Raw genomic sequence first — 276,770 nt, 5'->3', positions numbered from 1 at the left:
CGAGATGAGCAGAGAGATTCCTTACGGGGAAATTAAAACTGGAACTATTCTGTGAGCCGGCAAGTCTCCTCTGCGGACTTACCCAAAAGACTTGAAATCAGTGCTGCAGGCGATGCCCAGCCTGTGGCCACGGCCACGGCTCGCAGTCGGGGACAGCCATGTGTCCAGGCAGACCAGCGGGCCACGGGGGTGTGGCTCGGCCGAGCCATGGACTGTTCTTCAGCTGCCACCAGGAGGGAGCCCTGCCAGGCAGCGGGCACGGGGCAGGGCGTCCTGCTTGGCTGCTGGTGACCCCACGAGCCGTCACCTCCAAGGAGGGCCCAGCGGGCTCCCTGTCGCCTCAGCCTGCCCTCCCTGACAGGCCCCGAGAGTCAGCAGTCGGAGGGGCAGCCCCCCGAGGCCCAGGTGTGCCCTCCTGTCACTGGGTGCTGCTCTCCGCTCGCCTGGGGGCTGGCTCACGCGGACAGGTGTGCTCTGAGATGCTGGGAAGCTCGTTCCTTACCAAGGCAGCTCTTTAGGGTGACTGGGGAGCCTCCCGAGGAAGGGGGGGTGCACTGGGACCCCATTTGTGTGCACCAGCGGCTGCTGTCCAAGGCTGCCCCGAGGCCACACGGCCACGGGGTCCCCGATCACCAGCCGAGCCCACGGCCTCCGTGGTGCTCCATCCAGGAGGTTCAGAGCCAGGGCTGTGGCCTCCAGAGGCATCTCAGCACAGAGGGGGTGGTGTTTGCTGAGGTCGAGGGGGTCAGCCCTTCCTGTGCTGGGGAATGGGCTTTCCCTGCCGCTTGGTGGCCAGCTTTGCCGCCCGGCCTCCTGCCGCCCAGGGCACAGGGTGTCGGGGGGCAGCCCCGGGGTCCGGAAGCCTCTGCCGCCTCAGCCCAGCGCTCAGGGAAGGCGACGTCAACGTCACCTGCTCTGCTTAAAATCTCCGCCCTCGGCCTCGCGTCCTCTGAACTCGGGAAAAACTCCGTGGTCCAAGCGCCGGGAAACCTCCGGGCGCTGCTGGGAAGGAGCGGGGAGGCCTGGACTCCGGGCTTGTCCTCCCCGAGCTGCCATGTGCGTGGAGCGTTGGGCCTCCCTGCCCCTTTCAGCACCTGCACGCCGGTGGTGACCGGCCCCGGGCGTCAGGAACTCGGAGCCGGGGAGGCCGGCGTGGGCTCACATCCCCCCGAGGGGGCGCGGGCGGCGCTGGGCTCGTCTTAGAAATGAGACGTGCTTCGGCCGCGAGTCTTTGCTGTAGGTTGTAAAGAAACTTTACCTTAAAGGCCTTGGGGTTAAACTCACGAGGACTCTTGCCATCAAGGCATCGTCCTGACGGCGTGTTCCGAGGAGATCGGAGGGTGTGTCTGCAGACGCCGAGCTCCGGGCTGCGGCAGGCAGGCGCCCGAAGGGCTCACCCCTCCTCGGGCCCGGAGCCGCCGGCGTCCTGCTGAGGGGCGGGCCGGGCCACGTAGGCTGCCCACGGCCGGATTTAGAAAACATCGACCCCTTGAGAATTCAAAGCGTGCGCCTGTCTTAAGCCTGTTTGGAATGAGGATGGGAATCCTGCGTCTTCCATACAAGGAAAACACACAACCAGGCCCCTGTCCTGACCAGACTGTCCCGGGCTGGGCTGCAGCTTTGCTCTCGGAGCCCCGCAAACAGCGCCCTGAGAAGACAGACGGTGGCCGTCTGCCCCGCCTGCACACCCAACGGCCCCCTCTCGCCGCGCGGGCCCCCTAACCCCTGCGTCCCCCCTGGCCGGATTAGGTCCGGGGGAGACTCGTCGAGACTGGAAGCGGGAGCCGGGGGCTTCGGGCAGTGAGCCCCCCGCACCTGGCGTTAGAGCCCACGGCCTCCCTGGGGACGCCGGGCCTCCCTCCGCCCGAGGCCCAGCCCCGAGACGCCGAGCAGCGCGGCCCGTGAGCCAGTCCACTTCTGCGCAGCGTAAGGAAAGTGTCGCCGCCAGGCTGGCTCAGAGTGACGCATCAGCGCGACCTGGAGACGCCCGCGGGCGGCGGCAGGGCTGGCACGGTGTGGGCGGGGGCCGGCGCGGGTGGGCCTTCAGTGCGTCGTCCCCGAAGTGCTCCGCGAAAGTCGTGTTCACGGAGGAAATTAGCGCCTCAGGGAAAACTTAAATATGCCTCAAAGCCTCCGAAACATGCCGTCGAATCCTCAGCGCTGTGCCTGAGCCTTAGTGTGACGCACGGGGGCCATCCAGGGGCCCCACAGCCACCCCCTCGGCAGACCCCAAGTTCCCCAAGGCCCTTGCCTCCCGGGCTGGACAGCAGACACATCTTCCTGTGCACACATGTGTGCATCCCAGTGTGCGTGTGCGCGTGTGCATGTGTGTGCATACAGGTGTGCACAGTGTGCACGTGCGATGTGGCACCTGCGGGTGAGCTCCGTGGCGCTGGGCACCCAGGCCGTGGGCCGCCGCCTTGTGTGTCTGTCCGAGTCCGTGGCTGAGGAGCAGCAACTGGACGGCAGGAACCCGCCGGCTTGTTTCCACCCCGGGCCGCGGAGCTTTGTGTGCCCGACGGACCCTGGGAACCGCCTTGGTTTTCGCTGCTGTGGTCTGTCCGGTGCAGACGTAGTGGCCGGTGTACAGCAGGTGCCCTGGCGTGGAGGTGACTGCGCAGCTCCTCGCGGTGGCGGGCAGCCACGGTGCGGCTGACGTGCTGGGGCCACAGAGCCGCCATTTGCGGTGAGGTGAGGATGGAGCAGCACAGGGGATCCGCTGTGGGAGCGCCGAGCCCGGCTCCGGCGGGGAGTCCTCCTGGCCCGGGTGGCCAGGGGCTGGGCAGGGGCCCGGCCGGTGGTGCCGCCTGCTGCTGGGGGCTGCGGGAGGGGCTTCGGGGGAGGCCATGAGGCCGGCGTTGTGCGGTGTCCGGTGGCCACCCCCAGAATTTGCAGGCCCGGGAGCTTGAGGGGTGACACGCCCAGTGGTGTGTTAAGTACGGGGCGCGCGGGCAGCGCCAGGAGGGACGTGGGCACCGGCGGCGGCGGGGGCTCGGCAGGGCCAGCCCTCGGCCGGGCGCGGAGGGACGGCGGGGCAGGAGGAGCCGGACGCCGCGCCGAGAGCCCCCGGCAGGGCCGGCCCCGCCAGGGCGCCTCGGGACGGGCTGCGGGCACGCGGGGCGCTGGCCTGCTGGGCACAGGCGCTGCCCGCGACGCCCGAGGTGGGCGCGGCTCCGGCTCTGGGCTCGCACCGCAGACGGCTGGGGGTGCCTGGGCAGGCCCTGGCACCGCGTGCTGCAGGGGCGCCTCTGGGGGGTGGGGGGTGGGGGACCTTCAGGGGGCTCTCGCGGGGGGCTCCGGGGGGCTCTCCAGGGGGCTCTCCGGGGGGCTGGGGGGGCTCTCGCGGGGGCTCCCGGGGGCGGCTCTCTAGAGGCGACTCTTGGGGGGCTCTGGGGGGGGGGCTTTCGGGGGGGCCCTCGCGGGGCGGCTCCCGGGGGCGGCTCTCTAGAGGCGGCTCTTGGGGGGCTCTCGGGGGGGGCTTTCGGGGGGGCCCTCGCGGGGCGGCTCCCGGGGGCGGCTCTCTAGAGGCGGCTCTTGGGGGGGGCTCTCCGGGGGGCTCTCGGGGGGGGCTCTCGCGGGGGCTCCCGGGGGGCGGCTCTCTAGAGGCGGCTCTTGGGGGGCTCTCGGGGGGGCTCTCGCGGGGGCTTTCGGGGACGGCTCCCGGGGGAGCTCTCGGGGTCTCCCGGGGGCGGCTCTAGGGGCGGCTCTCGGGGTCTCTGGGGGGGCTCTCGGGGGCGGCTCCCTGGGGGGCTCTCGGGGGCGGCTGTTGGGGGGCTCTCGGGAGGGCTCTCGCAGGGGCTCTCGGGGGCGGCTCCCGGGGGAGCTCTCGGGGCCTCCCGGGGCGGCTCTAGGGGCGGCTCCTGGGGGGCTCTGGGGCCTCCGCGCGCAGCTGCAGCCGGTCCCCGGCGCGTCCCCGCGCGGCCGGCAGAGGGCGCCGCACTCCGGCCGAGGCCGCTCCTCGCGCGCCGGGGGCGCCTGAGCGGGGCGGGGTCCCGGAAGGGCCGGCGCCCCGTGACCCACGCGGCCACGGCCCGCCCGGGGGGCACCGCGAGGGGCGTCCACGGCCCGGGGCGCGGGCGCGAGGCGGGAAGCTGCCCCTGACCTGGGGCGCGGCCGCCTCACAGATGCGCGTTTTGTGGGGACCCCGGGAAACGGGGCTCGGCCTCCCTCCAGGGCCGGGCAGTGATGCCAGCGCCTCGGGGGCTGCCGGGGCGGCCGGGCAGAGCCTGAGCGCTGCTGCGCACCCCCATACGGGAGCGGGGGGGGGGGCGCGGGCTCAGCTTGGGGGCCCTGTCTCAGCTTGGGGGCCCGTCTCAGCTTGGGGGGCCCGTCTCAGCTTGGGGGCCCCATCTCAGCTTGGGGGCTCCAGCTGGGGCGTGCTGGCCACGTGGAGCAGGTGCGGGCCAGGGCTGGCAGGGGTCCCGCGCTCCACTTCATTGTCTCCCAGGATCCTGGCAAGAAAGCTGGGGGTGGGCCCCATCGCCCCATGGAAACTGAGAAAAGTGGGGATCACAGACAAGAAGTGGGTGGTCCATGGGCCTCCACCTTGACCACCCCCTGCCCCCCCCCCCAGCCTAGTCCCAGTCCTGCAGCAGGATTAGCCTCAGCATACGGGCCAGGCTGGGCCCAAACGTCTGTCAGCCAGAGGAGAGGCCAACGCTGGAGACACCCCTCGGGTGGCCCCTACACCCCGAGACCCCTCTGGGTGACCCCTCCCACTTCCCTGAGCTCCACACGCCCTGCCCCACGTCTTCAGGCCTTGTTCAAGGCCACGGTCTCTGCACAGCCCCGAGTGACCCACTAGTGGGGCGGCCCTCCCCCGTGGACAGGCCAGCGGTGCCCCTCCCCAGTGGGCGCCCCTCCCCACCAGCACACCCCCGCCTCGCCCTGGTGGGGGGCTCTGGGATGAGAGAAGGGGTGCAGCAGCGTCCCTGAGGCTACCCTCCTCCGCCTCCCAACCTTGACCCTGAGGGAAAAACAAACAAAACCGGGAAGTTTAATGGGCCTCGTGCAAACCCAGCAGGGCCCCCGGTCCCGCAGCAGGAGACACCGCCCAGCCGCCCTCCCCTGCCGAGAAACACCCCGTGGTTGCACCCAGTAACCCACACCGGAGCACCCCGCGACATGAGATCAGAACTGAGATCCAGGCAAGTGTGCTCCGGGCCGCAGCTGCGCTAACTCACATCCCAGGGATTCCGGTTCCTGCTGCCTGGGTTCTCCCCTCCTGGATAAATGCAACCCCCCGCTTTGTTTTCATGACCTGCTGTCAACCCCCAAACCAACCCGCCCAACGCCCCCTCTGCGGCGGGCGAGCCCTTGCTTCGAAGCAGGACGCTGGGCGGGGGCCGCGCTGAGTGGAGGCATCCGCTGACCGGCGCGCGTGTTCCCAGACTTTTCTCGAGGACTCGGGGCTCCTCGGCGGCTCACGCCTGTGTCTCCCCGCCGCTGCGCTGCTTCGCCGCCTTGTTCGCGGCCTCCACAGGCTCTTCTCTCCCAGGCAGCGCGGCCTCCTCCCTTTTGTGCTGGTGAGTGAGTTTGTTCTGTGCATCGTGAACATGCCAGGAAAGGCTTTTCATGATTATCGAAACGCAGCTAATAGATCTGAAGTCGCAGCCCCTGGTTCTCGCTGAGTGGAGGCCCCGCCTTAGTGGCTCTCGGGGTCTCTGCGGAGGCCCCGAAGGGCAGGAAGGGGATTGAGCAAAGCTGGCTGCGATGGCGGGGTACAAGCAGGTCGGGGCGAGGCGTGACTAGGGGGTGCCGTCGGACCGGGGGGGCGGCCTGGCCGGGCCCGGCCGCCTGGGAAAATGCACCAGAGTGGCCGTCCTGCCAGGCCGCGCCCAGGCCGCTGGGGCCTCGCTGGCAGGCGGACAGCGCTGACCCGGCTCGGGCGCTCCGCGGGAGAGGGGCGGAGGGGGGCCGCTCTCCTCCGGGGGTCGTGGCGTTTGTTTCTCACCCATTTCTGCTTTTATTTGGTTTCCACATTGTTCATCTCCGTCCCTCATTTCCTCCTCCACAAACTGCTTAAAGGAGAAGCAGCTCCTTCAGGGGTCCTCGGGGAATCTCCCGCCCTCATGTTTGGACTAAAATGAGGTTCAGCCAAGCTCTGGACTGATGCCCGCTGATGGCGGGGGCAGGGACGAGGCGGGGTGCTAAGGAGAAAGGACCAGGCCCGGTTGACTCTCCCCACCCTGCGCCCCGACCCTCACCAGCCCGGCCCTGGCGGCCCGTCACGCCTGGTGCTTCGCCACTCGGGAGGGTTTCCCCTCGAGGACGGTTTCCCAGGGGACACCGCTTTGCTTGCCCGTTATTACGACACCCCTGATGGGGGGCGGGGGTGGTCTCAGGCTTCTCTTGACTGTCTAGAGCCGTCGCGGGGTGCGGCCCCCACTGGGCCCAGCTTCCCCGGGTGACCAGGCGAAGGGGAGGCTCCACACCCGGCGGCAGCACTGGGGCCCGGCCTGGCCGACGCCCTCCCCGAGAGACGGAGATCGACGAGGGGCCACCTGGAAATTGCCCTAAATTAGGACCCACCCTCCCTGACCTCACCCAGATTCTATTTCTTCACCCAATGCCCCAACCCGTGTGCCCTGCACGGACACTGTGGCGCGGAGACGCCGCCCCTCAGGCAGCCGCTGGGCGCCGGGCCTCGTCAGTCAGCGGGCAGCCCCGCCGTCCTGAGGCCGCGCCAGGGGCGTCCGTCCGTCTCGGTCACCCCGAGCAGAGGCTGGCAGGTGTGTGGGCCACGGGAAGTTGCTTGTCAAGGGCCCGATGTAACGCTTGCGCGCGTGTTCAGTGCCCCGGACGCCGCCGGCGCTTTCCTCACGAGGCCCGGCAGCCCATCCGCAGGCCGCGCAGGCAGCCTCGGAGTTTGAAGGAAAAACACGTCCTGGCGGAGTGGCCGTGGCTGCTGGGCGGTGCTGGGCGCTGGGCGGTGCTGGGCGCTGGGCACTGGGCGTCTCCACCGCGGGCCGCTGTGCTGGGAGCGGAGCCAGCCAGACGTGAGGCTCCAGGCGCGCGTCGGCTTTCAACCTGGCTCCGACCCACCCCGCATGCTTTTGCGCTTATTGGTGCTTGTAAGGGTCAGGACTGACCACTGGGCAGGTTTCCTGATCCCACGCAGACCGGGTAAAGGAGGAATCGGAGTCCTCAGGGGCTTTTTGCAGGTCTTTTATTGGGATTTACCCGGTACACGGCAGGCAGGGGTGCTGGCTGGGGGGCCGGGAGGCTGGCCGGCCTCCCAGCCCCCAGCAAATCCTCACTCTCTCTGGGCTCTCCGGCCTTCTCTCTGCTTCTCTGCTCTTCTGTTTGTTCTGTTGCTTCTTGGCTTCTCTTTGGCTTCTCGGCTTCTGCTGGTGTCCTCGTGATGCCGCCCTTAAAAGCCCCGTCTCAGCCCAGGGGAATCCCATCTACCTCGGCCCACACCCCACTCCAGGTGCCGCCATCAGGCGTCATTCAGGACCGCAGGGATCCGTCATCTGTCCTGATGGCGGGAGGGCAGGAAAGCCTGACATGTTTCCTTACCCTACAGTGCTGATCACGACTGCCCCGCTCCTTGCTCATTCTTCGTGGCCGTGGCTTTATCTCTTCTCAGGGCCTTCTCCTGCTGCCCCAACTTGGTGGTCTGTTAAGCTCCATCCTGTAACACGCCCCCACTAGACTCCTCGAGCCCCTCAGCCTTGCCCTTGGCCATGGCGTGTGGATGGCAGAGCGATGCCTCAAAGGCTCTTTCTTCTCTTTCTTTTGGCTCAGTTGATTCTGTGGTGATGTTTACTCGCAAAGGCTGGTTGCTCACTCTACCCGGAGGTGTTTCAACCCAGGCTCAGCATGAGGAGGTCTGTCTAGGACAGACACCGACCCTCCAGGTGAACACCAGAAGCCTTCTGATCGGCAGCGCCACGTCCAGACTGGCACCGTCTGCTCACGGCTCATGCGGGTCCTGAGCAAGCTGTCCTGAGGTCAGTAAACATCACAGCGGGTGCTTCCAGAAACATCGGCCAGCAAGGGCCTCCTCGGGCAGCACCGGAACCACTTTTTTTTTTTTTTTTTAAAGATTATTTATTTATTTACACAAGCACCGGGTACAGTCAGAAGCGCGGGAGGGTGAGAGAATCCACCAGAGCCAGAGCGGGGAGCAGAGCAGGCAGAAGGACCGAAGGACACTGCTGAGGGGAGCAGCGGGCGGCAGGAGAGGTCTGCGCGCCATGCGGGACCCTCCTCCGGGGGCCGGGGAGCAGCCGGGGAGCAGCCGGGGATCGAACCGGCGCTGCAGAGGCTGCAGGCAGCTTCGCAACCCAGCGCTCAACCGCTGCGCCCCCGGGGAGGCCCCGGAACCACGTTTTTTAAGGCGTTGCGCTGGCCACCCCCAGGCCCACCCAGACGAGCGGCCGGGCCGCCCGGGGCGGGGGTGTCCCCGCACTGACACGTCTTCAATGTAATTCTTCCCACCTGCTTGAATTATGATTAAAGAGTGAAAACAAGGCTTGGGGTAATCGTGACAGAATGAAATTAGGTCAAGATACTAAGGTTTTGGAGCTATTTCTGTCTCGCCTCATGGTTTTAAAACATACTGAACTTCGAAGTTAACTTTTACATAAAGAACTTCTCACTCTCGCCTCACGGAACCTCGCCGACGTTCCAAGCTCAGGTTCGGCAAGAGGGCGGAAGGTCTCGTGTGCTCCTGCGTGGCTGGGGGGGCCTCCCTTGCTCCCGTTCAGCCTCGGCACCAGGCATTTGCATGTTGCACAATGCGCTTCCCCCGAAACCTTCAGGATGAGGCTCAGAGACCCCCGAGTGGACCCAGCAGCCAGCTTTCCTCCAGCCTCCTCCTGTCTTGCACCGTCCATGGCTTGAGGCACTTTGACCTTAACCTTGGCCTTGGGAGGCAGGCCTTCCACCGGGCCCTGCGAGGGAGAGGGGAGGGAGAAGCTCAGAAGCAGGGCCAAGGCGCCCCTTTGGGGTCACACTGTAGACTGGGGGGGGTCCTGTCCACTGCTCAGAACCAGTGACCATGTGACCCGGGAACAGAAGGCTCTGGAAGTCGTAGAGGTCTTCTGAGGTCAGCCAGCTCGGGAGAGCAGACGTAGAATTTGCTTTCCTGTGTCCCTGCTCCCCTCAGCACCTCGTGCTCTCTTGGTCTCAACCACCTGCGAGAGGAGCGTGGCCGCTGCCGCCAGCCTGAGGAGCCGCGTGATGAGCTGCCGCGTGGTGAGGGCTGGGGGCTCCCCGAGTGCCGCTGCTGCCAGGCGCCAGTCACAGCACCAAGTGCTTCTGTGTGTTGTCTCGTTCCTCCAGCAACGCCTTGTGGGGTGGCCGCTAAGTGACCCCCTCGGGCGCGTCAGTGAGTCCCCGTTGGCCTAGGTACGCGGAGGGTGGCTTCTGGGCTTCATGGGACAGTTCCTGTCACCAAGAGGGTCAAATCCATGAGGACAACGTTCCAGCCTGGAGTTCAGGCCGCCTGTCTACTCCCCGGCCTGCTGGGCCCTCGCTTGCCAACAATAGACATCGCCCTAGCGCAGGGGAGGGTGGTTCTGCCATGTGGTCGCCCCAGGCACAGAGGGTGTCCAGGCCACGGCCCGGGAGGCCACTAGGACCGGGTCACTGCTGACACTGGGCACCTGCCCCTTTGCACTGGCCATGCGAGTCCCCAAGGAGCCGTCAGTGGCTCAAGCTTACACACGAGGTCCTGGAATCAGGGAAGCAAACCTCTGAGACGTGTGGCCAGACCTTTCCTGGCCCCGTGTGCAGGGCGCTGAGGGCGCCCACATGACCGGGTGGGTCCCACGAGAGCGTGTCCCAGGCCTGCACGCAGTGTCTCCAGAGCCTCAGAGCAGTGACAGGCATGGACCTCCCACTGGAGAAGGAGCACATGGCCGGGGGGTGGGGGGGTCAGAGACAGAGACAGAGGCTGGGTTGGGTGGGCCCAGGAAGACTTCTCGGAGGCGGTGAGATTTGACCTAAGACCTGAAAGACCCGTGAACGCTGACCCTTCAGAGAGGCAGGAAGGGAGGACACAATTCCTCAGGCCGAGAAACGGCACCGTCAGCATGGACGAAGCAGGATCAGTGGGATTTGCTGTGAGACGGGACCGTGGTCCGGAGAGCGGTGCAGGGGGCTGGAAGTGGGCCGGGTGGGGCCGAGCCCGCGGACGCCCCCTGGCGGTTAGGGCCGCGAGGAGTTTGGACAGAAACTCCTCGCTTCTGTCCTCGAGGACCACGGGGACTGAGGGTGCTGTCGACCGCTGCTTCCTCCGGGTCCTCCCTCCCGGCCCCCAGTGTCCCCCAGTGTCCCCCCAGTGTCCCCAGTCCCCGACACCGCTCCTACGGACAGCTCCCGCAGGAGCCTGGTGGCTCTTGAGTCTAGCGCGTGTCCGGCGACGTGGACGCTGACCCCGGCCAAGCTGTCCGTCTCCTCTCTGCCCAGAAAATGCAGTCTCTCAGCACGCGCTCAACGCACGCTCGTCACCGGAAGGACGGACTCTTCCCACAACACCAAGTCGGGTGAAGAGAGGAGAAGCAGCATGTAAGGACATGGTCAGCTCTTTCAACTCAATAAATGACTATTTTTAAGTAGCCACATGGACGCCCAGACTCCTGGCCGGGATGTAAGCGACGCGTCGCCGGGGTCTCCGGGGCTCTGTGCACGAGGCGGTGGAGCTGCAACTGCTGGGGCTCGGCCCGGCCGGGCCCTCCTGGCATCCTGCAGGGCTGTGCCCAGGTCAGCACAGATGCTGGGGCCCCACGCCCCGTGTCCCCGGCTCCCTCCACCCCCCTCCCAGGAGACTTGTGGTCAGTCGGCCGCCTCTGGGGCTGCAGAGGCCCAGCCCTCGGTGGCACAGAGGAGTATGGGGGAGAGGAGCATGTCCCACCTTCAGACCCAGAGCCTAAGCCCTCCCCTCCCCCCCGCCAAGCTGCTTGAGCGCAGGCCGGGCTGGGAGCCAGGGGCAGCCCTGGGTGACCTCCCTGTGGGGCCGTGGAGGCCTGCTCCCCAAAGCGTGCTGATGCCCACCGGGCCCCCGGCCTTGGCACATGCTCCTGCCTCTCCTCCCAAGGACCGCGAGCACCGGGCCCCACGGTCCCCAAAATGGCTGTGGGCAGGAACTCAGCCCAAGCAGCCGGCATAATCCTGGAGAACTTACTGGATTAAAACAGTGTCCAGAAGCCGTGCTGCCCAGGGCGGGGGAGGCGAGGGCCCTGCAGGGCCGGGGACACTGGGGTCAGGCAGGGGCTGGCGATGGGGGACAATGGCGGCCGCTCGGATTCTGCACTTTAAGGGGTGGCCCTCACTCTGCGCACGTGAATCCCCGTCAGGACACAGGAAAGCGGGCCCCAGAGGTCCCAGATCATCTGACGGAAAGCACAGCAAAGGTCACGAACCACCACAGGCCCCAGATGATGCTCATCGTTTCCTGGCTTGACTTCATTTCGGCCAAAAGGCGTTCCAGCCCCGTGGGCTTCGCTAAGGTGAGAGGTCGTGAGCTGCGGGGCGCGAAGGGGCGTTTTCCCCATGAGCTCCGCAACGAGGCCGCGGGGTTGACTGTTTTCACGCCTCACAGACCCACGACCTCGCGCTTACCCCCGATGCACCCCCTAAACCGCTGGCTGCCTCCTCTCAGCCCAGAGCCGCTTTCCAGGCTGCAGACATCCAGCGTCCAGCGTCGCACGCGAGGAGGCCTGTGTGGTGGGCGCTGGCCCCGCGGGAGCCGGCCGTGTGAGGACCCCGGCCCCCTCGCCCCCCGCTCCCCCCCGACACTGAAGGCTGAGCCAGTGGAGGCCGCAGGTCCCAGCGGGACTCCAGCTGTGCCTTCCCGAGCTGGCCAGAGCCGGCACACGTCCAGGGGAGGACAGCGCAGGCCGGGAGGGCCCGAGGACCCCGCGCACAGACATTCAGTTGAGGTTCATGATTTTGGTCTTTCTGGACTTCCGGGCCGAGGCCCAGACAATACCATCTTCCAGGCTTGCTGGTGCTGAGGGCTTCGGGTTCCGGACGCGGGGCATTCCCAGCAGGGGCTGACCGTGCTGGTCACAGGCCGCCTGGAGGGTGCCCAGGTGAGGGCCCGCCCGCACCGGCACTCAGCCTGTCAGAGGGGGCCGCTCCTGGTGGCAGTGCCAGTGGCTCCTGCCGAGGACAAACCACTGCTCCAGCGAGAATCGCTGCTCCCGGGGTCCGTGCAGTCAGGCCCGTCGGGCCTCTTCTCCTCCACCAAGGGCAGCGAGGCGGGTGGGCGCCTGGCTCCTGGGCTCCGGGCTGCTCCCGCCGCTCGCCTGGGGCGGTTCTCCGTGCAGGGGCGAGCGTGGAATCAGTGTCTCCAGGTGACCTTTGCAGCGCCTCGGAGAGGGACGCCAGCGTCTCAGGAAGTGGGGTGCCCAATGGCCCCTGACTGGCCGCAGCACTGCTCCCTGTCCCCCAGCGCCTGCCTTTCTCTGTGGCTGTTGGGTCAGCGGCCCTCGAACAAGGCCTGGGACGGGGAGGGCCTGTCCCTTGGTGAGAGGCGTGCGCGAGGGCGGGTGGGCCTGCCCTCACGGCCATGCTGTTCTCCGGGTGACATCCAGGGTGGGACACAGCGCTGGGGCACCATCCCCAGGCGGCCCAGACCCAGTGGTCAGATCAGGACGCCCCGTCCTGGAGAGGGTGCCAGGAGGGGTGCAGTGAGCTCCGAGGCTCCCAGCAGGTCTGCTCTGCCCCAGGGCCCCACACTCGCCTGCCCCCAAGGCCTCAGCGGCTGCCCCTCCCAGTCCCCCTCCGCCCCCACCCCTCTGACCACCCCCCACTACCTCCCTCACCTCCCTGCTCTTGTCCCCCCTGTCTCCCCCTCCCTGTCCCCTCTCCCTGCAAGCCCCTTCATCTCTCCTGTGCACCCTACTTGGCCCCTCTCCCCCATCCCTTCCCACCTCCCCTCGCCCAGCCTCCCCTGCACGCCCTCACCGGCCATCTCTGCTCCCACAGCTGTGCACAGGGCCAGCGCAGACTCCCGTGCACACAGCTCTGAGCCCCTCCTCTGCGGGGAGCATCAGATGTGACTCGCCCCCCACCGGCGAGGCCTCAGGGGCTGCAGGAAGCCCTGGGTCGTGGGGCTCACAGCAGACGGGAGGGTGGGGGCAGGGGCTGGGCCCCGACTGGCCGCCTGCAGTCTGCTCCTACCTGGGAGGCCAAGCAGGAGCTTTGTCTTGAGGGGAATGGAGAGGACATTTCTCAGCTCTGAGAGTGAGGAAGACGGAGGAGCAGGAAGCTCAAAGGCTCGAGGGAGTGGGGCTGTGTGTGTGTGTGTGTGTGTGTGTGTGCGTGCACACGTGCACGGGCGTGCAGGGGCCGGGCCTCTCCGGAGGCTGGGGCAGGCGCAGGGCCGCGGTGTGTCCTTGCTGCTTTGTGACTGTGTTGTTGATCACAGTTACGATGACAATATTTTGGGATTTGGGAGGAAAAAAGGGTTTCTTGACGGTGATGTCTGCGGCCTGAAGGCAGGGGGAGGGCAGGACGCGAGGGGAGGGCCGGGCCGCAGGCCTGTGGGTGACCCGCCCCCGCCTGCGCCTTTGGGGTTGGGAGGGCACCCGCCGTCCCCCCACACCCTCCGTGGCCAGTGCAGGAAGGGAGGCCCGAGACCGACCCCCAGACCTGCCCCGGGGCCGCGCGCCCTCCCGAGGCTGGTTTCTAGACGCGCCTGACGCGGGCGGCAGCGGGCCCGGCTTTCAGATAAGCGCCTCTGCCTCTTGACGCCGCAGCGTTCAAAACTGCCGCTGGCTGAGGGTGAAATGAGAAGCGCTGTATTTTGCAGGAAACAGACAGCAGCTTGTCCCGAGAGAAACAAGGCCGAAACTGCCCAAAACCCTCCTTCCGGGAAGCCCCCGATGCCGCCGCCGCTGTGACCCCGACGCGGTCGCGGGCCCGGCCCAGTGTCCCGCGGACCCCGAGCCGGCTGGGCCTGCGGGCGGCGCGGGGCTCACGCCCCGCCAGGGGGCGGGTTGTGAGGAGAAAAACGTAGGTTTCCAGGAAAGTGGGTTTTAGTGCTGGCGCGTGAGATGCAGCGCGAGGGCACCAGCTGCGTCCCGGGCACCAGCTCCGCGAGCCACCGTGTCAACCCGAAGCTCATTCAAGATGCGTCTGGGCAGCTGGTCCCCTGAGGCTGCTGCAATGTCTGTGCTGCCAGCAAATGGTTTTGTTGTTCCATCTTTACCCAATGGAAGGGTGCGTCTCTGAGAGGGGGGCCGGAGGGCACCCGGACTTTCTGAGAAGTGGACGACTCTCCCACACCAGTTTCACTGACGGGCGGGGAGAAGACCCCACCTGTGCCGGCCGCTGCGGGGGCTGTGTGGGCCTCCCCCAGGGGCCTCCAGTCAGGACATTAAGGATCACAGCGCCGGGAGGTAGCAGAACCACAGACGCCACCGGTCAGACCCCCGGGAATGCACCCGGCAGGCCCGAGGCCGGCTCCTGGCAGGATGGTGCGCGGCGGGAGGGCCCCGGGTGCGGGCCTGCGGGCTCCCGTGTAGGTGCTGACGTTGGGGACCGTGAGGCCAGTTCCGAAGCTTAGCACAGAGCACGGTCCGGCTTGCTCAGGCTGAGCTGGCCGTCCAAAGTCACCGGGCGGCCCCTGCGCCCCCTTCAGTGCAAGGCCATTTGCAGTCTCTAGGCAAAGAAACAGCCCAGCACGCCCTCCCCTCCGCTCCCGATCCCGAATCTCTACCTGTGTCAGAGAGAAATGATAGACAAGTTCAAGCACATTAGCATAATTTAAACGTGTCTCCTGCATTTAAATAATGGCGTCTTCTCCGCGCTTCTGTCGTGTCATCGTCATCGGTAGTTAAACCATGAAATGCTTCATCTGGAAATGGTTTCAGTTTGTTCTCGGTGCCGTCAGGACCGTGGTTTTCTGTTTGGGTTCCGAGCAGGGCAGCGGGCAGGCGGGAGATGGACGCGGGCAGCTGGGGCCGCGGGGGGACCGCGCTGGGCTTGGCTGGGGCGCCCCGCTCCGCTCCCCGCCCTGTGTGCCCTGGAGCAGAGGCCTCGGGCTGAGCTGATCAGCGCCAGCTCTGTCCCCCACACAGCCCCCCACCCCACATTTTCATCCCTCCCAGTCTCGCTGGTCGGTTGAGGAAGAGGGGGCCGGGCGAGGAAGCGGCTCATCGGGGAGACAGACCGTGGGCCAGGCTGCTCGCCTGCAGGCCCGCCCGGCACCTGCCCCGCCCGGCACCTGCCTCTCGGGGTCTGCTCCAGGGCTGCCCGCTGGGTTACGGCAGTTTGGACGCTGAATACTCCACTGAGAATGTGTGAGCCCGAACCCCTGCTTTATTGTTTTGAGAGCAAATGCATAAACAAGGTGATGGTTTTCACGTTTTTGAGGTTTTGTTTGATTGAGGATTCTGCCCAAAAAAGGCAAAGGAAGGGCTTGCCTTCAGCTTCCTCCGGCTCCCGCCCGCTGCTCGGGGAAAGTCGGGGCTGGAGGGAGGGGAGACAGACGGACTCGGGAGAAAGAAGTAGTGATGGGGAAGCTGATGGGGAAACCCGGAGGGTCCCAGCAGCTGGTGAGACGTCCCTCTTCAAAACCACTTTCCAGCACTACTATCCGTTTATTTAACCACTGTCTTGAGCATCTGTGCCTTGCATCTTGCAAATTGCTTCTGATATGACACTGAATAAGATGCAGAACCTTCCCGAGAGGCTGCCAGTTTGGGGGTGAGGGCGGGACAAATAGCACAGCAGCATTCATCAAAGCAAGGGCCATCGCAGGGAGCCCCCGCGTCGTCTGGGTCACTGAGGAAAAGTCAGTGGAGTCTTTAAAACACCAGGTCCCTTTTCAGTTGATCTCACTGCGGTTTTGCCACCTGTGGCCAGAGACCCGCGGTCACATGTCTGTATCTATAATCATTTTGGGGCAACTGGCTTGATGGTGGAAACTGGTAATTTAATAGGCTCCTGCAAGTTGGGGGAAAATTTTAGGAGTTACTGTAGGACTGAGACTTGTTTTCTGGGTGTTGATTTCTAATATTCATAGATATAAACTAATTATTTTTCCCTCCAACACTAAAGTGAATTTTTCTACTTTAAAAACCTGGTTCTAAAATTCTATTCTGTACAAAATGTTTTCAACTCCAGGTTTTGAGTATACTGCTACCTGCAGTCTTAGCTACTTTAAATTGTCAAAAGCTTGAACAGATTTACAATGTCACATGAAATGAATGCTTGGTTTGAATCTGGTTGAGTCAATTAGCTCTTAATAAGCAGCTTTTACCCATCTTTGAGCAGCCACTGAGCTTAAAATGTCGATCATGCAATTAATTTGATAGAAGTCTACTGGAATGAGATCATAACGGATATTGATTCCACATAAGGCTAGAGTCTGTTTTCAATTTATTTTCCCCACTCACCAGATCTTAGTAGGTACCCAAATATTAAGGCCATTGAATGTTATTGCGATGAATATGAATATCACAAACATGAAAGGGTTTGGACAAAATGAAGTACGGTTCTGAGAAAATGTCTTCAGGGAGAGAGTTCATCTGAAAACATAAGCTTGTTCGTGAAAGCAGTTATAGAACTATAGGCCAGAACTAAAGCATTGAGCAACGTTTATGTTACATAATCCTTTATGTTTTTGCATTCACCACTCATTTCTTGTGCAAACGAAGCATCCCAGGGTGTTCAGCCCACAGACGGGCAAGAGCTGCGTGCTCAGAGTCCTGCAGGCCCTGAGCAGAGTCTTTGCTCCCTGATGTCTGAAGCCAAGGGAGGGGCATTGCACACTCACACACTCACATTTACACAAAGCAGGGAGATGCAAGCTTCAAACCGAAGCACAGAGTTGGTAACGCGCCTCTGTAGGAAGCATGAAGAAAAATCTAGAACTCAGAATGTGTGGCAAGAAAGGAGAGGAAAAAAGTGATGCTAGATGAGGAACTTGTGAAGCAATCCTGCCACACTTACAAGAGTCTCATTGTTCTTTCCTACGAAAATTGATGCATAATCATAGGGGAGATTTTGTGAAATATACATAAAGAAAAGTGAATTTAAAAAAAAATCCTTTGTCTTACATAACTGATAATAATCCTGTTAGAACATTTTGCTATAGATCTTTGTGGCTCATTTGTACATATATTTTTAAACCCAATAAATCCAAAACACGTTATTCTTATAATCTTTCTTTAGTTAACAAATCAAGAAGTTTTCTATAGTATTTTAATGGTTACACTTGCAGTGACAGACACATATTCTTGTCAAATATAATTTATTGTATTCAAAATATTTTATAATAAAAATTGCCTCCTAAATTTTATATTATTGTTTTCAGGATTTAGAAAACTAAAATTGCCCCTTTGTCATTGGATAAAGTATTATCCTGGGAGGAAAGTGCAGGTTATAAAGCCACTGAAACCGTCTATTAGGGGTTGTCAAGGGTTTGGGCCCAAGACCACAGAAACAGATTATGGAGCACCTGGCTCTGCCTGATGGGGTCAGAACAGCGGACAGTGGATGACCGCCTTGCCCTTGGAGGTCACGGGGGACGGTCCCTTCCCTGCCATTAGATGGGGCTGTGCACAGGACAGAGGAGTGTCGGAGAGAGACAGCGCTGGTGTGCGAGCACGCTTGCGGGTGCCGTCTTACCCACCTCAACCAGGCTGCTGCGCTCACCACTCAGACCGTCGGACTCCGGACCACGAGAATGTCTGCACACAGGAAGCTTTTTCTTAGAGAGTGGATTCAGGATGGCAGAGTCGCTGCTTAAAAGGCTGCCTCCTCTAGTGGCAATTGAAAGAACATTGTATAGAACAGAGAGGAATGTGGGGACCTAAGGGACATGGGGGGAATGTCTTCATTCTCAGGTCTGGGAAGCCATCGGGTGGTTGAGGGTAGTCAACCCTGGGATGAAAGATGGTATTTCTGGAATAGTTGCTCTCTCTGTTATTGATTTTAGATGACAGGCACTCATGTCATCAGCCTCTGAGGAAGGAACAGAGATAATTCATGAAGCGTTCAGCACCCACTACCTGGGCCCTGAGGGGTCAGTTCATTGACCTTGGCTCAGACCCAACTGTAGACACAGGAAGCAGCAGTGGGGGTAGCCAACAGGTGCTGCTAATGCAGATCTGAATTTCACAGTGGATATGAAATTTTTACAAGAAATACTTATGGGTAGAAGTACAGAAACTGGCAGCCAGTAAAATGTGGGCTGTGAGAGGAGAGTCAGAAGTCGGTTGTGCTGCCTGGGCAGAGCACACCCCGGAGCAGCAGCGTTGGAGGAGAAGCACTTGGTTTTGGGGATGCCGAGCGTCAGATCCCCGCCGTGAGACCACCAGCCAGTGGGGAGGCCGATCTCAGGTTTAGATGGAGTCCTGTAAAAGCACAAAACCTAATGTATGTATTTTCCTGCCCCCATTAAGCTTTTCCTTCCACTGACATTTTAAGCCTATAAGTAAAGAAATTGTGAAACTGACCCTTTCTCCAGACTGGATTGACTTGAAACACAACCTCTGCTAAGCATGAATTAATCCCGTCCAGCAGGCCTGAAGTAAACAGGATTTAGTCTCTCAGTTTCAAAGACGCTTCCATCATTTGCTCTTTGTTCTGGCATTTGGATTTGCTCCAGAGATATTAGCAGGAACGTTTAGCACTGCTTTTTAGAAGCCCTTCAGATTTTCTTTCGCATTATTTTAAAAGAATGGACTCTGAATTGCACTCCCTTGTGAGTCTGAAATAATCATTCATCATTTAAGATGGTTCTTACTTTTATTTTAATATAAGTATTTGAATTTCATTCTCGAGTTTCCCACAGCGAGCTGACTGGGCAGGACCACCTTCTCACCCAAGGCAAACCACAGCTAATAGGTCTGCACATATTTTTTCTACATCCATTAGCTTCTTGCATTTTGCTTTTAGTGTGTGTGTTTGCTTAGCTTTCCCTTGGGATTGAAAAGTGGATGAATTTAAAGACTTTAAGTTTGACTTTCTCGTAATTCCCCAGAGAGGCATTTCATTTCATTGTTGTTTCCACGCCACTAGCCCAAAGGCAGCAAACCCACACGGCGAGGTTTGCCCAGGCGGGGCGCGCGTGTTTCGGTTGGTTCCCGGTCCTCTTGTCTCCTTCCCCTCCCTTGCCTTCCGTTTTGCTTCCGTGCGGTGTGGCAGCAGGCAGAGGCTGCTGGTGGTGATGGGCAGAGGGGACCCTCAGCGCGTGGGCCGGGGATGGCGTCCTTGCAGCCGGGTTTTCTCTCTATGAAACGGGGCTCGGGAAGCCGCTTCCCAGCAGAGCGCGCGCCTGTGATGTGTTTACATCAGAACCTGGCCAGTGGCCACCTGAGGAATGTTCCTCCTCAGACTGGACCAACAGCGTCCGACAGGCTTGCCCTCTTCATCTTGCAGAGATTAAAATTCTGTAGCAGTTTTTCATTCGCGTGTCTGATCTCATTTGCCGCAAACCCCTCTGTGGGAAGCAGCGGCTCACATCTCACAGGCCAGACGCCGAGGCGCGCTTCAGCTGTCTCTAAACTCTCTGGCCGAGTCCACACTCGAATCTCCTTCCAAATCCAGTGTTCTCGACTCTGCCTCCGCTGGAGAGGACCAGACCTGGCATGGTCGGTTGCCAAGACTTGTGGCTTTCACATCCATGTTTGGTTTGTTCTGCAGCTTCCTCGCCCCGAGGAGAGGCACCGCCCATGCGCTGATGGCAGGAGTGACCCCGCGCGAGGCGGCCGGGGATGGCCTCCCCACAGCTGAGCTTTCTCTCTGTGAAGAGGGGCTCAGGAAGCCGCTGCCAGCAGAGCACGCGCCCTCATGCCTCGCGCAGGCGTCTGCTCCCGACCACGACCGTCCTCAAGGAGGCCGACGGCATCTGGCCTTCGCCCTACTTTATCACACCTGTGGGCGGGGCGCGGGGTCACGGAACCATTGGTCCCTCCAGCTGTCACTTCTTTGAGAACTGTCCCCCCTTTACGCCCCGTGCTTCCCGCAAGCCCTCGGGCGCCTTCTGCGCACAGCGCCTTGGTTGGGGCCGGCTCGCCGTCGGATGGGGCCAAGGAGCGTCTGCCCGGCACTGTGGGACCAGTATGGCCCTCTGAGCGGCTGAAGCGATGGGATCTTATTTGTGGAGCTACCAGCCTCCCTGCTGCATCCGATGGCAGGCGTCTGGACCACGGCGGGAGAGGGTGCGCCATGGAGCAGGAGGCGGGGGGTTGAGCGGGGGCATCTGGAGAGCTTCTGTGGTCCTGGTGAAAATTATTCCACCTTCCTGTATTGGTCATTGAGTTTCCCCAGGTCTCCTGTTTTTCTGTTATCTTCCCTGATGCTGACTCACGATGGGTTCTACCATCGTGAGTTCCGCAACCAGAACCTCCTTAACCATGGCAGCATCTCCTCTCCAGCACCCCCGGCCCTGGGTCCAGCGCATCTGTCCTCCCTCGCGGAGGCTTCCTTCCGGCCAGCGCGCGGGGGCCTGCCCCAGGCCAGGTGCATTCCGCCGACAAGAAGGCCGGTCCTCTCCCCTCGCCCTGCGACTCCTGGCCCAGGGCCCCCTTCTGCCCCCCCCCCATAGTGCTGTGCTGACTCATACTCGACCTGACCACTAGATCTCCAGCTGCTTTGATCGCTGTTGGATGCTTTGCGTGTGTGCTTATAAAAAACAGAATGCTGAATGTTTACAAGAACGCGGTAACTCTGCGCACTGAGCCCTCCTCATGCGCCTCTCAGGATCCCCATCGGACAGAGGAGGCTGGAGCTGAGTCCAGTCCTCGTGGCCAGTAAGTGAGGGGGTGTTTCCACCCATGCAGGTGGGTGGCTTCGTTAGCCCCTGGCCTGGGTCAGTCCCTTCACCAGAATCCCCACGGGCCCTGCAGCCTGAGGACCTGGTAAATGGTCAATCAATGCTCAGCCCAAAGGCCACCTGGGGGCTGCTATCCTCCAGGCAGCCTGAGAAGGGCGACCCTGGAGGGAGGTGGCAGCAGTGGTGTCGGACATCAGGATATCAGCCAAGGCATGGGTGGGGGTAGAGGCCTGGCTTATCCCTCACACCCTCTGGGCTACAGCTGCCCACACAAACAGTATGTGGGGGCAAAGAGTGGGCAGAGTGGGCTAGTAGAAACACCTATACTTTTTTTGTTGTCTTTTTTTTTTAAAGATTTATTTTATTTATTTATGCATACAAGAACTGGGGTGCCGGCCAGAGCCGCAGGGGGTGAGAGGATTCCCCAGAGACAGAGTGGGGAACAGAACAGGCAGACTGACTGAAATCCACTGCTGAAGGCAGCAGCGGGGAGACAGGAGAGGTCTGCTGCACTGTGTGGGTAGCTCCCTGGCCGGAGATGGAACTCGTGCTGCAGAGGCTGCGGACAGCTTCATAGTGCTGAGACTTCACCCCTGTGCCTCCAGGGAGGCCCCAACCTATATGGATTTTAAAGTTCACTGCTTCTATCAGCCTGTGAGCACTGGACATAGAACTTGAAGTTGAAAGTCAAATACAATATCCAAAGAACACTGGTGTCTCCATGACGTCACAGCTTCTGCGTCTTGTTTGTCCCGCCCCCACCCCATGCAGTCCTGGCTGATGTCCCTATGGGCTCTTAGCTCCTCACCCTCCCCTCCTGCCCCATCAAAGCCCCCACAAACAGGACTTGTCCTGGATTCTCCTGGGCGATCCCCACCCACAGCCGTGTCAGCGGGGGGTTGGTTCGTTGCTAACTGTTCTCCTTGACCTCTGTGAAATCTGAGGCCTAGATGTCAGTAATGACCCCCAGATCCAGTGAGGACACCTGCCCTTTCGGAACAAAACTCCCTGAATTCCATGACTGGGGCAGAAGAGCAAGACAGGGCCATGGCCGTTGTCAGCCTGGTCACACCCTCCCCGAGCTCATGGGTGGGCACCAGGCACTGAAGGTAACCCCCTGCCCTGCCCACGGCTGTTCTTTGAATGAGCAGCCAGAGAGGAGAGCGGCACTTTCTCAGCCCTTACTCTGGCCCAGAGACCAGGGTGGAGCCCCTTTCACGAGAACGTCCTTCCCCAGCGCCCCCTGCAGGAACAGCGTCAGGACTCCTGTGTGATGGCCAGTCATCACGGATGACCAGTCCCCTGGGCACAGCTGGGAACAGAGCAGGTCCCCAGCGGCCCCGGTGCGACCGGGCGGCCTCTCCGGAGTGGGAGCTGGACCTGACCTCCTGTCTCCATGGACGGTCCCGCTCGCCTCCCAGCCACTGCCCTGTCCTGCCGAGGGATGTGGCTGTAGGAACAGGAAATTTTAGGTTTTGATTTCTACTCCATTGCACTCCTGCCTAGAGAATTCCTGCCCAGGAATTAAAAATCTTGTTTGGTGAATCTGTGTTTAAGGACATGGGAATTATGGGGACATGGGAGTGAAATAATTCATGGAAAACAAATGATTCCTTATTTTTCTTCATTGGTCCAATATTTTAACTTCAAGATAAAGTCTTTTCAGAAATGTGTAAATCACTCTGTAGGCTTTTAGCTATTATTTCATTTGCTATTCCTCACAAGCCTGGCTGGGAGCTGAGCTGGGTTCCTGTCAACCTGCCTGACATGGATGAGAGGCTCCGTCTAGCCGTGGGCTCCATGGTCTGATGAGAGGAGGCGCCTCCCCAGCCGCCATGTCTTCCCAAGGACACCGACCACTTTCCACCTCCACCCTCCCTGCCCACACCCCAGCCTTGGGGCTCAGTGTCTTCCAAATCCAGAACACGCTGGATTTTTTTTTTTTTTTTATAGAGGCATGTTTTATTTATTTATTTGTTTGTTTGCTTGCTTGTTTATATAAGCACTGGGCACAGTCAGAAGCGCGGGAGGGTGAGAGGATTCACCAGAGCCAGAGCGGGGAGCAGAGCAGGCAGAAGGACCGAAGGACACTGCTGAGGGGAGCAGTGGGTGGAGAGGTGGCAGGAGGGGTCTGCGCGCCATGGGGGACTCTCCTCCGGTGGCCGGGGAGCAGCCGGGGATGGAACCGGCGCCGCTGAGGCTGCAGGCAGCTTCGCAACCCAGCGCTCAACCGCTGCGCCACCGGGGAGGCCCACACGCTGGATTTTTAAAAGTCAGTAAATACATCAGATTAACGTGCCAGGTTCGCCCAGAGCACCGACCTCCACCCAGCCCGTGCTCAGTTCCCCGCCCTGCTCCAGGACTCTCCAGCTGGTTCTTTCAGTGCCCAATACCGTGTCGCCTGCCTCGACGGCTGTTTGCTCCTCTACACAGCTGAGCACCTGGTCACGCCAGGCCTGGCAACGGCAAGTGAAGCTGCTGTAAACTCTCGCGGCAGGGCTTCCCGGGTGGATGCACCGTCTCAGCTCACTTGGGGGAATACTCAGGGACATGTGCTTGCCGGATTGTGCAGTGAGCCCTTGTTTTGTTTTATAAGAAACAGTGCTGTTTCCTTCCCCGCAGTCCCGGAGGGACGCTCAGGCTCAGCACACTTGCGCTCTACCTGGAGTTTCTGGTCTGGACATTCCAACAGGTGTGCATGCCTTCTCGTTGCTTTACCTGTGCCTCCCCCATGATGTGTGATGTGAAGCTTCTTTTCCTGTGCTTATTCGCCATCTATATTCCCTCCTCTCTTGTTTAGTTAAAGTCAGTTAGGTTCTTGTATTTATTTTAGAGTTATAGGTGCAAATCTCTGAAGAGGTGTGATTTCACACCCCAACAGCCCTCCACCAGGCCCCAACTGGCCCTCTCCTCTCCCCCACTCCCACCGTGATACCCTGCCCCTCTGGCACCCCAATTTTGCAGTCATATCTCAAGAGTGTGTGTGTTTTTGTCTGACTCTTTGTTTGGTTTCTCTGTAATTCATATATAAGTGATACTACCCGGTATTTGTCTTTCTTCTTCTGACTTATTTTACTCAGCTTTATCTATTGAATATGTCATCATAAATGGCAAGAGTTCATCCTTTTTAGAGCTGAGTAGTATTCCTGTGTGTGTGTGTGCGTGTTAGCATTGTTTGGGTAGACAAGTAGGTGTGGAATTACTGACTCATTAGGCAGATCTATCTGTAATGTTTTCCACAGGGGCTGGAGCCGTCTACACCCCTATCAACCGTTTATGAGGGCTCCTTTCTCTCCACATCCTCACCAACATTTGTTGTTTCTGGTCTTTTTGATCTGGGCCATACTCACCTGTGGTATTTAATTATTGTTTTGATTTGCATGTCCCTGATGGTAAGTCATGATGAGCTATTTTCCATGTGTCTATTGGCATCTGCGTGTCTTCTTTGGAGAATGTGTATTTAGCTTTTTTGTCCATTTTTTGATTGGGTTAATATATATCTTCTTTAGGAACTCCCTGGTGGTGCAAGGGATTAAGTGTCAGCACTGTGAACCTATCTACAGTCGCTGCAGCATGGATTTGATCCCTGGCCAGGGAGCTGAACCACAGGGCACAGCAGACCTCTCCTGTCTCCCTGCTGCTCCCCTCAGCAGTGGATTTCAGTTCGTCTGTCTGTTCTCTTCCCCACTCTGTCTCTGGTGAATCCTCTGATGCCCCCTACCCCCCGTTCTTCATTTATTTATTTATTTATTTTATTTATACAGTAGCTGAGGTACAGGCTAGAGGCACGGGATGGTAAGAGGACTCACCAGAGTCAGAGCAGGGAACAGAACAGGCAGATGGGCCAAAAGCACTGCTGAGAGGAGCAGCGGGCACGACAGGAGAGGTCTGCCGCACCATGTGGGAATCTCCCTGGCCGGCTGGGAATCAAACCGGTGTTGCAGAGGCTGCGGACAGCTTCGTAGCACTGTGCTCAACCCGCTGTGCCACCAGGGAGGCCCTCTCCCCTGTACTTCTAACCTGTACTTGTATGCATAAATAAATCTTTAAGAAAAAAAAAAATCTTCTTTAGAAAGGGGCATTATGAAATATTTGACTTATTTTTTAAATGAGATTGTTTCTTTTTTTTTCTTTAGTTCCCATACTTTTAATATGTGACACAATCCAAGTTGAATATGTTGCCATAATTAAAATTTTTTTTCTTAGAATACATTTTCACCTGCTTCACTAGTTGTCCTCCAAATGCAGACTAGAAATATGCTAATATATATTAATATGCAACTTTAGTATCAAACCAAAATTATAACTGCTTATCCTGGTATCTAATAGGGTACCCCACATAGCCTCCTACTACAATAAGTCTTCATCGACTCTCACATTCAATTATCTACATGTTGCAGTTCCTCTGTTTATTTGTTGTTAAGCTTTAAGAGTTCTCTGCATATTTTGGATAAGAGTCTTTATCAAATATGTGTTTTGAAAATATTGTCGGGCCTCCCCTGGTGGCGTAGTGGTTGAGTGCTGGCTGTGAAGCTGCCTGCAGTCTCTGCAGTGCCGGTTCTATCCCCGGCCACCAGGCGAGGGTCCCACATGGCGCACAGACCTCTCCTGCCGTGCCCAGTGCTCCCCTCAGTAGTGTATTTCTTCGTCAGCCTGCCTGTTCTGTTCCCCGCTCTGGCTCTGGTGAATCCTCTCACCCTCCCATGCTTCTGACTGTACCTAGTGCTTGTATAAATAAATAAATAAATCTTTTAAAAAAGAAGAAAATATTGTCTTCTCATTTTCTTGCCATTGTCTTTTACAGAGCAAAGATTTTTAATGAAATCCAAGTCATCAGTTATTGCTTTCATGGATTGTGCCTCTGGTGGTGTATCTTAAAAGTTATCACCATATCCATGGTTGTGTAGCTATTTTCCTATGTTATCTTCTGGGAGTTTTATAGTTTCACATTTTACTTTTATTTATTTATTTATTTTAATTTTTATTTATTTATTTTTTTGGGGACCCTTGCCAGCGGCCGGGGAACAAACTGGCACTGCAGAGGCTGTGGGCAGCCTCGCAGCCCAGCACTCAACCGCTGCACCACCAGGGGAGGCCCAACACATTTTACTTTTAGATCAAAGATTTTTATGAAGGGTGTAAGGTTTGCATTTAAGATCTTTTTTTTTTTTTTTTTGGTCCATTTGTCTCAGTACCACTTGTTGACAAGAGCTCCTTTGTATGGTTGTGTGGTCTTTCCCCCTTTGTCAAAGATCAGTTGACTCTGTGTAGGTGGCTCTTTTCTGGGCTGTCTTCTCTGTTCCATTGATCTATTTGTCTATTCTTTGGCCAATGCCACATGTCATTATAGTTCTACAATAAGTCTTTCAGTCAGATAGTGTCAATTCTCCAACTTTGCTCTTCTTAATATTGTATTGGCTAGTCTGGATCTTTTGTCTCTATATAAACTGTAAATGCAGTTGTTTATATCCACAGAATAGTTTGCTGAGACTTTGGTGTTGCACTGACTCTATAGGTGAAGTCAAGAAGACCTTGACAACATTGAATCTTCCTGTCCATGAACATGGGATACCTCTCTATTTAGCTAATTCTCTGATTTCACTATCAGAGTTTTGTACAAGTTCTCCTTATATAGCTCTTATGCATTTTTTTTAGGTTCACACTTAAGTATTTCAAGTATGCATCACTTTAAAATTTATATAGACTATCATAGGGTGCTGATCCTTGTTGGTTATGTGAGGACGAATCTTGTTTAAAAGTTAGTTAAACTCTCACAGACTCAATTTCTTCTTTGCAAGTTAGAGATAGTTGCCCTTGTTTGCAGGTTATAAAAAGCAGAAGTGAATATAAAGAATCACTGCATGGACAATAAATTGTTCTATAATAAGGTAGTAATATTTGAAGACAGAATATAATTTCAAACTTTTTTTTTCAATTTTAAATGCCAAATATTGTCTAACTGATATCATTAATTGTGATACTTTTACCTTAAGCTTTTCTAAAGCAAGCTGAAACCTTTGAAACAATCAGCAGTTCTCTTTAAAATAGCCCACTGGCCTCCCTGGTGGCACAGTGGGTTGAGTTCAGCGCTGTGAAGCTGTCAGCAGCCTCTGTAGCACCGGTTCGATTCCCGGACGGCCAGGGAGATTCCCACATGGTGCGGTAGACCTCTCCTGTCGTGCCCGCTGCTCCTCTCAGCAGTGCTTTTGGCCCATCTGCCTGTTCTGTTCCCTGCTCTGACTCTGGTGAGTCCTCTCACCCTCCCGTGCCTCTGACCTGTACCCCAGCTTTTGTATAAAAAAATAAATCTTAAAAAAAAATAGCCCCACTGATCTTGTCTACAACCAGCCTTCTCCATGTACAGTACCAGTTGGGGCGAAACACCCATTTTCCTATTTTATCTGGAGTTGTGTACTATTCACTTAGTGAGATGACGTTTTCTTTCTTTCAGGATCCCCAGTGTTCCTGACTTGGCCATTAATCAATTTGCTGAAGTTATTAAGAATTTTTTTTATATACTGGATTTGAATATTAGGAATAATGTATTTTGTTGGTACAATATGTCATCCTCTGAAAAATATTTGTTTGGAACTTACTGTAAACATCATACAGTATGGGAGTGGATAGAAAATGAGTAGCTGACTCAAGCGTGATATGATTATATCCTTCCTACTTCCCAAAAGAACTTGAATTGCTTTACAATAAAACATTGACTAATTAAGACTAAAACCATTAGCATAAGATGCAATTAAAAATGCCCAAGTAAATGGAAGTGGTGAGGGAGCAGTAAGTCCAGACTACTTCGGAGCAGACACTGCAGCCCAGTTCACGCCCAGCTTAGGGGGCACTGAGCTCCTGGGCTAGCGGGTGGCTCCTGCCTCGGCCAGCAGCTCCAGAGGAGGGTCAGCTTGCACCCTCAGGGGGTCAGACCCACACAGCTTGCTGTGCCCAGACAGGAGGCTGAGATGGCCAGGGAGAGGGATGCCATGGCAGCGGTGGCTCCGGGAGTGCAAGGAAGGACAGGAGTATGAAGCCAGGGCTTCTGGAATGAGAGACTCCCCACTGTGGGGGGAGCACAACGGTGAGACCTCGGGGCCAGGGTGTCTGTGTGGGGGCAGCTGGGCCCAAATGAAGGTCTGTGATGAAGGTGAGTGAGCGGAGCCTGGAGAGCTGGGTGTCAGTGACCTTGGATGCTTGTTTTTTTTTTTCCTTTTAACCAGAAAAGTGCTAAATGAAGAAAAATTCTCAAAAGATTAATCCAGTCACAGTGGCAGGTGTTGAGAAAAGCGATGTGAGAGGAGAAGCTGCTTCCCTCCCCGCAGTGACAGCGGGATGGAGACAGGAGGGTCATCAGGGGCCATTCAGCAGAGAGCACCTGGCTGGTGGGGAGCAGGCACTTCCACCCAAGGAAAAGGAGGGAGTTGGTGCTTTGAGGATGGAGCAGAGTAAGTCCACGTTGTCAGAAGAAATGGTGGTCAGCCAGCCAGTGGGCCCTGGAGACAGACAGACTGGAAGGCAGGCTCAGCCAGGCAGTGGGCATGAAGAATCAGCTGCACAGAGGGGTAGATGGTCAGTGAGAGTTGAGTGACCTGAGGAAGCGAGTGCAGAAGAGCAAAGTTAGGCAAACCCCAGGCTGGGAGCAGGATGGCTGTCAAGACCAGAGAAGAGTCCACTCCTCAGGGGGCGCCTCCCCCTCCCAAGGCCAGGGACATTCATCCCCAAGACTCAGATGGAAGAGAGGCCTTGTCCATAAATTATTTACAGTTACCCTGAATCAAACTACTTCAATAGATCAGGATAGGCTGTGGTTTTGTTTATACAAAGATGAACGAAGAAATGTCCATGAACAAAGCCCAGGCACAGCCCTCGATTCCAGAGCCAGCCCAAGCTCTCTCTGCAAGTCTGTCAGAGTTTAATGTTTTCAAAACAGCTAGGTCAAGTGGGAGTAACAGGAGTTCACCTCTCCTGAACCACCTGCCTTGCCAAGTCTGGGGCCAGAAAGTGTCGATGTAGCAATCCTCACCCGGGCGTGGCAGGGACACCCTGGTCTGGGGAGGCGTCTTCTGAGGCCTCATAGGAAGGCCTTTCGGCCAAGTCACTCACATGTCCCGCCAACAAGGCCCATCCCTGTACAGAGCAAATGTATTCATATCTTGGGAAAAGAACCAGCTTGGGTTCTTGGAGGCACTGCTGTGCTTCCAGCTGCCTTGGGGATTCATCTCCTAGGCTGCACCCTGAGTTCTCTGCGGAGCCTACCCCAGTGTGCATGCTCTTGTGCATTTCATCCACTGCTACACACTGGTACAGGCAGTGTGCCCTGTACCCCAAAATGCACCTGCAGCATCAAAAAATGCACCATAAAATGCACCTGCAGCATCATTTTTCATGTGGTACCTGTGCCCCTTACACATCTGCCAGGCCTCCTGGGAGGAAGAGGTGGTGAGGGCCCACCTGCCAGGTGCCTGCCAGGTGTCTGCCAGGCAGTGGAAAAGACGGGATTGAACCACCCTTGCCGTGTGGATGTGAGAGACACTGGGAAGGAGGCAGACCCTAGGTTGAGGGTTTGGGCACGTACTGGGGTGGGGAGTATCCAGGGGGAGGATTCAGCCCTGGTGGCCGAGCATCCTGGAGCAGACATAGCAACAGCAGTGTAGGACTCCGTGGTGGGGCATGTGTGGGGAGTGAGGGAGGAGCTGAGAGGACACGAAGACCGGTGAAGGACTTGCTCTCTGCATGGGAGCCAAGCTTGGTCCTGAAAGCTGCTGGACATGAGAATGGTTGCTCAACAAGAGAGCGGGGCTGGAGGACTGACGGGAGGGGTGGGCGCCAGGCGGAGCCAACCCAGGATGGCGACCACAGCCGCCCAGGACTGCACAGCAGAGGCCGGGGGCACCCACTCCCCAGCTGCCCCCCGAGACAGGAACAGGCTGCAGGTCTCAGCAGCACAGTGGAGCAGCCCACTCAGCAGCCCTGAGGCATGAGCTGTGACACTTAGACTAAAGTCTTGCGGCAAATGATGCTTAAGGTGGGACAATTCGTTTCAGAAGTCCATAGCATGTTCTGACTCGGGGTGACGTCCTGACAGGACGCCCTTGGTGGCGCCCCATGTTGGCAAAATGACGTGCACGCTGCCAAAGAGAGGCCGAGGAATATTTGCCAGCAGTGATGTCTTTGACTTCACGTGGAAAACTGCAGCTGCCATTTTTACACACCTCGTCAGTTACGCGGAGACGATCAGGGCGACGTGGGCAGGTGGTGCACACCTCCAGCCACGGGCCTCGTGACGCCTCAGGCAAGTGGACAGGAGGCCTGCCCTGCCCGGACGCCTGCATGCCTGCACTTCTGGAAAACACTAGCTGCGAGCAATGACTCCGCTCAGTCCTTGTCCCCGCTGGAGCGGAGCCCAGCGCGACAGAGGCGCGGGCTGGAACCGGCCGTCCAGTGACCTGGCCCGAGCAGGCAGGGGCCGGGCAGCCCTGAGGTGCCTCTGCGGGTGTCTGGGGGTAGAGTCAAGCGCGTCCCCCCTGCGCCCGCAGACTGTCGGGGGCAGGAGTGCCAGAACCACGGACGAAGCAGGCGTGCAGGGCACACCCCTCGAGCCCGACTCCCCGAAGGCAGCCGTCCACCTGCCATGGGGCCGGGCAGCGCCTTCCCGCGGAACCTCCCGCCACGAAGCCTCCGTCGTGGCTTCAGCTGGAATCTGAATGTCCGAGGGGACTTTGGGGGTTGAGCACGGGACTCTCCGATGTCCCCGGGTGCTGCCTGAACCTGACGCTGGCGCTGAACCTGCCCTTTTCGCCTGTCTAGCTCACGGCGGCGGCTCCAAGCCCAGAGCTTGAGCTCTCTGCCCTGGCCCGCGCCCCTCGCCACCCTCCCTGCCTCTGTGGGGTCTGTGCCCTCACTGCCTCCCGCCGGGAAACAGCCCGGGACCCGAGCTGGCCGAGGGGAGCGGCCCCGGGGTGAGGCGGGCGGGAGAGGCTCGGGCAGAGGGGGCCGCGAGGGCCACGCGCCCTGCACCTGCTCGGGGAAGATCCCGGGCGTCAGCAGCCTTGCCCTGGGCGCCGGCAGCAGGCTCTGGCCTCGCGGCGTAGGAGACCCGGCTCGCGCCTTCTGGAGAGAGAGTGGAACAACCAGCAGCGACCTGAGGGGTGTGCGGAAGCCCAGCTCTGGGCAGGGCCTCCTCCAAGCGGCCTGGCTCGTGGCGTTTCAGGGCAGGGGCAGCTCGTGGACGCCCCACCGGGGACGCAGGAGGGTCCTCGGAGCCAGCCGAGCAGGCGGAGTCGGACAGGACCCTGGGGTGGGGGGAGGCGAGTCCACAGAGAGCCAAGGCCCCGCGGCCCAGAAGGCCCAGCACAGCCCGGGCAGCAGAGCGCACAGGCTGGATGGCAGCAGGGGCCTGGGCAGGGCGCTCTGTAGCAAACCCCGCGTCTACGGGGTGGCACAGTCATACCCCCGAGCAGAAGTTGGCCTCCCACACTGGGCACAGCTGGCACTGCCCGCGGCCAAGGGCCCGGCTTCCTCTGAGGACGTGGAGGCACAGCCAGAGCAGGAGCTCGGCCTCGGGGCTTCCTGAAAAGGCCACGAGAACACAGTCCCCCTGCCAGGCCTCAGCTCTGCCGGGCAGACGGACGTGAGCAAGCTGGACGTGCAGGCTCGGGCTGGGCCCGGTGGAGGTGGGGGACGGACCCTGGCTCTGCCTCCATCAGGGCGGCTTCCGGGACTGCTCTCGCCCCTGGAGAAGCTGCTTTATTTTGGAAACAGGTGCCTCTGGAAATGTGACCTGCTTTTTCACAGAAATACACTTGATGCTAATTTATGACTTTTCTTGGACATGGTATTTTTTATGAGCCTCTGTGCCAAGTGGCCTGGGTTGTGCAGGTTGTGGGACCCTAGTGGGGCTAACTCTGCCAGTGACAAGCTCCGTCATCTGACTGCAGGAGTTTCACGGAATTACGTGCCAAGCACGTCAGGAAGACAAAAGTGGGAAGTTGACGCCTGTAGACAATTCGACAAAACCAAATATGCACAAATGATAATGTGTTATATTATTATATAGTAATAAATGAAGTGAGGGCTCTGGGGTTAACAGGGAGGGATGAACAGTCTGGGGGATGAGGGAGGGTGGAAGGAGAATTGTTAGGTGTACACAAAATAAAATCAAATCTGTAATCCGGGAAAAATCAACTAATTAATTCGGCCCCCACTGCAATTTTCTTTTTTTTTTTTTTAAGGATTTATTTTATTTATTTATGCACACAAGAGCTGGGGTACAGGCCAGAGGGGCGGGGGAGGGGTGAGAGGCCTCCCCATAGATAGATCGGGGAGCAGAGCAGGCGGATCCATTGAAATCCACTGCTGAGGGGAGCAGCGGGAGTCAGGAGGGGTCTGCTGCGCCCTGTGGGGAGCTCCCTGGCCGGGGATGGAGCTCGTGCTGCTGAGGCTGCCGACAGCTCCATAGCCCTGAGACTCCAACCAGCGCGCCGCTAGGGAGGCGCTTGCAGCTTCTGTTCTAAAGCTGAGCTAAAGCTCTTCCCAGCTGCCCACTGAAGAGATGTGAAGACCTAAAAATCCTCAAAATTCTTTTTTGGATCAAAAAGATCAAAACGAGCATAAACGTGCTAGCAAGACTCTGGGGCTGATGACCTGGCGCGGCCTCCGTGGGCAGCAGCTGAGGAGCGTAGCCCCCCGAGGGCGGATGCCGCAGCCCTGCCCGTGCAAGGGGCCGGCGAAGGGCGTCCAGGCCAGGGGCTCAGGACCCCGGTCTCTGGGCCCAAGAGGGCGCTCCCCCCTTTCTGTCCCCTGTGACCTTGAAAGGAAGGGGCCGCCGCAGGAGGCCCTGGAGGGGCAGGGGAGCAGGGCCCGCCTCCTGGTGCCAGTCGTGGCTGGACGCCGGGGCTTGATAGCCGGGTCAGCCTCCAGCACTGACAGGGAAAGGCTCAGCTGGTGGCCAGCGTGCTTTGAGGGCGGTGGTGAGTCCTGAACCTCCTTTTCCTGCCAGCCTCAGCCGCTGCAAGTCGAGTGACCCCTCTGAGAATGGACATGATTTCATTTATTTTTGACGGTGAATTTAAGGGACCAGTCCCCGCACCTGTTCCAGAAGAGCGCGTGGGCTCCGTGGGCTTCCCCGCAGTGGAAGCGCGTGGGGGCCGGCGTGGGGCGCGCCGTCAGTCTGTCCACCGGACCCCACAGAAACCGCAGAGCTGGTGGGGGCAGCGCATCCATGCTAAGGTGCGTTCAGCTGCCGGGGGACGTGCTTTCTCACGTTGCTCTCCAAGGCGCTCCAAATGGAGGAGAATTTCCTTTTCCTCGGGCGAGGGACAGGCCGCGGCACTCAGCGGGCACGCGGGACAGGCCGGCTCTGGCGCGCCCTCTGCTCCCCGGCCAGCCCCGCGGGCCCTAGACCCCTCCCCACTTAGCGCGTGGCTTTGCAGACGCTTCTTGGAAGAGAACACAGACGCCTGTCCGGGAGCCAAGGAGCTGCGCTCAGCCCTGGCCCCGGCCCCTGCAGCCCTGGGCGGTCACCACAGGGGGCTGAGGACCAGGGTCCGCTGGAGGTGGGGTTCCTGACCCGGGTCCCCTTCAGGGCATGCAGGACCCTTTATCCTGCCACCCTGGAAATTACTGGAATATACTCGTGAGTAGAGTTAGCCGGAGGGGCGCAGGGGAGGCGGTGGCCGTGTCCTCAGCGCTGGCCGGGCAGGGGCCGGGCCTGGAGAGGGAGGGGGGGCGCTCCGCTATCCCGGTCCCTGCGCCCAGCCCAGGGAGCCGGCGCCCCTCAGGAGCACCCCCAGGGTGAGCCCAGAGGGCGTCTGGCTCAGCTGACTGAGGGGGCCAGCTGGTTCCCGCATCTCCTGCTGCCTCTGGAACTTTCTCCTCCCTGCAGGCTGGAGCACCCGCGGAGCTGCCCCCCCCAGGAGCAGCCCCTCCCACCTGAGCCTCAGGCTGGGGCTCTCTGCACCCCGCTCCCCTGCCCCCGCCACTCCAGCGCCCCGGGCTTGCCCCCGGGCTGTCAGTCACCGCCTGCGCCCTGTCCGCCCCCAGTCCTGCCCAGACCCTGTGCTCAACTCTCACCCCAAATCCCTCCTGCGCCCTGCGTGCTCTGCCTGCTCCCCTACACCGTGACCCCCCTGCCTCCCCCACCGCACGCCCACCCCACGCTGTGCCCCCACATCCCCAGACTCTAAGCCCTGCCTTGGTAGCTTCTAGGCCTTCAGAGGGGTTGACCTTTGACCACTCCCCCAAAGAGGCGTCTCCCTGCAGGCTTCCAGGGGCCTCTCCTTCCAAAGGGGGGCTCGCTGCCTGGGACCAGCCCTTCCATCAAACAGGGTGGATGAGCTTTGGGGTTTCCTCAGCAAAACAAAGCAGAAGTGAGTGAGTGGAAGCCGGGAATTCTCGCGTCAGGGTGGAATTTGAGGCGCATTCCTGCAACAGCTGTCAGCATTTTAGTGAATTTGGAAGGAAATATTACAATTTGAGGACCTTTGAATCTGGGATGAATCATTGTTTTGATAAAATATTTCCATTAACTTTTCCTATCAATCTGCCCCGCTAGCCCAGCCTCCCAGCGCACCTGTCTCCGCGGCTTCCGGGCGTCTGCCGGCTTGAGGCGGCGCGTCCCCGCAGGTGGCACCAGGACCCTCTCTTGGTTACGGCTGGTGTCCCCCGCAGTCCTGCTCTCTCTTCCTGAGCGCGCGTCCCCGCGGGCCTCTCATTTAGAAAAGGGGGACAGTCGGGAGGTTTGGTCCAGGGGAGCAAAGGAGGGGAGAAGACCCGACTCAGCCCCAGTCCCCTGCGTCACAGCAGCGCCCCCGCAGGGCCCCTCGGCCAGGCAGAGGGCCCAGGCCCTGGCCCCCCACCCCGCCGGGCCCTGCAGGAGCTGTGCCCCCCAGGCCTTGGCCGCCCCCCCACCCCAAAGGGCCCTGCAGGAGGTCGCCCCCTCCAGGCCCTGGCCCCCACCCCTGCCAGGCCCTGCTGGGCCCCCCCCAGGCCCTCGCCCTCCCCGCCCCGCCCCCACCGGGCCCTGCAGAATGATTCAGAAAGCGGGAGCCCTGAGCCCAGCAGCCAGAGGGGCTGGGAGCTGCTGCCTTTCTCCTCGGCCTGGGGGCCGCACTGTGGGTGGGCCTGAGAGGAGGCCCGAACCCCCTCTGCCTCACCCCACCCCCGCACACCCCCCAGAGTTGCAGCTCTGGGCGCGGTGACCACGGCCAGCCGGTCCGCAGCAGAGGCGCCGAGCCCTCGGCGAGCCTCAGATGCTGGACGTCCGAGACTTGCTTTTTTTATTATTATTATTTTTTAATGAATTATTTTATTTTATATAATTCTTGCATCATTTTTCATTTTTGCACAATGTGATGTGTGCCTTTTCATTTGGGTTATAGTCCCCATACGATGCCCACCCCCTTTTTCTGGCCCTAATCCCTCTTCTCCTCCCGGCGCCCCCGCGGCAGCGTGTCTCTGGTCTACAGCTGCTTGTTGATTTTGTTTTTTACTTTATTGCAATTAGTCTTTTTCCTGGTCCCTTATTTAGGTTTTCTAAATTCCTGCACCCAACACTAATGATAAAGGACGGGTCACAAAAATCTACAAAGAGCTGATGAGACTCAACAACAGCAAAGAAAATAATCCCGTCAAAAAATGGGCAGAAGAGCTAAAAAGGAACTTCTCCAAAGAGGAAATGCAAATGGCCAACAGGCCTATGAAAAATGTCCAGCATCCCTTGTGATCAGGGAAATGCACATCAAAACGACAGTGAGATTTGCTTTTTTAGGACGGAGGGTGTGAAGACCAGGCCGGGTCCCCCGAGGCGGGACAGAGCTGCCCCGAACCCTCTATTTGAACCTTATCCCCCGCCCCTCCGCCTCCGGGCAGCATCCAGTCCTGCCCAAACAGTCCTTCCTCTCGTCAGATTGTAAACCCGAAACAGACAGACAAAAAAGATGTGGCAGAGGCAGAGATGGGGTGCAGGCCTCTCCCACGCTGGCCCCCTGCTGGGTGACCTTCCCTCCCAGCTCTGACTCCCCCAGAGGCAGAGCCGGATGGGGCCTGGTGGGCTGCCTATGCTTGCTGGCGGGGGGCACCTCTCTCTGCAGCTGGTGTCCCCCATGTTCTGTGGCCTTTGATTTTTTTTAAGATTTATCTATGCATACAAGAACTGGGGTGCAGGCCAGAGGTGTGGGGGATCAGAGGACTCCCCAGAAAGAGTGGGGAGCAGAACAGGCAGATCCACTGAAATCCACTGCCGAGGGGAGCAGCGAGGAGACAGGAGAGGTCTGCTGCGCCCTGTGGGTAGCTCCCTGGCCAGGGATCGAATGGTGCTGCAGAGGCTGCAGATAGCCTCATAGAGCTGCACCCCCAGAGCGGCCCTGCCTTTGATTTTGATGGTAAATAATCACGTCCTCATTCAAATTAATTAGATGCCTCTTGACGCGCTGCTAGTTTAGGATTAACTTCGATGGTCAACGTCATCAAGACTTTGTTTCCGTGAGGAGATTTCAAGCTCTCCTCTGAGCGCGGCCGCCTCCCGCGGGGCGTTCCAGGCCTCTCTCCCGGACGCGCTGGTCCTGGCCCTCCTCAGAGGCTGCTGCTCTGAAACCCACGCCGCGCTCGTGGCCGGAGAGCCCTGCACTGGGTCCCGTCGCGGGGTGAGGTCTGGGAGGGTCCAGAGGGGCCACAGGCCACCAACAGGACAGAGTGACTGACCTCCAGGGTCAGCAGGTCTGGGGGAGCAGCCAGCACCCCGAGAGTCTACTCAGCTTGTGTCTTTCCCCCGTGCAGTCTCTTCCAGTTTTCATCTTGATTCTTCTCCCTCAAGGACCCGGTTCACCCCTGCCCGACCTCCTTCTGTTGGCGCAAACAGGGGAGACAGACCTGGACTCCCCGGGCGTGTGACATTGGCCTTGACGGCCAGGGCGCTTTTCAGAAATGTAACTTAGCAAACCTTAGACGGGAAGAGCCCCCTGTTTTCCAGCCCAGACGGGATGTCCCTTCTCATAGCAGGGGTTCAGGACCTGCCGTGTCCCCGCCTCAGGCAGCCAAGGCTGTTTCTCCAGTTCCTGGAAGCCAAGGACACGGCCCGAACGCCCAGTGCCAGCCCGTGGCTGAATGAACAAAGCGTCACCCCTGCTGGTCTGCTAGATCCTCAGAATAATTCAATCACCCGGCATCAGGCAGGGCAGAGAAAACAGCCAGAGCAAGCGTCTGAGCGAGCTGTGGGCAGCAGCGAGTGCCCTGTGGCGTTAGGCTTGGCGTCCATTATGCCAACGTAAAAGGTTAAGAATATTTAAGCACGGGGCCTCCCTGGTGGCGCAAGGGGTTAAGCACCACACTATGAAGCAACCCGCAGCCTCTGCAGTACGAGTTCGATCCCCGGCCGGCCAGGGAGAAACCCACATGGCGAGGCAGACCTCTCCTGTCTCCCCGCTGCTCCCCTCAGCAGTGTGTTTTGTCAGTCTGCCTGTTCTGGTCCCCACTCCGTCTCTCGCCCCCCACATCTCTGGCCTGTACCCCGGCTCTTGTATGCATAAATAAATCTTAAAAAAAAAATACTTCAGTACGCCTATTTCCATTTTAAAACTGGTGACCGTGCTTTAATCATCTGCCAACGTTAGGCCGATGTGCCTGACTGTGATCATACCTTTGCCCGCCACGAGTGGTCGTGAATTATTGAAGTGTGACCCATCCCAAGGCCGCCAAGCCACTAGAGAGGGAGGGTGCCGTCCCCGGTGCCCCGCTGAACGACGTCGGTCAGAGAATCCCGCTGCCTCAGGGAGGCCGTGGCCTCCCCTGGCTGATGAGGACAGTTCTTCATGCTGGAAAGCGCGAGCTCTGGGACAGGCAGCCTAAGTGAGGGTTTAGTGAACAACCATCTGCGGCTCCCGAGGGAAGGAGTACCGGCCCGACAAGTCATCAATTGCAAATGGCTCCGGAGCACCTGTGGCCTCCCCAGCAGGCAGCCTTAGCAGGGCCGCGGGGCACGCCCCGACCTGAGAGCTCGCTGCACCCCACTGGGCCTGGCCACAGGCCTGTGTGCTTCACACACCTGCATCCTGCTCCCCACCAGGTGTCCAGGGCGACTGTGACTGAGGCCCACCCTCGGGGCGTCACGCCTGGGCGTCCATCCCGCGGCTGCCCTATCTGTCTCCTGTCCAGGACACTGGCCAGGCGGGGCGGCCTGCGAGGAAACTGTCACTCCAGAAAGCGGAACATTCTACAGAAGGTTTGGTCTGGTTTCCTCCCGCTTCGGTGTCGTGGAGAGGAGGGGAGGGTGGAGCAGGGCCCGAGACCGTCGATGAAGCAGCTCAAGGCACCCAGCGGCCAACATAGACCCCGGGAAACTGTGCGCCCGGGCCGGACACCGCGGCAGAGGCTTCAGGAGTGTTAGGGCGCTGTTGAGGGCGTGACTCTAGGCCGCAGCCTCTTTGCTGCTATTTTGTGAAATCCTCGGGAGAAGAGCGCTGTGCCGAGCCCCCAGCTGTACCCCTCTCGGCCGTGAGGGCTGAGGGGTGGTCCCAGGACATCCCGCGGGGACCCTGGGCCTGTCATGGCTCTGCAGTTTTGGGGGAAACTGCCACAGACCCAGATGGGCAGCAAATGTGCACCAAAATGGGAGGAAACCTCTTCCATGTCGGCCACCAGGAGGAGCTGGGACGCCTCGGGGGAGTCTCTGGTCAGGGTCCCGCCCGCCTGGGCTGGGCCTGGGGGCTTTCATGAGCAAAGGCCTTGGGTGAAGTTGAGAGCAAAAGCAGGCCTAAGACCCCAGGTTCGCATGGAGGCCGCGGCTGACCCCAGGCTGAGGGGTGCGGCTGAGCGGACCCACTCGGGACCCCAGTAGGGAGCTGGTTGCTGGCAGGGACGCGTCTTCAGGGCAGGACAGGGATGATGCCGCAGATGCAGCCCTGAACTCAGCCTCTGTCTTCCAGGAGCACCCTGACCTCTTCCTCCCGGGAGCACTTCCTCACAGGGAGCACCCCAACCTCTGCCTCCCGGGAGGACCTGACCTCTTCCTCCCCGGAGGCCCTGTGGGACGGGCAGGAGGACCCTGTGTTTCCCGTCCTGGACGCCGTGGCCGGGCAGCCAGCAGGGCCAGGAGGAGCGTCCCCGCCGGGTCCAGGCCCGCACGGCAGACAGCCACGTGGCGCTGGCGAAGGGCCGGGTGTGTCCGGGCTGTGCAGGGGGAACAGGGACAAGCTGGGGAAGAGCCCCAGGAAGACAAAGCACCGGCAGGTTCCCCTACGGGGAGGAGCCTTGTTTGACTCCCTTCAGAACCACCCCCAGAGAAGGAGATTCAGGTGCCTGAGATGACAGGAACAATAGCTGCAAGAGTGCAGTGCGGCTTGGAGATGCGGGGAATTAACTCCCTTTTGACATGGAAATGACAGCTCTGTTTTGACAGAGCTCTAAAATAAGCCCAGTCACGTAAGGTTTTCTTTTCTAATAGAGTATCTATATAATTTTAATTTTTTTCTATTATAGGATTGTGTGCAGCACAAAACAATAGGCACACTCATGTTTATTCATTAATCATTCTGTAGCTCTTTTCCATCAGTACTGTAAGTTCTTTATTCCAGAAAGTTCCACTGACTCCCAATTTAAAAAATTCAGTGATAAAACCATCACTTCACTCTAGACCTGCCGTTCAAGTCTGGGAGAGCTCAGTCCTGTGCGAGTCGGGCGGCCTCAGTATTGTTAGCGTTTTGTACCCATGTGCGTGTGCACGAGTGTGAGGGTTTGCTGTGCATAGGACAGTGGGCTGCGGGTGTGCATAAGCGTGAGTGCAAACGTGAGAGTGTATAATGGACGTAGGAGTGAGATGTAAATGTAGCGGACTGTGCGCGTGTGTGTGAGCAGATCGGGGGTGCCCCGCTTGGGCTGCGCTCTTGGCCCTCGCTGGCTTTGAGCCTCTGAACGAGGTGCCCGCGAGCCTGCCCGGGGGGCGCCGCACGCAGCCTCACCTCCCTCCGAGTGTGTGGGCCTGTACCGTGAAGTGACGCAGTGGAAGTTCCCGCCCAGCCACTGGTCCATCCCAAGCGCTGACCAGAGGCAAGGACTCTCATTTTGCACATTTCTCTTTCTAGAGAAGGATTTTGAAGTTGGCATCTTCCCTGCACAGTCCTCACGCGCCTGCACCCCGGAGAAGCGCGCGCACATGCTTGGAAGGCGAGGTGGGGTGCTGGGCTGTCCCCACAACCTGCCTGGGCTCTCGGGGGGCTGGCGAGGGGTGGGGGGCAAAGTAGCAGCTCCCCTAGTGCAGCGGGAGGTTCAGCTGCCCGTGGGCATGGGCGGGTCTGGCCCGGGCCCCTCCTGGGCACTGACGCGTTCCTGGGGGAGGCTGAGGGCCTGGCGGGACCCTGGAGCCACCCGCGCAGGCTGGCCTGGCCTTCGGGGCTAGGGCCAGATCTGGGCAGCGCTCTGCGGCCCAGCAACCTCTAAAGGGGCCTCGCTTCACGTCTCTGTTTCTGACCGATTTCGTCTTCTGCTTAGTGAGTTGCGGCTTTCCCTCCAGGGCTGCGATTTCTTAAAAGTAAGAAACAGGAAAACGAGACGGGCAGGCGGCCCTCGCCCTCTCCGTCTCTCCGCCGTGGCCTGGGGGTGTGCAGGGTCTCCCCAAGCGGACCCGTTTCAGCGTTGGTCCGAGATGGTGGGTTGGTCCGTTGCAGGGGATAGTTTGAGCTTTGTGGGTGTCTTTCTACGGTGCGCTGTGGCTTCCGGGTGTCTCCGTTTGCACCCTGACTTGGAGACGGATTCTGAAGGGGGCGGCCGGCCCGGTGGCTGCCTTCATCCTGCGGCGTTTCTGATCATCAGAGTTTCGCGGCTTTTTCCCTCAAGAGCAATTGGAAAGTAAAAGAACATCTAATGCCTTAAAATATGCGTTTGTCAGTAAAATATGGTGGTTGAAGGGATGCTTGGCACCCTAAGAATCACTTGGGAGGAGGCACCCGGGGTGCTTGCCTGCCCGTGCACCCTCTGTACATGCAGCCAGGCCCCCCTCGCCTGCCTCCCTGAGTTGGCCCCAGTTCCCGTGGCTGGGTGATGAAGGAAGCGGCGTCCATTGTCACACTGTCAGCTGTGGGCGCCCAGCCCTGAAATGCGTATTCCTGACCACGTCTGTGTTTTTTTTTTGGTAAATTTTATATTTAGAGCAGTTTTAGGTTAACAAGGAGCACTGAGCAGAGAGGACAGCGTGTTCGGGTGTGTCCTCTGCCCCAGCCCCCTGCCCCGCCTCATTAGGTCCATCTTTTTATTTACTTAATTTAAAGGAATCGTGGGTTCCGGCTTCTCACCTCTGCAGAGCTGTGTCCCCACCCCACACCCACCGCAGGTGCTCAGCCGGGCCTCTCGGCTGGACGCCCCAGTTCTGCAGCCCCAGGTCCAGGCCGTTCGTCTGCCAAGGCTCGTGGCGCTCACGTCCACGCGCACGAACCCGCCCCGCAGCTCTCCCCTCGCCGGCCCGCGTCCCTCAGCGTCATCCCAGCCAGTTCCACCCCCGTTGCCGCCGCCGGCGAGGGTCGCCTCTTCGTCCAGCTGAGCCGGAGTCCGCGGCGCGGCGCCTCGTGGCCCAGCAGCCCCCTCTTGGCCCGGCCCCTCTGCCTCGGGGCCCGGGGCGGCGCGCGTGGCCCGGCTGTCGTGTGGGAGCCGCGGTGACAGCGGCGGGCGCGCAGCCTTTGCACGAGTGACGTTGCATTCTTTGGAGCAATACCGAGGAGCGCAGTTTCCGGGTCATCGGGTAAATCTGCGTTTACTATTTCGAGGCACCGCACGTTGTTTCCACAGGGGCCGGGCCGGGCTACGCCCCGCAACACGGTGTGGGGCTCCTCTCCCTCCACCTCCTTGCCAGCTCCATTGTTTCTGGGCCTGGGCCACTCTCCCGCGAGCGAGGGGCGTCTCCCGTGGCTCCGTTGGCATCTCCCCGGGGCCACGCGCACGTCTTCGGGGAATGCCTGCCCAGCCCTTCTGCCCACTGGATCCGCGGCTTGGGTTTCTTGTTGGGCTTGATGCTTGCGTTTGTAGCTCTCGGGTCCCAGCCCCGCCTTGGCTCTGGGGGGCGAGGCCCCCCCGCCTGCTGGGGTCTCTTCATGCGAATGTGCCCCTGTCGCGGGCGGCTTTTCAGTTTGCCGTGTTTGGCTTTATTTTCCTCGCAGCCGGGGGCACGCCCCAGAGACAGCCTGTGGCCACTGTCGTGGGCTGCTTATCTCTTTTCTTTGAAGCGTCTCGTCGTTTCCGGCCTTCTGTCCGAGACTTTCACCCACGTGCGGTAGCGCTCGCGCGGCCAGGAGAGTGGCCGGCATGCGTTTTCCAGCAGGCGACTGTCCGGTTCTCCCGGCACCATCCGTGAAGGGACTTTGTCTCTCCACTGTGACGCGCCCGCCACCAGCCCGCGCCGGGGCCTGCTGCCGGCAGGAAGCCACGCTGCTGCGTTTTCACCGAGCGCAGAGTCTGCACTAGGGCCCGCGCTGGTCTGGGGCATAATGTCATGAGCCCGCAGAGTTGTACTGCCCGAGACCCTCGTGCCCTCAGCCGCTCACGCCTGCGCCAGCCCCGCGCCCCTCCTGCGCCCTCCGTGGTCGGGCCTTCCCGGAAAGCCACACACCAGCACCCGTCCGCCCCTCGGCCCCGCTCTCGCTCATTGATAGGCATTTAAGGCTTCCCAGGCCTTTCCTGGCTTGACACCTCATTTCCTTTTAGTGCTAAATAGTGTTCCTCTGCCTGGACTTATTTTAAAATAGTTTATTTTTCGTATTCTTCTTGGAGGACATCTTGGTTGTCTGCGTTCTCGGCACTTGCGATAAAGCCGTTATGAACATCTGGGGCACGCTGTCCCATGGACGTACATTTCGGCTCCTGTGGTCCGTGGAGGCTGCAGCTGCTGGGCCGGGGCTGCCGGGAGCTCTCGGGGTGTCGACGCGCAGCCGCCGGCCAGAGGGCGACCTCACTTCAGCTTGCCTCGCTGCCTTTTCTTCTAATGAGTAAACTGCTTTTGAAACATGTTTGGAATTCTTTGATTTAGAAGTAATACCCTTTCATAAGATACGGAAGTTTGATAAAGGCTGTCCTTTTCTCATGGTACAGCGGATTTAGAGGCTGTCGGGTTTTGAGAGTGCCCAGCAGCTGGGAATTTGGTTCAATCCCTAAAGGTACAGCCACTAACAATAATGACTCTTCTCGCTAAGACTTCACAGCTACGTCCAGTCGTGTCTATGGGGGTGTCTATAATACTCACCAAAGACTCTCTCGACTAAATTTTATTGTATCAACTAGGTGTAAAGAGCAAGTTGATTTAAGACCCGATGCTTTGTCAGATTTTTTTTTTTTTTTCATTTTAAAAAACAGGTTTAGGAGCTCCCTGGTGGTGCAAGGGTTAAAGTCTCAGCACTATCAAGCTATCGGCAGCCATCGTAGCACGAGTTCGATCCCCGGCCAGGGGGCTACCCACACAGTGCTGCAGACCTCTCCTGTCTCCCCGCTGCTCCCCTCAGCAGTGGATCTCAGTGGCTCCACCTGTTCTGCTCCCTGCTCTGTCTCTGGGGAGTCCTCTCACCCCCTGCAGCTCTGGCCCCCACCTCAGTTCTGGCACGCATAAATAAATAAAACAAATCTTTAAAAATGACAGGCTTAAGAGAACAGGGGAAAAAGGTGCCTACATTTGGCACACAGACACCTTTGCCTCAATTTCCCCCCAATTTAGAAAAGGAATAAATGGTGAGTTAAGGGGGGGAGGAGAACAACGATTAGTATTTACTGAGTAACACGTTGATCGGGAGCATTGTGCTCAGCACTTCACCCACCTGGACGCTCCCGGCAGCCCTGGGAGGGAGGTGGACGCCGCCCCACGGAGCAGGAGCCGGGGCTTCCCCTTGCTGAGTGGTCACCCCCAGAGCCAGGCCTGTGCGCAGGACCGAGCAGGAATTGTCAGGGCCCCGGGAACTCTCCCCGGTACTGACAAGCCCCGTCCCTCGGCTTCCTTCTCTATCCCGTCTTAAAGGCGCCTGAGTGACGAAGGTGATTGTCCCCAATTGTGACTTGACTCGTCTTCACCCAATCTGGCCGTGCAGTTTCCTACCTACACCGGTTTGCAGCGGCCACACTCACGCTCACACTCGCCTGCCTGGTCTCTCCGCCTCTGAGCACCCCAGGGACCTTCCTCGCACTGCCCGGACCCCGGCTAGGCCTGCAAGGGTGAGAACTAGCAGAGGCACAGTTGTGGAGACGCGGGAGCCCCTACAGGGCTGCTGTTGGGAAGGTGATTTTTCAAGTGTTTGCAATTAAGTACGAAATCCGGTGCCGCCTGCTACGTGTACATTGAACTCCCGTTAAAAACAGAAACGATATGAGTTGTTTTCTATATTCCACATTCTGTAATAGTCGAACTTTGGTATTTGAATTATTTAAACTTATTTCATTGTCCTAAATTCCTTCCCTGTGTGGAAATGGCTAAACGTTGAAAGAGAAGAAAAGATTTAGTTGTCAAATAGCAAGATGAGTGTCGTACGCAAACGCGCAGGGAGTTAATGTAGCTACGTGGGACCACGGAAGACGAGCAGGCCCCACGGAAGACGAGCAGGCCCCACGGAAGACGAGCAGGCCCCACGGAAGACGAGCAGGCCCCACGGAAGACGAGCAGGCCCCCCGCAGGCCGGCGCGAGGGGCCGGCACAGGCAGCGGGAAGCCCTGGGGCCCGTATTCTACTGAACTAGATGTGACCCCCCAAGTCACAGGAGTGAAAGACCCACTTTCCACGTCATAGCCTCGTCTTACTTCCCCCTTCGGACACCAGCCGCAGCCGCACATTATCAAACCTGTTCTGACGCTCACAGTCATTAGTCGTTTGAACTTGACAAGTCAAGTTCTCATTTCATGTTTCTTTGCAGCCCTTAAACTAGCACATCTACAGCAAATCAAGGGTTGGCGAAGCCCCCGGTCTGTGATATTTCGGTTCCAAGTATGACATCATTCTGAGCCAATCACTTCACGACACCCTCCTGGACGTCTAGAAAAGAAGTTTTCCTTCTCGAAGGATCTTCCTCTTCTCACTGGCCAACACCCTCACTGCTCCAGAACCAGGCATTGAAGAGATCCTCAAACTACGGAGCGTCCCGAGAAGTATCTCTTCGTTAGACTGCTTGTTGCTGTTCTTAATTTCATCCATTTCTTCTGTAGACGTGGCAAGGGTGAGAAAACTGTGGCACGCTGCACACTCTGACGGGGGGCAGGAGTCGAAAGGATCTATACCTGAACTTAAAAAAATGTATCTTTTTTTTTTTTTTATAGAGGCATGCTTTATTTATTTATTTGTTTGTTTGTTTGTTTTGTTTATACATGCACTGGGTACAGTCAGAAGCGCGGGAGGGTGAGAGAATTCACCAGAGCCAGAGCGGGGAGCAGAGCAGGCAGAAGGAGCGAAGTACACTGCTGAGGGGAGCAGCGGGCGGCAGGAGAGGTCTGCGCGCCATGTGGGACCCTCCTCCAGTGGCCGGGGAGCAGCAGGGGATCGAACCGGCGCCACAGAGGCTGCGGGCAGCTTCGCAACCCAGTGCTCAACCGCTGCGCCACCGGGGAGGCCCAAAAAAATGTATCTTAGTGGAACCGATGAGACATATTTACAAGATCATGGCTGAGATTATGACTGTGATGCTGACTGGCATAATATTCCATCCTGGTTATGGACTCCCCGACCCAGGCCGTCCCGTGGACCGGCACGTCCGGTGAAGGGCTCAGGACTCGCATTTGCTCAACGCGCAGTTGCTGAGGGAGTGAAATACTTTCAGCATTATTTCAGACTGCCGCGTAGCCACAAAATGCCTTTGAGGACGGCGTGATCTTCGAGGCGTCAAGTCATGCGCTCATTGCCTTACAAGGCAGGGAGCCCGCGGGAAGCTGGAGAGCCGCGGTGTGTGGAAACAGCATTCTCCTTGGAGCGCGGCAGCTGTAAAAATTGTACATAGTGAAGACACAGGAATTGAACTTGGGCTTTGAAACTGGACCATCTGATTTCCTGCTCCACGGAATGTGCATCGCGAAGCCAGCAGCGCGGCGGGGCCTCTGCAGACAGGGAGCGGGTCACCGGGCTCCGAACGGGCGTCTCCCTGAGTTTCCGACGCGCCTTACGCATGTGCCCAGGGGACCGTGATGGATTGAGTTAGCACAGTTCCAAGCTCCACAGGAAATGTCAGGGAGGGTTGGATAATTGAGTGCAGCGTTCACCTCAGAAGGTCAAGTGAAAAACAGCAAGACCACGTCGCTCTGCAGCTCAGTGAACTGCCGCCGGGCCAAGCCCCCTCCAGACAGGCTGGGCCCTTCTTGATCCCGTCCCCTGCCTGGCCCTGGCTCAGAGCTTTGGCTTGAACATAGAGCCGTTTTCAGCCGGGGTGGTCAAGCACATTGCTGTGAATTTGGAGTGAAGTGCGATGCTTTGGCGATGCCTGTGAGGCTGCCTTCAATTAGTGATATGATTTCTCTGAAGCAATAAATCAAATCCACGAGGCGGATGACAGTAAAATCCCAGAGGACAATTAACTTGTCAGCAATTCACATGACGTAGTCCTTTTACCGAGCTATATGCTAACTTTGTGATTAGATTTGAATTATTAAGAAACTTTTGATTTAAGGAATTCAAGGTGAACATACTTTAATTAGAACTTTTAGATTTCACTTAGCTTTGGCAAAAAATCCCTACCTCCTTTTCTACACTCTTGAGCATTTCTCTCCTCTCTGGGCCTTTTCTCCCTTCATATTTCGAGCACCGGATCACTGCTCAAGGACTGGTACACAAATAACCAAAAATGTAGTGTCTGAAGACAACAGAAATCTTCAGTGACATGAATTACGCGTCCAGGGAGGGGCCCGGGTAGAGCAAGGTGCTAGCGGCCGGCACTTCCTGGCGGTCCTAAGGGTTTGTCCATTTTGCAAAGACCAGCTTTAGGCCTTGACTCATGTGTGGCCTCTTTGTCCATCCTCAGAGCCAGCTTGTCTGGTCAGATCTTCCCACCCAGCATCACACTGACTTCCTCTGCCAGAGTCGAGTCTCCCCCGCCTTCCGCTCCCGTTCCCAGCTTCCACCCTTACGCCCCTGTGATGTCAGCGAGCCCAGCAGATGACCCTGGAGCACCGGCCCGTAGAGCCACATCACAGTCTCTTTCACAACTAGAGGAATATCCACGGGTTCCAGAAGCTTGGGCAGGGGCGTCTTTGGCAGAGGGGGCATTACTTTGCAAACCACAGGGTCTCGCCACAACGTGATGGCTCCTGTGTGTGAGTGTGTGAGTGTGTGTGAGTGTGTGTGTGTATGCACTTTATTTCTCTGCCGTGTAAATCCCTGAATGCCCAGGGTTATCTCTTGTCTTGAGGTCTCTGCTTTCCCTGGGTTTACTTGCTGGGTCCCCGTCTTGGGGCTGGATACGCCAAATAAGAAGCGGCCAAGTGTGAGCAGATATGAACCAGCCAGTGGGCAGATACCAAATGGATACAGAGGATCAGACCAACCACGAATCAGCGCTGGGGGGGGGCCACAGTCAAGGTCAGACGCTGTGCTAAAGACAACCGGAGAGACAGTCAGGAAAGTCGTCAAAGTCGAGGCCAACCCCCGGGCAGGAGCTTGGAGCCGGTGCCTGCTCTGCGCCGACAGGGGCGCGACCGCTACTTGTTCAGGGGATTTGGTGACAGAGCAAGGTCCGAATCGGTTCCCGTGGAATTTCTTTTCTTCCAGCCTGGACTTGGCTAAGCGCCCTGGGTCCCGCCCTCCGGGAGGGTGCGGCTGGTCTCAGCGCCCCGAGAGGCGGGTCTGATGGTGTGTGGCCCCCCGCCCCCCCCACCCCTGCTCCGCGTGTCCACTTGCACTTTCACAGGCTTTCTCCTCCCCCGGCACCAGGCTCGGGGCGGCGCCTGGAGGACACGGCACTTCCAGTGAGCGGCTCAGGGACTCTGTCAACCGTCCTCGTATGTGCCCGTTGTGGTCTGATGTGGAAATAGTTGGTATAAGCTCGTTTCTGTCACTTGAGTAGATTCGGCATCTCTCTTAGTCGTATATTAGTTATATCCTGAGATTTAGTAAGTCTGAAAAATTTCAATCACATTTTGAAGAGAAATAAGTAGCCTTTTTGGGCAGTAAAGCCCATTTTATTTTACTTCATTTTCACTCTAAAGACTTAGGCAAAACATTACCGAGCATTATTGTGTGTTGTGCGTTAAATTCCATTTTCCTTAGAAGAACTCAAGGCATTAACAATTAAATTCAAACTTGGGCCACTTGGAGACACAAACGTGGATGGTCTGAGAGAGGAACGCGGACGCGAGGAAGCTGGAGAAGGAAGAGAACATTGAGACATAGGGCGAGACAGACATGGGTCCCCAGAGGGGACTCGCCCCGACCAGCCCGTCTCTCCTTCGGCAGGAAAATAGAGTTGTGGGAAAGCATTCACTGGGCCAGAGGTGGTGAGAAACAGCCACCAGCGACTTTGGGGACCCAGGGAGATCCCCTTTACTGCTGAAAAGTCATGTGAGTCACACCCACACACTCACACACTCACTCATCACTATTTTCCGTGATAACCCAGTTCCTAATTTCCCTGTCCATGTGAACAGGCCCTTTGTACATCACTTGGGCAACGGCAGGTCGTTCAAGAAATGGTTTGGGGGGACTTCACTGTGCGTGGGGGGAGTGAGTGTATATTCCTACCTCACACCCTCGCACCATCTGCTCCTGTGCTTCAGGGACTTGGTGTGAAACGCAGGACTTTAAAACTTGAAAAAGATTAAAAAACCTCTTTATGAGCCTGGGAAGGGAGGGGCCCCTGACATGCCCCAGAGCAGGCCCTGCTGGGACCAGGCCGGGCTTGGACAAGGTCAGAGTCTCCAGGACCAAGACGGTGCTCCTCCGAGACCAGCAGGGAAGGCCCGGCAAGGAGCAGACGTTCGGGGTCTGCCCAGGGCTCCCGAGATCCTTTTTAAAAATTGGTGATTCAATTGAAAAAACAATCAAACAGCAAAAGATACTACCAAGGCTCCAGGGCGGGGAACAAGCACGAGGCCGTGGTCATCCAGCCGCAGGCAGGACAAGGACGTGGGCCAGAAAGGGCGACGCTGCCCTTGGCACCCGCGCTGGGGCGCAGGTGGAAGCGCTGCGGGGGAAATGGAAATCCTGACCCACCTTTAGCACCATCCTGGCGATCTTGCGGTGCCACTCAGGGCCTTGGAACATTCCAGATGTGGGCAGTGGACCTGCGCGTCCGTGAGAGCCGCAGACGCCGCCCAGCTGCCCGGCGGGGCCAGGCCGGGCGCGCGCAGCTCGAGGCCGAGTCCACCCGGCGGCTCCGCGGCCTCACACCGGGCCGCGGGGGGACGCGCGCGGCGGGGCGGGCGCGGGGAGCCCCGGGCGGGGTGGCGTTGGCGCAGAGGGCCCGGCCCCCAAGGCAGCCGGCGCGTCCTGCCCTGGCGAGCGCGGACGAGCCACGCGGTCCGGAGGTCGCCGCGGGGGCTGCAGGCGCCCCCGGCCCCACTGCAGACGCGTCCCCGGCGCGCCCCGGGAGGTGGAGCCCCGGGGTGCTGCCCTCGGGCCTGTGCGTCCACGTCCACGGGCTTCGGAGCCGGTCCCGGGGCGCCTGGCCCGGCCTGGGGCTCGGCGGCAGCAGGGGTCCCCCGCGCGCGCGGAGGGAGCGAGGCCAGCTCGGGGCCGGGGGGACAGCGGAGCGGGGGGGGGGGCGCCCTCCCGGCCCCGCGCGGCCCGGCCCTCCCCGCGCGTGACGCGGAGGACGCGGCGAGCTCCACCCGCGGGGCCCTCGGCACGGAGGGAACCCCCGGGGCGCCCCGGCCCCCCCGCAGCTGCCCGGGGTTCGGGCCGGCAGGCGCCAGCCCGCGGGGGGCGAGGGCAGAGCCGCGGGGAGAGCCGGGGGCGCGGGCCGGGGCGCGGGGCCAGCGCGGCAGGTTGGGCTGGAAGCGACGCCTGGGGGGTCACGGGGGGCCGCCAAGCCCCGCACGGAGCCCCGCGAGCACCTGCTCCCCGAGTCCCGCGGCGGGAGCCTCGAGCCTTCCCACCGGTGTAGCGCGCGAAACTTGGAGGAAAAACCACTTTATTTATGGAATTAACAAGGAACCATCTGAACACAAGTGTGTCCGCGCGCGGCTCTGCAGCCGGGGCTTCGATGAGAAACAGTTTCGGTTCTTTTTCCCCATCCAGGGGATCCAAAAACAAGATTATTTGAGGCTTCCGCAGGTGGAAACGGGTTAAACCTGTTACTCAGGTGAGTCTTCGAGGGCGGGAGCGGGTTGTCTGGAGTGACGTCATCGCGGGTGTTTCTTCTGCGGAGAACGGGGGTCGCAGGGGCCCCGCCCGCCGCGCGCCCCGCGGGTTTTCTGCTTCGCTGAAGGACGCGCTCCGCGGGCGCGGGTGGCGCCTGGCCCGGGAGGACGAACCGAAGCAACGTTTAACATCCTTAAAAAAAGACGGATTTTCCGTCTCGCCCTTCCTGGTGCGCCGCAGGGTCGCGTGTCCCGCGCAGCGTCGCTTCCACGTGAAAACGGGGCTCCCGGGGGGACTCGGCGCCGCCTCGGTGGGCGAAAACGTGAATAAACAGAGCCTGGGAAAACAGCAACAACAGATACGGGTCAGTCCACGCGGGGACGAGCCCGGTGTCCCCGGGTGAAATGTCCTTTCCCGGCCTCCCCGGGGCGCGGCGGCTGAGCGCTGGGTGGCGGAGCTGCCCGCGGCCTCTGCGGCGCCGGTTCGATCCCCGGCGGCTCCCCGGCCACCCCCGGAGGAGGGTCCCGCGTGGCGCGCAGACCTCTCCTGCCGCCCGCTGCTCCCCTCAGCAGTGTCCTTCAGTCCTTCTGCCTGCTCTGCTCCCCGCTCTGGCTCTGGGGGATCCTCTCACCCTCCCGCGCTTCTGACTGTGCCGGGGGCTTGTGTGAATAAATAAATAAATCAAAAAAAAATCACTGAAATTTCCTTTTCCCCTCAGGAGCGCAGCGAGGACGTTCCTCTCTTGAAACAGGGTTCTGGCCAGCGGGGAGGGCGAGGCCGCGGCCCAGCCCAGGGCCCGACAGTCGGCGCGGCCGCGCCGGGAGGCCGGGGGTGTCCGCGGGTGCCGGGGCGCCGGGCCGGCCGAGGGCGCACAGGCCGGGAGCGCACAGGCCGGGGGCGGGAGAGGTGGTCCCGGCCGCTGCTGCCCGAGGGTTCTCCCCCGTGTGCCGGGCAGCCCGGCCCGTCCACTGTCCCCCGGGGCGCCCGCGGCAGCTCCTGAGGTCACCGCCGGCCGAGTCACCCCAGAACGCGGCGCCTTCGCGCTGGGCGCGGCGCGTGGTGAAGGTCGGCGGGGACGGAAGCCGCCTCCAGGGACGCGGAGAGGCGGGTGGGCGCCCGGCTGCGCTCGGCCCCGGCGCCCGGGCCCGTCAGGTCCAGCATCTCCACCTGCACGTCGGGGCCTCCCGGCCGCGGCAGCGGGGTGCCCCCCGCCCGCGTCCTCCAGGACCCCGGGGTCGCGTCCGCACCAGCGGCCAAGGGCGCCGCGCCCCGCCCCCCCAACCCCCCCCCCGCCCCCAACCCCGAGAAGGCGCGTCCCCCGCCCCGCCTGCGCCCCTCCCCGGCGCGCCTCCAAAGCCTCGAGTCTCCCTGTTGGGGTGCAGGGGGGCGTTGCTGAGAGTCTCGCTGCCCTCAGGGGGAACGGGGGTGGGGGGGAGCAGGAAGGTGAGCGGGAACCCCGCGCCCCGCTGTCTCCCCCAGAGGCGCTGCCCCTGCCCCCCGCGGCCCCTCCCTGCGGGCGCCTCGGGGAGCTGGGCTGGGCGCAGGGGTCCCCCGGCGGGGGGCGGCCGCCGTTTCCCTGGAAAGTTTTGGTGAAAGTGTTTCTGAAACGTCGCGTTGAACTCATCCTGTTCCTTGACGCAGAAAGAAAAGTCAAACATCTGAAGAGTCTCGTTGGCTCCGATGGCGACCCCGAGACATCGCCGTGCGTCCCGTCTGCGAAGGCCCTTCGCCCCGCACCCCGGGCCCTGAGGGGTCTCCAGTTCCTCTCGCGGGTTTTTTGGTTTTTCTGCCCATTTCCTTGTCACCTTTCTTTTTTTTTTTTTTTTTTTGAGAATGAGAATTTAAATTTATTTTTTTCTTTTTTACCTGTCAGCTTTTGCGCACCCTCAGGTGGCATAGTCTCTGATGTGCTCACTGGTTGTCTGTCACCTGCAAAGTTTGACAATAAACTAATTAGCTCAAGCTAGGCTTTCACCCTTGACCTCATTTTGTCCTTAATTTTGACGTGGGGATCCCTTTTCTGCCAGAGTCCTTGGCTCTGTCCCAGCCAACATAATTGAAGATCTGAACTTTCCTGCAGTGTGAATTTTAGAAAGAAAAACATTCCTGTTTGGAAATTAGAAATATTTTCTACTTTTTAAATTTAGGCTTTTATTTGAGACCATGAAAACTGTAATGAAGATGCGGGGAATAATTTGTTATCAAAAAATATAAGACCGGCTTTTCAAACATTGCCTCTCACAGCGCCAGGAAGCAAACTTTCTGTCGAACATTATTATTTCAGAACCACAGGCTTGTCAGAGGAGACAGAGCGGCACGTGCACCCCTCAAAACAAAGAGCTCTGATCTCTCACAATGACTATTTCCTCTGCCACGGATGGCAGAGACCAGCTCGGCACGTGCATGTTTTAAAATAACTGTCTGTACTGTTGAGTAGAGAAAAGTAAAAGCTCCTTAATTTGAACCTGGAGCAACATAAAATGGAAATTCAGAGAGATCTGTGCTTTCATGGATTATTTTGTCTGTCTGGTACGAAAGTGACTTGCTCCAGGGAAATAGTGAAAATGAGTTTGTAGAAAAATCATTTATTTAAGGATAAAGCGCTCACCTGATAAATGATGGCCTAAATGCATAAATGATGGCCTTTTGCATAAATGATGGCCTGTTCAAACCCTGGGTCCAAGTGCCTGTGGGCTAGGGGTCATTAGACAGTCACCCGGGGCCCTTCAAGTGTCAAAATATGGCTTCCATTCAGAACATATGGAATGTTCTGTCCTTTGAGTTGTCACTCCACCACGGGTCCTTGTTACCCCCAAATTAGCAAGTGCAGCTTTCCCACTTACTGTGCTGAAAATAGGCCCAGAGCTCTTATTCTCCAAAATTTTTTTTCCCCAACTAGTTTCACTTGGAAAGTAGAACACTAATGAAAATATACTATGAGAAATCATGCTAAACATTTGATCATAGAGTTAGAAAGAAGCCCTAAAGACATCCAGCCCCCACAGAGGCGCATGACCAAGGGGTGACCAGGGGCACGCTGTGAAGGGTGGCATTCTAAAGCGGGTCCAGTGTCTGCACCCACAAAGGCGAAGGTAGCAGGCTCTTGGTGGGAGGGATCTTTGGCTCATGTGCGTAGAGACAGAGAGAAGAAATGATGTTCCCAATACAACTGTGAGCAGTGCCCATGCCCATGCGGGCAAATGCTGGACCAAACAGGTGCCACCCAAAGTGCGGCCACTGAGTCCTGAGAGTGCACCGCAATCTAAGTCACCTTCTAACAGAAACCCTCAAGAAATTGGCTAGGCAGGTCCCAGCAAGCTGAGACAGAAGGAGAGACCCCAGATTCAAAATAAACCGGGTAATCCACCACAGGTCACGATAACAACTGCCATGTCCCTCCCTGGCCAGACCCAGCCTTCCCCGTGTCTCACCTCGTGGCGCTTCCCAGGTGTCTCTCCCCCTCCTTAATTCCACCTCTAGTTATTTATCCCCCGACTCTTCCCAGATGTGCTCACTAAGGAAGTCTGGCTCATGGGCAGCAATTGTGGCTTCTTGTCTTTTTTATAGTAGTCACGCTGACAGGTGTGAGGTGATACTGCGATGTGCATTTCCTTGCTGATGAGTGATGTCGAGCGCCTTTTCCTGGGCCTCTTGGACATTCGTGCATGTGTCTTTGGGAAAATATCTATCAGATCCCTTTTCCATTTTTAATGTTTAGATGTTGTTATTTTGCTATTAAGTTATATGAATTCTTTATATATATTGGATATTAACCCCTTACCAGACATATGACTTGCAAATATTTTCTCCCATTAGATAGGCTAATCTTTTCATTTTGTTGATTGTTTCGTTGCTATGAAAAAGCTTTCTAGTTTGATAACATTCCACTGGTTTGTTTTTGCTTTTATTGCCTTTACTTTGGTGTCAAATGAAAAAAAAAAAGGCACCTAGATGATGTCAAGGAGCTTATACCTGTGTTTTTTCTATGTATTTTATGATTTCAGGTATTGCATTCAAGATTGTAATTAATTTTTAATTATTTATTTAGTATGGTATAAGATAGTGACCTATTTCTTTCTTTTGCATATGGCTGTCCAGTTTTCCCAGCACCATTTATTGGAGCAGTATTCTTAGTTCCTTTGTTGCAAATTAGTTGCCCATAAATGTATGGGTTTATTCTGGGGTCTCATTTCTGTTCTACAGATCCTTGTATTTTTTTAAAACTCCAGTGTCATACTGATTTGATTGCTGTAGCTTTGTAGTACAACTTTAAGTCAGTTAACATGATGTTCTTTTCTCTTAGGAAATCCATAAGATCCAACAATTCCACTTCCGGGTATTTGCGAGATCTTATGGATTTCTATTCTTAGTTTGTTAAGGAATCTCCATATTGCATCAATTTACATTCTCACCAACAGTGACCAAGTTCCCTTTTCTCCACATCTTTGCCAGCATTTGTCCTAGTCCACGAACATATAGTTTCTTCCCATTTCATTTTGTCTCCTTCAATTTCCTTCACCAGTGCCCTAGAGGCCTCATTGTTTAGGCTTTCATCTCCTTGGCTAAATAGATTTCTAGATATTTTATTCTTTTTGGTATTACCATTTTGATGGGGTTATTTTCTTAACTTCTCTTTTTGATAGTTTATTGTTTGTATATAGAAATGCAACGAATTGTTCTCTATTGATTGTGTACCTTGCAAATTTGCTTATTATTTCTAAGAGTTTTTAATGGCACCTTTAGGATTTTTCTCTATATAAAATCATGTCATCTGCAAATAGTGACAATCTTGTTTCTTCATTTCAAATTTGGATGCTTTTATTTTTTTCTTGCCTAATTGCTTTGGCAAGGACTTCCAATATTATGTTAAATAAAAGGGAAGCATGTGAGCATCCCTGTCTTATTCATGGTCTTAGAAGAGAAGCTAGAAATGTTAGCTATTGAGTGTGATGTGAGCTGTGGGTCTGTCCTCTATGGTTGTTATTATATTCAAGCATATACCCATTGAATTGAGAGTTTTTTATCATAAAAAGATGTTGAATGCTGTCAAATGCTTTTTCAGCATCTCCTGAGGTGAACATATGGTTTTCATCCTTTTTTTTTTTTTAAAGATTTATTTATTTATTTACACAAGCAGTGGGTACAATCAGAAGTGCAGGAGGGGAGAGAATTCACCAGAGCCAGAGCAGGAAGCAGAGCAGGCAGAAGGACCCAGGTACCCTGCTGAGGGGAGCAGCGGGCGGCAGGAGAGGTCTGCACGCCATGTGGGACCCTTGCCGGCGGGGGGATCGAATCGGCGCTGCAGAAGCTGCGGGCAGCTTCGCAACCCATCGCTCAACTGCTGTGCCACCGGGGAGGCCCCATCCTTTGTTTTTTAAGGTGGCATGTTGCGTTGACTGACTTGTGGATGTAACCATCCTTGCATGCCTGGAATAACTCCATTGTATCATGGTGCATGATACTTTTAGTGTATTGCTGAATTTAATTAGCTAATATTTTGTTGAGGATTTTTGCATCTCTAGTGATCAGAAGCAAGGTTTGAAATAGTAGCTAAATGTCAGGTTTCTTTCCTGTACTTGTTAAAGCTTCACTCTATGAGGAAAATGTCTCTAAGTACATCGGAGTCACAAAAAAATCTTTGAACGCAACTATATTGCATTTAATAACTAAGTGCATCCTTTCAAACACAAAAAATAAACCTCATACAGTTTATAGTTTCCTTGTCAGTCATTCTTCAAACAACACATTACTTTATTCTTCATGTTATCTATGAGGCTGATATACTTTGGGCTGCTTAAATGAGATAAGATAACCTTGTCCACTTGTACTGTAAGACACTCGCTGCATCTTATAATAAGATACAGTATTATAAAATCACAGGAATATTCATCCTTAAGGTGGACCTTTTAAAGAATTACTTCAAATACAATAAAAAAATGGAGCACGTGAATGTTAAACTTTGGGTGGGGAGCAGGTGACTCCCCCTAGACATACCTCAGCAGTCACAGGAGCTGCCCCAGACGTTGCTGTGCTCAGGCCGGGGGCTGTTCTGGCAGGCACAGAGGTCAGAAGGTCCACAAGCTTCCTAATCCTGCCACCAGGCTGACCTAAAGCTCAAATAAGGCAGGAGAGCAAGCAGCCTTTAAACTCTTCCCTCTTTTCCGTGGAATTGGAGAGTTGACAGAGGTGAGGTCGGGATCTTGAAATTATACACTTTGCCCTTTTCTGCAAATGTATTATTTCTGCAAATGTTTTATTTAGAGAGTTGTTGCTGATCATAGATTTGAGGAAGTATGCTTAATTTTCTGTAACTTCATGGGAGTCAACTGAAATCTCCTTCGGACCACCGCCCCGTCTGTATTCCTGGTGTTGTTTGCCTGGAGGTTGGGCCGTGCAGATGAGCACTGCGGCGCTGATGGTGCTGGTCCTGGCGAGGCAGCATGAGTCCTAGGGGCCAGTGCAGTGGACGATGGAGCTGGTAACACTCATCGTCAGGTGCGCCAGGTGCGCCAGGTGTGCCAGGTGGCTGGTGCCACGGGGCCAGCTGCAGTCCTACCAGAACTTGTTCCTCGGCCCCAGGACCCATAGACAAGCAGAACTGCATCTGTCCGGTTTCCCCGGCTGTGCAACCTCCCACGCCGTCGTGCGCCTTCGCGGCTCTCTGGTTCTCTTCCTTGAGTGCACACAGGCAGCCGATACTTGGGTCATGGGGGGAATAGACGTGGCAAAGGGGAATATCAATGAGACCTACCCCCTGCCGCCAGGCCTCGGTCTACAAATCAGATCTCTCCTCTGTGTGCAGGAAGGAGCGTGGCCTTGGGGCAGAGTGAGGGGCTGGAGCTGTGGCTCTGACCCGGAGGGACCCTTTGCAGGAGGAAAGAGGGAAGGAACTCAAGGCAAAGCAGGGGTGAGGCGTGAATGGAGCCGGGATCTGGCAGCTCTGTTCCTTGGCTGTGCCGCCGGCCCGCAGGCAGGCGATGTCAGGAAAGAAGCAGCTCCTGTGTTTAAGGGCTGTTACGTATAAATACGGCACAGAGAACATTCTGGAAGGAAACAGGAAAGCCCTTTCATCCAGGCGTTCCCTGGAAGGTGGGAGCCTGCCCTTTTCAGTTAATACCTTTCTGCCAATCGGTCTGTTTTTAATAGACACACGCTGTTGGCGGCTCCTCAGTCCCATCGCACGAGGAGTCATAATTTGTGACTCAGCCCACCGTCAGCGGGCCAGCACCACCCTCGTCCTGAGGAGACAGAGCCTAATTTTTCGTACTTTCGCCTTGCGTTTGCCTTTGTTTGCTCTCACTGCGTGCTATCCCTGCGGCGATGCTGCGTCTCTGTGTCTTACGCGGGGCAGCTGCGGCTGTCGGCCTCTGCAGGGCACCTTTCTGGGCAGAGAAACCGCTTTCCTTAGACGTCAAAGTATCTGTCAGTGTTTTCTGGGATCACATTGTGAGAAAAAATAAAAATCACATAAGCGATTAAGAATGATCTTTTTACCTATTAGGAATGATGTCTAATAAGTTGCGTTTCTGGAGCCATCACGGCGTCTCTATAATTGCGTGAGTTCGCGTGGGGCACAGACCCACGGAGGCTACAGTGCTCACGAGCGGGCAGTGGAGGTGAGTGGGCGCTGAGGGGCCTTTGTCCTCTTGAGTCTGGTCCCATCCTCTTTAATTTCTGATCCTCTGATCAGAACCTGCCTTTGCTCACAGGCGAATTTGCCCACATTCTACATTTCTATCTGAACGCAATTTCCATGATTATGTGCTTTCCAAGATTTTCACAGGGTATAAAAAAAACTATTAGCAATTAAACTTTGGCTTAATTTTAGTTACATGCTTGGCAGCGGCTCGGATATATTCTGCCAGGAGTCTGCATAGATTCTTTTCTTTGGCAGAGAGAGAGGAAGTGCTTCTAGCAATGCGCATCACCCTTTAAATGAACCAATACAATTACCACGGGAATGATATCTTGACTTTCTCCTGTTTTTGAAATAGGTTACCGTCTCAATCAACTGTCCAATCTAGTCTAAAATGAACGCCTTGTGTTGTTTCCAAGCAGGTGCGTGGCTACCGGATGACAGGGCAGTGCTGCCGGCTCCGCAGCTGCTACCTGGGGTGCTGGCATTTCACTTCATTAATGAGCAGCGTCAGGGACCCGTCCCTCAGCAGATTGAGCACATCCCCAGCATCCAGCGGCCACGTGAGGCCAGGGGCTCTCCACGGCACATGGTGGGACAGTCCCTCCCTGCAGGAAGCTCTGGGGCAGCTCAGTGCAGAGCACGCACATTCCCGAGAATTAAAGAGGGGACGTGTCCGTCCACGCTGCCCACGATGCCCGGCATGCACGTCCGCAGAGGGTAGGGGAGGACAAGACGCAGTTCCCCTGTGTTCCTGGCAGGACGGAACACGAATTGCTCATAAAATGCTGCGTTCCACCTGTGCGGTTTCACCTGGCGGGGCCCAACACCTGACTTCGGGGCGTCAGGTGCGTGGCCTGTTCTGTCCCTTCCATTTAGACAAAGGGAGGAACGTGCGAGGACAGCAAAGATGGTCATGGGCTCGGTCTTTCTCTGGCTTCATGTGGCAAGATCTGGCTGAGACCCAGGCCCGGCTGCTCCGGGGGGATGTTGGCGCTCAGTGCTCTCCCTAACACTCGAGGCAAAGCGGCTTCAGACACCGTCTTGACTCCCTGCCTTCCCATCCTGGGACCTCTCAATTCTAGGCCTGCATTCGCACCGTTTGCGTCTGTGTGCCTGCATACACACACGTGACGTGCCGCATATCAGTATACGTGTGTTCTAAACGTGCCTAGACACGCCGCATGATGAGATGCTTTCTCCTTGTGTTCTCATGGACAATCTTCCATCTCCCTGTCAGTGTGGAAAATTTCGAGAGCAAAATGAAAGGTCTTTAAAATAAATTACTACCTACACCATATACAAAGACTGACTCAAAATGCATCAAAGACGTAAGTGTAAAATATAAAACTCTTAGAAAGGAACACAGGTGTAAATCTCTGTGACCTCAGAGTCGGCAGTAACTACTTGGATGTGACATGAGGCACAGCAACAAGAGAAACGTGGGGGCTGGACTTCATCGAAATTAATAACCGGTTTCAAAGAGCACTATCGAGAAAGGGCAAAGAAAACTTATTTGCAAATCATGTATCTGGTGAGATCCAGTGCAGAACACACAGCGCCTGGACTCGACAGTGGGGAGATTAATAACATAATTTAAAAACGGGCAAAGATTTGAAGAGACATTTCCCTGGAGACACGCCATGGTCGGCCAGCGCTGAGAGGTCGCCGGCATCTCTGGTGCCCGGGGGAGGCACGTCAGGACACCCGCCCCCACCTCCTGTGGCCGCCAAAATAAAATACAGACTGCAAGTGTCTTCCGAGAGTCACTGAGACTGGAATTTGGGCACATTGCTGGTGTGAGTGCAAAAGCACCGCAGCCACTTTTGACAGTTTCTGACCACGTCAGCGAGAGAGGCCTATGACCCAGCAATTCCACCGCCGGAGAGACCCAAGACCACAGCGTGTGTTCACACGAGCATGTGTGGCTTCCTGTGAGCTGGCGACCAGCCGGCCCCTCGCGGGCAGCTGGGACCTACCTGCCATCTGCAGGGCCCAGCAGGGGCTCCTGGACCACCCGGAGCTGGCCCGTAGCAGGAGGCAGGCTGGGGCGCCCGGGCCCGGGGACCTGACGCCGTGACCGTCTCCGGGGCGGTCTCGGGCTCCTCTGCGGCGATGACCTCACATGCTTGCTGATGCCAAGGGCTCCTGACGCAGGGTCACGGCCCCTTCCTGGCCCTCAGGAAGCTCTGTCCCCTGGGAAGCTCTGTCCCCCGGGCCTCCCCACCCTCCGGGCCTCAATCCTCCCCCCTGTGGCCGCTCGCCCCGCTGTCACAGCCGGGGCTCATGGGGGACGGCGCAGGGACGCGTGGGGCGCGAGGACAGCCTCGCACTCCTGCTACACCCCTGCGGGTCCCCCGTCTCCAGCAGCAGCGCAGGCCCCGTGGCCACAAACATGCACGGGAGCAGTCATGGGGCAGTAGAACAAACGTCAAATACCCACCAACGGATGAGGAGAGAAATGCAACTTGTCACCTCCCTACCGTGGAATACTTTCAGCCACGACAAGGAAGGCGGTCCCGATACCTGCGGCAGCCCAGGTGCATCTTGACCACATCCCGCCCAGTGGGAGGAGCCTGGCGCGAAGCCCGCGAACTGGATTATGATGTTTCTATGCTGCCCGGAATAGGCAAGTCTGAGGAGACAGCAAGCAGCTGGGGTGGCAGGTATCGGGCTGTGAACGCCTTCGAACAGGGCTGGAGGGTTAGGAAAAACCCTTGGGGGTAGAAATGATCTTGAACTAGATTGTGGTGATGACTGTACAACCTTGTGGACAGACCGAAAAATGCTGCACTGTGCACTTCTAAAGGGCAGAGGGAATGGCGTGGGTTATACCTCAACAAAAGCTTTAAAATGCTTATTTACATAAACCCCGGTGTTTCTTCTTAAGTGCTTCATCTAATCAACTTTCCCCCCCAGTGCCTCTGACCGCGTCATTTAGGGAAACTGACAGAAGAAAAATCAAAAAGTCTGACAGGGGCAAGTGTCAGGTGGAAAGATAACAGCACAATCAACGTTTTTATGCAGACACATGAGGAGACATCTCTGCACTTAGCTGGAGCAGAAATTAGAGGTGGAGCGTGTTACTCGTGAGCCAGAAGATTCAATTATAAAACAATGAAAAGTTTGAAAGACTCAAGTAGTTAGTGGGTTTTTTTTAGTCAAAATTGCACGTTATATAATCTTTGAAGAGCCACCTAAGAAGAGCTCTGAGTCGCATAGGAATTTCACACGTGTCTAAGCCCTAAATACACGGCCAGGCTCCAAGTGCACTGGCGAACTATTAAGCACGTTTACTTCGGTTTATCTGGCGCTGTCTTGGCATCTGCGCCCGGCGCTGCGTGTCGGCGTGTCTGCGCCCAGGAAGGGGAGGCCCGGCCTGCGGCCTGTGGCTGGGGACCCCTCCCCAGGTCAGGCAGGACTAGCCAGCCAGCGCCTGCAGGAGGGCTCTGCACACAGACAACCAAAGCGGGGGCATAAAAAAGTCTCCCCACTTGGCACAATAAAGCCAGCCCGCGCAGAACAGGCTCTGACCATGGCCTGGCGGCTCCGGTGGGTGTTTGCTCTGCTCTCCGGGGAGCCTCGCCACAGGGCGTGAAACTGCAGCTCCTGCTGACTTAAGAGTGAGCACAATCAAGCCTTAAGATAAAAATCTCGCCAAGGCCTTACAAGCGTGAGTCCCTAGTCAGGATAATCACAGATAAGGAAGAATCCTCCTGGGTCAAGATGAGAAGGTTCTAGTGACTATTCACCAGCACAGCCGTGCGGGGAGGGGGCCCACTTTGCCCAGCAGCTGTCTGGACCGCACCCCTTCCGGCAGCGTCTCTCAAGCGTCTACCTGCAAAATAGTCTCCGCACATCCGGGATCATTAACTTTTCTGTACATAAATACACTTTTTCTAAAACTTCAGGTCGTGGTAACGGAAGCAGGACGGACCGTCCCGAGCAACACAGCACCGTGTCTCCAAGTAGCTGAGTGGGGTCTCTGAACAAAGCAGACGCTCCTGCCCGCTGTGGAGAGGCCAGGACCGTGGGAAGATCGCCCGAATAAACACTGGGGTGTTTTCTATCTGAAGAGCCAAGTTAGGAGAGCACAAAGCCTGATCTTAAGTGTTTAGTTTCAAGCAAAATTCAAAATAACCCAGCGTCATCACGCGCCCCATCTGTCATCACTGGCGATGGTTCTGGTGAAAACGTACGTGTCCCCGTCAAGGGGCAGAGAGATTTCAGTTTCCTGCCATGTTTATAGACTTTGTCTCTGGACAACCACCAAGGAGCCTGAACATTTGTCAGGATTTACGAACGAATAGTAGAAGACGAAATGAATGTTTCTGCTTTCAGAAAAAAGCAACGTCGTAAAGGTGTCACTTCCCTCTAAAGAAAGAATAAGTTGTCACGCCGGTAAACATAAAAACTATTTTTAGCTGCACGTGGTGAGTCTAAAGTTCACATGGGGAAATTAATTGGAACTTGCCCTACCAGAGGTTAAAACATGTTATAGAAACTCAGTAATTAAAACAGTGATAAAGGCATTTGGTAGATATAAAAATCAATGCGAGAGGATAGAAATCCCAGAATCTGTGCAGACGCAGGGGGCTGCATGTGTGGAGAGACGACTCCGCGGGCTGGAGGACACGCCGCCAAGCCGCGGGTGAATCAGAGCTCGTGCTGATCCCGGGCGACATTTCAGACGAATAAAAGATTGAAATTTGTTTTCATTGAAGTCATGAAAATACTGGAAGAAATGTGAGAACAGTCCTAATCGTTCAACACAAAAATGGCCTTTCTAACTGTGTTTCAAAGTCGAGAAGCCATGAAAGAGAAGACCCACGGATTTAACTTTATTTTAAAAGAAAATTTCTTCAGAAAAAAAGGAAAAGAAAACCAGGGGCACAAAAGGGGTGCGCTGCTCCAGCCCTGTCCCACAAGCCCACCAGAGCGTGACTGAGGTCTCCCTAGATGAGAGGAGGTGGCCACGAAGGACACGGCCCCTCGGCTCCCACAGCGGGAGCAGGGTGACCCCGACGCGGCAAAGCCTGGCCCCTGCGCCTAAGTCTGGAGGCGTCGGCAGCTTGGAGCAGGCCCTGCTGGCAGAGGGTTTCCAGAAAACAGGCGCGTGGAGAGCAGCTGGGCGTTATCCACCACCCCGGGAAAGACCAGCGCCTCAGAGAACTGTGAACAACCGGCCACACGCGCACACTCAGCGAGCTGTTGAATGCGGGAGCAAGACTAGCAGCACCCTGCGTGTCGGCGGAGGCGGAGCTGATGCAGTCCACTTGCGATGTCCACCCCTCTGCCGGTCCACGGGGCAGGAAGAATGAAGCCAGGGTACTGACCTGGAAAGATCTCCCGGTTATCATTAAGAGAAAAGTGGAAGGCGCGAAACTTTGTGTTTGTGCATATGTTGATGTTTGCTTGTGTAAGCCTGAAAATCTGAAAGGATACAAACAGAATAATACTGGTGACACAAAATTGTAAGATCTTTAAAGGATCCATGGTGATGATTGGACGCCCACACACATGGACTGGGGAAGGACACCCCCATCTAGGCAATTAACAGTCATCTTCACATCATCACTTATCACTTATTTAGCCTTTTTTTTTTTGGGAGGGGGGAGAAGGTTCAAGTTCTACTTTCAGCAAATTTCAATTACGCAATGCAGTGTTACCAACTAGAGGTATAGATATAGATACCACTGAACATAATGCCCTCGAGGGCCTTCCTTCTGTCACAAATGGCACAAGTTTCATCCTTTTTGTTGACCGAATAATATTCCATTGTGTGTGTGTGTGTGTGTGTGTGTGTGTGTGTGTGCGCGCGCGCGCGTAAATATCTTCATCCACTCATCCATGGACATGACGGTTGCTTCCATGTCTTGGCTACTGTAAACAATCCTGAATGAATAAGGGGATGCATCTATCTTTTTAAACTACTATTTGCTTCTTTACATAAACACCCAGAGGTGGCGTTGCTGGGTCATGTGGTATGTCCAGCCTTAATTTTTTTCAAAGAATCTCCCTCCACACCATTTTCCATCGTTTTCAACAATTTACACTCCCACCAACAGAGTGGGAAGGTCCCTTCTTTCTATATCCTCCCTAACACATTGTTCCTAATCCTTCCACAGCAGCCATGCTAAGAGGTGTGAGGTGATCTGTCCTTGTGGCTTTTATTTGCATTTACCTGACGGTTAGTGATGCTAAGTGTCATTTCATCCCTCCAACCATTTGAATGTCTTCTTTGGAAAAATGTCTATTCAGATCCTATCCATTTACATTTAAAAAAATTCTTTATATGTTTTGATACTAGCTCCTTGTCAGATACATGCTTTGCAAATATCTTCTCCCACACAGTAAATTGCTTTTTCAATTTGTTGATGATTTCCTTTTATATGGAGATGATTTTTAATTTGATGTCCTGCTGGCTTATTCCTGCTTTTGTGTCCCTTGATTTTGGTGTCAAATCTAAAAAGATATCACTAAGATTAACGTCAAGAAGCCCATGGTTTCTTCTCAGAGTTTTACCATCTCAGGCCCTACATGCAAATCTTTAATCCACTGGGAGTTTCTTTCCACATGGGCTGAGAGAATGATCTAGTTCCGTTCTTGCTCATGTGACTGTCCACTTTCCCCAGTAACATTGACTGAAGACACTTTCCTTTTTGCATATTCTTAGCCCCTTTTTCATAACTTAGTTGCTCACATATAGATGCATTTATTTCTGGGCTCTCTGTTCTATTCCATTGATCTTATATGTCTATTTTTATGCCAATACCAGACTACTTTGATTACTATAGCTTTGTAATAAAAATTGAAATCAGAGCCTTCAACTTTGCTTTTTCCCTCAAGATTGTTTTAGTTATTCACGGTCTTTGGGAGCTCCATACAAATTTTAGGATTTTTTCTGTTGCCGTGAAAAATTCATTGGCACATTGATAGGGATTGTATTAAATTTGTTTTTATTTAATTTTGGATCGTATTGGCATTTTAAATATTCTTCTAACTCACAAGCACAGAATATCTTTCCATTTATTTGTGTCTTCTATTTTTTCATCCAAGTCTTAGAGTTTACTTCACAGGAATTCCACCCCCTTGTTTAACATTTTTCTTAGGTATTTTATTATTTTTGATGCAGTTGTAAATGGAATTACTTATTTAATTCCTCCCCAAAAGTTCATTATTAACATATAGAAATACAACTTTTTTTTTTATACTAATTTTGTATCCTGAAACCTTACTGCTTTTGTTTATTAGTTTTATCAGCTTTTCTTTGGTGGATTCTATTGGGTTTTCTGTGTATAAAATCATGCCATCTGCAGACATTGGCAGTTTTACTTTTTTCCTTTATGATTTGGATGCCCTTTGTTCATTTTTCTTGCTTAATTTCTTTTCTTTTCTTTTTTACATTTTGAAAGTCCAGGTTTATTAAGAAAAGGAGAAAGGATGAAAGAGAGACACCCGCATAGTCACAGGGCAGGGTGGCGGCTCCTGTGCTCTGCTGAATAAAAGTGTCTTGTTCTTGATCTCAGAGAAAAAGCGATTAGCTTTTCACTGTTGAGGATGATGTTGGCTGTGAGCTTGTCATATATGGCTTTTATTATATCGAGATACGTTCCTCCTGTACTCTGTTGAAAGGTTTTTTTTTTTTTTATCATAAATGGGTGTTAAATTTCATGAAATGCTTCTCCTGCATCTATGGAGATAACTGTACGATTTTTACCCTTCATTGCTGTGGTGTATCTTGTTGATTGTTTGTGCATGTCGGACGGTCCTTCCACCCCAGAGTAAATTCCACTTGGCCGTGATACATGCTTTTTTAATGAATTGCTTAATTCTCTTTGCTTGTATTATGTTGTGGACTTTTGCATCTATTTCATGAAAGAAATTGCCTCTGATTTTATTTTCCTATGGTATCCTTATGTAATTTTGCTATCCCAAAATACGTGTTCTTCCTTTTAGTTTTCAGAGGAGTTTGATAAGGATGGGTTTTAATTGTTTAAATTATTTTTAAATATTTATTTTATTTATTTATGCATATAAGAGCTGGGGTGCAGGCCAGAGGTGGGGGGGTGAGAGGATTCACCGGATTGGGGAGCAGAACAGGCGGATCCACTGAAATCCACTGGTGAGGGGAGCAGCGGGGAGACAGGACAGGTCTGCTGTGCCATGTGGGTAGCTCCCTGGCTCGGGATCGAAATCAGGCCACAGTAACTTTTGTTTATAAAAAAATCGAGGCAGAGAGGGGTTAAGTAACTTGCCCAGTCCCATGGGGCAATGGCGGTACGCCCATAAACCAGGGTGTGTGGGCTGTGCCACGCTCTGCTGCCTCGCCTGCTGGCCCTTCAGAATAATGTGATCTTGTCTCCTGATTAATCACGGCGCCTCTTTACTGGTGGGTCACCCGCCCATCCCCCACTCATTCCCTTTCCAAAAGGGGAAACTGGCGCCTGGAGCCAGGCACCCGGCATCTGCCCTCATCGGCGATGAGCTGAGCAGTCTCCCCTGCCTGCACTGCCCTCCCCTCCCCAGTTTGGCCTTTGCAGAATTGCTGGTCCTGTGGGACCGTGAATACTTTGCCTCTACAGCCCACATATTTAAATACTTCTTTTTGGCACAAAAAAGAAAACAAACAGTTCTGTCACGTCCTTGACACTGCAATAACATTAGTGGTGTCAGCGGCACCGGCCACTCTGAAGTCCATGAAAGAAAAATATTTGAAAGGGGAAAAATGCAAACATCGTGGTTCACTCCCCGCAGGCCGCTCCGCATTCCTGCACCCCTGGGAGCCAGGAGCCGGGCCAAAGCGCAAACCCCAAGCCCCCCCCCTCCCCAACATCGTGGAGCTCTGCCCTGGACACTTTCTAGTGGATTGGGGTATCCACTTTCAGGGCAAGCACTGTCTTTTCAGCACTGTCTCTGTGCTCCAGCATCAGCAGTGGGAGCGCAGCCGATAATTAAGTGCTAAGGAAACTCAGAGCTACAAGGCGGGTTTCCTAGAAAGGGCATTTTCCGAGGAGGCGGCTTGATTGTGACTCCCAGGTGAGAGGTCTGTGTCAGGAAGGTTCTGGGTGGGGCTGGAAGTGCAGGAAGGGCAGGGGTCCCCACTGAGGTTTCCCTGGGCTGCCAGAAGGAGAGGGGTGGCCCAGACGCCCCCCCACCCACCGCCGTGATTGTCCTGTTTCCTTAAAGAAATGCCACCCCCTTCTCTGTGTGGGGCTAAACGCCACCCCAGGGCCCTTTCATGGGGTAGCTTCTTCATAGAGCTGATCATTTCGCGGGGCTTTCAAGAGCTCCAACGAGCGTGGTAGGTGCGTCAACCCTGAGCACTTGCTCCCTCACGCGGAGTCTGGGGGGTCGCCTGCACAAGGCCGGTCAAATCTGTGGCTGGTCAGTCAGCACCTGATGTCTGTCCTGTTTTACTTTTAAAATCCTTTCTTTTGTGATCACTGTTTGCATTCGAGCTCCCAGACTCCAGAGCCCCTCCCAAGGGCTCTCAGTGTGCTCAAGCTTTGTTTTGTTTTGTTTTATTTTCACTGAGGGGTGTAACGCCCCCGGCCTGGCGAGGGTCACGCCGAGCACGGAGCCGGCGGTGTCCTTCGCTCACCATGAAAAGTCAAGCCCAGTCTCCGCTGCTCAGGAAATGTGTATCTGCCATCCTTCCCTTGCCCGGCGTTGGGTCTGGTGCTGGGTTGTCTCTCCTGGGCCTGCTTGTGGCGCCGGCCCGCGCGTCTTGCTGGGACGTCTCCTGTCCAGCGCGGCAGGACCCTCTCAGCGTCCTCCGCCTGGGGGCCTGGCTGTGCGGGCCCTTTGTCCTTCCAGCGGTTTCCAGCCGCCTCCTCAGGGCAGGCTGCAATCCACAGAGCTTGCAGATTCCTTTGGGGAGAGTCGACTCACACCCGTATTCACGACACGTCTTCCCAAGGGCAGGGCGGCGGCGTGAGGTCTTGTGGAAATGCTTTGCAGCGATGAACCGTGATTTTTGGCTTCCAGAGTGTCCCTACATTTTCTTAAATTTAATATGAATTACTGTGTGGCTGTCCCTGCCACCAAAGGGGCAAATGATTTAAGCCGCGTCGCCCAGCGGGCTTCCCTACACACAGGGAGCGGCTGCCGTGCCAGCCCATACACTGGGGTTCCCCTAAGAGCCCGCCCCCCACTGGCTCCTCGGCAGGCCAAGTCACACCTTCCCTTCCCGTCGTTCCATGAACCCTCCTGGTTGTCTGTGTCAATCCTGGGCCTGTGTCAACCCTGACGGGTCAGTGGGCATTTCTGAGACTGCATGCGACGCCAGACGAGGACATGGACAAAGTGAGCTGTCGGTCAGCCCTTCGTTACCAGCACCCAAGGACAGCCCCAAGAAGCCGTCCCCGCACGTGAGGTGGCCGCGTGTTCTCCAGGGTGGGGGGCTTGGGGACTGCAGCAGGTGAGACCACAGCCCTGGACTGAAGGGGGAGCCTGGGGTCCCTCCTAACAATGAATGAAAATGTTCAGTAAAATGTAAGACTTTTATTTTATTTATTTTTAAGATTTATTTACTTATACATACAAGAACTGGGGTACAGGCCAGAGTTTTGGGGAGAGGATTCACCAGAGACAGAATGGGAGCAGAACAGGCAGATGGACCGAAGACACTGCTGAGGGGAGCAGCAGGCGAGTCAGGAGAGGTCTGCTGCACCTTGTGGGTTGCTCCCTGGCTGGCCGGGGATCCAACTCGTGCTGCAGAGGCTGCGGATGGCTTCATAGGTTGCATCTTAACCCCTTGTACCACCAGGGAGGCCCCAAAACTTTTATTTTTTATTTATCTATCTATCTATTTATTTATTTATTTTCTAAAGATTGATTTATTTATTTATACAAGCTCTGGGCACAGTCAGAAGCGCGGGAGGGTGAGGGAATTCACCAGAAGCCAGAGCGGGGAGCAGAGCAGGCAGAAGGACCGAAGGACACTGCTAAGGGGAGCAGCGGGCGGCAGGAGAGGTCTGCGCGCCATGTGGGACCCTCGCCGGTGGCCAGGGAGCAGCTGGGGATTGAACTGGCGCTGCAGAGGCTGCGGGCAGCTTCACAACCCACCGCTGCACCACCGGGGAGGCCCGACTTCTATTTTTTAAAGACACCTTAGAGAACATCATTTTTAGTAATTACTGCCAGGAGCTGCCTGGTCTCTCGCCCCCATCGCCCCCACACACCTGCTGCTAGAGAGACTGTCCTGGTGGCAGAGTTCAGGCCTCTGGACTCCCCAGCCTGGTCCTCACCAGGCCTCCACGGAGGCACCCATGCGCCTGGCCTGGGAGGACCCCTGAGGGGCCACCATGGCCTGTGTAATATGTAGCATTGTGGGGCATACTTTTAATATTATAGTATTATAAAATGATGTATTTTTAAAAACTTATCTCTGGTGGAGGAGAACTGCTGGGTAGTAGATGTGTTTATATTCAATTTCCTGCTAACTGCCAAGTTGCTCTTGAAATTACTGGTGTCACTCTAAGCTCCTGTCAAGAGTCTCTGATGACCCAGATCTCTGTCAACACTTGCATTTGTCAGGTTCCAACTGGACTCACCTATTAATGTGAACAAATGGTGTCTAGTCTTAGTTCTGACCGATCGGCAGTTATGACAGCATCACCACCAATGGAGCTAGAGGGACCAGGGCCTCAGGATTTGGCTGCTGATGGTTTTATTTCCCTTGCGCCTGGTGATGCAGCTGTGGAAGTCCCCACCCACCTCTTTCTGGGTGTGTTTCCATCACCTGCAGAAGCCGCTGAGCTGGCAGCTATGAACTCTAGTCCTTGTTTTCTCACAGTCCTTATTTGGCCCTTGCTCCTGAAAAACAGACTGAGGGAAATTCTCTGTCAATACCTTTTCCCTCAGCACACTGGAGATGCGCTTCAAGCATGTCTGATACCTGAAGATGTCCCTGTGGGCCCAAGTCTCATCCCTTCTTCAAATATCTTTCCTCTCTGGTGATTTTAAATGTTTTTCTTTTGTCTTTGCTGTTCTTTCACTTCACTGATCAGGAATCTGTGGTGGTTCACTTTATGTGTCCCCGTGGCTGGACCATGGAGGACCAGATTTCTGCTCAGAGATCATGCTGGGGGTGTCTGTGAGGGCGTTTGGGGTGAGAGTAACACCTGCATCAGGAGAGAGGGAAGCAGATTGCCCCGCACTGCAGATGAGGCTGGACTGATTGCCTCGGGTCCTGAGCAGAGAAAAGACTGACCTCCCCTAAGACAGAGTTCTCACACTCGCCCCTGGGCCTTCAGACCCAAAATCATCGCTGTCGATTGTGGACTTGCCTCCATAAGATGAGCTGATTCATTATAGGAAACAATTTGAGAGGTAGAGACATACAGATGCGGAGAGGTGGATCTAGAGAGTAGGGATATGGAGGAAAGAGGGATAAATAGGCAGACAGACAGATGCGGAGAGACAGAGGTGGAGATGAGAGACGTGGGCAGGAGAGAGCCCAGGGGCAGATGCAGATGGACAGAGGGACTCTGATGGGCCGCTCCCTGCAGAGCCTGGCCAGCACAGACCCAAGCGGGGGCTCTTGTCCTGCCTGGGGCTCTCCTGCTTCTCTAGGCCAGCCTGAGGGCTCTTGTTGAAAACTCCCCGCACTGAGAACGCATTCTGGGCCACCCATTCTCCTGCTCCCCTCCACAGCCCCCCTCCTGCTCCCCCCCAACCCCGGCAGCTCCCTTGAGAACACGGACGTTCTGGGCAGAGCCTGCTTCTGTCCCTTTCTGTCCCTGCTTCTGTCCCCCAGTGTCGGCTCATCTGGGGCGGCCCTGGCCCGCAGGCCCTTCCTGACCAGCCCCCCCCACCCCCCAGGGCTGCTTATCCTGTCTTCTATTTTCAGTGGCGGTGCTGGTGCCTCCAGGAGCTATTATTTCGAATCTCCGTGATGTTTCATTCTCTGATTGTGGCTCTGAATCCTTCTCTAAGAACCTCAAGCAGTTTCCTGCTCTAGTTTCTGGCCCCGTGGGGGTGCTAAGCCGTGTGCTGGCCGGCGTGGGGACCCCGTCCTGCGGCCCTTCCCTCCACCCAGTCACTTTCTACCTGGACATCTTTTTCTGTGGAATTGGGCCAGGCGCAGGCAGGGGACAGTCCTTTCGGGTGATTAGGCCGAGGGCTCTGGCGGGTGGCCCAGGAATGGAGGCCCAGCCTGCGGGTTCCCAGGCCACGCAGACGCAGGTCCCAGAGACCAGAAGAGACCGCTCCTCGCGGGGAACACGGGCCTTGGTGTCCTTTCTCTTTGGGCAAGTCCTGGTGATGTCTGAGCTCCCTGTTTCCACCTTCCTGGACCCAGGCCTCAGGCCACATCCACAGACAGGGGCTGAAAACCGCCTGGCTGGGCGGGCGCTGGGGCCGCTGCTGTCCAGGGCGAGGCCTCCGTGCACTGCCCCTCTCCCCCCACCGCCCCACCGCCCCGGCCACTGCCGCATGTCTGCGCAGCCGCTTCTCACACATGGGGCTTCTCGCCTTGGGTGAAACTTGGTGCAAGAAGAGATTGTGGGGTACAGTGAGGAACAGCAAAGTGGCATTATGTCTTTAGAGAGAAGAGAACAGCCTAATTTCCTCCTGTCAAATACGGGGTGTTTTAATAATCCCAGCCTTTTAATGTCGCAGACGTGTACGTCTCCTTCCATCTTTGACATGATTTCTCTTTGCAATTCCGCCCACTCGCGGGGGAATAATGAGGCCGGGGTGCTCTCCTCGGCTGTGCTCCTCTTCAGAGCTCCCCTGCACTCTGCACGCAGCCCCGAGGTCCTGCGCCCCCGCTGCCGCTACGGCGCTTCAGCCAAGTCCTGGGTGAGGGCCGTGGGTCCCCGCACGGCTCAGAAGCAGAAGAGCCAACCGCCCCGACTGCAGAGCGGGGCCTCCTGGCCCAGCCGTGGGGAGCTGTTCCCAGGAAGGTGACAGTGACACGCGCACGTGGCCTGACTCGCTTGACACCACTGTCAGCGGCCGGCGGGCGGTCAGGGGCAGAACAGAGATGGTGAGGACACTCGTGCAGGAAGGCGCCTTCCTCGTTCTTGGAAAGGCACCTCCCGGAAGCCAGCACTATTGTGGGAGCTGGTAGAATATCTAAGTGCGGGTTTTGCTGATACTGTTTCATGATCTGAAACCTACATCACTCAATGCTACTTCAATTTTTAAAAATTACACCTGGGCCTCCAGGGTGGCGCATGGGGTAAAGCACAGCACTATGACGCTGTCCACAGCCTCTGCGGCACGAGTTCGATCCCCGGCCAGGGCGCTACCCACATGGCACAGCAGACCTCTCCTGTCTCCCCGCCGCTCCCCTCAGCAGTGGATTTCAGTTCAGTCTGCCTGTTCTGCTCCCCACTCTGTCTCTGGGGAGTCCTCTCACCCCCGCACCTCCGGCCTGTATGTACCCAGCTCTTGTATGCATAGATAAATAAATCTTTCAAAATTATACCTAAGAAGAAAAGGACTAAGTTTCTTTTTACACGATGGTCCATAGGGACTTTGGGGAGGTGGCTGGGCCTGAGGCCACCCAGGGCCTGTCCAGTGGGGGCTGGGCCACCCTCCTGTGGCGGGGCAGCGCTGACGAGTCATTACCTTATCACGACCTTTAAATATCTCCCAACACACATTTTTTCTGTCACTGTCCAGCCCTCCAAATCTGTGGTTATGTGAAGTCATTTATCCAGATATATAGTCTCTTATCTATCCACGTTGTAAGTTAGAGAATAAAATAAGGATTTTAAAAAAAAACTGCTGTTTTTTTTTTTTTTTTGGATTTTCCATCATTGAGCGAGATTCAATTTCACTGAAATTGAATTTTTGCTGGAAAGCTTTAAACATATCCATTTCCCTCTAATCCCTTTTTTTAAAAAATTTTGTGAATTTTTTTTTAAAGATTATTTATTTACACAAGCACTGGGCACAGTCAGAAGCACGGGAGGGTGAGAGGATCCACCAGAGCCAGAGCGGGGAGCAGAGCAGGCAGAAGGACCGAAGGACACTGCTGAGGGGAGCAGCGGGCGGCAGGAGAGGTCTGCGCGCCATGCGGGACCCTCCTCCGGTGGCCGGGGAGCAGCCGGGGATCGAACTGGCGCTGCAGAGGCTGCGGGCAGCTTCGCAACCCAGCACTCAACCGCTGTGCCACCGGGGAGGCCCTCTAATCCCTTTCTTAATTAGCTTTTTTCCAAGTGAAAATCCCTCCCCATTTCTACATAATCATATAACTCTTAGATCCAATAGATTAATCATGAAGGAAGCAGAGGCTCACAGGGCGCCTGCCCTGTTGGGGGTTCTGCTCTGTCCGGCCCCGAAGTGGCCGGAGCGCCTTGGGGTGAGGCCTCGCTGCTGCGGAGCTCCCGGCCTCCGCATCAAGGCTGCCTGCTGTGCCTGCGCCAGCCCGTCTCGCGCGTCCCTGCTGCGCTTTCACTGCCTGGCACACACGTTTTTTGCCCTAGTGCGCTCATTCCAGCCTCTGCTCAACTGGGACCCCCAGGTGCTAGCGCCCTCCTGCTGGGGCTGGTCCGCGCTGGGTGGCTGGGTGTGAGCTGGCGCGTGAGAACCGCGAGTCCACTCCCCACCCCGCCTCACATGTTGACCAGCAGGAGCAGCAGGACCTGTCCTCAGCTGCCAGCTGTGGTGGGGGTACCTGGGCTTCTGCGGGGGTACCCAGGCTGCGCCTCTGTGGAGGGGTGTGAGTGTGGAATTCCTGCGGCCGGATCCGGCTCCTCCTGCAGTGGCAGAGCTCAGGTGGGTGCCGACCTTGACGGCAGGTGCGGAGCCACTGGACACGTGGGTTCTTCGCGTTCTGTTTCATTAAATGCACAGATGGGCTCGGACTTTTTCCTCGCGGGGCATCAAGTTCGGACTTGAGAAGATAACGGGCTTCTTTTATTAGAAATGAATTAATGAGATGATTCATTTCTAATATCATTCATTTCTTTTATCATTTTCCATCTTCCTTCTATCGGCTCCCTTGGGGCTTCCAGCAACCCCGAATTCTTGCGTGTCCCTGCCGCTGCGGCCCGGGCGCCGGCCCTGAGCCTGTGGGGAGGCCTGGCCACCGGGGTTGGCCTCTCCCAGGCCCCCACACCTGAGTTCTCTCCTGGGGCAGGTGGCCAAGGCACAGGCCTGCAGCTTTGTCTTTTTAAAGCCTCGCGTCTGGGAAGGCCGGGGGCTGCAGCAGGCCCCGGCCTGGCGGACTTGCAGGCGGCTGCAGCGTTTCTCCCCAGCTGACCTCTGACGTCAGCGCCTGAGTCAGAACCAGGACCCAGGGTTGAGTCAAACTTGGCTTGGGCTGCGGTGTGTGGTTCTGAGGGCAGGTGGTGTCGATTCTCAAGAACAGCCCGAGTTAACCCCAAGCTCATGTGGCCAGCGGGCGGGCGGTCTGGAGGCCTGGCTTGCAGCCCAGTGGGGCTGGCGCTCGGGGTGGGGCAGAGGCCGCCTCGGCCCACTCTCCTGTGCCCGCAGAGGCCGCCCCTCCTTGGGAGGGTTTGTTGACGTGCGAGTGATTCTGGCTTTATTCTCAGGAGACTTGATCCTCTGTCTGCTGTGTGTCCTGCCGGCCGGCACGTATTTGGGTTTCTCTGTGTGTCCACTTTGGCCCCCAGTGAAGGGCAGGAGGCAGGAGACAGGAGAGGAGGAGGCAGGGCAGGAGGGCTGCCAGAGACAGAGGGGTGCTGGAGAAGGGGGGGCAGAAAGTAGCAGCCAGGAGGCCTCGTGGCCCAGCGCCGGCGTGGGGAGGGGAAGGGCTGGGTCTCTGCTCAGCTCGGGCCAGGGCGGTTCAAGACGAAGGAGCGGGGCAGGGCTGCCAGAGCGAGCCCTCAGGGCTGAGGAGGCCCTGCAGGAAGGGTCTGCAGGGACGGGCAGGTGGGGCCTTGCACCGTGGAGAGGGGATCTGCGTCCACTAGTGAGAAGGGCCTGGCTGGACGGGCGGTGGCCCTGCTCAGGCCTCGGCCCCTCCCTGTCAGCCCAGAGCCCGGCCTGCAGCCTGTGGTTTCTCTCTGCGTTTCCTGTTGCCTAATTATCAGCCATACAAGCAAACCTCATCCGATTACGGCCGCTTCCCAGAAAAAAAAAATGTGAACAGTGCAGCGAACGTCCACTCATTACCCATAAGCGCATCTTAGCGGGGTTGTAAGGACCCAGCGGGAGGAGAAACTTTGAAAGTGCACTTGGCAGGTCGTAGGCTGGACGGCCGGGTGTCTGCAGGCCGGCACGAGAAGCAGCGCCCGTCCAGGCCAGCGAGGACGACGCCGGCTTTGGGCTCACTCTTTCTGGGGCTCCCGGCTCCCTGCGCCTGTCAGCGCGGCGGGACTAGGGGAGACGGGTCGGTTTTGCATTTGTACAGCTCTTGTGACCTCACCACCCCTTCCCATCGGTGACACTCTTAGTGCCAACAAGGCCCGGGGAGGGCCGGGGAGGGTCGAGGAGGTTTTACCGCCTCGTTGAGAGACAGCGGAGCCGAGCCGAGCCGGGAGATCAGAGCGGGGGCTCCACGCCAGCATCTGTCATTTCGTGGGTTCGAATAAAGTCCCCAGTTTGGCAAAGTCTCCGACATCCAATCTTCCCGTGCAGACCCGGGCACAGATGCACGCGCGGAAGGCTGCTGGTGTGCGGAGAGGACTCGGCCTCCCTCTCACCCCACGGCTGCGCGGAGCTCCCAGCAGGCATGGCCACGCCAAGCTCCCGCCGCCTCCGACGCCGGCCCGGCTTGCACTGCTCAGGGACATAAGGGCCTTCATTTCCCAGCACCTCGCAGCGCAATTTTATTATTTGAATAAAATCCATACACTGACCTCCAAGGGAAAATAAAGAAATAATCAAACCTTTATTTTATCCCTTGTTTGTTTGTTTCCACACCTTCGAAATTGACTTAAGAATGCTTGAGCAGCCGGTGGGAGGCAGCCGAGCAGAAACAGCCTTCTGGGTGTAACTGGGTGTAAACACGGCCCTGGATGAGGCTGCCGGCCCCCACGCCCCGCCGCCTGCCCTGGCAGGGCCACGGTGAGCTTCCGCCTGCCGCGTCTGAAGCATCACATTCAGCGCGCGGGGATGGCGCCAGCGGTGGCCAAGCGCTGCTTCCATCCCCGACATGCACAAGGCTAAGCCCTCCTCGGACTCTGGAGGGACAGACCGGGCCTCCGCCTATCCCTCTGCCCCGCATGCCGAGCCATTGCCCCGAGCGGCGTCCGTGTGACCAGGGGCCCCGACCTCGGCCTTGGCTGCGGTCGCCGGCACACGGCGGTCACGCCGCGCACGCGATCTCTGGGTACGGGGTGCAAAAGGGAGATGTGGGTGAAGGGAAACAGCAACCAAGTGGGATCATCATGTCGCATTCAAGCAAAAATGCTGCCAAATGAAGTGTCTGGGGGCAAGGTATGTATTTATTTCTTTATAAAAGGATCCTCGGCGCATAAGAGGCCGGGTTTTACCTAAAAAGTTGGGACATGATGTTAACGCTGGTTCTTCAGAGATCTTGGTGGAAGCGCTCTGGACGTCACACAGCCGCCGCGTGGGCGTCCTGCTCACCTGCCCCGCGGGAGCCCGAGAGAGATGGAAGCAGCCCGCGAGGCCTGTGTCACAGTCAGAGCGGGTGAAGCGGGTCAGCTTGTTAGCCACAGATCGTGGTGGATGGAGCAAATATTATTATTTGCTTTATTATTTGCATAATATTATTATGCTTTATTATTATTATCATTATTATTTCAGAGCATTGGACATGCCAGGGAAATAGATTTCCATAAAATTGTTCTACAATCAATAGATTGACCAGGCAGTTAATCTGACATAATCAACTAACCAATTCCACCTAACTGGAAAAATTGGGAGTAAATATATCTGTGATTAGATATGCAAATTTGTGGTTTAGCACCCATAGAAGAAATCGCCTTGGAGCCCCCAGTTTTAAAACTACTCTAATGCCATGAGATGTGGCAGGTCGGCCCCCAGGATCTCATCTGCGGCCCGATGCGAGAAGATCACGGCAAGTCATTCTCAGGAGAAGTTCTCAGCCATTTTAGGAATCTTACGAGAGCCGGATTCTCTTCATTTATAGATCAGTGTCATTTTTACAGATCTTATTCACTTAGTCATTTTAGACATCACAACCAGAGTTGACTAAAATAGGGGGCGCACAAGTGAGTGAGGGGCATGACAGCTGCGTCCAGTCTGGACACTGGTGACCGTCTGAGCGTGTGTCCCTGGAGGCCGCGTGTGCCCGTCCTGCCCCGGTGAGGCTGCCCGCCACGCTCTGGGTGCCCGCTAGGCGGCCCGGGAGGATGCGCCGCTGCTCCCCAACGCCTAGCACATGGGCACAGATGTCCCTGCCCTTGGGGGGTCCGCTGGGAAGGTGTGGCTCCCCAGACTCCAGCACAAAGGGAACTGGGGAACCCTTGATCTGCTTCCCCACAGCTTCCTTGCCACACTGACCTGAGGATGAGGCCCTGCGTGCGAGGCTCTCCGGGACCCCCAGGGCCACACACAGACCCTCCCTCTCGCCTGCCCTTGAACAAGCTTTTCAGCTTGAAACAGGAGACATGAGCCTCCCAGCCCCAGAGTGGGCGCTGGGGAGGGCGCGGGCTCCTTGGCCGCCTCCTCGCTCCCCAGGGACCTGCAGAAGCGCTAACGCCAAACCCTGTCGCACACACGGCCTGTGGGGCAGGGCCCGAGGACGCGTGTCCAGTCTGGACTCTTGTGGCCGCCTCTCGCGGTGCCCTGAGGCCCTCCGCTCACGGCCTCTGGTGGACACACACTCAGACGGGCGGCAGCTGCAGCGGCCGGCTCCTCAGTGCCGCCGGCGCTCGGGCCCTCCCTGCTCGGCTGCAGTCTGGGGCTCCCGCTGTCCTGTCTTTTCCGGACCACCGGTCAGAGCTGGCGCTTCTCACAGGCCGCCCGCCCGTCCTGAACCCGCTCCTTCCCCTCGAAACACTCTGGCCCCGGCTCCAGCCGTCCTGCAGGACGCCAGGGAGGCCGCTGACGGTCCAGAGGCGCCTGCGCGGTGTGAGGATTTGGTTTCCTTTCTGGAGTGAAGCCCTCTGAAGGCGTCGCTAGTCAGGCCAGGGTGCAGACCCCGCCGGACTCGCGCTCGGACACCCACCACGGTGTGAGAAAGGGCGTGAGTTACACACACGTCCGCCCGGCGTCGCATGCCACGGCGGGGCAGCACATGTGAGGAAGGCCAGCGCAGCCCAGCCTGTCCCTCCGAGGTGGAGCCGGCGCGGCCGAGCGGAGCTGAGCAGGGGGTCAGGGGCTCCCGCTCCGCACACCCGCTTGCCTTCCCCTCAACACCTCCCCCCAGCAACCGCACGTGCACGCCCCCGACGTCCAGAGCTGTTGGCAAGCACTGGGCAGCTCGGGCAGACCTGAAGTTCTCGGGGGGACCTGGAGCATCACCCCCATGTCAGCGCCTCCAAAGAGCTATCTCGAGCCCACTGCCTGCCTGGGAGCTGCTGCTCCGGCCCATGCAGTTTGTACCACGCTTGTGACAGGAGGGCTGGGGGTCCCCCCTCACTCTGTTCCGGGGCTAGAGGAGGGACGCCAAGGCACAGGCGGCCTCCCCGAGTCGGCTGCGCAGGGTCTGGCCCTGGGGACCGGGAGGGGCGCCGCGCAGGAGGATGGCCGCTAACCCCGTGTCCTTGCTGTTCTCTGCAGCCGGCTGCGTCCCCTTCGCACTTAAAGGCGGGAGCAAAGGACCAGCTTCGCTGAGAGGCAGGACGGACGCCCGGGGGCAGATGAGCCCTGAGCCAGCCGAAGGCAGCCCGGGCCGCTGCGGCCTCTCAGGTACGTGCCCCCGGCCTGCCCGCCCCGGGCCTTTCTCCCCCCTGAGCAGGGCTGGGTGTCCACCGCCGCCGCACGAGCGGCCCTGACGGGAGCGTGGGTGCCCCAGGTGCGAGCAGTGCCGGGGCGCGGCGGTGGCTTCCGGGACTCCTGTCTGGCTCTGCTCTCTCGCTGGCTTCCTGAGCTTAGGGCGGCTTCTTGGCCCCACGTGGGCCCGATTCGTGCCGCGGTGTCACCACGAAGAGGGGCGCCTGAGCGCTGTCCCCAGGGGCGGTTTCCATGCGGAGTAATTTGCGTTATTTTAACCTGATGGTTGTCATAGCTGAGTGAAGCATCTGGCCAAAGGCTTCCTGGCTGTCCTGACTTATCTGAACGTTGTTCATCAAGTGGTGCTGTTAGAAACTCAGGGGAGAAGCCCCCACATTACAAGCCAAGTGTGCTTTCCTCTGCTTCTGCGCCCGAGAAGGCCTGTGCCGTCTTGAAGAGCAGTCGGCCGGTCTGTCGGGCACGCGTGTGGCAGGGAAGCAGTGTCCCCCCACTCGCAGCTGTGGGGGTGGCAGAGCCCTAGGAACCGGGAGGACTCTGACGTGGCTGGGGGCCTTGATCCGCAAGCGGCTCTTGCTGCCCGCCCCCGCCAGGTGCAGGGCGACCCTCGGTCCTGGGCATCACTTGGGTCCAACCTATGCCCTGTGTCCACGTGCCCCTTCCAGTAGGGCTCAGAAGAGGCGGCGGACGCTGTCGTGGTGGAGAGTGAAGAAAATCAAGCGGGGGGCTGGGGGACAGCGAGACCCACTGCAGCTGCAGCAGCCATAGCGGCCGCTCAGAGGGTGGCTCCGAGCCGGGACACTGTGCTCCCACACGTGCTCCCACCTGAGCACCCAGGCGGCCCAGGGGAGATGGGGGTGTGGAAAGGAGCAGGATCTGGCGGAGTCAGTTTGGGTCCACGGGTTGGAGGCGCCGGGACGTCTGAGGCAGAAGAGCTGCGATGGGCGGTGGCTGTGAGCACACTTGGCCTGTGTGAGGCCCACCGGAGGGCAGGAGGGGCGCCCAGGCTCAGCGAGGGCGCGGCTGCATGGGGGGTTCTGCAGAGGGGGAGCCGGGCTTGCTGACTGGTCAGAGGAGGGCGCAGGGAAGGGAGCAGGGACAGCCCCGGGGCCTGGTGGTGGCCCTGGGCTGGTGGCTTCCCAGGAAAGAGCCGGGAGCTGCAGGTCGGGGAGGGGCTGAGCCTGTGCTTGGGACGCGGGAGCGTGAGGCCTCCTGATACCCAGGGGTGCCGAGGGGACACTCAGAGGTGTCGAGAGGGCTGACTGGAGCTCAGAGACGAGTCTTGGCGGCGGGAAGTGGAAGGCGTCTGCAGAGCGATGGCCGGGGGGCTGGACAGCTGCTGCGGCCGCAGACCTGGGGAGAGCAAGCGGCACCTCAGGGTGGGGTGGGGGCGCCGGCGGGGGCAGCTCAGAGGTGGCGGGAGGAAGCGAGTCCTGAGGAAGACGCCCGGAGGACGGCCGTGGGACTGGCCAGAGGCCCTGTGAACCGTGACCTCGGGGTTCTGCGGGCCGGAGGAGGCCGACAGCAGGCCCAGCGGAGGGGCGAGGGGGAGGCTGCAGGCGCAGACCCTCTCCCAGCGGTTGGGATTTAAAGAGCGGGGAGGGAGGAGCAGGCCGGAGGCAAGGTCCTGTGACGGCTGCGCCGGCAGGAGTGGCGCTGCCCTGCCAGGTGGCACCAGGCCCCGCCATTCCTGGAGCAGCAGCCTAAGCCGACCTCCGGGTCTCGGGCCAAGGGGACCGGCCGCTCCACTCTCCGCCGGGGACTTGAAGGAAGACGGGGCGGCAGCTGCAGGTGCCGCGTGTGCACACACAGTCCAGCCCCAAAGCCAGACCCCACCCCGTCTGTGCCCGTCTGTGCCCGTCTGTGCCCGTCTGTGCCCGTCTGTCCCCGTCTGTTGGTGGCTACTTGCCGGTGGCATCATTATAACTTACGTCCCTGAGGAGTCCTCAGCAGGTGGTCCAGTGGCTGCGGGTCGTCGAGGCACAGGGTGACATGGGGTTGGAGACTCCCGAGTTCGTGGGGTTTGCCCGGCCACCACGGAGGTGTGTCTGGAGGACTTTTGCACCAAACCAGGCGCTGTGGGAACAAACCCAAGTCTAAGACGAGGGCTCCACCTCTAGTGTCTGCTCCTGGGCGCTCTGCAGGAGCCGCCCATGCTGCCGTCCCAGCGGCCCCTCGCCGGAGCCTGAGCTCACAGGACATTCACACGCCCTGCAGGGGCCAGAGGGCTGCCCGGCTGAGGGCCGGCCCCGGGCGTGCAGCAAGGACCATTGCGGGCCTGGAGCATGGCGGGGTCTGCAGGGAGAGGCGGTGACCGGAGAAGAGCTGAGGCCGGGCCTCCGCTGTGCCCTGAGCTCGCGCATTTGGCCCCGACGTCTGTCTGCGGGGCTTGTCCTGTTGTGCAGGGAAGGCCTTTTCCGCCTGAGCCGCACCGGGAGGTAGTCGAGCGCCAGCAGGAACGTGCCTTGATCACCTGTTTGGTTCCTTTCACCTGCTCGGGTTTGCGTCTCTTTACCTTAGCCTCGCGCTCCGCCCACAGACGGCAGCAAGGAGGCGCTTCCTGCGCAGCGAAGCCCGTCCCCAAGCCCAGCCTGCAGGGCTGCTGTGCTGCTGTCCAGGGCACTGATTTTCCCTCTGAGTGGCCTCGATGGTGAGGACAGACACCCCCTGTGGGGTCTCGAGTGGACACTGCCCGTGGACTCTGAACGCTGCCTGCCAAGGACCCTGCAGAGGCGGTCACACTGTGGAGGGGGTCCCGGCCCCTCCCGCCTGTCCTGGACGACTCCCCGGGGCCTTGCCCGGCCGGCCAGGGCGGTGGGGGGCCGGGACGTGGCGCTGAAGGGGGTCCCTGGCCCCCCGTCGCCCCTCCTGCCGAGGAGCACGGCGCCTCCAGGGCGGCTGCCTGCGTGGCTGCTCCCCGGCGCGCCCCCTCCAAGGCCCTCGGGCAGCGAGGCCCACGGTGTTTGCGGGCCCGAGCCCGGCGCGGGTGCCCCAGACGCGCAGACCCCTCTGTCAGGGACAACACGGCAGGCTGGGTGCCGCCGGCGCGCCCTCCGCGGCGAGCGTGTGTGAGTGTGTTTGGGAGTGTGCAAAAGAAAACGCCGGCAGCTGCGTCCCCGTGAGCGGACCCTGCCGCCAGCTGTCCGCCCTCTGCGGGACCCGACCCTGCAGGCAGCCGCGTCCTCGCCGCCGCGCCACTGGCCGCCAAAGCCCCCTTCCGGGGTCGGGGACACGGAGATGGGCTGGCCGGGGCCTTCTTGGCGCCCCCACCCTCCCCTGGGGGCGCGCGGCCCAGGTGGGAGGGCAGCGGCGAGGGGCCAGCGGGACGGAGGCCCTGGGAGGCCGGGGCTCCTTGCGTCTCTTCTGGCCCAAGGCAAGACTCAGAGCGGAGGGCGAGGCCCGGCTGACCGGCCGCTCGGGCCCAGCTCCTGGCCACACGCCTCCCTGCGTGCTCGCGAGCGGCCGGCCGGCTCCTGCAGCGTCGGGGCTCCCTCCCCGCCCCGGCTCACCTTTGAAAGCTGGGGCTGACGCGTCCCCGGCGGGTCTCTCTCTGGAGTCTCTGGGAGGGGTGCCCGGGAAGAGGGAGTGGCCAGGGCGGCGGGGGCTCGTCCTGAGTCCTTGCTGCGGCTTCCCCTCGGAACCCTTGGCCCCTCTACAGCCGGGGAAGTGGCCCCACGTTTTCTCCCACCTGCCCTGCGCGGCTGAGGCTGCAGTGTGGGGGCCTCAAGCCAGCACCCCACGGGGAGCTCCCCGGCCGCCCTCCTGGGAGGGGACGCGTCTGTGGGGCTCTCTGCTGCCCAGAGCGTCACGGTTCCTGCCGTCCCGTGTGGTTTTGCTCGTCTCCCTGGCGCTGGCGTGGGCCTCCCAGCCGATGTCCAGCTCCAGCCAGGGCCAGGCGGCACGCTCTCCAGCGTCGCTCTCGGCCTCCGCGGTCCGGGCGCTGGGCACGCTCGTGTGGTTCTGGGCAGGGCCTCCGTTCCAGCCGCTGGTTCCCACGCGCCCACCGAGCTTGGGGCGGGAGCTGCGAGAAGTCAGTCAGAGACGGACGCGGGGGACGCGGGTGATCTCACTCATGCGGGCTAGAGAGAGGAGGCCCGAGGGCTCAGTCAGCCCCTGGGCTCTGGCGGCAAACGGCGGTCACCAAGGAGCGGGCCCGGGTGGGGGAGTGGCAGGGACGGGGTGATGGGGCATTAGAGCTTTGGTGGGAGGTGTGGCGTGCTCAGGTGTCCAGGCGGGAAGCTGCGCACCTGACCCTCACCGGGCTGACCCTGGTACAGAGAGGAGGGGGGCGGGAGGGGAGGGAAGGGGGGTGGTCCTGACACCCGGACCCCGCAGGAGTGAGACAATGGGGCTCGAAGTCCGACTTACGCAAACACATTTAGGAAATGGCTCCATTTCGTCTGATCAGAAATGATACTTTGCACGTCTGTAAACAGCCCAAGGACCTGGCCTTTGCGCACAGCCCTTTTCTTTCCTCAAATGAATTCTTCTGTCAACAAAGGCGTGTTGCATTGGGGCCGGGGAGGCCGGAGCTGGGTCCTGCGGTGGGTCCTGTGCTGGGCTCTGAGGTGCTGCCCGGGACCCTGTCCCTCCCGGTGCTCTGACCGCCTGGTGCTCGGGACGACCAAGGCCTGAGCTCTCTAGCTCCAGCGCAGGTCACGTCCTGCGGGGCTGCCCTGTCCCAGCGCCCCGTCTCAGGCCCTCTCTGCACCACCCCCCAGGCCCTTTGCACTTTGCCTGCTGGTCAGTTTTGCACATTCCTAAATGGGCCGAGCGCTGTCCTTGTTCCCGCAGCCAGCAGCCTCCAGGGTGCTCTGAGACTCAGCTGGAATGTCGTGGAACCCCCTCTCTGCAGGGCTGCTGCAGGCCTGTGCCCCCAAAGGGCAGTGCCATCCCTGCAAGCATGCGCCTGGGCAGCGCCTGGTCCCTGAGTCAGAGATTGGAATCAGGCCCTGGCCTGGCCTCGAGGTCCGCTTGGGCAAAACGCCCATTAATGTCAGCTGGGGGAACAGGGTCTGGCTGTGGTCAGTCGCAGTGGTCGAGGTCAGGAGGGAGAGGGCGTGTGGAGGGAATTATGTGGGGGAGTGGCCTGTGCTCGCCCTGCGCCCTCTGCTTTGCGGTGAGGGCACCTGGAGCAGGTCCTTCAGCAGATTTGCCATTTCCAGCATCTTCTGAATGCGCTCAGCTCACCCTGCCGCCCCCAGGAGCAGCTCCACGCGCAGACACTGTTTGCACTTGACGAGACTCTACGCAGACCCTCCTGTAGGTGATCGGAACGTGCCTCCCCACCTCCCCGGCCGCCAGCGCAGCCCCAGGGCCTGCTGTCCCCACAGTGTCCCCCAAGCACGTGCGGCCTCTGCCTCAGTTTTTCTGCACTCATTCCTCAAGTCGTAGCCCAGGCCCCTGAAGCCTTCCCTGCCCCCCACTCCAAATACACACATGCACCACGCACTCGCACGCGCACACACTCACTGTGCACACACAAGCACAATAGCGCAGGGCACATGTATGCACGCCCATTTGCACGCGCACAGCCAGTGTACATTCTGATACATACTTGTGCACATGCCCACTCGCACGATGCACACGTGCGCACACACACATACACGTGTGCCTGGTTGTGGCTTTTCTGCAAGCTTCCCTGTGTCCCCAGCTACTCTCCAGACTCTGAAGTCAGGGCCTTTTGTCTGAACAAAATAACACTCCTGCCCGCTGCGGAACAATGGGCCTGTGCGGCGGGAGTGTTTATTAGGCACATGCAAGGCATTTAACTGAGTTTCTAGAACCTACCAGGCACAGAAGACTTGGATATTTCAGAGAGGACCTGACTGTCCTCCTATTCATAATTCTGAGGGAACGTGGGCATCAGACATAATGAGTTGAAAGTCCTCCAGGTTCCACCCAGTGCTGCCAACTGCCGTGTGGACAAACACCCGTTTCTCTCGCGGGCACTGCCTGAGCACGTGCTCAACGGTCTCCCCAGGTCCCCGGGGCGGACAAGGGGCGCGGCATTTACTGGAGGTAACTTATTATTTTGACATCAAGGGTGAGCTGGGAGTGAGCGTCCCTGCTGGCCAGTCCCCCGCGGCGCCTGAAGACGGGGTTCCAGCCCCGCACCGCGAGCTCTGCCTTGTCCGACGAGAGGAAGCTGCACCCGGCGCTCGGCCTTGACCCAGGGCAGCCGCTGGCTTAATTTAGATCTGACGCATTCGCTCAGCCCCCATAGACAATTATATCAGGTGACAAATGGCATTTTAATTGTCATTCCTCCGGCTTACGTTCTGTGCAATGTTACCTGCGTAAGGGGGAGGGAGACAGACAAGCTGGGGACGTGCTCTTGCAAGCGCCTCTAAGCCAGGCGGCCTCCCAGCAGCTCTGGGGAGAGGAGGCTCCCCCTTGAGAAGGCCACCGGCTGATGCTCCCGCAGCGCTTGCGTCTGCCTGGCCGTCACCACTGCGGATCTCGGATCTTGGAATATCTCCTGACTTCAAAACAAAACTCAGGCCCTCTCGTTCTCTCTCCCTGCCGCCCCCTGCCGCCCTCCCCCAGCCAGCCCACAGCCCTTCCTGGGCTGGACTCGTGTGAGTGGGCTCCCGGGCGCTGGTCTTTTGTGACTGGGTTCTCTGGCTCAGCACAGCGTGCTCACAGCCAGGGAGCCGGTGTCGATGCTTCCTCTCTGCTTATGGCCAAAAATACCCTGCTTCTGGCATCTACCATAGTCTGTCGTTCCGGTCATCAACTGATGGATGGTGGGTTGTGTCCACCTCATGGCTACAGTGAATAATTCTGCTGTAAACAGAATTATTTTCTATTCCCTGGGTCATTAATTTCTACTCTAATCCCTGTAATTTCCGTCTTTCCACTGGCCTTCGATTTAGTTTGCTCTTCTTTACCCAGAGTCCTCAGGTGGTTCGTTACCTTGGTCTCCTTCTCCACCGGGCCAGGCATTCATGGCGCTGAATTTCCTCCTGTGCCCCGTGCATTTTAGAATGCTGAGTCTTCACTTTCACTTGTCTCAACGTATTTTCCTCTTTCTTTTTCATTTATTCTTTCAGCCATTGGCTGTTTGCTAGTGTGCGGCTTCACTTTCACCTATTTGGGAGTTTCTTAAGTTTTTCCATGATACTGATTTCTAATTTCATTCCATTAGGAGACGAGACAATACTTTAGATTATTTAACATTTTGATGATTCTAAAGTTATTGAGGTGGTTTTCATGGCCTACCCTGAAGAAAGGTCCATATGCTCTGGAGAAGAATGTGTGTTCTGGGGTTCTGTAAATATTAGATCTATTTGGTTTATTGAAGTCTTTTATTTCATGTTGATCTTCTGTGCCACTGTTCTACCCATTATTGAAATTGGGGGTATGGCAGCCTTCAGCTATTACTATTAACTTGTCAATTTCTCTTTTCCATTCTGTCAGTAACTGTATGTATTTTTTTTTATTAGGTATCCATATCTCCAGTATTGTTCCATCTTTATAATTGGATTGATCTCTTTATCATTATAAAATGCCTCTATCTATAGCAACAGTTTTAAGTCTTTTTTAAGTCTTGCCAGCTTTCAGATATATGTATATGTGTGTGTGTATATATATATACTTTATACCTACTTGTATCTTTAAATCAAAAGCATGTCTTCTGTTGACATGGAATAGTTGAATCATGTATTTTTTTTAATCCAGTCTGATCATCTCCACCTTCTGTATCGCTTAATTCATTGCATGTAGTGATGTTATTGATATAGTTGGGTTTACTCTGCCATTTTACTTTTTATATTCTAAACATTCCTTGCCTCTTTTGTTCCTGTTTCTGCTTTACTGTTTTCTCTGCTATTGAGCAAATATTTTCTAATTAACATTTAATTTCATTAAGTTTTTTTTTTCATTTTTTATCTTTGTGATTTCAAAACCCTTGTTCTTTCTTCTGTATCAGACACTTTTCCCATTTATGATTACAAGTGGTATTCCACTCTGTGGCCTCAATCTAATTTCCTGTCTTTTCTTTAGATAGGACCCTTATTTGGGGTATTTATCCTAGTATTTTCTTTCTTTTTTTTTTTAATGACACTGGGAAAGGGGCTGGAATCTGAGACTTGCTGTAAGTATTTCTGTAGAGACAGAGGAGATTGCTCACGAGTGCCACGGAGTCCCCTGCTTTGTCTGTGGCTGCTCAGCCAGACCTGCCTTGAGCAATGTGTGTGTGTAGAGTCATCTTCCTGGTGTTCAGGGGAGCTGCTAACGGGACTTGGAATTAGGTTAGGTGCTAAAGAAATATGATTTTTTTTAAAAAATAAGAGGCATTTGGGAGGCTGAAAGGAAAGGGGGGGGGGTTCATTTCATGAGATGAATTTTAGAAACCCAGGCCTGAGAGGTGCAGGAGTTGCCTGAGATACTTCTTCTAGAGGACTGGCGGGGCCAGTGCTCACTGTTAGAGCAGGAACAGTGACCGAGTAATGCTGGTGAGAGCGGCATCTTTCTCTCTTACCATATTCTTTCTAGTGTGGTAAGAGAAAGGCAACACGAAGTTAACCCTTTGACTCATAATGAAGACTATAAGTTGTGTGTGCATACCACGTTATGTTTGTTCATTCATCTGCCGGCGGACACTGGCTGTTTCACCTTTTGTCCGTGGTGAATTCTGCTGCTATGAACATAGGTGTGCAGATGTCTGCTTGAATCCTTGCTTTCTTTGGGGTGTATACACAGTTAGAGTTGCTTATGGTTTGGGGAAGATTCCAATCATTTTTCATAAAGGCTGTTTCACTTTCTATTCCCATCAGCGATGAATAATTTCCAATTTCTCTACATCCTTGGCAACATTTGTTATTTTCTGGGTTGTGTTTGTTTTGATAATAGTCACCCAAATGGATGTGAAATGGTTCCTTCATGCTTCGGAGTTACTTTTCAGTGTTTGCTCTAGACCTAGCTTCTATATCCTCATCTATCAGAAACAACTTTAGATTTACATTATCTAAAATGATCGACAGAAATTTTACGCCTTGAGAGCTCCATTGCCTTCTCCCTCCATTTATACTAATGTCATGCAGATTGCATTACCTATATAATGGACCCCAAAATGCATTCCTATCCTTATTACTCTACCATCTCTTATCATTTCTTTAACTATTACAGACTTGCCCTCACCCACTTCCTCTGTGCTGTTGTGGGTGGCTGTGTTCTACTTCTGTTACATCTCTAGATGCTCTACACTCAGCAATACATTATACACCCATTACTTTTTGCAATTATTTTATACATTTGCTTTCTAAGTGAGTCAACTAAGGAGAAAATATGCTTTTATAGTGTCTTTTTAATTACGTAAATACTTTTACCAGTGGGCATTGTTCCTGTGGATTAGAATTAGTCTTTAGTTTGAAGAACTTCCTTTCGTATTTCTCATAAAGTGGGTCCACTAGTAACAAATTATATCCGTTTTTGCTTCTCAGGAAAAGTCTTCATTTCCCCTATGTTTTTGAATTATGACTTTTCTGGATCTAAAATTCCTTGCTGACAGGTTGCATTTTTCCGTTGAGCTCTTTGGACGTTATTCCACCGCGTCTGAGCCTCCAGTGTTTCTGCTGAGAAGTCAGCTGTGCAGTTACTGGAATTTCCTCCCATCATGCATTGCTTTTCCCTCACTGCTTTCGATTTTCCTCTTGTCCTTTGGTTTGCAGCATTTTTATTTTGATATGTCTATTTGTGAGCCTCTTTTATTTTCTCAAATTTGGAATTTATTGAGTTTCCTAGATGTGTAGATTTTTTCTCAGTAAATTAGGGAGGTTTCCATTATTCCCTTGAATATTTTCTTTTGCTTTCCCTGTGCTGGTACTTTCACCGTATTGGTACGCCGACGGTCCCTCCTTTTCTATGAGGGTCCCGTTATTTTTTCTTTGTTCCTTTTCACTCTTTGTTCTTCACCTCACGTCATCTCTATGTGCCAGTCTTCAATCTGCTAATTCGTTCTCTTACCTGTTCACATGTAGAGTTGAGCCCCTTCAGTCAATTTTTATTGTTCTTTTCAATTCCATGATTCCCACCTGATTTTTTCCTCATACTTTCTTCCTTTGTCAGTATTCTCTTTTTGATGCTACATTGTCATCAAATCATTCATTACGTGTTTAATTGTGGTTTCTTCCCATTCTTTGAGCATGTTTATTATCGCAACTTTGAAATTAAATTCAGCATCTGGTCCCTCTCATAGGCCGTTTCTGTCGCCTCTTTTTTTTTTTTTTCTTTTTTGGTAGGAAAATATGAGTCATATTTTCCTGTTTCTTTAAATGTCTCATACTTTTTTGTTGGAAACTGGACATTTCAGATAATGTAACAACTCCGGATATTGGTGCTTCTTCTGCCCAGGGTTTGTTATTGTATTTGCTTGTTTGTTTCTTTAGTAACTGAGTGAATTATTTTAGTGAAGCCTACCCCTCACCACACACACACACGCACACACACACACACACACACACACACACACTGTAAATCTCTGGTGTTGCTCCTTAGGAAGCCACAGCTTTGAGGTGCCCGCAGTCACCCTCGGGTCACCTTGCCACTGTTGGGGTTCTCTTCCTCCGTTCCTAGACTACACACAGCTGTTGGGGTGCACCAGTCAGCTTGCTGTCTGATTGCTCTATTGTTTGTACAATGTCCTAGGGTGCACGTTCACTTAGGAACGAATCCTATCAAAGTCTATTTCTTTTGAAGGGAAAGTTACTGAGGTGAGTTTTGGTATTTGTCCTGACCCCGAGTGCTCCTCTCAGCTATTGTACCCCTTGGCTCTCTCTTGTGAGCCACTGGCCTGCACACTAAACTGTCTCTTCACTAAAATCATGGCGTCCTACCTGGCGCTGTCCCTAGCGTGCCCTCAGGGTTAAGCTCCTCCAGGCGCCATTGCAAATACAGTCGGTTCCCTTGGGAAGAGAGAGAAGCTGTCTGTTTTACTGCTTGCTTCTCCTCTCCGGCAAAAGCTGTGAACCAGGGCTCTGGGGCGGAGTGGGGACCTTGCAAACGTCCCTCTGAGTGACCGCTCTGCTCTAGGAGCTGGGTGTTGTGGGGCGGGAAGGACAGGAGCATTCAGGCCTTCTGTGCATCCTCTCCTGGTGTGGAAGCACACATCACAGCTGGGGGACAGGCAGCCGGGGGCCTGTATTGTCAGTGCGCTACATCTGAGGTAGACCTCCCACTCCATGGGTGGGTTTGGACAGAAGGATGCCCTCACCTCCCCTCTGCCCTCACCTGGGACATGTCCACAGCCACGGTGACCAGGACTGGAGGGGATCCTGGTCCTGCTCCCCCTGGGAGGGAGCCCTGTGCTTGCAGCTGCAGCCCCCGAGTCTGGAGGAGGGAGTGAGGGCTCCTTGCCCGTGAGCCACAGACTATTTGTGCTCTTATCAAATCCCCATAAATTTTCTTGAGTAGATGTTGCTTCACTTGCTAAGTGAAGTGAACCTCCATTTCTTAGGTTGTAAGCGTTCGTTTAAGTGGTTTCCACCAGTTCTTTGATCAAGGAATGCACAAGCACCTCACAGTCTCTCTCAACGACACACTGAATATTTGGTGCGTGCTGTTTGTCTTAGGGGAAAACCCTCATTTTTGTCTCCATAGAGAAAGGAATATTGCTCACTTGGTAGTGGTGGGGGGCGTGTGTTCCAGAAATGTGGCTGTAAAATAAACTTCACTTTCCATTGACTTCACTTTCAAAATAAGAGATTTATTCCTGGGAGGGGAACTCCCATAATTGATTGAGTTGAAGTTTATGGCAGATACAGGGGAAGCTGCCAACTTGTTAAAATCGTGCTTTTAGGGAGTCAACGTTCTCTCAGTGAATAGGCTTCTGTTTTGTTTTGGAACCTGGTTTTGTTCTGATCTTGCATCACCATCCACCTTCCCTTCCCACCATCCACCTTCCCTTCCCACCCTGCGGATAGTTTGAAAACAAACAAAACCTTTCTGGGTGAAGTTTTGACTCATCAAGGCTTCTAGCTGGACGGAAGCTTGGTGACCACCGAGGGGCCTTTTTGGTAAATGAGGCCGTGGGCCTGGGCCTGGGCGGTGGCTTTCTCATCGTCGGTGAGGTAGGGGAGAGTCTGGGTCCTGGTCCCGTTTACACCTGACAGGGAGGAAGGTGTGGGGTGCTCCCCGAGGAGCAGGGGGCTCTGGCCTCCTGCACAGGAGATTCAGCAGCATCGCCTGTGGGTCCGACCTCTGCTCCATCCGCTGGCAAACGGTTTCTAGCTCATGTCACTCTCCACTCTCTCTGCTGCCTTCCACTCAGGTGCTGATGAGGTGGGCTGTGCTCATTTGAGCTGCTTGTAGCTGCAGAGGTTAAATGTGGTACAAAAGGGCCTGAAGTGGGTTAATTATAAGGCTAACAATCATGCTGAAAAATAAAAGGATTCTAGATTTCTCTGATGTTTCTAAGGTTGCCTGTATTTAATTAATTTATAATGACACAGACCTGTGCACCACCCCCAAAGACAGAAAGCCTGTTATATAACAAACCACCGTCTGTTCTGGAAAGTTCCATTTGCTGTCTTGAGTTCTGCACCTCCTAATATCACCACACAAAGTATTGTACGGCTTCGCGAGGAGCTTCAACTTGTATCCATCCAAAATAAAGTATTTACTTCTAACTAGATTTATGAAACTCAGAATACATTTCAGAAAAATTAAACAAGTTGATTTCAGGTTGTTGCGTATTAGCTGAAAAAAATCTTGTAAACACTTGTGAGCCTTGTGGGGGCAGCGGGCATTATTTGAAGTCTGAAAACTGTTTCACTAGACCCTGTGAAGTGTTTGTTTTTTACCTTCTTGCTTGAAGTTAATTAGCCCCAGACCCAGAAAAAAGTTAACCCTTAGATGAATTTAGTCAGTGCCAGGAAATACAGACAAGGCCTTTTCTGTGGATTCTCCTCACGATAGTCCCAGGCTTTTAAACCGCTGGGTGACGAGAGACCTCGAGGGTGTGTAGAACATTACACCCGTCTGCCATTCGTGTTCCCCAAAAGTCGGTGCAATTTTCAATGTTTCACTTCACTCTTGATTCAGAGAATATTCCCCCGAAACAATAAACTCTGAGCTAGCCACCGTGGAGCTGGGCACGTGAGGCTCCGATCACCAAAGCAGTCAATTAATACTCGGCACCAGAGGAGTGAGAGGACCGTGCAGATTCCTTCCTGGACACCGGGCCAGGCTTCCTGGCGGCCGTGAGGAGGCCCCCCGTGCGCTTCCCGCTGCTGAGAGGGGAAGGAGCGCATCCTGCAGGCTTTAGCCGGAGCACCCGGCTTCACGCCGCCTCCCGTTGCGTGCGGTTTCCATCCTGTTCAGAAACGAGGACGGATGACGCTGCGTCGCTTTGAACACCCAGCCGGTTTCCAGGTACAGATTTTCTCCTAAACGCAAAACCTGCAGCCTCGTGGGCAGGGCTGGCTTGTGCCAGTGTGGCCGCTGCTGCGAAAGTGCTTTCTGAACTGAGGGTGCAAGAGGGAGCTCCCCTGCCCCGGGTTTCCTTGGCCCTGGGAGTATTAGCCGCCAGCAGGGACCAGGACTAGCTGATGTGGGGGGGTGGGGCTGCAGGGTCCGGGGCTGTCACTGGGTGTGCCCTGGGGAGCAGGTTTGGCTCCTGGGCGGTGACCTGGGAGGCAGCCTGAGCTCCCATGCAGGCGTCCTCATGGTGGCAACTTGTCCAGATGCGTCTATCTGATCCGGAATCCGGGCCTCACTGGTGGTGCCCAAGGGGCGTGGGCAGAGCCTGCTCTGCACAGTCCCCTGGGAAGCCACACCTGGGCACAGACGTGCCCCTTGCTCCACTGTGATTTTGAAGACCTGGTTGGCAGCAGGACTAGCCTAAGGGCTGCTTCTTGGGCCACTTACTGAGCTTTACTCATGGAAACACAGGAAGCTGGGCTCGGGAGGGGGGGTGCTGGCCCGGCCGCCTGCCTGCGGAGAGAGGCCCCGGTAAGTCCGTCCGTGCGAGGGTGGCAAACCGGGTGGTTGGTCACCTCTGGGCGGCCACCTCCGGGCGCTGCTGGGGGGCTTCACAGCTGACACAGGCCCCTGGCTGTCGCCACCGGGTGTGCTCAAAGGTGGAGAGGCTCGGTGAGCGCCTGCTGATTCGGAAAGTGCTTGCTGAGAGCCTCTTCTACAAACATAAGAGAAAATGGTCAACGGGACTGAGGGGCCGGCCCGCTCAGAGTGATAGGCCAGTGGGGATGCAGGACGAGGGCCCCATGGGCAGCTGGAGTGGAGGGGAAGGCAGGAAGAAGCCCTGGCAGGTGGTGATGCCGCCTGGGAGGACCGTGGACTTTGGCCCGAGCAGGAGTTACTGGCAGGTGTGGGGGTGAGGCCCCTGTCGGGTGTGAAGACCTGTGGACACTCAGGAGGCGAGTCCTGGGGGCTGTGAGGCCTGGGGGGCTGGGCTCCACCAGAGAGGGTGTGTGAGGCACAGATGGGCCTGGACAGCCCTTTAAGGCCTGATGGGCCCATCAACAGCCTGCATTGGGGGTTCAGGGGTGGCGGGTTGCTGCTGCCCTTTGAGAAGGACAGGGCAGGCCCCCCCCACCCCGGGGACCGGGGCTGGCCAGTGGGAGGGAGCAGCGCTCTGGACAGGTGGGGTATGGGCTTTTGGGGGCAGCCTTCAGAGCAGCGGCTGTGCAGCCCAGGCCGCAGACTCTCGGTTTTCTGTGGGGATGAGGCCAGACGCTGGGGTCAGAGCCTCGAGAGCTCCGTGACCGGCCCTGCTGAGCGGGAGGGGGGCGGGTGGCCACGGCCTGGGCTGCAGCGGGTGCTGGTCGGGAGAGCGGGTGGGGCGAGCCGGCCTCAGGGCGGGGGGCGACAGGGCCGGACCCCGCGTGGCTTCAGCGCACCGGCCGGTGGCAGAGGAGGGCGCCCACGGGCACGTGCTGCCGCCCCAGGGCGCCTGCGGGCCGCCCCGTCGGAGGGCCGGGGCGTGGGCTCCGGAGTCTGCTCCTCCCGGCACGAGCCCCGCCGGGCTTCCCTACCGCCGCGTGGACCTGCTCTCAGGGCCCTCACTTGCTTCCGCGCGAGCCCGGCCTTCCGGGCCTGACGCCCCCCGCGCGCCGGAGCGGGTCTCCCGTCCTCAGCAGCTCTGGGCCGTGGGGTCCGGGGGCTGCCGGAGGCGCGCGGGGGCAGAGACGCGGTGCGTCGGGCACGGGCGCCGCTCGCTCCCCGGGCAGGTGCCCGGGCAGGGCGCGGAGGCGGGTGGGGAGGCAGGTGCGCGGGGGCGAGAAGACCAGAGGCCCCCGGGCGGGCGGGTGCGGGGCGCGGGGGCGGCGGGGACCTGCTGGGCCGCGTTCGGTGCCAGCACTTCGCGAGGGCCGGGCTCTGTGCGGCGGCGGCGGGGGGCGGGGGGCGCCGAGGCACGTTCCGGTCACCGCCGCGGCTCCTGCGCCTCCGGACTCGGGGCGCGTGCTCGCTCCCGACACCCCGAGGCGCCCGGAAAGCGTCTGGGGCGAAGCGGCCCCACCGCCGGCTCTGGGGGCGCTCCGGCCCGTGAGTCCCGGGCCCGTGGGCTGACCCGAGGCGGGCGGGGGTCCGGGCGTCCGGCCCGCGCTGCTGGGAACGGGCAAGGCCGGGCCGGGGGGGGGGGGGGGAGGGGGGGCTGCGGCCCGTTCCCCTGGGCCCTGGCCCGTCCCGCCACCGCCCGTTTCAGGCCCCGCGGTCGTGTTTTGGCACGTGACTAAGCGCGTGCGCAGAATGAGCCTGTTGGTCGGTTCGCCCCGTCGATGCAACCGAGGCGGCCCCCGGAGTGAGGCCCGCACGGCCGCCCGGCGCCCGCACAGATGTTCAGCTCCGCATTGAACTGTGACGTCACACCCGGCCCCCGGGGCTCCAGCGCCCGCAGGCGCACGCGAGGCTCGAGGCCCTGGGCGGTCCCCGGCCCAGTCTCTGCGGGGAGGCGGGGGTGGGGGAGACCCGCCTGCGCTGTGCCGGCGTGGGGGGGGGGCGCCTGGGCTCAGGCGTAGGTGTTGGTGTCGGCGCTTGCGCGGGCCGTCAGAAGTGACGTGTACGCCGCGTGAGACGTCAGCAGTGACGTGTGCGCCGCGTGGGACGCGTGTGCGTCGAGCGCACATTTTACGCCGAATGATCGAGGCCCTGGAAAGTGCAGTTTTAACAATCTATTAAACGTGAAGCTACACATTAAATTATAATTCAGCATGATCTAAATCTCCTGCCGAATCACAGCCACCTCAGAGTACCTCAGTGGAGCCTCACGTCAAGGGCACCCCAGATGAACCCCACGTCACGCACCCACAGCGCGGCTGACATAAGCACGTGACACTAGTTTCCGGGGTTCTGATTGAGTCGTGAGTGTGGTGTGTGTGTGGAGGGTGTGCCTGTGTGGGGGGTGTGTGTGTTGTGTGTGTAGGGGGTGTGTGGGGGGTGTGTGGAGAGGGTGTCCGTGTGAGGTGTGTGTGGGGTGTGGGGGTGTGTGGGGGTGTTTGTGTGGGGTGTGTGTGGAGGGTGTGTCTGTGTGAGGTGTGTGTGGGGTGTGGGTATGTGTGGTTTGGGGGTGTGTGTGGTGTGTGGGGTATGTGTGGTTTGGGGGGATGTGTGTGGGGTGTGTGTGGTTTGAGGGGGTTGTATGGTGTGTGTAGGGGGCGTGTGGGGTGTGTGTGGAGGGTGTGTCCGTGTGAGGTGTGTGTGGGGTGTGAGTGTGTGGCGTTTGGGGTGTGTGTGGGGCGTGTGTGGGGTGCGTGGGGTGTGGGCCCAGCGCAGAGCTGGCGGAGGGGCGAGCCGCACGTGGGGCGCATCCCGGCGCAGGGAGCCGCGCCCCGGCCGCGGGGGCGGCGCTGGAGGCCGGGCGGGGGCGCGGGCTCCTGGACGACCCGGCCGGGGACGGCTCAGGACGGCCTCTCGACGTGGGGAGCGGGGTTCCCGGTGCTGGGCCCGTCGTGCCTGCTCTGACGACGCCGGCCGTCTCGGGAAGTGAGAGGCGCGGCCGTTCACACGGGGGACCGGACGGATCCGCGTGGGGTCGGCTTAGGGTTCCCGGGGACTCCGGAGCCCGGGCTCCTCCAGCGCGGGGGTGGCCTGGAGGCCCCGCCAGCCTCGGGCCTGGGCCCCGGCCGCGTCCACGGCCCTCTCGGCGGGAGGAGGAGAGGAGTCACGAAGGAGATGTCTGTGGCCGGCGGAGGCAGGGGCTGCGGACAGTGGGTGTCCCGGGCCGGCGGCGTCGGCACCCCCAGCCCCCTCCCCCCACTGCAAATCCTCAGCCTCGCTCCGTCCTGGGAGGCCTGGGCGCCGCCGCCCGGGGTCCTCAGCAGTCGGGAACGGGAACGTTGATGGCGTCGTGCAGCTCTGCCATTGTCTTTACGTTTTCCCTTCCGGAGAGCCGCATGGACCAAAGTATTAGGAGACGTCCCCCAGCAGTACCCGTCAGGGGCACGCGGCAGCACCCACTGTGACTTCCACAGAGCACCCAGTAGCCGTCACCGTGGGTGACAGGACTCCCTATGGTAACCAAGAGCCCCCAGCAGGGGTCCCCAGCAGCACCCACTCTACCCTCAGGGCCCGCCTAGCAATGCCCACGGCACCCACCATTGGCACCAAAGGCCCCGCGTGATCCACCCTGGCCGGAAGGTAGGGGCTGTCCAGAAGGGTCCCTTCCCAGGCGTGTCCGCTCTCCTAAGCTTGTGCACACTTGTGCCCTCTGCCCTGAAGCAAGGTGGCAGAGGCCATGCCACGCGCAGAGCTCCCTGTGCAGGCCAGCGGCCAGGAGACTGCCAGGGCCATGCGGGCCAGCCCGATGGTCCATCTTCCCAAAGTGTGAGCAGACCCACCCGCAACAGAGGCGGCTGGCAGCGTCTCCCGACTTCAGAGTTTGGATGACTTGGGGAGTCCAGCCTCGTGTTGTGACTGGTACCCTTTGGGGGGTCTGTCGGGCGGAGGAGGTAGCTCCAGGCCGCCAGAGGGCTGAGCGAGGTAAGAACTGGGTCAGAACCCAGACTTCCCTTCTCAAATAGTTGCCCGTCCTGTGCGTTTCTCCGGGCTTGCTCGGAAGGTTGGGAGAAGGCGCTGCAGCTTTTCGGTTTCGGATTCCTGAATTTCTTCCTGCTGGCGCCCGAGGCTTCCGTTCTGCAGAGAACATTCCTGCAACAGAGTAGGTCCCCTGGGCTCCACTGCGCCCCCCGGCACCGGTGCTCACCCAGGGCTTCGTCAGCCCGCCCTCTCCCCCGGCCCTGGGCGGTCCAGCTCTCCGGGAGGTGGTTCTGCAGATACCGGGATAAGCCCCGACGGCCCCTGACCGGAGCCCCCAGCTCCCGGCTTGCGAGCCCTACATGTCTTCGTGTGGAACGCGTTCTCAAGAGTCCTTAGGAAAAGTCAGAGTCTCCGAGGGGGTCCTTGCAGCGGGATTCTGTTCTCCAGACCAGCTCCCCGCTGCTCCCGGCGCCCCCGCGCTCCCTCACACGGAGCCTGGGGAAGCCGGTGTGTGCAAACCTGGCACGAGACAGCAGGCCCGAGCGCCGAGTCGGGGACAGGGGGTTTGGCGGCTGTTGCTAGGATAGCATTTCCCCCACGTGGACGAGAGAATGTGCATGTTAATTTGTCGTTCAAAGGGATTTTTCTTCTTGGTAAGAGCTGATGTTCAGAACCTGTTGGCACAGAGAGGGGGCGCGGCGTGGGCGCAGGAGGGCTGTGCCCGCGCCGAGAAGCCTGTGACTGACGTGGCGCGCGGGGGGAGGAGGGGTCCGGCAGAACGTGTAACACCCCCCCCCCCCGTAGAACGGGGCAATTTTTCATGACTTTATTTTAGAAGCAAATGAGATGGTTATGAAGATTTGAGTGTTCACACTTCCAGCTTATTTTTTTTAAATAGAAATCCCGGAGCTGCTTGCTTCTCCAGAGGAGACTCAGGCCGGGCTGTTCAGGAATGCGCGGGGAGCGCTCCAGGCTCGGAGGCCGTGTCTGGACCACAGAACCGCGACGACGGGCCCTCGCCAGGGCTGGCAGGAGAAGTGGGCCTGACAGCGTGCAGGGCTGCGGCGGCGGAGGGAGAGACAAGCAGGGCAGGGAGGGGGGAGAGAGAAATGGAGAATGAGATGCGACGGATTTATTTGTAGGAGCTGCTGGTGTGAGCGTGGGGGTGGGCAGGCCCAGTATTCGCAGGGCAGGGCAGTAGACTGGGCACCCGTCCGCCCCTCCGGGGAGGGAGGGAGCGAATCCTTCATTGCTCTCTAGACCTCCGACTGCTCCCACGAGGCCCGCCCAGCAAGAAGGCCCGCCCAGTGCTCATCCTCCCAGAAATACCTTCCCAGCAACATCAAACCCGCGTTTGGCCACGCGCTGGGACACGGTGGCCCGACCACGCTGACAAACCAGGTTAACGCTGTCGGGGGGGAAGCTGACCATTCCAGCGAGGTGCTGTCCTTGTCTTCGACAGCTGTGCTCAGAGCACGCGCGTTCCTCGCAGGTGAGCTGGCACCGTGGGGTGGCGGCGCTGGCCCGAGGACCCCCAGGCACGTCAGGTGTATGAGGCCTGACCTCGTTGGCTCCCGAGGCTACGGGCCTGCCCCTACACAAGAAGCAGGAAGGCCAAGGCCGCCGTGTCGACCGTGCGACTCACACGTCCTTCCAAAGCAATTCAGGAAAAGAGTGTGAGAGCTCGAGGCTCTGTGAGTCCCCGTCTCGCCCGCTCCAGGAGTGATGGAAACCCCGGGCGTGTGCCGGAGAGCGGCACCAGCACCACCCCGCAGCTGCCTGGGTGCCAGCAGACCCTCCCTGGCCGCCGCCGCGCTCTCCCCCACCCCCTCCACCTCCTTGTCTCTCCAGCTTCCAGTGGCCCCCACCCGCGCTGCCCTGCACCTCCCCGGGCCTCTGTGACGGGAGCTGCTGTGCGTTCCCCACCGGGACTGCGCTCCGCCCGGGCAGGGCCGTCTGGCTCCCCCCCGCGCCCCAGGAGCGAGGCAATGCCTGGCACCGCGCAGACGCCAGGTCAGCGTGCACGCGGCAGACACCTGCATGGTTGGAGAGCTGGGCGGGGCTGGCAGCAGCTGCCCCAAATCACTCCCCTCTCAGTATTTCTGGGGTTCCCCCGTCGCCTGACCGCATGACTCAGGAAGGGGAGGGAGCCCTTTTCAGCTCGCAAATTTCAGTTTGGGTGTGGAGAAAGCAGAGACTAGGAGAGGGGGAGGTGGCAGCCTGAGAGACGCAGGAGAGGAGAGGAAGCCAGGCCTCCCCGGCTTTGGGAATGGGGATGGGGAACCCCGATCGTGCAGCCCTGAGGGGAACCCGGTGCTGAAGGCAGAGTTTCAACAGCCGGAGCAGGCTGTACGCCCCGCTCCTGCCTGGAAGGGTGCTGAGGGCGCTCTGGCATTGGGCGGCTCTGGCTTTGGGGCCGAGTCCCTGGCTTCTGCGCCCTCGAGAACGGGCCAGGCTAAAGCTCCCTGGCCAAAGTCACCAGTCAGGACCGGTGGGCGCAGGCTTGTCTGCAGCGCGGCCTCGCTCGGTGCTGCCGCCCAGCTGTGCATGGGCCCCGGGGCCTCGCAGGGAGGGGGCCTGGCCGTGGGGGGAGCTGCCCAAGACTGGGCAAAGCTGGACTCCAGGGCACTCTGCTCCAACTCACTCCTTGACCTTTACTTTTCTCTAAAGTCCATTCCCCTCGTCCCCGGCATTTTGGACACAAAACCTGGCGCCATCCTCATGGTGGCGAGATGACGTGGCTGGCCTGTTGCTCCCATTTGTTTTGCGAGATGGGGCGTTCAGGTCCCCAGAACAAAGGCGGCGCCCAGCTGCTCCCCCATTGGCCCCGCTGAGGTGGCAGAGAACACGAGGATTGAGATTTATTTTTTATTATTTTTTAAAGATTTATTTATTTATGCATACTAGAGCTGGGGCAGGCCAGAGGCGGGGGGTGAGGGGATCCACCAGAGACAGAGTGGGGAGCAGAACAGGCAGATCCACTGAAACACACTGCTGAGGGGAGCAGCGGGGAGACAGGAGAGGTCTGCTGCACCCTGTGGGGAGCTCCCTGGCCGGGGATCGAACTCGTGCTGCAGAGGCTGTGGAAGCTTCATAGTGCGATGCTTAACCCCTGTGCCACCAGGGAGGCCCCATGGATTGAAATTTAAAATAGACAGTTTATAGGCCGCGTTCTCCTAGGGCAGCCGGGAAAGTGAACATGAACCAGTCACGCGGCGGGAGGCATTCTTAGCCACCTGCAAATTGATAAAAACACATTTTAGATAACTCCTGTATGGAAGAGGACCTCACCATCGAGGTCAGAATCATCTAGAAATGTGCCTTGGGGTGCATGCGGACATGTATTGAGGGAGCCCCCAAAGCTCAGTTCCGGGGAGGTGCACAGAGGAACCTGCCCTCCTTGTTGAAGGGGAACACAAGGAGCTGTAGGCTCCACCCCACAGGCGGCCGGGGCCCTGCGGGCACACACTCGGCCCTCCTGCCCCTTGGCGTGGGGTGGGCAGCCTTGTCTTGCCCACGGAGTTACACCTGCCGGGCCCAGTGAGCCAGCCCGCCGCGGGGAGGCGCCGCCAGAAGTCACTCGGGTGGAGCTCTCTGGAAACTTCCTCTGGAAATCTCCCCCAGCATGGCGAACTGGGGGGAGGGAGGCAGAGACCCCCAGGCACTCAGGGGCCCCCCATCTCCTGGGACCTGGGCCAGGAGGGGGGACTTGACTTCAGAGCCCCCTATGTGGGCTGGGGACCCACTGGCTGCTCTGTTTTGCCGCGGAGGGTCACTGCAGGGGGAGGTGCAGCACTGTTTGAAACGGGAAAGCTGATCAAATCGTTGCTTAAGCGTCAAGCGGACGATGTAGGGGTGAAGACGGGGCGGAGGAGCCCTTGGTGGTGGCTGCTGGGCGGCAGTGGCTGCTGTGCTGCGGTGCCCCAATTTCTGAGCCCACCCAAGCGACTGTGACCGGCCTGGGGCAGCCCGCAGCCCCTCCGGCGCACCTTCCTCGATCCGGGGAAGGTGGGGCGGCTCTGGCTGTGCCCAGGCATGTGGGCGCCCGTGCACTGCCTGTCCTCAGGGGCGTCTCAAGGATCCAACATAAAGGTCTCCTTGCGGCTCGCGGAGGCGCCTTCACCCACGCGGGGTGTGAGCGTGTCGGGAAGGAGCCTGATGGTAGGAGCTGCTAGAACGGGGGTGCCCACCCCTCACCCCATCGTGGGCCCTGCGCTCGGGCCCATCTCCCGGCGGGCTCGCGGCGGGAGCTGGGGGAGACGCGCCTCCAAACCCGAGGACCAGGGCCAGAGCCGTGGGCCCTGGAGGGCCTGGCTGTGGGCTCCACACCCCAAGGTCCTCCAGTCCTGCCGGGGCCTGCGCTCCCCCGGCTCCCTCTGCACCCCGAGCTGTCCGTGGCTTTTTTCGATCTTGAGAGAAGGACAAGGAAGATCTTCTCCGGTGAAGCGAGCCACGTTGAACTTTACTTTGAGAAGAACCTGCAGGAGCCGCCTGTGCTTCTTGCTCCGCGGGGCACCGGCTCCTCGTGAAAGGCCGCGGCTCCTGGTGGGAGTGCCCTCGTGCCCAGAGAGAGACCCAGCCTGCGCCCCCCACGCCAGCCTCGCCCGCGCTCTGTGGGCGTGCAGGTGCGTCCTCGGGCACGGCCGGTCGGGCGGGCGCGGGGCCGGGTCTGTGAGGCCTGCGCGTCCACCTGCCGCTTCCGTGGGTTCGCTGTGCTTTGACGCTCAAGGGGCGTTTCTTTCTTTGAGGCCTTTTTGGGTTTCCGGACACATGTCTCTCGTGCTGCTTTTATTTGAATCTTTAAATGTCTCGAAAGCAGTCGGGGTGTCTGATTGAAGAAGCTGCTGATGGCAGTGACGGGCTCTAAGCGGGCCGCGGGGCCGGGTTGTCCGTGGCCTTCCGAGAAGCGCAAAGGCTGTCTGCGGGCCACAGCCCCGCGCGTTCCGAAGTGGCTCGACCCGTGTCTGCGCGGGACTTCCAGCGGGGATCTGCTCGGAAAGCCACAGTGCCGGGTTACGTAAGAGCTAATGCCCCCAGTTCTCGCCAGAGCGAGTATGGATTATATAACTCCAGCAGTGACTTAGCGCTGGATACTCCAGCCTTGATACACAGTTTATTTTGGGAGGGAATTAAATGTTCTGCTTTTGATTAATGAAACTTTCCACAAAGATCTGATTGTGAATTAAAAATATACTTAACCCCTTTCTTAGAATGTTTGGACAATTAACACTGTTTAGGGATATTAATGTTTTGACAATCTGCATATTATCAAAAATATTCTAATTTAAACATAAATATTATTTTGATGTTTAATGAAGGATAATATAACCGCTAGACGGTTTTAAACATAAAGCAATAATAAAATTGTAGTTTATTTTGTAGTTAATTGGTTTGAATTCGTGGGGAACTGAAGATGTGGAAGCTTCAGGGGTGGTTGAGGCAACTGTTTTTTGTCATCTCTCGTCTATTTTCAAGACTCCCCTGTTCAGTGGGATGATTTATGTTAATGTTTTTCTTACTAAAATTGTAATGGCCTTTTATTTTGTAGGCTTGACACGACAATACTGTGAGAAAGCTCTCTCCCTCTAGTCAAGATTTGCTAACGGCCAGGCACTGGCGGCGGTGGGCGTGGAGGGGGGGCCGGGCCTTCAGGGAGCGCTGGGCCTGCTGGCCCGCTGGAGGTTGAGGAGCAACCTCTACCAGCTGCTTAAAATGAAATCCTCAACGTGTGTCCATCACTCCTCTTCCCAAGAAGAATGCAACATGTTCATTTGTGCAGATTAAATGCATCCAGGAGTCTAGACAACAGAGCTGTGATGGATCGCAGGTGAGAAAAATGGAAGCAGACTTTCTGGAGGGAAGACTCGGACCTGGGTGTGCAGAAGGCGGTAGACCAGCACCTGGCGCTGGGCTATGAGGGCTGCCTGGGGCTGGCCTCCATTTTAACTTGCAGACAATGAAGAAATTTCTAGAATGCAGAGTTTTGTGCATCATACCTGAGTGACATAGACATTGGTAATTTACTAGCAATTAGATGGAGTAGGCTGACATGTGAAACCCGTGCCTCCTGCTTGTGAATTATTTTGCTCAGGTAACTGTATTTTAAATGTCACAAAAATGAAACCTAAAGAGAATGTGGCTTTTTAAATAGATTTTATCTGTATGAGTAGATGACTTTAACATTTAACCAACCTTTCTTCTTATAGCTTCACAAAAGGCATTTTAAAAGAGAAAAGAAATTCAAGAATCAACAATGTAGATTGACAGCTATAAGCACGAACATCAAAAGTTGTAAAATAAAATCAAGTAAGACATAGGCCTGCATGTTGAGCAGCAAAAAGCTCATAAAATGTTCACTACATTAATTATAAACCGAACCCTTACGTTATTCAAAGAGGTTCCTGGTGACAGGGCCGTAAAGAAATTTCATACTTTTATAAGGAAGTTCATTTAAAAAAGGCTGCATACCTTGACCTGTGTTTTCAAGAACATCCAATTCAAATTAGATCATAATCAGGGATTATTTCCCCTATAGATGGATTATTATGTGCAGAATACTGAAACTAATATAGAATGAACTTGATTGAAAAATTACAATATCTGGAACGATGTCTAGAGAAATTAAATGTATGGTTGCATGGGGTCCCTGCTATAATGATTATTACCAATTTAGCACTTTCTTGAACAGATTTCTTGATAAAGGACAGAGACATGCTTTATGGCCTCTACGATGGTGAACTCCAGCAGGGACCACCTTCACTGAGGCGCCTGCACTGCTGTCCACTGCTGCTCAACATTCTTGCGGTATCTGCTCTGCCGTGTGGGCTGACATTTCCTCAGCCGAGAAGGAAGAGAAACGTCTGTTTCCCTGGCCCCGTGCTGGTGTCAGTTTCTGCTCTTCCTCTGCGGCCGCAGTTAGGAGTCATCATTTCAGGGGGGCCGAATGGACTGGAATCTGACTGCATTTTGACAGAAGTTGCAGCCCTTATGGAGACCCGGGATGGCGTCTCCATTCACTGTGGACCAACGTGCTCGCTCCTCGGTGGCTTGGAGTAACGAATGATTGGTGACTCAGTCTTCTCCCTTTTTTTGATCAATCACCAGAAAAGCTCAGAGAGAAGAATCTCCGACACCTGCCTTCTGCCAAGCGCGGACGCTCGGAGCCCAGGGTGCGTGAGCCGCTCTGGTGTGCGGGTGTGTCAGGGAAGCTCCCGGGGAAGCAAAGTTCCGGAAGAAAGGAGGGTGCGGACTGCACGGGAGACTTACTTGAACAGAAATGGTTTCCAGTGGAGTGGCGAGAACACTGAACCCGTGTAACCCACATTCAGCCCCCCCATGTGTTGCTGCTGGTTGCCCCACTTTGTCATGTCCAGCCGGTCCAGGACTTGCGTCCCTTCCAGCGAGCGCCTGGCGGGGGGACGGATGAAAATGGCAGAGACGGATTCCAGAAAAGGGTTCCTGGAGAGTCTAGTTTGCATCCTGATTTAACAAAGACTCGGAAAGTGAATACTTGGGGTTCTCCCACAGGCCCCCCCCCACTGAGGCGTCTATTCAAATTACAGGAGAACGTTCCTGTGCCTGGAAAGTGACTCTGGTAACCCTGAAAATGCAGCTAAGGAAATGCAGACAACGAGGAGGAACCTTCGGAACGGGGAGTAAACGCTCGCAAGAGCCACGCGTCCTCCCCAAACCTGCGGGCAGCCCAGGGACCCCCGTCGGCCCTGGACCACCTGCGAGCCGCGCCCCCCGCGGGGAGCAGGAGCGCGGGGTGGCACGGGAGGCCCCCGCCGCCCCGCCCCGCCCCGCCCCGCGCAGCCTCGCGCCGCCTTCGCCTTCGGGTTTTCCTCCCGCGAAAAGAGGGACGCAGGGGCGAGCTCTCCCCTCAGGTGGGCGGCAGTCGCCAAAGCCACCCTCCCGCTCCGGAGACGCGGGGGCGGGCGCTGCACGCGCGGGGCTGCGCTCGGACGCGCGCGGTGCCCCGTGGCCCGCGGTCGCCGCCAGCCTCGCGGGTGGAGCCGCCGCGCAGGAGCCCCACCTGCCCGGCGGGGTCCGAGGCAGACACGCCCGCGCCCCGGGGGCTGGTGCGAGCGGGCAACACCAGCCAGGGAAGCATCTGGAGCACGTTTCCAAGCAGAGCACCGGAGCTTTGCCCTAGAGAGGACAGCGCCAGGGCGAGCGGCGCGCCAGAAAGGCTCGGGCCAGGGGGGTCCGGAGCCCCGGCCCGAGCCGCCCGCCTCCACTCGGGGCCGCCTGGTCCTCCGGGACAGAGCTCGGGCGCGCTCCGCGCTGGGAAGGTGACCTGGCGCCCGGGCTGCAGCGCCGACCGCCCCCCGCACCCCAACACGCTCGGCCCGTGCGCTCCGGGGCCGGCGCGCCCGCCTTGGACAGACCCTGCTCCGCGGGGCGCTGGGCGCTGCAGCGCCCCCAACTTCTGCCCCCAACTTGTTCTGAGCGCCCAGTGGCCGCAGGTTTCCCTCCAGTGGTCTCCATGGCGCTGGGGGCGGGGGCCGCAGGGGCCGCCCGAGAAGCCACAGGTGACTGGGCGCGCCCTTGGGGCTGTGCGGAGCGGGCGCAGCTTCTCCCCTTGGAACCAGATTGTCCCCCGGCTCCACCTCCCCGGGCGCACTGGCGTGTGCGCACCAGGTTGCTCCGAAGTGGGGATCTGAGGGGCGTCCTGGGACGATCGCTTCCCGGACCTTAGTCCTTGGTCCCCCGGGAACACCTGTGGGTCCTCCCCCCGCGGGCGCCCGCCTTTCAGCCGCTCCTCGCGGAGCTCACACGGCTCGGTGGGGCGGCTGACCCGGCCCGGCAGGGATCCCTGGCCCGGGCGAGGTTCAGCCGCCGTGGCCAGCCCGCGGGGGCACCCCCGGGACGCCCGGCCCCTCCCGCCCCTCCCGGCCCCTCCCGGCCCCTCTTGGCCCCTGGTGCCCGCCCGGGTCCGCAGCCGCCGGGGCGCGGGGGTCTGGCGCGGCGGGGCCGAGTCGCCGCGGGGGCGCTACGTGCGCGCGGAGCCTGCGTGGGGCGCGCGGGTCCTGCGGGGGCGGGGGCGGGGGCGGGGGCGGGGGCCATGGCCAGCCCCGGGGGGCCGCGCGCTCCCCGCCCCGGGCCCCTCCGCCCGCAGCCCCGGCGCGCCGCGCCCCCGCGCCCGCCCCGGCCCGGCCCGCGCGCGCCCCGCGGGGCCCCGGGCGCCCTGTCTGCGCGCGGCGGCGGCGGCCGGGCCGGGGCCCGCGCGCTCCGGGCGCCCGCCCTGCCCCCCTCCCCCCCCGCGCCCCCCGCGCCCTCCCTGCACTTGCGGCCGCCGCCCCCGCCCGCCGCCCGCCGCCGCCTTCCCGCTCCGCGCGCGGCTGGGGGGGGCGCGGCGGCCCGGGAGGCGGCGGAGCCCGCGGCGGAGGAGGACAAGAGGCGGCTCCCGGCGGCCCCCCCGGCAGTCGGCCCCGCGGCGGCGCTGGCAGCGGCGGGCGGCGGCGGCTCCTCCTCTCGCGGCTCCCGGGCTCGCTGCGCCCGCCGCGCCGCGGCTCCCCTCGGCCCCGCCGCCCCGCGCGGGCTCCCCGGCCTCCCGGGGGCGGCCCCGGCCCGGCCCCGGCCCCGGCGGCCCCGAGGCGCCCGCCCGGCCCTGGCCGCCGCCCCCCGGCCCCGCCATGGACGACGGGCCCGCCAGCGGCGCGGGCTGCTTCCGAAGGCTGACGGAGTGCTTCCTGAGCCCCAGTGAGTGCCGCGGCGCGGGCGCGGGGCGGGGGCGCGGGGCGGGGGGCGCGGGGCGCCGGGCGCGCGGGGACCCCGGGCTTCCCCGCTCCGCGCGCGCGGGGGCAGGGCGGCCGCGGGAGGGCGGGAACCCCGGTCCCCGCCGCCTCGGGCGCCCCCGCGGATCTGGCCGCCGGGCTCCAGGCGCTGCGCCCCGCGCCGGGGCCGCGCGGAGTCGGGGACCCGGCCAGGGAGACGCGCTTCCTTCCACGGGGCCCGCGCGTCCCCGGCGGGTGGGGCGGGAGCACCCGCTGCCGTCCCCGGCCTCGGGTCCGCGCCGCGCCCGCCCGGCCCCCGAGCGACCTGCCCCGAGCGCGGCCGGGCGGGGGGCGCGGCGCGGGCCGCGGGGGGCGCGCCCCGCCCGAGTCCACTTTCTCGGGAGCCCGGCCGGCCGGCGGCGCGGCGCGGGGAGGACAATGGGCGTCAGGCCGCCGCCGCTCGCGCCCCGCCGCGCCCCCCGCCCGGCCCGCGGCCCCCGCCCCTGCCGCGCGGGCCGAGGTCGCGGGGCGCCGGGTGCCGCGGCGGGTCCCGGAGCGCCCAGGCGGAGCGGGGCCGGGCCGGGCCCGCTGCCCGCGGGAGGCGGCGAGGTCCGGGGAGGCGGCGCGGGGCGCGGCGCGGTCGCCGGCGGAGGGCGAGGAGGTGAGGCCGGGCGGGCCGGGCCTGGCGCGCCGGCGGGCGGGGCGCGGCTCCTGCGGGCCTGGCGGGGCTCGGGCGCCGCCGGCCACCGCGCGCGCCTCCGCCTTTGTCTGCGCCCGCGGGGGGACCGCGCTTCCCGGCGCCCGCCCGGCCGGCCCCTCTCCAGGTGGCGCTTCCTGTCCCGGCGGCGCGGCCCCTCGGAGGAACTCGCGCGCCTGCTGCCCGCGGGCGCCTGCGGGCAGCGTCCTGGGCTGGGCGCTCCCCGCGCGGCCCTGCTGCCCCGTCCCGCCGGCGGGGCCCCAAGGACCGCGTGGCCCAGTGGCCGTGGGCGCGCGGGCTGGGGCGCCGGGTGGGCGTCTGCGCGGACTGGCCGGTGGATCTGCTCCCGGCCATGAGCTGGCCCTGGACACGCCCTGCCCACCTGCCCCGTGACAGCCTCTGGCCCGAGGGGCACAGCTGCCGCGCGGTCCCTGCGCCTCCGGAACCCCACCTGCGGGTGCCTGGTGAGTTCATGGACGGGCAGGGATGCGCTGGGCAGGAGTGACCGGCCTGCTGGTGTGGCCTTGCCGACCCCTTCCCAGCCAGGTCCTGACCTGAAGTGGGGATGCCCTGAGCTCTGGCAAGTGACTGGGGAGGCCAGACCTGTCCGTCCTTAGGAAACATCTACTCCTCCCAGGTGGGGGCTGGTGGGGGCTGCCCAAAGGCGGCCTCAGTGACCCTGGGGTCCCCCCCTTGGGGGAGGGGGTGGTGCTGAGGTGACACCTGCGATAGCTTTCGTGCATTGGGCTGACTACTGTTTGCTCGGTGTGGGGGTGGGGCCTGTGTGAGGGGTATCGCGGAGCAGAAGAAAGAGGAGATGCCAGCTTGGAGGAAGTTGTCCTGGGGGAACCCCAGCTTCCTGGACAAAGGCAGTGCCTGGCGCAGAGGGCGTTGGAAGCCCCATCCAGGGCAGTGCCCCCCCCACCCCCGGAGGTGCCTCAGGGAGACCCCCAGTCTAGACCCCAGAGTTGGGGGTGGCTCCTCTGGGGGGTGCTTGTTTCTCCCCCCACCCTTCTCCTAGCCTCAGGGAGTCACTGGGTCTGAAAAGTAGCAGCAGGTACAAGGGTCTGGGCATTCCTGGGGTCCCAGGTGCTTTGCAGTGACTCTGCTGCACCCACCGGCTGCAGGGGGCCCAGGGAGGGCTCACAGCACCCACTTGGCCCTTCACCCCACACGCCTTGGGTGGCTTTGTCTCCATGGGAGGCCTCCTGGCCAACTGCCTTCACCTGAGGTGCCCGAAACTTGGTGGACCTTTGTGAAATTTTTAGTAAAAATGAGCCTTTGGGAACTCACTTCTGTGTTCTAGAAGGACTGTCATGGTGCCCAGTGCAGACCGGCGTGTGTCTTAGTTGTTGAGGGTTTGTTTCCCTTTTCTCTTGCAGTGTCAGCTCCTCTCCCCTGGAGCCAACAGGCAGGCCTCATGTAAGAGACCGCTGGGTCCCATTCTTGTTTGTACAAATGTCAGTTTTATTTTTATCATCAAAAAGCAGATCCTGTGAGGAAGGTGTCACACCTGGCTCCGCTCCTGTCCATTTTATCCCTGCGGTTGGTTCACTCGGGTCCACCGTTCGGTCGGCCCTGCAGGAACAAACGCCTATAAAGCCGGTGCCGCTTGCCCAGCACCGCCCCAGCCAGACCCCCGCCCTGAGCTCCCCAGCCCAGGAGAGCCCCCAGGGCCCGTCAGGCAGCTCTGATGCCGGCACTGTGCTGCCCTGGAAGGCGTCAGGGCCGCTCCTGCCCTTACCTGGCCGCAGGCCTCCCCATCGCTTGCCGTGGCCTAAGCCTCACGCCCTCCACTCTGGGCTCCCGCTGGGACGGTCACTGAGGGGAGCCAGGACAGCGCCTGCAGGCAGCGCCCGCCCCTCCCTCGCGCATGCCCAGAGCCCTCTCAGCAGTGGCGTGTGTGTGCGTGTGCGCGCGTGCAAAGACACGCACAGATTGCAAGAAGTTGTGCTGTGACAGGGTGTGTGAGTTACATTTGATCTAGAAGAGAAGAGTTTCCCTGTGGACACTTGGGGGCCCAGGGGAGGGCAGGGCAGGGGACTCGCCTGTGGACAGCGGGGCCGGGTGCTGGAGGAGACTGACTTGGGGGCTTTCAGAGGTCAGAGAGTCACCTCCGTCCGGCGCACGCTCCTGGCCGCGCAGCCCGCCTCTCTGGCTCTGTAGGAAAGGAAGGTGCCGCATGGCCAGGGAGGGGCAGAAAGCGAGACGGGAGAGACCTGGGGTGTGGGCTGCACGTGCTCGGCAGCAGGCCGTTGTGTGGCCTCAGCTGTTTGGAACAGAAGAGGCTCGCGCTTCCAGAAGGTGCTTTTAGATAAACTCCGCACCATCACTCACTGCGCGTGTCTGTTTCTTGATACACAACGTACACCGCCCTGCGTGGCCAGCACCCCCGCAGGGTGGCATAGACAAGTCTGGTGAAGAGCTTGGCACCCAGGTGATGCCCCAGACTTCACCTTGAACTTGATTTCCTGGGGCAGAGGTTCAGCGGGCTGGGGTGGGGGCTGGGGCAGCCACACAGCAGCACAGACAGATGTAAGTCACTTAACAGCCCACGGGCAGGTATTTGAATACCTACTCGCTGCACGTTGCTTGAGGCCATGAAAAGAATAAGGATTCCCTCAGAATCATAGGTAGGGGCCTCTGCCAGGCTAGCCAGGAAGCGAGGCAGGACCCCCCCCAGGTGGAGTGCAGGTGGTGCGTGCACCAGGTGTCTGTGGAGAGGCTCTGTGGTTTTGGCTGGAGTGACCAAAAGGGATTCAACACCAAGGCAGGCCTCTTTAATCCGCCTGCCACTCTTTGGGTTCGTCAATTTTAATTTCTTGAAATTCTTCTTGAAAAGACTTGCATGAAACCAGGTGATCCCTACACATTTCAGTGCGAAATGCTGGTGCTATCAGCCTGACATGTGAAAACGTTCCCTAGCCCATTAGGGAAACTGAAGGCGGTGCACTCGGGAGTGGCCCAAGCTTAGGATTTGGCTGACTACAAAGCCCGTAAACGCCAGCACTTCACCAATTAATACAATGGTAATTTGTTTGTTTTCAAAACATCTCATGTAATGGAAGGGGAAACAGAAAATAATTTTCTCAAAAAAGGAATAGTTCTCCCTTATAAGGAAAACTCTCAGTTATAATGCAAAACATTTTAATTTCCTTTTAAAATGTCAATCAAGCTTCTCAAGCTGATCTGTTCTCGGAGGGTAAAGGTCTCGGTCATAGGAGAGCTCAGGGGTTTACAAAGGAAACTAAGTTTTACCCGCGGCCCTTGGTGCCTGCTGGACTCCAGGCCTGCCTTCGCTCTGCCCTGCGCGGGTGCCCTGGGATGTGGGGCCGGCACCGCTGGGAACAAGCTCGAAACCTGCTGGAAATTCAGAGCTGAGAAGCAGCAAGCCACCCCCACATGGCGCCCCTCAGGGGCCTGAGAAGTTGGGGGACGCTTTCCCTACAAGGTACATGGCCAGAGCCTGTGCCCGGGACCCAGGACTCCAAGGTGTGTGAGCCCCTCTGTTTCCTCTGGCGCCGCAGTGGGGCCGGGGAGTCATGGGGGACGGTCAGTCCCGGTGAGGACACCATCGCGCCTGTGGGGACGCACCCCAGCTCTGCGGAGGAGCTGGCCGGGCCTCCAGGCCAGTGGGCTCCCGTCTGTCTGGAGGGCACTGCAGTGGAGGGGCAGCCGTGCTGGCCCCTGGCCCCGGGAGGCCCTCCAGAGGCTGCTGGTAGAGAAGGGTTGGGGTGTGGCGTGAGTGGGGTGAGAGCCGGGGAGGGCACTCTGGGGCTCAGGCGACCCTGGAAGTGCTGTTTGGGGAGTGGTCAGAGGTCGCCCTCCCCGGTGGCCCTGGGCTCCTGGGGGCCCGAGGGGGCGGCCGAGAGATCCTCTGTGACAGCGTGAGCCCCAGGTGGCCCAAACCCGGACAGGGAGCCGCTCCGGGCGGGAGCCCTGGGTGTGGTGGCCCCAGCCCTGGGGCTGGCGGGGGGGGGGGGGGGGGGAAGGCCGGCGCAGTGGGTCACCTTCCGGAGTGGGAGGCGGGGCTGGAGGGCGTGGGGGTTCCTTGTCTAGAGAAGAGGCATCTCAGAAGGGGCATGTGCGGTGGAGCCCATGCTGGGTGGTGGGCAGGGCTGGGCCTGGGCCCCTGGCGGGCTGTCCAGCCGTCGGGAGCCGGAGCCGCGTGTCCCGTCCCGGCAGCGTCGGCCGAGCTGCTGCTGTTCCAGGGGTGGCGTGGGAGTCCCCGGGATCTGGTGGCGCGGCGCAGCTGGCCCCGCTGACGGTCGAGGAGCGCAGGGGCGTGGAGGGCAGCGCTCCAGGGCCCGGGGCAGGACGGGAGTGAAGGGGGCAGCGGCGGGCCAGGCAGCGGGGCCTGGGCCGGCCTGGGAGCCGGGACGGCTGGGGGCGGGTGGTGTGTGGTTTGCCGACTTGGGGGTGGTGGGGGGTGAGGGCAGGGGCTGCGGCGGTGGATGAGGTGGTCGGACAAGGAGGGCTCAGGGGGTGTGGGGGGCGGTGGTCAGGCCTCTCCACGGGCCTGGAGGCTGAGACCCGCTGCCCGGGCTGGGGCGATAGGTCCGGTCTGGGTCGGAGGGGGCCGGCCACGCCCCGAGAAAGTGGACCTGAGCTCCCCCGAGAGCACACAGACCTTCAGGGACATGTGGACGGAGGTGCTGACTGGACAGTGGGGGACGGCCGGAGCCCCAGCAAGCACGGAGCGGGGAGGGAAGCCTCCTGAGAAGTGTGCGGAGGGGCCGGGCCGGGCGGGGACCTGTGACTGGTGTCAGCGGGGCGGGGCGGGCCTGAGGGGAGCCCGGGGGAGCAGTCAGAGCTGCCCCCGAGAGGAGATGGCCGGGGAGGCCGCGCCGGACGGCGGCAGATGCAGTGGTGGCCAAGCGAGCGCCCCCCGCCCAGAGCCCGGGCCCAGGGCTGGCGGAGGAGGAGCCCGTCTCAGCAGGGCGGAGCCCAGGGGCAGATGCCCGTGGCAGGTTTAGGGCCGGGGAAGCAGGTGAGGGGCCCACGGCTCCAGGGGGCGGCGGGGGACTCCCCAGGGGCGACTGGCTTGCGTGAAGGGAAGGAGCTTGAGGGGCGGGGAGAGGGCGCAGACCGGGAGCAGCCGGGCGGTGCGTGCGGGGCGGGGGCCTCTCCCGCGGGGGGCTCTGCAGGGGACGCCCGCAAGGCCCGTGTGCGTGGAGAGGGCGGGAGGGCGAGGCTGGCTGGGCCCAGCCCTGGCCTCTGGCTGGAGCCCATGTCTGGAGCGGCCGGTGAGCAGGGCCTCGGAGCAGGGGAGCTGACCCCGGAGCGGGCGGGAGCGGGAGCCCCTGGAGAAGGGCTTGGAGCCCGGCGGGGGGCCATAGGGGGGAGGGCCAGCCTCTGCAGGGAAGCCAGGGGGACTGTGGCTGCAGTCTGGGGAGACACCCTGGGGACTGGAGTGGAGGAGCACTGGGTGGTCGCACCCCCCGGGGGCCGCACAGACAGTGGGTGCTCGGGCGCGGCACTCGGGTGCAGATGGATGTGGGGCCGTGTCTCCTGGGAGCAGGAGGCCCGGGGAGAGGCGCTTGGGGAGCCGGCAGGAACAGGGACGCACACCCGAGGCTGCAGGTCGGATGGCCCCGGCCAGGGGGAGCAGCTGGGCGGCAGCCCCGGGCAGCGGGCCCTCAGGTTCCGTGGGGGACGGGTGTGGCCTCGGGGTCGGCGGGCAAGCGGGTGGACACACGCTGCTGCGGGCGGAACTCGCGCCTCAGCCGGCCCGTCCGCACCTCTGCTCTCTGGCAGCTCGTGAGGGTCTTCCTGGGCCGCGCGTCTCCTCTGACCAGGCCTTGCTCCCCAGTTGCTGGCGGTGGTCCCCTGGAGCACCCCCTTCTCCCAGTGGGCAACCCCCATCCGCGTGCCTGTGCTTGCACCTGTCCGATGTCGTCCGTCTGCTGCCAGCCCGCGGGGCCAGGAGAGGAGGTTCAGCCACCATTTTACCCTGCACCTAGCGCATCGCCAGGCCCCCTCAGTGCAGGGCTGGTGCAGGGCGGGACTGCGGTGGCTTCCCAATGCCGATCCCCCTGACAGGAAGGGGCGGGCGAGAGGACTGCGGTGGTGAAGTTCTGCTCACTTGACTTGCAGCTTTGCGGGAATCGCTGCTGCGTGGCCCTGCCGAGGGCCTCTGGGTTACTGAGAACCCGGCACGTCCACCCGCGGGCACCGTGGATGGAGCCAGGACCTGAGTCCGGAGGCAGGACAGGGGCTCCGGGCGCGGCCTCGCTCTGTTCCCTGAGGCGGGGCACCGAGCTTGGCCCTTGACAGAAGCAGTATCCCCGCTGCGGAGGCGCCGCACGGCCTGCTGAGTGGCTGCGATGAGCCGCTTGCGGAACAGGAGCCCGGGTGGGCATTGCCTGCCGCGGGGGCTGCGTGGGCACACGGGAAGGGGTGGGGCGGGGCTGCTGCCGGGCGGGGGGTCCTCCGCTTGTCTGTGTGGGGTGCGCCTGGGTGTTTCTGTGTTACCCTTTGAGCAGCTTCCAAAACAAACATCTCAAATGATACCCCAAAAAGGCTAGATTACTATGCCCCCTCAGATTTGTTAATTATACATTACAGGGTTGCTGTCAGGATTACATATATTTACAAGATCTTTTCTCGTTCAGGACCAGAAGTTTCCTTACGCGACAGAAATCTCGCGTCACCAGCCCCGCCTTCCCAGGGCACTGCTCTCGGCGGCCTGGCGGCGCAGCTTCCCCAGGACTTACTGCAGCCGGAGGCCTAGTTAAACGCGAGCAATTAAAACGAGGTGGTGCCGACCGTGCGCGGCTAGAGAAGCCAGGGCAGGAGGACAGGAGGCTGGACACAGGCCCCGACGCCAGGGCTCTGGTGTATTTGTGTCTGGGCGCAGCGTCGTGAAGGTGGGCGCTGGAGGAGATGACCTGGGGGCGACCGGGTAGTCGGGTGGACAAAGATAAAGTCAGGTCAGGCTTCAGCCGCGCCTCCAGGATACAGTCCAAATGGCTCACGTGTCTAAATATTTTTTAAAGGGAAACCATAGAAGGAAAAAAACAAGGAAATGCCCTCTAGCTCCAGGGGGGGAAGCGCTGCATGTGGCCCCACGCAGACAAGGGCGAGATCGATGAGCCGATGTCCGTGGAGAGGGGGTCCCTGCAGGGCCTGACCCCACGAGCGGGCCCTGCTGCGTCCCTGGAGGGCACCTTGGCAGAGCCCGGCCCGCCTCTCCCACGGCTCCCCCTGAGCTCCAGCGGCCTCGGATACAGTCGCTCTTGAACTTCGGTCTAGGAAAGACACAGCTGGGACCCCAGAAAAAGCACCCAGAAACGGCCAGGAAGAGGAGCGCTCCAGTGACGGCGCTGGAAGACAGGATGGGCAGTTCCTGGAGGACGAGTAAGCGCCTCTTTAAGAAATGAAGAGCGGCCACCCCCCCCCCCCGTGGGCTAAGGCAACCGGCCACTCTCGCATAGAATTTGGGGGACTCAGAACACAGGCTGTGGTCCTCTGTGAAGGGCAGGCTCTGTCCCCACCCCAGCGGCAGTGGGCACGGACGGGGAGCCAGCAGCTGGGCTCCTTCCATCCACGTTAAAAATCCACGTATCTGACGCACCAGTGATGCCACTTCTGGGACTTAATCATCCAGATCACTACCACGTGGGCAGAGCGTCTTAGCCAGGCATCGACACGCTTCTGGAGAGAACTCTGGAAGAGCCTGACGGTCTGGCATCGGGCCCTGCCCCTGAAGCAGCTCTCTTCACAAGGGCACCTGTGCAAAGTCGGGGGACCCCAGCCGGCTCCCACACCTCTGGTGCAGCCAAGGGCAGTGCATGGGCAGGGACGCTCGCTCTGAGACCTCCCGAGGCGTCGCCAGGTAGGGGTGGACAGCAGAGATGCACTCGCACCTTCCTGTCCAAGGGCTGCTGCAGCCACACCGGGGCTGATGCTAGCATAGGGCGCCTGCAGGACCACAGAGGCACCAGGGATGCCTTCGGCAGCCTGGGGGTGCCAGGTGGAAGCAGGAGAGGGGGCTGGGGGCGGGAGTGGTCAGAGGTCAGAGGCTTTCGGGGCTTTCTTTGAATACTCTGATTTTTCTTTTTTTTAAAGATTTTTATTTTATTTGTGCATGTAAGAACTGGGGTGCAGGCCAGAGGTGTGGGGGGTGAGGACTCCCCAGAGACAGAGTGGGGAGCAGAACAGGCAGATGGACCAAAGACACTGCTGAGGGGAGCAGCGGGCGGCAGGAGAGGTCTGCTGCGCCCTGTGGGTCAGCTCCCCGGCTGGGGATCGAACTCGTGCTGCAGAGGCTGCGGACAGCTTCGTGGTGCTGTGCTCAGCCCCGTGCGCCACCAGGGAGGCCCCACTTTTTGATCTTTCAGCAACGCATCTTACTACCTCTGCAAAAAGGAAGTTGGGGACCCAGCGAGAACCCCTGGCGCCGCTGACGCCGCCGTTGCTCGGGCTGTTTGCTTATTGTCTACCCATCGAGATCATAGTTTTGTTTTTCAGGCCCCAAAGTTTGTTCACTTGGTTTCTGTCTTCCTCTCGCCTCCCACTCACTCCTCCCACACAAGATCCCAGAATGTCAAACCATGAATATTAAAAAAATTCGCCTGCATCAGTTCCCTCATATTATCAACTGCCTCCGACGTCACACGCGGATCTGCGAGTGGAAAAAAACGCTTGTGTTTTAATGTAGTTCCTGACTGATACAGGCCGTGGCTTCACATTTAAGAGATGAGCTATTGTTTAGCTCCTGGCGAGCTGCCCGGCAGCTTCATCTGGTGGAAATCACTACACTCTGGCAAGAGACGGGATGTCTTCCCTGAGGACGTGGGCTTTACATTCTGGCACTTTCCAAGTGAATGAACATGTAGCCTCAAACGGTCTTGCCCGTGCAAACGCCGCCGGCCGGGGTCGGGGCGGCTGGGGCTGGGCGGCTGCAGCGCGCGTCTCCGCCTGGAGCGGGAGCCGGGGAAGCTCTGCCTGTGGCCCCAGCTCTGGGCTGGCCCGATGGGCGGGCGGGCTGCTGGGCACATCACCTGGCCGTCCCTTGAGCTCCGACGGCGCTTTGCGGCACAGCTGAATTCTTTAGACCCTGCCGCGCGATCTGCTCCCTGGACTTTGTGTGCGTTTCGGGTCAGGGCCGCTTCTCCAAGCGCTGGAGGGGGTGTTTTCCTCCGCCCACCCCTCCCCCGTGTGCAGCTCGGCCCTGCTGCGTTCCTTGTGTTCTGCTCATAATGTTGACATTTTTCTTTTGTCTTATCACTTAATATTGTTTCCTCCTAGTCCACCCATTGGTTTTATTTTTGCTGCTACTTCCTTCCTAGTTACTGGACTTCGTGAAAACCCTTTCCTAACCTTAAAGGTCAGCTTCCTACCCCGGCAGACATTTTCCGACCTGCTTGCCGGCTCTAGGCCTTCACACAGGCCTCGTACCTGAGGCCTCGGGAGGGAGGCGCTGCTCGGCCTCCGCCAGCGGCCCTGGGCTTGAGGCCTGTTGTCTCACAGTGGCCTGGGTTCCGAGGAAGGCCCGTCCCAGGCTCTTTCCTGGCAGGGCCTGGGGAGGACTGGGGAGGCTGATTCTAGGCCTTTCCCTTGGTCGCTGAAACCTGGCAGGGGCTCTCGGCCCCGGGAGCGGCTGCGCGGAGGCTGTGCTTCACCAGTGTGGTTGCGCCTGCATCTTCCCCAGCTGTGGCGTCCGCCCCTTCCGTGCTCTGTGTCGGGACATACTCAGGGGTATCCCGAGCCGATTGTTGAGGCTCAAAACATTGATTTGACTTGTCAATCAGTGGAAGTTCCCTCGTGGGAGGTTGCCCCTTTGCTGATACAGGGGTGTTCGGAAGCAGGTTGGGGGGCACCTGGACTCTGCATGCAGCGGGCGCGGCCGCTCCGGTCTCTGCAGCACAGCCTGGCGGGCGCCCGGGGCTCCGCGTGCAGAAGCGGGCGCTGGCGCTGCACAGCACTAAGGGTGGGTGACTCCGCGCGTCCGGGAGGAAGCAGAGGGCTGTCGGGGGTTGGGGCAGGGACTTGCCCACATCGGGCCTGGCCTGGCCAGTCCTGAGCACGCGGCCAGGTGGGCGGGGTGTAGACGCAGTGCCTCGTGCGGGCGCTGGGCCGAGGCTGCTGCCCCCCAGCGCCTCTGGCCGCCTGGGCTGTCCCCGCGGAAGGGCGGCGGTGGCCCTTGAGTGTGTGCGGGCAGGTGGCAGGAGGCGCTGGGCTGCCAAGGGTCAGGAAGCGAAGCCTGCCCGTCGGGCGCTTGGCGGGAAAGGTGTTTCTTTGTAGTCACAGGAAGCCCGGCTTCTGGACGCTGATAGCGGGAAATGGCTGGAGTCTGAGGGCGTCCCCTTTCTTGGCAAGGAATTAAAGGGAAATGTGTTGAAAATAAAGGGCAGAATTTTTGGAAAGAGAAAGAACTAAAAAAAAGCGATTGCCAGCAGGACGCTCCCGTGCAGGGCCTGCGTGCTGCGGGGGCCGCCCCAGCCGCCCCCCCATCCCAGTGCCTGGCCCGCCGCTCCCTGCCCGGCTCCGATGTCGCGCTCACCTGGCCCTGCCGGGTGAGGTGCTGCGAGGGGCCTCCCTGCTGCTCAAGGGCATGGAACGCCGGCACCTTGCAGCCTGGGAGTGGCGCGAGGCCCCAGGTGAGGGGTGGTTTCACCTTAGGTGAGATGTTTTGTCTTCGGGGAAGATTCTTTTCAGCTCAGGTGAGGTGAGTTTTGTCTTCTATGAGGTGTGGGGCCTCAGGTGAGGTGTGTGGCATCTCAGGTGAGGTGTGGGGCCCTCCGGGTGAGGTGTGTGGCATCTCAGGTGAGGTGTGGGGCCCTCGGGGGAGGTGTGTGGCTTCTCAGGTGAGGTGTGGGGCCCTCGGGTGAGGTGTGTGGCTTCTCAGGTGAGGTGTGGGGCCCTCGGGTGAGGTGTGTAGCATCTCAGGTGAGGTGTGGGGGCCTCGGGTGAGGTGTGTGGCATCTCAGGTGAGGTGTGGGGCCCTCGGGTGAGGTGTGTGGCATCTCAGGTGAGGTGTGGGGCCCTCGGGTGAGCTGCTCTGGCCTCAGGTATGGCGTGTGCCCGCCTAGCACGCGGCGCCATCTCCGCGCCGTTACCTGGCAGACGCAGGTTGTCAGTTTTCCCTTTGCAGGTGCTTATTTCTTTCCTCTAGGATTTTGTAGTTTATTGGTCTTATTGGTTCTTCGTGGGCTGCGTGTGCGGTCCGAGCCCTGCATGGGTGTTCATTTCTCCCCGTGTGACTTCGTTCTCTGCGACTGCAGGGGTGAATGTGCAGCGATGAGCAGCCACCGCCGCAAGGGGACGTTGAGGCTGCGTTTTTAATCCCTTTAAAATATCCTCCCTCTGGCTTGCATTTCTCTGAGGGGTTACGTTGGTTACCTCAGCAGGTTACGTTGTTTTACCTGAAACTCTGTGCTTTGCGGAATCGTCCTTTGCTTTGCTAGGACCCTCTGGGGCCCTTTCGCGCTGGATGCAGCGGACACAGTGGACACAGTGGACACGTGCCTTTCACACAGCCGCCCCCTCAGGAGGGGCATGACAGGAAGGGCCCACACCCTGGGACACCCCAGCCGCCCAGCGGGGTCGAGGGCGGCCCCGGCCTGCCCCGCCTCTCCTCCTGGGGGCTCAGCTCGGAGCCCCGGGACAGGAGCCCGAGGGGGCGCTGGGGGCGAAAAGGTGGTTCTGGAGGGCGAGGAGGCTGGCGTCCCTCCCGGTAAGGCCGAGCCCCTCTTAGACTCCTGCCCGGACTCCTCCTCCAGGGAAACAGCGTCTGCTGGAAGTCCCAAACTGGGGGAAGTTTCTTGAGTTAAAGCAATTTGGCATTTGCCGTATTTTCAGTTTGGTTTTCTATTAAGTGCGAGCGGCTCAGCCCCGGTTTTACTATGAAGAGGCCAGAGAAGCAGAGTGGTTTCCAGGCCCTGGACGCGCGCTTTCCGGTTTTCAGAAGAGACTGTGACGCTGGCGGGGCCGGGGCCTGGTCTGTGGGGTCGGGCCTGTCTTCCCTAGCCGTGAGTGTTTTGGGGTGCAGCCTGCTGCTTGGCTTCTGGCCCCCATTCTGGCTTCCCGCCTTCTGTGAGGGGCCGGCTCCAAGGGGGGCTCTTGCGCCAGCTGCCCGTGTCTCCCACGGGAGGCTCCCCGGGAGCGCCCTGGGGCTTCCCTGACAGCAGAGCCCGGTCAGGGTGGGCCTGGGGGGGTGACTCGGCTGCAGAAGTAGGGGTGAAGTGGGGCTACAGGAAAGGCGTTAGAGCTCCGGAAGAGGAGAGGCTGGGATTGACAGGTGGGCAGTGAGGGGCGGGGTCCCCTACTTGCTGCACAGACCCTCCTGCTCCCCACCCCTTGTGGCCTATGTGCCTGGGCCCTGCGCTTCCCAGTTCCCCACACCAGGCTCAGGTGGCACCCAGGGGTGCCATCCCGTGAGTCTCCCCTTGCAGGGAGCAGCGCCCCCGCTGGGCGGAAGATCCGGCCAACTGGGGTGCGCCCTGCTGTGCGCAGGCACTGGGGTGAGGCCTCCTGCTGTCCTTGTCCCACTGTCGGGGTTTGGGCTCCTGACTCCCCACTCGCCCTGCACCCCAGAGTCATCCCATGGTGTGTGGTGCCGCAGGCCGGGCTTTCTCACGTCCACCACCTTCTCCTGTGGACCAGGCGGCCAGGGCGGGCCTGGGCCGGGGGCGGCTGTGCCGACGGGAGGCAGGCCAGGCACAGCGCGCTGACCACGGGGAGCAGAGCGCGCCCCCGGCTCACTCTCAACGAAAACACGTCAAACTAGAGTGACGTAAAATAATACTAAATAAAATTTAAGAGATAAAATTTAAAAATCACGAAGAGGAATACGGGTGGTTCTGACGAGGTGAATATGAAAATCTGTGCAGGTCAGCATCATCGCAAGAGTAAAAGCAAATGACAAACCAGGCAACATGCAAGGGGTTGCCAACCTCATGACGTATTTTGACAAAATAATAGAAAGTGAAAAAGCCCCGTGCCCAGGAACAAGGCGCAGGGACAGCGAACTGCTAGGCAGGGCGCCTGGTGCCCGCTGCGTTCTGCAGAGCTAGTAAAAAATGAAAATGAAATATTTTTTCCCATCGACATGGCCAAAATGTGAAAGAAATCAAGTGTCTTCCGTTTTCAAGGATTATTCGAAATAAGCCGTTTTGAAGAAATTTGAGAGATAATTTATATGGCATAAAATTCACCCTTAAAAAAATAAAGCGGCGCCGTCTGCCTGGAGCATCAAACCATGACGCCCCCTGGGTCGGGGCCCGCACGTCAGTAACGCCAGGTGGACGGTGGAGGGGGACGTTGCTTGTCAACGTGGCGCGGGTGGGATTTAGTTGAGCCAACGATCTTCGTTCTGCGTTTCCTGGCTGGGCTCTGCGAGGCGGTCACCTGACTATCGGGCGACTGCAGGCGGCTAGTGATGGACACTCAGAGCGAGCCCGCTCGGACACCGCTGCCCTCAGCGCCCTGCGGTGGCCGTCCTGTGCGTCCGCGGAGGAGCCGCCTGGCTGGCCCGGTGGGCGGACGGCGTGGCCGCACCTGCTGTCCCGTTGTACTAGGAGACTCTCTCCATGATGCAAGCCCCTCCCTTGGGTCCCCGGGGGACGCCGGCCTGAGTGCCCGCTCACACCTGGGGGCGCGCCCCGCCTGTGTGACGTGCGGGCTTCTGGAGCCTGGGCTGGACACGCTGCGCCCCATTCAGCTTGTGCGGGCGGCCCCAGGGGTAGCGTTTCCATGAGACAGTTTCCACCTGGACCTGAGGTCACCGGCTTCCGGGCCCTTCAGTGTCCAGGTGTAAGGAGGTGAGGTGTGGGCCCTGGGGGGCTGGGCTCTCTGAGGCCCACGTGAGGACATGGCCTTCCTGTGGCCGGCGCTGGCCCGGCGGGTGCTGCCAGGGCGGGTGGTGGCACTGCAGCCTTGGTTTCCAGTTAGGCCAGTCGGGACGTTCCCTCGGGGCTTCTCTAGTGGACACTCCGCCTGTCCTCGGGCTGTGAGTGTGTCCTCTGAGGGTCACGATGGTGGCGCTGGGGAGTGAGTGGCCCAGGGACACGCGGGAGAGGCCTGAGGTAGCACCTCAGACCTCTTAAAAGGTTTTCCTTGCCACGGCACTGGCCGTCATGGCAGGCCCGGCTGCACGGCGTCCACGCCGTCTGGAGGCCGCCTTGTCCCACCAGCCCAGTCCCCAGCCCCGCTGGCCCTCCCGCCCCGGCCCAGTTTCCATTTTGTTTAGCTTGTTCCTGTGGCTTTGCCGCTCTCCCGCCTGCGCCCCCAGTGGGTCCGCGCGGAGACCCCTTGCAGGCCATGCCCGCGGCCCCACTGCTCCGGCTTTCGCTAACTGGCCTCCAGCAGAGCTCGCTCTCCTGCTTCCCCGCCGCGCGGCCCTGCTTCCGTCTTCACAAGAGGGACGGCCATCCTCTTCGTCGGGGCTGACGCTGGCTCACGGGCGGCTGTCGGGGGAGGCCTTGCTCTGGGACAAGTGGGAGAGCGGGGGTGCCCAGCGGATCCAGGCGCCCCTCGAGGGCAGCCCGCCTCCCAGTGGTGCCCGCAGGTACTGAGCAGCGGCCCCTAGGGCGCAGGGGCCTGGCTGGGCTGCGGGGCCGTGACGGGCCGTCCAGGGACAGAAGCCCGAGCAGAACCAAGCGCTCCTCCACTCCACGGTCTGGACAGAACTCCGTGCGAGGCACAGCTGCTGTGGGCACACATGGGCACCAGGTCCCTGGCGTCCAGAGTGTGAGCTCGTGATCAGGTTTCTGTGTGTCAAGTCTAGGGCGCGTGGTGGGTCTGGACTCCTTCGGAAGCCAGGTGGCCGCTGAGGGTGGGGAGATGCAGAGGCCGCGTCCGCCCCCCTTGGGAGTTGCCTGTGGCCCGTGGCCTGGCCGGTGGTGGGGCCCACCCCAGGCACCCCAGAGTGAGTGCAGCGGGGGTGGCAGCAGGGAAGGGCTAGAGATGGACGTGGACTGGGCCTTCCTCTGCAGCGGGCACACCCCGTCAGCACAGCGAGAGCTGGGACTGCCCCCACCTTGTCCCCACCCAGCCGCTGCCGCTCAGAGGGCGCCGTGGGCTCTGCCCGAGGTCTGGTCTCCCCACGGGGTACAGGCCATCGGGGGCTGTGGGGCCCATGCCTCCCCGTCCAGCCTCCTGGGAAGCGTTTTCCAGGTGCCCGAAGCCGGACTTTGAGGACGCCTGCGGGTGGGGGACGAGGGGTGGCGGCACCAGCCTTGGTCCGGCTCTCGGGACGGCCACGCTCCCTCCTCCTGGCGCTGCTCCCATCGCTGTAGTTGAGAACCTCGGGCGCTTAAGCCTTTTTGGCCTGCCAGGTTCCCCACGCGTTCCCTGCGCTCCGTGGCCGCGCCCGTTGGCCCCCAGAGCCAGCTGGCTCCTGGCGAGAGACCTGCGGGTGCGCCGGGGCGTTGCCCCATCGCCGCTGGACGCAGGGGCCGTATCCGGTTCTGCTCTCGCTGGGGAACGGGTTTCTCTGCCAAAGGTGGGAGCCATTCGTCGTGAATGACCGTCATGAACAAACGTATGGATGATCATCCCCGCAACCACGTTCCATTTGCGCCGTCTCCCGGCACCGTCGCCGCGTGGCGTGTGGGCACCCGGCTGCCCAGCGGCCGGCCAGAGGACCGCGGGCTTTGGGCTCAGGCCCAGGCCCGGGAGGAGGGGGCAGTGCCTGCGGGCCCCTGCCGAGGCCTCGGTCTCTGCTCCGCGCGTCCTCTGCAGGGCCTCTGGGCTCACGCGTGTCCTGCTCTCCTTCCCACCTGGAGTGACACGCGGGGGCTTGTTGAAGGCGGCGACCCCGTCGGCTGACAGCTGACCCCGGGGAGTTTTCCCTCTGACGCCGCTAGAGACGGAGAGATGCGCCGAGGCTCGGGGCGTGGGCGCTGGCGTGCGCGCTGACCGAGGGGATGGCGTGCGGGGGCCGGGGGCCGGAATGGCGGGGAGCCTTCGCACCCGCGTGCCGTGGCAGGCGCACTGAGGGTGCACGTCGAGGCGGAGCGCAGGGCGGGGGGTGAGGCCGTCCCAGCTTTCCCGCTTCGCTGTGTCTCCAGTTTCAGAACGTTTTCAGGGTCCACAGCAGGCCTGTGTTTCTTGTCCTCCGGCGAAAACCTAACAGACATGCCGTTCAGAGAGTCTGGGGGTTCCACGGGTTATTTCTTACGTCTCTTCGTTGCCTTGCTCCGCTGCAGGGTTAGAGCAGACGCGGCCTCTGCGAACTCGATTCGCCTCTGAGGTTCCGTCGTGTGAACCAGGGAGTGAGCGGAAGGCCTCGGGCGGGCGGCCGCAGACACGGGAATCGCGAGGGGCCCATGGGTCTGGCCTCGGTAGAGCCTGGCGCTTCTGAAGGCACCGGGTCTGTGAAGTGGGGTGAGCTTCCTGGGCACAGACCCCCCATATCTGTCAGGAGAAAGATGAGATCATGGGCGCGCAGGCGCTTGGCACCCTGTAAAATTCAGCTTGACTGGGATGCGTCGTTAGAAATTCTGGGGCCACAGAATGTTAAAGTTGCTAATCCTTGTGGTTACGTGTTGGGGGGGCCTGTGTGTCCAGCCCGGTCCCCCCACCTTAGTGTGGTGGTCAACTGGCCGCTGTCGTTCAGACCTTCTTTCTCTAATCGCTGGGTGGGCGCCTGTGCGGACCTGGTTACACGGGCACGCCCCGCGGCCGCTCCCCTGGGCATGACGAGCTAACCTTTCGCCAGTTTGCACCAGCGTGTGCTCAGGTGACCGAGTGTCTGGATTTCCCCGTACATGCCTCTGAACACCCGCGTCCTGGTGCGTTGTCTGTGCCGCTCTGTTCGCGGGATTTCGGGAGTCGCAGCCGGGCTCTGTCTCAGAGGCCGGTGCCAGCGGGGGGTGGGCTGGGGTGCGAGGGGCCTCGGGGCGCGGCCCGCGGAATGCGCGAGGTCGGCCTGGGAAGATGAAGTCGCTTTTCTTTCAAAGCAAGATTTTCCTTGGTATGAAAATGCCTGAGTCCATCCGTCCGTCCGTCTGTCCCTCTCTCCCTCCTCCCCTCCCTCTGCCTGTGGCTTTCACTTGCATTTAGCGTTGACCCCCCTGTGCTGACAGCACTCGGGGCTGGGGAGCAGGAACAGGGCGGGAGGCTGCCCGCTAGCACCACTTCCAGATGGCAGAGATGGAAAGAGGCGCTTTTCTTCCTTCCCCGCAAAGAGGCTCTCCGGGGCGCCTCGCGCGGGCACAGTACGGAATGAGGAGCTCTGCGTTCCGCGCGGGCCCTTCCACGGGGAGACCGTCTGACCCCTGTGTGGAGGAGCTGTCGCCGCCAGCGAGGGCCGGGCCGAGGCGCAGGCCCTGGAATAAAAGCTGCGAGGAAACGGGACGCGGGAGGGCGATCGCTGAGAAGCGTCCTCGTCCTCGCGCTTCCCGCCGCAAGACGAGGCGCGTTTCCAGAAATTAGTTTTTGGCTCTAGGGAAATTCAAGCCCCTCCTTTCCGGCAGACCTTCCTGGAGACGGTGGTTATGCCTCAAGGAGACTGTCGTCCACTCAGGCCCCCCCCGGGCCACTCAGCCCATAGCGATGCCTTTGTCTTTGTGGTCCTGGCTTTGCTGTCCTGTGGCTGCCTGGCCCCTTGAGGGGCTGCAGAGACCATGCGTGTCCCCTGGACGCACGTGAGGGGAGGAGGGGATGTCTCCCAAGCCTGCCTGCGCTGCTGCCGCCACCCTCGGGCCCAGTGTGCGGACAGGAGCGGCGTGGGCCGTGCTCAGGGTCAAAGCATGTCCCGGCTGGGGTGTCTGCTCAGCCCCGGGGAGCGGGCGGTGAGAGGTGGGCGGCTGGCCCAGGTGCCCATCATGTCTTCCGCTGCCCCTGCCGCCACGGCTGGGACCACCCCTGCACCCGTGGTCCTGCGTCACCCCAGTCTGTGAGGAGACAGTTCAGAGACCTGCCTTTGCCCGTCTGTGGGCCACAGGGGGTGGGGAGCAGCCCCCAGGCTAGGTCAGTGGATTCCCCGGGTGCGCCTCCGCACATGACCCGCATCCCAGGCCTGGGCGCTGCCCTCCTGGCTCAGTGTCCCTAACTTGCCACTCCTCCTCCCCAGGACCTGGTGCTCCCCCTTCCCCGGGACCTGGTGCTCCCCCTCCCCCAGGACCTGGTGCTCCCCCCTCCCCCAGGACCTGGTGCTCCCCCTCCCCAGGACCCGGTGCTCCCCTCCCCCAGGACCCGGTGCTCCCCCTCCCCCGGGACCTGCTGCTCCCCCCTCTCCCAGGACCTGGTGCTCCCCCTCCCCCAGGACCTGGTGCTCCCCCTCCTCTGGGACCTGGTGCTCCCCCTCCCCCGGGACCTGGTGCTCCTTCTCCCCCAGGACCTGGTGCTCCCCCTCCCCTGGGACCTGGTGCTACCCCCTCTCCCAGGACCTGGTGCTCCTTCTCCCCCAGGACCTGGTGCTCCCCCCTCCCCCAGGACCCGGTGCTCCCCCTCCCCTGGGACCTGCTGCTCCCCCTCCCCCAGGACCTGGTGCTCCCCCTCCCCCAGGACCTTGCCTGCCTGTGGAGGGGAAGGGCAGCTGTGATTAGGGGCGGCTCAGCAGGGAGCTTGGCTTCGGGGGCCCCTGGCTTCTGGGCCCCCTCACTTTTCACGACTCACTCTCGGGCATGAGCACGCCTCCCGGCCTCACAGAGTGGGCGCTGGGGGGCCGGCTTCCCTCTTGGACGGCAAGGGCAGCGTGGTGGGCAGTGATGGGGTCAGCGGCCCGCAGCCTCGCGGGGTGGAGTCCCCGAGGTCCATGCTGGCCTGCAGGCCTCTTGGGAGGGCATCCCAGAAAAGCTGTGAATTGTCCCTGGAGGAGAGCGCCCCTTCTTCCTGCGCTGTTGGGCTCTGCAGGCCCCGTCATGGAAGGCGTGGCCCCCCGTTGAGCGTCCAGTTGTCCTCTCAGGGGTCCGCCTGCTCTGCTCCTGGGGCCTGCGGGAGTGTTCGGGGTGGACGCGTCTTCGGGTCGGGCTCCGCTCTGAGGGTGGCCGGTGAGGCTGTGAGGCAGAACGTGGGGTGCCACACGGGGCACCTGCTCCCAGGACTCCCTCTCACCCGAGGCCGGGAACAGGGGCTTCTGCTCAGACACGTCCGGCCCCGCGGGGAGCGGTTTCTGCCGCCACCGCAGGGCGAGCTGTGCCTTGGCCGGTGCTGGCACCGCGATGACCGCGGAGACGGGCGTGAGCCGAGCTCCTCAGGCGGTGGCCGGCAGCCCGCGTGCAGACGCCGCCTGTGGCTGTGCAGCGCCGCCGACTCCCTCACGGAGACACAACTTCGGTTTTCATGAGGTTAAAAGGAGACGCGCCGAGGGCTTGGGGTTGTGCCATGAGAGATGATCTTTCTTGGAAGCCGGCCACGCAGCGGGCGGCAGCGAGGCCCAGGCCGGGCGCCCTGGAGCGCTTCTGACGGGAGGGCGTGTGCGCGTGCGTGGGTGTGGGCGGCGCTGGGGGCAGCCGCAGGCCCTGCTTCTGCCAAATGCGCAGGTGAGGACTGGGGGACGTGCGGCCCCACCGGGCAGGAGGCGCCAGCTCCCCGCGGATGCCGCCCGCTGCCCTGTCCAGCCTGCCCCGGGGACGGCCCCCAGCATGGACAGCAGCTGGACGGCGGATGACGCGGCGGTGGCGGTCAGCGGCCCCGTCTCCTCACACCCTGCTGGCTCCCCCTGCGCGGGCCGGCTTCCACCCCTGCACACCGGGAAGGCCAGCGAGCGCGCTGCTCTGCTGGACGCCGAGGCCTGCGCCCTGCTGGGGGCATGGCCGGTGCACTCGGGCCTTGTGGACCGGACGGTCCCGCGTTTCCTCCTCCAGGGTTTCCACGTGAGTGTCCTGTGCCCGCTGACAGAGGCCCCGGCCCCTCTGCCTGGTTTTACAGAAGAGGACGGACCCAGGGCTCTGGCCTCGTGGCCTGTAAGGTGCGAGGCAGGATGGGGGCTCCCATGCGCCCCCCTCCCCGAGAAACCGGTGGTGCCGTCCAGCCGGGCTCCTTGGGAAGCCCCTCAGCGCAGGCCCTGGCCCCTGGCCCGCCTGACCGGAGGAGAGGCCCCTCCCTCACCCCGCAGGCCGCTCCCCTGCTGTGTCTGGGTGTCACCTTCAGGAGCCGCTGGCGCCTGCCGGGCCTGGTCTTTGCGGCCCCCGGCGCTGGGAGGCTGGGGCTGGCACGCCTCTGTCACCTTTGCCCCGTGGCCCAGCGAGTGTCCTCCCTGGAGCTGGGAGCCAAAGGCATTTGCTTTCGTCTGTGCTGTGCGTCAGACCCACGTGGAAAGTTGGTTTCCTGCCCGCAGTTTTCTGTCTGCAGACCATGGTGTTTACGGCGCCGTGGCCGTCCCTCCTGGCGGGGGACATCCCAGGCTGGGGCCGCTCATGCCTGGCGGACGGACCCCCATGCCTGGCACCGGGGGGGGGGGTCCCGGCCTTGGGCACCGGAGGCCGAGCGGGCACAGCTGTCCACACAGTCCTCGTGGGCTCGGCTGTCCAGTGGCCACTGGCCCCTCACTGGCTCCCGCCTGCCAGGAATGGCCTGTCCTGGAGCAGAGGCCCCGGCCTCACGCTGGGCGGGGGGGGGGGGCAGCCCTCAGCCTCTTGCTGACCCTCCGGTTTACCTGCAGAATGTTGTCATCTGATGAGCGCGTAGACGGGCCGGGACGCGCCGCTCCAGGGGGCTGCCGCGGGGCGCGGGGGCCGCGGGGTCGGGCGCGCCCAGTCTGGAGGGCGATGACTGAGGGCCGCGTCCTGCCGCCAGCCGCCCCGCGCGGCTCAGGGAATCGGCTTCTCCGGGTGCTCCCCCCTCTACTCCGGTGGAGGCTGCAGGCGACTCCACATCGAGAGACGACGGATGTTTAGTTGAAGTTAAACCTCTTCCCTCGGGGCAGACGGAGCCGGCCGGCCCGTGGGCCCCGAGCTGGAGCGCCGCGGCGCGGTGATTCAGGAACCCACATCCGGCTGGTTGTGGGGGCCACGCGGGGAAGCTCGCGGGGCGCTGGCCGGGGCGGGTGGGCACTCGCTGGGCCTGGACCAGCTGCCGTTCCTCCCGCCCTCCCCTGCGCAGGACAAGAGTGAGCAGAAGGTCCTGCCTTCGTGTCCCGGGGCGGGGGCGCCCGGCCTTTGGGAGACGGCCTCAGTTTCCCCTCCTGCGTCTGAACAGTGGACGGTCAGGTGCGGAGGGCCGGAGTCTCAGCAGAAACGCGTGTCTGCCTCGGCGCCGGGCGGGCCCGGAAGGGCAGTGGGCCAGGCGGGACGGGGCGAGTGTCCCTCGAAGCAACGCGTGCTCGCGGCGTCTGCGAGGACAGAGCTCGTCAGCACGAGGGGAGCCAGGGAGATGGGTCTCCCCGCCTGCAGGAGAGCTCTGTGTCGGGCAGCGAGAGGACAGTGGCGAGGGGAGGGAGTGGGACCCCGAGGGCTCCTGTCCACACCTGGTCACCGGCCTCCGCGGCTCAAGCAGGGAAACTAGCGGCCGCTTCCTGAATGGGCAGGGGACTGGGCCCTATGTCCCCAGGTCCCTCAGACGGCCTGCTAGCAACGAAGATGCTCCAGGCCCTGGCCAGAGCCACCCCGGCCGTCTCAGGGGGTCGACCCTGCGACTGCAGCCGTGTCTGGCAGAGTGGAAGTCAGCCCCAGCGAGGACGTGGAGACCCGGGACCTCAGGCGCCCCGGGGAGCTTTGGGGACATTGTGCCACAGACAGTAGACAGACGTGGTCACCACGCCCCTCACGAGGACGCCTGGCTTTGGCACGTGTGTCCACACAGAAGGTCCAGCAGTGTTGACCAGGGACAGGCGGCGTGAGGAGTCTGCAGTGTCCTCTGGGGTGACGGGACCCCTGGAAGCAGGCAGTGGAGGTGATGACCGCAAGGCATTGCCGGGGCGACCCTCACTGACCAGGAGGGGCGGCCGCGCCCTGCACCCCCACCCCGCCCCTGCTGGGGGAGCTCATGTCCAGAGGCCGCCGGGGGCCCTCCGCTCCGGCGTGTCTCGCCCCTGCACGGCCGCCGCCGGGCTCTGCAGCCCTCTCGGCTGGTTCAGAGCAGGGGTCGGCGCTGCCTGGCTGAGGACGGCTCGGCCATGGTGATGTGCTCGACCGACATGAAGCTGGCTCAGCAACAGCGATTTGGTGTGATTTCCATTTATTCTTGTTAGCTTTTAATTGAAAGCAATCGCTACGCCTCAGCTGGTTCAAATCCTCCAATGCGCTTTAATTAAAAAAAAAGCTGCCTCGTAACTCAAACTAGGCTAATTGAAAGGACTTTTTAATATTTCTCTATGCTGCCTCGGACAGTTTATTAATGAATTTATGTCTAATTAAGAAAACAATAAGTTTAAATGGGAAGGTGTTAGTCCCGTGACTTATTTCCTGATTCTCTAGCGGAGGGTGCAGGGTTGCATTTCAAACCCGGCTGGGGAGCTGCTCTTTGGACACGGCCCCCTGCACAGCCCCCTCCGGGCCTGCCCTCGCCTTCCGGGACCGCTGGCGTGGCCCGTCTGCCGAGAACTGTGCCCGCGCCAGGCGGGGCCTCTGCACCAAGGCTGTGGCTTCCTGGCGGTGAGGCGGTTCCGGCAGCGAGGTTGCTCGGGCATCTGGGTGCGCGGCCGCTGGGCCTCAGCGCGCTGGGCGTCTCGCTGCACACCGGAACTTTCCAACTCCTAAGAACTCTTCAAAAGTTCTATCAACGCTTAGTCATCAGACCCTCCCACACCATCTACCCACTTGCACATCAAATATCCTGAAATAGAGTAAAGTCATTTATCTCTATTAAAAAAAAATACCACCCTGGAAATCATGATTGCAGGGACTGACACCTGTGACGAGTCTGGGCTTTGAAACGCGGGGATCTGCAGGGTGGGGGGGCTCTTCTCAGCACCCAGATTGTCCTTTTCAGTCAGCACATTGCCTGCTTAGCTCTGGGAGCAGGTGCAGTGGCCACGCCTCGGTCATCTTAATTGGCAGCAGATTAGTGCGTCTCCTGGTCCGTGGGGTGACTGCGTCCTGTTTGGATGGTGACTTTTAAAGTTTTGTTTAAAAATAACGTGCTACGCTGAACTCCATATCAGAGCACACTGTTGTCATGAGTTTTCCACGATGGAAATAACAGGCCCTATTATTCCCTGCACTGTGCATGTGTGGAGGCTGGGAGGGGGCTGGGTCGTGGCTGGGGGGAGGCTGGGGGAGGCTGGAGGAGGCTGGGGGAGGCAGGGAGGAGGCTGGGGGAGGCAGGGAGGAGGCTGGGGGAGGCCGGGGGGGAGGCTGGGTCAGCCACCTGCGTGGGGCAGCACACTGGGCCTCCCTGACTCCAAAAGTGAGGGCCAGAGGAGAGAGGGGCCCCGCCTGAGCACGCGGGTCTGAGAGCCCAGGAGTCGGCCCACGGAGCCCCGCCTGCCCCAGACGCGGTGGCTGGCGGTTCCTGTGACTTGCGGCCTTTCCGCCTGTCACGCCGACGCGCCCGGCGCCGGGTGCAGCCCAGGTCCAGCGGAGGCCGAGAGCCCCGCAAAGGCCGGCATCGCGTCTCGAGATCGGATTCCCTCTTCAAGTGTAAAATGCAGTGATAATTTGCACCATTTAAGAAAGTTTCTGTGCAAACACGTGTCATTCTGACACGGGTCGCGTTTGCCTTTGGGGAGCGGCCGCCCGTCTGTCCTCGCCCTTCCCGCGGTGACCCTGTGTAGACGAGAAGGCAGGACGGGGCGGCCTCCGCGTGGTCATCGAGGTGTGCCTCTCCTCCCGGTCTCTCGTCCGCGCTTCTCGCAGGAGGGGGCTCCCCGTGCGGGCGCCGGAGCGTGTGTGAGGCTGTGTGTGAGGCCTGGCTTGGGGCCTGGGCTCCAGCTGGAGCTGGCACAGCGGCTGGACACGCAGGCCAGGTTCCGGGCTGCAGACGGGACGAGAGCGTCTTCTGGGGGAGACCCTAGCCTTATGGCCTTTGGCCGAGCGGGGGGCATCCCCACTCCGGAGTCAGTGTGGCTTCTCGCAAAGTTGGCTGATTTGAATGGTCTGTCCCTCTAGGCTGGGCTCGGCCAGCCGCTGGGCAGCACAGCGTGAAATTAGCCGTCACCGGAGCGGGTGATTGGGGAAAACAGCCGGTCAGCTGGAAGGGTGGGGGAGGCAGAGAGAGGGCCGTCTCCCAGGCAGCCCTCACCTCCCTGCTGGAGACTTTCGGCCCTCACAGACCTGCGCAGCGAGCCCCATTGGCAAGGAAAAAGGCCTCTCAGTTCCAGAAAGAATCATCTGGTCCCTAATTTCCTATGTGGGAACATTGTAAGAAAGTAATACTCGAAGAAGTGGGGTCTAGTCTCCAGTCAGTGGGTTTCATGGGTGGCGCGGCGGGTTGAGCGCTGCGCTGTGAAGCTGTCGGCAGCCTCTGCAGTGTGTGTTTGATTCCCCCCGCCCCAGCCAGGGAGCTCCCCACAGGGCGCAGCAGACCCCTCCTGTCTCCCCGCTGCTCCCCTCAGCAGTGTGTTTCCTTAGATCTGCCTGTCTGCTCCCCACTCTGTCTCTGGTGAGTCCTTTCACCTGCTGAACCTCTGGCCTGTACCCCAGTTCTTGTATAAATAAATAAATCCTTAAAAATAAAAGATTTAAAGTTTCCGATTTCGAAGCTCCCCAGTCATTACATCTAGACTACGCTGCTTGTAACGGGGGCTACGCAGCCAGGCTCCCCTCACTGTGTGATTCTTACCAGAAACAGAAACATGCAGCGGGTCCTCCAGCTTTCCTCAGACACTCAGGACAACTGGATAAAAGCATGAGCGGTGGTAAGTTCCCAGGATGGTGAACTGGGGTCCAGAGAGGTTCCCCCCACTCCCGCCCCGCCCTCCCTGCCCCCTGCCCTGCCACCCCACGGGAAAGCCCCCGCCTCCCTCCCCGCTGGCATCTGCAGGCACAGGCGGGTGTGCGTGGCCCGGCTGTGAGCGTCACAAGAAGCGCCTCTTGCATTCCACGGCCCTCTGCCCACCTGTCTCCGCCGGCCACGCCGCCTGGCGCTGCTCTCCTCGCGGCTCTCATTCCATGAGCGCAGAGGCCGGTCCTTGGCACAAGCACCGTGGCCGGACACTGGCTGGCCCGCCAGGTTCCCGCTCGGTGAGAGAGCAGGGCCGGGAGCAGTGCAGGGCCGGGTGGCCGGGACTGGCCTTCTCTGGAACAGCTGGGCGCGGTGTCGCCCCAGGCCTCGCAAGTGGATGTTCCCCAGCTCGTGGGTGCTTGTGCGTGACCACCCAGGTGGCCCGCTGGGCCGTGTGTCTCCTGCACCTCCGCTCCCCTGCACTCCGGGGTCACGGGTGTTGGCCAGGCCCCTGGTCCAGGCGCCTCTGTGGGGGAGCCCCGCCCCCCCAGGCTCTGGGCTCCTGCTCACTGTGGCTCTGTCCACTCTCTTGCTGGCGCCCGCTGAGCACACCCCTGCCCGGGCGGCACGGGGGCTGCACTTTCCTCTCACGCGAGGGTGCGGCCGCGTCCTGTGGTGGGCTGGCTGGCGTGGCCGCGGCTCGGGCCCAGGGCCGCCGTCGGGGGCGTTCTGCCTTGTCTCCCGTGCGCGGGGCCTCCGGTCCAGCAGTCGTGCTGCCGGGTCCCTCGCTCGACGGCCACGCGGCTCCTGCGCAGCGCGGGGCTCGGGCGTGTCCACCGGGAGAGGCCCCGCGGCCAGCAGCCCTGTGCCTGCGGCCGAGGAGGAGCCGGGGCGGGCTCTGGCCGGAGTTCGCCTCCCCGGCATCTGGGAGGCTTATTGGGGGCTCCCAGCTTCCTCCCGTGGCCAGCGACGTGCGGGGGCGGTGAGGGCGGAGCGAGGGTCGGGGGCTGCCCAGCCGCTGCGGTCCTGCCCGGGAGAGGCGCCCGCGCCGCCCTGCCTGTGCGGGAGTGAGGGGTGACCGCGCGGGGTGGACACGCCAGGGGTGTGGTGCGGGGAGCGCACCCGGGGGCGCCCTGTGGTCAGTGGTTCCTTCCTGTCCTTCCACTCTGGGCCGAGTCCAGCGCGGCCTGAGGACTCAGTGCGCACAGGGGAGCTGTTCCAACCAGGGAGGCAGGTGGCCAGTTCTCTGATGGTCTCCCGGGCCAGGACGGCCTGTCCAGCACCGGCGTAGTGCGTGAGGTTCATCTGGAGGCCTCTTCCACGGACAGCACCCCGTCCCGGGAGCTGAGCCCCTGGTGTTGGGTGTTGAAAGCAGAGGCCAGGGGCTCTTTCTCTGAGCTGGAGGCCCGTCTGCTCCGGGTGGGCTGGTCGCCTCATCCGGGTCGGCCTGGCCAGTGTCAGCAGGGGCAGTCTAGTGTCCTGGGAACCCCTCAGTGCGGGCATCCCTGGAGGGTGCGCCACGGCCCCCCACCTTCCAGGGGGCACCCCACCACCAAGCCGCTTGGCCCCTCCACACCTGCGGGACCCACACAAAGGCCGGTCCTGTGGACACGGCCTGTGGGCCTCGCTCATGGGGGTCCAGCCACGCCGCCCAGGCATCTTGCCTCCCCTGGGGGCGCCCACTAAGCCCCTTGGGTCAGAACTTTCCTTCTCCAGGACTGGACCGGCCCCCCCAGCAGCTGCTGCCCCACGGCGGATCTGGCCTGCTCTTCCAGGTGTGAAGGGAGCCACACGCCTGAGGATACCCCTCTGGTCACTGCGAGCACCTCCAGGCCAGGTCCTTCCCTGGGAGGGGGCGAGGTCCTGTCCCTTGCAGCCGACCCAGAGCCACGGCCTTGCTCTGCCCGCTCAGCAGCGTCTACAGGGGTGGCTGGTGTGTGGCTCCATGGGGGCCTGGAAAGCACGGCCCGTCCTCACCCCGCGTGTGGCTGCGTTTCACTGTGCAGATGCTGGCGCTGTGCCCGCCCCCTCCCGTGCCCGTCAGAGACCTGCTTTTCCACTGGGGAGGAAACAGCTTTGAAGTTGCTGGGCTGGGGAGAAACCGATTGTCCCAAGTTGTCCGTTGACAAAGTGATTCCTGTGTGCTAGGGGCCAGTCTTTCGGGCCCCGTGGCTGCGTTCCCCTTGGCTTCCCAGCTGGTGGGCGGCAGTGACCGTTCGTCCTTGAGCCTGGCCGGGGTGGCGGGGCCTGGTGAGCACACGGAGACATCAGCTGGCCGCCCGAGGGGAGCTTGCTCTGGGGAGTGGACGCAGTGGGGAGAAGAGGACAGTCTCTGTTCACGACCGCCTGCTGGGCCTCCTTCCTGAGGTCCAGCCACACCTCCCGGGCAGCCCCGGGGCCTGCCCCGTCCTGGGTCACACACGCTGTGGGGGCTGCGCCCTGATCCCCATGTGCCCGTCTTGTCTTCCCTGCTGAGCACGGCGAGGGCAGCGGCCCTCAGCCCGCAGCTGCGGTGCAGGGAGCACAGGCCTGGCCGCAGCCCCGGCGAGGAAGTGGACTGACGTGCGGAGGCCTCGGGGGACTCGGCCCTCGCTTGCGTCCGTGTCCTGCGGCCGGGGCCGGCGGACCCGCCCACATCTGACCTGGAATGCGCCTCTGTGCGCTCGGAAGGAGAGACAGGAAGCTCCGCGGCTCTCGGCACCGCCGGCGGGGAGGCGGGCGGGGAGGCGGGTCAAGCTCCGTGTCCACGAAAATGGTGCCACCTCCTGCGGCTCCCCTCGTTCTCGGGGCCCGATGCCCGCGTCCCTGCCCGGCCGGCCAGCGTGGGGGCGGGCGGGTCGCAGGAGCAGAAACCGAAAGTGACCGCAGCAGCGGGCCGGGCAGCGGAGCCATCCCTGGACCTGGTGACCGGGTGGGCGCCCGGCCCTCCCCGCGCCCCCCGCCGAGTGGGTCTTACCCACCAGCTCCACTTGGCCCAGACGGGCTTTCAGGTAGAACTTGGACCGTTTCCATCCGGGCTGCATTTCAGAGGAGCTCGAGCTCGAACTGGTGCTTGGTTTAGCTTCACGTCCCTCTTTCAGCAAAACAACAAGCGGCCGTGTCCTCGCTCTGCCCTTGCGCGAGGCCTCTGCTGCTGCCCCGCCGCCCCTCAGGGGAGCACCAGCTCCCCTTGGCCTGTGGGGTGCGGGCGGGGGCGGGGCTGGGCTGGGCGAGGGGTTTTCGAGCGCCAGGCCGCCTTGTCGGGTCTGCCGCCTCCAGGATAGCGGCGGGAGTGCCTCTGTCCGTCGTGCGTGTTCTTACACGTCGGGGTGAGTCGGAGGGCCTCGCCCCTCTGGCCTGCACCCGGCTCTCGGATGCCTGAACAAATGAACCTTTAATGGAAAGACGAGTCAGCATCACCCGAAGAATACGGAGGGGCCTGCGGCACGGGGGCAGGGCCCACGGGGGTGCGGGCGGGCGGGTGGTCGGGGTTTCTAGTGGGGACTGCGGGTGAGGGCGAAGCTGCAGAGGTGATTTGGGACTGGTTTGTGGAAACGCTTCGGGCCGTGTTAACAACTTTGACTAAGCGATAAGGGGCGGCTGTAGGTGTTTGTTTTCGCTGAGGTGAAGTTAGTTCACAGCGTGGTGTGCGCTTCAGGGGTGCGGTTCCTGCCTCCGCAGGTGGAGGTCACCGCACCACACTCCCCCGAAGCCCCCGCAGCCCTCCACACAGCGCACGGCCCCTCCCACCCCCTCCCACCCCCTCCCTGCTCCCTGCTCCAGTCTCCCCCCCGCAGGCTCCGTCTTTCGGTCATGTTGAAGGTCGGTTTGGTTCGGTTCTGTCTGCTCCTTTGCTGCGTTTCTCCCTTTTCCGCAGTGAAATCATCCGGTGTTTGTCCTTCTCCTTTTGAGCTGCTTCTCTTCCAGGCATCCCCTCCGGTTGCAGCCACGTTGTGGCCGGATGGCAGGGGCTCCTCTTGTTCAGAACCGGGTGGTGTTCCCCGGTAGCCCGGCCAGGCCCCTCACGCACTCGCCTGCTGCAGCGTAGGAGGGGCTGTGGGGCCCCGCGGACAGGGCTGGGGATGGCTTCGGCACTGAGCATCCGCGGTGTGGACGGACGCAGCTCGAGGCAGAGAGGATCTGGCGGGACGGACCAGCGATGCGGCGACGCGAGTGACTGTGATAAAAGGAGTGAAAACGTGGGAACCTTTCGTCTGCGTGAGGTGGCAGCAGCACCAGCTGGCGCCAGGGCTGCAGGTGGCAGAGGGGCGGGTGGCCCGACCTCTGCTTGGCCCTCACTTTCAGGCGCAGGCCGCCGGAAGGGGACCCCGAGTGGGGCCAGCTGGGGAGGGAGAGGCCGAGGGCGCTGCTGGGCACGGAATCTGCACCGCTTGCGGGATGAACGCGCTGCAGGGACGAGGGGGCTGGGGCCTCGTCTTGGGCTGGGGCTGAGGGGTTCAGGGCCAGGCGTCCTTTAGAACATTCTGTGTCTTACCTTTCATGCTGCCCTGCAGAGCGGGACTGCGCTGTGCGCTGACCCAGATCATTCCCCACTTAGTTGTGACTAATAATAGGTGGTGTGGCCCCCACGTCCCCGTTCCCGGCTTCCCTCGCCGTCCACACTTGGCAGTTCTCGGCTATTGTCAAATAAGTATTTGATTCGTTGGCGGCTGGGTTCTGGGGTGTGATCCATGGAAAAGATCCAAACGCTGGCAGGTGAAGAAGGCGCCTCCCAAGGCCGCGCGCCGGGGACCCGCGCCTGCCTCGCGCCTGCCGTCTCCGGGGCTCGCGGCAGGGAGGCGGGCGTGACACGCACGTCGCTGAAAGGGCGGCTCCGCTGGGGCCCGGCAGCAAGCGGAAGAGAGGCTCTTGCGGGTGACCCCCCCTTCTGTTTGCCTCTTGATGGTCTCGCGGTCAGATTCGAGTCCCTGCGCTTCACGTGTTGTTTCTGCTCACAGAGCTCGCGCGGGGCCGGGCCGCCGCCGCCCATGTAGTCTGGTGTTGAGTTTCTGCTCCGCTCCTTCGAAGGGCGCATCTGGGCTGGGGTCTGCGTGCTCGGCCGGGCTTCACGGGCAGCGGCTGAGCCCCTGAGGGGGCGTCTCTCAGGCTGGCCCCTGCCCGGCCCATGCACCCCTCTGCTTCCCTGGGCTCAGACGGGCGCCCCAGGCCTCTTTCTCTCGCCCTTAGCCAGTGGGGGGCGTTGCACCCCTGCCTGGAGCACATACTGGTGTCCACATCCGTATTGCGGGGTGGGGTCCCCCCGAGGGTCCGGAGTTTGGAGAATCCCAAATGCTCCCCACCAGGAAGCTGCTGTTGCCCCCTCCGTCTCACTGGTCTGCTCTTGGGGTCATGACGGCTGATCGCGCTGCTGTGTGGGGGCACCTCTGACGTGGCCAGGACATGGCGACTTTGGACCCCGCGGCCTCAGGCAGTCTTCACACGCCTGGGGATGGGGGGGTGCAGGCACCGGGGGCAGCGTGACCTGGACAGCCCCAGGGCTCGGCTGCGGTGCCTGCGGTGCCTTGTGATCCCGCACAGCCGGGCGAGCCTCACCGGCCAGGGAGGAGCGGCTTTTGAATGAAGGACACCAGGTGGCCGGACGCCGCCCTTGTCGCACCTGCGGTTGCGCGAGCGACAGTGTGTTCCACCCGGGCTCTGTGGCGGCCACGAGGACATCCCGTGGCTCCGAGGAGGAAGGCCTGGGTGGCCACGAGCCCGAGGGCCCCGGGCAGGCTCGGGGGTCTGCTCCAGAGAGCCGATGCCACGGCCTCGTCAGCACGGCCTGCCGGGGCCACCAGCGTTCCCGAGACCCTCTGGAAACGGACCCGCGCTGCCGGCTCCTCATCCGTCTGCCATCCCACCAGGCGTCACTCACAGTCTGGCTTCGCCACCCTCGGCTGGCAGGACGCAGGCAAGGGCTGTCCCTCCAAGTGGGTGTTGAGCAGGGACAGCCGGTGAAGATCCTGGAGGGAGGTCTGGGGGGCTTGGGGAGGATCCTGGGGGGCTTTGGGTGTTCTGGGGGGAGCCTGGGAGGCCTGCAGGGTAGACAGGGTCACGGCGTGGACGCCCTGGTGGCGCAGCGCCAGCAGTGCCCTCTGCCCCGCCTGCCTTGCTGACCCGGGGGTGTTTGCACATCTGGAAGGCAGAGTTTTGGTTTCAGTTGTCTTTTGCCCACAGGAGTTTCTGTCTTGTGCGTGTAGGGTTGACTTGCTCTAAAAAATCAAAGTGTAGGTGTGGGGGCAGCGGTCAGCCCCCCGCCTGGCCCCCTCGCTCTCCCCCGTGGGTGTGGGGCAGGTACAGGAATGGTGCCGGCCGCTGGACTCGTGTGTCTGCCCATGCGGCGCTCCCTGGGTGGCCACGCGCACAGAAATAGCCCATTTTTTTGCAGATTCCACACAGGGGCGCGCTTACGGGCAATGAAGCACGTTTCACAAAACCAGTGGTGAAGGTGCTCCCCCGGCCCTTGGGAGGGGTCTCCAGGGCGCCCCACCTGGCTGCCATGTGGACCTGGCCTGCCCCCAACTCTGCTCCAGGTCAGATTCTCGTGTGACCAACATCGGAGCTGCCCGTGGTCACTCCAGGGGAGTGTGCGGATTCCTGGGCTCTCCATTCAAGTCAGCCCCTTCCCTGCCCAGAGGGCCCAGCTGAGTGAGCCCCAGAGGCAGTAGGTGTGTCCTCCAGAGCCCAGGCCGGGGGTTGGTAGCCGGCCCAGTGCTTTGCTGAGAGAGGGTGTGAGGGAGACTGGGATGCGGTGGGGAGCACCCGGCTTGTGCACCTGCCCCTTGGGCCTTGGAGCTGCTTTCCTGGTGTGATGCTCCTCTCCTGTCACGGGACGCCCCGGAGAGCGCTGGGCGAGGGCGGGGCGGGGGCAGTGGGCTTGCAAGGAAGAGTCTCGGGGAAGGTGCAAGCGCAGACCCAGAGACAGGCTGCCTCGCCAGCCACTGTGCGTGTGGCCCCGCTGCCAGGACGCTCTCTGGAGACGTCGGCGAGTGAGCAAGCACATCACCCCATTTCCTGATGCCTGGCGAGTCACGGTAATTGGTGGCACAGGACAGGGCTGCTAAATGTCGGGGCGGTGGTCAGCCTCTCAGCCGGACTCTTGACGTTCAGAAGCTGTGGGAGGAGACAGTGTGATCGCGTGTCATTAACAGATCAGGGCATTGGATGCGCCTAAGAGCAAGTGACCCACAGGGCAGGCGAACAGCTGGGGAGGACGGAGAAGCCGGTGGGCGAGCTCTGCGGGGTCAGGGCGGGGCAACCAGAGACCAGGTGTCTTGAAGGTGAGGCTCTTGGGACACGCGCTTGGAGGACAGGGTCTCCCCAGGCGTGAGTTGGGTGGGCAGCTCGGGTTCTCCCGCCCCAGTCACATAAAGCCTGTGCAGCACACAAGAAGCGATGAACACACGTCACCTAATGGTGTGTGACAGAGTGTTGGCAAAACTAAATGTTACGGGGCCTCCCCTGGTGGCGCAGCGGTTGAGCTCCGGGTTGCGAAGCTGCCCCCAGCCTCTGCAGCCTCGGTTCGATCTCCGGCCGCCGGCGAAGGTCCTACATGGCGCGCAGACCTCTCCTGCCGCCCGCTGCTCCCCTCAGCAGTGTGCTTCGGTCCTTCTGCCTGCTCTGCTCCCCGCTCTGGCTCTGGTGAATTCTCTCATTCTCCCGCGCTTCTGACTGTACCCAGTGCTTGTATGAATCAATCAATCAATCAATCAATCAATCAATCTTTAAAATTAAAAAAAAGAAAGAAAAACTAAATGTTACGTTACCACGCTCGAGAGCTAAAGAGAAAACCCTAAAGTCACACATAAATCTTTGAGCAGCGGATTTGGCGACTGCTGCCGCCACGTCAGTGGGTTCAGAGAATTAACTCCTCATTTGCCAGGGAGAGTGGGAGGACTGGAGTGGGGACTAGAACTGTGGCTGTGCTGTGACACCAGCTGGGTCCCGTGCCGGACTCCTGGGTCCCGTGCCGGACTCCTGGGTCCCGTGCCGGACTCCTGGGTCCCGTGCCGGACTCCTGGGTCCCGTGCTGATATGCTGCTGCTGAGCAGGTGGGGGTGCTGAGTGGGCCTGCCGGTGCCTCAGGGTCAGGTGCTTCTCTGTGCCCTTGACGGCACAGTCCAGGGCGCGGAGTCCAGGCCGCGGACACGCAGAGGCCAGATGGACGCCGCTGCATGGGTGGGAAGGTCAGGGATGTTGAGAGGAAAACGCAGCTGGGAAGTTCCCGGGAGGGAGGCCGCGGCCGGGCAGGGGCAGGCGAGGGGAGAGGGGAGCCTGGCTCTGTGGGGGACACCTCTGCACTGGGAACTGCGGGCTGCGTTGTGAGGGTTGCAGGTGCTTGTGTGCAAATGTCCGCACAAGCGCAACATGCGCGTGCGCACGCACAGCACACTCGGCACGCGCCGCGCACGCAGCACGCTCAGGCACAGCAGAGGCCCTCCCAGGAGCCGCCCCTCTGGTTAAGCCTGAAACCAACCTCACCTCACAGCACCCCGTTCACGCCGACGGCCTCAGCCTGCTCAGCCCTGCTGCCCGCCGGGGTCTGCTGCGGCCCTGGCGCCGGGGCCGGCGTGTGGCTGGCGCCCTGGCGAGCCTTGCCTGGCACCCCGGCAGGTGGGCTGACTGCTGGAAAGGGGTCAGATTCTCACCCCGGCTGGGGAGCGACTGAGGGGAGAGCGGAAGGGGTGATTGAGGCCAAGTGAAGATTCCAGCCCATTCTGTGATGTCAGCAGCGCCCCGGGAACCGGCCCTCCAGCCCTCCCCGGCCCTGGCAGTTGGAATCTGTTGGGGCGGTTGGTCCTTCCCTGGTGGACAGAGCTGGGCGGCAGGGCCCCCGAGTGGTAGCTGTGACCCAGGCGGACGGGAAGGAATCTGAGGACCTGCCAGTCCGTGTCCCAGGCCTGGCCGCCTGCCTGATGCCAGCCCCAGCTGCCCTGCTGCCCAGGGGCCGGGAGGCTGCGTCCAGGCTGCGTGCTGCGGGCCAGACCAGCACTCCTGCCCCTGCCCGTGGGCCCTGGCGGCTGCGGGATGCCTGGCATGGCGAGGCTCTATGGTGAGGAGGCTGCGTGCGGGAGGGGGCGGCCCTGCTGAGGCTGGTCCTCCGCGGCTGCGTGGGGTCCCTGTGTCAGTGAGGCTCCCTGAGTAGCTGGGCTAAGGGTGTGTGCGGTGGCCTTGAGGCTTCCTCTGCTCGGTACCCCAAGAGGCCAGGAGGAGCCACAAGGGGAGGACAAGACAGAACCGGCAGAGCAGCCGGGAGGAGGCGGGCGCAGAGCAGGACACGGGACAGGGAGTTGGGCGAGGCAGGTGGCCCCTGCCCGGCGGCCCGAGGAAGGCTTCTGGGAGCACCGGCCTCCGCTGCGCTTTGCTGGGCTGTTTGCTTTGGTCGTGGACTGCTGCACACAGGTACTGGTGGCCCTGGGTGGCTGGCGGGGCGACGTGGCAGAGGGCGTGGCCTCTTGGGTTGGCAAAAAAACCCTGAGCTTGGCAGGCCTGGGTGGCCACAGTGGACTGGCCAGCAGGCCTGAGGTGGCCAGAGTGGACTGGCCCGCGTGTGCGCAGGCTGGCGGCCTGGGGCCCAGCTGGTGGGGGCAGGGAGAGCCAGGGAGCAGCTGGGCAGCCAGGCAGATGGCCGGCTCTTTCCTTACCCAGCTGCCCGCCCCGGGGCCTTCCACTTCCCGGTCAGGGGTGACGCTCGGAGTGTCCCTGAGTCAGGCGAAGAAGAGGCGGGATCGCGGGCGTTTGTTCTTTGGAAACTTCCCGCCTTGACGAGTCTGTGACCCGCCCACTGCGGTGGCTTAGGAGGACGCGGAGGCGCGTCTCCCCAGGGAGGCCCGAGGCTGCCGGCCTCTGCCCCTGGCCGGGCCGCGACCACGTGTGCCCTCATTCCAGAGAGGGGACCCCTCCGGCCTGGCCCAGTGGTATCTGGGGACCCCTACTGTTCTGCTGAGTCGGGCTCTTCCCTCTCTTTTTCCAACCAAAAAAACCTTGAAAACAAGTTGCCGGTGACTTTGCAGATAGTTCTTGAAAGTTTTCTGTTTCGAGATCTCTGAGATATCGTCAGTTTCCGGGCCGCTCGGAGGTGGAAATAAGGAGACAGAATCCAGCCCGGGCGCAGCACAGTCACGCCCGCATCCTGGTCCCTCTCCAGCAGGGCCGCGGGCCGGGGAGCGCCCTGGGGCGGGCCTGCCCTTGGCGCCCTGACCACCTGGCTGGCCGTGCGGCCCCCTGCGGGGTCCTGCGGTGGGGGGGGGCGGAGGAGGGGCAGGGGCGTTGCCGAATGTCCGGCCCTCACCAGGGGGCGAGTCCGGGCGCGCAGCTCCAGCTCTCTCTCCCCGGCAGGTGCACCCCGCCGGGCTCACGGGGAGGTGGTTCTGCTGCCGGCGTGGCCGTTTGCTTGCTGGCTCCAGCGGGGTCCGCGGAGGGCCCGTCTCTCCCTGGCGCGTCCTCGACGCCCCGCGTTCACTCGCGAGCGTGGTGCTGCGATGCTTTCGGGTGCACAGAATGATGGTTTTTGAAAAACCCCACTGTTCCTACTGCATTTAAACCGTGAACTGTGTATGAAAGACGAGCGCCTCCTTTTCTTAAGCTCTCTCCTCGCGTGTCGCCCGTTCCAGTCCGCGGCTGGGTTCGTGTCCTGCCCCCTCAGCGGCCCAGGCCTGGCCAGAGCTTCCTGCACACGCCCGAGGCGCCCACCTGCCCTCTGCCCGGGATGTCCGTGTCGCCTGAGCTTGACTGGGACCTGCAGTGAGGCGTCCCGGCCGCCCTAGGAGTGGGGATCCTGCCCGGTGGGGGCCCTGCGGGACCTCGGGCCTGCTCGCCGCCGTGGGGTGAGCCCCTGTGGGGGCTTTGCGTGGGTAAAGATAGGACAGGGTGCCTGACTTTAGGGCTCTCCCCAGCTCCAATGCAGCACTGCGGGAGCGGCGCCAGGAAGGCAACTTAAACAATTATGACTCAAAATCACCCGTATAAGAAGCAAGTCCGGGAAAGCTGGTGTTTCAGGCGAGGAGGATTCGGCAAGAATTTCATTGCAGTGGGAGTGCTGAATCCCTCGACTTGGGGGTGATTTGTTGGCTCTGACGGAGTGAAGGAACCTGAGGAAGCTTCTCGTGGTCTTTGGGGTTTGGACTAGTCTCTGCATCCCTCACTTGCTCAGAATGACCGCAGGGTCCAGAGGGAGCATCTTTGCGGGATGGGGTAGGCCGGGAGCACGTCTGCTGCTCTCAGGCTTCTTCAGTGATCGTTAGAGTCTCTCACGGCAGGCGCTTGCCAGCCTGGCTTTAAAGAAATTGAAATGTGTCTAAATCATGTTTTAATATTAGCGGTAGATTTTGCTCTTGACTAGTCAATACATGAATCTTTTGGGTTTTTTTTAGTCTACGGTAGTGCCCCGTGTTTTTGCTGTTTTTACTCATGTTAGAACGTTATCATTAACTTTCCTAATTAGGGCTTTAAAAAAGTTGAAGTGACACTGGTCTCTGACGTTGTGTGGGGTTCAGGTGTGAACCCGCATCCCCGTGCACTTCACGGGGCTCCTCACCAGGTCTCTGTCCGTCCCCTGCACGGAGCTGACCGCACTCTCCCCGCTGACGTGGGTCTCCTCCCCTTTACTCCTGCTCACCGTAGCTTGTTCTTGCAGTCACATTTGTTTGTTTGTTTGTTTTATTTATGCACACAAGAGCTGGGGCACAGGCCAGAGGTGTGGGGGTGAGAGGACACACCAGAGACAGAGTGGGGAGCAGAACAGGCAGATGAAATCCACTGCTGAGGGGAGCAGCGGGGAGTCAGGAGAGTCTGCCGCGCCCTGTGGGTGGCTCCCTGGCTGGCGATTACACTCGTGCAGCGGAGGCTGCGGACAGCTTCACAGTGCTGAGACTATGTGCCATCAGGGTGGCTCCTTATTTTTAAATTTACTTTGATTTAAACTGGTCACTGAGAAGAAATGACTATGCAAGTGTCAACACTACTTTTGAGCCTGATGTTTCTTTAGCTTCAGTAATTCCTCCGCCCCTCCCCAGGTGTGTGCATCTCACGAGTGCGTGAGCCGGGGCAGCTGCGCCGTCACCGCAGTGCGGGGGCGACGTGACGGGGAGGCTGTGGCTTTGCAGCTGCAGGCACAGCGAGCCCTCGAGGGGCGTTTGGGCGAAGCCGAGACATCCATGGAGCTCGCACGGGGCACGGCGGTGGGACGTTCCACGCCCGGAGTGAGAGCCTGGCCAGGAACGGACACCGGCGTAACCCAGCCTGCCCCAGGCTGGCTTGTGGCCGACTTCTTGGCCTTCTCTGCGCTCGTTCCCCCGTCTGTAACAGGGAGGGAATGACTTGGTAGAAAGTCATGAAGGATACACGGAAGCGTGTGTGTGAGACGCCTGGCCCCCTGGCCTCCCGCGCTTGTTCGCTGTCATCAGGACTGGTTTCCTGTGCAACAGCCTCCCGTGGCGTAGTTAGTAAAATTGGGAAAAGCCAAGCTCCAAGATTTTCTTGAAATGAACGTGGGTATTATTTTAAATGGAAAGTCAGTCATTAAAAAATGGTTATTCCTCTGCTTCTGAGGCTCTTCTAGCCTCTGTAAACATCTTTGAAACATTTTTACCAATGATTTAAAAATTTGCCTCCTCCTCCAATGTGTCTGCAGTTGAAAATACTTACTTTTGAAGTACTTCTTAGAAGAATCTTATACCTTTAAATCTGTGTGTCAAAAAAATTAAAATCACGTAATATGCATATTTAAATTTAACATTTGCCATTTGAAGTGCTTTTCTCCTACTTGACATTCCTTAATTTTTCTGTAAATTAAATTTGCACTTTGAAGTTTAAACACGACTGAAACTGCGACACACCTGGGTGGCCGGGCTTTTTGAAACCTGTTTGCCTCACTTTCTAGCTCGGTATCGGGCTTGCAGTTCGCACCGCACAGGCGGAGCAAACCCCAGGCTGCGGCGCCTGCCTCCTAAGTTGCCAGTTTTCCCGCCGATGTGTTTGGTTTTCCAGTCACTCCTCCAGCCGTGCGTCCACCTGTCCATCAACCCAGTACCGACATTCTCTGTGTCAGGCGTGTGTCTGGGGATGAATGTGATGAATTAAAAGCCCGAGGGCTGGGCCTCCCTGGTGTGAACGCTGCGCTGGTTGAGCGCTGCGCTGTGAAGCTGTTTGCAGCCTCTGTAGCGCCGGTTCGATCCCGGCTGGTCGCCGAGGGTCCCACATGGCGCAGCAGACCTCTCCTGCCGCACCCGCTGCTCCCCTCAGCAGTGCACTTCGTCAGTCTGCCTGTTCTGTCCCCCGCTCTGTCTCTGGTGAGTCCTGTCACCTTCCCGCGCATCTTGTCTGTACCCCGGTTCTTGTATAAATAAAGAAAAAAAATCTTAAAGCAAAACAAAAAAACCCGAGGGCGCCGTGAGCAGCGGTGCACACACAGGCCAGCCGGGACACCCTCGCTTGGTTTCACAGCTCCCCGCTCTCTTTCATTTTTGATTATTTCACTTAAAGCTAAAATGAGATAAGGAAACGAAACATCTTTCTTTAGCTGGTATATTTTTGGTGGCATGGAATGGAAATAGGAAATGTATGTCGTGGGCCCGCTGGCGTGGCAGCGGGGCACGGAGTCAGGCAGGGCCTGCTTCTCAGGAAAGCGGGGGTCGCGGTGTGTCTGAGGCGCAGGAGGGACGGGCCAGCCTCCCTCGGGCCACTGCTGCGTCTCCTCCCACCCCTGACCCCAGGCGGACGGGCCCCTCCCCGCTGTGGCCTCAGGCCAGGCCCCATGTCAGGGCCCGCCCATGCCCGGCACCCCACCCTGCAGATGAGCCTGGCGTACCCCTGCCCTGGCTGCTCGGTTTGACCGCGAAGCCGCGGGGACCCGGCGGGGTCGGTGCAGTGTCGAGAGTGTTTTCTTGGCTGAGCAGCCGGGGCCGCAGTTCGTGCGCAGTGGAGCCCTGAGGGGCTCGTGCGTCTGGTCTGGACACAGGCGCCGTGTTCTTAGAGGCGACTGTTCACCTCTGCGGCGCCCTCTGCCTTGGGAGTTCAGAATAGAAGCCTCGATCCCACTGCGCAACTGACTTCATTAGCAGGAGTGATTTCTCTAAATAGTAGAAACTTGTTTCCAGTGACTTTGAAGTCGAGCATGGAGTGTTTTTTTTTTTTTTTTTTTAATAGAGGAATGTTTTTATTTATTTATTTATTTTTGTTTTGTTTGTTTATACAAGCACTGGGTACAGTCAGAAGCGCGGGAGGGTGAGAGAATCCACCAGAGCCAGAGCGGGGAGCAGAGCAGGCAGAAGGACCGAAGGACACTGCTGAGGGGAGCAGCGGGCGGCAGGAGAGGTCTGCGCGCCATGCGGGACCCTCCTCCGGTGGCCGGGGAGCAGCCGGGGATCGAACCGGCGCCACAGAGGCCGCGGGCAGCTTCGCAACCCAGCGCTCAACCGCTGCGCCACCGGGGAGGCCCGAGCATGGAGTGTTTTTATGCATTGGTTGGGGGGAACTTTAACAAGGCAGTTTTCTCCTCTGGAAACGTGAGGTGACCAAGCCCTGACCCCGCTGGGGCCCCTGTCGGATGGGGTGTAGAGGTGTGAACACTGGGGGGCCCTTGAAAGCCACTTGAATGTTATTTCCAGCCCCCAAAGCCTCGTTCCAGTGGGGCTGACGTGGGGAGGAAGGGGCCCCTCGCCAGCAGCTTTTCCTTTGCTGTTTCTCATGGGCTGTGATGGAGTCTCTGTTCCGGAACGTTCTCCCGGGCCGCGGGAAGTGCTGTCTCAGAGTGGAGCTCCTTTAAAGAAGCCTGCGCTCGCTAAGCTCAGGTGAGTGGGTCCCGCAGGGCCTGTTTGTTTTGTTAGCGCGTGGCCCGGCCTGCCGCTGCCGCGGGGCCTCCGCCCTCGCCACTCGCGCCTGCCCCTCCGTCACACGCGGCGGCCGGGGCAGAGCAGACCTGTCAGCTGAGGAGATAAAAGAAGCTCGGGTCCCTGCCATCAGCCGGGCCCGCCGCCGGCTGACGCACACCGGCCCGTCCTCATGTCCCCCGGCTGATAAGGGCCTTGGCTCCCTTCCCGCCGCTGAGCCGCGCGGGGAGGCTTTGTCTGCGAGGGCAGGTCTGCTGGAGCGTGGAGCTCCCCGGCCCCGCCCTGCTTGTCTTGACTGCGGGCCAGGTTCTTGTCTGTTTAAACCGTTGAGCTTTATTTCTGAATTGTTTGGCAGAAAAGGAATGTTTGTTAGCAGAAAATATGTTTAATTCATCACGCGCCCTGCGCGGCGGGCCGCCGGGAGACGCGGAGTCTGGCGTTGGTGTGAAATACGGTGGCAAGTTTGGCGGTGGGGGGGTTGGTCGGTGTCACGTTTAAAAACTGTCACCAGCATCTGTGTTTTCGTCCCGATGGTCTCAAACCCGCGGGGCGGGAGACGCCCGACTGTGGGCTCAGCGAAGCCGGCGGCCGTGACCACCCGGCACCCCGTTCACCGCCGCGGCCTTTCTGCGGGAAGACGGGCCGGCCAGGAGACGGCACGCCGGGGGTGGGGACCTGCTGGCGTCCCGGACACGTGACCAGGAGTCACAGACCCGGCCAGAGCCCGGCCCTGCTCTCGCGGTGCTGACCGAGTCTGAGCCGCCACCCTGTGCGGTCAGAAGGTCGCTCGCCCCCGGAGCGGCTCGCTGTGGGCCCCCGGGAATCCAGAAAGCACAGAACTGCCATGTCACGTCGGCTCGGGAGGAGGCTCCGGCGGGCCTGGCGCGGGCCTGAGGTCAGCGCTGGTTGGAAGCCCAGTCTGGCGCTCTGACCGCAGCTTCCCCGCCGTCCACCTAAGGAGCAGGTGTGCAGGGCTTCTGCGGGGCCAGTGTCTCAGCTGGCCGTGCGCTCGGGGTCCGCCACCAGCAGCCTGAGCCAGGTGTCTTGAGGCAGAGACACACCCAGCGAGGCGTGCACCGGCTGGTCGGGGAGTGTGTGGCTGAGACCCCCTGGACCTGCCCTGGACCCACCCTGTGTCCCCCAAGGGCAGCGGCTGGGAGGGGCTGATTGTGTATTGTGGAGACTGGACAGACACAGCCTCTGGGACGAAGGTGACCCGCAGGGATCCAGACTTGCTGCGAGAGCGAGTGGGGGTAGGTAGCGTCCCCTCGAGGGCTCCCCGGGGGGCCAAAGGGGGGCATGGCGTTGCCTTGAGGGCTCCCCTGTGGGAGACTCAGCTCCGGCTTGGGCGGATCCTGGCGCAGAAGCCCCTCGGGGCGGGGCCTCGCCGCAGAGCCGGGAGCGTCGCGTGTTGAGTGCCGGGTGTCCCGACCTGGTGGAAGAGACGAGAGTCACCTTTCAAATCAGGTCGGACTTGGGAAGGGGTTTCTCCTGGAAGGGCATCGCGTCAGCAGGCTGCTTCGTGCTCTTAGCCCAGCCGAGCTTTCTGGGCGCGCTTGCGTGGTGTGGGGGCGCCGAGGCGTCGGCTCAGCCCCACTCACCTGCGCCCCGTCCTGGGCGTGCGACCAGGCCACGCCCGGCCGAGCCTCTCGTTTGCACCTGTGAGGCATCCCGTCAGGCTCACGGTCTTGTTTGCTTTCTTGACCCGGTCCTGTGCAGTCACTAAGAATATCCACCCTGCCTCTTACAAAAGTTTTAGAGTTGAGCACAGTCTGCGGAAAGGGGGGTGTCTGTAGGCGCGGCCACGGGCTCCAGCCTCCCGGGTGACCCCCCGGCCTGGTCTTCCGGGGGGGGTGGCCCCGACATTCTCTCCGTCACTCCCGGGGTTCCGCACTGCAGCACCCGCTCTCACTCTGGCTTCTGCTGCTGCCGCCCGCTGCCCAGGGCTCCCCACAGCCGCATTCACTGCTCATGCTGGAAGGACACGAGCCTCAGGGCTCTGCAGGCTGCGGACTCTCCCAGGGCCCAAGGGCAGTGCCCCCCCGCCAGCGCCCCCTGGGCAGGGCTGTGGGCAGTGAGGGAGCCGGCTCCGCCCGGCGTGGCATCCCCTCCTGACTGTCCTGCTTCTGGGCAGTGGCCCCAGCTGGGGCGGGGGCAGGTAAGAGACACACCTCAGCCTCCCGTGCTTCCCCGCAAGGCGCTGGGCCGCTGGGGCGGAGGTTGGCGGTTTGATGGCTGTGGAAGGCCAACCGGGTGCTGAGGTCTCCCCCTGAAGCACACCGTCTCATTCTTTCAGTAAATTCATGTTTTACGCCCTAGATTTGCTTGGAACTGCGGGGGAGATGCGCACTGGGCTCTCTAAGGAGACCCTCTGTGGGATGACCCGAGCTTACTGCTCTGCATACACAGACGTGAGACGGGCGGGCGCGCGGCGCCCAGATGCTGTCTAGCTGAACGCCCGCAAACCCCAGGCAGGCGCTGCCGCCTTTGTGGGTCACAGGGAAACGGAGGCCACGGGGGTGGATTTAGCCAACCTTGCGCGGTGACGCACGGCAGAGCCACGTCTGAGGTCGGGGCTGCTGGCCCCTCGTCCTGACGCTGCCCTGACCGGCTCCGGCTGTGGGGGCCAGAGCCGGCGCCTGCGACCTGGAGCTCAGCCCTTCCGCCTCTCCGGACAGTGACTCTGCGGCCCGAGGGGGTGCTGCGGCCTGCGTGGGGCAGCCCCTTGACCCTCGCCACGACGTGTCCACATCTTAAATCAGACCCAGGGAGCGTGGCCTTATTTGGAAGCAGCGTCTGGCAGTGCCGCCGCGTTGAGGATGCTGAGAGGGGTTCATCCTGCGACCCGTGCGGGTGCTCTGGCTCCAGCCACCAGCTCCGCACAAGCGAGAAGCAGGGGTGCCCTCGCTCAGCGGGGCGGCGTGACCGGGAGGCGGAGGCCCACGCGGTACGAGTGCAGGTCAGGAGCGGGGCCCAGGGCCGGACTCCCGGCGGGGTCGTCGCCAGCAGGGGGAGAAGGGCTTTCTGCTGCTCCGGCTCCGCGGCCCCCCACCGCGGTGGTGATTTATGTGGTGGCCGCAGGAAGTAACAGAACTGCTGGTTCCGAAGTGGTGCTGGCTTGGGCCTGAGAACCTGGCAGGAGTCCCGTGCCAAGGAGTGCCCGGATACCCGGATACCTGGATACCCGGGGCAAATCACGACGTTTGTCTCAGGTATTTCCTCGTGAAAGGGGATAAGAACAACACCCCCCGCCCCAGGCTCTCCTCGAGCCCATGTGAGGGTGCACGGGGCTGTCCGTGGGCTTTGGGGGGAGTGTGTGCTTCGCCTGTGATGAGCGGAGGGTTGTTTGTCTCCCCCTCCCTGCTCAGCCACTGGAAAGAGTGACTTCCAAAGAGGGCAGGGAGGACGGCCAGTCGGAGCAGGTCCCGTGGCTGTGGACTCACAGGCGATGACCCCGCTGCAGGGGATGGACAAACGGCCCCCTGGCTCCCCCCTCCACGCGGGGCCCCGGGCCAGAGCCGCCGGCGGCTGACAGTCCACTCTGGCTCGGTCCACTGGCTCACGGGGAGTCTCGGGGTGGCGGCAGAGCTGGGGGCTCCCGCACGGCCCGTGGAAATGGCTGAGGTTAACTTCAACCGTGTTTTCCATTTAGCTCAATACATCCACGTACGAGACCTCAGCGCGTGGTCAACGTGAACGTGATGTGGTGACGCCTTGGCAGGCTCACGCCTGCGCCTCTCGCGGGCACTTGACGGAGCAGCGCGCCTCACGCCGGCCAGCAGCGTCCAGGGCGGCTGGCTGGGGGCGGGGGAGGGGGCGAGTGCGGCTCCACAGCGTGCGGATCACAGCATAGCGCGTCTCGAGTTGTCTTTCTCCAGAAAGCTTCCAAGTTTCTGGGCCTAGGAGGCAATGAGTGAGCATGTGAGTGATCTTCAGAAGCACCTGTGAATGCTGACAGACTATTTTTTATCTTTGCAGGAAATAACCGGCTGCAAAAATACCCTTGAGAAACCTTCATCAGGTGCATGGTGGGCACCACGCACGCCGCTTAGATGAGCAGCTGCTAGGAAGGGAAATAAGTTAGAGTCTCGACTTGCAAAGAAGTTAGAGTCAGAATTCAGAACAGATCAGCAGGGTGCTGGCTGGAGGGTGAGCTGAGAGGCGGAGATGGACGGGCGCTCCCCTGGGCTGGACCCTGGCCGTGGCGTGTCACCGCGTGCAGCCCTGCGGGTTTCTCCCTCGGCGCTCATCCCCTTATTGAGCCCGTCTGAAAAATGACTTCAGATGGCACCGGCAAGCCCTCAGTAGGGGAACTTGCTTAGAGTGTTGGAACACAAAAGAAGCCAGAGCCTGTGGGGGGCGTGGGCTGCCCTGAGGGCGAGCAGGTGTTTACATGGACGGATGCTGAAGGGTGGGCAAGGCCAGGGGTCTGGCATGAGGCTCAGGGCGGGCAGCATGCTCTGGTGGGAGCTGCCGTGACAGCTCTTCTGAGTAGTTTTTAACCCATGGCTTTTTTTTTTTAATTTCATAAACCTAGATTTGAATGGCACTTCTACACTTGCTAGTTGGATGCTTTCTTTCTGAATTTTGGCTTTGGTAAATAGAAAAAATTTTGAATAACAACCAGAGTGGGAGGTTGAGGAGGGTCTGGTCCCAGGCACATCGGAGATGTACAGATGCACAGGGCACTTGGCCGTGTCCTGCTGTGCAGGTGTGCAGGGCACCGGGCATGTCCAGCTGTGCAGGTGTGCGAGGCACCGGGCATGTCCAGCTGTGCAGGGCACCGGGCATGTCCAGCTGTGCAGGTGTGCAAGGCACCGGGCATGTCCAGCTGTGCAGGTGTGCAGGGCACCCGGGCACGTCCAGCTGTGCAGGTGTGCCCATGAGCCCAGGCAAGATGGGGATGCTAAGAGCATCTTCGCCCAGGAGTGAAACCTCACTGGCAAGCCACGCCCAGCACTGGAATCTAACCAATCGCTGCTTGACAAGCTTTCCCCCAATCAGGGCACTGACTGTAAACCTTACTTGCATAAAGCAGACCCAGCCCCGCCCAGTTGTCTATATAAGCGGCTCCAGTTCAGCTCTGGGCCTTCAGCCAGGGCCTGGGGTGTCCTCCTGGCTGCAGCCCTGGCACCTCTGCTGTGATACTTGAGCTGCAGAGCAAGAGCTGTGAGGCCCCTGCCCAACCCGGACGGACTCTGGCATCAGGGTCACGGTTTCCTTGACTTGTGATGACACCAAACCTTACTTCCCCCTTCCAGGCACTGTCTTTCATGGTGCCTGCTTTTGTCAGGTTCAACAGATGATAATTAAAACAACTTTTTGAGAATGGAATTGTGAGACTTTTGCTCCAGCTCTCCCTCAGCGTCCTGTTGGCTTTGCCCGCCTGGCCGCTGCCTCCTGCTGGCTTGCTCTCACCGGTGCTTGGGGTATTCCTGGGCCCTCAACCCCACTGGGGGCTTTGAAAAAGGAAGACGTTCAGGAGCAGCAGGAGGAAGCCAGCGACTAAGCTGCCGGGAGGTGACAGGACAGGGCGCTCAGGAAGGGGAGACGCCCGCAGAGCGGCAGAGGGGCTGGGGCCCCATTCCAGGTGGGGAGGGGTCCCTCTTAACCATGCACACCCACGTTGCCCCATCAGCCTCCAGATTCCAGACTAGCTGGAGTCCCCCGTTTTCCACTTGGGGGAGCTGTAGTAGGCAGACTCGTCCTGGCCCCCGACCTGCCAGGCCTCACCTGGGCCTTGGAACAAAGGGCAGCCCAGCAGACGTGGCGCAGAGGCGCAGCCGTGTCCTCCGGGGGGGGGGGGGCTTTCCCGGCCCCGAAATTCCCCCTCCAGAGACAAGGCTGCAGAGTCTGGAGGTGTTGAGGGGCTGGTCCAACATCGCCGACAGTGAGGACCACTTACAGAACTCTGCAGATTGATAGGAAACATATTTTTAGCCCAGATTTCATCATTTTTAAATCTGCATTGTGCCAGGCCACATTACTGAGGAGGGCTTATTTTTTTTTGAGATAATTTAAATTGAACTGGTACTAATGATGACTAATAGAGCCCCGGGGTGGTGGTGTGGGGCGGTAGAGAAGGTGCTTGTAGCAGCTGCCTTCCCTTCGGGACAAAGGTGCTGGTGACTGTCAGGTCCCCTGACCCTGGCCGGCACCTCCTGGGCGTCCAGCCTGGCTGAGTTACTGCAGCTTCCAGCACCCACCCCAGACTGACCCTCGGTGTCCCCTCACCACGGCGCTTTCTCTCCACCTCTCGGGGACTCATTCGCGCGTCAGGTTCAGACTCAGTTACCCCCACCTCAGAGTCCCCTCGGACCTCCGCAGGGGGACACTCCCCTGCCCTTTCTCTCTCCTGCCTTTGCGTTCGGATGAGCCTGGTTTTGTGTGTGAAACTGTGAAACAGCAACAGGCTGGCTGCAGGCGGAGCGGGCCGAAGCAGCTGGGGCGCGAGCGTGTCTCTTCCAGTTTGCCGAGCAGATGAACCCACCACTTTCCTGTAAGACGCAGGCCAGTGAATTAAAAATAACACACGTCAGTGTTGATCACGTCTACTTGGTGACTTTATTAGAGTCGTTATTTTTATGACAAAACCATCTCCTTAATATGTAGCTTTAGTTTTTTTCCTGGCAGATATTTCCGGGGAAACGTGAATACACCTTTACGGGGCGTGGTTAGGAAAATGGACGTGGCTTACGGTGACTCACTTTAGAGGCGTCTTTTCAGAACCTCCTATGAGGGAAGCCGCGGCCTTTCTTCATGAGACGCGTCTGGGTCAGCACTTCTTCCTTGCTCAGCCTGTGCCTTTGCTGGTCACGGAGCTTAGATGAGGCGGGTCTGGCGGGGACAGCGCCGACCGGGCTTCTGATCCCTCCTCACCCTGCGCGAAGGCTGCAGAAGTGCTGTGTGCTGGGGCGGGGGACCCGCCGGGGTGCGTTTGTCCAAACCCATCAGGGGCCGTCAGGCGCCAGCTCTGGGTCCCTGATGCCCCAGGGTGGGGCATGGATCATGGCAACTCCCCGCCCGGGGAGGCAGCTGGTTATGTGGAGGCTGCGCATGTGGGGCTGGGGGTGAGCGGGGCACCTTTGGGCCTTCCCCTGGCTTTTGCTGTTGATTTAAAACTTCCTTTAAAATACGAAGTTTTGGGCCTCGCTGGTGGCACAAGGGGTTAAGCACAGCACTGTGACGCTGCCTGTAGCCTCTGCAGCGCAAGGATCCCCAGCCAGGGAGCTACCCACAGGGCGCGGCAGACCTCTCCTGTCTCCCCGCTGCTCCCCTCGGCAGTGGATTTCAGTGGATCTGCCTGTTCTCTTCCCTGCTTTGTCTCTGGTGAATCCTCTCACCCCCACACCTCTGGCCCGTACCCCAGTTCTTGTATTCATAAATAAATAAGTCTTTAAAAAATTAAAAATTAAGTCTTAAAAATTGATATTTCAAGTTCATTCACTTCGGGGTGAGTGCTGAATGAGGGAGACAGGGTTTCCCCTACGCACCCGTCTGTCACACACGGGACGCCACGGATTCGGAGCTCTGAGAGCTGCACTTAGCCTGTTCAGGCTGCCTTCTCTGCAGTCTCCTGAGCAGAAAGTCTGTGGCAGCGTGGCGGTGTGTGACCCTGCGGGACAGGAAAGGCCCTTCTCACCGAGAACTGGGTGTGCGGGGGCCACGCGAAGACTCCAGAAGGACCAGGAGGGAATTCACCATAACGGGGTTCTCTGGGGGGAACAGCACTGCGGGGAGGCGCCCTGGCCGCATGCCCAGCTCCCCCCTCGGCTTCTTCTCTTTCTAAGACTTCGGTTCTGACTCCGTCTGGATCCTTCTCAGAGTTGGCCCCGGGGCGGGGGTGGTCTCAGGAGCAGTCGGCGCATGTGGCTGGCGAGGGAGCGAGCGTGGACGCGTGAAGCACTCCCCGCGTCGCTCTCGGTGCTGCTCTGGGGGCCGGAGCTCGGGCTGATGCTGCGAGGTGAGTCTTGTCCTTGGAGCGTTCGCCTGCGCCGGTCTGAGCGGACCGCGCTCCCTGCACTTGCCCCTGGAGTCCTGCTTGCACGGTCGTCTCGTGGGGTCCCCGTTCTCGCCCCCCCGGCCTCCCCGCGCCGCCGCCGTGGTGACTTAGCGAGGAGTGCGCGGCTCTCGTGGGCTGCGGGCCCCTCCTGGGCGGACAAGGGGAGCCGCTGACCGGGGCGGGGGGTCAGCCCCCCGCGGGCTGCCCTCCGGCCACTGAAGCTGGTTTGAGCAGAGCCTTAACGTACATTTATTCCCGAGCGGCGTCCGCCGCGCAGAGCACACGAGGATGAGTGAGTCACGTGACGGCAACACGTGCTCTCAGTGTTGGCTCTTCCAGGTCGCGGGGTCGTGCTTGATGGAGGCGCCGTCACAGACGTCCAAGCAGGCGGCGGCAGGGGTGGGCGCGTGAAGGTGCGCTCGGCCCTCGGGGGGCAGAGACGCTGCTCGGTGCCTGCCCCTCCTGCCTCCCCTGGGTCCTGGGCCTCCAGTCAGGGCCTTGGGAGCCGAGACCTGAGGAGCCCCTGGGGAGCCCTTGGGCTGGAGGCAGCTCGCACGGGTGGGAAGCCAGCGCCAGAGCCAGCCCACGTCACTGCCGCCCTGAGGCTCGGCTGCTGCCTGCCTCGGTTTCCCCGGCCGCGGGGTGGGATGACAGATGCGCTGGGTCTGTGCAGCAGGCGGAGCCGGCCGTGTGGGTCCGTGGACAGCAGGGCTGGGCCTCCGGCGTCCTCTGGCTCATGGGTTGTCCCCGCTCCTTGTCCTCCCCGCCTCTCCTCGCGCATTAAGGCTTCCCCGGGCTCGAGGGAGCTCTCGGCTCGGGCTCAGCCGCGTCCCTGGCCTTGTTGCGCCTCCCCGGCCCCTCTGAGCCACGTCTGGGTGCAGGGGGCCCTGCCGCCCCCTCTCCGTGCCTCTCGGCCCAGCTTGGCCGCGTTCCTCTCTTCTGGAGGCCGCCCCCACCCCCAACCGAGCGGAGTCTCTGGCATTGGCTGGTGGTGGGGTCGCCCAGGGGGAGCAGCCGGCGTGGCCAGGGCGGGTCCGCACTCGAGCTTGGTAAGCGACACCAGTGCGGGTGCTTTTCTGCACCTGCTCCTGGGTTTTGGGGCTCAGAAGCGCACGGCTCACGAATGTTCTGTGACCCGTCACGGGAAGTCAGTGTCTCGATCTCGCCGCTCAATCCCAGCGAGCTGCCCTCGCTGGGTTGGGACACTCCAGGTCTCTGGCCCGTGTCTTTATCGTTAGTACCGAGGTGGTTCTGTCTGCGGGTCTTACGCGCTTGTCAGGTCCGTTGGTGAGGGACACCACCTCAGATGCGTTCACGTCGAGCCTTGGATCTGTGAAATGAACCTTAACACGCATTTTAGCTTTGCTTCTCTTCCTCACTGTCGCTTTTGGGTGTCGAGAGCTCGAGATAACAGCATCCCATTAGCACAGAATGAGAGAAAGGAGACACCTCAAAGACCGCGGCTCGTGCGGGGTCAGACACTAACACACCACAAAGCAAGGTCAGTGCTGCTGAGCGTGAGCTGGGAGTTTTCGTCCTCGCCTTGCACAGACGTGGTTTCCTTGGTTAAAAGGGCCGACCCCAGCCCAGCAGAGCAACCCAAGGTCCCGCCTGAAGGTGGGCCCGGCCTTGGCATCCGGAGGCCAGGGGGAAGCGAGACGCTTTTCCACACGCCCCTGAAGAAACAGCAGCTGCTGTGCTCGTAGTCAGGGTTCTGTGGACACGCCTGGGTTTGCGTCTTTGCTCTACACGGCAGCTGTGCAGACTGGTCTCTGGAAGCCGCCTGGAGGAGCCCTCCCCGCAGCGTCTGTGCTTCCTGGACGGCAGGGACCCGACCAGCCCTGCTGACGGGAAGGCGACCTCCGCTTTCTCCAGGGTTGGGCTCAGGAGCAGACGTGCCCCGTTTCTTCATGAAACCACACGCTGGAGCCACGTGGGGGTCTGTCTTCCAAGGTGTTTTCAGCGGTGATAACGTCGGTCATCCTGGCCGTCGTGCCTGGGGCCAGTGGCCGAGTCCACCCCGGAGCAGCTTTGAGAGACCCCGGGGCCTGCCCGCCGTCAGCCTCGGAGACGTGTGCTGTCCGGATGAGGACACGGGCCCAGGCATGGCACGGGCGGTCCCCCGGGGTAGGGGGGGAGGTGAAGGCTGGGCGGGCCTCGGGACCTGGGCGCCCGCCTCTGTGCCCCGCGTCCGCAGGGGGCTCCTCTGCTTGTGGGTTGAGGCTTGTTGAGCGACAGAAGGTCAAGGTCTGGAGATGCAGGGCAGAGACGTGCCTTCCCACGTGCGCCTTCCTCCTGAACAGGGTCCTCTTCACCTGTCACCACGGTGCTCGGTCCTCCTAGCAGCCGAGACGTGAGAGCTGTTGTTTCTCGGAGCGTCTTACGCTTTGAACGTCCCGGGCGGCCAGGTGCGCTGTGCCCCCCGCCGTGGGGATCGGAGTCTCCGTATCCCTATTTTAAGAGACATTTCAGAGTCGTTGGGTTCGGCAGCGCAGGCTGCGGTTACAGTATTTCCCCCTCAAAATGCAGTTCTCTAGTTGAGTTGTCAAAGACCAGACCAGCTTTTACTGTTAGGGCTCATTTTTACTCCGGAAGCACTAGCTGCCCGGGGGGGTCGGGTCCATTTACTGCCCTGTCACCGCAAGCAGAGATGCCTGCAATTGTTGTGGATGATCAAACTCCCTTTAAGTTAGATGTTTCAGTCATGAGAAAACAGTGACATATTTTTGCAAAATCTGAAGAACTCTGGAGGCATCGGATTTTAGCATTATCTTTAAATCTGTCAAATTATACCCATTCTTTACCAAATTCTGGGGAAAGAGATGAGAAGCCTTCTTCTAAGTCAGCAAACGGTCACCTGCAGGGACACGCCGGGCAGCGCGAGGGCGAGAGCCGCGTTCGCCAGGCCACGGGGCCCTGGTGTCCTGTCCTTGCTGGACTTTCACCCCTTGGGGCTTGCGTCGGTTTGGTTTTGTGTCTCGACTGACCAGCCTCTCGGCCCCTCCTTGGGTTCCGGCCTCGCGTTCCCATGAGCCTCCCCGGCCGTGTGGCCATGTCTGTGCAGTCGCCTGGGGAGTGGGGGTAGGGCCAGGTCTCCTGTCCTGGCTCAGGCCCGAGTGGGGCTTCGATCTGCCCCGGGGCCTGGAGTCAGGTCTCAGTGCTCGCCCTGAGCTGGCTGATGGCCGCTGCTCCTGTTGCCTCTGGAGCGCGCGTGGAGGCCACGCTGGGCTGTCGGGGCTGCTGTTCCTTGTGGAGAGAAGTTGGGTCTAATAGCCTCTAGCTGCGAAGGAGCAGCTGCAGCAGCCACGAGCCAAGCGGGGTGAGAAGCACAGACTGGCGCCCGGAAAGCCGCACCCACGGGGGCACTGAGGACTTCACGCTGGACAGACCTGGCCACGGCTTTCATGGGATAGGCACACTCCTGCGTGGGACAGGGTGGCCCTGGGCACGGCGAGCACATCGGGGGGCTCTTGGTAGGATGTCCAGTGTCGGCTGGTGGCACTGGGGGACGAGCAGGCACAAGTTAAAGGCAGAGAGAAGAGTTGCTGGTGCACAATGGAAGGGGCTGCTGGGGCCTGGGGTTGCGTGACGGGCCCTACTCGGCTATTTGACATCTTGAGGGAGGGTGGTTGCATGACAGCCAGCACCTCCTCTGCACCCGGGGTCAACCTGTGTTTGGGGGGGCCACTTGGAGATCCGCTCGCTCGCCACTCCCAGCACGCAGTGGACACTGCGACAGGACCCCAAGGTCTGTGCCTCTGACCGCCTGCCCCTCCCCTGCACCCAATCTGGTAGTGCCCCCATCTCAACTCCACTGTGGGAGCCACACGCGATGGGCCCACGCGGTCCCTGCCCCCGTCTGAGCTCCAGAATCTCCCAGGATGTCCCAAGGACGATCCGTGTTGTGCAGAGGACGGAAGAGGTTTCTCGTTTCTATGACTTAGTAACGGTCGTCGTGTGCGTGTCTGGTGTGCGTGTCTGGTGTGCGTGTGTGGCGCATGCAGGCTTCCTCCCAATAGAATTAGAGCAGGCATTGTCCTCTAGTGCGTTTGGAACGGTATCCAGGAGAGGGAACTAGTCGGGCCATGTGGAAGGAGCCTCTGCGCAGCCAGGGAGCCAGCAACGAAACGGAAACGTGACCTGCCACGGGGGAAAATTTTCCACTGGTAACGCTGCTGTGCGGGGATCACACCCAGACCACATCAGGAACTCTTAGAACTCAACAGTGGAGCAAGACAGACAAGCCCGCCCCATTTTCAGAAGGGCAGAAATGTTGAATAGACGTTTTCCCAAAGAAGAGCCCCAGACGGGATGCGCAGAGACGCTCAGCGCCCCTCGGGGGCAGGAGTGCAAACCCGAACACACGCGCGTGGCCTCGGCCTCTGGGACGACCGCGGTCCTGGCAGCCGGGAGGACCGTGCCTACGCGGGCGTGCAGGAGAGGCCCGCCCTGCGCCTGGGGTGCTCGGGGTGCAGCCGAGGGAGGGGAACCACCCGTGACCCCGCAGCTGCCTTTCTGGGCGTTTACGTGAAGAAAATGAAAAGTTAACTCGAAAGCGCATCCGCTGCCCCACGCGCCTCGGCGCGGTCCTCCCGGGGGCCAGGCGCGGAGCCGGCCTGGGTGTCGCCCGACGGACGGCGAGGACGGAGCAGGAGCAAGGGCAGCCGGGCACACGGGGGAGGCGTCCTCAGGGACTCAGCCTGGGGGAACATCCCAGAACATCCCCGGGGACCCCGCTGCCATGTAAGACCGCGGGGCGCCGGGTGGCGCGTGCCGTGTGGCTGGGAGCTTCCTTGGCTGGAGCGAAGACGCAGCAGGATGCTTGCCCGCGGCTCAGGAGAGCCAAACACCCCGCGCTCTCTCCCACGTGGAAACTCGCTCACAGCGCAGACTCGGAGGTCGCGAGCCCAGCGCGGTAGTTGCTAGAGGCGGCGCGTGGGGTGGGCGCCGTGGTGGGAGAGGCGGGAAGGGAGCACACTTCCTGAGCTCAGTAACCCCGAGAGACGGGCTGTAAACATCGCGACCCAGAGGGCGTATCTGGAAGCTTCCGAGAGCAGGTGGTCGAAGGTGGAGCATTCTGAATTCAGCGCTCACTCGCACCATTGATTTCCGTGTTGCCGAGAAAAGGGAGACTCTGTGGTGTCAACAAGAGCAAGTGAGAATTTGGTCACTACATTTCGTAGCACCTAGACTGCGCCAGGATTCTGTTCTGTTTGAGGCGGTTGCTAACTTCACCCCCTTAGGTGCCAGATCTGTGCTAAATACTCTCTTAGAAATAGCGGAACGTCATCAGGCTTAACTGCCCCACGTGGGGACGGTGCACAGGCTCACACACACCCTGAGGATTCCTCTTGGACAGGCCCCAGGGCGCGCGTGATGTCGCCGCTAAGCCAGGGAGGGGCCGCTCCCACACCGTTGCCCTTTCCCTGGTGGTGAAATACAGACGACCAAGCCTGCCGTTCGACCACTTCCAGCCGCGGCTGGTGTGCTCAGGCTCACGGTGGCGCCCGTCACCTGCACCGCCAGACTCTGCTTTGCCCCAAACAGAAACTCTGTCCCCGCCGAGAAATAGCGCTTCTTTCTCCCCTTCCCCAGCGTCCGTAACCCCCAGTCCTGCGTCCTGTGAACCCGGCTTTTCTGGAGATTCCATGCAAGTGGACATGTGCAAAGTGTGTCCTTTATTCCCACTGTTTTCATGGGGTGGAGCCTGAACCAGGGCTCCGGTCCTCTTCCCGGGCCTGGTATTCCAGAGTGTGCACACGCGCCTTCACGTTCCTCGCGTAGCCTCGCGTGCTTGACAGCAGTCTTCGCGTCGTCTGACCTTCCTCTGTATCTTACATGCAAAGGAGGATGCCGTGGAGGCTAATTTTATTCTTTCCAATTCTTTTGCAGGTTTGACAGATGAAAAAGTGAAGGCCTATCTTTCTCTCCACCCCCAGGTCTTAGACGAATTTGTATCTGAGAGTGTTAGTGCAGAGACTGTAGAGAAATGGCTGAAGAGGAAAAACCACAAAGCAGAAGGTACGGTCTCTCGCGGCCGCCGTGGCTCTCTTGCTAGCTCAGGGGGCGCCGCGGTGAGGACAACGCCGTGGATCCCCCCCCAGGTAGAAAGTAAACTCTAATTCCACCAGGGCTCTGTGGGGCTAGAGAGCAGAGAAGGTGCATTTGTAAATAAAAGCAGAAAGATCCTCGACTGAAAAAGAACTTTGGCAAATAATTCCCTAAAATTTGCTGAGCGAGGACCATGTTGAACAATGCAGAAATCACCATTAGACTTGGTTTTATTTCATGCTTATTCATTATAAGGAAATTGTTTCTATGTCAAGACACGTTTGTTACTACATTTTGCAAAAGGACTTTTTTTTTGCAGAAAGACTATATGTGTGTGCGGGTCACAGGAAAAGAGCTGTTGACTTTGCATTAGACATTTTATTCACACTCATAACCGTAAGAGCCGCTAGTCATGCCGTGAAGAGAAGTGTTGGCTCAAAGGATGTAAAACAAGCAAATTTCCTCCTGAACTGGAATTATATTAACATGTTGGATTTGAATCGTGTCGTATTTATTTTATTGTTGGTTTTACGTGGGCTTCTGTTGGGTCAGACTTGACTTCTCACGTCTACGAACATTGTTTCTATCATGGTTTTGGTTTTCTATGTGGAGTTAACTGTACGAGGGACTTTGGCATTAAACATGTGAAAAGATTTTCTGGACATGTATTTATTTTAACAAGAATGCCATATTGAATGTCGAGAAGTGACGGTGTAAGAGTTCCGCTGTCAGTGGTGTCCTGCTTGGAGCTGATTTTCCTCATTCCAGTTTTGAAAGTTTAGAATTTTCTTATATAAGTTTTAGGTTAAAAATATGTGAACTTTGAAAAAGGAGGACTTTTAGCATTGAGACTCAGCATTGTTTGAGCATACGTGTGTGAGTGTGTGTGCCTGCTTGTGCGTGAGTGTGCAAACGTATGAGTGCACGCGTGTGCTTGTATGCACGTGTGTGCGCGTGTCTGCGTGGAGTGGGGGGGAGGGAAGCAGAGACAGGGAGGTCCCCGAAGCAGCCTGGTCTTGTGCCTTCAGAGCCCGGCCTGAGGCCAGGGTTCCGCCCCTGCAAACCCCAGAGGCTTGAAAACAACGCGGAGGCAGGTGCGTTTCCCGGCGGGGGCTGTGCCGGAGATGGACTTAGTGGTAACACTTGTCCCAAATTTGGGGTGCTCTCAGATGTCAGGGGGGCCCCCAGGACTCAGCTTGCCCTGCTGGTCTCTGCTGCTTGCTGGGCGCCCTCACCCAGGAGGCGCAGACATCCAGTTATAAAAGTGAGCGCTGCTAGAACGCGCCTCGGAAAGGGGAGTTAGCGCGTGTTAACTATTGGAAGTTGTAGGAAGTGACTTCTGTTTTGTGTGTGACACTCTAAAGAGGAAATTACAAACAGGTGATTTCAACTCAGATATTGTTCTCATATTATTTCTCTATTATTTTTTATAATAGATATTTCTATTGTATTATATGAGAAGTATTATTTAATATTAAATAATATTCTCATATTATTTCTCTATATCTCTATTATTATTTCTCTATTTCTCTATTATTTCTCCTATTATTTTCTCCTATTATTTCTCTTCCCTGGTTGCCGCCCTCCATGTAAAACCTCTATAAAAGCCTGAAAAAGCCAAAAAAAAAAAAAAAAAAAAAAAGAGACACTCCCGAGCGCACGTAAGGAGATGCAAGGTGTCGCTTGTGCTTCTGCTATTTGTGCGGGGGAAGCACAGCCCCATCTGTCGCCCCCAGGCGCGCGCTGTCACGCGGGGTTCACGCTGCCGGGGTTTACCGTGGAAGTCGCGGCGGGGCTGGCGCGCCGGGGATCTCTGCGGCGAGTTCGCCAACGCTGTGCGCCACGAGCTGAGCGGCTTCCCGGCGCCATGTGGCTGGCAGGCGCTGGGGAGAAGGCGCGGGGTCCTCGTTAGTTTACCAGTTACAGTCCTTTTCGGGGTGGGGGGCCCCTCCTGAGCGCTGATGGCACCTGGGGGAGGGGCGGAGATGGGGCCACTGGTTCCCTGCTCTTCATCTCAGACAGAAGTTGAGAGGAACGTCTCCTTGTGCCGCGTTCCAAAGGTGCCAGGGTAGTAATATGTTACTGCCAACAACACAGAGCCCGTTTTCTCGCGGGGAAGTTATTTCTATAATCGGGAATTTTTTTTTCCATTTTGCAGTAAGATGCAGCCCGGGACTCAGGCTCACCGAGATTAAGACCTTTCTGATCCGCAGCCCCTTTCAGAGCCGCCGCGGCCCCTTTGACTCGCTCGGCTCCCAGATCTTAACGTCCCGGCCGCTTTGCCTGGATGGGGGTTCCTGCGAAGGCCGCGGACGGCCCAGGGCTGAGGCGAGGGAGCGCGGGGTGTGTTCCAGGCCCTGCAGCGGAGCAGGCCCGGGCCTGGCGCAGGTGCAAACTGGCCTTGCAGAAGCAGCCTCGCAGCCTCTGAAATGAGGGCGGGAGAGGGCGTTTTGAAATGTAAACCCCTGCGTGTTGTAAGGACTGTTTTCCCTCATGAATGCAGCGGTGAAGACCCTGCCAGGACTGCAGGATTTCTGGGATAAAGTTCATCCTCTGTTTTGCTCTGCAGGACTCCTGAGCAGCCCGTCCCCCTCCCCGCCCCAGACACCCTCACTCACGCCGCACTCAGGGGCTGCCCTTGGCCCCTGCCATCCCCCCGACTGCCCGTGCTCGTCCCGGGGAGCTCGGTGGCCCGTCCACACACACGAGCAGTGAAAAGAGCCCGTGGAAAAGGACCTTCTTGCAGATGACCCGTGTGATAAGGAGCTGCTGTCCAGGAGCCGGGAGGAAGCCCCACAGCCGACAGCAAAGACGTCGGGTTTAAAACGGGCAAAGGACTCGCACGCTTTTCCTCAAAGATTCCCAGGGGTCCCCGGGCTCGTGAGCCGCCCCTCGGGGCCTCCCCCCTGGGCCGCCTGCGATGAAGATTTAAAGTCCAGACACGGGCCTGTGTTGGCACAGCCGAGAAACCGCGCACTCTTGGTGGGATGTGAGACGCGGGGGCTGCTGTGGGCCATAGCCTGGGGGGGCCTCCAAACACTAAGACCGGGGGTCCCCTCAACCCAGCAGGCCCCTGCTGGGTTTGTCCCAAAGGGGCTGGAGGCAGAGCCGGGAGGCGGCGAGGGGCCCTGGCTGAGCAGCGTGGCCCCGTCGGGGGCAAGTGCACGTGGCGGTCAGTCGGGAAGGCGTCCTGACACATCCTGAGCCTTGAGGAATTCCTGAAAGTGGAGAAGGGACCTGGTCTTCCCTGTGGGGTCTTCCCGGCCATGCCTGGGTGAGGGCAGTCTCCGTGGGACGGGCGCTGCTGGACACCACCGGACGCTGGGACGTCCTGGGACACCGCCAGATGCCCTGGGACACTGCTGGATGCCCTGGGATGCTGTAGGATGCCCTGGGGCACCACGGGATGCCCTGAGACGCCGCGGGACGCCCTGGGATGCCACAGACCACCCTGGGACACCATGGGATGCCCTGGGACACGCTGGATGCCCTGGGATGCTGCAGGATGCCCTGGGGCACCACGGGATGCCCTGAGACGCCACGGGACGCCCTGGGACGCCACAGACCACCCTGGGACACCATGGGATGCCCTGGGACACTGCTGGATGCCCTGGGATGCTGCAGGATGCCCTGGGGCACCACGGGATGCCTTGGAAAGCCGCGGGATGCCCTGGGATGCCCTGGGATGCCACAGACCACCCTGGGACACCGTGGGATGCCCTGGGACACTGCTGGATGCCCTGGGACACTGTGAGATGTCCTGGGACACCACGGCCCCCCCGGGACACTGCTGGATGCCCTGGGACACTGTGAGATGTCCTGGGACACCACGTGCCCCCCCGGGACACTGCTGGATGCCCTGGGACACTGCTGGACACGCTGGGACACCTCAGCTCACCCTGTGACAATGCTGGATGCCCTGGAACACTGCTGGATGCCCTGGAACACCACGGCCTGCCCTGGGACACTGAGGCCCGTGGGGAGGGTGGCGGTGCCGGCCGCTGTGCCGGACGAGGTGGCCGTCCACCCGACGGCTCCTACCACTGCGCAGGGCTGTAGTGGCTGCAGGTGCTCAGGTCACGCGGGGCAGCCGCGCATCCCTCCCATGCAGCCCACGGCCTCGGGGCCATCGTCCTGGCGTCCACAGACTGACACAGCTTCCCCAGCGTCAGCAGACGAGGTTAGTGTAGCTGTGGGTTAAGAAAATGGGTTTGCTAGACCCCCCCATTTTGAAAGCTTTAATATAATGAAAGTATATTTTCAATAAATCTTATTTTAGGGTAAACATTAGAACAGTGAATTCTGGATGCAGTTTTAGGTAAGGAACACTTCACCTTGCGTGTTTCTATGTCGGGGTAAAGACAGCCTGGCCTTCAGGAGCGCGTTGGCCATCAAGGAAGGTGCGGGTGGAACCACAGACAGGAAATGTGGCCCTGCGGGGGCGCCCACGCCTTCGCACCTGGAACCCCCGGTCAGAGGGCGCCGCGAGCTGGGACTGCCGGGCGCTGAGCCTGCCGCGCGGTGGGTGACCACCAGCCTCGCACCACTGCCCGCTCTCCTCCTGGGGCGAGGGCCGAGGGGCCTGCAGGGGCCTCGCGAGGAGCAGCCGTGGCCTGGCGCTGGCCTCTGCTGAGCCCGCGGCCCAGGCTGTCCAGGCTCAAGCCGGGACTGTCCTGCCGGACAGGGCTGGGCTCTCCTGCGTCCACGTGCAGCTGGCCTCTGGGGTCTTGCCGAAGCCCAAGGGTGTGTGGCTAGAGAGCTCGGCCCTCCCTGGGAGACCCCTCTGGCTGCCCTCTCCTGGCCGGCGTCCACCCTGCAGAGCGACCTGGAGCAGTTTGAGGACAGGGAGTAATCAGGGCCCACCTGCGGGTCCCCCGCAGATATGGAGGGATGGCCGAGGCTTTGCCACAGCGGGAAGAGGGGGGGCGGCGGGAGGCCTAGCCCTCGGCCCCCCGCGCCCGGGGACTGAAGCCTGGGCCAGCAGGACATTCTGCAAGGGGCATCTTCTTTGCAAACCCGGGACGATCATGGGGCGAAGAGTCCCCAGCGCTGCTTCACGGGGCCTGAGGCCCAAGAGACACGTTCTTGTTTGACCACCCTCGCTAAGGGCTGCTTCCGGATAACGGGGCCTCCCTGTCTGGTCCCAGTAGCTCAGCGTGTTGTCACACAGACGCCCCTGGCTGCAGCTGACCCCTCTCCCCCAACGCCGCCCCCTCTGGCCCCGCAGCCCCTGCTGGGCCCCTACCCCGGCTCACGGGAGCAGAGCCGCTGGGTGCCCGCCTCACGCGAGGCCAGGGACACTCAGGGACGGCAGGTCTGGACGGGACTTGGCCGTCCACCCGGTCCGGCTGCTGGCCGCTCCCTTTGCACTGGCCCGTCGGTGGGTGGCGGCGGCCCCTGCGTCCGGCCTTCCAGTGGTTCCCCAAGTGCTCTCCATGGGCCTCTGCGAGGGGCCTGTCGGATCCCGGCCCACCTCCCAGCACCGAGCTGGGTGTGCGTCCGGGGCCACGTCTTGTCGGCCGTGGGAGGACGCGCCTGGCCTTGGCCCCGGGTTCCTTTCGTGGACGATGCCGTTGACCCGGCGGTGCTAAGCTTCATCGTCTCATCAGTTTCTCTTCTAGAGTTTGCACTTTTTGTTTTTAGTGCAGGAAATAGGCCTCAGGGTTTCCCTCCTGAGCTTTGTAGGGTCTGCTCTGGTGCGCGGCCTGTGCCCCAGTGCACGTGCTGTCTGTGTTTGGTGAGAAGTTCGGGTGTCTCCTAGGCGCCTCCCCATGCACTGCAGCCACATTTGTGGGGAGACCAGGGTGGGCTGTCCATGTGGGCCGCGGTCGACGCTCTGCTGCCGTGCGCTGCTCCCCACGCGTCGATGCTACGTGACGCGATGCTACTTCAGAAGAAAGGGGGGTCCTGTGTGCAGGGGTCTGTTTGGCCCAACCCCCCCCCCAGGAGCGTCTTCGTCTAGGACCCGCTGCCTGGGCTGCCTTAGCCCTGTGTGGGGTCGGCAGAGAAGGGGTGTTCATCCCAGCGCTCGGGGCAGCACCACCAGCGCCAGGAAGCCCCAGCCTGTGGGGCTGCGGGGAGGCGGGTGGGGGCGGGCGGCACACACGGGCACCTGCCCCACAGAGTTCTGTCAAGCTACTGTTCAGCTTCGGGTGCACGGTCAGTGACTGCAGATCTGCCGTGTCCAGGGGCCCAGGGCCCTTGACCCTTAAGCCTTCACGTCCCCAGGCCCCTGGGCCCCAGGTCTCCAGGCCCCCAGACCTCCAGGCCCCCAGGTCTCCAGCCCTCCCACCCGTAGCCCCTGCTCTTGAGTCTGGAGGAGCCGCCGCACCTGAAGAGGAGTTACGTGAACTGCTCCAGCGTGCATCAGTGCCCCCAGCAGGAGCGCTCAGCCAAACAAAATCCCAAATACAAGAAGTGGGAGGAGCAGGGTCCCCTTATTCTAGCAAATTTCACCGTGTCATTGATTTCCTCAGCTGGAACCCGCATTCCTAAGCACGGTAGGTGTCACTTTCACTTGACAAAAATTGTTCGACTTCTAAGCTGGAAGAAGAGTCAGCACAGACCTTTCTAAATCGGCCCATAGAGTGAAAACCCCGGGAAGCAGCTGTCATGACTGGCTTCAACCGTGTGGATCCCCGCGGAGCAGAGCGCAGCAGGTGCGGCTGGCCTGCGGCTGCCCCGTGGGGCGCGAGTCTGAGGTCACTCTCACGGGCAAACCAAAAGGGCCGTGGGTTGGCAGGTGTCCGCGGGCCGTCCTCCCTCGCTGCGTCCCGGCCGGGGCAGAGTGCAGGGAGCGGCGGCCCAGGTCTCCTGCCCGGGCCTTGTCCGGCCTGCCCACTGCCCGCTTCATCCCACGCCTCAGTCCACTTGCGCTTTCCAGCCCCGGCTGCCTGTTGCGCAGGTAAAACCTTGAAACTATTCAGTTTGTGTAACCGCTGCAGCTTCGTACGCACTCAGTTCACTTGCTGCAGTGATGAAATGGACCCCCGGACAGAGTCGGGAAGGCTAGAGGGCTGGGAGCTGGCGGTGCTGCGGTGTCACTGCGGATGGGAGCCGGGCAGGCGCCGACATGTGCCCCGTCAGGAGTCGGGGTGCGACGCTGGGCTGCACGGGTCATGGGTGAGGCGTGTAAGCATGTGTGTATTTACAGGTGGCCCCCAAAATGGGCCTGTTTGTTGAACACCTGCTGGCTGGATCATCTTCCAAAGGTTCCCAGGGAAAGAAAAAGTGAGCCCAGCCCAGGGTGGAAATCTCCTGTGTTTCAGGTCCCAGCGCACCTGAGCCCTGGGCATAGGTGGGGTATTTTGAGACAGACTGGGTGGGTGAGCATGTGTGTTTGTGTGCGCACTTGTGTATGAGTATGTGTGTGTGCGTGTGTGCGTGCGTGTGTGTGCATGTGTGTTCATGACTGTGTGTTGTGTGTGCGTGTATGAGTGTGTGTGAGTGTGCGTGTGTGTGTGTGTTTGTGACCGCCAGGGCAGATGCAGGTCCAGACACCACCTAAAGGCTGCCTGCCGGCCAGCCTGTGCTCTAGGACAAGACTTGGTGTAACTTGTGCAGATGGACGGTAAGTGGTAAACTGGAGAAAGAGCAGAGAAAAGGGGACCCGCAGGGCCCAGTGTTTTAGTGAATAGGGATGCTGGGGGCACTCGCAGCCCAGATGGACGCTGCGGTCACGCCCCGGTGGTGGGGAGCGGGTGTTCTGAGTCTGCGGGGCTCAGGTGTGCTAAGTGCATCCTAAGGCGGGCCCAGCAGGGTTTGCGTGTTAGGAGACCAGGGCCCGGGAGGAAGCGCGAGAGAGCCACAGCTTGCATTTCAAGCTGCCGCCGTCGCAGGCCGGAGGGGCCGGGCCCAGCAGCCTTCCTCTGCCAGGCCATGTTCCAGCACGTTCTCTGAGTCGGCACAGGGGCCTGGGTGGGACGCGGAGTCCTGCCCTTGTGCTCCCTGTGCTGGGAGCCCCCCCGCGTCTTGGCCACGGCAGACCCTGGGGACTCGGAGGGTCTCTCCTGGGGAGCTGCAGCCCAGCAGCGGGGTCTGCCGGCCACGTGCCCACCAGCCAGCAGGGACAGCCCCAACGTGGGTCCCTGGAGCAAAGCCCCAGCAGGAGGCGCCATTCATGCCTGGACAGCCACAGAGTGCAGGCTGGGGGCTCTTCCCAGCACCGCGCCTTCCTCGGGGCCCCTCTGGTGGTTGCCGCCCCTGCAGGTCCCCCGGCACGTGGGTGCCCGTTTACAGACGGCTCCAGAGCCTCTGGAAGGTAATGGCGGAAGGCCCAGCAGGCCGTGCGCTCCCTCCCTGGCGCAGCGCGGAGGAGCGGGCTCGGCGCTAGGCGCGGCCTTTGCTTTGTAGACGTCGGCCGTGACCCGTCAGGTCTTAGATGCCACTGGGCGGCGCCCGTGAGGGCAGCGTGGGGTCCGTGGGGGGCTGCTCGGTGTCTAACCGTGTCTCCCTCCTTTTCCACCCCCAGACGAGGCGGCTCCTAAGGAAGTCAGCAGGGTAAGTAACTGCTTGTCTGCTGCACTCGCCCCCCGTCCTCCTGCCGCTCCACTCCGGATACGGCTGCAGAGGAGGGGCCGGACCTGCTGCGCCCTCGCCCACCGGGCAGCCTCGCGGGGAGAGGGCAGGAGAGCGGCTTTCGCCCCTGTGCGGCCCCGGTCCTTGCGCCCCTGTGCGCCCCCATGCGCCCTGCGAGGGCCGCTGGACACTCGCGCCTGGCCCAGCCGCTGCCCTGCCCTGCCTGCGGCTTCGCCCTCTGCCAACCCGCAGCCTTTTTTACAGGGAAAACTGCATCTGCTGCTTCTCCTCCCCGCGCCCTTGCACGTCTCACTCTTAGTTCTTCCTCCTCCCGCTGGAGGGCGAGCCGGTGCTCTCCTGAAGGCATCTCGCCTCCGCCCCTCGTCCCTGCTGTGCCCGAGGAAGGCGCCGCCTGGGGACTTGGCCGGCGTTCTCCCCGCACCGCGGCCGCCTGTGGGCTGTGCTGGAGCGTCCGCAGCCTGGCCACCGGCAAGGCTGGGCGCCTGCTTGAGCCCCTTCCCCGCTGCTCTGGGCGGTGGGGGTCAGGCCGGCTCTGTCCAGTCAGCCGTCTCAGATACGGCGTTTCCTTCTAGTCTCTCCTGCCACGCGCCCACCGGCGTGGCAGTAAATACATTGGTTTGACCTCGGGTTTTCTCACCTTGACCGACACAGTGACTGTCTCCACGAGCTCTTCAGTCGGGTGCAGCCGCAATGACTGACCTTCCCCCCCGGGGCTTCTCTGGGATTCACCAATTCCCGCTCACATTCCACCGCCGGGCCCCTCTCTGTCCCTCGTTGCCCCCGGCCTGACCACCTGTGTGCACGGCAGGTTTATCGTGAGATGTTTCTCAGGGGCGGTGCTGGGGCCAGAGTCGGGGACCCTGGCGTGTCCGTCTTCTGGAGTTTACGCATCTTGCGGGCTGGCCTGTCCGGCTACTATCCACTTAGGTTTCGGTCAACACAGCAGGTGACCAAGCACTGGCGTGTGTCCACGTGGCGTGTCCTGTGTCAGGGATGATGGCTCAGAGTTTGTGTTTAACGCCAATGAATGTGGCTCAGGTGGCCGCTGTCTTTGGGGGACGCGCATCTCTGTCTCGTGTGGGTGAAACGTTGAAAATCACTTGTCCAGGGAGGGTAAGCGACGCGGAGGTTTGGGTTCCTGTGTTGCCGCTGTTTGTCTGGGTGACCTGGGAAGCGGCAACTTTGTTACGTCTCCCATGTAAAATGGGGATAAAATCTACCAAATCGAGGGGCTGCAGCCCAAACAGGATGAAAATTCCTGACCTCATATTCATTTATTATCACACCAGAAAGAAGCTTCTAAAGAGCGGGGGACGGAGTTAATAAGAGAATAAAGTCCTGGCTCATAATTAAGAACATAGACTTGATTAATAATTCAGAAGACAGTCCCTCAAACAGGTCAACGCGTGGACTGTCTTTGATACTCTAGTTAGGAAACAAACAAAAACAATGAAGGAACGAGAGAGGGAACGGGCCTCTCGATGCAGGGAGTTTATTGATTATTGATAGATGCAGGGAGCTGATTGATTACTGCTATTTAGTGGGGAACAGCGTGCGCTGATGCATGGAGAATTCAGACGCAGTGACCAATGTTGAGGAAATAACGTCTCGGGCGACTCCAGATGAGTTCAGAAACCTCACTGTGTTGCTGTCAGTGAGAAATGCGTGAGGCCATTCCAGGTGGTTTTAGACCCAAAAGATTTGACTGGATCATTCCACCGGACACGCAGAGGGAGACGATTCCTCCACGAGCTGAAGTGTTTCCAACCCCAGGGGCGGCGGCGGCAGGAGGGCGCAGGGGCGCAGATCCAGCGCCTGGTGCAGACGCGGAACCGGCCGAGCAGCCCCGCGAGGGCGTGGTGCAGGCCGAGGGACCTGGCTCTGCGGGCTGGAGAGGGGCCGCTTCCCCCTGCCCAGGGCGGAGGCCAGCAGCCGGCGGTGGCTGGACTCAGAGCCCAGGCAGCTGCCCGGAGGCGGAGGGCGGGAGGTGGGCAGGGCCCGGGACGGAGCGGTCAGCGCTAGGACTGGCGGGGCTGCTGGCTCCAGGCGGGGGCGTGAGAAGGGCGGGGCGCGGGCCTCCTGGCGGGGCGCAGCAGGAGGAGGGCTCTGCCTCCCGGGCCGGGGTGTGGGGACGTGGCCAGGCGGGCCGGGCGGCGCTACCTTTCTCCCTCCATGTTCTGCTCTTGGTTTCCCGGCCTGCCCTACGTGGGCCGAGTCCCAGCCTTCTCATTGGAATGTGCTGCTTCTCCCGACACGTCCTCCTCCGTCCTTCTGCCTTCGTTTCCAGCCCTGCCCCCGGCTCAGAGCGGCGGGCGGATGACCAGCTGACCCGGGCCGCTGGGGCGCGAGCCGCCGGCCTCCCGCGGCAGCCTAGGCGTCAGGGCCCGGTGCAGTCTGTGGGTCTCCTGTCACCGAGCCTCCGTCCTGACCACCTGCTTAGAGGGTCCCCTGCTGCCCGCTGGTGTCCTCTCCCAGCCTTCCCTGCTCCGTGTGGAGCACCCGCTACCTGGGGTCACCTGTCTAGACGGCTGTTTTATGTTCTGCTACTGGGACGGAGCTTCCCAGGGAGTGGAGTTTCATTTGTTCATTCTCTAGGGATTGTCGCATCCCAGAGCGTGCTCACCTGTAGAGCTCACCTGTGGTCCTCACCTGTCACCTTCACCTGTAGCGCTCACCTGTGGCCCTCACCTGTGGCCCTCACCTGTAGTGCTCACCTGTGGCCTTCACCTGTCACCCTCACCTGTGGCCCTCACCTGTAGCCCTCACCTGTCACCCTCACCTGTGGCCCTCACCCGTGGCCCTCACCTGTAGCAGGTTGTCATGTTTCCTGGGGCCACTCTTGTTGAGAGGTTGGGTCATCTTTTCTTGCATTTATTTGTTCACGTTCATCCCCTCATTCCCTGATAACGGACCGAGACCAGTGCTCAAGAAGAACAGCAGGTTCTCGGCTTTAGGAGCGAGGGTGCCTTGGCGGTCCCGAGGCACATGGGGGCCCTGGGCAGAGCTGGGGCTCCGGGGAGGGGCCTGCCCATTGTCCTGAGTGCCGCAGGACCCCCCAGTGCTGAGCTGCCAGCGACAGCCTCGGGTTTGTGCTTGAGTTCACCTTGGAGAGCGGGCCTTGGAGAACCGGGCGAACCTGAGCAGGCGGGCTGGGGGGGCATCCAGCACTCTGAGAGCAGACCCAGGCGCCCGCCCTGTGGGGAGGCCCTGGGCTCCCAGCCGAGGCGGGGGCACAGACGTCAGCGAGTGCAGAGCGGACTCTCGCCCCAAGGCTGGGGGGCGCTGGCATCTCCCACTCTTCGTCTCTCAGCGGCAGAGTTCTGAGTGGTGTTTTCTGCTCTGCCGGCTGATGCTTGATGTAGGAGACTGCAGGAGCGTAGCGATCATCGGCAACCTCGGATGGTATACCTGGAGCTTATGGGTCATCCTGAGTTGCCCTGACGTTTTACGTGTCCGTCTCTTACAGCAGACGATGAGGTTGAGTCACGTTCTCTAAAAGCAAATGAACAGCTGGAGGGTAGGGGACAGGACTGGGGTCGCCCCTGAAGACGTGTGTTTCCTGTATTGAGTGTGCCTGCCTTTTTTTTAAATTTAAAGTACCAAGACACGAACATGCAAGGCGTCGTGTACGAGCTGAACAGCTACATCGAGCAGCGGCTGGACACGGGCGGGGACAACCAGCTGCTCCTGTACGAGCTGAGCGGCATCATCAAAATAGGTGAGACCCCCCGCCTCCCCCGTAGAGATGCCGACCCTCCCGCTGGGCCCTGCGGCCCGTAGGGGTGTGCAGAGCGCCCTTCCCTGACTAAGCTGCAAGTGCAAGTTGTTGGTTTGCCGCTATTTTGGGACCAAGTCAGAAGTGGAAATATTTTATTGTGAAACCACCTATATTACCCACTCCCCCCAAAATGCGTCTGCCTGTCATGGACGTGGAAACCTCTGTGCCTGCTGCTTAATCCTCGTCTTGTCTGGAAAGAATAGTCGTGTGGACTCAAGTCACGTCTTTACAGAGGAAGCCCGTAGCTCACAAGGAAAGCGGTTTAAACTTACCTGGGAAGGTGACGCCTTTACGTCCTGGTGGCACCATTTTACTGATGAGGAGACCGAGGCAAACACAAGCCTCTAGCCTGGCCCAAGGACACACATGTGACAAGGGGAGAATAGGGGTTGAAGTTGGGGTGCTGCCCCTCAGTAACCGCCCGAGGCGCTGCCTGCAGGGACCCCGAGGCTGGTGTAGACAGACCCAGCAGGTGCTGGCCCGGGAGCTGCTCCTCGGCCGGCGCTGCTGTTGCTCAGGTACCATCCTCAGCGCCACTGCCGCATGCTCAGCCCTTTAACAACGAGTGTAATTCTCAGTTGTTTTGCAGTAGTTCCGGTGTTAAAGTTTGACAGGCGTGCCGTGACAGTGCGGGTGGCACATCTCTCCACCCCCATTAGCTAATAAAAAGAAATGAAACTGGTCATGAAATCGGGGAAAGCCCAAGTCACGTTGCTCCAGGAACTGCGTGACCGTTCCCTGCGCTGACGAGCCCCTCCTAGCCGGGTCTCACCCGAGAGGCTCCACGCGTGGTCTATGCTTCCATTGAGATTAGTTTCTTCCTTTTTTTTTATTACTTTGGCAGCCACAAAAGCTGATGGATTTGCACTGTATTTCCTTGGAGAGTGCAATAATGTAAGTATCTAACTTTAGATTTTGGTGTTCTAGATTAAAAAAAAATGTCTTACGCTTTTTTTTTTTTAAAAAGATAACCTAATGTGCCAAATGCCAGATGTGTGGTGACTGTTCCAGCTCGTTGTGTGCCCTGCTGCTCTGCGTGGCCGTGGTGGTCAGAGCCGTGGTGTGATGGGTCTCGGGCCGCTGTGCTGCGCAGCCGCTGCCGGGTGTCGTCGGGGCCAGGTGGAGCCTGTCCCGTTCCTCGTGTGCAGGGGGGAGACGGGAGCAAGAGTCAGCGTTTTTATGTGACTGTTGGGTTTTCTGATGTTCACCGACAGTGCAAGCGCCCGCCCCTCGTCCTGGCCAGCCGACACGGGCTGTGCGGCCTGCTCTGGGCCGCTCGCGGGGAATGGGGCGCTGCTTGGACTCACCGTGGACTCTGACCCGAGCAGACTGGCTGGGGTGCACACTCCTCCGATGCCGGCGGCCCCGTGGGGCTGCTCCCTGCAGGCCTCTGTCCGCTCCCAGTCCCGGGCAGCCAGCCCCCGTGCGGTCAGCCCACGCAGCCCCTCCGGAGACCTCAGCTGTCCCGTTGCTGCTATCTGACCTCTGCGGTGGTGTCGGGGCAGGTCTGCAGCACGGCTTGGGACGCCAGCGGAAGCCACCACACTGACACCCCGGGCGAGCCAGAGGCCACGCGCTCAGGTGTCTGGCGAGCTCGCCGTGTCCCCTGGGGTCGGGTATGGTTACTCGAGATCTGGGAGGTGTCTTTGCAGCGTGATCCTCGAACGCAGGGATAATCCAGGTGTTCGTGCTCACGTGTTCGGAGTCGGGGAAGGGGGCGAGGCCGTGTTTCACTCAGCGGAGCAAAGCGCGAAGCACTTCCAGGTCGATTGGCTGACTCCGACCCGGCCCTCTGCCGTCAGGCCTTTTCCTTGCTTGGTGGTGCTGTGTCTGCCGGGGCGTCCGAGGGCGAGGACCACCCCACCCCACGGCCGAGCTCCCCCAGCCTCTGTCCCCGGGCCCCGTGGCCAGGGCCCGCGTCTGTTGGAGCGAGGCCGCGTGTCCCCGCCGAGGCTTCACACTGACCTGCAGACGCGGGCGTTTCTTTAAACGGTTCAGCTACTAACATAACAAAACAACTCTTGCTTTTTCCTGTTCATTCTAAAAACTGCCTTCTGTACTTCTGGGATTTTTATTTAAAGGTTAAGAATCGCTTCTCGAAAACGGTGTAACATCCGCGGTTACTGCTGGGGCCGCGGGGGCTGCCGCCCTTAGACCTTCCGAGGCCCCGACGGCCCTCGCAGTGCTGGCTCCGTGACCCACGGTCGTGGCTGCCTGGCGGGGCTGAGGCTCTCGCTCCAGCTCGCACCCCCTCGGCTCCGGCGCTCACCTCCAGGCACCGGGGTCACGGCCCGGCTCCCGGTTCTTCTTGGCGGCGTCTTCCCGCTGGAGTCAGTTTTCTTCACCTAGAGAGAACCTGCTCGTGGGAGCGCCCCCGGATTTTGTCCAGCCGCGTCTGTCTCTGGTCACGCCTGCTGGAAAGGTCTCCTTGCCGGACCGAGTTGAGGCCGACGGATCTCTGCGTGAGCCACTCTCGTAGAGACGTTCCTGCTCTTTCTCAGCTTGTCTCGGGCCAGCATCCTGTTTTAATTCCCGGACATATTTCCAAGCGTATCCGTCCTTTCTTACACGCGCAGCCATCCCTCTTCCTCGTTATTTTTTCTTCTAATTTATTCTTCTGTCTTGGCTTGGTGTCGCGCACCTCTCGCAGGCGGGCGACCCGTTCCCCGGGCTTCGTTTCTCCTCCCTCCTGGCAATTGCGTTCTCCCTTGGCGCTTGCGGAAGGCCGCCCGTGGGGCTGGGCTCCTTCCTCGCAGACGCGGGAGGTCTTTGATCTCATCATGCACCTGACCCGTCTCAGTCCAGGACTCTCTTGATGAGATCAGGTGACTAGATTCCCTTCAGACTGCGGGGCGGGGTGGCCGCCGAGCCCTGTGCTAGGCGGCGACGATTTCTCCCAGGCAGTTTTATTTCCCTTCCTGCCGTGAATCTGAGATAACCCGCGGGAGACACGGGAGGGGGAGCCTCTCTCCCTCTCGGAGTGGCCGGCTCCCTGCTGGCCGTGGCGCGGAGCAGCTCTGGAGGGAAGGGTGCCTCCGGGCCCCGCAGACAAACCTCCCGCCGCGGCTGAATGGAGGAGAAGCAGCTGCGTGCGCTCAGTGATCACAGAGACGGCGAAACAGGAGATGGTGCGGGTGACGTCCCGGAACACCCGGATACCTGTGCGAGGACAGCAAGGCATGGACGGCTTCTGAGGAAAATATAAATTGCCCCGTTTAAGGCAAATGATGACAGAAAACCTCCAGGTGTGCAGGCGCGAGTGGGGGCCAGGAGCACGCGCCGTCTCAGCTGTGCTCGGGCACCGTCCCGGCTGGCACCGAGGGCCGGGGGACTCTGGACCCCGAGTCGGGCTTGAATGCGTCGCCCCAGAACCGGTGGGGTCATCAGGTCTGTTTGAGCAGGTCTTGAAGGTCTTTGCCTTAGCAGCTAAGAAAGGAAAACCAAGGGCTTCTTTCCTGGGGAGCCAAAGTGTCCATTTGTGAGAACTCTGGAGCCAGGAAGGGAGCGCCCCGGGCATCACAGCTGCTCTGGCGTGTTTGTGCCTAAAGCTGACTTTCCACGATTACAGTTTTGCATATTCAGCGTTCCTTGCTTTTGTTGATGTTTTCCTGTCATCCCTCAGAGGTGTGTGTCAGAGCTGGGGCCCCGTGCACTCTCATTATACCTCGAAAAGTTCATTTCACCAAGTTCATCGTTAGCTTCTCATCTCTCGTTAGAGAGACCGACTTGGAGCCCCTAGTTCAGGCTCATCGCGTGACTTTGCCAGTTGCAGAATAACTCGAACGGATTTACTGTTTGGAATCTTGCAAGCGGAGCCTCCGTCTCTCAAGTGCCGGCGAACCCGCGGCCGGCGGCGCCGTCCCCAGGCCCTCGATTCGTTTGCTCTCCAGCGCCATCTAGGGCCTCGGAAGAGAAATAACAGCAAAACACTTTTTTCTTCAAAAGTCTTCAGATTTTAACTGGCTGCGAGTCGAAGTCAACATAACCGTGAAGGTCCAGGAGTGAAGTGATCTTTGAGCTGCGCGTGGGGAGGAAGGGGCGGGTGAGTGTCTGCCAAGTGAAGTGGACCCTAGACGTGTCCATTTTACATTGAGCATCACATTTTCCCATTTTATCAAAAACCATGTTTTTGCATAACTCGTGATGGTCTCTTCTGCTGTTTATTTCCCCCAGACTGGGTGCTCTCAGTTTTCTTTCTCCTGCTGGGAATGCTGCTTTAGTTCTCCACGGAGCCCCTGCCGGTCAGCGCCGGATCACCAGCACGCTCTGGTGGAAATTACCGCGCTTTAGAAACACGCATGGCGGTTTCCTGGGTAGTTTCTTAGAAAAGTTGCAAAATCGAAAACCTCACCCCTGCCCTCCTGGCCTCTGCGTTGGCCTCGGCCTTCGGCCAGGTGTCCTGATACAGGGGAGGGGGGCGGCAGCTGCCTCCTGCAGGAGCTGGCGAGGGTGGCGGGACCCGCTGCGTGCCGCCGTGCCTGCCTGTCTCGGGCATCCCCTGGAAACCCCCACGGGCAGTCAGAGCTGGATGATGCCAGGTGCGTGACCCCGGACTGAAAGGTGAGGGAGTGTGAGAGGATATCCTGAGTCCAGCCTCAGAGGGCTGGTAGCAAAATCACCCCAGAGTTGTGAGTCTCCAGACAACAGACGAACAGCTATAAAGTCAGCGCGCGGTTGGCTTTCTGTGGCTGTCCTGGGAGGGTCTGCACCTCAGCCCCGGGAGGCTCATCCCTGCAGCTCTGTCGCTGGCAAGGCAAAGGAGCTGAGGCCCCTGTGTCCTTGCAACCCTTTCTCGTGGTCTCCAGCACCGCCCCTTCGCGTTTCCCTCCAGGCTAAACACACCATGTCCTTCACCTTTCTTTCCCCCTGTCACCTCTTGCTCCTGCTCTGGAGTCTTTTCTCTGTTCTCAGACCTGAGAAAGGGCGAGACCTTGAACTCAGTTGTAGCCACGCAGACCCTGAGTCAGCGGGCCCTGATTTCGCCCACACATCTGGAAACTTTGAGGATAGTGATGCTGGTTTCTGGCCTCTCTCTTCGCACCTTAGGTAGTTACATTTTTGAAAATCCTTTAAAAATCTGTCACTGTAAGCATTTTAAAGTTAATCCTTTGTAAAGGAAACACTTGGATTTATTTTCGCGGGCACTGTATTTAACTGCTGCCGCAGCTCAGGCGCGGCCGTAAGGGAGGGAGATGCACTCGTGAATGCAAAAATACTTTTTTTATTAAAGATTTATTTATTTATACAAGAGCCGGGGTACAGGCCAGATGCGCGGGAGGGTGAGAGGACTCACCAGAGACAGAGCGGGGAACAGAACAGGGAGACTGACGAAATACACTTTTGGGGGGAGCAGTGGGGAGACAGGAGAGGTCTGCCGCGCCATGTGGGACCCTCGCCGGCGGCCGGGGATCAAACCTGCGCTGCAGAGGCTGCGGGCAGCTTCACAGCGCTGCACTCAACTGGCTGCACCACCAGGGGAGGCCCTGCAAAAATACTTTGAAAGTAGCTTCCAGTCCATGGAGAGGGGTGCTTTCCTTACAGCCGCCTGGACTGAACAAGCCCTTTGCCTTCCTCCCACCCTGTGCCCCAGGGGTTGAGGGACCTCCGTTTATGGGGCTCACTCTCTTGTGATTTTAAACAAGGTTTTATTTGAAGGAAGGGTTCCCTGGCATCGCCAAGCTTAAAAACCGCGTGTCGAGTAAGTTAATGGACGCGTCCAGCTTGAGCTAGCTCCGCGCATCACGGCGTGGTGTCAGCAAGGGTGGCTCGTGCGGATCTGTGGCTCACCACCGCCAGAGCCTTCCGCCTTCGAGCCGCAACAATCCAGCTTAGGATAAAAGTAACAAGTGTCGGGGGAATTTGCCTGAACTTCGTCTTCTCACGGCAGCTAGATAATCAAATCCAGTTATGTCAAAATATTGTCTCCAGTCCCTGCATGATTTGTTTTGATTAGCAATTCTTGTTTAGTGGAAGTTTATTTTAAAATATAGTTGATTTAGTCAAAATAAGAGACCATATTTTTAAAAGCATTTATTTAAGTACTCCAGGGCTTTGCCCGCCCACCCAGTGGCTGGGAAGGGAAAGATTTGCGCAGAGTTGGCCAGAGTGTTGCCTGTAGCCAGGAGCGAAGCTTTAGTCCCGGTCCGAGCCGGTCCCTGGACTCCGGCTGGAGGAACGGGTGGTGGCGGCTTCCAGGGAGAGATAATGTGGGGCGGAAAGACGTCCCGTGAGGTGGGGTGGGGTGTCGCCAGGTTGGGGTGCCCCTGGGCCTCAGAGAACTGGCCAGTGCCCCCTTGCTGTCTCGCGTGTGCGTGAGGCCGGAGCCCGTCGCCGGGGGCCGTGACTCTGTGTCCCCCTCTCCTCCGAGGTCTCCCCAACTGGCGGGGGGCGTCGAAGAGACCGCGCCCCCTAAGCCGCCCCTCTCTCCCCAGAGCCTGTGCGTGTTCACCCCGCCCGGCGTCAAGGAGGGGCAGCCGCGGCTCGTGCCCGCGGGCCCCATCGCACAGGGCACCACCGTGTCCGCCTACGTGGCCAAGTCCAGGAAGACACTGCTGGTGGACGACATCCTCGGGGTAAGGGCTCGCGGCCTGGTCAGCGCTGGGTCTTTGACGAAGAAACGCGACGTGCCCCGATGCCCGATGTGCCCCGATGCCCCCCTCCCCACAGCTGCCAGGCTGTGGGCGCATGGGCGGGCGTGAGCATCTGGGGTGGCACCAACTGGGCGGGGAGCGCTGTGCAGCAAAGGCGGTGCGTGTCCACGCGGCCAGGGCTGGCTCCCGGGTCTCCTGGACGGGGGAGGTAGGAGCCCCTGCGAGGAAGGGCGGGCAGTGCTGCCTGAGCCAAGCTGCCACCAGCCGGCACCCCCTCCTTCCCAGCGGCCGCTCCGTGCTGGCCCCCGGCGGCCGCCTTGGTCACTGCCCATCACTCGGCAGCTCTGCCCTCTGCTGCCCAGGATGGCGGCCCTGGGGTGGGGGTGGGGCTCCCACAAAAGTTTCCACGCCTTTGATGGGGTCACCCAGAGTGGGGTCCCCAGAGCAGGCCCGTCTCCGAGTCGGGGCCCCAGGACGGCCGTGGGGTGAGCCCGGGGCCCCCCGGCCAGCCTCCCCCACCTGGAGAGCTTGGCCCTCACACACCAGGCGCGAGGCCGGGTGTCTTGCTCAGAAAAGTGCCCCCAGGAGTCCCGAAATCCAACACCAGGCTGCTAGTCACGCGTCAGGAAAGCAAAAGTGTTTGAAGGAAGCGTTTCAGCCGCGCAGCCGCAGCCGCGGCGCAGTGTGGTCGCCCGAGTGCCGGGGTCGGGTCCTGACGCTGCCCACCACAAGCGGTGCACATGGTGTGGGCCCCGGGGGACAGCCGGCCCCACGGGCTGGGGCGAGGTGGACCCGCAGCCCGAGCCCGCACTTCCGCGGAGAGAGCCAACCTCAGGCAGATGCGTGAGAATGCCCCTCACGCAGACCGGCAAGCGTCTGGGGGTCTCAGCCGTGGCTTGCAGGGGTCTCCCCCGGAGAGACGCCCTCCACAGACAGCGGAGAGCGGGGGGACATCACAGATGGGCCTTCATGTGTCCAGTCGCTTCTCTGCCCACCTTTGCGTGATCTTGCCAAGCAAGGAAACCCTGATGCCAAAGAGGCACTTCACGTCTGAGATAAGGAGCTGACGGCCCTGATGAGGGGACGCGTGTCGCCCCAAGCGCCCCGGAAAGCCCCCCAGCCCCCGTGCGCCCCCTGCCCCTGGGTGGGAGCCTGTGCTCTGCCGGGGGCGTCTGGCTGGCGGCCTTGCTCCGGGCCGCCCTGAGGACGGTTCTGGGCACACGGTGCCCGAGCGCCTCCTGGGCAAGGGGCAGTGGCCGATGCTGCCTGGCTCGCCTTGGCCAAGACGGCTCAGCGATGCAGGACTGGGCAGCCGGGGTCTTGCAGGGACTTACCCGCCCCTTACCCCCCCAGGACGAACGGTTCCCCAGAGGCACCGGGCTGGAGTCCGGGACGCGCATCCAGTCTGTGCTCTGCCTGCCCATCGTCACGGCCATCGGGGACCTGATCGGCATCCTGGAGCTGTACCGGCACTGGGGCAAGGAGGCCTTCTGCCTCAGCCACCAGGAGGTGAGCCGCGCCCGGCGCCCGCGCCCCACGGGCCTGGAGCCTCCCTGACGCCTTTGGACGGGACTTGTGTGCCCTGCGGCTATTCCCGAGAACCCTGGCAGGTCAGGAAGAAGAGATTTTCGAAAGCTGGGCACCCATGTGGCCAGTAGGGGCACTGGCCCCGGCGGCCTGGCCCTGGGTCGCGAGCCCTCTAGTCCCGCTCCTTAGCGATGACCCCTTGGTCCTGGAGCGTGGCCTCCAGGGGGACCAGCGTCAGTGCGCTTGGGAGACACTGCGCCCCGTTTACTCCTCCTGGGATCGGGACTGGCTCGTGCACGCAGTGAGAGCCGGTCCCCCAGGAGCCTGTGGGGTGTCCTGACTGGATAACCATCTCCTCTCCCCAGCGTCCCCACCCCAGCCGCACTGGGCCCTGAGCAGGGCAGAGGCCCCCCCGCCCCGCCACCGCTCTCCTTTATTGGCTCGTTCTCGTCCTCCTGGTCCCCACGGCGAGCCGCCGCCTCCGCAGTGCCCGGATGTGTGTGTGCCCCTGGGAGGCCTTCCCCCAGCACCGCAGGGACTGGGGCCTGCCCGGGCGCTGCCTGAGGTCCCGCGGCTCCTGGCCAGGCTCTGCCCACCCCCGACCCCCTGCGGTCCTCCTGCCTTGGCGGCCCGGTCCAGCAGCTCGTCCAGCAGCTCGCCGGGCTGGGCCATGGCGCCTGTGTGGGGAGCCCGCTCTTGAGCACAGGCACCGCCCGGTCCCTGGGCCCCACCGAGCGAGTGTCCCTGTCACAGAGGCGGCGGGGCCGCCGGGGACTCAGAGCCGGCCCGTGGACTGGCGAGACTCGTCTGTCGTTTAAAGTCCTCCCTGGAAGCCTTTCAGTAGTGCTTCCACCTGCGTGGTGATTTCACAGAAACAGACCCCGCCGGCCTGGCGACAAGCCGCGTGCCGTGAGCAAACGCGCGGGCGAGCATCACTGTTTCTGAGAAGGCAGGCGTGACGGAGGAATCTTCGACGCTGTGTTTGGCCAAATATCCAAAAGCTCAGTGGCCTCAGAACATGCCTCCCACGCGCTGCTGGGCTCCGCTGCGGGGGTGTCTGCCTGCGGTTCGTTGAATGACGTTCTTTTCTTTTGTGTTTAGGTTGCGACGGCGAATCTGGCCTGGGCCTCGGTGGCGATCCACCAGGTGCAGGTAGGCGCGGCGCTGCGGGGCTTCCGGGGAGGAGCCGCTCAGAACCCAGCCAGGCGGGGGGTGGGGGGCGCGTGCAAAGGGTGACCCCCTCCGTCGTGGGGTGTGCTCGATGTCTTGTTATTTCTGTAATTGTTTGTTCACTTGGGAATTTACTGCCTGCCTTGCCGAGCTCGCAGGCCTCCACGTGTGTGCTTGCATGAGAGATGGCTCCTGCGCTATGTGGCGGTGCCCCTCACGCCGCCTGTTTGCCCCCAAAGCCCAGAAACCACCCGGCGCACATAATACTGACATTTCCGTGACTCTGTTTTCCGAGTTAAAACCCCTTCCAAACCGAGCGCTGCGTTAGGTCACTCACCTGGGCGCTGAGACGCCCGCGTCGCTTGAAAACGTGACGTAGTTTAAAGTATCGCAGCCGGCACAGCCTTCACCTGCCGACGGGGCGTGGAGGTTCAGGCATTCTGGCTGGTGCCTCGGATCTCTCCACAGCTGCTTTGCTCTTCGGGGGGGCATTTCCGCCAGCGGGGGTGGTGAGGAACGGCAGGGCGGAAGGGGAGCTGCGTGTAGCTGTGGGCGACGGCCCGAGGAGCCAGGCCCTTGGGGTGTGCCGGGTCAGGGGCGGGCAGGATGTGTGCCAAGGACGATTTTTTAAACACAGAGTCGTTTTTAAGAGCAACTTTAAAATGGGGGTGGGGTGGGGGACCACCTGGGCCGCACCGACTTAGTGGCTCAGGCCCTCAGCAAGTCTCTACACTTTCTACGCTTCTGCAGACCCTGAGCCTGTGTGCCGGCTGAGAGGACACTACCAGCTCGTGCACGCATGCAGTTCCCATGACGCGCTCTGACCTCATCTCCGCACCGCAAGCTACGTGTTAGCGTGTGCCTTTCACAGTCAGCCAGGAAGGGGGCCTGTCGTCCGTTTATTTTTGAACACGTGCAGCTCCCAGAGAGTGACCGACCTGTGTTTTCTTTGGCAGGTGTGCAGAGGCCTTGCCAAGCAGACGGAACTGAATGACTTTCTACTTGACGTCTCAAAGTGAGTGTCCCCTCCCCGGGTGTGGGGCTCTCACTGACCAGTGAGTGGAGCTGAGCACAGCCACGGACGGGGGGCCTGGCCTGCCGCGGCCGTCTCAGGAGCTCAGTCTCTGCTGCGGGTAGTCGGCAAGGGTGGCTGACATACTGTGGCCATAGATCCTTACAGGCGAGGCTGTACAGGTGACTGTACAGGTGCTGTGGGTGCAGGTGGATGTGCCACACTCTCCGTTTGAACCTGCTCTGTATTTTCGAAGCAGCCCCTCTGGCCCACGTTGGGGTCACTGCTGTTTCTGTTTTTGCAGGAGAAAGCGCACAGCTGAGGGAGAGGAAATGCTCCAACTTATTTTTGTCCAAAGCGCCCTCCCTGGCGTTCCCTGTACACGTCAGTGGAGTGAACTCACGATGATAGCCTTATCTTAACTGTCCCATGGAGGACGGCTCAGATCTCACTTTGGAGAAAATGTTCCATTTCTCTGAAGTCTCACCTAGAAACAGTCTCCCGAGCCGCCCGGTCCCCCGCTCCGCGTTGCTCCCTTGGAGCAGTTGCAGATACTGCCCAAGCCCAGGCCCTCGGCCTCTCGCCGCAGGCCAGGTCTTCGGCTGGTCCGACCACCCCCTCAGCCATTGGCTCGCAAACTGCCCCGGGATGTGGCGACTTCAGGGGCCTGTCCTGGACAGGTTTCCGACGGCCACCGTGTCCGCTCTGTGTTGTTTCATGACAACATCGTTTCCCGAGGCAGCGTTGCTGTAAGCCCTGTCTGGTTCGGCTGGTTCTCTGCAGACGCCGCCCGCCCCGCCAGGTCCCGCCCGCGCCCCAGCCCGTCCGGCAGCCTCTGCGCCAGTCGGTTTTCCCTGCGCCAAACCCGTTTCATTTCATGATGGCCTCTGTGGAATGCTGCAAACGCCCTCCTTGCCGCCCTCCCAGCAAGACCACTGTTCACCGCGGCCTCCAGGCTTGGTCTTTCATGTCTCCCCTCCAGGTCTAATGTGTCCTCTGGTCTGAACAAGATGACTTACAGCTTTTATGTTCCTCTTTTTCAGAACGTATTTTGATAACATAGTCGCAATAGATTCTCTACTTGAACACATAATGGTAGGTTGCCTTTTGCCTTGAAACTTACTATTTTCCTTTAAGCCTTGGGTTCATGTACTACTATGCGGGGGGACACGCTGCTGTGTTAGATAAGCTGCTGTAAATATGATGAAACAGGGAACTGGGTCACCTGGAGGGATAGCCCGGATTCACTTGTCACGTCTGTATTTTTGGAGAGCTTCCGAAGAACGTATCGAATAACATTTTGCAAAATTCCACGGGTCCGTGGAGAGCTGTACTTGGCAGCACAGCGAGTTTCTTTCTATGGTCTCCAAAGTCCCTTTCGTGGGAGGCTGCGGCAGGAGCCCCCTCCAGATTGCTTGCAGCCTCGACATTGGACTTCGTTTGTTCTGGGTGAACCCCTCTTCCAGAAGGCACTGGCCCTGGGGATGGAAAGGCTCAGGAGGAGAGTGTCGCTGTTCCTGGGGGCGTCCATGGCCACAGTGTCCCCGTGGCGGCCAGGCTCGCTGTGCAGAGCGGGCCCTGTGCGGATGCTGATAAATGTTTCCAGGGTAGACTGTGCAATGAGGGCCCCCCTTCCTGGCTTCATGATGGCATCACCCCCCCACCCCGCTCTGCTTCTCGTCAGTCCCATGGCTGACCAGCGTGGCCTGGGATGCGTTTGGTGTCTTGTCAGGGTGATTAGGGAGGAGCGAGGACTTACTATTTCCAACTGATTTTTTTTTTTTCTGTATTCATTATAGTGATGGTTTTACTTGGACAAAAAGAAAGGTAATTAATTGCAGAGAAGATATTTCTTAGTTTTGATAAAATTTATGGGATTTGTAATTAGGTGGCAAGTAAGAAGAAGGGTATAAAAATAGGAGCCATGAAGTGGACTAGAGATTGTGCTAAGACTACAAGAAATACTGACTTTGTGATTATATTCTTTTTGAAAACCGTTGTACTGAGATATAATTCAAATATCATACAATTAATCCACTTAAAGTGTTCGTTTTATTGGCATTTAATGTGTTCAAAACTATGCAGCCATTTTCTGTCAATTTTAGCACATTTTCTTGAGCTGAGAAAGAAAGTGCATGCCGTTGTAGCCTTTGACTTCTTATGCCCCCCTCCCACTCAGGCCTAAGTAACCACCCATTCACCTTCTTTTTCTGTGGGTTCACCTATTCTAGGCATCTCGCACGAAGGGGATCATGCTCTCGCTGGCCTTCCGTGCCTGGCTTCTTTCACGGGGCTTAGTGTTCGCAAAGTTCACGCGGGCTGTGGCGGGTGTCAGTCCTCTGGTCTTCCTTGCAGCTGAGTAATAATCTGCCACGTGGGTAGACTTACTGCTGGTTTCTTTTAATCCATTCATTAGCTCATCAACATTTGGATGTTTTCCAAGTTTGGGTGACTACGAACAGTGCGGCTGAACATTTCATGTACAGGTTTGTGTTTGAATACTTGTTTTCGATTGTTTTGGTGTACACTAGGAGCGGAACCGCTGGGTAGCACAGTCATTGTGTGTTTAACCTTTGGAGGACCTGCCAGGCTTTTCCTTGGCAGTTGTGCCATTTTATGTTCTCGCCAGAAATGCACTTGGGGTTCAGTTCATCCACGTTCTCACCAGCACCTACTTGTTTAATTTCCTGATTATTGCCGTCCTAGTGGGTGGAGTTGAAATACTTCCTCAAGGTGGTTTTCATGCCGTTTCCATAGTGGTTGCTGAGGCTGAGACTGTTTCAGGTGCTTATTGGCCGTTGGTATATCTTTTTTTGAAAACAGGTTGATTCAGATCTATGGACCACTTGTTAATTAAATCCTTTGCCTTTTTTTTATTATTGAGTTGTGAGAGTTCTTCATATATTCTAGACAAAACTCCCTGCAGGATTAGCAAACATTTTTCTCCATCTGTGGGTTTTCATTTTCACTATTTTGATGGTTTCTTTTGAAGCACAAAAGGTTTTAACTTTTGTGAAGTCCAATTTATCTGTTCACTTTTCCTTTTGCTGCTCATACTGTGGGTGTTGTGTCCAAGACTCCAGAGCCAAGTCAGAGATCATGAAAATTTATGCCAATATTTTTTTTTCTGAGGATCGTGTTGCTTTAGTTTTTGCATTTAGGCCTTTGATCTATGTAGAATCAGTTATCTATCTATCTATCTATCTATCCATCCATCTATCTATTTATTTATTTATTTAATGTAGGGGTCCCGCTTCATTCTTGTGCATGTGGTTATGCAGGATGAATCAATACTGTTTGTTGGAAAGACTTTTCTTTCCCCTTTGAATGGTCTTGTCAAAATCATTAGATCCTTGGCTTTATGTCTAGACTCTCAATTCTGTTCCATCCATCGGTATGTCTGGCTTAACAACACGCCTCACTGTCTTGCCTACTGTTGTGAAGAAAATTTCGATCAGTAAGTGTGAGTCCCCCATTATTTTCTCCTTTCCCAATATCTTTGGCTGTTTGGGGTCACCTGCAACTTCATATAAATTTTAGAATCAGCTTGTCGATTTTTACAAAAATTCAGATAAGATTCAGACAGGGGTTGTGTTTAACCCAGGGGTTGACCTGGAGAATATCGCCACCTCAGCATTATTAAGTCTCCCCCTACATCAATGGGGTTTTTTCCCCCTTATTTAGATCTTCTTATTTTTTTCCACAATGTTTTGTAATTTTCAGAGTGTAAGCGTTGCTCTGATTTTAGTAAACTAATTGCTAAGTGTTTTATATTTAATGCCATCATAATTGTTTCCTTCATTTTTGTCTTCAGGTTTTTCCACTGAAATGACATAAAAACAAAATTGTTTTTTTATATTTCGATCATGTAACCTATAACTTGATAAAACCAGTCTTTAATTTTCTATATACAGGGTCGTGTCATCTGCAATGAGTGGCCGTTTTCCTTCTCATTATGAGCTTTCACAGCTCTGGGCTCTTGGAGGCATTTTTCCCCTTACATCAGTGACCTGGTCGAGCCACCAGCACCGCGCTGTTGGGTAGAAGTTGTGGGTGTGGACGTGCTTGTCTTTCTCCAGATCCACTGATGGGAGGACTTGTCAGCCTTACACCACTTAGTCTGATGTCAGCTGTGGACCTTCATAGCTGCTTGTTATCAAATTGATAAATCTCCCTGAAAGCCCTATTTTTTTTTAAAGATTTATTTATTTATACAAGCACTGGGCACAGTCAGAAGCGCGGGAGGGTGAGAGGATCCACCAGAGCCAGAGCGGGGAGCAGAGCAGGCAGAAGGACCGAAGGACACTGCTGAGGGGAGCAGCGGGCGGCAGGAGAGGTCTGCGCGCCATGCGGGACCCTCCTCCGGTGGCCGGGGAGCAGCCGGGGATCGAACCGACGCCGCAGAGGCCGCGGGCAGCTTCGCAGCCCAGCGCTCAACTGCTGCGCCACCGGGGAGGCCTGAAAGCCCTAATTTTTAATGTTTCAAGTCATAAATTCGATGTGGCATTGTGATAATTCTGTCATTTTAAATTTTTATCCCACTGATAAACAGTGCATTGCACAAACTGATTTTCAGATGTTGGCGCTCACCCTGCATTCCCGTTCCACTCCACAAGGTGTGATTTATATTGGAATCACCTTAAATTGATGGGAAAACTTTAATAGAACTGATTTCTTCAGAATACAAACCATTCTCATATAAAAACATTAACTTATTTTCAATTAAAAAATGTCTCTCAATTGAGCATGTTTACTTTGGTCTCCTTTATTTAAGCTCTTTTCAAATCTCAGGTCTTGGATTTTAAAGAAACACAAGCATTTGTAAAGTATGTGATAATAGTAGAGGTTCTTCTTTGCCACTGCTTACACCTCTAAGTTCTTGTGCCTTTTTAAAATGTGTTTGCTGGGATATTGCAACACTGTTGAGTGGAAGCAGCGCGAGCGGCTCTGTTTTCCTTCAGGTGTGGGTGGGCCTCTCACATTTCATTGCCATGTGTGTTCCCAGCGATATTATTTATCAACTGAAAGACATAAAGTGTGTCCATTCGTAATGTGCTATGGGTTTGTATCTGATTGTGTGTTGCGTATTGTCAAACTTTTGTAAAGCATTACTAAAATTTTGTAAAACTTTTCCCCCCCTTTTTTCAGTTAGGATAGGGACTTGTGTGAAGTCATTGCTTATTGCCGAACCACTCTTGCGTTCCCTGGGTAAGGCCCTAACTAGAGGGTCTACAACTTTTACTCCTAGATCGGTCACTTTTATTTCCTTCTGGCTTGAGCATCTGTGGACACACGTGAAGCCACTCCCTGACCTTCCTTCTTCGGCTTCTGGGCGGCACTGGCTCTGTTGATAATTATGACCACGTGCCTTTGTCTCACTCTCGACTGTAATGTCTTAGCCCTAACGGGAGGTTCTGACGTCTCAGGACGGCGCTTAGGGCTGCGTGGGTCCTGAAGCGTCGCTAACCACAGCACCCGCACTTCCACAGCTTGAAGGTCACCATGAGACTCTCCCTCCTGGGACCGGCCTGTGTGATCCTAATCATCCACTCTGGCACGGGACCTCTACGAATGCTGTAGGATCTTCTAATGGTGTGATAGTGGTTCATTTATTCGTGTTTAATTAGCAATTATTTTTATTAATGATGTTCCTACTGTTTGCACGGTAAATTGGCTGATGGTTTTCTTGCTACCAGCATCTGGGTCAGTTTTTGTGACATGCTAGGGTTGTAAAAATGACTGCAGAAGTTTAGATCTTTTTGAATTTAAGTGGTTTAAATTGGATGGAAACTTATTTGTTGATGATTCTTAATAATTTCTTAATTCTCGAGATCACGTGGCCTGATGCTTTTCATAGCAGTAATTCTTTCAATTGTCTTTATGATTTTAGTTCATCTTAAAATTTTCAATTCTTCAAAATTCATTTACTTTTTCTAGAAAGTTATCTATTTTATCCAGATTTTAATAATTTTTGATATAGATTTGCAACAAAGCATTCAGTAGCTAACATGGCACTGGGCAACTGGAGGCTCATTTCACTGCATAATATAATCTGCGCGGGGTCCTTATTATGATCGGAGAGCTCGTGAATTTGCCAAATGACGAGGGATTCTTGTCTGTTTGCCAACAATGTATTACCATCACTGCCTTTCTGCCCTTCATCCTTCCTCAAAGATTCATGGGGTGTCTGTACGTTCTGGAGACCAACGTCCTATGCAAAGGTTGGCACTCTTTTTTGTCAGGGGCCTAATGGTCAAGTCCTGTGCTCCGCAGGCCACCTCCTCTTGGGTCTGCAGTGTAACAGCCACAAACCACACAGGGCGGCGTGAACATGGCCATGTCCCAATAAAACTTTATTTACAAAAACAGGCAGTGGGCCGGCCGGTGTTCTGGGGCTGGTTCTAGGCCATTGGGACATGGTGGTGGGAGGGGGCTAGGGGAAGAAGCAGTTTCTGCTGAGCCAAGACTCAGAGACTAATGTAGACGAGGAAACCAGAATCCTGCTCCCCTGAAAGCCCCACGGGGTCGAGCCTGCCCATCACGCGCAGCCAGTGGTTGTCGAGTGACTGAAAACGGTTCCATAGCAGCAGGGGGGGCGCACACAGGGCGCAGAGGGCCAGGCCCCACCTGCTCTGGTGTCGTCCACCCTGAGCAGCCGGAGCTGTGCTGGAGGTTGTGCTGCCCTCTGCTTCGGTGGCCGGCGCGAGGTCTCCCTAGCCTGGGATGCAGGGCTTCTCGCGGCTCATTCTGTCCTCTGCGGACTCTCCTCCTGCCGTGGTCGGGCGGCTGAGGTTGCCGCGGCCCTCGCAGGGTGCACATGGTGTTTGTGTGCTGACTGCGGCCCCCGGAGACAGCGGGCATGCGAGGCCCCGATGGTTGGCGGGCTCTGGTGACTGGTGAACAGGGAAGATGGAGGCTGAGTTGAAAACCCAGCTTCCCGTTCAGAAAAGGAGACTCTGCCCGCGAGCAGAGGCCGGGGCTGCCAGGCGAGTTGGGGGCCGGGCCTGGTGCTTACCTGGACCCGCTGTCCCAGCAGGCCGAGTGAGACGACGATGCGGCGCCTCTCGCTGCTGCTGAGCATCCCGTCAAGTGATGCACGTGAACGTGTACAAAGTGTGGACACACGCTGGCCGGCCGCACCCTGTCACCAGGGTGGCAGCAGGGCGATAGGCTGGTCAGGGGCTCTGGTCAGGGGCTCTGCTCATGGGCTGTCCAACGTACGTGGCTGGGACTGGGAGCAGCTCAGACCGAGGGGCCAGGGGGCCTGAGGGGTTCCGGGCAGAGGCGGGGGCCGAGGCTTCTGGGGAGTTGGGCAGCGTTGGCCCCCTCCCCGCCCCTGCGGGACTCCTGTTCCCGTGGCATCTGCGGGTGTGTCTGTGTCCCCGGCGTCTGACACACGCCCTTTGCATTTGCGCACCTGTCGTCCCCGAGAGGGTGCCGCCGCCGTCAGACACGGAGGGCAAGGGTGGCGCCGTGGAAGCGCCCGTGGCTGCCGCGTCTCTCACCGGCTTCCTCTCGTGGCCTCTCTTTCTCCAGATATATGCAAAAAACCTGGTGAACGCCGACCGCTGTGCCCTCTTCCAGGTCGACCACAAGAACAGGGAGCTCTACTCAGACCTCTTCGACATCGGGGAGGAGAAGGAAGGCAAGCCCATCTTCAAGAAGACCAAGGAGATCAGGTACAGTGCGTGGGCCCGTGGCGGCCGCAGGGGGCCGGAGCCAGGCCTGTGCGTGTGACCGTCCTCGTCACGCCATGGTCTCCTCCCGCCGGGGCGCCTCCCGCAGGCCGTCCTGGGAGTGGACTGCACGCCCGCCAGCCCGCGCCTGGGCTGTGTCCTGTCCTCCCTCCTGGCGACGCCGGCTCCTGGAGGTGGGCTTTGGAAGTTGGGCTGGAAAGTTTGCTAGTGCCCCCAGGCGGGTACAGGTGCAGGCATGGCCAGCAGGTCCTCCCAGGCCTGGGATGGGATTTCCCTGGACGCCAGCCTGAGGGCAGTTGCCTGGTGCTGGGCCCCGGCTGCGACCGGTTCCCGTGGCCTCTGGGGGCCCAGCCCCTCTTCGCGGCTGCCTGGCCATGGAGGGGGTGGTGGACACCAGCCACGGTGGGGCGCCCTGTCGCCCACCGATCACCCCTCGCGGGCAGGGCCGGCAGTGACAATGCAAGGCTCCACCGTGGCCCCTATGCTCCTGCCCGCCGCTCCTCCCCGACACGCTGAAGGCTGGGCTGAGGATGCTGTCTGGCATCCTGCCCCCAAGGGAGGACCCTGGCCGTGGGCCGGGGTCCTGGCAGTGAATGACCTGACCGGGAAGGTGCCCGGCACACCCCAGGGCCATGCGCAGTGCTGCCCCCGCCTCGCCGACTGGCTCCTGCCTGCCTGTGGTTGGATCTCGTGCGTGATCTGGACAGGCTTTAGCTCAGGGAGGATCCTTGCTGAAGGCCCAGCAGCCCTCTCTGAGCTGCTGTGAACTCACGCGCAGGGGCATGGCGGGTCCCATGGGTAGGATCGTAGTGGATCCCATGTCAAGGTCATGGCGGGAGCCTTTCATGCTCGGGAGGTGCGGGGGTGGGGGCAGGGCTGTGGTTCCCCAGGACTGGCCCCTCAGTGCCCTGAGCCCTCTCCGGGGCACACGCTCGGCCGGCGTGTGGCTCGCAGGCGGGCGGTGCGCTGTGTCCCAGGCTCCGGGAATGTGCTGGAAGCGCCTAACGCTGTGCCCTGCTGGGCCCGCTGTGGGGAGTTTTAAGAAAGTCCTTTCTCTTTCCAGCCAGTTGCCTTTCGAATTTTCAGAGTGAAACTTTATTTTAAAAATACTTCCTACAATGTTAACGATGGGATATTCTGAAAGTCCTTCCCAGGCTTTGGATCGTGAAGCGTGCGGACGAGCTCCATCCCAGGGCCTGCGGGCTGACAGCATTGTGATGAGAAGCTGTCGTGACGACAGTGTGTAGAGGAAAGAAAGGATGCTGCCGTGCGCTTGTCAGGGCGGTTGTATTTACCTGTTTTCACACGGAACAGCTTGGAGAGTAAAAACACTGCGAGTCGCATTGTTGTCCCGGCGCGCCCGTGTCGCAGGTGTCTTACAGTGGAACGGCTGTGCCGTCTCGTAAGGCCTGCGGCTGCTATTGTAAGAATATCAGCAAATCACTGAGCCACGTGGGGCCGGGTCCACGCCAGGCAGGAGTTGCTCAGGACAATTCGCATCGCAGCATCCTGACAATGAAGAGGTGCTGAGGGTAGAAACCGGCCCAGCAGGCGGAGGCCGCCCGCGCCTCAGCTCCAGCTGCAGCCCGGCGTAGCTCAGCACGCGGCACCCCTGATCTTCAGGCAGGTTCTCCCGCGAGCGCGGAGTCTCTGTGTTCCCGCTCCGTACCCACAGCTCTCGGCCGCCTGGGACAGGCCGAGGGCCAGTGAGGACGAGCCCCTCAGTAGGACAGTGCTCTGTGGGCCACCTGTGGTAACCGCGAGCTGTGCCGAGTTGCCTGAGAGCCGGCGTGCGCTGACTGGCTGCGCCTCTCTTCGTGTGTGCAGGTTTTCCATTGAGAAGGGAATCGCCGGGCAGGTGGCGAGGACGGGGGAGGTGCTGAACATCCCGGACGCCTACGCAGACCCCCGCTTCAACAGGTCAGTGGGCGTGAGCCCCCAGTGCGGCTCCTGGGGCCCAGTTCTGTCCCTGACTCAGCTCCTCCCTCTGCTCGTCAGACAAGAGCTCGCACTGTGGAGCTCGCACTGTGGAGCAGTCCGCGGCCTCAGCGTTTTAGGAAGCGTGGGTCCGACACCACTGCTGAGCACCCGCTGGGGGCGGGTGAAAGGCTTGAGCTTTGGTCGCTAAATCTGCTGGTTTTCATGATGGTGTCATCACCCTGACCCGAGTTGCTCCCTACTTCTCAGTCACACCCTGATAGACCATGACGTTTGGTGATTAAAGTAAATGCTCACTTGGAATCCAGGGCCGGTGCTGTATTAGGTCTGGTGTGACCTGGAGTAGTTACCTTTCTGGGCCTCAGTTTGCTCATCTTTAAAGTGGTTGTGATAATGCTAATTCGGTAAGTTTTTAAGTTTAGTGAAATTATTCATTAAAGGTCAGGCAGCTGTCCCTGACTGACACAAAGTAGGAGCCAGATCGTTTTCCTCTTGTATTATACATTATTAAAGTTGGCATTTAGGTGGCTTGTTCAGATGTTTTTGTCTTATTTTGAATTTCTTTGGCGAGCTAGAAACCCCTTTCTGTAATACGATTTAATAAATGTCTGAAAATGGGGCTTCCCCGGTGGCGCAGCAGGTTGAGCGCAGCGCTGTGGGGCTGTCTGAAGCCTCTGCAGTGGAGGTTTGATTCCCGGCCGGCCAGGGAGATTCCCACATGGCGAGGCAGACCTCTCCTGTCTCCCCGCTGCTCCCCACGGTGTATTTGGTCCATCTGCCTGTTCTGCTCCCCACTCTGTCTCTGGTGAGTCCTCTCACCGCCCCCCACTTCTCTGTCCTGTACCCCAGCTCTTGTATAAATAAATAAATCTTAAAAAAAGTTAAAAAAAGTAAATGTCTGAAAATGGAAACTCTCACCATCAATGCTTTGCTAGGGAGTGCGAGTTTATATGTGTTGACAGCAGCGTCCAACCAGTGCAAGTGCCTGACTGACTGGAAGGCACAGATGACAGAAGCAGTAGGAGGGGCTCTCCAGGTCTCTGAGGGGTTCCCCTGTCACAGGCAACAGGTGCGTCAGCACACCTGCAGCCTTGTGAGACCCTCTCCATACATTAGGAATAGAATGAAATTTGTTTGTTCCAAAAAGCCAACTTGCGATTATTTAGAGCTGAAATATATATATGTGTGTGTATATATATTCTTATCTAAAATCTTTATATAAAAATTTTGAATCAATTATTAAAGTGAAACGTTTTGCAAAATATACCTGACAAAGTGCAGCTTTCTGGGACACACAAACAAGCCTTCCAACAGAGTGGTAACCAATTTAATAGAAAGGGCACAGGATGTTAACAGACGCGTCACACGCGAAGGTGTCCTGGCAGTAGGAAGGACAAGTGAAGGGAGGCCTTGACTTTAGCTGACAGTAAGATCCCGCCTCTCACCAACTTGAACGGCGAGAACCGTAGAAGCTGGCGCGGGAGGGCTGGCAGGACGGCCCCTCTGCGTTGCAGCTGGGAATGGAGAATTGTCCGGCCACGTTGAAAGCGGTTTTGTGCCTTGTGAAGGTTGCAGGCCCTGGCTGGGCCGTCAGCCCGGGCTGAGTGTCCGTCCAAGAAAAGCGGGCACCTCTGCGCACAGGCGGCTGCGCGGTCCTCCAAGGCGCCTTACTCACGTCTCTCCCACGCTGGCTGTCGGTAAAGCGCCCTGTGCCTGAGCGGGAGTGGGGTCCGCACTTAGAGCCCAACTCGGCCGCCTGCTGAGGGGGACGCCCCGGGAAGCCGGCCCCCCCTCCCTCGAGTGGCGCTCACGGCGGTGGCGCTGAGACCCGGTCACAGGAAGGGCCCTCCGAGCGCGGTCACGCACCTGCCCTGTGAAGGGGAGGGAGGGCTTTGGCGTCGGAGCCATAGCCTGTTGTGAGCGCTCAGCTCCGCTGTCGGCGAGGCGGCCCAGGGAGGGGCGGGCGGCTGTGTCCATCACAGCGGACTCCGTCTTAGGGTGCAACGCTCCCGCCGTTATAAATGGAGACAGTTTTAAAAAGTTTTATTTTTAGTTTTTTATTTTTTTTAAAGACTTATTTATTTAAGCATACACGAACTAGGGTGCAGGCCAGAGGTGTGGGGGTGAGAGGACTCCCCAGAGACAGAGCAGGGAGCAGAACAGGCGGATCCACTGAAATCCACCACTGAGGGGAGCAGCCAGGAGACAGGAGGGGTCTGCTGCGCCCTGTGGGCAGCCCCCTGGCCGGCCCCAAATGCCCTAAGTTGAGATCTGTTTAGGAGGAAAGGTTCCGAATATGCAATAGAAAACTTGATTGACTGCAGTATAACCAAATTGCTATTAACGTCATGAAGGCACAATCAGTTTCCGAGGAGGGTGCTGGAAACCAGGCACAAGAAGCCTGTGCACTGGAAATACTCAGGAGAGGCGTGGCGCAGCGTCTCACCCTGCTCTGCGTTCCTGAGGCGGCCGCTGCCGTTTCTGTTTGTTGAGCGAGTTCCTGGCGCGTCGGCACGGCCCAGTTGGCAGGAACGTCTCGTTTTACCAAATTTCTCGTAATTTTCCTCTGAACCAACATCTTGTCTGGCTACTTGGTGATGCTGGTTCCCTCCCATGGCGCGGCCCCCGCGGGACTCCCGAGAGCTCCCTGATCAGCCCCTGGCCCCGGGGGGGGGGCGGGCGGGCGGGCGCTCGCGCTCAGGCTGGCGCCACAGGCCGGCCTGGGGCTCACTTGCTCCTGTCTGTCCTCCTGCCGCCGCCGGCCGCGCTGGCCAGAGAGGTGGACCTGTACACGGGCTACACCACCAGAAACATCCTGTGCATGCCCATCGTGAGCCGCGGCAGCGTCATCGGCGTGGTGCAGATGGTCAACAAGCTGAGCGGCAGCGCCTTCTCCAAGACGGACGAGAACAACTTCAAGATGTTTGCCGTGTTCTGCGCCCTGGCCCTGCACTGCGCCAACGTAAGTGACGCCCGCGCCCTCCTCCCCTGCCGCCGGCCTATCCAGGGCCCCTTCGGCGCGGCTGCGGGCTGCTCCGCTCTCCCTGGAGACGTCCTTCCCCGCCAGAAGGGGCCGCTCCCGGCGTGCACAAACGCTAAGACGCCCCTGGGAAAGAACGAGGTAATAATAGTTTGCATTTTGTCCAAGGGGCGCGTTTGTGAGAGAGACCAAGAGCCCCAGAGCCGGAGTCCTCTTTGGCACGGGGGCGGTGAGGTGGGCCGGGCCGTGCCAGGCTGCGCTCGCGGCCCCAGACGAGACAGGCAGAGGCTCAGCCGTGGCGCCCGCCGCCCGCAGCCTCAGCGTCTGCGGAAGAGCAGGGGGCTGCGTGCACCCCTGGGCGCCTTCACCCTCGCCTCGGTCCTGCCCTGGGCCCTGACAAGAGGAGGAGGGTCCCTTTATTTCATGAAATCGCACTTTAAAATGCTTGAGCTTGTCCCTTTCCTGGTGTGATATTTTAAGTGAGTGGAGCGTTTAGTCCTCCACAAACGGTCGTGGCCCTTGAGGGACGTCCATGGGATTTCGAAGTTCAGGGTCAACGCTCCCCACCCTGCGCAGCGCTCCCAGGGCTCACCGGGCAGTGGGTGCGTCCCTGGTGCTTGTCACCAAGAGCAGCTCAGCAGGACCCGCCAGGACGCGCGCGTGGAGAGCAGCTCCCTGCAGCCACCCGGGGAGCGGGGTCACGGCCGCCGGCGCCCGGTGCACGGCCCCCACCATGCATGCGTGCCCCCCTTCCCACGTGCACGGAACCCGGCGCCGTCCCTGCCCTCGGGGCTGCAGTCTGCGCGGTCACGCCACACCCCCATGGGCGCCCAGGCCTCCCTGGTGCGCGCTCGGGGTCAGAGAGCAGCCCCCAGCAGGCCGGAGTCTGCTCTCGGGGGGCTGTCCCCAGCGCCGCCCCGGGGCCCTGACGCGCCCGGCTCCGTGCAGTGAGGGTGACGGCGATGCGGCCAGGGACAGACCCCAGAGCGGCACTCGCCGAGCGTCCTCGGGCACCTTCCTGACCGCGGGGGGCCGCTTTGCGGCCCCGGGGGCTCCTCAGCTCGTCCGGGGCCTGCCTCCTGGCGCCCCACCCCGGCGTCTGCGGCTGGCAGTGGCCGCCCTTCCCGCTCCTCCTCTGGCCCGGGAGCCCAGCGGCCGCTGACCGCCGTCGCCAAAGATCAGCTTAAAAAGACGACCCGGCTTCTGCCTGCGCTGTCACTTTGAGTGGGACCAAGGGCCAAGGCCACCTGCTGGTCACCTGCTCTCGGTGGCCGTTTAGTCACCACAGTGAAGGTTTTTGGGGCCTGGGGAGTAAGATGTGCATGGAATTTGCCAAAAGTTTTTATTTCTGCCAAAAGGTTAAAATGCACGAGTTGCATATATATACTGACTACGAAACAAAATATATTCAGGTTCAAAACTTTATATATTTACAAACACATAAGTGGGTTTATATTTGAATTTATAGAGAAAATGTTATTTAAAAATTAAATTCCTTCTACGTGGGAGTCATTAGCTCTCACTGATGTGGAATGGTGAGAAGGATCATTTGAAAGTGATTGTGAAAATGACGATAAAGGAAAAAGTGCCTTGCGGAATTCTTGTGGGAATTGGGTGAACTAGTCTGACATCGTGTCTGCCACAGGGCCCAGGGGGATTCTTGAGTAAAACAGCAGCGCTCACCCCACGCCCTCACACCCCTCCAGCAGCTTCCCCGCAGAGCTAACAGAACTGGGGTAACCCCCGGGCGGCGCCCACCCGCCACAGTTGCCAGCCGCCCCTCCACAGCCCCTGCAGCCGAGGGCAGGGGTGGGGGCATCAAATGGCCTTGCCCTGAGGACCAGGGAGTGGGGGACTTCTCTCCAGAGGTGCTGCTAGATGAGTAATATTCAAGAAACGACATTTCCTTGATGGTGAACACCTGCGTGCGTCTGGGGCGGGCCCTGGCCGGATGGGGTGTCCCGGGAGCCCCTGCAGCTGCGAGCAGGCGTGGGTGTGGCCGCCCTGGCAGGTCTGGCCCAGCCTGGGCCCCGTCCCCATCAGGAGGGGTCATCGTCAGCTGCCCAGAACGACTCCAGTTCCACCCCCTCCTCGGGGGCTGCCGCCTGGTCCTGGCTGGAGGGACCGGGCCCCACAGACTGTGCGCACGCGCGTCTTTCACAGAAGGGTGAGTTCTCCACCCGGCTGACCTCATCCCACGACAAGTGACAGTGTTTTGTTACTGAGGAGATACACGCGAATAACATGTGATCTGAGCGGTCAAATCGTGAGTGGTGAGACTCCCGTATGAGACAGTAACTGCCTTTCCAAATAAATTCAGGCTAAGAAGAGAACACTTTGAAGACAGACGTTTGCAGGCGACTACGTGTCTTCACTGCATGTGACTTTTGCTGAAATGTGTGTCACCTAGGCCGGCTTTAACAAGACTAGGGGCGTTTTCTTAAACAGCTTTGCTGAGGTTTGCGAATGTGCAGTCAGGGGCAGCTGTTGAGAGCGTGCAGCTCGACGGGCGTCCTTAACCCCCTCCCCATGACAACCACCAAGAACAAGAGAGATGATGGCTCCGGCCCTCACGAGGCCCCTCCCTCCCAGGCCTGTGTGCCTGTCTGTCGCCCCCCACCCTGCCCATCTTCACCTCCCCCAAGCCAGTTGAGATAACCGCCGATGGCTGTCCTGTGTCTCGATACATGACTGTGTGTTTTCTAGAATCGCTTTCCGTAAATGGACTCTCACAGTCTGGATCCCTCTTGGTCTTTGTTCTTTCCAGCATAGTTAATTATGTCGCATCTCATCCGTGGAGCCACGTGGGTGATAGTTTGTTCCTTTTCAGTACTGAGTAGTACTCCATCGTGTGGGTGTCCCTGAAACGCTTCTGTCACCTCTTGGTGGCATTCAAGTTATTTCTGGGTTTTGGCCGCCACTGACGAAGCTGCCGTGGACGCACGCGCGGTGTGTGTGCAGTCCCTGGCGCGAGCGCCGAGGTGTGGCTGGGCAGCTTTTGGGTGGGGGGTGCTTGGCCTTTTCCGGAACCGCCAGACCATTTTGCCAAGTGTCCTGCCCTTTCACATCCCGCCTCGGTGTGTGTCCGTCCTCTGCCTCCGCAGTCTCCCTGCCTTCCAGGTTAAGTGTGTCCTCAGGGCGCTGGCCCATCCTTGCGATCAGTGGGTTCTGGTGCTGCTGCCTTCTCGGCCGGTCACTCGCACATGCTTTCTGCGGTGTCCGGCTTGTCCTGCACTCGCCCCGCCTCTGAGAACATCTGTCCATGTGGAGGCAGCCCGGCCCGCCAGTGCGCCCGTCCGTGCTGTCGGCCTTTACCGGAGCGAGCTGACATCTTCTTGTATGGTTTTGTTTAGAAGTTCTCACAGCCCTACGTGCAGGCCTGTGGGCTATTTTGAATAGATGAGTGTTGATGGTGCAAGAGGGGCCGTTGCAGCTCACGTGGACATCCAGTTCCAGCCCAGACTGTCCTCTCTGTCCTGCCGCCCGAGTGGACAGGCACTGCCCTTGAGGAGCGCCACCGTCCTCTGGACGCGCGGACCCCTGGGCTTTGCTCTAAAACCTGCTCTGTCTGAGGTTGAGCCGGCCCTCGAGCGCCTCGCGGCTGGCGTCCAGTGGCACGTTTCCCGGCCTTCCCTCTTGCCCTGTTGGTGTCGACGTGTCTGAAGTGGGTTCTGCAGACGGTCTCCGCGGGGCCTTGTTCTTGTCTCCCCTCTGCCTCTGCCTTTCCAGGGAGACGTAGCCCCTGGCCAGGGTGCCGCGGTGAGAACACCCATCTTGTTACTCGTTTTCTGTTCGTTCCCTCTGTTCTTTGTTCCCGGCATCTTCCATTCTGAAAATCCTTCAGGTTTTCACGATTTCACCTTATGGCGTAGCTTTTAACGGGTTGCCTTCTTCTCCGCGAGGACCCTCGTTGAGCTCTGTGGTTTGGAGCCTGCTGATTGTCTATAAAGATGCGACTGAGTCGTTTGCAGGTCGAACTGACCGAGGCGAGGAAAGGGGCGGAGTTATCTGAATTTCAGCCCAAATATTAGTGTTTATAGAACAAAACTCTTCAGGGTGTGATGTTTCCCGACAGACAACACTACTGTTACTCCTCCGGGAGCCACATGCTTTTTGGCGTGTCTTTCTCAAACACGGTAGCTGGGCACGGAGCGTGGGAGTGCAGGAAGCAGAACCAGGCCGAGTGCCGCCCCCTGACCGCGTGTCGCAGCCTCACCACCGGGACACACGTTTAACGAGGTTCTCGCCGTAAACTTTATTATTGTTTGGGGACAACAAAAACGCTAGCTCAGTAAGTAAATGGAAGCATTTAAAAATGTGTGCTTTCCACTTGAGAGTTTTTAAATGTCTTTCTCACGTTACTGAACATCCGAGGCACATCGGCTGCCTCACGACGGGGTGCAGGTGGTGGGGAAGCGCCTCCAGCGCGATTTTACGGAGAGAGCGTCTTAAGTCTCGGCGAGTCTTAGTCCATTTGGGCCCCATAACAGAACCCCGGGCCGCGTGGCTGAGGAACGGTGGCCTTCGTTCCTCCCGGCGCTGGGGGCCGCGAGTCTGAGAACAGCCCCGGCGAGGCGCCCCTCGTGGGGACCCCTAGCTCCGGGATGACACTGGGGAAGGGGGGCGTCGCTGCGTCGGCCAGAGGAGCGAGGAATCCCTCAGCGCGGTCACCTGCGCGGGCCTCTCCGGGGTGTGCGGGAAGGTCCTGGGTCGTGGCCAACGTGGTGGCTCCGGAGCCACGTTCTGACCGGAGGCCGCCGCCGCTTTAACGCCGCCGTGTCCTTGCGCAGATGTACCACAGGATCCGCCACTCGGAGTGCATCTACCGGGTGACCATGGAGAAGCTGTCCTACCACAGCATCTGCACCTCCGAGGAGTGGCAGGGCCTCATGCACTTCAGCCTGCCCGTGCGCCTCTGCAAGGAGATCGAGCTGTGAGTATGACGGGGCCTCGGCCCTGCGGCCCCCGGGCCAGAGCCGCCTCCCCAGGCGACGCGCGTCTCCCCAGAGAACTCGGGAACGAGGGACTAAGATCTCTGAAAGCAAAAGGCGGATCCTGCTCTGGGCTGCGCCGCCCCGACGCGCGCCTTCCTCACCTCCCCCTGCGCCCTCTGTGCCGTCTCATCTCTGATCTTCACGGGGCGTCTGCGTCAGCAGCAGAGGGTCTTTCCACGGCAACTTAAATTTTCTAAGTGAGTGGAGGGTCCAGTCACCGTCTCCCCTCCCTGGGCGTCTGCCTGTGCGGACGGGTCAGCCTGACCGGTGGCCTCGGGCCAGCGCGGGGATGCCTCCCGGGAGCCGCGCTGTCTCGCCGTTGGGCAGCAGCGCCGGGGGCCTGGCCTCACCTGAGGGCGCGCCGGCCTTGGTGCGGACCCCGGCAGGTCCCAGCCCGGCTTTTCTGAGGGCCCCCCGTTCCTGGCCAGCCCCTCTCCACGGCAGTCTCTCCCGGGCAGGGGCTCCTGGCCACGTCCAGTTTAGCTCTGCCCGGCTCAAGGCAGTTTTGCTCAGATAAACTCCGGCAGGTTGCCGCCGACTGGCCTGTGCCGGCGCGTGCGGGGGGACGTGGACGTGGAGGAAGAGCCTTGGGCCTGGCCGGCCTGCCCAGCTCCTGCGGTGCCCTGGGTCACGCGCCAGAGGGGTCTGATGCCCGGCCAGACCTCGTTCGGCTCCTGGACTATCCCTGGGGCCGAGGGGTGTTCCAGGAGAGCCATCAAGTGACTGAGGCTTGGAATTCTTGGCCTCACCCAGAGCGGAGGGGGCTGGGGTGAGCTAATCGCCAACACCGGTGACCCCACCCCTGCCTGCCAGAGATGCCCGCACAGCAGCCCCAGCCCAGCACCCAGGAGGGCGCAGTGGGCCCCACCCTCTGGCCCTGCCGGCCCTGCACGTGCAGCTCCTGGGTGCTGTCCTGGGTGGGTGGGTGCCGCCCTGGGTGGGTGCTGCCCTGGGCGGGTGCTGTCCCGGGTAGGTGCTGTCCTGGGAGGGTGCTGTCCTGGGCAGGTGCTGTCCTGTGTAGGAGGGTGCTGTCCTGGGTGGGCGGGTGCTGTCCTGGTGGGTGCTGTCCCGGGTGGGTGCTGTCCCGGGTGGGTGCTGTCCCAGGCGGGTGCTGTCCCAGGTGGGTGCTGTCCCGGGTGGGTGGGTGCTGTCCCGGGTGGGTGCTGTCCTGGGTGGGTGGGTGCTGTCCTGGTGGGTGCTGACCTGGGTGGGTGGGTGCTGCCTTGGGCGGGCGCTGGCCTGGAGATGGTCAGTGCAGGGCTGTGCTGGACCCTGAGTGTCCGCCTCTCTTCCAGCCCCCCGCGGGGCTTGGCTGTTGACGGCTCCCCCAGGCTGTGTGGGGTTCGTGCTTGGAGGTCTTTAAATCCAGCAGTGAGGGAAGGGGCGGGGAGAGCTGGCTGGCTCGGTGTCCAGCCCGCCCAGCCGTGGCTCAGCGAGCTCTGCCACCTGCCCGGGTACCTTCCCGGTGACTGCCTGGTGACCACTGCCTTCCGTCCATTTCAGGTTCCACTTCGACATCGGCCCCTTTGAGAACATGTGGCCCGGGATCTTTGTCTACATGATCCACCGGTCGTGCGGCACGTCCTGGTAGGCGCCCGAGCCGCCCGTAAACTGGGGGTGGGAACCCCCACCCCCTGCCCGCCACCCTCCGCCAGACTCGCCTTCAGACGTCACGTCTGCGACAAGCTGTTTCTTCTAAATGTTCAAGCAAAAGGGGCCCGGCTGCAGGCCAAGGCTGCCTTCTCCCGTCCCGTCCCCTCGGGCCGGTGGCCTGCGGGTGCTGGGCTGGCCTGCGCGGAGGCCGGGCTGGGCTGGGGGTGGCCGCGCCTCTGTGAAGGGGTGCACGCTCCGTGCAGTGCCGCCGTGTTGCAGAAGAGGTCGGAGTCTCCCGACGGGCTTCTCCTCGGGCCCCTCCTGGCTGCTTCCCCGAAGCGCCTTCCCAGACCTGTGTCTGCTCTGAAGCTGCGGTGCCAGGGCTTGCTTCATTCCCCTTTTCTCGTTTTCTCCTTACAGGCGTCCTCAGTCTCTCTGGCGCTCACTGATCGCTCCTCCCCTTGAGCCCTGTCTGCCGCGCTGTCAGGGAGCAGAGGGAGCCCTGATTTAAAGGCACTGGGTGTTCGCTGTTTCCTAGATGAGGGACGGGTTGGAAGTTTTAAAATGGCGCCGCTGCATTTCAAGGGTAGCGAGCAACCTCAGCGAGGACAGCGTGGGGATGTGTCTCTGTCCCTGTGGATATGAGGACACACGCGTTTGCTTTCAGTGTCTGGTGGGTCTCGTCCCTGGTGGTTGAGCCTGTTTGGGGTGGAGGCACCTCTGCATTGGGCGCCCTGCACCCCTGGAGGTAGCAGGGCCCTGCAGGGTCAGTGCGGCTCACGCTGCACTGTGACAGGAGCCCGGGACAGCTGCGCGCCCGGCAGTGCTCTGCGGGGATTTGGAGACGGCCACTTGCCACCTGGCACTCGCGTGAACTGTGATAACGTGGCCGGTGGCTCCTCTGCGGCGCCCCGGCGGGGTGTTGCAGTTCGAGAACCTGAATGTGCCTTGTGGGGAAATCTGCTCAAAGCAGCCTTGAGCAGGGTGATGCCTCGAGGGGCGCGGGGACCGGGTGAAGGAGGCCCCAGCGCGGGGGTCTGGTTCGCTGAGGTCGCGGTGAGGACCCTCCTGACGGGTCTTCCTCTGGGTGCCTGGAGGGGATGGACTCCAGAGTTTCCGGTTCCATCTGGGATGTCTTTGCTTGCTGTTCTCTTTTGTATTTTCGTTTTACTGAGGTAATGTTGGTTCACAGCACTGAGTGCAATTTGGGGGGCAGTTCACACCCCTTCAGATGTGTGTTTCACACCAAACCTACCACCAAGGCACCCCGAATTCTCGCCCCAGTCCATGGGGCCCCTTCCCTTTGTGCTCTGCACTCCCGCCCTCCCTCTCTGGAGCCTCAGTTCTGCAGGCAGATTGCAGGGTTTGTTTTGGTTTAGTTTTCCTTGTTCCTTTGTTTATATCCCACCTAGGAGTGAACCATCTGGCATTTCTTTCTCTTTCTGACTTATTTTACATAGCACCATCCATCCATGTTGTCGCAAATGGCAAGCACTCACCCTTTTCATAGATGCATAGTATTCCACTGAGACCACACACATCTCCATCCTCTGTCCCTGGGCACGTAGGCCGTTAGCACAGCCTGGCTCCGGCGAGCGTGCTGCAGCGCGCGCAGACGTGCCTGCTTCCCTCAGCCGGTGCTTCCGTGCGGTTGTGCTCCCAGAGGCCGGGGTGCCGGCTGCGACGTGTGTCTCACCCAGGAGGCTGCCGCCACACCGTTTTCTCTTCCTTTCAGCTTCGAGCTGGAGAAGCTGTGCCGGTTCATCATGTCAGTGAAGAAGAACTACCGGCGGGTCCCGTACCACAACTGGAAGCACGCGGTGACGGTGGCCCACTGCATGTACGCCATCCTGCAGAACAACCACGGGCTCTTCACCGACCTGGAGGTGCGCCCGCCCCCCCCACCGCGGCCCTCTCCTGGCGTCCCTGGGCCTCCGCCGGCCGCCCTCCTCGCTTCCTAGGTCTGTGCCGCAAACCCGCCAAGCCCTGCTCTCCAGCCGGCTCCCCCCCACCCCGTTTCCTCTGAGACCAGCTCTGACCAGTTGTCTCCCTGCACCCCACCCGGGAGATGCCCTGTCCTGGGCCCCCGTCTGGACACTGCGCCCCCCAGCCCGAGGGCCCGCCTTGGTGCTTCCTCGGAGTCACTGTCTCTCTTCCCTCATCCTGGCCCGGCTCTGGGCCGGCCCCGCCCTCTGCTCCGCCTCAGCTCGGCTGTGGTGTTTGGACCCTTCTCCCCCACTCTGGCTTCCTAAAGTCGGAAACCCAGGGTTCAGCTGAGCCTTGTCCCCAGAGGACATCCTGGTGCCCCCGCTGGCCCTTGGCGCCCTGCGCACACTGGCCGTTGGCTTCCTGAAGCCGATTTAGATAGCAGCCGCCCCGAGCTCTCCCGACCATCAGCTCCTCCCTCGCCCCCATCAGCTCCGCCCCCTCCTGCAGCCGCGCCCCCTGCGGTTCCCCGTCTCCGTGGCCAACAGCCTCAGTGTCTGAGGCCAAGAGCCACGGGAGAAGCCATGCTCCCCACTCCCCTGCCCTCACCCCGTCCTCCCCTCTGCTCCTCTCACGCCCTGACACCCCCTGACTCTGCCTGCAGACCCCCGAGGTCAGGCGCGCCTCCCGGCCTCCCTGCTGTCATCCTGGCCGGCGTCCCCTCTGGTGGCCTGGCTCACCGGGAGGCCGCACTGGCCCTGCTCGCCCTGCTGGAGTCTCAGGACAGCTGCGCGGCCCCTGTCACCAGGGCCCCGAGGCTGACGGGCTGCTCACACCGTGTGGTGCAGCCTCTCACGGCCCCTGTTCTCTCTTTTTTAAAGATTTATTTATGTATGCACGCAAGAGCTGGGGTGCAGGCCAGAGGTGTGGGGGTGAGAGGACTCCCTAGAGACAGAGCAGGGAGCAGAACAGGCAGAAGGACTGAAACCCACTGCTGAGGGGAGCAGGGGGAGACAGGAGAGGTCTGCTGCGCCCTGTGGGCAGCTCCCTGGCCGGCCGGGGATGGAACTCGTGCTGCGGAGGCTGCGGACAGCTCCACAGTGTTGAGACGTCACCCCTGAGGCACCGAGCAGGCCCCGACCCCTGCTCTCTCGCGGCCTCCTACCCCCGGCCCTGCCGCTCTGGCCGCTCTGGCCGCTGGCCGTGGGAGACTCGCCTGCAGCCGCCCTCCCCGCGTCGTCGTCCCCAGTCCCTTCTTGCGTTGTCCTTCCTGGGGCTTTCCTGGGGCCACCCCAGCCGCTTCATCCACTGCCCCTGCCCCTGGAACCCCCTTCGGCCTGTTCCTTCTTGTCCCTTGTCCTGTGCAGCCTGCCGCCCACCGCGGCTGTGCGGGGCACTCCCTGTGTCGTTCCCGTTAACAGCAGCGTCGCCGGCCCTCGGCCCTGAGCGGGTGTTTAGTGATGGACTGAAGCCGTCCTCTTGGGTGGACGGCTCTGTCTGTGCTTCTCCAGACAGGTTGCTCTCAGTCTGCTTCAGTGTCATAGCGCCTGCCCTTCTCCCCAGAATTAAGCAGGAAGATTAAGCTTGTGACCGAGGCCTAACCAGGGGCCCCAGACTGTTAAGGGCTGCACGTTCTGAAAGGAGCTGTCCTCCGCGCACACAGAGGCAGAGGAAGCTTCGCTTCAGATTTTTAATAGAATCAATGTGCAGAGAGAGAGAGAGAGAGAGAGAGAGAGAGAGAGAGAGAGAGAGAGAGGATTTCACATAACGGTTTCCCGATAAAACTCCATCTCTATCCGTCGTCTCACGCGCAAATGCCAGCCAGCCAGGGCGGGCTAAGTGGGCCTGTGAGAGCTGAGCCTGGCCACAGCCTTGCAAGGAACGGCCGAAGGTGCCAGGCGGGTTCCGGGGCTGGGGCAGGACAGTCGTGATCGCCACGTAGCACGGAAGCCGTAGCAGGTCAGTGTAGCTGCTGCCGGCATCTCCGCCAGGGCCGGGGTCCCCGCCCAGCAGAACCCCCGCCCTTTGTACGCCCCTGTTCCTCCCCAGCCGCCCCTGCACGCTGGGACACTCAGGCCAGGCCCCTGGGTCTCTTCAGCGCGCAGATGGGGCCAGAGTGCTCCTCTGACGTAGGATAACTTGGCAGTCAAGGGCTTAAAAAAGTTTGACGAGCAGGACTCAGAGCTGTGGCGGGGGTGGCACGCGGCCAGCGTGGCCAGAGTGTGGCGTCCGATGTTGACCTCTCCATGCCACGTTGCTTCTTCCAGCGCAAGGGCCTGCTGATCGCCTGCCTGTGCCACGACCTGGACCACCGCGGCTTCAGCAACAGCTACCTGCAGAAGTTCGACCACCCGCTGGCCGCGCTGTACTCCACCTCCACCATGGAGCAGCACCACTTCTCCCAGACGGTGTCCATCCTCCAGGTGAGACCCGGCCCCGGCCCCTTCCCCAGGTTAGGTGCCCGCGGCTGTGCCCCCTGCAGAGCTGTGGCTCTGGCCACGGGGCCTTGTGTGTCTCATCGTCCTCAGATGGTTGGGCCTTTGGGCCCCAAGAACCCCGCGAGGACTTTGAGTCTGTGGACTGGGCAGTCACGCTTGGTTTCCAGTCCGTGACGCCCCCAGCAGGTTCCCCCTTGGTGGGCGATTCCCGGTGACGCCGTGGCCCTGTGGCTTTGGCCCTGTCCCCGTGATTGTCGCATTCTGAGCCATGCGGTCCCCAGGCACTGGCCCTGCGATGCCCAAGGAGCCTGGTGAGCGTAGAGGCCACACGCCCCTCCCCAGGGAGGTGCCTGCCCCCTCCCCACACCCCATCCTGGACAGCCCGCAGTGGCCACAGCTGGCTTTGGACCCTCAGGCCAGCTCCAAAGGCACAGCCTGCGCTGGCTGCACGGCCTCCAGTTTTCCTGCCCTGTCACTGCTCTTGCAGGCTTCACCCCATGGCCCCTACTGTGGTGGCCGGTGGTGGCCGGAGCTGACCGGCGGCTGTGGCAGGTGGGGCGGCTCTGCCGGGCAGTTCTCTGTGCCCAAGCCCTCCTGCCTCAGCTCCTGACCTCTCCTGACTCCTCACTGTCCAGCGTCGGGGCCACCGCCCAGGCCCCCGTCCTGGTCGGTCCCCTTGCTCAGACCCAAGAAGGACTTGCTTGCCATCCGGTCCCGAGTCGGTGCTGGGTCCCAGCGAGGCCCTCGGGGGCGCCTCAGGCGTTTCACTCCTGGCCAGCGTGAAGAGGCTCCGGACTGCGCCCCTCCGAGAGCACTGAGCAGTGGGCGCGCCCAGCCCTTGGCTCTCCAAGCAGTGCATGTGCGTGTGCGTGTGCATGTATGTGTGTGTTATGTGTGTGTGGTGTATGTATGTGCATGTGTACGTGTGGTGTGGGGGTGTGTGTGTATGAGGGTAGGTGGAGGGACTCATTCACACCCAGGGGTTTAAGCAGAATGAAAGGCGTGTTTGCATGTGTGAGTGCACATAGACACACGTGTGCACACACATGTATATGAGCGTAGACACCTGTGCACACACACACGAGATGCTGCACTTGAGTTTCTGGTCTCCTCGGAGCCGGTGCCCGCGGTCATTTCCGTGTTACGAACCAGTGACTTGGTCTGAGGCTAACCCGCTTGCAGTCACAGCTGGTCGGCGTGGGCCGGGGCGAAGCGGCAGGGCCACTGGCCTCCAGAGGTTCCTCGGACGCGGCAGGCGACTAAACACACAGTGACCCCCGCTGGGCCGCCGCCCTGAGTGCCTGTGCCGCGGGGCTGCTGGCCTTCTTCATCCAAATGCACGTCTCCTCCGTGGGGCCTGGGAGGCCCTGGGCTCAGCCGCTTCCGCAGGCCCCTGCTGCCCTATGGCCATCCGACTGTCACAGGATGTGCGGGTCACCTTGCGGGGGACGTTCCTGGACATCAAATGCTGGCCTGTTTGGGAACGCAGTGGGATCCTCTGCCTGAGGCCGTGTCAGCCTCGGACGTGGTGACGCGGTGGCCTGGCCGACGTCAGCTGTGGTGACCTCTCGGGTGGGGGCGGCGTGTGGCTCTGCAGAGTCTGAGTTGGCTGGTGGGACGCGGAGCCTTGAAGACAGTAGACTCTGGCCACCAGCTGGTGCTGCCCCTCGCTCCCTGGCTGTCGGGGGATGAGCTGCCGCAGCACCTCCAAGGTCTCTGGGGAGGGGCCGGTGTGGCGGCCGCGTCTTCCTCGCCCCTGACTCGTAACGCCCGAGGGAGGCAGGTCACGGCGCTGGTCCAGCCGTCCTGCTGGGCCTCCTCCCCAGCGAGTTACCCTGATATAGAAGGAAGATGAAGGAGATAACGCATCCACGCCGGCGGGGCAGTACCAGGAGCTGCCGCCGGCCTTGGTGTGTCTTGGCGAGGCTGTGAGGACACACCCTCAGCCCGCAGCTGCACCGCTGCGTGCCCGCCGTGGCCCGGTGGCACCTGAGAGCCAGCCCAGGAGCCTGCTTCACATCTGTTTTCAGAACATAAGCAGCAGCGGAGCGGCCCGTACCTGCCACGGTGGCTCCCCCGGCAGCCTGCGGGGGCAGGCGTGAGCACCAGGAGCCCAAGCGGGCTCCAGCCGGGACCAAGCTGAGGTGGGAACTCGGGTGTCTCAGCTGCTGTGGCCCAGCTACGATCAAAGCAAGGCGAACCTCTTGCCAGGGCAGGGGTCAGAGAGATTTTCTTCTGATAACTTTCCGCCGCAAAACTGGTACTGAGGCTGGACGGGCCTTGAATCCCGCCTTGTCCTCCCTGCCTCCACTGCCCTGGGCTGGACAGCCCTGCTGTGCCTGGTCTCTCCCAGCCCCGAGTCCTGCCTTGTGTTGCACAAAAGTCTGTCTTGTCGCGTCCACCTCTCTGGCTGTCGTGTCCACCTCTGGCTGGCGCGTCCACCTCTCTGGCCTTGTCTTCGGGAAGCTGCTCCCCACGAGATGGCTCTGCTAAGAACCACTCCAGGGCCCGCTGGCCCTGAGCACTCAGCGCCCTCAGCCGCAGGACAGCCTCGCTGTTGTCTGAGCAAGCGCTGCGCTTCAGAGACGTCGAAGGCTTACATTTATCGTTGACGGTGGAGTCACGTGTTTGAATGAGCTTTATATCTCTAGCGCTTCCTGCAAGCTCAGGCCTCCCCGCCTCTGCCCCAAGAATGACCAGTGAGAACTTGCCCCTTTGCGGTGTCGTCGGGGTCGTCTCAGAGTCTGCAGAGGCGGGAGTGAGTGACGCGACGGGCGGGTCTCTCGCTGTGTCGCAGCGGCGGGACGGGGAGGCCCCTCTGTGCAGACCCTTCCCCACCCTGCTGACGGCCCGTGGTGCGCGAGGCCCAGGGAGGACGTCAGAGTCACCCCAGAGGACTTGGCTGCCGCTGGCACCGCTGCGGGGAGCCCACGGTGGTGTTGTCTGAGCCGCCCCAGCCGTTCTCCTCTGAGCAAGCACAGCCGTTTCCCTCAGTCAGTAAGAACTTCAGAGCCTCAGGGGAAGAATTTTTTAAAAGTCTTTGAAAAGATGCAGGTATGGGAGCCGGTTCTGGGCCGTGGAAGGTGGACTCTGTGTTGGGTCGGCCTCACCCGCCTGCCCCACAGCCCGCAGCGGCGAGAGGGCGGCCCGGCTTCCCGCCTGAGACCTGTGGGCGAGTGCTTGCCCGCGGCGGTCTCGCCTCGCCTGAGCGACCTTTGTTTGCGATCGTGGGGCTTTGTCTTCTAGGGTTCAGAAGAAAGCGGGTCCTGACTCCTCCGACTGCTGACGCCACAGGCCCGTGGTGTGGGTGTGTCAAGCCCGTGAAAGTCCAGGATGATATAAAAGTTACCGGAATTTTAACTAGTTTAAGAGAAAACGTTTTTTATTTAAAGGTTTTACACGTTACAGTCCTTTAATTTCTCGCTGGAAATATCTTGAAGCCGGGGAGTATTTGTTTATACCACTGGGTGTTTTTTCAAAGATTTATTTATTTTTGCGTACAAGAGCCAGGGTACAGGCCAGAGGTGTGGGGGGTGAGAGGATTCACCAGAGACAGAGCAGGGAACAGAACAGGCAGGCTGACTGAGATCCACTGCCGAGGGGAGCAGCGGGGAGACAGGAGGGGTCTGCTGCGCCATGTGGGATTCTCGCCTGCTGGCCGGGATCAAACCGGTGCTACAGAGGCTGTGGACAGCTTCACAGCGCTGAACCCCTGCGCCCCCGGGGAGACCCTCCACTGGGGGTCTGTAGCGAGGATGTTACTGTAGCTGAAGCAGTTTGAGGGGTCACTCGTAGCTCAAGGAGAACTCAGGAGCCCGTTTCGTGAGTCCCCTGCAGCCACTCCTTGGTTTTGCCAAACCTGCCCCGGGCCCCAAAGCCAGGGACCGACTCCCTGGGGTGGTAACTGACGACGCCTGAGCAGGAGCTGCGCTGTCAGCCGCGGTGTCTGTGCTTTCTCCCAGCTGGAAGGACACAACATCTTCTCCACCCTGAGCTCCAGCGAGTACGAACAGGTGCTTGAGATCATCCGAAAAGCCATCATCGCCACGGACCTGGCGCTGTACTTCGGGAACAGGAAGCAGCTGGAGGAGATGTACCAGGCCGGGTCGCTGAACCTCAACAACCAGTCACACAGGTAAGACGCTCCCCCAAGCTTCGGCGCCCAGAAAGCGATTCCGGAATGATTTTATCTTTTCACAAAAGTGACTGTAATTGGACACGTGTTTCCCTTTGGAAGGAGAAAGGTGAAAGACGTTAAGAGCTTTCATTTGTCTCATGGTCTGGCTGAGCTGCTGGCAGCGCCCGGTGGGGGTGATCAGGACACGAATCGGGGTTTACGCTGGTCCCGCGGGCCTGGGGCTTTGAGAGGCAGGTCGTCTCCCAGAGGCACTCCCTGAACTGATCCCAGCCCCGGGCTTGGTCGTGGGCCTCACAGACTAAAAAGGAGTTGAAATGGATTCTGTTTCAGAATAAATGCTCCTAAGCAAGCCAAGACGATCCACGCGTAAGCCTGGAACCCCTTCATGGCCACCTCAGGGGCCACGGCGTTGTGGTTCTGTGGGGTCAGGGCATTTCAGAAGCCGGCGGAGTGTGGCGCTAGGAGGAGGACTCGATGACTTCCTGTGCTGCTGGCATCAGGCTCAGGCTGATGCCTCTGGGCTGTGGATGTGCGTCTGGCCGCGTGAACTCAGGTTGCTCTCAGGCGGCGCGTGCACGGAGGGCCTGGCCACCCTCTGTGAGCTGGACCCAGCCCTCGGCAAGGTCACCCCTCCCCTCATCACCTGAGACCCCGGCAGTGGCAGTTCCAGCAGCTTTTGCTGCAGGGACTTGGCTTTTGCTGTTCTCAGGGGTGACCGAGCCCATCTGGCCAATGCAGCCTTTGCTGCAGCCCTGGGGGTCTGTCCTGGGCCTGCCCGCTCTGTCCAGGAGTTCCACAGCCCCCTCTGTACTCCAGCAAGTCCTAACCCCAATGTTTCCTTCGGAACAGTCTCTGTTTCCAGGTTCTTAGAAGTTGGCTCCATTACCCCCAAACACAAACACCAGAGAAGCCCGCCTCCCTGTGCTGGCTGCCCACGGGTGCTGGCCGTGCCTTTGATTAAACAGCAGCTGCTCCTGACTCAGTTTACCTTCTAACAGGGGCAGATTTCATGGTACTTGAAACTCATGCTGTCTGGGGGACCAACTGCACCTGGGGGCTCGGCACACACCCCGGTGGGTGTCGGGGGCCAAAGGTCCACCAACCCCTCCAGCCCCAGGGAGGCCTGCGGCTTCCAGCCTTCACACCTCTGCCCAGCAGGCCTGTGTGCAGCTCTTGTCCTGTCACCTCTGGGGCCTGTTCGCTTGCAGCACTTCCAAGGCCGGACGCGCCCTGGGTGATGCTCCTTCGACTTGATGAAGCCCAGGGTATGCGTACTTTGGGGGTGACTATAAATAGGAAGCGTGTAGTGAGTATGAGGATCCTTGCACATTTTTAGCAAAATGATCACAATAGTAATATTACCATACAAAAGAAAAGTGCACAATGTAATTGCGAACGTATTGGTGCTGATGCACGTGTGTGTGGCAGTGGTGTGTGCTGTTGGCTGCGTCCGGTTGCCTCCTTGACAGTAATTTTAAAGGCGATGCATGTTGTCAACAGCGCAGGGAGGACGCGGCAGAGAGTCACGCTCATTTCTTGGTCCCAGCGCGGCCCGTTCCGCACGCAGAGCCCCCCGCGCGCGCGCCCACCTGCGCTGTCTTCTCTTCTTTCCCTTAAACGAAGGAGTGACGGTGCCAGGCGCACGCCTCTCCGAGAGCCGCGCACCCCCACGCCGCGCGTGTCTGCGGGCGGCCTGGCCTTTCTAGAATCCCACGGGACAGAGGATGCTGCTGACGGGGCGGCGCCTGCTGGTCCTTCAAGCACGTAGCGCGTGGGGTTGTCCCGGGAGCGCTACACCGTCTGAGAGAACCAGAAACCCACATCCTTCCTAACAGGCGGACGAAAACCTCTCTCTCGGAATGTGCCGTGTCTCCCGGCGGCGGCGCGGAAGCCGTTGTCCCATTGCTCAGCCTGGGCTGTTCTTTCCGCTGTGTGTGTCGTTTCGTAACTTTTGCTTCCTTTTTCGTGGAAGTGCTCACTTTTTTAGGAATCGACTTGCATTCAGTATTTTTGTTAAGGACATTAATATTTTCTCTGTTCTATGTGATTTTCTTTCAATGATTTTCAAGTTTTACTCCGGCTTTCTTTTCAACACACGGAAATTTGATGTCCTCATAGCAAACCTCATTTCCTTTCTTGCTCACCAGACACCTGGCATGAACATTACACCTGTCATATACATAGTTCTTACAGTTTTCTATCAGCACTTTTACAGCTTTAATTTTTAACTAGATATTTTTATGGACTTACATTTTATGAACGTAACTTTATTTCTTCTGGATGGATTGAATCAATATCAGTTATTTTAAATGTGTCAAGTACATATAAGCATGAGTAATTATTTGGCTCGCTCTTAATTCATTTAAACGCTGATTTTCTCACTTTTCACCCTGGTGTGGTCACTGTAACTGTTGAGATTTATCAAACATGTCCAATAAGATCTTCTTCATCTCTCATTTACTTTCTAAAAATTTCATGGAGTGAATTTCACGTTGCTTAGTAAGTGTATTTTTTATAGTTTTATAAGACAAGTTTCAAGCTTGGGACCTCCCTGGTGGCGCAAAGGGTAAAGCACAGCACTGTGAAGCAACCACAGCCTCCGCAGCATGAGTTCCATCCCCTGCCGGCCAGGGAGCTACCCACACGGTGCAGCAGACTCTCCTGCCTCCCCGCTGCTCCCCTCAGCAGTGGATTTCAGTGGATCTGCCTGTTCTGCTCCCCACTCTGTCTCTGGTGAATCCTCTCACCCCCCGTACCTCTGGCCTGCACCCCAGCTCTTGTATGCATAAATAAATGAATCTTTTAAAAAAAAGAGACAAATTTCAAGCTCGCCGAAGAGTAGAAATGATGTGAAATGTACACTAGAAGCCGTGGCCCTCACTGGGGATTGTCCGCGTTTCAGCACAAGTACCCAGACATCGGGCCCTCAGGCCCTCCCCTCATCGTGGGTATTCAGGGAGTGAAAGAGAGTTGTGCTATCAGGCTTGCTTGCAATGAGAAGTATTCACATGGCATTTCATTTTTATTTTTTTAGATTTGTTTATTTATTTATATAAGAACTAGGGTCCAGGCCAGAGGTGTGGGGGGAGAAGGGGAAGTGGACACACTAGAGTCAGAGTGGGGAGCAGAACAGGTGGATCCTCTGAAACCCACTGCTGAGGGGAGCAGCGGGGAGTCAGGAGAGGTCTGCTGCGCCATGTGGGTAGCTCCCTGGCCGGCTGGGGGACCCAACTCGTGCTGCAGAGGCTGCAGACATCCTCATAGGTTGCGTCTTAACCCCTTGTGCCACAAGGAGGCCCCTGTTTTAATTTTTTTTAAAGGTTTATTTATGCATACAAGAACTGGGGTACAGGTCAGAGGTGGGGGGGTGAGAAGACTCACCAGAGACAGAGTGGGGAGCAGAACAGGCAGACTGACTGAAACCCACTGCTGAGGGGAGCAGTGGGGAGACAGGAGAGGTCTGCTGCGCCATGTGGGTAGCTCCCTGGCTGGGGATTGAACTCGTGGTGCAGTGGCTGCTGATAGCTTGGCAGCGCTGTCTGTAACGCTTGCGCCACCAGGGAGGCCCCACATTGGCAATTTAGTGTGCTCATGTGATGTGTATTTCTTCACTTGAGAACTGGACGTGTTCTGGTAGGTATTCAAGAGCGTTGGGTTGACTCCACAGCCCTGAAGAGTACTTTGCAGTTCACACAGGCCTTGTAAAATATTTGGCAAAATGGCGTGGCCTGTTTTATAGGTTTTACACTCAGGAAAGTATTTTTCCCATTTTCAACTGGAAATACTGTTTCCAGAGTAAATGTTGTTGTGAATTGTTTTCTTTTTGTCAGTTTTGCTTCATTTGTTTAGAAGCTTTGACGCGAGATGCTCACACATCACATTTGTTAGCTCTTCTCCACTTTCACTCATCAGCATGCAAGGGGCCACTTCCTGCCTTCAAGTCCTCAGTGCCCGGCCGCTCGGCCGGATTCCTGCGCTCGCTCCTGGGGCATCACGCTCCTTCCTCGTCGCCGGCCGCATCCCGCCCGGGCATGTCTAGCAGCCGGGACGAGGCTCCCTGGGGCTCATCACCGCGGGGTCTTCCCTGGCACGTCAGATGGTCGTGGCTTCTCCAGTCCTTCCTCGTGCCCTCTGTCCTCACTGCTTTTGAGATCATTGAGCCTCAATTCATTTTCCACCTCTTTCTATTTCCAAGAGCTGCTGTTGAGTTTACAATCTGCCTTTTACCAGTTCACCTTGAACGGCGGCTATTGCATCCCTGTACAGTGGGCGAGCCCTGACACACACACACACACACACATGCATGTCTACACATATAGAAAACATTGATGTTTGTATCTTTTTTGTTTTTCACGCTATTGTTATTAAATAGTGTACTGTGCCTGTGTTGTGCACCTCAGATAGTTTGCTAATATTTTAAATTAAATGGCTAACGGACAAGTGATTTTTTTAAAGGAGAGAGGAATTATGTCATATTTTCTCACCTACATGTCATCTCCAGTGCTTTTTTATTCGTCCGACTCCATCCAGATTTCCCTCTGGTGTCAGTGCACTTGGGCCGCGGCGCTTCCTTTGACATTTCTTAAAGTGTGTCGACGACCTCGTCGAGAATGTCTCTCCTTTGGCTTCTCTTTTCCAAGGCACTTTGCCGGATGTGAGAATGCGAGACGGGTTTTCTCTCGTATGGTTTCAATGTCCAGCTCCCTTCTGGCTTCTTCCCCGTCCACGAGTGATTGTTTTTCTCCACACAACTGTCTTTTCACGCTGGCTGCTGGTCGGCTTTTCTCCACGCCGTTAGCTTCCCAGCTCTGCGTCCGTGACGCGCTTTGCCTGTGGACACGGGGTGTGTGGGCTTCTTTATCGTCACCCTGCGCTGGGCCCCCTGAAATCCCCTGGTGCTTGGGCTGCGATTTGAGTAAAATTTGGGAAAGTGTCGGCCATTATTTTTTGTCAAATATTTTTCCTGCCCCACCTGTTGTCTCCATTCTTCACGTCTATCCCTGCCCGACGGGCCGCGCAGCCCGGCCTCCAGCTTCTTCCTGCTCTGCTCCGCCTCTCCGGGCTCCCCACTCTGGCCCTGGCTTGGGCAGCCGGGTGCGGCCTGTCTCTGGGTTTCATGGATCCGTTCTGACCGTCTCTCCAATCGGGGCTCAGTTCACCCGGTGGTTTATATTATTTTATAGAGTGTATTTCTCGGTTCTGAGATTTCTTTTTGGTTCTTTTTTTTTTTTTTTTTAAATAACTTAAATGTCTCTCCTGCAATTCCTTATATCATCATCATTATACCCAATCCATGTTTCCCTGGAAGTTCCTCATCCTGTCTCTGAGTCCTCTCTGAATCTACTTGTTGACTATTTTCTCTCTGGATCATGGAATACATTGTCTGTGTCTTCACATGTCTGGTAGCTTTCTGTTTATATACTACATTGTGGGTTATATGCTCTCTTGCTTTTCTGGATTGTTCTCTTCCTCTTAAGATAGTTAACTTTCACCCTAGTGATCAGCTGAGTTTCTCGTGGGTTCCTCTAACCTCACGGGCCTTTGCCCAGAACCACAGACAAGACCCATAGGTCGCACCCGCTATGGTGTGGCAGGGCACCTGCTGCAGGGCACCTCTTTACAGGAAACCCGCGGACTTTCGTCTGTTAACCGCGTATCCTGCTCCCTTTTACATGGCACCACTTCTTAGTTCCAGGAGTGTTTTTTGTCCATTCTTTCGAGTTTTCCATATGCCCAGTTTATGTCATCTGTGAACAAAGACAATTTTAGCTCTTCTTTCCCAGTCAGTGTTCTCCCATTTCCTTTTCTTGTTTTTCTACATTAATAAGGACCCCAGCTCCGTGCCGAGGCGCGGCGGCAGGGCACCTGGCCTGGTCCTCATCTCAGTGGCACAACATCTGTCTGGGTGTCCCGACCCGCGGGATTCGTAGGCACGAAAAGAGAGGGGCTGAGGATTGAAATGAGGGGCTGGAGACAACTTGACGCTGGCGGTTGCTTCTTTATTTTTCCTTTACCTTCTCGTACTTTTCCCCGTCTTTCTGCCTTCCCTGGCCTTCTCTCTGCTCCTCTCGCAGTAACCCCTCGACCTGCTCGTGGTTCTCTTCTTATATCCTGGTAGCTCCTCCCCTCGCACCTCCCAGTCTCATTTGATTAACAGGAAAAACCTGTGGTTTCTCAGCGGGCGAAAGGGTAAAGCGAAACTTAATTGATGGCACGTGTTGCGCAACCCGGCGCGTGCTCCGGACATTTGGGCCTCATCGAGTATGATGTTGGCTGTGGGGGTTTGTGGTCATGTGTCAAGTTGAGTGTTTTTATCGTGAATGATAAAACTCACGTGTTGAATTTTGAATGTTGGATTCTGTCAAGCGCTTTCTCTACATCTCCTGATAGGTGAATATCCTTTTCCTCTAATAGGTTCACGTCCTGCACTCGCCCCAGGTCTTTGCACCTCTGATTTGTTTATTGAAAATGGAAGAAGCGTTAGTTTGGATTTTTCAAGGTTTCTACCTACTCCCTATTTGCAAAACTGCTTGAAAACAAAAAATCAGCCCAGTGGCTGTAGCGGTGGCAGCTGAGGGGGTCACAGCGCCTGCCCCTCTGGGTTGGAGCTCGGTGGTCACCCGGGGCCTTGCCGCACCTGACAGGCTCCTCCTGGGCCAGAGCCCTGTTGGGTTCACCCCGGCCCTGAGGGTTGGACTCAGTGCTGCCTCCCCGGCCCCCCAAAGTCTGCCGCTTTATGCCTCACTCCTGAAAAGACCTGTCTTTGTGGTCCTGAGGCGCAGGAGCACCTGCATGCTGACCGGCTCTGCTTTGTCCTTGTGTTCTAGAGACCGGGTCATCGGCTTGATGATGACTGCCTGTGACCTCTGCTCTGTGACGAAGCTGTGGCCGGTCACCAAGCTGACGGCAAATGACATCTACGCGGAGTTCTGGGCTGAGGTACGTCCTCGGTTTTCTGTGAACACAGAGCATCTCAAGAAATGGGGATGTTTGAAGAAGAAATTAAATACCTGGGTGACTTCGTAACTGTGTCTCGTTGCTCGTGCTGCTGCTTGGGTAGAGAGCCGGGTCAGCCGCCGGCGAGAAGGTGCAGGGTTTGTGCGGGTGCAGAGAAAAGGGGTGCACTCGGTCACACCGACTGAGCATGGGGTGCATCTCCTGGTCTCGAAGGCAGGGGCTCAGGAGCTCACTTGCTGAACAGCAGCGCAGGGCTCCTGATGTGACAGACCATCTTCCCTTTGTTCGTCAGAGGAGCCAAGGTCATTACGTCTCATGTAGACGGTGGAGAGACGTATTGGGGGACCCACACTTCATGGGCTAGATGGGCCTGCAGGTGGTCACTCAGCAGCGTGGACATGCAGGACTGTGCAGAAAGGGGCCGAGTCCCTGGGGCACTGTCTGGTTCAGGGCGCTCCTGACACGGGAAATAAGCTCACAAATCACGTTCACGACCGTTTCTCTTTGGCCGAGTTACCTGTGATCAGAAACAGGCGTTTTGCTCCTCGGTGTTCTTCATGATTGTGCATCAGTACACAGGACAGGACTTTCCTGTTCAGATGAACCCAGGAATACCCAGGCCCGTGCGTGATTACTTTCAGAAAAACAAAAACCAAGCAGCCCTCTGGGGCCCTCCTTGGATGTGACGAAGTAGGAGTAAACTTGGAGGGAAAGTGTGGGGCTGACGGCTCCGCCGCGCTCACTGCTCTCCCTGAGGGCCTCGAGGAGGTGACCGCCCGCCTGTCACTGGGCTGGACGCGTCCCGACCGTGGGGCTTGTCCGTCTGAATTCTTTAAGGGACTTTTCTTTTTCTTGAAGGGGAAATCCATTTAAGTCTCACTCTTAGAAAGGAACGTGTGTGAAGCGTAAGAGCCAGTAAATTGCTCAGTTTCGAGTTTAGAGCATCGGATGTCTGGTGGTGGCAGAGCCAAGCCATCTTCATGACCCGAGGCCCACAGCCGAGAGCCCCCGGCCCGCGTGTCCTGAGCCCTGTGTCCAGGGCTGCTCTGACAAGGACAAACCCCTGAGCTTTGATGGACAGGCCCCCTGCCTGCCCGGGCAGCAGGGTGAGTCACTAGACCAAGGGCGAGGGGTGTCGTCCTGTCTCTCCCACTAGTTCCTCTACTTTCTTGTATAACTTCCACAAACGTCTGCAGGGTGACCCCGAAAGTGGAGGCTGGGTTTCCGGAGCGGGTGGGGGAGGGAGTCACCGATGGAGACGGTGCCCATTTTGACGATGGCGAGGCAGGGAGAGGTCGCTCGTGCCTGCATCTCTGCCTGCGCGCAAGCACAGCAAGCGTGACTGTCCCTTCCGTCCTAGGGCGACGAGATGAAGAAGCTGGGGATCCAGCCTATTCCCATGATGGACCGAGACAAGCGGGATGAAGTCCCCCAAGGCCAGGTAGGGTCAGGTCGGGGCTCACGTCCTGTGAGGCGGGCGTGGAGTCCCGGTTCTGCGAGGCCGGTGCTGGCCGCGCAGCCTGAGGCCCAGAGACCCTGGCCTCCGGGCGTCCTGCCAGGTGTCTTGTTTCCAGTGTGGGAAAGTGGACGCTGAGGAGTTTGCATGTTCACCTGGATCGAGGGCCGCTGTCACTGTTGGTTCTGTTCTGACCTCTGAACCGTGAGCTTGTGGCTGGGCTGCAGGTGCAGGGGCCAGCCCAAGGCGGCTTGACCCCGCTACGTTACAACGGAGTCGGGGGCAATAGACTGTCCCCCGGACTCAGAATAGCTGGAGACCCTGGAGCCTCCCCTTGCTGCCCGGGTCGTCGCGGTGAACTGGCCCCTGTGCTGCTTAGAATGGAGCAGGGAGGAGGAGCCGAGTAGTTAACGTTCTCAACAAGCAGAAGCAGCTCCACCGCTGCGCATGCACGACCCCTGACGAGGCCCACTCTTGCTCACAAATAACGCCGGCAGCGTTTTAGTCTGTCTCGAGTCTGGGCGCGCCACCCCTCGGCATTAGTCACTCTCGCTCCGGGTCTTACTACGTCATTCATGTGACGCCCCTCGTGTGCCCTGTGAGCCGGGTGGCGCGTGTTCGTGTAGCGTAGTCCTCAAGTTACGGTCATTCAAGTGACCGGTGCTTCCGACGTCCCGCTGGGGCAGCTGCGACGGGTGTTGGTGGGGCAGGAGTTGGTTTAGAAAACATCTCAGATATTTCACGAGCTGCTGCGCTTTGATACGTTTTCGAAGGCTCTTAGTTTATTTAAGGCCTGTTTACTGCCCTCTGGGAGGTGGCGTCCGGCCCTGAGGGCCCGCGCGGCCTTTCTGCAGTGGCTGCCGCCCGGCCCGTCTCTGCTGGACGAGCCCCACCAGGCCCCCAGTGTCCGCGCGTCTCCCTGCTTTAGGGCATTTCTTATGGGGTTTCCCGTCTGCGTGACACCGTCACACCATCCCTGTGTCACCCCAGTCACACTGTCCCTGTCTGGTGCCTGCTTTTCCACCACGTCACGCAAGTCCGTCCCCACCGAGGTGGTATCGCCGCGTGCCTGCATTCGCCCTCTGCTTTTGTTCCATCACTTTACGTTTGACTTGCTAGTTCCTTTGGAGTTTTTCTGAGTGCCTGGGTTACGACCGGGATCCCGTGGTGCAGCAGTCCTACCCGCGGAGCAGCCCGGCGGCCTGCGTGCCCGCAGCGGGCTCTTCCCACTTTTATTTAATCAAGAGAACTGGTTCTACTTTTGTTTTTACCAAAATTCCAGATCCATTTACATAAAGATCTGGATATTTTAGTAAAATATTTCTGCAATCAGCTAATATTTTACCACCTTTAGTGCTTCTAAATGATGAAAGCATCCCTTGTCCTCATAATACAACGTCCTGCATCCCAGTCCCCACACCTGCGGCCTCCCGCGTGGTGTCTGTGCTGTGTGGCGTGGCTGCGGCGCAGCTCAGGGGACAGCCTGGAAGCAGAGAAGGCGGGGGTCCCTGCGGAGCCGGTCCTCAGTCTCATTGAGGTTTAGGTTTTGAAGAATTTGGGGAGCCTCGTTGGCATCACCTACCCAAGGGCCAGCTTTCTCTTGACCTTGTCCACCGCTCGGACAGCTATACCTGGCGAGGCGAGGCATCCCCGGCCTCCTCCGGCAGGTGTTTTGCTCTGCTTCGGGCAGGATCTGAGCAAGCCTTCTTTGTCTGCACAGCGACCCAGAATTCCGAGCAAAATGCTCTTTAGTCTTTGTTCTCAGAATCACAGCTTAAAACTGTGAAATCTGGGGCCTCCCTGTGGCACAAGGGGTTAAGTCTCAGGACTGTGAAGCTGTCCGCAGCCTCTGCAGCACGAGTTCAATCCCCGGACAGGGAGCTGCCCACAGGGCTCAGCAGACCCCTCCTGTCTCCCGCTGCTCCCCTCAGCAGTGTGTTTCAGTCAGTCTGCCTGTTCTGCTCCCCACTCTGTCTCTGGTGAGTCCTCTCACCTTCTGCACCTCTGGCCTGCACCCCAGCTCCTGTATGCATAAATTAAATAAATCTTAAAAAAAAAATCCAACTGTGGCATCTGACAGAGCCAATGCACGTTGCCCGCGGGAGCATCGAGGAGGGTTTGCTCTGGGCCAAAGCAGCGGGATGTGGGCAGGCGCCCTCGGGAGGCTGACCCCCACCTGGCCAGGGCACCACATGGACCAGCCGCGAGCCCCGTGAGTGAAGTGTGGACGAGGCGGCCGGGGGAGGACAGAGGCCTGCACTCCCGAGCCGAGTGGCCCAGGGAGCGGAGCGGGGCTGGGTGCCCGCGGACAGGCTGGGGCGCCGTGCCGGGGTCTCCCGGGAGCTGCCCTGCGCCTCTCGTCTCTGTCTCACCCCAAGGCTGTGTCTTGCAGCCCCAGTGCTCCGCGGTGAGCGTCACAGAGCAAACCTGGCGCGCCCAGGGGTGCGGGGACTCGCGGAGCAGAGCCGCGCTGGCGGGGTCCCGCGCACCAGGCCCACTAACGTGCCTTTTGTCCTGTCCTGGCCGCAGCTGGGCTTCTACAACGCCGTGGCCATCCCCTGCTACACCACGCTCACGCAGATCTTCCCTCCGACGGAGCCCCTGCTGAAGGCCTGCAGGTACGTCCTGCGCAGCCAGACCCCGAGGCCCTGGGGGTCCCCCCGCCGGCCAGACCCGCGAGACCCTGGGGTCCCCCCAAGCGGCCTCTGTCCCGGGCGCGGCCGGGTGTCCAGTAGACTGGGGCGCGCTCACGCCGCAGCCACCCGCCCACTGGAGGAGCAGGAGGACGGCCGGTTGGTGTCTTCCCGGCGCGGAGGCCCCCGCAGAGGCGGGCAGCCCCCCCGGCTCCGTGGAGAGGGGCCCTCGCCGGGTCCTCATTCCCTTTCCCCCGAGAGGCTCGAGCCCCCGGGGCCTGTTCTGGAGCGTGGATTCCACCTCAAGCCCTGGTTGCCCCCAGGCCGGGCCTGGCTAAGCTCCTGACACCAGGGTGAGCTGCGGTGCGGTGGCCACTGTGGGGCCTGGGCCGGGTGGCTTGAGGGACAATGGGTGGATGTTTCGCTTTCAGGCATTTTATTCCAGTAAATCGACTTGTCCCCGTTCTGGGGCAGGTAAAGGGGCGTTTCCTGTCATCATCAAAACGGGGTTCTTTTCTATCACCGAAGGAAGGTTGAGCCAGGAGGGGCATCGGCCGCTCCAGGGGGCCCGGCGGGCACTTGTCTGACCCCGGGTCTGACCCGCCCCGGCCGCGGCGAGACCGTTTAGAACAAAGCCAGGTCTCTGGGGCCGCACCCCGCTGCTGCTGCGGCTCCTCTGGGGACTCCTCTGTCGGGGAAGGACGCAGGCCCGCCGCTGTGACGGGCGAAAGCCTGACCCTGTTTGAAGGGACGCTCGTCCCCCCCAGAGATGCGGGGACACCCCACTAGCTGTGGCGCCGTCACGGGCCTTGGCCAGCGGTCGGGGTCCCCTGTGCTTGCTCCACAGGGCTGAGCTGTGGACGGGTGGTCGGCCGGGCTCAGTTTCCCTAGGATCGGGCTGGACGCCTGGTCGCCCAGCAGGGGAGGTGGGAGTAGCCATTGAAGCCCTTTTCTGCCCAAAAGTCTCTGTGTCTGTGGAGCCGTGTGAGGTGGCGGAGCCCGGGCCTGTGGGTGCTCGGAGGGCAGCGCGGGCGCAGTGGCCGCGGCGGGGGCCCTTAGTTCTGAGGCTTCCTGCGGCCCTGGGCGGGGTGGGACACCCTCTCGTAAAGACCCTTTCGATCTTACTAACAACAAGAGGAATCGTCCTCCGGTGTCCAGGGGGCGGCGGGGCTGCGGCCATTGCTGGAGTGTCTGGAGAGCGCCAGGGATGGCGCCGGTGGCCCAGCTGCTGCCCGTGGGGGCTTCGGTCTCTGCTCTTGTCAGCGGCGCCCTGGGGCACCCGTGCCTGGCGTGGATTTTGTCTGCCGGCGTCAAGTGTCCAGTCGGACTCTGACCTGGTCCGTGAGCGAGCCAGGGCAGGAGGCCGGTGTCTCCTTGGCCGGTGTCTCCCGGGCTCCCCTGCCGGCCGGGAGTCCAGGGCGTCCTGGGGGCGGCCCTGGGGCACAGGGAGCTGCCCACAGCCCAGGTGAGTCCTTCAGGCCCCTCCCTCCTCTGCCCCTCGCCCTAGGAACAACCTGAGCCAGTGGGAGAAGGTCATCCGCGGGGAGGAGAGCGCGCTGTGGATCTCGGCCGCGCCGGCCACCCCCTCCTCCTCCTCCGAGAAGCTGCCGGTGAAGATCGAGGACTGAGCGCGACGCTGGTGCCGGCGCCGGCCCAGGACGCTCGTCCGCTCCTCTGCCCGCCCTTCTCTTTCCGTGGGGAAACCTACACCTGGCACCTGGGTGCGAGCCTCGCCAAGAAAGAAGCACCAGTGACTCCCGCAGCGACCCGCCCCGCCTCCGGCCCCGCCGAGCCCCGCCAGCACCCGGCCCCAGCCGCCCAGGCCCCAGGCTGGCGGCCCGGCCTCGCCCGGCCACTGCTGAGGCCTTCCCAGGACGGGCGCCGGGTCCCCGCGGGCCTCCCTGCGGGCGGCGCCCCCCAGCGCGGCCCCGCGCCGTCCCTCCTCGCGTTGGGCTTCGACGCCCGGGGGGCCGCGCCGTGTTCCGTCCCGCCTGCCTGGGCCCCGGCGTGGGCTGCGGCGGGCGGCCTGGCGAGGCCTCGGGCCGCGGCGTGAGCAGCGTCTCCGCAATCAGTGATGGATTCCAGATTCTTCTCCCAGAGCCTCGCGAGCGGATCGCCAGGCGGGCTGCAGCGGGTCCTCCGAGCCACGCCGGCAGCCGAGCGGCCAGGCCGGCTGAGGGGAGCGGCCCCGTCCTCCAGAGAGAACGTGCAGACACACCCCAATAAATCTCAGAGCTTAGGCAGCGATTCGAAAGATGTCACGGAATATTTTTCACGTATTTTTTTCTTCATGGCAGTCTCGGCGAATCTACCAGCCCTTTTGCGTCGAGAGCAGAGTGAAAGCTTGGACAGGTGATGGGTTTTCACCGGCAGGTCTGAGGGGTGTGAAAGGTGGTGTCTAATCATGAGTCCTTTGCTTTTTCACTTTGTGTCCTTGCAAAGTTTCGGACTCACACGCGCACGGGAGGCTCGTTCGACACATGATCTGATAGAAACACCCCGCAGTTCTCCCGGAGCCCCCCCCCCCCGCCCCCCGTGCCCGGGACGGCGTCTCCTGCGACTCCCACCCCCCAGGGCCACCTGCCCTCTCCCCAATACCTTCCTTTGCTCTCCCGGCCGTGGGGACGGGAAGAGAGAGGGTGTGCTCCCGAAGCTCCCCAGGACCCGTGGGGTGCGGCCTTCTGACTTCCGGCGAGTGGAGGGCGCTGCGCCGCGTCGGTGTTTTGAAGAGAATCCGCAGCGGTGATGTGTGGACACGTCCCAGGAGGAGCGGGCAGCGGTGCCCGCCTGGGGCTGGGCCTGGGCAGACCCCGGACCCCACGGAGCGCCGGCCCGGGCTGGGCCGGGGGCGGATAGACCAGTCCTGGCTCATTTGCTCACTTTTCCCGGGACAGGAGACCGGCTGGTGCCTCGTAATAAGGTCCATCTTGGACATGTTCTTCTACGTGCTCGAAACTACGCGTGGCTGATGGAGGCGTGGGCTTTACAAACACACGGAGCCCGATGGGGCTGCAGCCGCTCGCTCATGTTGTAGTGGAGCCGGCCCCGCAGGGTGTTGTTCTTGCCTGACGAATAGCCTGCGTGTCAGTCTCCTCCCGGGCCCGGCCCCAGAGAGTCACCTGCAGCGGGAGGCGAAGTGAGTGCTGGCAGCGGAGCCCCCTGCACGCCAGCCGTGTGCCAAGCGCACAGGTGCGGGGACCCAGCCGCGGGGAGAGAACACGCCTGACAAAGGAAAACCAGCCCCTCCTCCGGGAACCGCTGTGCGCGAAATGCCCTGGGAAATGCCCGTTGTCGAGGAAGACCCGCGGGGCTGCCCTTTGCCATGGTGGCGTCTCCCTAAGAGCAAATTCTAAAGAATCACCAATTTTTCTGCATCCAAATTCTTGACGCTGGACCCTGCCCGTTTCATCCTCCATCACAAAAATGAACTCAGCGGCCTCTTTACCGTAGAGGGTGGATGGCCAGAGAAGAGGACACCGTGGGGGGCTGCGTGTGATGAAGAGGCGTCTAGAGAATGCGTGACTGTGTCGTGACAGGGACACTCTCCCCGGGGTGTGGGGAGAGCTCCTGGGTCATTTCGCATTTAAGGTTACTGTTCTGATAAGGTTAGTCCAGAAAATTCTCATTGTGATAGAGCCAGGTCATCCCCTTATGTGATCTCTGCTTGGAACAATTCCCTGCCTCGCCCGCCCGAAGTGTATGATTTAAGGGTTTAGGGGTTGGTTGATTTCTCGTGAAGTGTTGTCATCATGGAGAGACGTTCGGACAAAGGCGACTCTTCTATTGTAAACCGTTACTACTGCTTTTCACCATGTGTGAGGTTTACTAAATGGTCAGAGTCACCAGAAGTGAGTGTCCAGGATGCAGTGACCTTTAGTTGGTACTGTTTGGGGGAAGCGCAGTGAGGAGTATTTCTGTATTTTTGGCAGCTATATTTAGCAGACGACTTTTTAAATTCTGTTCTCATCTTTTTCACAATTCTTAAAAGGGCAGATGGTTTTCATTACCCAAAGTTTTGATGATTTTCTCATTGAGGTGGTATTTTATATTGGGCCAAATTTTCCTCGTTAAGCATAAATTTGGTAACTGGCTGTGAGCGTCCGTAGGATGTTGGATTTGCAGAAATTATTATGGGCCGTGGTGACGTGTAACAGCCCCGCTTTATTGGCAAGTGCCACGATTCCATCATCTTTCCAAAGATAGGGAATGTATGCTTTAACCAGAAAATTTCCTGGGACTGCATGCCAGCCGCGGGATGCAGTTCAGTATCTGAACTTGGACGGGGGCATAAAACGCTAAAAAGTGCAAGCACCTTGTTAATTAGCAGCTGGCGGTGACGTCATTCATTAGAAACGCTTCAAAATAATGCAATGGATGTGGAAATAGTGCTTAGAAACGGCCCTTTCATCCGGGCAGGGATGGTGACCCTTTTCCCAGCCGTAGTTTTTGCGAAGGAGCCCAGGCAGAGCCGTTCTCGGGACAATGTCCCGGACACGGCGTCCCCCGGCGGGCGCTGCACGGGCAGCAGGGTCTTGCTCTCAGGGCGCAAACACGGACCTAATTGGACACCAGCTTTGTTCCGTGTAGGTTTCCTCTTTCCAGCATGCTTCTTCCCCTTTTTAATTTTGTACACTCGGTCTCAGTGGCTTCTGTTCCCGCGCACTAGCCATGTCTGTGAATGATCCATGTGGATGCATCGATCCCTGACCGCCTGGATTTTAAATCAGTTTACTTTTGAGTATGATGTTTCTGGTCTTTTAACTCAAAATTAAGGTTTGAGCTTTAATAGAACTAAATTATTCACCATGCCTTGGCCTGGGCCTTTATTTCAAACTCTGTACTTTTGCTTCCTCATTCATGTAGTTGTTATTTTGCTTTATCGCTGAGCCGTAACTGAGAGCTGCTGCGGGGCGCGGCGGGGCTCGTGTGGCTCACACCGAATGACGGGGACCAGCCCCTCACTCTGCGTCCCCCGCCACCGGCCAGGCGCCGCCTGCCCTCCCACGAGCGTCCAGGAGCCGCGCCGCGCCCCACGGACTCCAGTTACACACGCATGGTTTCGATTTTGAGAATCATCTCTAGCTTAATATAGTTCGAACTCGCGTCGCTTTCTCTATATTCTGCTGATTTTATTTAGGGTTTAATTCTTCAAGGACTTGCTCATTTAACCACTTTAGGATATTCTTCTATTGCAAGTAGGACTCTGATTGTCGAGCCACTGGGAGGTGTGAAGCAGCCGAGTGGGCGGTCACTCCCCGCGGCCTGCCTCCGGGGCCCTTGGCGCTTGTGGTTTCACGTTCGCACACGTGCTTGTCCCGCCACACGTTGCTGATGTCTTTCGACACTGATCTTCGCTTTAGAGAAGTGATACCCCCTGCGATGCACACACTTTTGGGTTTTTGTCTTTTTTTCACTGGATTTGTTTGGGTGTCTGCAGCACCTGATGCATGTATCTGATGCTGAAAGTCCAAAGAAGAAAGGCCTCAGCGGTGTTCTGCTTCTCGATTAAAAAGGTGGAACAGAGACAGCCGCTCATGGTTCCCACGAAGCATGTTTGAAATGCGAGAAGGTGACATCAGTGTCTCCGCAGATCCTTTCCCTTCCGGGCCTCGCGACAGGGCCGAGTGGTCTCCTTGGTACAGCTGACGCGTGGGAGGGCCCAGAGCTGAGAGCCTCGCCTGCTCTGCGGGGTTCAGGGGAGCCTCACCTGAGGAACCAGGTGCGAACTCCCTGCTCCACCCAGTTTGCAAGCAGAGAGGTCAGTTGGGTCGGATGTCAGCGCGGCAGTGCATGTGCGCAGAAGTTGAGATGGACGTTTGGGGTCCCGCTGTCCATTAGTGTTCAAGGCGTAGTGTCCAGCGCTGTGGCCCACCTGGATCCTCGCACGTCACGACGTTGCAACTGTTGTTTTCCTAACACGCCAGTCACAAACCACTGTGTACATGTTCTCCTGTGTGATGTGTTGCGTGGTGCTCCTCTGTGTGCTCATCCAGTGTGAAGGGTGAACATAGTTTTTTTGTAGGACATTCTTCTACGCACTGTCCCTATTTGCCAGCCCCAGCCCGCTGGCCCATTCGAAATAACGCCCTCGCCCCATCCACTGTGAGCCGGTCGCCAACATGGGTAGAAATGCAGCCCCTTGGATCTTGCTGAAAAGAAAAGATGGCTTGCTCTACGTGTCCATACGGACAGCAGAGACCCTCTCTCTCCACCTGGCCAGGGCGTCTGGGTCGGCTGGTGGTGACCTTGGCAACGCGGACCAGCAGGCCAAACCCCCGCGCGTGGCCAGCTGGCTCGTGGTGTCGGTGGGTCCGTGTCCGAGTCTCCGTGGGCGCTCTCCTGGAAGGAGAATGTCAAGTTGACGTTTCCAGTCTCATGCTAGCTGGTGAGTTAGTGAGTGAAACAAAATATTTTCTATGTACGACATATACAAACCTTTGTAAAATGCGCAAGTGCAATAATTTAAAGAGGTCTTAACTTTGCATTTATAAATTATAAATACTGTACATGTGTGTAATTTTTTCATGTATTCATTTGCAGTCTTTGTATTTAAAAGGAACCTTTACCGTTATGTTTGTATAATAGAACAGCAACCATTTACTATCGCCGAGGCAAGTTGTAAATAAATCGTGATTTGCGGCCAGGACACACGCATACACGGGGGTCACACCGCAGCACCGCTGTTTCACTTACACACTTAGAGCAACCAGAGATCTTTTGTTGATATGTAATTATTCCTATAAAGTATATATATGTATGATATATGAAATATATTTAGAGATGTTCATAATTTTAATGGATATCCTTTGGTGAGAATAATTGAATACAGAATTTTTAAAATATCCTTCGTGTGCATCGTCTGCTCTTTGGCGGGAAGGCGGGAGGCTGTGTGGAGGGGCACGGCGGCCAGAACCTCCCTGGACAGACACTTCCGGCCTTGTTCCCGTAGAAGACACCGAGGTCGCCGTGAGGTGACGTGGGGCGTTCGCTGGAGTCATTTCTGGCAGGCAAGCTGAGACAACCCAGGATGTCACACTTTACAAGGAGCCGTGTGAGTGCGCTGTACGCCTAAGGTGTACAGGCCGTCTGGGGAAGCAGCTGTTTGAGATCGAGGTGCTTCGGCTGCAAAGCTGAGGGCCTCGAGCGCTGGCCGCAAGGGCCTGAGAGCGCTCCTGGGCCACAGTGAGGGTCACTGTCAAGGGCCACCAGGCTGAGTGGCCAGGAGTCGTGGGGCGTGCATGCGAGGGTGTGAGCGTGTGTGTACCTGTGTGAGAATGTGACAGTGAGAGCACGTGTGTGTGCATGTGTGATGTGAGCACGTATGAGTGTGTGTGTGGGGGGATCCTTCTCTGGTGGAGAATCGTCCCGGCTAAGGCCAAGGATCTGACGTGCTGACCAGCGTCGCCCTCCCTGCCTCTCCGGGAGGCTGACAGCTGTGTCTACTCGGAGGCCTCGCGGGCCAGCGGGAGGCAGATGAGGGCTCGAGCTCTCAGGCCAGAAAGCCGACGTTCAAGGGGGCCGCCCCCACCCGACCACAGACAAGCAGGGCCCGGCGGAGACTAAGCGGCTGTTGGGGGAGGGCCCGCGGGCCGCGGTGCGGGCAGCTGGAAGCACAGTCGCCCTGAGCGGACCTGCCCGCCAGCCTCTTGCTGCGAGCGTCCCAGAGCGCGGCGCCTCTGCTGTGGGCAGGATTCTCACTAAGGGACCATTCCCTGTGCGGGAGCCAGGCTTGGCCCGCGTGGAAAATAAGTTTGATGAGCGAATATGCGGTAAACGGCCTCGGGGTTGGGAGGCCGACGGGCTGCACGACTGGCCTGAGCCGATTCCTTTTCTCAGTCAAGCTTGTTTGATGTCCCTCGACCTTCCACACGAGCTTGCAGGAGAGTCACATCCCCCGCGTGCCTTTCCTCACGCAAACAGAGCCCTGAGAAGCACCTCGGCAAACGAGCATTGGGTTAATAAGGGCGGCAGCGCCTCACTGAGGAGGGGCAGCGGGGAGGCAGGAGGAAGCCCGGTGCGTGGACACTGAGGCCTGGTCTCTTGGCCCTCGTGGCCATGGAGCCAGTCCACGATGGTGGGAGGGTGCTGTCCGCCCACTGTTCTCTGAAGGATGGCCAGGTGAGGACGGCAGTGGTTCTAGGGTCCACCCAGGAATCTATTTGAAGCATCAGCTCCCGCATCCCCGCCTTCCTGAGGCACAGGCCAGTGTGGCCTCCAGGCGTGGGAGGCTGGGGCGGCTCCTGGCTTACACGGACACGCTGTGGAGTACTACGCAGCTGTGTAAAGTCAAGCGGCCCTGGATGGGCTGCTGTGGGATGGTCTTAAGATGGTTTTTGAAAGAGAAAAGAGGGAGCAGTGTGTGCGCGCATGCGCGTGAGGGAAGCACGGGGAGGCGCAGCACGGCCTGGAGGGTGGCCAGGGCCTGGCTAAGAGGCTGGCCAGGTGGTTTCTCTGGTCACCTGCAAGCAGAGGCCTCAGGGATTTGCAGGCCAGGGAGGTTTCTTCTCTCTCACTTCATGGCTTAAGTTCTTCTAGGAAACCATGAGGTTAGGAGAATGAATACTCGTTACATCGCAATTATTTTCACTGTTTTTGGGTCAGCCTCTATCCTGACCCAAGGCAGCAATTTCCACTGTTCAGAAAGTTCTTTGACGGAACATTGGAAACCATTTGGATGAGCAGTGGACGGCAGCATGAGGACAGGAAAGCAGTTTTTATGGGCAGCGCGGGCAGGCCTGAGTCCCGCTTGGCGGCAGGAAGAGGCGGCTTGGGAGGCGGCGGCCCGCAGGGGTCCCGGGAGGGGGTTCTGGCACCGCTTCACCCGCTTGTCAACCTTTTACGGTCTTCTGTCATTTTTCCTCCAATATCACTCGAAGTAAAGTGATATTGCCAAAGACACCTTCGGGAGGCCAAGGCTGCCCAGCGGGGCTAGGTGAGGGGGCCGAGCCGCTGAGCACAGGCCAGTCACAGCCCGGCCCGGCCGCCCTCATGCCCCGCACTGGGCTTGGCTTCCCGGGGGTCCTGAACTGACATCGTGTGCCAGGGAGTGCGGGGGGCGGAGACGTGGGGTCGAGACAAAGGTTCTGGTTTGTGTATTTTTAAGACTGAAGAGGAAAAGCACATTTTTCCGATGGAAACGTTCCAGGGGCGGGAGCGGGCAGGGCGTGGGGGGCAGAGCAGGCCAGAGGGGAGGGCCCCGCCAAGAGGACGCGTGTCCCCGCGCCGCCAGCTTGCGTGCAGGGCTGTTCCCCGGGGAGGAGCGCGGGCGCCTGCAGCCGTCATCCCGCGCCTGTGCGGAACGAACCCGGCTCTGCTCCCGCGCGCTGCCGGCTGCCGCGGCCTCCTCAGGAGATCGCCCTCTCCCGGGGGGCTCAACTCCTGGCCGCAGGGCCTGCAGGCCGCTCGCTCCCTCTGGACTTCCGGGGCGAAGCGCAGAGGTGCTTAAAAAGTTGTTTCAACTTGGTCCATTTTGCACAACAAATTCTGAGGACAGAAAAAGCAGCGCGGGGCCGATCATCTGACCAGCTCCTCTTTGCAGCCCGCGGTGGCTCTGACCACACGCCTGCACCCGAAGCTCTCCGCCCCGCCTTGTTGACCGCAGGCCCCTGTGCTCACCCATCGAGTCCTTGGACCCCAGACGCCCCTGCTGTCCCAGCCCCTCCCCCTCGCTGCCCCTCTCGTCAGCACTCGTTTCCACCCCGGGGCGCCTTCCCAGCGGGGAGCACAGCCTGTTCCCTTGTGAGCAAGGGACAGTAACAGGTCGTTTTTCTTGTAGGGTTGGGGGGGGGGAGACGGCGCGGGTGAACAAGGCTGGGGTGCTTCCCGGCAGGTTCCGGCGCCAGCCCGAGCCGGAACACAGAGCAGCCGGCGCTGGGGTTCCTGCCCCAGGCCTGGCCGCAAAGGCCGCGTGCCTGGGGGCACGACTCACGGTCCTCCCGGGTCCTGCCCGACTCCCCCGGCCTGGGGGATGCTGATCTCACACTCACCAAGCCGGATCCACTCCTGTGCCAAGGGGCAGTGTGGGGCAGCAGGGGGACCCCAGCCCTGCCGGCCCAGCCGCCTGCTGTCCCCGCCGAGACCAGGGAGAAGGGAACCCCCCTTGCTGGTCTGTGGAGGGGGCAGGAACCCTGGCTCCCCCCGTGTGGAGGGCAGGCCGGGTTCTACCATCTCTAAAAACCATCCGTTGTTTCACTGAATCGCAGCTCAGCAGAGGCCCGGGGTGTCAGCTCCAGCAACTGGGGGGCGGGGTGCCCGGGCTGCATTTGGTGCTGACCAGCAGCCAGCCACGTGGGAGGCCAGCGCGGCCGTGTCCTGCCCAGACACTGGCTGGACGGGGAGAGCCAGCGCTCTGCTTGTCTTTCCCCGGGTTAAATTCCAGTGCTCCTAATTCTGGGGATCCCAAGCCTGGGGGTCGTGGTAACCCCACAGCTTCCCAGGCCCCCGTGGAGAGTATCTGACCAACACCCACCACAAGCTGAGTCCTTGCGGGCCCTGCCTCGTGTGGCCAGGGTCGTGCCTTCCCGGGGAGCCGGGGAGCCCTGGGAAGGTGACCCCACTCCTGGGAGGCCTTGTGTGGCTGGGTCTGTGCCTTCCCGGGGAGCTGGGGAGCCCCGGGAAGGTGACCCCACTCCTGGAAGGCCCCGTGCTGGCGGCTGTGCCTTCCCGCAGCCCTGGGGAGCCTGGGGCTGCCCGGGCCTCCCTCCCGAGAGTGGGGTCACCAGCCCCCCAACAGATCCTCCCCGGCGGGAAGAAATTTAAGCAGAATCCGGTTTTCAAAGACAGGAGCCCTGGGGCAGGGGCTGGCCTGTGGACAGGGGGCGTCGGCAGTGACCCGAGGGCGGAGTCGGGGAGCCACGCCCTCCCTCCGGCCAGGGGCTCCCCTGAACTCCCGACCCGCGCACCCCGGCGGGGGACCCCCGGCCTTGGCGCCCCGCAGTCCTGGGGCGGGGCGCGGCCTGGTCGGTTGAGGCGGGGCCTTCCAGGCCGGAGCGGGAGGGGCCGCTGACCGGGGTTGAGCGGCTGCTGGGCTGGGGGGGGGCGCGGGCCGTCCCCGCAGTGACCCGTCCCCGCGCTGGGCGCCCCCCCCCTCCCGGGCAGAGGCCGCCGGGGGTCAGCCGCCCCGGCTCGCCCGGCCGTGGAGAGGCGCAGGGGTCGGGGCTGCTCCGATGCGCTCAGAGCGCAGCCAGCCTCTCACCTGCACAGAGCGCGCGGCACCCTGGACCGGGGAGGGGCGGGGAGGGGCGGGACTGGGGCAGGGCCAGGCTGGGGGCGGGGTGGGGGGGGCCTCGGAATGTGTGCGGCTCCCCGGCAACCGCAGCTCCCGGCAGGGCAGCCAGAGGGAGGCCATGGCGGAGCAGGAGCCCCGGGAGGCGCGGGGTGAGTGGGGGTGAGTGGGGGGTGAGTGGAGGGGTGAGTGGGGGTGAGTGTGGGGTGAGTGGGGGTGAGTGGGGGGTGAGTGGAGGGGTGAGTGGGGGTGAGTGTGGGGTGAGTGTGGGGGTGAGTGTGGGGGTGAGTGGGGGTGAGTGGGGGTGAGTGGGGGTGAGTGGGGGGTGAGTGGGGGGTGAGTGGGGGGTGAGTGGAGGGGTGAGTGGGGGTGAGTGGGGGGTGAGTGGGGGGTGAGTGGAGGGGTGAGTGGGGTGAGTGGGGGTGAGTGGGGGTGAGTGGGGGTGAGTGGGGGTGAGTGGAGGGGTGAGTGGGGGGTGAGTGGAGGGGTGAGTGGGGGTGAGTGGGGGGTGAGTGGGGGTGAGTGGGGGTGAGTGGAGGGGTGAGTGGGGTGAGTGGGGGGTGAGTGGGGGTGAGTGGGGGTGAGTGGGGGGTGAGGGGCCGAGCGCTGTGCTCCTGGGGCTGCGCGGGGCCGGGCACCTCCGAGGCGGGTGACGAGCGCGACTTGCCGCTGGCTGCAAACCCGCGGGTCAGCAGGGCTGGGGGGGGTTGGGGGCACGCTGCCTCGGGAGCCTGTGCAATAGCAACGTGCAAAGCAGAGCATGTACCGGCGTGCGTGTGTGTGTGTGTGTGTGTGTGTGTGTCTGTGAGGAGGGGTGGGGGGTTTCTAGGACAGCTCAGTTCTTTATAAAGGACACCCCTCAGGGCATGGAGGGCTGCCCCCTGAGCCCCTGCCACACCCCCAGAGCACAGAGCCTCCCCCACCCTCTCTGTTGGTGTCACATCTCTGGGGGGGGTTTGCTCTTCGCCTCTGTGGACTGGAGGCCACACGTCCCCTCGGGCCCAGCTCCCCAGGCCCCCAAGAGTCCAGGGAGGGGCAACCTGTGGATGGAGCACAGGCTGGAGCACGGGGTGTTTCAGAGAAGATGCTGCTACCACGAGGGCACTGAGGACCACCCCGAGCATCTGGGCAGCAGGCAGAGGTGTCCCTGCAGCCCCGCCTGCTGATCGAGTCCCCGGCCACCCTCTGTCCCTCTGCGTGCTCCTCTGTAAGGGACAGCACTGGCCCCTCTGGCCAGCGAGGACGGGCAAGTCTGTGCGTGTGAAGCCCTCAGAGCACTCTAGACCCGACTGGGAAGGAAGTGCTGCCCAGCAGTGGCCGTGTGACCGCGGTCCCTTCCCCGAGACACAAGCGCCCCGGACCCCCAGAGAAGGGGGCGCCTGGTCACCTTCCCACTCAGACCTGCGCTTCAAAGGCGCCAGCGCGACGCCCACTGGGAATCTGCCTCAGGGGGTGTTGCCTTGTGCAGGCCCCAAGGGGCTGCCCGGTGAGCACAGCCGGGGAGCACCGTCTGCAGGGAGTGCCACGGGGACCCGGGGCTTCCCCCGCAGTGTCAGCGCTTCCTTTCCTGGCCCCTCCGCCAGGACGCCCCGAACCGAATGTGTCCCTGAAAACCTCTCCCTGTAAAGAACATGACGGGCAGCCCCGTCTGGGCCTGGCCAGGGGCCTGAATCCCGGGTGAGGCCGGCATCCGCCGTGGGAACTGCCGAGCGCTGCCCCCGCCAGGCGCGCCCCAGCTGCCGAGGCCACCCCCGCCTGCCTGGGCCTGGCCCGGGACAGTTTTGCACACGCTACGTGTGTGTGCAGGTGCCGAGGGGCGTGAGGGCTGTGTGCGGGGGTGAGACAGGGGTGGGGGTCACTGCGAACATCATGTCGCTGACTCCGGGGGCTGCCCTCCCGGGCCCACGCAGCGGCCGCAGCTCACGCGGGGAAGGGGCTGCTGGGAAGAGAAAGTGTCTCGTCCCGGCCTCAGCGGGCGCGTGGTCGGCAGATTATAAAGGAAAAGGACAAACCCGCTGGCGGACCAGCCCCGACCAAGCCGAGCAAAGCCAGAGTCGAGGGTCGGGCCGCAGGCGCCGGGCCCCCCTCCCGCCTTCTCCGAGAGAGGCCGCCCGCGGCCTGCAGCGCTGAGGTCCTGTGCCCTGGCCGGCAGCCAGAGCCTGCGCTGCTTCTGGAAGCCAGTCTCCGGGCCCTGCGGCGAGACCCCGCCCTGGAACCCACGACCACGTGGAACCCCCAAACTGCCTGCTGCCACCCCCTGCCCCCCACTTGGCCTTGAGAGTCCCTGCGCTAGAGGCTGCGTGATCAGACCCCAGACAACCTGGTCATGAAGGGCATAGCCTTAGCTCAGTCTGCAAAGCCCCTCGTTAGGAAACAGCATGAGGAGGGGGACACCGCGGAGGGGCGTGGACCTGCTGCAGGGGACAGGGTCGGGACTGGTGGGTCCTCCCCGCCCCCCTGGCCGCAGACGGAGCAGCCGCCCGCCCAGCACACGCCCTCGCACCGACCCCCACGGGCCACAGGACTCCCGGCACCTGCCCCCCGGGTTGATCTTCGCTCCTGTATCTTTGTATTTCTCAATGATTTAAAATTCCCCAAATTCCTTTCATTTCTTTAAAGGATGGAACATCTCTTTCTATATGCACATTCCTCCAAACGCGCGAGACTCCCCCTCTCTCTGTATGTGCACGTCTTGCTCACATGCATTCATTCAACAGACGGTTGTTCCCGGTCTCTCTCTGAGATGCGACTGTGCGGAAGACGGTTCCTTCCCTGCAGGAAACGTGGCACAGTGGGAGGAGAGAACACAGGGGCGCCGGGGGCCCCCGCGGGCTCAGGACAGGCTGCAGTCCGAGAGGGGCTCCAGAGATGCTCCAGGCGGGCAGAGGGGCGATGCAGCCTGCCAGGGAGGCCACAGGAGCAGGAGGCCCAAGTCACTCCATGGGAGCTCTGTGGGGGGCCTCATCCAGGCAGGCTTCTCCCCGAGGGGCTTGAACCTGGGCTGTGAGCTGTGCTCTGTTGTCTGGGCCTGCCACTCCCACACCCCAGGGGAGAGAGACGAAACAGGTGCCCCTTCTGGAGAGAGAGAGCCACGGATTCTCTGGGAGTCTGTGGTTCTCAGAGGTCCGGTAACACGGGGCGGCAGTCTGCAGTCTTTGCTGTTGAAGACCTGTTGCTTCTGCCCTGAAGAGAAGAAGTGCTAGAAAACCACACCCTGCGCTCAAGCAGTTAAAGGCTGACGATACTGGAAATGCTTGGTAATTCACACCGAGTCTCTAGAACCTACCAGTTGCCTTCTTTATGGGTTTGTCTTTAAAAACTGGTTTAGCTCTGGCTTTGGAAACAACCCAAATGCCCAAAGACAGATGCCTGGATCAAGGAGATGGGGTCCATATACACCCTGGAATATTACTCAGCATTCAAAACAGATAAACTCACGCCATTTGCAGCCACCTGGATGGCGCTGGAAGGGATCATGCTCAGCGAAATAAGCCAGAAAGAAAAAGAAAAATACCGGATGGTCTCACTCAGAGCAGGAATCTAGAAAACTTAAATAAGGGACCAGGAAAAAGAATAACTGTAAGAAAGTAAAAATCAAAATCAACAAAAAAATATGAACCAGAGACACTCTATGGGGGTTGGGGGGCAGGGAAGGGAGGGATTGGGGTCAAAATATGGGGGTTGCAATTGTATGGGGAATATAAAAATAAAATTTATTAAAAAGAAATAAAAGGTCTATAGTGATAAAAACAAAACAAAACAAAACCAACTGGTTTAGCTCTACTTCAAACAAGTTCATTTCCCGGTCACCTTATAAAGAGTCAATGAGTTTCCCAGTGAATTGTTTCACCTTTTTCTTCAACCCGGTCGAGCAAGTCTCGTCACAAAGGGAAACGTGTTCTGAGCGGGAACCTGGTCTTGCTAAAACATTTGCTGGTGGCTTCAAATCCTTCTTGGAGAGAAATTAAACAAAGGGACACAATCACGCCACAGCCTCCCACTGTCGGCTCCCCCGAGCTGGCTGAAAGCTCATGTCAACTTAGACGGCCGGTCAGGCGTCATTCTGGGGGTTTCTGTGAGGTTTTTATTTTTTTGATGAAATTAACTTTTGAAAGTTCAGACTTTGAATAAAGTAGACGCTGGCCCGAGTGTGGGGGGCCTCGTCTGAGCAGCCGATGACCTTGATAACAGCAGCAGTAACGACAAGGAAAGGCCAAGCTCCCAGCAGCGAGAGGCAGACTTGGGGCGGGAATGGCGTGTGCCGCCTGCAGCCTCCCCTGTAGCTTCTGGCTTGCCAGGGCGTATAATCGTGAGACGATAAATCTCTTGCTATAAACAGACACGCCCTACTGGTTCCGTTTCTCTGGAGAAATCTCTCAAACACAGCGAGGCCCAGGGCCTTCTTCAGGTGTGGATGCCCCGGGGGAATGAGGATTATCTGCCTGGAAAGAGGCCGCAGACCTTTCTCTGAAGCACTAAGCTGAGCACGGGGCGCGTTTCAGACTCAGCCCTGGGAGGGTTTTTGCCTGTGTCTGCGCCCTCAGGAGGGCAGGTGACCCGGTGCCGCCTGGGCCAGTACAGGGGCCTGGGTGGCCAGGCCTGAGGCTGGCAGAATTCTGGGGTGTCCCTGGGAGCACACTGGGCTTGGCCGGGAGCCGGGGAGCGGGAGCCGGGGCGAGGGCACCCTCTGGGGCTGTGCTCTGGGGCCCCTGTGAGCTCGAGGTCAGGGGCCCCTTCTTGGGCGGGCCGACCTGATCCGCGCCCGGTCACAAGGGGGACCCGAACCTGTGAGGATGCTCGGAGCAGGGCCCAGGGCCGCAGGGGGCCCCTCGGAGCTGAAGGCGACCCCCCGCTGGCCGCAGAGAGGGCCCCCAGCTAGACCTGCCCGCAGCCCGGGGTCCCGCTGCGTTTCGTCCCGGCCTTGTCCCGAGTGGGGCCGGGCTGGGGAGCGCGTGGCCCTCCGAGGGAGGCGGGTCCTGCCCCCCAGCTGCCCGCGGCTCCCGCGTGCCCCCGTGGGGCCGAGGCCCGCGTCGGGCGTGCGGGGCGGGCACCGCGCGGTCCGCTGGGCAGCGGGCGCGGGCGGCAAGAGCAGGGTCCGCGCGGCCACTTCTCTCCGAGCCTTTGCCGACGTGTGAGAACCCTCTGGGGTCCGCCCCGCCTCCCCTGCCCGCTCTCGGAGGGCGCCGGCCCTGGGGTCCCGCGCGCTGGCGGGGGTGCGGCCGGCTCTCCGCGAGTCGGGGCGCTGAGCGGGTCTCCCCTCCGCGCAGCGCACCTGCCCTGGAGGCACTGCGAGGCGCCGGGCGTGCACACGCTGTGCAACCTCACGCCGCTGCTGGACAAGCTGCAGAAGGGCCACCGCGACGACGTCCGGCTCTACACCTCCGGGCACCTGAACCCCGACAAGCTCTACAGGCCCCCCGAGACCGTGCTGCAGCACTGGGCCAACGCGCGCCGGCCCCCGGCGGAGGCGGGCCCGCGGGCGGAGGCGCCGAGCGCGCGGAGGGTGGCGCGCATGAAGGCGGCGCTGGCCTACTTCACGGTGCGCACGGCCCTGAGCCCCCGCGACGGCCACGGCGCGCCCCTGTTCCGCTACCTGCACCCCGCGGGGCCCGCTTCCGACGACGACCTGGCCCTGCGGGCGTGGCCCGCGGGGCGCCTCCCGGGGCGGCGGGGCGCGGGGGAGCCGAGCGCGCCCGAGGTGGAGGTCCTCCGGTACCGGAGGCCGCTGTCCAGCCGCCAGTGCGCCGCGGCGCCCCCGGGCCCCGACAGGTTCCGGCGCGTCGACTCCTACCTGGCCGGCGTCACCAGGGCGGACCAGCACCGGCAGCTCCTGCGCTTCCAGAAGGACGTTCTGGCCAAGCAGGACCTGCTGGACAACGACTTCACCGGGCGCAAGGCCGCGCTCGCCCACGAGAAGAAGCTGGAGCGGGTAAGGCGCGGCGCGGGTGGGGGCGCGGGGTGGGGGCGCGGGGTGGGGGCGCGGGGTGGGGGCGCGGGGTGGGGGCGCGGGGTGGGGGGCGCGGGTGGGGGCAGCGCGGGTCAGGCGCGCGGTGCAGGCCCTGGGCCCACCTGCTCCCAGGTGCCTCCTGCGCCTCCCGCGGGCAGGAGGAAGCACCTGTGCCGGGCGCCCCCGGGTGCAGGAGGTGAAGTCAGGGCGACGTGAACCAAGGCTCGAGGGAGCGGTAAGTTGGGGGTGATTTCAGAGCCCGAAGCAGGAGCCGCCGCTGCCCCGGCAGGCGCATAAGCCGTGGTGGACCCAGAAGGATCTGGGAAAGGCTTCATCAGACTGGGATGGGGGGTGTGTGCGGAGAGAGTGGACAGAGCTGAGGTCACCTGGTGCAGGCGAGTCTGCCCAGGCCTCCCGTGCAAAGCGGCGAGCCTGATGGGAACTCCCCGGAGCAGCCAGCCGGGAGTAGAGCTGGGTAGTGGGGTACAGGGGCGAGGGAGCAGGGAGGAGAGGACAGCCGTGTGTGTGGGGCATGGTCGCGCCTCCATGAGGCTCCTGGTTGAGGGGACCGATGGTGAGGGGGGCCTCGGGGCGTTGTGGAGGCTGAGGGGGGCCTGGAGCCCGGGGCTTGAGGGAACCAGCAAAGAAGAAGGCAGATGCCAGCCTGGGGGCCAGGTGGGCAGGGGCCGGGTAGGCTGCAGCGGAGGCGCAGGTGGGTCACTAGGCGCTCCTGGGGCTGCGCTTCTGCTGGTCCCTGGAGGTCCCCGTCCTGCAGGGCCGGATGTGCTCGGAAAGGAGAGGACATCCCGAGTGGGTGCGTGTCCCCCCGCAGGGCCTCCAGAAGCTGTGCGTCTGCGCCCCGCAGGAGCTCGGCCGGCTGTCCGTCTTCTCTGATGTCTTTGAGGACATTTGCAGCAGCTCTCTGATATTCGGGGAGATCTTGAAGGAAATCAAGGTAATGGCTTCACACGTGTCCCCCGAATCTGAGGGGTCAGGCTGAGAGCCGGGCCGGGCTTCTGCCGCGTCCTCAGTTCATGCCTGCACCCCCTGCGCGCTGGGACCGGCTTGGAGTCCCCAGATACTTCCCTCCTTCGGCTGGGGGTTCACACATAAACTTTCATGACTTGTACGTGCGGAACACGCCTTGCGATCATCGCGCGTCACTGTCTGCTCCTGCGTGGCTGACGAGGCGGCGTTTCCCGTGGGCGACCTGGCGGCTGCGTGGCGGCCCCTGTGCCTGTCTCTGGTGGGTCGGCAGGGCCCAAGCCTCACCCTGGGTGTTTTGTCCCTGTGCTGAGGTCACCAGAGTTAAAGCTCAGTGGCTTCAGAAGGGTGAGCCTCTGTCCATCACCCCATGCGCGGCCTACCCCGAGGGAGCCGTCACACCTCTGAGCGGCCACACAGGTGTCCTCGCCGCCACCGATGCGGGCAGAGACCGCCATGCTGCCCCCGGAGCCGGTCACGCTGCCCCAGCGCCCTCTCCCCTGTACAGGACGAATACGAGCTCTACATGGCCATCCTCCTGGAGACATGCCCCACGGAGCAGCATGAGGTAACCGGCCCCGTGTCCTGTTCCCCGGCCCTGGACAGCGCTGAGCCAAGGCCCCTGCGTGGACGCTTAGACAGGAGGGGCCGCCCGTGGCCCTGCCCGCGCCCCCTGGTGGGAGGGGCTTCTGTCCACGGGGCCTGTGGCCACCAAATCTGGCGTATTCCTCCGGAGCCAGTCCCCACCCAGCAGCTGCTCAGAACCCCTCTCCCCTCTGCCCTGCCCACCGGCCTTGGGCCACCTCCCTCCTCTCCCTGCCCCTCTTCCCCCAGCCCTATGTGGTATGTGTGGGGTGTGTGTTTTGAGGGGGGTCTTTGTCTCGCTGGCACCTCTGAATTGCCCGCTCTCCTGCATGCCCACGCTGGGTGTGCACCTGGCGGCTGAGCCGTGATGGCGCAGGGCCCGTGCAGGTGTCTGGGTGGGTGAAGATGCGGTCACCTGGGGGGGTCCTCAGCGGAGGCAGGTCACACAGCAGCGTGTACTGCTGCAGCCCAGCCCTGGCCGGAGCGAAGTGGACTGAACTGGTCACGGAGAGGGCCGTGGCCACCGAGTCCCCTCAGTTTCAGATCCTGTGTCATGAACTGGGAAGCACAGGCTTTCAGCTTTGCTCGGGAAAAGCTCCCGGCGGTGGGGGTCAGTTCTAGAAACTCCCGCACCCAGGGCTGGCCCCCAACGCTGTCTTCCCGGGAATTTCCAAATCGCAGAGACTCAGGCTGTGGCTCGAGAGGGAGAAGCAGAGGCCCCCTGGGTGGAGGGGAGCCTGGAAGTGCCGCCTTCTGGGGCCTTCCCCTGTGCCTGGCTCAGCTCAGCCGCTTCTCACCCGCCTCACCTGTGAGGTCTCCGGGAAAGCAAAACCTTAACATGCTGAAAACGCCCACTCTGGTCACCGAGACCCCTCATCACTGGCCTCCCTTGTACCCCCTTTTTACCTGCATTTGTACTTTACCTGGGGCCTCTGCGGGCCATGACCCCAGGATGTCCTCACCGCCTCTCCCCGCCCCCCAGGCGTTCCTGGACTTCCTCCAGGGGATGGAGAGGCGCCCCGTGAGGACCCCCGAGGTGCAGCAGGCCCGCGAGCAGCTGCGGCAGCTGGTGACGGCCGTGCAGGCCGCCCTGGCGCGCAACGACGGGTGAGCTGCGCGGCCGCGGCCCAACCACACGCTGACCGCTCGGAAACCGCGTTTCCGGGCCCCGCGGGTCAGCCCATGGCCATTAGCTGACCCCGCCGTGTCTGTGGCCTGGAAGCTTCCTCACTCGGTCCCCAGGGCGCAGACGGACGGGCGTCCCTTCCCTGAGGGCTCATGTGCGGCGGCGTCCACAGACGTCTCCCGTGGTGGCGTCTCCTTCAAGTGACCCGCATTTCTGAGAACGGAGCAGACCCCCCTCGTCCCCAAGTAGGGGGCGGAGGGCGACGGCCGCGCTCACGCCCCTCCTTGGTTCTCAGGCTCCGGCGTGAGTTGGAGACGGAGCAGACGCTGCTGGACGCGGCCCGGGCGCAGGCAGGTGAGTGGCGGGCCCTCCGGTCTTGGGGGCTCCTGGGGGCTCCACGCCCTCCGCCCTCCTGCGTCAGCGATGGGGGTCCGCAGAGGGCGCCAAGGGTTACTCGTGTGTTTGTTCCAGCAGGCACTTTCCAGGAAGGTAACGTCCACCCTTCTGACGGGGTTGGCATGAGCCGCGGCTCAGAGCGGCCCTGGGGGCAGGGAGGGCTCGGGGCACTCGCTGTGACCCCACAGCCCGGCCGTGTCCTCGGGCCCTAGTGCCCCCGAGGCTTTCAGAGGGTCACCGAGCTCTGGGGTGGGCTGTGGAGATGTGTCCAGCTCCGGCCAGGGCCGGGGACAGATGCTGGACATCCGGTGGGGACACCGGTGCGGGGTGTGGGCCAGGCCCTCGAGGGCCCCGAGATGCTTGGCGCAGCGAGGAGGCTGAGGGGCTGAGCTGGCCCGGGCGGGTCTGGGCTGGTCTGGGCTGGAAGGGAGGCGGGGGTGTGCTCCTGGCGCTCGCCTGCCCTCAGGCCCCCGGCTTTGCTCCTCGCTCCCATGAGTCAGCTGCTGCGGCCATGGCGGGTTTCAAGGCCCAAGACACGCCTGCCATCCTGCCCATGTCCCCTGGCTCACAGGCCAAGCCAGGGGCGCACCCAGGCTGCAGGCGACCAGCTGGTGGGCACCTGGCTCTGCCGGCGCTGCTGGCCTAGTTGGGGCAAGAGTCTCGCTCCCCTTGGGCTTTGTCCTGAGGGTGAGACGGTGCCTGTGAGGGGGGCACGCCCTGCCCCACCCTCCCTTCCCCTTCCCCTCTCTGCATTTGCTCGCCCCTGGCGATTCCCATGCCTGGCATCACCCAGGCACACCTGGCAGTCTCCCCCCCAGCCCCCAGCCTCCCCCGCCCCTGCACAGCTCATGGTAAGTGCCGGCTCTTCTTACAGTGCTGCCCCTGCACCCCAGCCCACCTCTGCCAATGGCCTCTCCTCTGAGCCCAGTCGCCCCCAGCCGCGGCTTAGTTTCCTGTTTCCTGTGTGGCCTCTGCCCCCTCCTCCCCTCCTCCCCTCTGCCACAGGCTCTTTCCTGAGCTAATCTCTCTGGAATGGTTGCAAGGGCTTCCTGGCCATGGCCCTGACCCAGTGGTGCCCTTCCAGTCCATGCTGGGCACGGTGGGCAGTGGCTGTGGTCCCACTGGCTCCCCTAGCCGTCGGGGTGGCTGACGGCTTGTGTTCTCAGGGCTTTGCCCAGCCGCCCACTTCCTTTGTGGCCTCACCTCTCGGTGTCACTCACCTGGCCTTGGTGCCCCCCACCGGGTGCCTCCCCGTCCACTGAATGAGCCACGCCGGCCCTGCTGCCCGCACCCCTCCCATGCCCCGCTCACCTCTCCGCCAGGGCCCACCTGTGCACGCTTCTCTTGAAAATTCATCCTCCCCACTCTGCCAGGTGCTCCAACAGAGCCCCCGACTGTTGTCATGAGAATGAGTGACAACTACATTCCTTTAGGAACTTAGGGGGACCCCATATTCCCGTCGGAGAACACCCCATCTTAGAGCAGATGATTTTTATTGATGTGCTTGGGGTATGAGTTACATTATAGCTTCTAGTTGTTTATTACTATATACATAATATTGTTATTAATGTTCCTGATGAGGGCTTAGGTATTAAGCTCAGTCATATTTTGCTTTTAAAAAACACTTCCAGAATTATCTGACAATGTAACGGACGAGGAGAGCCTTACTCTTATTCAGAAGGTTGAAAAGAAGAGGTGTGAGATACACAATAAATGGGATGAAATCCAAGCCCTTGAAAGAGAAATTAAAGCAACTTTGATTCATACTGAAGTTTCCAATATCACCGAGAACGCAATTAAAAGCATAGAGGTATACAGTTTTGTTTTGTTTTTTTGTAATGTTTCCATTTTTTCTTTTACGTGAAAAATTTGGCAAATGCATGAAGAAGTTTGGCTTTATAATACAGTGAAAAAGGAACATACATTTGCTCCCAAAAGATTTTCATTTCAAATCATTTGTAGCCAATAGGTAATTAGAATAATAGACTAATTAGAGATCTGCTAAAACAACAAAAATGAAAACGATACAAATTTTGTAGATCCGCTAATGACCCAGTTGGAGTCTCTCAGGTCATTTGATGTCTCTTAAAATGTGACCGTTTGGTAAATACTTGTCAGGAAGACAATGGCTGCATCGCTCAGGGTCTCCCCAGGCTGAGGGGTTCAGGCTGAGTGAGGCTCGCAGAGTTCAGGACACCGCCCGCCCGATAAGGCACAGTCTGGAGGTGCAGGGCCTGGGCTGCTGGGGTTCAGGCTTCCTCCTCTCTGGGTTCCGACACCCTTATTTTTTTGGTGTCGCATCCTGTGGACGGATTTCCAGGTAGCCGCACAGCTGTGCTGGAGACGGGAATGAGTTACTGTCATTGAAATAGAAGGAATGGAAGATTCCCCACCATAATTCCATATCATTAATTGATATTACTGTCGTGATTTATCATTCATATTTGGACCCTCAGTTCAAACACTGGAAGGCACAATGAAATTGCATTTGTTGTCCTAGTAAGAAACTGACTCCTGGCTCTGGATTTAAAAGTTGTTTCTAACCAGAAACAAAAAACACGTTGAGGATTTGTGATGGACCAGATTCTCCTGTGAACTTTTAAAAATGCTATTTTATTTACTTCTCAGCAACACTAAGAAATAGTGGCTGCCATCAATCCTCTCTTTTAGCTAAGGAAACCAAGGCGCATGCGTGTAAGTTACGTAGTTGCGCTCACCGTGGGCAAGCAGCAGAATTAGAGTTTAAACTCGGCCTACGTTCTCCGTCCAGCCTCATCGATGTCGTTGCTAATCCTTATCAGTCGGTTGCATACCTGGAAGAACCAGTCTTATTTATACACCTTTCCATCAGAATTCTGCTCAGGATTATCCTTTCATACGTGGTGCTAACTATTTTGTACCACAAATTTATAGATTCATCTGGGAGGAAATGAAAGTTGTGCAATATTAGAATATTAGGGTCATTTTGTTTTTTCCTGATTTACTTTATGCTTTGGCCTTACATACTTTTGTCATGTTCAGTCTTGTGACTTTGTGGGGCCGGGTACTATCATGAATGCAAACAAAGGATTTTTTTTTTTTTTTTTTGCTTTGTATCAGCAGCTGCTGGTAAACCTATGAGTCCCTAAAACTGTATTTTTTACGTTGTATCCAACCACCTTAACAAATTCATTTATTGGTTCTGAAACGTGAAGCGCTCTTTTCCCCTGAAATTTCCCTGAAATTCCTTAGTCTCACTGTAGTATCATCCCCACCACCTCTAGCAGGCCAGGAGCTTGCCCCTTACTCCATGTCTTTCCAATCACATTTTGCTTTGTACTTTGCCTTGCCATGGTGTGCTGGTGGGTGGTTTTGAGATTAGACTGTCAACCTTAATACTTTCTGTTCCATGAATGCCCAAGGTATTGACCAAATATTCTTAACCAAATGTATTTCTTTTAAAACCATTTCTCCTTCAGACGGAAACGCTAAAGTTAGAAACAGCAAATAGGATCTTAAGGAAGAACATAAATGTAAGTTTTCGTGCATCAGTTTTTCTGTAGAAATAGTTCATCTAATGCTTGCTGTACCTCTACCAGTGCGCATTAGCTTTCTAAGGAATTGCTTTCCGTGGCGCTGGCCCCTCCGGCTGTACGCACATTGACGTGACACCGGCGGGTGTGATCTAATGTGTTTATGGGGAAAGTCACACATCGCTTGTTAGGGGTTGCATGTGACAAGTGGACTTAGCCATTTTCCCCGAACCTGCCACACCTAACAATCATGACGAGATCCTTTGGTGATAAGGAGTGTAACGAACGAACTGGCTCCTCTAACTAATTGCAGGCCTCCTCCCGAAGGCATACCAACAACCTGCTGCTTACTAGCAGGTCTGCTTTTCTCATACAACTCTGCTTCTGTTACACCTGTCTCTCTCACACGTGGCCTACATCAGCCCAATTCTGGAAGTGGTAACCTGTTTGGGTTCAACTGTTCAGTGACCAAACGAGTTTTCACTGTTGGCAGATCATCGAGACCTACGTGAGGAAGAGCCTGAGGAAGAACAGGATAAGCGAGCAGGACCAGGAGTGAGTGTCCATGTCGGGCAGCCTGATGCCAGCCCCGGGCAGCCTCGTGCGCGCCTTGAAGCTGTTCACTCGAAACTAGATCAGACGTGTCTCCACACGCGGTGTTAGCTTGAAGGGTACAGGTTCTATCCCTTCTATCCCTTCCAGGACTTAAGAATTTAGCCCAAGATGTTAGCCCTTGAATATATTAATTAGCAATGTAGAAATTCAGTTTTGTGGAAAAAGCTGTGGAGTTGAGGGTGAACTGCTATGGATCGGGACAGGAAAAATGGCTGTGGGTGACTTTTTGTAAGTGGCGTGGGTTTAGTCGTGGGAAATCTTCGCAAATCCCTACACGTGGATTATTCTGAAGATTTTAATTTTAAAGGAAATGGTTGATTTCAATGATCTGTTACATAAATCTAGATTTAACATTGTTAATTTTCTTACAGTTGATATTGTAGCTCAAATCTCAGGGTTTGTAAGAGCAGGAGCAACAGAAAATGCTTGATGGTTTACAGGGGAAAAGGGCTTATTGTTTCAAGAATAAAAGCACATCGAGTTATAAGTGCTCCCCATTCAATGCCAGCATCAAGCGCAGGACTCTCCCCGCCCATGGAGGAAGAAGGGGCAGGTGACGGACAAATGGCCAGAAGCTCCTCACCACGAGCCTTTTCTCTTTGATTTGGGTTGAAGCCCTTTCTCGGGACTTCTGCTCTCACTGGCCAGCATGACATTCCCACGACCACCTTAGTTGCAAGGGAGTCCAGAAAGCAGAATAGCCACTTCCCAGCTTACGTAGTAGAGAAAGTCCCGGGAGAAAAGTGCTAGGGCAGGTGCCAAGGAAGCCCCACAGGCAGATCCGGGTTTTGTGGCACCTTCCATCATGGTGGGCATCTTCAAAGGAAAAGAACATGCAATTGCAAATGAAAAATCGGGGCGGCTCCTTCCCGATGACAATGAAGTTTAGACATGATTATCTTGGAGGTAAATGAGCCTCTGCTGCCACGCTACACTTAGTCTGGGGAGCTGTTGAGGGGGGGGGGCGCCCCAAAGGGAGGGGATCTGCTATGTTCACGGCCAAAATCTACTGAATTAAAATGAAGTGCGGCATTGCTAAGTCTCACTGTCTGCTTTTGTGTAAATTGTGCAACGATAGATGTTGATTTTGAAAAATTTTACGCTTAATGTACTTTTTCTAATCTAGTGTGTTCATTTGTTGTGCATTTTAAGGAACATCTGGACATTTATTAACCAATTTGTAAAGGAAACAGACAGTAATTCCCCAGACCCTGCAAAAGTGACCAATGAAAACTTACAGCCGCCGTGTACGTAGCGTGGATGTTGGCAGATGCGCGGATTAATGAAGATGCATTTCATTGTGTCAGTTTTCATTGCTAATAAAGTCAATGTGGTGTAGATACATTCAAGATGTTGAAGTCAGTCCACGTACGCGTGTCATCAGCTTTACTCCCGCACACGTGGCCATCACAATGGTGCTTCTCACCGCGTTTTCTGCTTCCATTCAATAACTTCCTTCGGGGGGAAATGTGCTTGATCCTCTGATGGCATTAGGAGACTCTGCTCTGCTGCTACCCTGATTACACTTGCTCGTATTCACCACTGAAGGTCATATGAGGTGACTGTCCCTTCACTGCCCTCCGGTGCCCACTCAGGGAGGGGTCCTTGCTGGCGGTGGGGCGGACCCTACCACGTTGGGCCCTTCGGGGCTCCCTGTCCACTCCTCTCAGCTGAGCACCAGCTCGTGGCAGTCGTGCGACTGGCGTCTCCACCCCCTGGCCTGCAGGCTGGCCTGCGCTTGTGGGAGTGAGTGCGGACCCGGTTTCTCTGGAAACCACAGAGGGCTTTTGTGAAGGTCAAGCCAGGTGCCAGCAAACCTGAGGCATCCGTCCTGATTGGGAGCAGTGACAGTGGAGGGGAGAGAGGCCAGGCAGGTGCTCGTTGCAGCTCAGATCATCCTCTTCCTGCGGCGAGACCTGCTCTCCTCCACAGACAGGCGGCGGCGGGTGAATGGGACATTTTTGCTCTGTCTGTCACTAGAGTTGGCCGAGTTCTCTCATGCAAGTGCTTTCTGGTGTGTCCCCTAGAATCTTACTCAGCAGGCCCCTCGGTTCCCATCCACAGGGAGAGATGGACACGTGAGGAGGGGCCCGGCCTTCTTGGCCACTGTCAGGAACAGAGCTGGGACTTGAGCCCTGATTTGACTTGCTCAGTTCCCAAATTAAGCACCGCTTCCGCTGTGTTATTTAGACACAGGACGAGTGAAGACAGGGGAAAATAAATCTGTGCTTTCAAAGAGCAACGTGAGAACATAAAACAAACAGAGCAATGAACACAGTGGAACGTGCCCGCCACGCAAGGGAGAGCCCATCCCTGGAGAGACAGGCTTCTGGAAGGGGCTGCCGTGGGCCCTGGGTGCAGAGGCAGCGGGGTGGTGACTCTGAGGGGGGAAGCTAGGGAATGGGTTAGGAACAGGGTGCCTGAGCCCCAAAGTCCACTTACCAGCCTGATGGAGACACTCTCGGAACCAGAAGGGCGGTGTCCCTTCCTTCCCGCCCCGCCCAGCCTCAGTCCATTCATCAGCCTGACGGGAGAGCTCAGATGCCAAGGCAGCCGCAAGGCAGGCCGGGTCTTGTGGGCAGACTCAGTGGGTCTGGGTCGCCTAGGAGACCCCAGGAACTCAGTAGCCTAGGAGACCCCACAAACTCAGTGGCCCTAGGCAACCTTGGAGGGCCCTGCGGGCCCAGCCAATGAGCAAGAGACACACAAGGAGACACCCCTGCCACCCTCCTCCTGCCCACTGCACCCGTGTAAGCTGTGTAAGCCCCTGCTTCTCGGCCCCTCAGAGCACCCACTCGGGACCCCTCTCCACTGGGACAGCTCCCCTGTTCTTCTCCCGATCTTCCTACCAATAAATCTCTTGCTTTTCTGTGACTTTGGCCTTGACCTTGACATATTTCCTCCAGAAGACAAGAACTGAGAAAGTGCCTGCCTCAGGCTCCTGGCCTGCTCCCCCGAACCTGACTGACTCCACATCCAGCCCCTGGCCCTAGCGAGGATGACGGTCTCGTCCAGGTTCAGTCACAGAGGATGATCTGCCACTGGGTCAGACGGGGCCCATCACTATGTATTTCTAGAAGTGCGTCCTGAAATGCCTCTGGGAGCCGTGTGTGTGCGTGTGTTCCGGGGCGTCGGCCCGCGTGTGACTGTCTATGTAGTGTGCCTCGTCACAGAGGCTAATCGCAGCAGATCGGCAGCATGAGCGACATAGCGATGCAGTTTATCAAATTCCACTGTCTTTGGTCAACTATTTTTATAGACAATTAATTCGAACCAAGCTAGTGAGCTCAGCTGGGCCTCTTCTAACACGTCTGTCTTGGGGATGCTGACTGAAGCTCTCTTCCCGGTGCCTGCGCTTGGCCCCGTGTGCTAATTTGCTTTAGAGCGACTCATCAATGTAAAAATAAATTCTAAAGAGGAACATTTTTACAAAAATAAACCATAATTTTTCAGTCTCCATGTATCATTACTGCGGAGAAGGGACCTAAAATTGTGCCTTTGTCACCAGCGTTTGGGACTTTGCTGCCGGCTCTGCCTTCTGCCAGCGCGCGTGGACGCCCGTCCTGCCCCGGTGCCTACACCAAGCCCCTGGGTCCCACACGCCCGCCCGCCCGCCACTGCCAGGGCCACCTGCTTCGCCCTGTTTCTCCTTGCGGACCGACACCTGCCGTGAGCGCGGCTGCAGCTCTGTTCTCGTAGCTCTCCTGCCAGGAGCAGGGGACGGCAGCCCCGAATGGCTCCCCAAGACCAGGACGTCCTGAGCTGAAGCCGTGGAGGACCCTGTCCCCCCGGGGGAGACGCCGTCGATTTTCATTTCTGTGTGTGTCCGCGCGTTGTTCTGGAGGCCGCGTTGGCTGACGGGCTGCACGTGATCTAGGGAAAGAGCCGCGTGGCTTAGGGGACGCGTCCTTGGAGGTTTGTCCCAGCAGCTTTGGCTTGGACCCTTGTGGAACGTCTGGGCGCCCCTGGGGAGGCTCGCAGCGCCCCCTGCTGAGGAGCAGTCCCGCCTCAGCACCCACCCTTGCTCGCGCGGGGCCCAGGGCCTCTGTGGCCCCTCGAAGTCCATTTCGCGTGTGAAGGCCAGTGTCTCAGAGGCCCGCCTGGCGCCCTTGACGGTGCTGCCTGTGCGTCCCGTCTGGTCTTTGTCCCCACCTCAGGAACACGCCGCAGTTACCCCACGGGCTCAGCGAGGGAAGCACGACGCCTTCCTACAACCGTGAGCCTTGCCTGTCCCTGTTTCTGGTTTCAGTTACTTGGTTTTTACAAACACGTGCCTCCCCCCGGCCCCCCGTAGTGTGACAGCAGGCAGAGCCTTCCTTCCAGCCCCGGATGGCGCCCAAGTTGGCCTAAGCTGGCGGTTGTCACCTTCGCCTGCACCTGAGACTCGCGTGGGGGAAAATTAAGGAAAGACTTGGGGCCCGGACCTCACCCAGGCCAGCTCTGCGTGGGCTGGGCTCTGGCGGCTGGGGCTGGGCTCTGACAATGTGTGCGGGCGCCCTACGTCCTGCTAACGGCCTGGGCTGTTGCTCCTGTCTCCCTGCGCCCCACGGGCACTCGCTTAGGCTGGCTGGGGGTCCCTGGGGACACTTGTGGTCTGGGCGGGGAAGCGGCCAGAGGCGGCTCATGTAGCTGGACGGAGGACGAGATTTCGCCAGGTGGGGGCGTCTCCTCCAGCCCTCTGAATGTTGGGGCCAGGACCCCGGCTGCTCCTGGCCACCCCGTGGACTGGGAAGAAGGGCGATGAACAAGGTAACAGATGCCCACACATGGCCCCAGGAGGAGCTGCCTGTGGGCGTGCCTGGCCCCACCCGCGGCCTCACAGCACCGCCCGGTCCTGCCCACCCCTGCAGGTGCTTCTCGCAGCCAAGCCATCCTTGCGGGCCTTCTGCAGCGAGCCGGCCAGGAGGGGCATCACTGGCCTATGACTTGCTCACTTGTAAACCAAGGGCCACTGCGAGAACCCCGCCCGCAGCCCCCGCCCTCCTGGGGCCGTTCTTGCTGCCACGGGTGACTGTTCCCGCGGCACCCCTTCCCCCTGCCGGTCCCTCCACCGTCGCCCCGTCCCACACCGGGTGACAGGTCTGTTTTTGAGGTTCCCCACCCGGAACACCTGGCGGCTCGTCCCTCCTGCCGAGGAAGCAGCAGTCACCCTCACAGTCAGGCCCGGGTGAGCTCCCAGCGCGCGGGAAGCGCCCGGGTGGGTCAGCACAGACGTGCCGGTGTCCCCAGTGTCCCCGAGGCGTCTCCTGGAGGGGCCGTCTGAGCCTCCGTATCTCAGCGCGCTGGCTGCGTCTCCGGGGCCTCGCAGTAGAGCCGTGTCCCCCAAGCGACGTTGGCGTCCTCGCCACTCCTCCGCTGTGACTTTACTCGGAAAAACAGGGTCTTTGCAGATGACTCCGTTCAGAGTGTGCAGCTGGGGGGACCTTCGTCAGCACGCTGGGCTCCCGAGCAGGGGACAGCTGGACACAGATGCACACAAGCCAGGAAGCAGGGGCTGGGGGAGAGGCCGGTGCCCTCTCCCAGCTCTGCCAGGGGCCGGCCCCATGCACCCCCTGGGCACGCCCCTGCATACCCCCTGCACACCCCTCTGCATGGCCTCCCTGCTCACCCCCTGCACAACCCCGCACGCTCCTCCGCATGGCCCTCCTGCCCTCCCCTCTGCAAGCCTGGCCCCCAGCCCTGCGAGAGCAGCACTGTCCTTTAAGTCGCTCCGTCCCGACGGGACCTTCCTTGGACACATGAATTCAGACTCGCACTTCCAGTTACGAAAACTGTCTTTGAATCTAATTTTTATGGGGACTTCCTACCATCTCCTCCTCTAAGAGTTTATCTTGGACTCTGCTGGCGCGCCGCGCTCACAAGCAACTGCATATTTAAGATCTATGTCAAAGTAATTATTTGCTTCACTGTATTTTCCATTTCAGACCCTCTCGGTCCACTGAGAGTCATCCAGCACCCCCTCTCCGCACAGCGCTTTGTGCATTTCCTGAACTTTCAATACAAACCGAGCTCAGAACGGCAGAGATGACAAAAGAGTAAAATTCGTCTTCCAGAGGAAAGTGCAACGGACCCCTATGGATTTTTCAAACCTCAAGGATTTTGCACAGGCCTGTTGGCACCGCCGCGAGCGGCTGAGCACTCAGACGGGGGGTTCAGACGTGGACTGTGGCTTCCTGCTCCAAGTGCTCCTCTCTTCCCTCCTGACAGCCCTTGGCTCCCGGCTGGCAGGTGGGGGCAGGAGCGCCCCCGCTGTCTGGACACCCTCTGAAGCCTGGGCACGGGACTCCTCCCCCGTTACCAGCCTTTCCTGACCCAGGTGGACCGTCCTGAAACTGTAAGGGGGGGCTGAAGCCAAAGGCTGTTCCAGGGGGTGCCCCCTGGAGGGGTGCTGGTGAGGATGGAGCCCCCGGGAAACGGAACAAAGTATTGGGGGGCACTGATAAGAGATATAAGGGACGGCAGAAGCAGCCCCCGGGGTTCAGCCTTCGGGATTTCAGCGATTTTGGATCTTCAGAGATTCCGGGGTCAGCCTCTCCCGCCCGCACCGAGCTGACCTTCCAGAAGGCTGTTGCTGGCTCTGAAGGACGGGAGAGGCCTCCGGCAGCCGCCCTCCGAGAGGCAGAGCTTGGAGGCTTTGCAAGTCGCGGAGTGACTGAAGCTGTTCCTGGTTTTGCTGCTGCTGCAGCCTGGAGGGAAGGGCCCCGGGCAGGGCCTTGCTGGGCTGTGAGTGTGGCCATTTGTCGGGCCGCTGCCGCTGCTGTCTGGGTGTCGCTTGTCTGGGGCTGCGCCGGGGCGTCCCGGCAGCTCCGGGAGCATCTCCATTGTCTTCTGCTGTCTCCGTGAGTTGGGTCTCGCCTGTGGTCTGCCTGCCACGTGCTCCAGGCCCCAGGTTGTGGGGAGACACCATCTTGGGGTGTTTGTGTTCAGGACTTGAAAACACTGGACGTGGCTTTGGGGAGGTCAAGGCCACTTGTGGCCTCAGTGACTCCTTGTTTTCCCCGGTTTGTTAAATTAATCCCATTATTGTTGTTCCCTGCGCCTTGTGGTCTTGCAGTTGCGCACACGGGTGAAGAACCTGCACGGTGACCGGTGACCTACTTGGACAGTGTCCCTGGCCAGTGTTAGTGCTGCTGCCTTGGATCACTCTAATGAAAACTCACCAAGATGGACAGATATCGAATGTCACCTTCCCTGTTAAAAAAACCTCTGCCTGCTTATTTTCACTGTGGCCACGTCGGTTCACAAGATGGCATGTGGTTGGCGCCTCCTCAGAGGTGGGTCCCCACACCCACCACAGCACTGCATCTTCCTCCACAGCCCACAACCCCCCACCCCTCTCCTCTACCCCTGCCCCCCGTAGCCTCACACCCACAGTCAAATTTCTTGGGTCTGTTTTGATTTAGTTTCGTCTGTGCCTTTGTTGCGTGTGTCTGTATCGCACACGGACTGAGACGATCTGACACCTGTCACTCTTCTCTCTTAACTCACTCAGCAGGGCCTCCATGGGGGCACCACACTATGAAGCTGTCCGCAGCCTTGCAATATGAGTTCGATCCCCGGCCGGCCAGGGAGCTACCCACACGGCCCGGCACCTCTCCTGTCTCCCCGCTGCTCCCCTCAGCAGTGGATTTCATCAGTCTGCCTGTTCTGCTCCCCGCTCTGTCTCTGGGGAGTCCTCTCGCTTCCTGCATCTCTGGCTTGTGCCCCAGCTCTTGTATAAATAAATAAATAAGTAAACAAATAAATGAATAAATAAATCTTTAAAAAATTAAAAAATATGTTAATTCACTCAGCGGCGTCCCCTCCATTTCCACCCAGCTGCTGTAAACGGCAAGACTGCGCCTTTTCCACAGCTGCACCATATTCCGCCGTGCATGTAGCCCGCATCCTCTGAGCCACGTCTCCCGTGCTCAGCTCTGTCCCCGGCCTCCGAGGGGCACGTCTCTCCTGGGGTGCTAGGCTCCCACTGCTAACAGCAAGTTCTCTGATGGGCTCATGAGCCACGTCTGGCAGAGACGGGCTTTCCCGTGCCGGACGGAGGACATGCTTCCAGCTCTCGGCCCCTCCTGCCTTCAGCTCCAGTGTGTGTCGAGCGCAGACCCGCGCGAGTGGCTTCTGACATGCTCGGCTAATAGAGCGACTCTTTCTTACAAAGATAAGAGCCAGGGCTGGGAAATCTCCACAGGCCTTTCCAATCATGTGAAAGTCTAAATGTCACCTGGCGTTGCTGTGGAGCTGTGTTTACTTGCAGATTTCTAACCTGTGGAGACCTGGCTGCACCCCAGGGCTCAGCCTTGGGAGGGTGAACACCCAGACCCCCTCTCAGGGCTGCTGGGCAGCCCCCCGCCTTGGAGAGGTTGGGGGTGTGCTCCCCGCCCCAGCCACAGGCAGATTCATCCTGTTTCATTTTGTCAGGTTGGGAGTCAGAGCATTCAGCAGGGAGAAATGCTAAATTTCACTCAGCGACTCATTCCGAGACCCAGGGGTTCTTTACATAATTTATTTTGAAATAATAACATAGTCTAGTTATTCTCTTGTATTCCAGAAAAGACCCAGAAATCTGTTCCTGTGGATTTTTACGCGTCAGGTGTGTCTTGGCTGCGGGCGCCGCGGCCCGGGAGGGAGGAGGCTGGGCGGGGAGTCTCTGCCCCCCGGGCCTGGGCCTGGCGAGGCCGGCGGCTGCGCCTCCGCGGTGCGCGGCGAGGAGCGCGCTCAGGACCCCCGCGCCCGCCCCAGCGCCGGGATCCTGCTCTCAAACCCCCCCCCCTTCAAGTGCGAGCTCGAGAAGTCGGGGGTGTCCCATCTTCCCGGCTCGGACCCTCCCGGGGTGGTCGGGGTCGGCGCCGCGGTCCTTGCGGCCCCGGACCGAGCCCGTCCAGGCGGCGCCCTCCCCGGCCCGGCCCGCGCGGCTCCGAGCGGCGTTTCTGGGCTTCGTGACACCGTCCCTGACGCTGGGAGATCTCCCCCCTTTCGCCTTGCGCCCCGATGCTGAAGAGGCCTCAGGGGAAGGTGCGACATTCGGCGCATTTTCCGTTTGGTCCCGCCGCCCTGCAGCCGCGGGGCGCCCTGGGTCCCGGTCGGGGGCGACCTGTGCGGGGTCCGCTCTCCGGGTCCCGTTTGGGGCAAACTCCCCTTTCCGTGGGGTTTGCGCGAGGACGTCTGGAGACCCGCCTCCGGGTTCCCGCCCCGGGCGCTGCCGACGCGCGGGGTCCGGCCCGGCCTGAGGTCCGGCTGCGGCGCCCTCGGTCCCGCCCGAGCGAAGGACTGAGCGGGGCTTGGGGGGCCAGTGAGGCCCGGCGGGTGCGCGCGCCCTCTGCGCGGCTCTCGGTGTCCAGCGAAAGCGGAAAGTCCAGGGGACTGGGGGCGGGAGGCGGCCGAGAGACGCGCACCCCGGGGTCCCGGGCCCCCTGTGCAGCTGACCAGGCGCGGCCTGCGCTGTCCCGCGCGCCGCCCACCTGCCTCGGAACCTGCCGCCTCAGGGACGGGGTTTCCCGCTCGCGGCGCAGCCCCTGCCGGCGTCTCCGCGCGAGGGCGCGTCTGCCCGGCCGCCCGCCGCCCGGGTGGACTGTCCGCTCGTCTCCCGGGCCCTCGTGTCCACGTCGGGAAGCGCCGGCATCAGCGGGAACCCGGCGCCTCCGAGGCCGCGGCGCCCCGTGGAGGCCGCAGGGAGGCGCGAGCCCCTGGGGGCTGCGAACCTGGCGCGCATCGCGACCCCCCAGCGCCGCGGGTCCGCTGAGCACCGGATGGTTTCCTGTTTCCTCTTGGCGACATCGCTGGGTTGTCTGGGGTTGGATTTATCTTCCTGCAAGAAAAACCTGGACACACGAATGACCCTGCTTGCAGCCTCCGGGCGGGCAGCAGCCCGTGCGCCCCGGCGAAGGGGGCGCGTGGGGAGGGTCCCCCTGGGAGCCGGGTCACGCGTGGGAACAGCCGGCGGAGGGAGTGAAGGTGGCGGGTGACCGGACGGGCCCGGCAGAGCACCTCCTGGGGACGGGCTGGGGCGCCGGGTCCTCTGCGCTGCGGGAGCCCCGCGGGCTGTGGGGGACCGTCTGGGGCTCCCGGGGCGCAGCGCGCACAGGCCGGGCGGGGTCAGCCTCCCGGGGCGTCGGTGCGCGGGCGACGTGGGGGTGTCTTGCCAAAAGGGGGCGAGGGCACTTTAGGGGCAGGGGGCAATTCTTACTGGCTTTGGGGTGACGTGGTTTGCGTCGTCAAAGCGGCTTCGGCCGCCCGGGACGTGGGGGGGGGGGCGCGCGCCTGGCTGGGGACGCGCATCCCGTGGGTCGCGAACGCGCCCGGCGACCCGGGGTGGCGGAGGCGGGGGAAGCCCCAGTGAGCCCCTCCTCTTGGCGCCAGGGCGGCTCCCCTGGAGGTGGGCGCCCCCCTCCCCCACCCCCTCCCCCACCCCCCACCCCCTGCCCGGCCGGCTCCTGCGCTTCCCCGCGCGGCCGCCAGGTGGCGGCGCAGCCCGTGAGGCGGCGGCCGGGGCTGCGCTCCCCGCGGTCCCCTGGCGTTGGCCGAACCCCGAGCCCGCGCCCGGCCCAGCCGCCCGGAGAGCCGCCGTGGAGTCGCACAGGGGCCGAGGCGCCGGCAGGCGGGCAGCGGCAGTGGGCAGCGGGCAGCGGGCAGCGGCAGGCGGGCGGCGGGCAGCGGGCGGCGGGCAGCGGGCAGCGACAGCGGGCAGCGGCAGTGGGCAGCGGGCAGCGGCAGTGGGCAGCGGTCAGCGGGCAGCGGGCAGCGGGCAGCGTCAGTGGGCAGCGGGCAGCGGGCAGCGGCAGCGGGCAGCGGGCAGCGTCAGTGGGCAGCGGGCAGCGGCAGCGGGCAGCGGCAGTGGGCAGCGGGCAGCGGGCAGCGGCAGCGGGCAGCGGGCAGAGGGCAGCGGGCAGCGGCAGCGGGCAGCGGGCAGCGGCAGTGGGCAGCGGCAGTGGGCAGCGGCAGGCGGTCAGCGGGCAGCGTCAGTGGGCAGCGGGCAGCGGGCAGCGGCAGGCGGGCGGCAGGCAGCGGGCGGCGGGCAGCGGGCAGCGACAGCGGGCAGCGGCAGTGGGCAGCGGGCAGCGGCAGTGGGCAGCGGTCAGCGGGCAGCGGGCAGCGGGCAGCGTCAGTGGGCAGCGGGCAGCGGGCAGCGGCAGCGGGCAGCGGGCAGCGTCAGTGGGCAGCGGGCAGCGGCAGCGGGCAGCGGCAGTGGGCAGCGGGCAGCGGGCAGCGGCAGCGGGCAGCGGGCAGAGGGCAGCGGGCAGCGGCAGCGGGCAGCGGGCAGCGGCAGTGGGCAGCGGCAGTGGGCAGCGGCAGGCGGTCAGCGGGCAGCGTCAGTGGGCAGCGGCAGCGGGCAGCGGCACCGGGCAGTGGGCAGCGGGCAGCGGCAGTGGGCAGCGGCAGCGGCAGCGGGCAGAGGGCAGCGGGCAGCAGCGGCAGTGGGCAGCGGCAGCGGCAGCGGGCAGAGGGCAGCGGGCAGCAGCGGCAGCGGGCAGCGGGCAGCGCTCCGCAGACGCCCCGGCCGGTGGCCGCCCCGGAGGCGGGTCCGGCTCGGTCCGCGCTGACCGAGACGATGTCGGCGCCTTCGGCGGATGCTTCAGGCCTCTGCTGCCCACCGGCCGGCCCGCTGGGGCTCCCCTCGGGGCTCCTGCCGCCCGCTGGCCCGCGCCCCGCACAGGTGCGCCCCGCAGGTGCCCGGGCCAGGGGAGGCGCGGGGCCGGCAGTCCGGAGGCGCGGGCGGGGGAAGCCTCGTTTTTCCCGCACGGGCCGCCGCGGGGCGCCGGACAGCCCGTCTAGCAGCCGGCCGAGGCTGACCGCGGCGGGCCGTTTCCCGGGGGGCCCAGCGCCCCGTCTTGCGCGGCCCACGCTCCTTTCTTTGCGCCCGAGGCTCGGGGCGGGCGGGGGCCGCGGGGGCGCTGGGGTGGCCGCCGCCGCAAGCCTCCTTGGCGGTCGCCCCTCCCGCCGGCTCCCGGCCCGGGGCCCCCGCGTCGGAGGAGGGACGGGGCGTCCCGCAGAGGCCGCGGGGCCAGCACCGGGCGGGCCGCTCCCCGCTGACCAGCTGACAGGTCCCTCCTTATGTCACCTTAACAACGCAGCCCACCCCGCCCCTCCCGAGCCCCCCAGACTCCAAAAAGCGTCACAGGATTCACAGGAAAAACGCCCTCAGGGGCCTCCCTGGTGGCGCAGCGGTTGAGCGCTGGGTTGCGAAGCTGCGCGCGGCCTCTGTGGCGCCGGTTCGATCCCCGGCTGCTCCCCGGCCACCGGAGGAGGGTCCCACATGGCGCGCAGACCTCTCCTGCCGCCCGCTGCTCCCCTCAGCAGTGTCCTTCGGTCCTTCTGCCTGCTCTGCTCCCCGCGCTCGCTCTGGTGAATTCTCTCACCCTCCCGAGCTTCTGACTGTACCCAGTGCATGTATAAACAAAAACAAAGAAAGAAAGAAAGAAAACATGCCTCTATATAAAAAAAAAAAAAAATTAAAAAAAAAAAAAAAAAAAAAAAAAAAACGCCCTCAGGGCTGTCTTCTCGGGGACAGCGAACTGCGCCGTTTTAAACACGTTTTTGAGCAACGAATGAAAAGTGAATTGGCTGGGACTGTAGGAAGTAAAGCCCGAAAGACGAACTTTTCCCAGCGGGCTGGAGCGCGGCGGAGGCCAGGCCAGGCTCATCTGTACTGAGGGGACGTTGGCGTGGACAGGCGGCCTGGGGCTTCAAGCCACCTGTGAGTCAGAGATGGGTTTCCTGGGGCTGGACCCCAGACTGGTCACCCCCGGAGGGGCAGGCAAGCAGGGGGTTCATGGTCTGCGTTTTGAGGGGTCCAAGATAGCGTCTCTTGGCAGGTGCTCTCTGGACAGAGGGCGAAGCTGGAGTTGGCTCCCCTTGGGGAGGCCGGGCCCTCCCCGCTGTCTTCATGCTGAGACCATCTCGTGGGTCCCGGGACAGAGCTGTGACCGCCCCGTGGCCTCAGCCCTGTGGGCGAGAGCCAGCGTCAAGAGTGTCCAGTCTGGGACCTGCATCCGCCAAGAAGCCACATCCCAGACCAACAAGCCCTGAGAGGGGAGCCTGCTGGGGGGCCCGCCTCTGGGGGCAGCTGCAAGGGCCACTGTCTGCCCCTCCAGCCCGTCCACCACACATTTGACTGGCCGTGCTCTGGGGTTCTCGGCACACACAGCAGGGCAGCGCATGTGTGCCAACTCTGTGTCCCACGGACAGTCCGTACACCTCCACCAGGTGAGCGGCCCCCCAGGAGGGCCTGGCCCCTGCAGGGCAGGCGTGGACAGCAGGCCACTGGAGGGCATCTGCAGGTCTCGAGCTTGGAGCCGCATCTGCCTCCCACGCTGGCCTCTGTGGCCTTAGCACGGAGAGGCCTGAGCAGAGCTGCGGTGCTTCCTGACAGACCCACGGCGCCCTCTGCGGAGGTGGACCCGCTGGGCTGCGAGCCGTGAGCATGCCTGGCGCGACTGGCAGGGGGCTGCCTTCTGAGGCAGCAGGGCCTGGTGGGAGTGATGGCCAAGCCCACCCGCCGGCCTGACCCGTGGGGCCCACGGGGGGCGCTTGTGCAAGGCTGGGTCTCAGGGCACCGCGTGGCGAGCCAGGGCGCAGGAGGGCCCAGGTTTCCAGGGGAGGAAGGCGACCAGGAGGAGCAGCAGCCCCGTCTTGTGTCCCCATCTCCATGCCCGGAGCAGCACCTGGAGAAGTGCCCGGACACGCGGTCTGGAAGGCGAGTCCAGGGGGACAGCAGAGGATTTTGCCGGTGCTTGGACATGAGTGTGACCTGCAGGGCAGGAGTGGGCAGTGGAGGGCGAGAGGGGGCTGCCTCTCGCAGCCTGGATACCCCGCACTCCATTCGGAGCTGGGGCAGAGGAAAGCTCTATGATGCTCTGGACGCCAACGAGCACGGCGCTCGCGGAGAGCAGCCTCGGGGTGGCCGGGAGCGGGTGGCAGGGGCTCTGGGCCATCAAGCTCCGGCAGCGGCGTGAGCAGGACCTGAGGTCAAGTCCAGGAGTTTCTCTTCTGAAAATGACCCAGCGTGGCTGTCACGCACCAGGAGGGTGTGGAAGGTCCACGGAGGGTGTTTTCTCCAGAGAGAGCCATGACGTAAGTCCTGGTATCATTCATCGGATACAATATTGGGAAGTAATTAAAAATAATATTTGTGTAAGTGGAATATGTGATAAAGGAATAAGTGAGACTCATCTTTAAGTAGTGGCTTATAGGTGAGGGGTTTTTCTTCTTACTTTCAGATGTTTTGCAGAATTTGTTGAAATTTTTTTAAAAGATTTATTTATGCATACAAGAACTGGGGTACAAGGCAGAGGTGTGGGGGTGAGAGGACTCCCCAGAGACAGAGTGGGGAGCAGAACAGGTGGATCCACTGAAATCCACTGCTGAGGGGAGCAGCAGGGAGTCAGGAGAGGTCTGCTGCGCCATGTGGGTCGCTGCCTGGTCAGGGATCGAACCTGTGCTGCAGAGGCTGCTGATAGCCCTATGGTGCTGTCCTTAACCCCGGTACCACCAGGAAGGCCCCCATTGTTGAAATTTTTAATAAGGAGTCTGGTAAAAATCTAAACCAGTCTTAGGCAAAATTTGATCTTTGGCTTCCAAAGTCAAGAACACTCTATTTCTGAGTTGAATCCCCAAAATAAAATCTTGATTAATCATGGCAAGAAAATTTAAACTATTTAAAATTATTTTAAAATTAACTTAAAGCAGACAGCAGCTTGATGCCACATGGTCCTCAGGTGTGTCGGTGTGTGAAGGAACTTTGTATTTGTCCTATCAAGGTATTAATTATATCTTTTAACTATTTAACCTGATGGCAAAAGTATTTTCTGTCCTAGACCAGGCCAGGAATAATTGCTCCAAAGCATTTTAGTGTGTACGATAAGGCACAGTAATATCGCCTCGAGCGTTTATTTATTTCCATGTTCATTTATGTGTAGCTGTTATTTGCTGGTTTGTGTATTCCTTTCGCCCTTATTTCTTTGTTTTTTGGGGACTGTCTTGCTTCGGTAATTCTCTCTGGAGAAGAGAGAACTGGGGTACAGTTCATGGGACACCTCTGGAGTGGAGGCTGAGGCCCCACCGGGGAGGAGCCCGGGGCCAGTGTCCGGCCCGTGGTGGTGTGAGTAGGAACGGGGCCATGGAAGTGTCCTTGTGAGGCGGCGTTTGCTTTTTGTTCAAATATATCTGGACACGCTTCTTTCTTGTGCTTCTCCTTCCACAAACTTGCTTTTTAAACCTGGCACATCCTGCATCTCCCGACAGCCCCTCCCTCTCGCCTGGCCTCGACGGCCCTCCGCTCTGCACCGCGTCTCCAAGACCAGTCTTGCCTGTACAGACGCGTCATCTCTACGTGGCCAGAACATTTTGCAGCATCAGAACGAATGCATTTAGCTGCTCAGTGTCTGTCTCAAGCACTTCTCAACACACCCTTGTGTTTTAAGCCGCGTGATTGCACGAGAGCAAGTAAAGCTGAGGTGGGGGGTGGGCGGCCGGGACACCGCAGAGGCCGGGGCTTCCACCGCTGCTGAGGTCGTTGGGGTGACGGAGACGTTTTATGATGATGCATGTTTACTTGAACTTTATGTGGCTGGGAAGAAAGTATTTTCATAATTATTATTATTTTGTGTCATGGACTGGGGAAGAATTTCAAAAGTGTAGTCTCCTTCCTGGGCCTGGGCTTACATATTTATGTATTTTAAAAAGATACATAACTTATTCTATTTCCCTCTCTCTCACATTCCCAAACATACATAAATATGCATCCGTACACGTCTATATTATCGTGGATGCCTAGTACATTTACATGCTGTAGATATTCAAATAGCCAGCCAATGAAATGTATTTATTCTTTTCATAGTTGGATAAAATTAACCCTGGGAAGCTTTGACATTAATGAGAACAGTAACAGTGGGTGGTTGTTACCGCTGTAAAAGTTTCAACTATCAGGAGACTTAGCGTGCGTGTTGCCAGAAAGGTGGTTTTTGTTTTTTAAAATCTGTATGAGAAATACAACTAGAATTTAGAATTTAGAAATTCTCTAGAACTAAAGAAAATAAGTTTAGGGGCAATGTGAGTTATTCAGCTCTTCTCCCAAATGGTTTTAAAATCATGTTTATTTTATGAGAACACGTATTTCTCAAGTAAAAGCAAACCTTTCCGCTGATAACGTAAGGTATGGAAAGTCTCTCTCTCAAATGGATTTAGATATAAAACTCCAGAATCTGTGTGAGTGTATTTTACCCGGAAGAGTTGCCTTGAAACGGGTCTGGCAGTGTTACGGCAGCGCCCGTGCTGCGCAGTGAGGGGCGCTGACCAGGGGGGCCCGCACGGGCAAGGTGTGGCCATGCAAGGGACAAGCTGCGGCCCCAGCTAAAGAAGTGGGGAGGCCGGGACACACCCGGAGAAAGCCTGGGCTGTGGTGACCACGGCCGGGAAGGGTCCTGGGTTCTGCCCGGCTTCGAGGCGTGGACCCTCACCTCAAGGAAGCACGTCCACTGGAGTGGCCACCGTTGACACCAGCGGCCCCCCAGTGCCCTCGGGGGCGTGGAGGACCCCCGTGTCCGGGTCCCCTGCAAAAGTGCTGCCGTCACCTCCAGATGAGTCCGGCAGCTTCCCGGGAACTTGAACACCCAACTCCGGGGTCCCAGGCCCCCCGCGTCCCCCACCTGCGCGGGAGAGGTGAGGCATGGCGGCGAGGACATCTGTGCGCAAGCCTTTGTAGCCACTTGCTAGCGGCGGCTCGGGCCGGACGGAGCCTCCTGCCTGTCAGATGGTGAGCGGGCACTCAGACGTGTGCCCACGCGGGCGCAGGGAGGAGTAGGCCAGGATGCAAGCCCTGGAGAGGCCCGGGCCTGCGGGTGGAAGCCTGCATCTGGACATCCCAGGAGCCAGCCCCTTCCCGTGGGGTCTTCTGTGCTGCGGGTTCTGTGTCCCCGAGAACCGCCCCCCCCATTCCGTGTGGGAGACGCATCCTCCGCGGACAGAGGGCGTCCTCGCCCGGTCACATAGACGATGTCCCCCGGTGGGCGGGGCTGGCCCCCACGCACCCTGAGGTGGAGCTGTGTGTGGGGGCCTAAGTGGCTTTCTTGAATCTGGGGCTCACCCTCGCGGGTGGGGCACCCCACTCAGGGACACCCCGGCCCTGGGGCTCCTCCGCTGGACACGCTTGGGGCAGCGGGAGGCCCCACCTGGGGCTCACAGCAGGAGCGCGTGTGGAGCCAGTCCCGGCGCCCCCGCACCCGGGTCCCGGCCCTGACTTAGCCGCCAGCACAGACGGGCTTCGGCGGGCGCTGTGGGTGGTGAGTGGCTGACCTGAAGCTTCCATCTTCCCGTTCATCGTCGGGTTCACAGCCTTCCTTTCGGCATCCTTTGCCCCCCAAGGGCTGGGAGCAGCCAGTGATAAACTCTCCTCCGCAGAAGGGAGCTGGAAAGGGAGCAAGGAGACATTTGGGCCCCTATAAAATACACTGATTTTATTCTAAGTCTTCACCGTGTGACAGTTTTGGTTGAGAGGTTAACACACGTGCGTGTGCACACACACAGGCACACAGGCACACACGCGGGTACACGCGCTTCAAGGATGAAAAGAATTTGAACTGAAGCAGGCACCTCTCAAGGGCTGGGGCTCGGAGCATCGAGGCTCTGACAAGCCTTTTCTTTATCCTCTTGAGCTAATTGTGTCACTTGACACGCCAGCATGAGGAATAGTGAGATTCTGACAGGCTAATTCGAGCCTGTGGTTCCAATGAAATGTACGTAAGGCACTTGTTATATTTAGTGACAATCAGTGTCATTTTCCATTTAAAAGCAACCCTTTATTTGGTGGCGGTGACTGCAGCAGCCCTTTGCTGAGGAAGAACCACAGTTCGGGGTCCAGAGGGGTGACCACCCAGAGGCAGCAGGCAGGGAAGACCTGGCAGCTGCAGGGGAGGCGCAGGGCCGAGCCCCCAAGCGCGGGGTGCCGGCTGGGGCCGGGTCTGGTGGTGAAAACAGGGCTCCTGTCTCGCCCGGGTGGTTTCACCCCCAGGGCCAACCACCTTGCGCATCTTGATGAGCAGAGACCCAAAAGGTGATTTTTAATTTGATTATACGACGGACTTGTGATTTTAAGTAGAAAGAGAAAAATGCCGTCTTTGTGGGTTTGTCAGGACGAGCCGGCAGAGGGAGCCGGCAGGTGGTGCTGGACGGCCAGGCTGCTCTGCGCACGGAGGCCGGACCCGGCTGAGTGTAAGATTTCCTGTTGGCGCCGAAGGTGAAGTCAAGGGCTGCAGTGAACGCCAGTCTGGGTCGAAAATGCCCCAAGGCAGCAGCAGCTAAGACTGACACTGACCAAGAGAAGCTTAGAAATGAGGGCGCAGGAGGGTGCTAAGGGGTGTGCCCAGGTCCAGTCTCCTGCCCTGGCCGGCAGCGCCCACAGCTCATCTGCTCGTCCCAGGCGTCAAGTGCGCGCTCCTTGGCTGGCTGGAGTTTTGTTGCATTGTGAGCGTGCGCCACGGTGAAACCACGGTTTGGACAGCACATTTCTCAAAGAGATAAAAGCAGAGCTTTTATTTATTTATTTATTTTTTAAAAAGATTTATTTATTTATTTATTTATTTATTTATTTATTTATTTATTTATTTATACAAGCACTGGGTACAGTCAGAAGCGCGGGAGGGTGAGAGGATTCCCCAGAGCCAGAGCGGGGAGCAGAGCAGGCAGAAGGGCCGAAGTACGAAGGACACTGCTGAGGGGAGCAGCGGGCGGCAGGAGAGGTCTGCGCGCCATGTGGGACCCTCCTCCGGTGGCCGGGGAGCAGCCGGGGATGGAACCGGCGCTGCAGAGGCTGCGGGCAGCTTCGCAACCCAGCGCTCAACCGCTGCGCCACCAGGGGAGGCCCAAAAGCAGAGCTTTTAAATGGATGTTTTCTAGCCCTGGGGTCTCACCCAGGGCTCGGGCCTGCAGGCCAGGGTGGCCGTGACCCCGCACTGGTGGAGTCGGTTCCGCCGACCCGGTTCTGACTTAGTCTCCCTCCGGCCTCTAACCTGACTGACCTGCTTGGGCCCGCGGCCCCAGCCTCTGCGCGGGGTGCTCGCGCCTGCCCCGTGCATCCCGGGAAGCCCCATCTTCACGCTGAAGGGGAAATAGCAAGATCAGGAGAATGACTCACTCCAGGGAGACTGAGGAAGCTTCCAGGGCGGCGCGGCCTGGGCTGAAATGGCGCTGGCCCCGTGACGCCCCCGGGATGGAGAGGACGCCCCCCCCCAACCAGGGCGCCCGCTTACCTGCACTGTGTTTCCTTAATGCCAAACTGAGCTGTCCCAGCAAGGTTTTTGCTCAAAAATCTTTTTTGAGCGAATTGATTTCCCCTGGCTGAGCGATCACCAGCCAAAGCAGCAGGAAAGCCCCTGCCCCAAATCACTGCACTTTCAGGGCTGCGGGGAGCAAGCAAGTCACAGGCGGCAATTTTTCCAGAGCAGCGGTGCAGCCTTAGGCCGGGGCGTCTCCCCAGAGGGCCGTGGGCTCCCCGCTGCCGGGAACAGTAAAGTTGGACGCAGACATAGACAAATAGGACTTGAAAAGTGGCAAGAGAGAACCTCGGAAGATCCCAACTGTTTAAACAGCTGAGCTCTGGGAGCACAGTTCTGGAAGCCTCTATTTTGTTTCGATTATGTTTTTTTTTTCTTGCCAGAGTGACCATGTAGAGCACCCAAGTATGAGCCCCAGGGAGGCCAGGGGCGGTTCCCCAGAGCTAACATCTCCCTGTGGGAATATGGGCCTTAGGCTAGCACGGCCCCTCCCCCATCCCCACCCCACAGGCCTGCTCAGCAGGGCCCCCAGCTCTGTCTTCCAGGAGAGTGCAGGCCTGGAGCCAGCGCTGGCTCCCTCTCAGATCACAGCCTGCCAGCTCTGGACTCCCCTCCAGGTGCAGACCCGGCCGGCCCTGGGGAGGGGGGTGTCCCGTCTCTGCTGGCCGCTGGGTCTGGAAGCTCCGCCTGCAGGACTCTCCCACAGCCCTCCCGGCGGCCTCACCCTCCTCGAGTGACCATGGCGTGGTCCCTGACTTGAGCACGTCTGGATACCTTCTCCGGAGACCTCGGGGCTCTCCCTGTCCCAGGTCAGCAGAGCGCTCGGAACTGACCATTCGGCCCCCGGCTGCAGCACAAGCCCCTCAGGCAGACGCCTGCCTCCCTCCTGGCCCCTAGAGCACGCGGGTCCTCTGGGAGCCTGGCCCTTCCGGCGCCCATCTCTGAGCGTTCTCTTTGTCTCGACATCCTCTCGCCCCGCTGCTCCTCCGGCCCTCGGCCCCGGGCGTTTCCTGTGGGAATGAACTGGGTAAACATGGTCCTGCCAGGTGCACGAGAGCCCCCTTAACACCTAAATAGTGGCTTTTCTCTGGAAACCACCTTGTTTAGCCACCACCCCAGGTTGGGGGTTCACTGTCCTCACAGATGGGAACATAATTTTGCAGCCTCCAGTGACCTTCACAGGCCTTTCGTGCCGAATCAGGGGCCAGACCCACTTTCTCCCTCAGCTCTTCTCTGGCGCGTCCTTCCCGTGGGCAGTTTCCCGCCTCAGGGGATGTCCCTCATTGCCCCTGGCCCTCGGCCCGGGTGTCCCCACTTTGCACGTGCACCCCCTGTCCTCGGGGCCCAGGCCTGTCACTGCAGGTGCGCGTGCAAGGCCTCAGGGGCGGCCGCGGAGGCTCCTGGCGGGAGGGGGAAGCCCGATCTGTCTCACCTGCCCTGCACGCCTCAGAGCCGGCCGCTCCGGGCCTGCGGCTGCAGCCACGCTGGTCCCTCCCCACACATTGGTACAAGTGATTTCACTCAACACATAAACTCGTTGTCACCTTCTGGCTTTAAATGTGAGTTTCAGTCACTCTTAGACTAAAACCCACGCCCTCAGCTGGTTGTGCGAGACCACCCCAGCCTCCTGCGTCCAGTGCTGCGGCCTCCCACTGTGCCCCTTCCTGGCATGTCCCTCTGTGCCCCCGCGGCCTCTGGGGATCAGCGACCCTGCTGTGCCCTGCTCCCCGGGGCTCCCCTTGGCTGTCCACTCTTCTGGAAGGCTCTGCCCGCTCTCTGGGTGCCCACTGCCCACTCCTGTAGAAACACGCGTCTTCCCCGCCTTAATAAGTCGCTCACTCATGAGGAAGACTCGTGTTTGGTGTCTGTCTTCCCCCTAAAAGGTCAGCCCCATGAGGGCAGGAATGACTTGTTTGTTCAGACCTGCAGCGCCGCCCCCTCCAGCCTGGCGCCGGCATGTTCCAGAGCCCTCAGCGGGCCTCGGGCCAGGGGGCGACGGGTGGAGAGGGAGTTGGTGAGCTCCATGGTCTCAACCAGCGACATATCCATGTGTCCCGCGACCCCTGCTATTCTCTGAAGACGCCCGCTCCTCCCTCTGCTCCATCAGTCCATTTGGCGAGCCAGAGACACCTCTCTGCTCGGTTCCCGGCCCTCGGCATGTTGGACTGAGCTCGTCTCCTTTTCTCTGGGCCGCAGGAGGTCACCTCGCCCCGTCCACGACAGCTTCCATGAGCGCATGCTTTGTTCTCTTCACTAACTTGTGAGCCTCGATGACAAAAAAAAAAGTTTAATGTATTTTAAATTCCCTAGAGCGCCTTCGCACTATGGCCGTTGACAGGCAGCCTGACAAGGAGGGCCTTGAAGGAGACTCACTTTATGTGTCAACCTTCCAGAGGAAAATAGGTCGTATCAGAGCGAATGCCTGCCCGAGCTGTGCCGATCTCCCCCAAGACTTCCTTGCACGACGATAAAAAAGAGTATGTTGCCATCGCGAATGCCGTGAAATGCGCTTGAATGGCCATGACCGCTCTGGGGTGACTCGGAAGGTGAGGACCCAGGGTCATGGATCCTGACTGTTCCGGCTTTTGAGGGGACGTTCTCTCCCTCTTCTGGTCTACCTTGCAGGCAGTGTTGGAAGAAAATCAGCGAGGGCGATCAGGGCAGTGCCTGTTTTAGATCAGGAGAAGATTCAAATGAGTGTCCGGAAAGCAAAGTGCAGCACATTGCCCGCCCCTGGACCGGGAGCCTGCATCTGTGGGGTTAGCAGTGTTCGCTGCCGGAGACCCCGGTGGCGTGGCCCTGGGAGACATGCTTGGCATCAGCTCAGCGCCACCTGCTGTTGGAGGAAAAGGTTCTGAAGTGGATCCAAACACCTCGGCTTTGGCTCTGATTCTACTGGGTGGAGTGATAAGAGCGGCTTGTTACTCCTCCAGTGCTCCGAGGCTGCGCGGTTTCTTCCAATCAAGATGTACTTGGATAAGGCATCAGAGACACCAATGTCACAGACTGAGGATTAAAAGGTAATATGGAACAGATAGTGGGATTAGTTAGAAATTGAAGGAGAAGGTTAGAGACCATCATTTAAAAAATACAACATGATTGTTTGCTATTCAAGCATGAGCAGACAGATTCTCAGGAGACAGGAGGGTGAACATCAGTTAACACATTAGCGCTGGTAGCAAAGGTTAAGACAAATCAGAAGACAGGACAAGGCGGGGGCGGGGGGATGGGCTCGGCTGTAAGTGAAAGTTCCTCGGCTTCCAGCTCCTCTTTAGGAGAAAAAAGAAAGCAGGAGGCTGCATCAAGCTGTACTTTGCTCTCCATCAAACTATGTAGCCTTTGGTAAAATCCAATTTTGTCTGTTGACAAACACTTTATTGAGTATCAATAACTTGTCTCCCAGGCACAGTTCTTGGTGCTGGGGGTTCATCAATGAACAAAACAAAGATTATTGTCCTCCTGGGGGTCATAGTCCAATGGAGGTCGTGGGGTTTGGGAGGCAGAAGGTGACGGAAACATGATTATTTAAATGATAACTTGTCACAAGATGATGAGCACTAAGAGGAAAAGACACAAAAGGTAGAATAGGACGGCGTGGGTACGCGGGGTGAGGGGCGTCGGGTTACCAGGGAGAGTGTTGTGAAAAGCTCAGTGAAATTCTCATACGTTTATCTTTCAGGGCTTCATCTGTTTTGGGATAGAAATGGGCTACCGTTATGATGAGCCGTCGGCACGAACACATCCCCGCTTGCTTCTCACGGGGGAAAAAGTCTAGAACAAATTCATCAAGTGAAACTAAAAGTTGATTATAGTAAAAAGTGGTCAAAAAGTACAGGTTAAGTGGCAAAAGTCCTCTTCGGTTGGAAAAACATGCATATTACATGCATATTTTGATTTTCTGAGTTGTCCTGAGTTGCCTGGGGGGAGGCCTGGGCGCTGACCTCTGCTTGTGGCCCCGGGAGGCAGGGCGGCCCAAGGAGCGTCCAGTGGTCAGTCTCGTATGTGTGACTGGGAGGGACGCCTGGGCATTTTCCAGGCCCCGCGGTGAGCAGCGCGGAACGTGCATTTCTGAGCTGATGGTTTCAAGGTCTGGCGCGTGGCCGCATGTCTGCCGGCCTCTGGGTGGCCTCTGGCGACGTGTCTGTCCATATCTGCTGCCTGTTTATTAATTGGGTTGTTTGTTATTGTGAAATCGCGTTAGTTTTTAAAATGTACCTTAGACATTAACCCCTTGTGCACTGAGTAACGGAAATATTTTCCCCCGCTCCGGAGGATGTCTTCTGATCTTGTCATTTCTTTCTCTGTATTACAGCTTTTAAGTTGAGGACATCCCAATTGTTTAATTTTTTTTTGATTTCCCTTACCATAAGGGTCCAGTCACCAAAAATAGCTTTATCATTGATGTCACCGACGGTATCGTCAATGTTTTCCTCTATACAATTAATGTTGTGGGTCCTACCTTTAAATCTTTAATCCATTTGGAATTTATTTCTGTGTATGGGGTTAGTGAATGATCCAGCTTACTCTTTTAGGGTGACTTCCCAATTTCCCAGCAGCGTTTCCCAAAGGGGCTCTGTAATGGTCGCTTTGCCGTAGATCAGGTATTGATAAGTACGTGGGTTTATTTCTGGACCTTCACTTCTGCTCCACGGACCGATGTTTCCATCTTCGTGCCTACACATACTGTTTCTAATGCTGTTGGGTTATTGTAAAGCTTGAAATCAAGTAACGAGGCATGTTTATTTCGTTCCTTTACTCTCAGGATTGCTTTTGCCATTCAAGTCACTTTGTGGTTCCATGGAAATTTCAATGTTTTTTTGTTCAGTTTCTTTGAATATTATTGCCGCTATTTGGATGGAGACTGCATTAAATCTTTAGGTTATTTTAGGCAGCACCGTCATTTTGATATATCGACTCTGCCCAGCCAGGATCTCGGGGAGTCCTTCACCTCGTATGTCTGCATCTCGGTCCTTGAGCGACATTGCGTCGTTCTCCTTGTATCATCCTTTTGCTGCCTGAATTAGATTAATTCTGAGGTATTTCATTCTTTTGGAAGCAAATATAAATGGAGTTATTTTCTAGATTTCTTTTGCATCTTGGTCATCGTTAATATATAAAATATCTATATTATATGTAATATATATTTTAGATATGTATATAAAGCTTTGAAGTGTTGATGTCGATGTTGCAGGCTGCCACTTTGCTGTATTCATCTGTTTCTAATGACTTTTTTATGGAGTCTTTAGGATTTTCTATATATAATATCTGATTATCTGATTATCTGTGATTAAGCGATAGTTTCACTTCATTTCCATCTTGGGTTCCCCTTATTTCCCATATTTGCCTAATGGCTCTGCCAAACCCTCCAACACTAAGTCAGTGAGTTGATGCCAGTGGCGTCCTTGTCTTGTTCCTGACCTGGAGGGAAAGCTTTCAGTTTTTCACCACCCAACACTGCATTGGCTCTTGGTTTGTGACATTTGACTTTTATTACATTGAGGCAGGTTCCTGCTATCCCCATCTTGTTTAGAATTTTTTTTTAATAATAAATGAATCCTGAAACTTATCAAATATTTCTCTGTATCTAATAAAATATGGTTTTGGTCTCTCCTTTATTGATACGATGCATTACACTGACTGATCTATCCATTATAAACCATCCTTGCATCACGGGGATAAATCTGACTTTCACAATGATGACTTCGGACGTCGTTATGCTTATTTCACAGGTGAAAAAGCAGAGACTACACTTCTGCTATCTCCCATGCAAACTAGAGGACAGATACTTTGGTAACATTATTGAAAATATCACCACACAGTAAGTGTGCGTTTCATGTTCTGTGTTTAATGTGATCGCTGCTTCAACAACTACAATGTTAGTTAACTGCAGTGAGCCACATGGCCCTGTACAGCCCATGTTTCATTTCACACCGACTTCTCATCTGCTCGGTGGAGGATGATTATTTCCAGTATTGAAGGAAATTGACCAACTGATTCATTCCCATTCTGATGGATCTGAGGTTTTGACCAGTCTGAGCCATTAAAAATAATAACCCAGAGCACCCAAATGTTCTCCATTTCTCCGGCTCCTCCCCCCAGGCCTGTGTATCATGACCTCACTGACCCACATGCCAACCCTGCTACCTTCTTCATGCTTCTCCTCCGTGCTGCTAATCTGTGGGATCTCGGCTGTCTGAACAAATATTCATCAGAACGAGGCAGGAACACTCAGCGTAAGATTCCAGGGACACCCATCATGTGCGCTTTATCTGAACACGTAGGGAGGATGTAAGAGCAGTTGTCAAGTACTTTGTAGCCTACATGGAGATAAGAGACTTTTCCTCACCTTCCAATTTATCATCTGCGCTTGGAGTGTTTATCCAGTGTCAGGAGAACCTCCAGGCATCCGTTCACTCTAATGGCCTGACAGATACGGGGGCCGGGTGTCTTTTGCTTTTTAAGATACCCCCAGTTTCATTACTTTGACTGTCTATGGATCACACATTACTTGACATAATGAACTCAACTGAGTGCTTAAGGGTCTATGAGAGACACGATAAGGCTGCAGGTTTAGATCATCGGGACTCACCGGGCGGCGGCAGCGTGGCTGAGCCAGTCGGGGCAGCTCCTGTCAGGGGAAACGTGAATACATCCCAGTCACACGACCGGCCTTTCCGATCAGAAATGGGATGCAGAGTTCAAGCAACAGCAATCAGAGAAGCAGCTGTGTGAGTGGGCACCCCTCCCCGGCCTGGCACGCGCTGGAGGGCGCGGGCACCAGGCTCACTTACAGCTGCGAGCCCCGTGCTCTTCAGCAGGGGAGCCTGCTTCCGGGGCAGCCATCTGTCTTCATTTATCTCTGCAGAGTGTCCGGTTGAGAAAAATGGAATGTCTGCATGAGTTAAGATTTTAAGGCAGTGGCAGCCAAGCTGAAATCTCTATCAATTAATTATCCCCCGCCTGCCCCTGCTGCCGCCTCGTTTACTTGAACACAGCGGACGCAGGGGCACGCAGGCGTGGACACTGAGCGATGAGGCACAGACACAGACCCCTGCTAGGAGGGAGCTGAGGCGTCGCTGGAACGCATTCTCACGGGGAAGTTAATATTTTGCACATGCGAGGACTTGCGAAACAGTAGCCAGTGTCCCCTGACTCGATGCTCACGTTTGCAGCTGTGCGCTGAAGGTCAACCAGGCCAAGGTCAACCAGGTGAAGGTCAACCAGGTGAAGGCAGCACATGGTGTGCTGGATGGTGTCAGCAGCTCCACACAGCTGTCTGTCAAGATTTTTCTTCAAAGTGAAGGCGCCAATTGGGAAATGGAATGGCATCAGGAACCCTAGTTCCTCAGGATGTCATTACTTGAGCTGCAAACTGACCTGATCACGAGAGTGAAGGCTTCACATCCTGCAAAGGCATGTGAGGAGCTCTCCAGAGAATTCCCTCTCCTTCACCTGTGCTCACTGGGCGTCTGCAGTGGACGCCAGCTACAAGCCCGCCTCGGCCCTGTGCTGTTTTTATTGCAGATGATACTTTTTTTTAATAAAGATTTATTTTTATTTATACAAGAGCTGGGGCACAGGCAAGAGGCAGGGGAGGGTGAGAGGATTCACCAGAGACAGAGCGGGGAACAGAACAGGCAGACTGACTGAAACACACTGCTGAGGGGAGTAGCAGGGAGACAGGAGAGGTCTGCCGCGCCATGTGGGTATCTCCCCGGCCAGCCAGGAACCGAACCCACGCTGCAGAGGCTGCAGACAGCTTCACAGTGCTGCACTCAACCCACTGTGCCACTGGGGAGGCCTGCAGAGGATACTTTTGACTCAATCTCGTTGTAGCTATTGTCGGAGAGTCATACTGAAAGGCTTGCCATGGCCCCGCTGACATGAAGCAAATGTCCAACATTACAGAAGCGTGCGGCGCGTGCCTGGGTAAAGTGGGTCAGAGAAGAACTGTGAGGCGTCCACTCAAGGGCGAGTCCCCACCCCTCCCGCTGCCTGGCATGTCCTGTGCTGTGGGACCGGCACCAGCCGAGGGGTGGTGCAATTGTGGACAGCGCTGGGGCTCCAGCGTGCAGCGCTGTCCCCCTTTCTGTGGTCGAAGGTGTCACCGCTATGTGTGTGTTTGCAATGCTGTGATGTGGCGCACGCGCCAGCCTGCCGGAGCAAAAGGAGCCGTCACTCTGGAAAGCAAAGTAGTCCAAGAAGTTCCCCCAAACACGGGTGGCGGAGAATGAGTAAGCTGCGAAGAGAAGGAGGGTCAGGAAGACTTTGTCCTCGGAGGCCAGGCTCGAGGATGGCCTCAGGCGAGCCCCCATGTGGTGTCAGGGGAAGTGGGGGTCCTCCTGGCTTATTCAAGCAAAAATCTTCCCACTCCCAATTTTTGGTGAGGAGAAAGCTGGAGAGGGATGACATATTCCAAGAAAATAAATTGTGTATTTATTTAGAGAACATTAGGTTTGTCTTCTGTTAAAAAGTTAATTCTTGTGTGTATTTTTATTTTTCTATTCTTGAAACCTTTTTATTAAGTTATTATTGGTCTACAGCATTGTTTGAATTATAGAAATGTGTCATTTTTTTTTAAATTTTTTTTTTAATAGAGGCATGTTTATTTATTTATTTATTTGTTTGTTTGTTTGTTTGTTTTGTTTATACAAGCACTGGGTACAGTCAGAAGCGCGGGAGGGTGAGAGAATTCACCAGAGCCAGAGTGGGGAGCAGAGCAGGCAGAAGGACCGAAGGACACTGCTGAGGGGAGCAGCGGGCGGCAGGAGAGGTCTGCGCGCCATGGGGGACCCTCCTCCGGTGGCCGGGGAGCAGCCGGGGATCGAACCGGCGCCGCAGAGGCCGCGGGCAGCTTCGCAACCCAGCGCTCAACCGCTGCGCCCCCGGGGAGGCCTAAAAATGTGTCATTTTTTACGTTGCATTTTTAGTGACCTGCTGCAGTATCAAAAACAATCCCGAGAGCACTAACAAAGCGTTGGGATGAGTCTCTGCAAACTGTGTTTTCTCAAGATTGTTGCTAACGTACATTTGATTTTCAGTTAAGTCATCTTAATGAACTGATTCAGTTTAATATTTTAAACTGAAGTTTCGGACAAACGCTAAGTATTTACTCTCTTTTTTGACCTAAGATCATCTATTTAATTCACAAAAGACAACTCAAACCTTAGCTACTTAGTAACAATATTTAGATCTTCCTCAACAAGTGTGGGTCGTTTGACCATCTGGGTTTTTATGTTTTTGTGATTGTCGTGATGTGACACCGAGAGAATGATTGTTTAAGTAATCTGTCAATTCTGAAACGCTTATTAAATGCCTACTGTAGACTGAAAACTGTATCAGGTTTGAGGGTATATAGAAAATCAATGATAATAGATTCTTACTTCCAAGAGACACTCAATAAATGTTAATCACGGGTGATACAACTGCTTCTCCAGTTCATGTTGAATCAGGACAAACAGCAATAGAAAGTCTGGCGTCTTGAGTGGTTACTTCACCAAGACCGTTCTTAGGTTAGACAATTCTCCCACACATTCATTCATTCATTCATTCATTCTCTTATTTGTTTAACAAACACTTATTATTATTGGGTTCACTATACATTAGGGTGGTAAACAATGAATGAAACTGGCACCCTAGTGGTATGCCATGAATACTAATGATAAAAAAGACAAAGGGCAGGACACACCACCCACGTGTCAGTGGTCACCTGAATTCCAAGGAACAGTGAAGCTGCATTTCAAGATAAGAGGATACTACCATGTCGCTTTTTGAGGCAAACAAGCTCAAAATGGGGAAAAAGTTAAAGGACCTCCGTGAAGGAAAGATGAAGAATGAAAACCCTCCCCCAGCAGGGTCCTCTTCCGCCCCCCTCCCTGCATGGACGTCTGGACCAGACCCGCGGAGCCAGGGGCACGCCAGGGGTTCTGGCCTGTGAAGTTGACCCTAGTGCGCGCTGTCCCCTCCTCTGATTGGCGGCCACGCGCCCCTGCTCACCCCGCTTGCCCACGAGTGTTTCCTCCTGTGCAGGGGCGGGGCCTGCATCAGAGCCCCGGCAGGCAGACGCTCACCAGGCCCTCAGTCAGAGGAGAACAGCTAACAACAGAGCCGAGGAAGTAAGGGAAGTTTGGTTCCTGTGTGGGCATAGAAATAGCCGCCACGCCAACCCCACGACTCTTCCTTCTTCTCCCCGTCTCTTGGCCTCGCTCATTTCTGTGTCTCTATGTCTTTGAAGAAAAGATCAGAGTAAATGGTTGGCGGTGGTGGGAGAGGACTAGAAGGCACCTTTTGCTTTTATTTTATGTAATCTTAATTTTGCCTAATTAAAAAAATGTAGCACGCCTGCAGCATGAGTGGACACAGTTCTCAACCCTGCAATTCACCCAAATAACTAGACCGTTCGTGAGAGCCTCTTCAGCGCCAGGCAACTCTCACTACAATCTCATTGTAGGAAAATCCTGCCTCCCCCAAAACAAAGCTAAACAAAACATTCCCACGCGCAGGACTGTGGAAGCCTTTCCCCAGGCCTGGGCACCGCCGACCGCAAGTGGATCCGAGCTCGAGGCCCTTTGCGGCCTCGTGATGCAGTCAAGGCGCGTCCAGGCTTGACAAGGAAAACACCTCACCGCTTTCACCGCCAAGTCACATTCTGCTGGATGGCTAGATCACGTCTGGTTACTCTTTAGCTGATGGGCATGCGGGGCCTTCCGCTTCTCAGATATATTTTGTGCCGCTGCCTGAGCACCCCCGACTGCTGCCCTGGTCATTTCTCTTGGGGTGTATGCAGGGAGCTGCTGGTTACGCAACATTTTCCCAATGTTTGCGCCATTTTATAACATGACAGTTATTAAAGGGGTGTCATTTCTCTAAATCTTCACCAACACCTGATACTGTATGTTCTTCATTTTTTAAAATATGATTTTGGCTTCCTGCTGGTATCCAAACTCTCTCAGCACGGTTTTCGTCTGCACCTCTGTAATCCTCGGAAGCCTCTCAAAGAGGTTTCTGTGATCAGTAATGCTACTGGACATCTTTTCACTGGCTCATTGGCCATTCGTATATCTTTTCTTGACATCTATCAAAATCCTTTTCCCATTGCTTAATTGGGATGTTTGTTTTTATTAAGTTCTTCATACATATTACCATATATGTGACTTACATGTGTTTTCTCCCATGTTGTGGGTCTCACTGTTTTGGATTGTATTTTTTTTTTGATGGTATACAGTTTTTAATTTTGATGAAGTACAATTTGCCTATTTTTCTTCTGCTGTGTCACATATAAAGTCTTTACTTAATCCAAGATGATACAAATTTACTCCTCTTTTTTTGAAGTTTTAGCTATTCCATTCAAGTCTATGAGTCCATGATACATTTTGAGTTAATTTATATGTACGGTGTGAGGAAGAGGGCCAACTTC

At 59.3% G+C, this 276,770-nt stretch overlaps 3 protein-coding genes and 1 long non-coding RNA gene across 12 annotated transcripts; 2 read left to right on the top strand and 2 right to left on the bottom strand.

Moving 5' to 3' along the window:
- Positions 1–2,932: 2,932 nt before the first annotated feature.
- LOC119251561 (basic proline-rich protein-like) lies at positions 2,933–9,867 on the bottom strand. The gene is made up of 3 exons (XM_037518802.1): positions 9,724–9,867; positions 8,763–8,900; positions 2,933–3,694 (listed from the first exon to the last, which is right to left on the bottom strand). The coding sequence occupies exons 1-3, from the start codon at positions 9,865–9,867 to the stop codon at positions 2,933–2,935; spliced, it is 1,044 nt and encodes a 347-aa protein (XP_037374699.1).
- A 68,419-nt stretch (positions 9,868–78,286) lies between these two features.
- Positions 78,287–223,496, top strand: PDE10A (phosphodiesterase 10A). 9 transcript variants are annotated; one of them, XM_054697965.1, is made up of 23 exons: positions 140,259–140,512; positions 140,663–140,862; positions 160,230–160,311; positions 168,812–168,840; positions 172,477–172,597; positions 173,502–173,551; positions 179,089–179,229; positions 180,601–180,756; positions 181,876–181,926; positions 182,901–182,959; positions 184,000–184,051; positions 190,541–190,635; positions 192,481–192,573; positions 195,367–195,553; positions 200,362–200,504; positions 202,069–202,152; positions 203,894–204,044; positions 206,352–206,507; positions 210,485–210,657; positions 217,488–217,599; positions 218,978–219,058; positions 221,603–221,691; positions 223,214–223,496. In XM_054697965.1, exons 1-23 carry the CDS (start codon positions 140,488–140,490, stop codon positions 223,332–223,334), a joined length of 2,451 nt encoding a protein of 816 aa, XP_054553940.1. In that variant the 5' UTR covers positions 140,259–140,487; the 3' UTR covers positions 223,335–223,496. The 9 variants fall into 9 exon arrangements, with proteins under 9 accessions (XP_054553943.1, XP_054553941.1, XP_037376600.1 ...); XM_054697964.1 differs by having other exon boundaries at positions 190,493–190,635; XM_054697968.1 differs by lacking the exons at positions 140,259–140,512; positions 140,663–140,862 and adding an exon at positions 78,287–78,372 and having other exon boundaries at positions 160,183–160,311; positions 190,493–190,635.
- Positions 130,157–131,771, bottom strand: LOC119253040 (uncharacterized). Its single transcript, XR_005126976.2, has 3 exons — positions 131,656–131,771; positions 131,380–131,433; positions 130,157–130,871 (listed from the first exon to the last, which is right to left on the bottom strand). It is a non-coding gene; the product is annotated as an uncharacterized LOC119253040 (long non-coding RNA).
- A 9,555-nt stretch (positions 223,497–233,051) lies between the features above and the next one.
- CUNH6orf118 (chromosome unknown C6orf118 homolog) lies at positions 233,052–247,432 on the top strand. Its single transcript, XM_037518801.1, has 10 exons — positions 233,052–233,082; positions 238,198–238,859; positions 239,710–239,832; positions 240,370–240,429; positions 241,429–241,553; positions 241,868–241,926; positions 243,600–243,778; positions 245,427–245,480; positions 245,974–246,035; positions 247,248–247,432. The coding sequence occupies exons 1-10, from the start codon at positions 233,052–233,054 to the stop codon at positions 247,348–247,350; spliced, it is 1,458 nt and encodes a 485-aa protein (XP_037374698.1). The 3' UTR covers positions 247,351–247,432.
- Positions 247,433–276,770: the final 29,338 nt, after the last annotated feature.

The sequence above is a fragment of the Talpa occidentalis genome, unplaced genomic scaffold, assembly GCF_014898055.3.
Source record: "Talpa occidentalis isolate TD23 unplaced genomic scaffold, MPIMG_talOcc4v2.1 talOcc4.2, whole genome shotgun sequence".
In the NCBI taxonomy this organism is placed as follows: Eukaryota; Metazoa; Chordata; class Mammalia; order Eulipotyphla; family Talpidae; genus Talpa; species Talpa occidentalis.
Note: the sequence above shows the minus strand (reverse complement) of the source record. Positions and strands in the feature narration are given on the sequence as shown.

Coding starts and splice junctions, on each gene's coding strand:
- PDE10A (XM_054697964.1), top strand. CDS start 140,488: ATGCCTGGCATGGCGAGGCTCTATG. Junction 172,598..173,501: donor GAGCGGCATCATCAAAATAG/GTGAGACCCCCC, acceptor TTACTTTGGCAG/CCACAAAAGCTGATGGATTT. Junction 195,554..200,361: donor TGGCCCTGCACTGCGCCAAC/GTAAGTGACGCC, acceptor GTCCTTGCGCAG/ATGTACCACAGGATCCGCCA.
- LOC119251561 (XM_037518802.1), bottom strand. CDS start 9,867: ATGTGCTCCTTCTCCAGTGGGAGGTCCATGCCTGTCACTGCTCTGAGG. Junction 8,901..9,723: donor TGCACACGGGGCCAGGAAAG/GTCTGGCCACAC, acceptor TCTCCCTCGCAG/GGCCCGGTGGAAGGCCTGCC. Junction 3,695..8,762: donor CTCTGAGCCTCATCCTGAAG/GTTTCGGGGGAA, acceptor AGCCGCCCCTAG/AGCCGCCCCCGGGAGACCCC.
- CUNH6orf118 (XM_037518801.1), top strand. CDS start 233,052: ATGGCGGAGCAGGAGCCCCGGGAGGCGCGGG. Junction 233,083..238,197: donor GGAGCCCCGGGAGGCGCGGG/GTGAGTGGGGGT, acceptor CCCTCCGCGCAG/CGCACCTGCCCTGGAGGCAC. Junction 238,860..239,709: donor ACGAGAAGAAGCTGGAGCGG/GTAAGGCGCGGC, acceptor GTCCCCCCGCAG/GGCCTCCAGAAGCTGTGCGT.